Source organism: Schistocerca serialis, chromosome 4 (genome assembly GCF_023864345.2).
Source record: "Schistocerca serialis cubense isolate TAMUIC-IGC-003099 chromosome 4, iqSchSeri2.2, whole genome shotgun sequence".
Taxonomy (NCBI): Eukaryota; Metazoa; Arthropoda; class Insecta; order Orthoptera; family Acrididae; genus Schistocerca; species Schistocerca serialis.
The window spans coordinates 287,808,595-288,052,387 of NC_064641.1; the positions used below are offsets into that span (position 1 = coordinate 287,808,595).

At 40.5% G+C, this 243,793-nt stretch overlaps 3 protein-coding genes across 5 annotated transcripts; 2 read left to right on the forward strand and 1 right to left on the reverse strand.

The window, feature by feature from the left end:
* Positions 1–5,430: 5,430 nt before the first annotated feature.
* Positions 5,431–120,674, reverse strand: LOC126473889 (uncharacterized). Of its 3 annotated transcripts, none has more exons than XM_050101229.1 (11): positions 119,963–120,674; positions 117,725–117,861; positions 108,990–109,217; positions 108,827–108,905; positions 79,969–80,219; positions 73,417–73,793; positions 70,087–70,305; positions 62,654–62,742; positions 50,409–51,607; positions 49,148–50,333; positions 5,431–6,864 (listed from the first exon to the last, which is right to left on the reverse strand). In XM_050101229.1, the coding sequence occupies exons 1-11, from the start codon at positions 120,018–120,020 to the stop codon at positions 6,767–6,769; spliced, it is 3,921 nt and encodes a 1,306-aa protein (XP_049957186.1). In that variant the 5' UTR covers positions 120,021–120,674; the 3' UTR covers positions 5,431–6,766. The 3 variants fall into 3 exon arrangements, with proteins under 3 accessions (XP_049957186.1, XP_049957185.1, XP_049957184.1); XM_050101228.1 differs by having other exon boundaries at positions 49,148–51,607; positions 119,963–120,067; positions 120,509–120,672; XM_050101227.1 differs by having other exon boundaries at positions 49,148–51,607; positions 119,963–120,672.
* A 681-nt stretch (positions 120,675–121,355) lies between these two features.
* LOC126473891 (general transcription factor IIH subunit 2) lies at positions 121,356–225,478 on the forward strand. Its single transcript, XM_050101230.1, has 7 exons — positions 121,356–121,880; positions 144,173–144,374; positions 168,941–169,069; positions 198,014–198,187; positions 220,962–221,215; positions 224,502–224,763; positions 224,980–225,478. Exons 1-7 carry the CDS (start codon positions 121,819–121,821, stop codon positions 225,139–225,141), a joined length of 1,245 nt encoding a protein of 414 aa, XP_049957187.1. The 5' UTR covers positions 121,356–121,818; the 3' UTR covers positions 225,142–225,478.
* Positions 225,479–233,966: 8,488 nt separating this feature from the next.
* Positions 233,967–238,895, forward strand: LOC126473862 (trithorax group protein osa-like). The gene is made up of 2 exons (XM_050101190.1): positions 233,967–234,813; positions 238,009–238,895. Exons 1-2 carry the CDS (start codon positions 234,561–234,563, stop codon positions 238,563–238,565), a joined length of 810 nt encoding a protein of 269 aa, XP_049957147.1. The 5' UTR covers positions 233,967–234,560; the 3' UTR covers positions 238,566–238,895.
* The last annotated feature ends 4,898 nt before the right edge of the window (positions 238,896–243,793 follow it).

Here is a 243,793-nt window from a genome sequence, read left to right on the forward strand (position 1 = left end):
GACACTATACAATGGTGTTTGTTCACTGTTGAGTATTATGTGAAGTACTATACATGAAAAACGTCTGCAGAACTATTTGTGCAAGAGTTTAAGGCACGAAATGTTTTGGCAAAGTTTCCAACAAAGTCTTCTATGCAAAACTTAAGAGGCAAATTGGTGACCATTTCCAGCATCTTCTGTGATGTTGATTAACATACGCAGTCTTATCATAAATATTTTCTTAAGTGCTAGCTAGCATTTAGCAACAGTTTTCTTCTGGAAAATGAAAATGTGTAGTGTATTCTTAATAGCATAGTGTTAATGGAAAGGAAGCAAGGCAGGCCACGTAAAATATCTACAGAGAGGCCATAACACAGATAATGGTTAAAATTGTCATTAAAGATATTCCTGTCAAGCACGATTATAATTCACGGAATGGTAATTATGAAAACAATAATAAAAGTAATTTTAGTTTCCTGCATAAAGTGCCTTAGGGTAAAAGCAGAACATTCAATGAACCAAGAGAAGAAATAACAGCCCCCCCCACACACACACACACTTTCTCTCTCTTTTTACAGATCAAATATTGCAGATCTTTAGCTGCCTGCCAGTAGAAATACTGAAGCTAAACAGTATTAGCATGAAATGCATTAAAGTAACTTCATAACTATTCTGCAGAAGATATAAAAGAGGTTCCTGTGCAACTTTTATTGATGCTGTGGATGTCCGTTTAACAAACTACTTCACTTCTCACTCAACAATAGAGAAGGGCAGATGGGAAGTGAAGGAGGCCATAGAATTAAAGGATAATAGCAAAGTGTTTCTGAATCAGGGCAGTTTAAATTGCGCACTAACCACTTATCATCATCCTGAGAAAATAAATAAATCACAAAATCTGTGATGGTTGCTTGTTCTAGTTTGAAAAATTACCTTGTGGAGAAGTAGTGCTGTTGAGAATAGAGAATCCTCCACATACTTTTCTTTTATCCAGATAAACTCATCAGTCCTAGAATTGACACCGAGTTCCACATTTCACCTGTCAGTCCTACGAGTAGGGCCACCAACAGAGATTTTCTGATCATTGCCTTTGAAAAGTAACCATCATGACATCTGCAAAAGGTGTTTCACGGAAACTACAAAATTATGAGGACCAGACAAGTATGTGAACATCACTCCTGCAAAAACTGGGCCAACAGACATAACAAAAAGTGCCACCTTGTTCAATAAAAGAGCCTGATATCAGTTGACTGCAGTGTTTCTGATTAGTGATGAACACAGATTTTTTCCCCAGGCTTTTACTGTTAGTAAGAAATACAAAGCTTCTTAACTATAGTTACTACTTCATAAAAAGAAAGAGAGAGAACAACATTCTGCAAATTCTCAGACATGGACTGTTTAAGAAACCATCCCAGTATTCAACTCAACTGTTTTATGAAACTATGGACAGTGATGAAAAATCTGCCTTTCCTACAAATGAGTCCACTGTATTAACCACTGTGTTCATTACATAACTCCAGATAACAAACATTATGTTCACCATCTTGAAATGCTTACACTACTATCTTGAAGCTATAAGCAGCTATTTATTGCTCCATATAGCTGTTACTTATTGCCCAGTAGTAACCAACAGCTAAAACACCACCACAAAACGTACATTCCTACACTGGTGGGTAAAACCAAAGGACAAAAGTAAATTTCGCATGATGTGTCACTGCCAAGTACATAACTTGACAAAACTTAGACCCTTCATAGAAAGAACTTTAAGAGTACAGTAAGAAATAAAACCGGAAAAAATGTGCAATGAGACAAACATGAATGAGACTTTTATTCAAATACAATAGCTATACTGCAATCATTGATTTATGATGGCCCCCTGGACATTGTAAAAGGCAGGAAATGGTTCCTAAAAGGGTGCGTAAACACCTCACACAAAAATACATGGTTTGCAACATTCTGCCAGCTGGCCACAAAGTTGGTAAGTTCTTCTGACAGCGCATTCCGTTCCTCCAGCAGAGTTCTTGATAACTGCTGTATGGTCATTAGTGGATGTGAATGTGCTGCAGTTATGTCTCCTTGATGCATCCCACATGTGGTTGATGGGAAATGCCACAGGAACAGGCAAGCCAGTCCATTCGACAAATAGCCACTTGTTCCACGAGCTCCTCCACTCCCACTGTTGGATGCACTCATACATTGTCATCCATAAAAATGAAGTCAATGTCAAATGCATTCCTGAAATGATGCAAATGGGGAAGCAGTGCAGTGTCACAACATAGTTGACTGGTGAATGTACTGTGCTCAAAGATTTGGAGGCCAGTATTCCCACACAACAATATGCCTCTGAACACCCCAAGTGTACCATCATAGTGATCATGTGCACTATGTGTTCCCACCTCTTGCCATATTAGGGTACGTTTAGCATTGTCAGACATTATTATTTTGATGGGGGGAGACACGTCAGATAGGCGCACTGACTTCCAAATCTTTGAACATAGTACACTCACCTGTCAACATTACTGTGACACTGTATTCCTTCCCCATGTGATACTTTTCAGAGGTGCATTCAGCCCCGACTTCGTTTTCATAGATGATAACGTGTGACTGCATCAAATAAACACAGTTGGAGCAGCTCTTTGAAACAAGAGAATATTTGGCGAATGGCCTGGCCGGTCCGTTCTCCTCAGACTTAAATCACATTGTACACACATGGAATGTGTTGGACAGACATACTGCAACACATTCAAAGCACAAACAGCCATCCAGTAGTTATTAACTGCACTGGTGGGGAATGGAACACCCCACCAACCTTATGGGCAGCAAGTGAGCACACTGCAGAGCACACATTGGCATTTGTGGTGATCACACACCTTATTAATAACCAAGTAAAATTTGTGGTAAAATCTTAAGGGATCAAACTGCTTAGGTCACTGGTCCCTATAAGAACCAAGTCCTGCCTTTTGTAATGTCCAGCAAACCATCATAAATCATGATTATTTAACTGTAATTTTTGTCTTTGAATAACGGTGTCATTCTTGTTCAGAATGTTGTGTATTTCTTTCCGTTAACTTCTCTGTTATACTGTAGCAGTTCTTCCCTTGAATAGCCCAAGTTTCTTGTCATGAGACATGACATGAAAGTTACTTTCTTCCTTGAGTTTTGCACACCAGCATATTTACAATAAGACTTCTTTGGATAGTTACGATTTTTATCTGCTACAGAGTAAGTTTCATGCAATTCTTCCATGAAGTTTTTCACTTCCAGTCTTAAACTCTGTGTGTGTGGGCAGATGTGAAGTAATCAATTGTTGCACTGAAATCACAGTTCCCGCATTTACTGTGATGGGCATTACTCCGGTTCGTTAACAAGGGTCAGTTATGTGTCAGTTTTATAAATACTGTATTTTCTGGGTCAGTTTTCTTTTTCCCTCCCAGCATATGCACATTAGGAAAAAACAAACCCCTGCTCCACTATTCAATTGCTGTTTTTATGTGATACTTCAAAGAATTTATGTGACTTTACACAAACCACTATAAGCTCTCTACATACTGATGAAGTCACGATCTGTTTAATGGAAGCATTTGAGTTATGCATACTTTGATTATTGAAAATATATATTCTCGCAAATTATATGAGTGGTTAATGAGATATTATTACCTTTTCGGTTTCTTGTATAATGGTTACTGCCAACATGTTACAGACGTTTGCACCAAAATACGAAACTCCAGTTTGAACCTAAATAAGGGTGCGTACATCGGCTTATATCGAAGTAGTAGTGTTTTTTTTTTCTTCTTTTTTTTCTGTTCAAGTGTTGTGGCTGCAAATTGCACAGTTTGTCTAATAATAACCACAAGTGCCATCTGCAATGCAAATACTGCCAAATATGCGTATAAATCTTTAAGCTCCTGAAAAGACATCTGCAAGGTCTCATAAATCTTACAAAATACGAGGGGAGGTCGAATAATTTCTAGCCTAACAAATAAAGAATGACAGAAATTCATAACACCATTTATTTTTCAATATAATACCCATGTACACTAATATACTTGCGGGCATGCTCAGATAACTTCTGCAAACCATTCAAATAAAAGGTCTTTGATTCCAAGTCCAACCACGCATTCACAGCATCAATTAATGCATTATCATTGTCAAATCGTCGTCCTTTGAGGTCTTTTATTAGGTTTGGAAAAAGAAAAAATCTAATGGAGCCAAATCTGGAGAATATGGTGGATGACATAACAATTCGAACATGCAGTCATGCAGAGTTTCCAGTGTTGCAAGGGCTTTGTGCGCCGGGTGCATTGGCCTGATACAAAAGAACTCCGCACGCCAATTTTCCACACCTTTTTCATATCTCTTCTTTCAAGCAGCACAGGAGGATGGTTGCAATAGTGTGATGCATTGACAGTTACACCCTTTTGCAAGTAATCCACCATAATGAACCCTTTTGCATCCCAGAAGACCAATGCCATCACCTTACCGGCTGGTTTTTGCACCCGGAATTTTTTTGGGGTGGGGGATGAAGGATGTTTCTATTATTGTGAATGTTATTTTGTCTCAGGATCAAAGTGATGAACCCACATTTTGACCATAGTCATGTACCTTGCAAGAAAAACATCTTCCTCTGCTTCAAATTGGCAGACGATTTCTTCACAACACTACACACACTCCTGTCTGTGATATGCATTCAAGTCTTTTGGAACCCACCAAGATGAAACTTTACACAGTCCCAAAATATCCACAACAATGTAATGAGCACACCCGTGGGAGATTCCAAATGTAGTTTCAATGTTCTACAACATTGTTCAGGTATCCTGCAAATTCGTTATTGTGAATTGCAGTCAATATTTCATCAGTGACGACGGTGACAGGTCTTCTGCTCCTCAGCACATCTTCCACACTCATTCTTCCATGTTTGAAGTTGGACAACCAGTTTTTCACTGTTGCATAAGACAGAGCACTGTCCTCAAGTGTATTCCGCATGTTCTCCGCAATTTCCTTGGGTGCCATTCCTTTCAAATGAAAGCACTGTTCTTGATTCTCTCGATATTCACCATTTTGTTTCCACTACGGTATACAATGCATCCTAGTTGCAAAACTAACGAAGCTGGAGCTGTGAAATTTGACTTGCGTGCCCACAAAGGGTCACCATAAAAGTAGGTGGTGGCGTTTGTGTGAGACATTGTGGTAACTATCTCGGGCTAGAAACTTTTCAACCACCCCTCATATTACAACTCCATATCCCTGTGCATGAAATACATTGATCTTTACAGACTGCAATGCAATCTAAAAGCAATGTACAGCATTTTTAAATGAAGATCAGTAAAGTGATTTTTTTAAAACAAAATTAAATTAATTCAATTATGTATTTATTATGAGGGTTGAACAAAAAGATTGAAATGCTCCAATAACTAATTTTCATGGGCAGAGTCTTGACAAAACACGGACACTCCATATATTTAACACTTCAATTTTAATTTTAGTTTCACTTTTCTTTACTAATACTATTAGGCAGCAATTACTGCAAATATGATGGGTATCTGGGCAACAACACATTGCAGAATGTGTTCAACATACATGTCATACAAAACATAAATATCTGAACCTCGCTACGACCCAACAGTCAATGTCATTAGGCACACAGAGAAAGTCAGTACATATTTATTGCTATTTTCTTTAAGATACACTTAAGAGTGAAGCTTGGTAATCAAATAATCTACTCACATAAATTAATTTGAATCATATCTTTGTTTTAAAAATAACTTTAATATTTACAAATAGATTTTATTTCGTGCACAATATCACTCTGTATGAAATACTATACAATTTCATTATGTAACAAACAAGTATATTACAAACATGCCACTCATAATGTATTGCAATCAATAATATACAGGATATCTTGCATATAACACAAATGAAGTGTTATAACATAAGGAATAGGTACTAATTTTTAGAATGACAGAACTATATTGTAAAAGAGATCAATAAATGTAAAATGTCTCTTATTTGTGAGTGTAATGAGCGTGAAATATGTGAACAATGATCATGTGAGGTGAGTATTTCTACTTTGTACAAATCAAATTAAAAGGTTTCTGAAGAAATCTGGGGACATTATACGTAAACATCTCTGAAACAACTACATTTATGCTACAAAATGGTCTTTTGTACAAACTTACAGCAATTGTAACAAGATTTCAAATTTACATATGTTGTAATTACACTGCAAGAAGCCATCACATTTATGGCAGCCAATACACTTTTTACAAAACTTAAAAAGAGAAGAAACACCAAGAAACTGAAGGCAAGTATGTGACTTCACACACCACATTCCAGTAATCTATTTTACTTTTGTGGGCTGTCCCTCAACTATTGGAAGGGAATATTAAAACAAGTGCTGCTACACTCGACAAATTACATAAAAATAATTAATTGTACAACATATTTGCATAGTTTTAAACCTTATATAAAAATATAATTTTTATGTACACATATACACACTATTTAGTTAAATTGTTGAGTTGAACTGATCTGTCAAACTGTCGGTTTGGCTAAATAAAAGGAAAAAAATCCTTGGTTACAAATTAAAGATATTAGATCTAACATTTTCTTCCTGGAGCCTGCTTCAAATGAAAAAGCACAACAACTTTCCAATATGAAAGCTTTACACATAAATACTGTGTCATCTGCTAAAATAAATTACAGGATATAGTATTATCACATATGCCCCCACTTTCGTTTCTATCACTTGATAGTGCTTTAACTTGTACCTCAATTTTAAGTTTTTAAATCACTTTTCTTCAAGGTTCAGTGCAGCATACTGCTCTTCATCAACGTCCGTCATCATTAAATTACCATCTGGTAGCAGAAGAACCACCCTCCTCTTTCCTGAAATATCATACAACAATGTCAGTTCATCACAAATGGGGACATAATGTTTAATACCAAACAAACAATTTTTTGGCTATTATTTTGAAACATTTTCCTGCTATAGTTTATCTTGGATTATGAAAAGATTATGAATAACACTGGCCATGCATAAAATTAGTCGCCAAAATTTTTCGAGTGCCTTTCGAGCTATTGAAGATATCATTTTGCTTGTTTTAAAGAAAGGAAGGCTACAGTTTAATGTTGGTCTAATAAAGGGGGAAGACACCTTCTCAAGTAAATGTGACATGAAATATCCTGGCAAATCATAACAAGGTGTCCAGTGAAATGTGAAAATTAGGCATTTTTGAAACTAGGAAAAACCTAAATTTTATTCAAAAAATTAATTTTTTTAAAATTTTTTTTATGTTCATCCAGACTGTATTTATATGTTATCAGTTTAAAATGGATGTGGTATTTTAAATAGCATTTGAATAATCAAAGGGAAATCAGTATGTTGTACATATAAAATGTGCACACAAGCATTAGTAACTGTTTTATGCCCGTCAAGTGTTGCTGATTCATGCCGCTGCATGAGAGGTGGGAAGGGAGGAATTCATTGCTTTCAAGTCAGGCACACAGTACTGAACAGCTTCATGGAAACGTTCACATTCAATTTAGTATCCATATCTGGAACTGAAATAAGCCTGTTGTTTTACTTACCATAACAACTGTTCAAGTGTTGTTCTCAACAGCAGGCAAAAAAATGTATGCATGCAAATGATACATTGATGTTACCTACTGTGATATATAGTCAAGACTTTACAGCTTTGAGATGATATAGAAATTTATTGAGGTACCTGTATCAGAAATTTTAGGTGTGGATTAAACCTGGAAAAATAATTTGTTTAAATGACAAGGTTGGCTTATCTTTTGCTTAAAGTTGCTGTAATGGATCTTTTTGGGTTCTGGTAGGTGGACATCAGCTGTCAACAAATTATTATTACTGCTTACTGGCATTGTCTTTATGGCAATAGGATGGTGATTCTGTTACTTGAACTGGTTTCCGAAGGCGGTGTACATAAGTGTTTCCACTTTTCAGTGTTTTAGGTATTCAGAGTATCTTACACTAAAATTCATGTTTATCTTTCACACATATACTGAGTGACAGTCACTGAAAGTTAACTGACGTATGTCTGCAGAACATCATTTCTGCACCTCAAATACCTGTACTACAAAATTTTTAATTTGGCCTATATCAACTTTTGGTGCTGTGCAAGTGCACTGTAAGACACTGAAATATTATCGATTTTCTTATTAAAAGCAACCTTCACTCTGAAATAACACTGCCCCAAGGAATATTGTTACTTCCTTTGTCAGATCCACTGGGTAAGTGTTTAGAGAGCAGTGAAGTATACTAGAATCTAATTACCTGAATATTCTGCCAGCACTGCATTTATTTTCACCATTTTCAGAATAAAGTGAGCTGCTGTGAAACCACAAATCTACCTTTCATCAATTAAATAATATTTTCTTACTTGCGCAATTATTTTATCTATGCATCATACAACAGAAACACATGCTTTCATCACATAAGTTAACCATTATGTGCTCATAACCTCATTGGCAAAAACTTTACACACCGAAGACACACATCCTGCCACTGTAGCACAATAAACCACTCTGAATAACCTGTTTTGGAGAGATCATTAGTGCAATGTATCACTGAAACTACATATTTTCGAGATAAAAACTTAACTAAGGTCTGCCTGAACAGACCATGAATGCCCAACGGTACTGATTGGCTGCTGTCATCCTCAGCCCACAGGCATCACTGGATGCGGATATAGAGGGGCATGTGGTCAGCACACCATTCTCCTGTGTGTATGTCAGTTTACCAGACTGGAGCCACCACTTCTCATTGAAACAGTTCCTCAGTTTGCCTCACAAGGGCTGAGTGCACCCTGCTTGCCAACAGCATTCGGCAGACCAGACAGTCACCCATCGAAGTGCTAGCCATCGATTTCGGCGTATTAATTTCTGAGGTGGTGGTCCCTTCTGACGCTAATCGCTGGTGAGGTGGTGTCACAAAGTTACAGCGTTTTTAACAAATGTGGCATGGTGTTTCTCCCTTCATTTCATATGTTCGTACAACTCGTCTGGTAATTCCAGTAACTGAGGACAGGATATACAGAACTCGCCATGTTCTTTTTGAGCCAGATATAGCTTATTTACTTGCATTCAGCATCTTCTTAATGACAAACGTCGCACTGTGGCACTCATCTCCAAGCACAGAGGCATCATGGTATCCATCCCATCCTCTGAGGTTAACATCTAACCCAATTCATACATAACCACCTCCATCTCATCAAAAACTGACAAATGAGATAGGATGCACAACGATCGATGTTATTGGGCAATCTCTGGCGACAGCATCTGATGACCATTGTCAGTGGCACTGTGAACACAGCCTAAGGACGTAACCTCTGTGTGAAGCGTAAAGACACTTCAGCTATCAAGATATTAGCAGTAAATTTTCAGAGTGTTCGGAATAAAGTTCCTGAATTTACTGCCCTCCAGGAAGCGCGTGGCGCTCAAATTATTCTCGGGACAGAGACCTGGCTGAACCCTGAGAGAGGAAGTTCTGAAATATTTAGTGAGGGTTGGAACGTGTATCGGAAAGACAGATTAGACACCGTAGGAGGTGGTGTCTTCATTGCAGTTGAAAAAAATATTGTGTCTACTGAGGTCGAAGTAGAGTGTGATTGTGAAGTGGACACGTTTAACAGGGCTAGGAGAAATAAAGTTAATTGTTGGGTGTTATTACCGGCCACCAGGTTCCACTGTGACAGTTCTAGAAACATTCAAAGGGAGTCTACACTCTGTATCGCAGAAGTACCCGGATCATGCTATTATTAGTCGGAGGAGACTTCAACCTACCTAGTATAGACTGTGATGTTTATGGATTCATTACAGGTGGTACAGACAATCCGTCGTGTGAATTACTTTTGAACACATTATCCGAAAATTGTCTTGAGCAGCTAAATCGACAGCCAACGCGTAATGGAAATATTTTAGATCTGGTAGCCACGAACAGACAAGACCTCATCGACGGTGTCAGTGTTGAGACAGGGATTAGTGATCACAATGTTGTCATTACGACTATGGTTACGAAAGTTAAAAAGTCGGTCAAGAAGGCTGGGAGAGTATTCTTACTAGAAAGAGCAGATAAGCAGTTGTTAGCATCCTACTTAGTAAATGAATCGTCTTCATTTACTTCCGGTACGATGGACGTGGAAGAATTATGGGCAAATTTTAAACACATTGTAAATCACGCACTGGACAATTATGTGCCGAAAAAGTGGGTTACAGACGGAAAAGACCCACCATGGTTTAACAGCGCAATTCAGAGAATGCTCAGGAAGCAAAGACAGTTGCATTTGTGGTACAAGAAAGATCGGAAGACTGAGGACAGGCAAAAGTTAATAGAGATTCGTGCTGATGTAAAAAGAGCGATGCGCGAAGCATACAACCACTTCCACCGTCATAGCTTAGCAAAAGATCTTGCTGAAAACCCAAGGAAATTCTGGTCTTACGTAAAATCGGTAAGTGGGTCGAAGGCTTCCATCCAGTCACTCACTGATCAGTCTGGCCTGGCAATGGAAGACAGCAAAACGAAAGCTGAAATTTTAAATTTAGCATTTGAGAAATCTTTCACGCAGGAGGATCGTACAAACATACCGCCGTTTGAACCTCGTACAGATTCCCGTACGAAGGACATAGTGATAGACATCCCTGGGGTTGTGAAGCAGCTGAATGGGTTGAAAATAAATAAATCGCCAGGTCCTGATGGGATTCCAATTCGGTTTTACAGAGAGGACTCTACTGCATTGGCTCCTTAATTAGCTTGCATTTATCGCGAATCTCTTGCCCAACGTAAAGTCCCGAGCGACTGGAAAAAAGCGCAGGTGATGCCTGTATATAAGATGGGTAGAAGGACGAATCCTCAAAATTACAGACCAATATCCTTAACATCGGTTTGTTGCAGGATTCTCAAACATATTCTCCATTCGAATATAATGAATTTTCTCGAGACAGAGAAGCTGCTGTCCATGCATTTAGAAAGCATTGCTCCTGCGAAATGCAACTCGCCCTTTTTCACATGATGTCTTGCGAACCATGGATGAAGGGTATCAGACGGATGTCAAATTCCTTGACTTCTGAAAAGTGTGACTCGGTGCCCCACTGCAGACTCCAACTAAGGTACGAGCATATGGGATTGGTTCCCAAATATGAGTGGCTCGAAGACTTCTTAAGTAATAGAACCCAGTACGTTGTCCTCTATGGCAAATGTTCATCGGAGGTGAGGGTATCATCTGGAGTGCCCCAGGGAAGTGTGGTAGGTCCTCTGTTGTTTTCTATCTACATAAATGATCTTTTGGATAGGGTGGACAGCAATGTGCGGCTGTTTGCTGATGATGCTGTGGTGTACGGGAAAGTGTCGTCGTTGAGTGACTGTAGGAGGATACAAGATGACTTGGACAGGATTTGTGATTGGTGTAAAGAATGGCAGATAACTCTAAATATATAAAAGTGTAAATTAATGCAGATGAATAGGAAAAAGAATCACATAATGTTTGAATACTCCACTAGTAGTGTAGCGCTTGACACAGTCACGTCGATTAAATATTTGGGCATAACATTGTAGAGCGATATGATGTGGGACAAGCATGTAATGGAAGTTGTGGGGAAGGCGGGTAGTTGTCTTCGGTTCATTGGTAGAATTTTGGGAAGATGTGGTTCATCTGTGAAGGAGACCGCTTATAAAACACTAATACGTCCTATTCTTGAGTACTGCTCGAGTGTTTGGGATCCCTATCAGGTCGGATTGAGGGAGAACATAGAAGCGATTCAGAGACGGGCTGCTAGATTTGTTACTGGTAGGTTTGATCATCATGCGAGTGTTATGGAAATGCTTCAAGAACTCGAGTGGGAGTCTAGAGGAAAGGAAGCGTTCTTTTTGTGAATCGCTACTGAGAAAATTTAGAGAACCAGCATTTGGGGCTGACTGCAGTACAATTTTACTGCTGCCAACTTATATTTTGCGGAAAGGCCACAAAGATAAGATAAGAGAGATTAGGGCTCGTACAGAGGCATATAGGAGTCATTTTCCCTCATTCTGTTTGGGAGTGAAACAGGGAGAGAAGATGCTAGATTTGGTACGAGGTACCCTCCGCCATGCACCGTATGATGGATTGCGGAGTATGTATGTAGATGAAGATGTAAAGGCATCCAACAATACATTAATGATGCACATGGCACGGTACTGTACAGTCGCGTTCATGTTGATAGCACATTATTACTACTGCGTATAGTTAACAGTCTGCTGAAATGCATGGGCAACGTTTTTAATGAACATGGTTCAATTTTGTCACGAAGAATAGTGAAATAGTTTACTAACATCGCTCATATGAACTACAAAGCAAGCAGCAGCAGTAGTAGTAGCAATGAGTGTAATAAAGAGTTCTTAATGTCATGAACAATGTCAAGGAAGCCAAATGTAGTTGTGTGAAGACAAAGCTATGATTTCACTGATTGTAAAACAAGTTTTATTTACCTATGTGTTTCAATGTAATCATGTGTTGATGCAGTTTTATATTTGATTTATTTGTTGCACACTTATCTCAGTTATTAGTTCGTAAAACAAAGGTTTTATTTTATTTTCATTTCTCGTGTTTTTATCCAGAAGAATGTATTAATAGCTAATGTATTTTCATCTGCTACACATTCAGCTGAAGTTATTAGGTCATAAAATAGCAGTATTGTTTTATTTTTATTTCCTACGCTTTTCTATAGCATAAGTTAACAGTGAATTTATTTTTATCTGCTACATGCACACCTCAATTATTAGATCGTAAAACAAGTTTTATTTCTCTATTTTTCCAGTTCCTGTAATTTTCTGTAATAATTGTGTTAATGGAATGTATTTTTGAGTTTGTTCTGCAAGTTGCACGCACAGTTCAAGAATCGTGTTCTACTTAGATTGAACATGTTTACGTTAATCGTACATCATTCGAAACAACCAACAGTACAACACGTCAACAACTGGCAGTCCACCTACCTAAAACTGTAACTGCAAAGTGAACAAGTTACACCACACTACAAGCCATCCAATGGCACCAAATTTGTTTTCGTGCCTTATCGGCATGATTAAGAACACTTGTTGACTGTCTTCTGTTTTCAAATACTGTTGGCTTCAAAGACCTGACAGTTGTGACTTTATAGTAGCTATTTTTTTCTTCCTCTCATTGTGTTATCTAACAAAATCTTAAATTTACTTTAACAGTCTTTGCTACCTATAAGAATAACATTTGAAGGCGGCTATGTGCTTTCAGTATAACATGCCAGTTGTGACAGTATCAAGTTGGAATTTTCACGTGAGTCAGCCAACATGGGAAAGTGGTAAGCGCCCATCTAAAAAACCAACTTTAAACATCCTTCAGACTTCATGTACTTAGTATGATAAAATATTTTCTTAACTGATAAAATGACACCATCTAAACTGAAAAGCAAAGTCTGGAGATATTTCAAAAAGAACTCTGATACTTCTGCCACATGCAAAATCTGCAACAAAGAGCTCAAAACATGGGTAATGCAACCAATCTTCGTTGCCACATTGGGAAGGTTCACAAACAGATGTTATTAGAAAATGAAATGCATCCTTTGAAAATCTTACACACACCCAGCCAAAACAGAGAAAAAAATACTTGATTGCATCAATATTACGGTCAAGCCAGCAAAGTGCTTGTAATCTAATGAATAACTACAACTTAATACTGATCTCAAACCTGATACTTTTAGTTCTTGGTAGTTGTGCTTGGTAATACAGAATCATCAGAATCATTCACACACACACACACACACACACACACACACACACACACACACACACACACACACACACACACACGCATGCGTGCACACTATTGGTTCAACTGAATGTCAAAGTTTTTTTTTTTTTTTTTTTTTTTTTATTTTTAGAATAAGCTACTGTATAATTTATAATTATGGACAGTAAGTCATTTTTCTACCAGTGATGGAAAAAGGCTTTTGCGCTTTTGTACATAACGAAGGAACTACAAGGACAGAAGCAATTAAATTCAGCACTGAAGAACATAATGATGCGCTCTCATGCATTTTCAGAACTTACATTCAATAAAATTGAGAGTTACTGTTGACTTCTCACACTATGAAACAGAAATCATTTTTAGGAACAACAATCCATTCTTTAGGTAACTTACAACTGTAAAGCAGAACACTGCATACTATGAGCGACATACAGAACTATTGCAGCTCCTTGAGTGGGAAATGTCAACGGAGGTGTGTGTGTGTGTGTGTGTGTGTGTGTGTGTGTGTGTGTGTGTGTTGGGTTGGGTTGGTTTGGGGGATTAAAGGGACCAGACTGCTATGGTCATCGGTCCCTTGTTCCAAAGTCAAAGAACACCCACAGAGAATAAAAACGATGAACGGAAGAGATCACAGACGATACAGAACAAGAGATACTGGAACAAGAGATACTGAGACAAGGACAAGACAAAACGAACTAAAACCACACAGAGTGTGATGGTGGTTGGCCGACCATAGAAATAAATAAGGAAAAGCCAACCACTTAGACACACATTAAAAAAAATCAGTGTAAAATCATAGGCCAAAGGCCAGAATCGACACAAAACGATAAAATAAAACAGAAACACTCAGAGTAAATGATAAAATCCCCCTGCCCGAATAAAACGTAAAACTAAGTCAACCATAGCGGAGTCGTCTGTTAAAAGGGCAGGGAGCGTAGCAGGCAGCGCAAATGTCTCCCTGACCACAGCTAAAAGGGGGCAGGCCAGCAAAATGTGGGCCACTGTCAAAGCTGCCCCACAGCGACATAGAGGAGGGTCCTCCCGGCGCAGTAAATAACTGTGTGTCAGCCGGGAGTGGCCAATGCGGAGCCGGTAAAGAACTACTGAGTCCCTGCGAGTGGCTCGCAGGGATGACCGCCACACAGCCGTCGTCTCCTTGACAGCGCGGAGTTTATTGGACATTGTCAGTTCGCGCCATTCATCGTCCCATAGCGCCAAGATTTTGCGGCGGAAGACGGCCCGCAAATCAGTCTCTGGGAGGCCAAGGTCCAGAGATGGCTTGCTGGTGGCCTCTTTCGCCAGGCGGTCAACATGTTCGTTACCCGGGATACCGACATGACCGGGGGTCCACACAAAGACCACAGAGCGGCCGCAACAGGCAAGAGTATGCAGAGACTCGTGGATAGCCATCACCAGACGAGAACGAGGGAAACACTGGTCGAGAGCTCGTAAACCGCTCAGGGAATCGCTACAGATAACGAAGGACTCACCTGAGCAGGAGCGGATATACTCTAGGGCACGAAAGATGGCGACCAATTCAGCAGTGTAAACGCTGCAGCCATCCTGCAAGGAACGTTGTTCGGAACGGTCCCCTAGAGTGAGCGCATACCCGACACGACCAGCAACCATCGAACCGTCAGTGTAGACAACACCAGAGCCCTGATACGTGGCCAGGATGGAATAAAAGCGGCGGCAGAAGGCCTCTTGAGGGACTGAGTCCTTAGGGCCCTGTGCCAAGTCGAGCCGAAGGCTAGGGCGACGAACACACCATGGGGGTGTATGCAAAGTAGCCCGGAAAGGAGGTGGAACAGTGAAACCCTGGAGCCCAGAGAGAAGCTCCTTGACGCGGACCGCTATTGTACAACCAGACCGGGGCCGACGTTCTGGCATACGGACGACCGACCGCGGGAACAGGAGACGATAGTTTGGATGCCCGGGCGAGCTTAGAACATGGGCAGCATAAGCGGCCAGCAAACGTTGGCGTCGGAACCGCAGTGGAGGTACACCTGCCTCCACTAGTACGCTGTCCACAGGGCTGGTGCGGAAAGCACCAGTGGCAAGGCGTATCCCGCTGTGGAGAATCGGGTCCAGCACCCGTAACGCAGATGGGGATGCTGAGCCATAAGCCAGGCTCCCACAATCCAGACGGGACTGGATTAACGCCTGGTAGAGCCGCAACAGTGTAGAGCGGTCGGCGCCCCAGTGGGTGTTGCTCAAGCATCTCAGAGCGTTTAGATGCCGCCAACACGTCTGTTTCAGCTGCCGGATATGAGGCAGCCAAGTCAACCGGGCATCGAAAACCACCCCCAAAAACCTGTGGGTCTCCACCACAGCAAGGAGTTCGTCTGCAAGATAAAGCCGCGGCTCAGGAGGGACTGTTCGGCACCGGCAGAAATGCATAACGCAGGTCTTGGCTGCCGAAAACTGAAACCCATGCGCTACAGCCCAAGACTGCGCCTTACGGATAGCGCCCTGTAGCTGACGTTCAACAGCTGCAATGCCAGTAGAGCTGTAATAAAGGCAGAAGTCGCCAGCATACAGGGAAGCGGAGACAGAATTTCCCACGGCCGCAGCAAGCCCGTTAATGGCTATTAAAAACAGACAGACACTTAAAACAGAGCCCTGTGGCACACCGTTCTCCTGGACGTGGGAGGAACTATACGAGGCCGCGACTTGCACGCGGAAGGTACGACACGACAGAAAATTGCGGATAAAAATCGGCAGAGGACCCCGAAGACCCCATCCATGAAGCGTAGAAAGAATGTGATGACGCCACGTCGTATCGTACGCCTTCCGCATGTCGAAAAAGACAGCGACCAGGTGCTGACGGCGGGAAAAGGCAGTACGGATGGCCGACTCCAGGCTCACCAGATTGTCGGCGGCGGAGCGGCCTGTACGGAACCCACCCTGAGATGGAGCCAGAAGGCCCCGAGACTCCAGTACCCAATGCAAGCGCCGGCTCACCATCCGTTCAAGCAACTTGCAAAGAACGTTGGTGAGGCTAATGGGACGGTAGCTGTCCACCTCCAGAGGGTTCTTACCAGGTTTCAAAACGGGGATGACAATGCCTTCCCGCCATTGCGACGGAAACTCCCCCTCGACCCAAAGACGGTTGTAAAGATTGAGAAGGCGCCGCTGGCAGTCCACTGAAAGGTGTTTCAGCATCTGACAGTGGATGCCATCTGGCCCAGGAGCGGTATCAGGGCAAGCAGCGAGGGCACTGCGAAATTCCCACTCACTAAATGGAGCATTGTAAGATTCTGGGTGGTTGGTGTGAAACGAAAGGCTCCGACGTTCCATCCGCTCTTTAATGGAGCGGAAGGCCTGGGGGTAATTCGCAGAAGCGGAACTCATAGCAAAATGCTCTGCTAAGCGATTGGCAATGACGTCGGAGTGAGTACAAACTGCTCCATTCAGTGAGAGCGCAGGGACGCTGGCAGGTGGCCGATAGCCGTAGACGCGTCGAATCTTGGCCCAGACCTGCGAGGGAGTGACATGGAGGCCAATGGTGGACACATACCGCTCCCAGCACTCCTTCTTGCCTTGGCGGATAAGGAGGCGGGCCCGCGCACGCAGCCGTTTGAAGGCGATAAGGTGGTCGAGGGAGGGGTGTCGCTTGTGACGCTGGAGCGCCCGCCGGCGATCTTTAATCGCTTCAGCGATCTCAGGCGACCACCAAGGCACAGCCTTCCGCCGAGGGGACCCACAGGAATGGGGAATGGCAGATTCGGCGGCAGTAACGATGCCGGTGGTGACTGATTGAACCACCGCATCAATGTCATCGGTAGAGAGAGGCTCAAAAGCGGCAGTGGAGGAGAACAAGTCCCAGTCAGCCTTATTCATAGCCCATCTGCTAGGGCGCCCAGAAGAGTGGCGCTGTGGTAGTGACAAAAAGATCGGAAAATGGTCACTACCACACAGGTCGTCATGCACACTCCATTGGGCAGACGGTAAGAGGCTATGGCTACAGATTGAAAGGTCAATGGCGGAGTAGGTGCCATGCGCCACACTGAAGTGTGTGAAGGCACCATCATTTAACAGCGAGAGATCGAGCTGCGACAATAAATGTTCAATGATGGCGCCTCGACCTGTTGCCACTGACCCACCCCACAGAGGGTTATGAGCGTTGAAGTCGCCCAATACCAAGAAAGGTGGCGGCAATTGGGCGACCAGTGCAGCCAGGACATGCTGCGAGACATCACCATCCGGTGGAATGTAAAGACTGCAGACGGTAACAGCCTGTGGCGTCCACACGCGTACAGCGACAGCCTCTAAAGGCGTCTGGAGAGGGACAGACTCGCTGTGCAGAGTGTGAAGGACATATATGCAGGCGCCACCAGACACCCTTTCATAAGCTGCTCGGTTCTTGTAATAACCCCGATAGCCACAGAGGGCGGGGGTTCGCATCGCTGGAAACCAAGTTTCCTTTAGAGCAATGCAGAAGAAAGGGCGAAGGCTGAGAAGTTGGCGGAGCTCAGCTAAATGGTGGAAAAAACCGCCGCAGTTCCACTGGAGGATGGTATTGTCCATGGCTGAGAAAGGCGTGAAAGGACTGGGAAGGCAATTTACGCCGCTTGTTCACTCACTGCCACCGATTCAGTACCCGTACGAGAGGCATCCATGGCGTCTGAGGGACCAGCGAGATCAAGGTCCTCAGCGGACGCTAGAATCTCGACTTCATCCTCAGACGCAGAGCGCGAAAGGTGTGGTGGGGTTGGTGCCACCGCAAGTTCTTTAGCCTTAGAGGTCTTTCTCTTGGACTTCTCTCGCTGAACCTTGGGTTTCACCGGCTGGGAAGGCTTCACCGATTCAGTCTCCGGGACAGAGGAGGATCGTGAAGCCCTACGCCCGGCTGCTGGTGAGGACTTATGCCACTGGTGGCCGTCATCCTTCCCGCTGGTGGAACCCTGGGAAGGGAGGGTCCCAAGGGAACTCTTACGGGCGAGAGTAGCCGAAGAAGTTAGACGCTTCTCCGGCTGAGAAGCGGGGACGGACGTCCCCGACGGGTGGGAGGAGGTTGCTCCTGAGGTAGGTGGTGCAGGAGCAACCGGTTGGGGAGAGCCCCCCACGGGCAAGGGGGCAGAAGGAGTCGTACTGCTTATCGAGCTGGCTGGAAGTCTCGAAACTAATGGAGCTAGCACAGTTGTTGTAGCAGCTGCATACGAAGATGTCATTCTCACAGGATGGAGTCTGTCATATTTCCGTTTGGCCTCAGTATAGGTCAGCCGGTCCAGGGTCTTATATTCCATGATTTTGCGCTCTTTCTGAAAGACTTTGCAGTCAGGTGAGCAAGGTGAATGGTGCTCCCCGCAGTTGACGCAGATGGGAGGCGGGGCACATGGAGTATCGGGATGAGACGGGCGTCCGCAATCTCGACATGTGAGGCTGGAAGTGCAGCGGGAAGACATATGGCCGAACTTCCAGCACTTGAAGCACCGCATCGGGGGAGGGATATAGGGCTTGACGTCACATCGGTAGACCATCACCTTGACCTTTTCCGGTAACGTATCACCCTCGAAGGCCAAGATGAAGGCACCCGTAGCAACCTGATTGTCCCTCGGACCCCGATGAACGCGCCGGACGAAATGAACACCTCTACGTTCTAAGTTGGCGCGCAGCTCGTCATCAGACTGCAAAAGGAGATCCCTATGGAAAATAACACCCTGGACCATATTTAAACTCTTATGTGGTGTAATAGAAACGTTAACATCCCCCAACTTGTCACAAGCAAGTAACCTGCGGGACTGGGCGGAGGATGCCGTTTGTATCAGTACTGACCCAGAGCGCATTTTAGACAAGCCCTCCACCTCCCCAAACTTGTCCTCTAAATGCTCGACGAGGAACTGAGGCTTTGTGGAGAGAAAAGACTCCCCATCAGCTCGCGTGCAAACTAAGAATCGGGGCGAATAACTGTTAACTCCATCCTGCGACTTACGCTCTTCCCACGGCGTGGCCAGGGAAGGGAACGTTTTCGGATCGTACTTCTGAGCATTAAATTGAGCCCGAGAACGCTTAGAGACTGCTGGCGGCTGGCCGCCAGCGAGAGATGATGTACCACGCTTCATTGCGGGTCATCCGCCCTGATGCCACCTACTCCGACCAAGGGCCCTCCCCACGGGCGCCACCCAGCCACAGCAATAGCCACCTGGCAGGATGGCCATTGCCGGGAGTCCTGATGCCCCAGGGAGATGGGCATCTACTCCTTGGCATACGTGGGGAGTGAACGGCGCAGGCATCAGTAGAGCGATCCCTGTGTTGTCAGAGGGCAACAACCAAGAGGGTACATGGCGGCCCCACCACAACGGACTGGCTACCGTGCTGGATGTTAGGTGACATGTGGTCCATGGGCGTCGTCAGTGCAGAAAATGGCCCTGCACAGTGCTTGGCAGAAAGTGCACGCAGGGGCGCATCGATGCCCAAGAGATGGAGAGCGGGCAAGACTGCAATGCAACGACGAATAAGATGGCGAAAGTTCTCAACACAACACGGACACAATGCACCAAGTAAGGCGCCCTTCCCCAATCGGCTCGCTCTTCGGAAAAATTTTGAGATATGGAGGTCAAACCCGACAGGGGACCATCACATAAGGCCGAAACGTTTGAGACTCCTTTTAGTCGCCTCTTACGACAGGCAGGAATACCACGGGCCTATTCTAACCCCCGAACCCGCAGGGGTGTGTGTGTGTGTGTGTGTGTGTGTGTGTGTGTGTGTGTGTGTGTTTTACTATGGGCACTCAACAGCAGGTTATCAGCACCCTGACAATTTTAAAAGGAATGAGTGTTGATAAAATCGTAAAATTGTTGCATACAGGAAGACTGAAACATACAAATCGACTATCATACACTCATTCCCATTTCACTCGCATTCAATCACACTTTCACTCTATCTCATACGCCTCAAGATAACAGAGAAAGTGTGAAAAATGTTACAACTGGTGTGATATTCCTGGCTGTGGCTGCCAGCATTTTATCGTGGTAGGCGCTCTGTCTTGACGCAGCTTGATACACATGAAGTAGCATATGGTACAAAAGTGGAGTGAGGTACAAGCTGCAGATGGTACAGTATGTACTATTCCCATGGAATAGTCCGCCAATTGTACTGAACTTGCTTCTGATTGGTCAGCACATTCGGGTGTTAGGTGTCAAAAAGCGTAACTTTTCTTATTAATTATTTATAAACTTTTCATTGTATTTAACCCAGTTTTCAGTATGACAATTTCTCATGTTTATCCTTTAAATTTCACTAGTTTTGAGAAACATAAGAGTAACGATGCTACAACACTGCTAATGTATCAACAAGTAGAACAAATAGGTTACGCCATGGAACAGCATCAGCATCAGCATCAGCTGATACTTTGCCTACACAAGATAATAAGAATTGTGTGATTTAAATGTTAATGGAGTTAGAAATAATAAAGGATACAAGTGAATTAAAGAAAGGGCAAAAATTACTTGCTGATAAAATAGAAACAACAAACGAGGAGATACCAAAAAATAATCTTAAGTTTAAACATTTAGAGACAAGGGTCGATTCTCACGAAACTAGAATAGGTGCTTGTAAAAAAAAAAAAAAGAGAACTGAGGATGAGAGTAAAGAATGGGGTCAAAAATTAGATAAGGATACGCAAGAGGTTAACCATAAGATTGATGATGAGTAGCAAAAATAAATGATCTCATGCAAGCTCAAGATACTTTTGTATTGTCAGTTAGGAATGAAGTCATTAACTTAACAATGATCAGCGTAAAATAAACAAAACTTGCAAAGATACCCATGAAAGGAAAAGCAAACAGGTCATAGACTTAAAAGGACAAAAATGCAGTCCTTAGCCGTAAAGTATCATGAATAGAATCTGTTTGTAATGCTAATACAAATACGATTCAGGGTCGTTTGAGAGAAATTGAACAGAAAGTAGAATAAATACCTCAAGTAAGTGAGATGAGTAAAAACAGGTACTGTGGAAGTTGCATTAAAACAGAAACTCAAAATGTGGATTGAACAGCAACAGTAAAAATGTAAGGGTGTTGTTAATGAAGTAATCAGTAATGCCAATGCTTACAAATTTCATAACTTTTCTAGCAAAGGTAGTATACATCCTGTTGCTTTCATTTGTCAGTTTGAGGGCATCATACCTGACAACATGACAGAACAACAGAAAATAAAATTTGTAGCCAGTCGTTTTGAAGGAGACGCAATATCATGTGGAACACGAGCGAGAAACACGTGTAAAATATACCAAGAATTTATTAAAGCATTCTTAAATCAATACTGGGCCACAAGTACACAAAACAGAATAAAATCAGAAATATTTGAAGCTAGGAGCTTTGAAAACAGTGGCTGCAATAGTTATAATGAGCTCTTTTAGTACTAGTGGGAAAAGAACCAGTGTTTAACTGATCCTTTACATTAAACAGACTTAGTAGATATAATAGCTCATAAGTTTCCTGTCTTACAGGAGGAACTAATTCATGTCAAGAAGAGTGAGGTTAACAACCTCCTGTATGTATTAGAACAGCTGGACATGCTTTTAGGCAACAGACAAGTGCTGGAAGGCTGGCGTAAAAACAGGTGGCGTACAGACCGCTGCCACACCACGACTCAAAACAGGAATAGTATGTCAAACAGTAACAGCAAGCAAGGTAGAATGGAGGAAGACAGACCTCATGACAGTAACCGTAGTCCATCTAGAAGGGGAAGAGGTGGATTTCGAAAAGGTTTTAGGAGAGGAAATAAACTACAACAGTAGCCAGGAAAAGGAAAAAAATCAAGGGGAGTCGGAAAACGCGTAAGCGGTTCGGACATGGTCCAATCGCGAACGGCCGAAATATGTGGTCCACTAATGAGATTCTTGGAATATGAGGAGAGGGATAACAGTAAAGATGCAATTATGGAAGAGGAAGGCCAGAGGTAGAGGAAACATACCAACCAGCTGTAGAAATTGCAACCTCAAGTGATTTTTACAAGAGAATAAAGAAAAATGAGCAGGTACCAGAGTTATCTGTACAAGGAGTAACGGTAGTTCCTGCCTATGGGGCCCGAAATAAGGTTATAAAGAAGCCGATTTTATTGGAATTTACACTGCAGGAAAAGACATTGACAGTTAATGCCATGGTAGTGAGCGGCCTGTGTGTAAATTTAATCCTGGGAGCAGATTGGTTAATTGCTAATGGAGCAATGCTAGATTTTGCTGAAGGAGCAATGAAAATGAAAGAGGGAAAGGAGGAAAATGTAATAAAATTTGTAGGGAACCAGGGACCACAGTGTGATGAAAGTAATGCCAGAATACAAATACTCAGGGAAAAGATGAGTTGGGATCTCAAACCGCGAGAAACCCTTAATTTCTTTACAAGAGTAGAGTCACAGGAGGAGGCAAATATCGAGATTAGGATCAGAGAAAAGATTGCAAGCATTAAGGGTTTAACTGCGCAACAAGCCTATGGGTTACAATACATACTACTACAGCACAAAAGAGCATTTTCAAAGAAACCAGGGTGCATGAAGTACTATGAGTATTGCTTTCAAATAAAGGCACATGACCCCCTTAGGTTTAAGCTGTATTCCATTCCACTGGCAAAAAGGGAAGCGGTGGATAAAGAAATTAAAAATATGATTGAATCAAGGTAATAGAGTGCTCACAAAGTAATTATACAAGGGTTGTACCAAAAGTAAGGTTCCCAATGAGCTACAGCCTCAAGGGAAGGTGCTAGGCTAAATCCGACAACAGTGCCGTGCGCAGTGGTGTACCCACTCTCAAGCCCGCCCATCCGTGATTCGCTACATTGCTCAGTGTTGGTTTGGCAGCTCTCAGAGATGGAAGTGTTGACAGCTCCCGCCAAGAGCGAGGTTCGAGCAGTAATCTGGTTTCTCCATGCAAACAAATTAGCACCCGTGCAGATTCATCGGCAACTGACTGAGGATTATGGTGAAGAGCGCGTGTCTGTTCAGCACATCCACAAATGGTGCAGTGCTTTTGCTGAGGGTCGCACAGACATTTACGACGAAGAACGAAGAAATGATTGTCCAGAAGATCAACAGTGAGCTGCTCAAAGATCAGAGGGTCACTGTCTGTGAACTTGTTGAACGCGTTCCTGAAGGTTCCCACGGCACAACTACAAGAACTGTAACAGAAATGTTGGGTTATCGCGAAGTGTGTGCTCGCTGGGTCTCTCGGATGCTGACTGCCGGACACAAGGAGACATGCCTTGACTGTGCTTGCAAGTTTCTTCAACAATGTGAGGGGGGAGGCAACAAGGAGAAGTTGTTGACTCTATCCCCCCCCCCCCCCCCAAAAAAAAACAAAGCAACAATTTCGTCAGTGGCGTCACTCCAGTTCATTGCCACCAAAGAAATTAAAATAAACACAGTCAGCAGGAAAGGTTATAGTGACTGTGTTTTGCGATTGGAAGGGGGGTACTCCTAATTGATTTCATTCAGCCTGGTATTGTGAGACAGGAGTCATTCCATGTCAAATCAACACACTTAAAATAAAAATTTTACCTCACCCTCTTAGATTTTGCTGAAAGTTGGTATACTTATAGTGGGTGCTGAAACTAAGAAAAATACCAAATTTCAATTTTTTCCTCAAACCATTCCTGAAATATGGTCATGCAAACTTTTCAAAAACGGCCAAAAATGTGTGAACGGACTTTTTTTTAAATTGCACTAGGAGCTGCCCTAATTGAGCTTGAGAACTGGGAAAGGTGTCATTTTGCAGCATTTTTCATGCTCTTTCCAGTGATAGACAAAAAACATAGCTTCTGATTAATAACCCATTTCAAAATGGTAATTAATATTTTGATTTAATTTTTTTTACAAAAAGTACATAATTGAAAATTTTCAAAATAGTTCCATAACTACTTCATACCGTTGTAAATCACATGGCAAAATATAAATGTGGGATGATGTGGGTTCATTGTTAAAAAAAAAAAAAAAAATTATTCCGGACTCTTGTTTTTCACTAACGGCCCTAGTTTGACCAAACTGACCTTTAAGGTAGTACGTCAGTAGAGGACCGTATACATAGGGCTTGATGTCTGTACAGTAATTCAGAGACTGGAGCCACTGTTGAGATGATGTAGTCTGCATTGTTACCTTCTAAGGCTTTGTGTGCCTACAGCATTATTGTGCAGAGTGGTTTTAGTGAAAAATCAACTGTTACCTCTGTGTTGACCAGTCTGTATCTATTATATTTAATAGTTCATTTTCAAGTAAATCTATACATTGAAGGGCAGTTTATAAATGGTTTCTGTACAAATATGGAACCAAGTAAAAAGTGCAGTGCTGTAGGAGTGCAGTGTTGTAATCCATTGAAGAAGTCAAATCATTTTATTAGAGAGAGAAAAAGTGAGAAATGTCACAACATGGATGCCCAAATTATTTCCTCAAATACCAAGTGGTGCCAAGATTTGTGATAAATGTAGGAAAGATGTAACCAAATTGAAAAATACACCAGAGCCCATCAGTGATGAAAGTGTTGAAGAAGAATCTTCTGGATCAGAGATAATCATCCGAGACCAAGACCCTGACTTCACTCCAACTTCAGTAGCTGTTAAAACATTTAACACAACACTTCAAGAACTAGGTGAGTCCCCAATTGACAAGAGAAAACTAAGATCTAGGCATTACGCCAAATCAAAAGTGAAGAAAATTTCATCAATGACACGTAAATTTTTTGTTGCTCCTGAAACTTCTTCGTCAGATACTGATACTGATGAATCTGTTCTTGAAAATATTAAAAGAAACTTTAAAAATTCTATAAGTAGAGCAAAAAAACTAATGATTCTTACAAGTTTACCTGAAAAGTGGAGTGTCAGGAAAATAATGAGGGAATTTAATGCTTCTACTTACATTGTTCGGCAGCCCAAAAAAATTTTGAAAGAGAAAGGATTCATGGAAGATCCAAACCCAAACCCAGGGAAGTGTTTACCAACAGAAACTGTCAAAACTGTACATTCATTTTATGAAAATGATGAAGTTAGCAGGGCAATGCCAGGTATTAAAGATTGTGTGACAAGTACAGAAACAAGTGGAAATAAGTGTGTAACCTTAAAGAAGCTTACAAGCATTTTAAAGACAAGTTTCCTAACATAAAAATATGTTTCTCTAAATTTGCTGAGTTGAGACCAACACATTGTGTATTAGCTGGCCAGAGTGGCGCGCACACACACTGTCTGCATGTGCACAACTCACCAAAACATAAAATTAATGATAGAAAATGCCAAACTAAATACAAACAGCAGCTTAAACAGTTATAAGCAGTGAATTGCAAAAATGCTTTGCAACCCATCATCAGTTGATTGCAACATGGGAAACTGTGAATACTGTCCACGAGAAACTGTCATACGTAAAATTTTAAAAGACTCTTTTCATGAAAACTTAATTGAACAAGTTCAGTTCCGACAGTGGATGTCAGTTGACCGATGTAATAATCTGGAAATCGTTCAGAAAACTTCTGAAGAATTCATAGATTTATTTAGTAGTAAGATGTCGACTTTGATTCGGCATGACTTCATTGCCAAGCAACAACGAACATTCCTTAACTCCACAAGAGAAAACCTTATGGAATCTGAATTTGTTGTCATATGTGATTTTTCAGAAAATTATAGTATAGTTCTACAGGATGAAGCTCAAGAGTTTCCACTGGACAAGACAACAGATTACCATTCATCCTTTTCTTATATATTACAAACAGGAAGAAAAAATTGAGCATATGAGCTTTGTCATTGTTTCTGATTGCCTGGAGCACAATACAACTGCGGTTTACACTTTTCAAAAGAAGCTAATTTCATATCTAACAAATAAATTTCAAAAGATTCTTTAAAAAGATATACTATTATTCTGACGGTTCTGCTGCTCAGTATAAAAATAAGAAAAACTTCCTGAACCTTTGCCTTCATGAGGAAGACTTTAACATAAAAGCTGAGTGGCACTTTTCAGCCACAGCACATGGGAAAGGGCCTTGTGATGGAGTAGGGGGTTCAGTAAAGAGACTGGCAGCTCGTGCAAGTTTGCAAAGGCCATACCAAAATCAGGATCCAAACCACACTAGATCTATTTGAGTGGGCAATGGATAATATCACAAATGTTGATTTTGCATATTCCACTCAAAAAGACTACGCTGCTTCAGAAATATTCTTAAAAAGCCGATTTGAAGAGGCACTGATAATCAAAGGAACACAGCAATTTCACACTTTCATTCGCAACAATACATCAAAATTAATAGTGAAATACTTCTCAGGTGATATGCAGAGTTGGGAGAGGGAAGGAACTACATCGCCAGACAAACTGAAGTTACAACATGTATCTGGCTATGTCACCACTGTATATGGCAGAAACTGGTGGCTTGGATACATTTTAGAAAAAAATGAAGAACTTGATGAAGTGAAAATAATTTTTCTTCATCCATGTGGACCAGCTAAGTCATTCTCTTATCCTGCACATGCAGATGTCCTGTGGGTGTCAGTTGTGGATGTTCTCACAAAAGTGAATCCATTTACTCCGACAGGGAGAACATACATTAATAATAAATGAAAAGCAACAGTTTGCTTTTGTTCTACAATATTATTTTTATTGCTAACCGGTTAATATGAGAACATACATTCTTAATGAAAGTGATGTAAATCAAACCCAATCAGCTTTATTAAAATGTAATACGTGAAGTTCCAAGACAATTTATTGGGAAACTGCTTTCAATTCAAAACTTATTTTTTGTCTCAGGTTAGTGTTAATGTATATTTTATAGAAAGTTGTTTCAAAATTATTGTTAGTACCTATTGTGTTAAATTTAGCTATGTACAGATACCTGTTACTCAAAAACAAGCATTATGTATTTAATTTGTTCAATAGTTCGATTTCAAACATCATGGACCAGAACTATTATGTAAATACTTGTACTTATTCATACTTTACTTCAGTTTGTAGTTAAATGCTCAATTTCTTGTTTCTGTTATATCGGTTAATATACAGTGAAGTTGTATTAAATTAAAATGAACAATCAACTTAATTATAAAATATGCTGATTAGTTTTGGTTTAATAAGGTGATGTTTTGATATTTCTGATACTTTTTTTACTTACCTTTCAGTATATTTTAAAGAAATACCTGTTTGTTAAAGGTCAATTTGGTCAAACTAGGGCCGTTAGTGAAAAACAAGAGTCCGGAATAATATTTTTTAACAATGTACCCATCATCATCCCAGATTTATATTTTGCCATGTGATTTACAATAGTATGAAGTAGTTATGGAAATATTTTGAAAATTTTCAATTATGTACTTTTTGTAAAAAAAAATTAAAATTAAATCAAAATATTAATTAGTATTTTGAAAAAGGTTATTAATTAGAAGCTATGTTTTGTTGTATATCCCTGGAAAGAGCACGCAAAATGACACCTTTCCCAGTTCTCTAGCTCAATTAGGGCAACTCCTAGGACAATTTTAAAAAAGTCCGTTCACACATTTTTTGGCTGGTTTTTGAAAAGTTTACATAGCCATATTTCAGGAATGGTTTGAGATAAAAAATTGAAATTCGGTATTTTTCCTAGTCTCAGTGCCCACTATAAGTATACCAGCTTTCAGCAAAATCTAAGAGGGTAAGGTAAAATAGGTGTGTTGATTTGACATGGAATGGCTCACATGACCAATCTCTGGTGAGCAATCCAGAATCGCCGGAGAGGATGACTGAAGGAGGGAGTAGAGCTTCTTCACGACAATGCTTTATCCAACGTCGCTTGTCAAGGACTGGAGCTTTTGAAGAAACTTGGGTGGACTGTTATGCCTTATCGCCCGTACAGCCCGGACTTAGCCCCAGTGATTATCATCTCTTCCCCAAGCTCAAGGAATACTTGAATACAAAAACTGGAAAAAATAGACAAAAGTGTAAGCTTTTCAACGCTGTACAAATTAATAACTATAAACAACGTTTTCTATTTGTAAAAAAATATGGGAATCTTCCTTTTGGTACAACCCTCTTAGTAGCCCTCTCGTCATTGTAACAAAGGAGGATAACTCAGTTAGAACTATGCTCATTGCCCTGGCATTGTACAAAACAATAGAGCCACAAACTGATCGGCCTGAAGTGTTGGAGGAATTGGTGCAGAAGTTTTATGGCGTCAAGATATTGACAAGCATATACTTGACTGCCAGCTCCTGGCAAACTCCTCTAGCTCAGGAATGTAGAAAATATACAGCATTTGTATATGAACGAAGAAGTTATCATTTCCGAGCGTTGCCATTTGGTCTGAAAATATCAACATTAGCCTTCACATGCACGTTGGGTGAAGTGCTAGGAGAACAGCTACTAGACAAAATCACAGTCTACATAGATGACATTCTAATTACTGCCAAAAGTTGGGAGGAACATAATGAAACACTGAAACAGGTTCTTGATCAAGTTGAGAACAACATTAGTGTCAACCTAGAAAAGTCTGAATTCAGAAAAGGTGAAATTAAATTTTTAGGGAATGGCATTTCAGTGGAAGGCATCAACCCTGATACCGACAAACTCGAAGCCATTAGAAATTTCCCACAGGCTAAGACCAAAAGGCAGATTAAAGCATTTATAAGGCTCAATGGATTCTATCACAAATTTGCGAACAATCAGGCACTCAATGCTCAGGAAATGTTGGGCTTAACTAAAAATAATGCCACTTGAGTGTGGACTAAAGAGTGCGGGGAAGAGTTTAAAAAGATCAAAGACAAATTGTGTAACAGCATCGTGTTAGCCTACTTGAATTTAAATGAGCCATTCTGCATTTTTGGCGACGGTTCAGAATAAGTCACAGAAAAGGAGGCTTTGGCAGTAGTCTTTGCTTTCAATAAATTCAGATATTACGTCATGGGCAGAAAAGCTCAGGTTTACACCAATCATGAAGCATTATCTTTCCTTATGGATTGCAGACTGAGCCACAACAGATTGACCAGATGGGCCATTGCTCTATAGGGGTACGATTTTACTACCGAGTACTTTCCTGGAGGAAGTAACATAGTGGCAGACACCTTATCTAGGTTACCTGTTGGAATGGACAAAGCAGATTTTAATGATTCAGGGCAAAAGGAGGTATCAATTATGTACCTCACACAAGTAAAGAAGGAGGACAAAATTTGAGTCATCCTACAAAACCTAAAAAGGGAACATGAGGATATTAAGCTTATCCGCTAAAATCAGGATATATTATACGATATATAAAGGGATCTCATAAAGGAGAGCAAATCCTGAGAAAAAGTAGTGGAAGGTCCATTGGCCGAAACAGAGTATCAGTAGCAGATAAGACAAAGGAAAGCTGCTACTTCAGCAATATTGAAAAGAAGGCCAGGGCAGTATTAAAAACAGGCATTCGATGTCAAAAGATCAAGGCAGCTAATTCTAGCAATAGAATGGAAATGCATAACATGATCCCGACCAAAGTATTAGAAAGGGTCTGCATGAATTTTTATGGCCCCCTTCCAACATCATGAGAAGGATATAAACATCTATTTGTGGTGTTGGATACATTGTCAAAGCATGTGGAATTGTATCTGTTGAGAAAGGCTACAGGTAAGTCGGTAACAGACAAAATTAAGAATGACTATGTTACCAAGGTAGGCAAACCCGAGAGAATCATTAGCAATAACAGAAAGCAGTTCACCTCAGTGTATTGGAAGCAAATGTTGAATGATTTAGATATAAAACCCATTTACATTTCAAAGTACCTCAATTCAACATGAGTGAGAGAGTGAGGAGAGAGCTCAATAGATTATTTAGAACCTATTGTGCTAACAAACATTATATGTGGGTAGAATATGTTGAAAAGTTTGAAAGAATAACCACCGAGTTGCCTCAATCGACCACAGAACTGCCTCCACAGGAATTGATGACAGGGGAAAGTGTGCCCAGTATTATCGAGCAAATATTAGCTTTCCACCCAGAGATGAATTATCCACCCAAGAGAATAAAGACCTGGCATTAAAGAGGATAAAAGAAAAGGCGACTAAATGTAAGAGTAAACATGATCAGCAATTCAGAAAGGTATTGTACCAAGTTGATGAACTGGTGCTAATTAAGTCAAGACTGAGGTCCTCAAAAATTGATTCGTAAACCAAGAAGTTCCATGAAACGTATGCGGGTCCATTTAGGATAATTAGACTGGCTCATCCTAGTGCTGTGGAGGTGGCCAACCCAAAGACAGGACAGAATAAAGGATTGTATAATGTTGTTGATATCAAAAAGTTTCATCGGAAATAGAGCAACTTCAGGGGGCAATAGCACACTTTGCACTGCTAGGTAGCTGATGCCTACGTGAGACGATTGGATTAAACGTTATTAGCAACAATTGGTACATGGTCTGCGAGTGATTACAAGCAGTAGTGAGGTTTCCACAGCAATACATATATATTTAGGCTAGGATGAGTCCAGCTACAGTTCAAATGAGGAAGAAATAGTTTTGTATCTACCACAGAAGTCGACTACTCATATATGAACGATAATGAGAGAGTTTTGGATCGACCACTCATATATGATGATAAGGAATAGGAATGTAATAGGCGACATGAGAATCGGCCACATATTTAGGGATTAGTAGGTGAGGTATTTCCGCTGAAGCATTATTATTATTAATAATTGTATCATGAGTTTTTCTGTAAGTTCTATGACAGCCTCTGCTGCATATTGAGGAGGTAAATAGAGTGAGCAAACAGTGACCCTTCAACACATATGAATTTCAATTGCAACTGCTTGCAGATCAGTAACCAGGGCAGAGCAAAGGAGTGGTGCACATTACTGGCAAACACAGGAACCTCTAACTTGGCACTTTTCCCAATGATGTCATCCTTGTAACAGAGCATATAGCTCCCTTAGTACAATGGCATCAGATGCTTTAAAATGAGTTTCCTGCAAACACAAGCACTGGGGGCGTTCCTGTGCTGCGAGTTTCAGTTCCTCCTCGAGTCCTGAACCCATTCAGGTTCCACTGTAGTATGGGTACTATTTCACCAGTGTGGTTTTAATTTGCCGATTTCTTTGCACCAGGGAGGTGAGGCACTTCTAGAGAGAGGGGGAGAGGGGCCGTCTGGGTCTGGTGGTGAGGCACCTGACTGCATGGTTTCCTCCTCACCAGTCAGACATGACAGAACAATGTCTGATGGTGCTCGGAAAAGGTTTCAACCCAAACGTTGTGACTGTCCCAGTTCCCGTTCCCTTAAGAGGATGACGGGAAAAGGAGGCATAGAGAGGCACTCTGCTTTTGGGTGCCATGTTGATGTTCACTGTGGAACTGTTGCTGGTCTCTTCTGTTATAGCTGCCTGGATTAGTATGTTCTTACTCGCTTTGCTTTGGGCTTGTACACGTAAAGGTACAGGTGCTTGTGGTTGATAGTGGTATGGGTTTTGTTGCTTTATAGTCTTTACCGTCTTCAGTATAAGGGATCTGCTTAGTCACTTTTATTTCCTGAACTTTGCCTTCCTCAGCATAAACAAAACAATTTCAGCTCCAGACTGAGAGTCTCACAGAGCAGTTGATGCAGACTGCCAGAGACGGGCACAGTCAGTCCCAGTGTCATGGGCTGCCTTTCCATACTTCCCACAGGTCGCTTCACCTCTGCAACTCATCGTTCTATGGGCAAAACGCTGCCATTTATAGCATCACACAGGATTAGGTATGTAAGACCTGCTGAAGTTAGAGGAACCCTGCCATAATATGTTCAGGAAGCATTGGAGAATTAAAGGTGACAATGAATATAGAGGTCTTCTCAATTTCCCCATTATTCCTTCAGATTCACTTCTCCTCATCCACTATCCCCTATCCATTCTTACTTCAGCTCTCTTACATCCACATCCATGACATTACAGTACATGAGAGAGGCATGCACCTCACCGATCATATCATAAACACCCAATTTGTGTGATTACTTAACAAGTTCCACCTGCTTTGACTTGTTAGTTTCGACAAACAGGAACCATTATGCAAACATTTAATAGACTTTAAGGTGCCAGAAATCCTCCTCCTAAGTCTTTATGAATTAGAAGGGGGACATTTTTTCTAATGTTCCCTCCATCCTCTTTATCACTGAAAAAACACTTTGACTTTCCTTGAGCCTTGTTACTATAGTCCAACTTATTCCAATTATGAGGAGGCCTCTCTCATACGTTCAGATGAATCGGTATGAGTATTCCCAGGGAGTACAGTTGAGAGGAAAAGAAGATTTCGAGGGTTCCATCTCAGTCCCATGAACATCTGGGGAAATAAGGGTCCACTCAGACTAAGCCTTGGGTACCTGAATAAGCAGTATACGACAGGTGTGGCAGGTCCCCCAGAGTTGCCCGCTAATGATTGTTCTTCCTTAACAGCCGTGCATCTTATCGGCATGCAGCACACCTTGAGATTGAGGTTTTTTATAAAGGTTTACCATCCTCATGATCCGAGCGGTTAAGGGGAGATTTACTATCTCTTGGCTAAAAAAAATCGATTTTTTTTTTTAAATTTCATTTTTGGATCCATGAAACGGTTTCTCTGAATACGGAAAGGAAATGTTTGTTATTCGCAGTTGAACAAAAAAAATGCACCTGCCTGAAATCGGCGTTTTTCACACACCAGTTTTTCTCGGGAATTTCGACTTTGTAGCGGCGAAAAATTATTCTATGTGCTTGCCCATGACTAAAACTGATAAAGTGATCAAGGACCTTATGACAGACTATGGCTTGGCAATCAAACGGCATTCCAATTCTGCCGAACAGATAAAGAAAGAAATTTGGGCAACTTATTTCCACAAGTGTTCGACGGATGACCATCCACAACACCAAAATTGTCCAGCTGGGGAAACTAGTTTGTGCAAGTGGCACATTGCAGAGGCTACCAGACATCTGACAAATATCAACATGACCAGCCGCTCTCCAAAGAAGTTCAAAAAGTGATTCATCTGATCTACGAGGCCCTTTCAGAGGACGAGTTACTGTGCCGGTGCTTGGGAGGAAACACACAAAATTCAAATGACAGTTTGAATGCGTGTGTTTGGAAGTTAGCCCCCAAGCAACTGCATTCTGGTGCGAAGACTGTGGAGATTGCGACTTTCCTGGTAGTGAGCAGCTTCAACGAAGGGTATTCAGCAATTCTGAAGACATGACAATGATGGACATCACCCTGTGACTCTATTCGATGCAGTTCACCAAGCATTTGGACAACCACTGGATTCAAGTGGTAGAAAACCGTTTGTCACCGGCCGTACGAGCAGCTCTGGAACAGCGCAGGATGGCCCAGATCGAGCAGAACGCCCTCTATGAGGAAGAGGAAGGACTAGTTTATGGACCCGGAATAGCAGAGTAAACGTAAGTTGCATAATATTGCATTCATATGTAGTCAAAACTTCAAACGCATTTTTCTCTAAATGACTTTTTTATCGGGCGGTATGATAACTTCAAATCTACTGAACTGATTGGCATGATTCTTTGTTTCCGACGATGCTAACTAAATTGTCCAGGAGTTGTACCACTTTTATTCCAATCCATCAACTAAAATACTTTTACTTGGCCGACGAAGCCAAAAAATCGATGATAACCCCCCCCCCCCTTTTTTTTTTTCAAATGGTCACCAATTTGTTTCCGATGGTCGAAATAACTTAAGCGAGTTACAACTCCTAAAGAATCTTATATACTTCACTAACGTCAACTCAATTTTGATTTCAGATGAGCCGGCTGACCTGTGTCATACCGTGCGTGGAGGTCTACATTGAAATTTTGGTTCGTTCCGACGGCACTTCCGCCTTTGCTCTTCGACATTTCCGGTCGAAAAAATTCCAGTTTGTACAGGAAATATCAATAAACATCTTGATCAAATTTCACATTGATACCTATAGCACATCCCGAGAAAAAAATTCACAAAGAACATGCTTTTGCGGGCCAAAGATAGTAAACCTCCCCTTAAGTGAAGATCCCCGTTCCTTGTGACACAATGTTCCACTGTCGTGTCACATTGTGGTCGCTGAAGCTTGCCCAGAGCTTATGGTAGAACAGACTTGCAGCGCACACCAGTCTCCAGCTCAGGAAACCCAGTGTCACAAAGCCTGTACCCAGTAAACGAATGCTGAGCCCCTGAGGGCACCAACAGAGAAGATTTCTGATTGTGCGACAGATAATGGCAGCAATATGAAGAAACTAAATTGTTCGATGTTTGGTAGAAAAGATTATTCCTTGTTTTGCACACATATGAAATTTAACTGTAATGCAGGCAACGGATAACTTCACAGAAGTGTCACACAGTTTACGATATCGTTAATTATATTAAAAAAAGGAACATTAATGCTAGTGATGAACTACACAAAATGTGGATGGATTCTGGATGCACAAAAGACAATGTGAAGAAAATCATTCTCGATGTCAAGCCACAATGAAACTCCTGTTGTTACATGTTGTAGAGATTGGTTCAGCATCCATAATAGTCAAAATATAGCTCAGTCATTAAAAAGCGCCCTCCATGATTACTGGTGCTCAGCTAAACAATATCAAGGAGATATTCTATTGCAACAAAAGATATTTCTGGGGACTCTTACTTGACTGTCAGCAAAGCGATACTGTGAGTAAATTGCCCGAATGAAGCCCTTAATAACAGTCTAACAAAAGACACAATTACAATCCAGTGTAAAAGTGAATCATGCATAAAAAATGAAACAGTCATTTGAGAAAATCGAATATAACTCAATTATGGCAGTGGCTACTGTGTTGGACCCAAGGTTTAAGTGATTACATTTTAAAGATCCTTTGGTCAAGGGTAAAGCGGTCACATACTGAAATGGATTCCCAAAAATCAGTAACAAATCAGATTCTTCCGGCAAATCAGAAGAAGAAGAACAGGTTTCTGATGTGTGGAAGTATCGAGAACTTTTTTTTTTTATTTCTGTATGGTCACACCACTAACATTACGTCCACACATCAATAAAAACACATTTGTTTCGGTTTATCTAATTCTAATGTCTTACACCTGGATGTAAATAACAAAATGTTTGACAGCTAGCTGTTTAAAGGACAGTTACAACAACAACCCTTCAATCAGAGAATGAGCTTGGCCACACCTTCTATTCTATCCACTGTTCTCATATCATTCTGCTATCTCAGATACCAGTTGCCACAGATGTCTCATGTGGACAGTAATGTAACAGTATTAAACTATGTTCACCGTTTTCATTGTTTGTCAGTGCAGTTTGTTTATTTATGAGACAGAAAGTTCTTAACTGGAAAAGTCTGCAGAAAAGTGAGAAGACTACCATGACTCTGTAAAGCAGTTGCTATTACTACAGCCATATAATCTGTCCAGTCAAACATGTACTGACATCACCCCCTACCATGCTTGACTATCTATCACTTTGTTATTTTGATTCATGTATAGTCACAAAATCTTTCCTCTGCCCTTCTGATACAAATACTGATACTGGGCTACCCATCATCATTTCATTTGTTTGCAATATTAAGTTTGATAGGACAAAGGAAACGAGATGAAGTGAATGTGTTTCTGAGTAGTTCAGTAAAACACTTGTCAAACTTTTCACTACATCAAAACACTCAGAAGGGGAACTCCTAGAAAAGAGTGTCCATATCAAACCTGACTGCAATATCCATATTTATAAATCACTTTAACAGTTTGCCAGTTTGCCAGAGAAACAAATGTGAAGTCTGCACTTTCCCAAATATTTAGAACCTGCTTCAGTTATTTTGTTAGCTAACATATAATGTTCTAAAATTACTAACTATTTATCTTTCAGGAATGCCCTCCTTGTATATGTCATTGATGTTATTGTAAAGTTACAGTTAATAATGCCACTTGATAAGATCTGTGCAGTGAGGAGAGTCATTACCTTTCTCAGTTTTACTAATAACCTAAATAGAAATGTCGTGTAACAGAGTGCAAGTCCCCCTGTCATAGCCAAAATGTGAATTTAAGACTGTAAAATTACATTTTTTTAAATCACTTGTAAATCTCCCACGCGCTGTTCATACCTTGCACATGTCAAATCTAAGTGATGGCACACTGTTAACTGCTCTAAAAGTTTCATTACGAATTTCCAACAGACGACATACTGAAGCAGCCACGCAATTCAGCTGTAGGGAACAAAGCTATAATCATGAAATTATAGATGATAAGAGCCTTATTGTGGTCTTCGTCCCAAATTTCTGGTCTGGCACAATTCGACAGTCTATCGAAATGAAGGTGTTGGAAACCTCACAAAGGATGACAGGTGTTCTACTATAGGCAAAGCTTGGATATGTTAGTCACGTAACGCTGGGTGTCTCGTGTACTCGAGTCAGAAATGTTTAATGGATGTAAGTTTCTTTGTATGACAGAATATGTATCATAAAAAATGGTCATAAAATAACACAAAGAGCACTATGAGCTAAACTTGCAGATACACAACAAACAACATCAACGATACTTTACAATCTGGTTGCAGTATAAGCAGCGAGCACAATTTAGGCTAGTGGTGTACAGACTTGCTAATAAAATAGGTCCAAACCACTTACTGTGACTGCATGAGGGCCACAAGTTCAAAAATATTGTACCATGAGACAAGTTTTTATTCTGAATTAGGAATTTCTGCCTCAATGCGAGCTGAACTGGGCTCAAAAGAACAAAATTCTACAAGGGCCTGCTGTCTCCACTTTGGGGGAAAAAGAAAAAATTAAATTACAAAAACAAATGTTGAGGGGAGGGCTACCACCAGATCAGTGACAAGTGGCATGTGGCCCATGGGCCATGGCCTGAGCATCCCTGATGTAGACCATTATACTGTCAGTGCAATGAAAAGATCACAGCAGATCGTCCTAACATTGTGCATGAGAACAGAATTGTCGATGTGGATGGACAGCCATAAAAAATATTGTGTGCTCCTTAATTTGACTGAAACTTATAAATGCTTCTGGTACATATAAATTTTAACTGGTTTCGATGTGAAGTCGTGGTTTAGTTATTAAAACAGGTACTATTTACACTTATTCTCTTAACATAGGAATACCTGAAAAGGTGATGGTTGTTTTAAAGCTGCCATTCCCAGTATAATTTAAGAATGAAGAAACACACACCTCTGGTGTAGTATTCTACAATATTTGCTATTTTAGAAACCAGTTTTTGGCTGTTACACCTCTGTTACATATAAAAAGATGAATATATACGGTTGTGAAATTTTTTTGTAGGCCAACGATTTTAAAGTAGTCTATCTAAAGAGTATCTTGGTTGGTTTTCAATGTGGCAATTGTTAATGTTTGATAAGGACTAAAGCATGAGGAATTATTTCAGTAAAATGAAATGTAAAACTGTTTAGCTTAGATAAATTATGTAACACACTGAATAATGAACTGCATGATAAATTACAACACTTGTTCTAAGAAGAAAAATAAGTTGAACAATATAGAAAACTTTGGTGAGATGTTACAAGTGTGTAACTGAACAAGATAATCTTGTCCTTGAAAGGTCCAATATTATAAAACTGTTAAAATATTACAAGTAAGACTAAACCGGTAAACCAGTGGTATACTAGCTACAATTTTAACAGGGCAAGTGAAACTAAAGCAACCGAAATAAAGGAAAAATGGAGCATATGAATAGGATGGGTAACTTATAGAGTGCTCTGGATGGGATTATTAGCAGTATCAGCAGTTACAAGTGGTGTGTAAGAGAACCAAGTCTGATCATTCACTATTAAGCTCGGGCAAGTGGACACATGCTTACTAACTTTGGCTACTTCAAGGCAGTTCGTCTTCCTCCATTTGTGGATGTTCTGTAAGACTGCATGTTGTATCTTGTAAGTATGCCTACTTTAAGCAGGTGGTCTGCAAAAGTAAAATCTCCTTTTCTAAGCCATCAGCTTTTATAGTGTTTCATCAAACGGATGGATATTGCCCTGCCAGACTTGCCTATTCAGTATTTGCCATAATTACAGGCGATTTTGTATATTTCACTCCACTTCAAGACTGATGTGCTGTCTCTACCATTGGGCAAAAGTGTTCAATAGTGTCGTGCACATAAAATTATGTTTTCAAATTCCAGCGCACAGGGTTAGATTTTGAGAATGGGTTCTGAAACAAGTGCATGGCAGTGAAATTGATCCTTACTCCTTTTCTCATTTTGTTTTCAGGCGATGCTTTGTTTCATTTACACAGGCATGTTAATTTCAACAACTGCAGACAGTGAAGCACTGATAGACCTTTTCTGCTTCATGTGGGTCCCCTTCACGATCAACAAATAGAAGTGCGATGCGCAGTGTAGTACCGACAGACCTGTTCTGCTTCATGTGGGACCCCTTAATGATCACAAAAAAGGAGTGTGGTGTGCAGTTAGTGGTGACAGAATAAAAGGCCTAATTTTTTTAATGAACAGTGACCAATGAAAGGCATGTGCAAAACATTTTGCAACAGTCTTTTAATAAACTGAGTGGACAAGAATGAAGCTTTGAATTTTTTCAACAGGATTTGTAAGGGCTCATACAGCCAATGTTTCTTTGCACACAATACACGATGTGTTCCATGACAGACTCATTAGGAACAATATCTGGCCCGCTCAAAGTCCCGATTTAACCCCGTGGAATTTCTGTTCGTGGAGAGCACTGAAGGATAATGTGTACACAACAAATCCACACACATTACAAGAACAGTTCCAGCATCTGCTTCCATGACATGGTTCAGTACACAATTTATTTGCATACATTTTAAATTTAGTACTGTGATAGTGGACACATGACAAAGCACATGATTCACCAGACAATGGAGCACTCGCTGCTTGCCATCTACTGCACTGTGAGTGCAATCATCAAATAAATGGAGCGTACTGTCCCCCCCCATGAACCATGGACCTTGCCGTTGGTGGGGCGACTTGCGTGCCTCGGCAATACAGATGGCCATACCGTAGGTGCAACCACAACAGGGGGCTATCTGTTGAGAGACCAGACAAACGTATAGTTCCTGAGGAGGGGCAGCAGCCCTTTCAGCAGTTGCAGGGGCAACAATCTGGATGATTGACTGAACTGGCCTTGTAACACTAACCAAAATGGCCTTGCTGTGCTGGTACTGCAAACGGCTGAAAGCAAGGGGAAACTACAGCCGTAATTTTTCCCGAGGGCATGCAGCTTTACTGTATGGTTAAATGATGATGGCGCCCTCTTGGGTAAAATATTCCGGAGGTAAAATAGTCCCCCACCCGGATCTCCGGGCGGGGACTACTCAAGAGGACGTCGTTATCAGGAGAAAGAAAACTGGCGTTCTACGGATCGGAGTGTGGAATGTCAGATTCCTTAATCGGGCAGGTAGGTTAGAAAATTTAAAAAGGGAAATGGATGTGTTAAAGTTAGATATAGTGGGAATTAGTGAAGTTCGGTGGCAGGAGAAACAAGACTTTTGGTCAGGTGAATACAGGGTTATAAATACAAAATCAAATAGGGGTAATGCAGGAGTAGGTTTAATAATGAATAGAAAAAATAGGAGTGCAGGTAAGCTACTACAAACAGCATAGTGAACACATTACTGTGGCCAAGATAGACACGAAGCCCAGGCCTACTACAGTAGTACAAGTTTATATGCTAACTAGCTCTGCATATGATGAAGAAATTGACGAAATGTATGACGAGATAAAAGAAATTATTCAGGTAGTGAAGGGCGACAAAAATTTAATAGTCATGGGTGACTGGAACTCGAGAGTAGGAAAAGGGAGGGAAGGAAACATAGTAGGTGAATATGGATTGGGGTTAAGAAATGAAAGAGGAAGCCATCTGGTAGGATTTTGCGCAGATCATAACTTAATCATAGCTAACACTTGGTTCAAGAACCATAAAAGAAGGTTGTATACGTGGAAAAATCCTGGAGATACTAGAAGGTTTCAGATAGATTATATAATGGTAAGACAGAGATTTAGTAACCAAGTTTTAAATTGTAAGACATTTCCAGGGGCAGATGTGGACTCTGACCACAATCTCTTGGCTATGAACTGTAGATTAAAACTGAAGAAACTGCAGAAAGGTGGGAATTTAAGATGGGACCTGGATGAACTGAAAGAACCAGAGGTTGTAGAGAGCTTCAGGAAGAGCATTAGGGAACGACTGAAAGGAATGGGGGAAAGAAATACGGTAGAAGAACGGGTAGCTCTGAGGGATGAAGTAGTGAAGGCAGCAGAGGATCAAGTAGGTAAAAAGACGAGGGCTAGTAGAAATCCTTGGGTAACAGAAGAAATATTGAATTTAATTGATGAAAGAAGAAAATATAAAAATGCAGTAAATGGAGCAGGCAAAAAGGAATACAAACATCATTAAAAAATGAGATCGACAGGAAGTGCAAAATGGCTAGGCAGGGATGGCTAGAGAAGATACTGCCTACAGTAAAATTAAAGAGACCTTTGGAGAAAAGAGAGCCACTTGTATGAATATCAAGAGCTCAGATGGAAACCCAGTTCTAAGCAAAGAAGGGAAAGCAGAAAGGTGGAAGGAATATATAGAGGGTCTATACAAGGGGGGTGTACTTGAGGACAATATTATGGAAATGGAAGAGGATGCAGATGAAGATGAAATGGAAGATACGATACTGCGTGAAGAGTTTGACAGAGCACTGAAAGACCTGAGTCGAAACAAGGCCGCGGGAGTAGACAACATTCCATTGGAACTACTAACGGCCTTGGGAGAGCTAGTCCTGACAAAACTCTACCATCTGGTGAGCAAGATGTATGAGACAGGCGAAATACCCTCAGACTTCAAGAAGAATATAATAATTCCAATCCCAATGAAAGCAAGTGATGACAGATGTGAAAATTACCGAACTATCAATTTAATAAGTCACAGCTGCAAAATACTGTCACAGCTGCAAAATACTAACATGAATGCTTTGCAGACGAATGGAAAAACTGGTAGAAGCCGACCTCGGGGAAGATCAGTTTGGATTCCGTAGAAATGTTGGAACATGTGAGGTAATACTGACCCTATGACTTATCTTAGAAAATAGATTAAGGAAAGGCAAACCTACGTTTCTAGCATTTGTAGACTTAGAGAAAGCTTTTGACAATGTTGACTGGAATACTCTTTTTCAAATTCTAAAGGTGGCTGGGGCCAAATAGAGGGAGCGAAAGGCTATTTACAATTTGTACAGAAACCAGATGGCAGTTATAAGAGTCGATGGACATGACAGGGAAGCAGTGGTTGGGAAGGGAGTGAGACAGGGTTGTAGCCTCTCCCCGATGTTATTCTATCTATATATTGAGCAAGCAGTGAAGGAAACAAAAGAAAAATTCGGAATAGGTATTAAAATCCATGGAGAAGAAATAAAAACTTTGAGGTTCACCAATGACATTGTAATTCTGTCAGAGACAGCAAAGGACTTGGAAGAGCAGTTGAACGGAATGGATAGTGTCTTGAAAGGAGGATATAAGATGAACATCAACAAAAGCAAAACAAGGATAATGGAATGTAGTCGAATTAAGTCGGGTGATGCTGAGGGAATTAGATTAGGAAATGAGACACTTAAAGTAGTAAAGGAGTTTTGCTATTTGGGGAGCAAAATAACTGATGATGGTCGAAGCAGAGAAGATATAAAAAGTAGACTGGCAATGGCAAGGTAAGCATTTCTGAAGAAGAGAAATTTGTTAAGATTGAGTATAGATTTACGTGTCAGGAAGTCGTTTCTGAAAGTATTTGTATGGAGTATAGCCACGTATGGAAGTGAAATATGCACGATAAATAGTTTGGACAAGAAGAGAATAGAAGCTTTCAAAATGTGGTGCTAAAGAAGAATGCTGAAGATTGGATGGGTAGATCACATAACTAATGAGGATGTATTGAATAGAATTGGGGAGAAGAGGAGTTTGTGGTACAACATGACTAGAAGAAGGGACCGGTTGGTAAGACAAGTGCTGAGGCATCAAGGGATCACAAATTTAGCATTGGAGGGCAGCGTGGAGGGTAAAAATCATAGAGGGAGACCAAGAGATGACTACACTTAGCAGATTCAGAAGGATGTAGGTTGCAGTAAGTGCCGGGAGATCAAGAAGCTTGCACAGGAGAGAGTAGCAAGGAAAGCTGCATCAAACCAGTCTCAGGACTGAAGACCACAACAACAACAACAACATACTGTATTAGTACAGTACATTACTAATGAGTTCTCAATGACTGTTAAGCTATGTTTCCAATTCATTATTTGTGTGTATATTCAAGTACACACACAAATTTCGCGTTCAACAAATCATTCATGCAGGACAATTGTTCAAAAGTACTGTGATTTGACCATCAGACACTCCCAAGACAAAGTAATAAGCATCCCCGGTACAGAGAAACAACTAAAAAATTTGAAAGAAAATAAGTCAGCAAGTCTGGATGGAATCCAAAATCTATTTCACAGAGAGTTCTCAACAGTGCTGGCCCCTTACCTAGCTTGCATTCATCAAGAATCTGCCCAGCACAAAGACCCAACTGACTGGAAAAAAGCACAGGTGACTCCAGCACATGAGAAGGGTAAAAGAATGGACCTGCAAAATTAAAGACTAATATTCCTAACTTCAGTTAGCTGCAGAATCCTTGAACATATTCTCAATTCAAATATAATAAATTTTTCTGAGACCGAGAAACTTATGTCCACGAATCAGCATGGCTTTAGCAAGCATCGCTCATGTGAAACTCAGCTTACCTTTGGTCATGTGATAATACAGCGAACTACGAATGGAGGGCAAGAGGCAGATTCCAAATTTCTAGATATCCAGAAAGCATGACTAGCAGGGTACCCTCTGCCATGCACACTATGGTGGCTTGAAGAGTACCTACGTGGATGTAGATAAATAAATAATAAAGCATGTAAATGTTTTTGTACAAGATAAATACGCAGTTTATCGGTCAACCACAGTTGAATGTTCTTCAACGGATACAGCATACACTACATACATGAACCCCTATCCATATGATCAATGGAAGGGTTATGGAGTAACCCCCCCCAACTCCACCGTGAATTTGATATTATTATGCTTAGAATTTAGATATTTTTGGAATGCTTAAGTTGTCATAGTACCCACCCAAAAGCTCAGCATCTCATTAACATATGAAAACCAGCACCCAATCTTGTGAGAGAGTATGTTATTTTCCATGAAATGTTTTTCAAAATTTCTATGAAGATTTCTGCTAGGACTGGGCTGAGGGGGCAACCCATAACTAGACCATTTAACTGTTTGTACATCTTGGCATTGAAACAGAAATAATTCACTATGTTAACTTAATTAATAATACCATAACAAGATTTAAACTTGGTCCTGATTTTGGACAAGTTATTTAACTTTCTGGCGAACTGGCAACACAGAGATGAGAATACACTACAGGACAGATTGGGATATTGTCTTTATCGAGTTTAGACAGGCCATAAAAATGTCTGGGAGCTATAGAACTCATATTGAGAGAAAGTAGGTAACAGAGTCAAACAAGAGGGTTATCCGGAAAATAGATTACATTTTGGTATTAAAAAAGTATAGGAAAACTGATGTTTTACAATTAAATACTACTTTCCAACATAGTCTCCACACAAATTAAGGCATTTTTCATAGTCATGAACAAGCTTTGAAATTCTGTTCTCGTACAATTCAGTTCACAAGAATTTAGGCATTTACCTTAATGGCGCATGAGCTCTGAAATTCAATTCTCATGAATTCTGGCACCTTACACTTCAATCAGTTAGTCACACCTTCCTGCAGTTCCACATGTATGTCAAACTGCTGTGTTGCAAGCAATGTCTTCTCCGTTTAAATCAGATGGTAATTACTGAATGCAAGATCCTGACTGTAGGGCAGATAGCATTACTGGCTAGTAGACACCTGGGGTTGTTTGGCTACCTAGTGCAAGTCTTTTTATTTGATGCCATTTTGGCGTATCAATGATGATGAGGACAACACAACATCCAGACCCCGAGCATGTAAAATCTCCAACCTGATCAGGAATCAAATTCAAATAAATCAACAACAAGCACACCTTTCCTGTAACAAAAACAGGTGCCATAAGCTTTCTTGCAGGCAATGTTTGCACGGATCTTATTGGTTTCTTGGGAACCTCTCATCAAGAATGGAATTAGGTCTTCCAGTTCACATTTTTGACCAAAGTCCCATCTCCAGTAATGATCTGATCACATAATAAGTCACCAGTTTTTTCAAAAAAACCAAGAAATGACAATGACACAGCCATATGTTGATTCTTGTAGTTTTCTGTCAAGACTTTGGGTAACCATCTTACAGAAAACTTATGATAGCCTAGCTTCTGTGCAAGGAGTTCATACAACAAACTTCGCGAAATTTGTGGAAAATTAAATGAGGACTCAGTTATTTTGAATCAGTGGTTTTCCTGAATCTTCTCATTGACTTTTGTGACCCAGTCGATCAGTCACAATGCTGTCACCCACCTCGTTCTTCATCATGAACATTAATTAGGCTACTTTTAAACATAATGTACCATTGGCATACTCCACCTTCACTGATTATGTTGTTTCCATACACTTTACACTGTTGGTAAGTTACCCATCCTACTCATATGCACCATTTTTCTTTTATTTAGTTTCTGTAGTTTTACCTGCACTGTTAATATTGTAGTTAGTACACTTACAGTTGTTTTCACTTACCTGTTTGGTCTCACTTGTAATATTTTAACAGTTTGTAATATTGGACCTTCCAAGGACAAGATAACTTGATCAGTTACACCCTTGGAACATCTCACCAAAGTTTTCTATGTTGTTCAACTTATTTTTCTTCTCAGGACAAGTGTTGTAATTTATCATGCAGTTCCTTATTCAGTGTTTTACATACTTTATCTAAGCTAAATAGTATTACATTTCATTTTGCTGAAATAAATCCTGTTTCTTTAGTCCAATATCAAACATTAACAATTGTCACATTTGAAAACCAGCCAAGATACTCTTTAGATGGACTACTTTAAAATCTTTGCCCCCCTCCCCCCCAAAAAAGTCACAGCCATACGTATTCATCTTTTTATACGTGACAGAGGCATAACAGCCAAAAACTGGTTTCTAAAATAATAAATATCTTAAAATATTACACCAGCACCATATGGTTTTCTTCATAAAGTATCAACTATTCAACCTAGAGACTACAGGATAGTCAGTTAATACAAGCACTATTTTTTATAAGGATCATCAATGTTCATGACACAGTATATTCTTGCAAAAAAATGTTCACTTGCAATTCAATCAACAGACTTTGTTATATGTTCCTGACTCCCAGTTTGACCACTAAATTTCACCATCATCAAACAAAAATTTATAACAAAAATAATAATCTGACTTGTGCTCTCCATCTCAAGAGGCTTATCACTAATTACAAGAACAAAGAGAAAGTGTTTCTATCCATTGTTGAATTTTATAAACTAATAAAGTTCAAAACCTATCAAATTTTAATTGCGCTAACTGAAATTAGGATTGGGTGGAGTGGTTGGGGAGACCATTTGCTTTCTGCCAAACACCAAGCTGCCCTCCATCTTCTGAAAGGCCATCACTTTATAGTGCTTTACACTGAAATATAATAGTATAATTTACAATTCGTAACCCAACTGTCAATTGGGACTATACATGTGTTAGAATATAAACCTAATACAGTCATGGTCTTGGGTTTGTTTAATGTATATCTGTTTGTTATGTTACTTGGACACTGCTTCTATTTGGTTGAAGTTCGGATTCGGAATGAAGGCTACATTTATACCAATGCGTATATTTGCATTTGTGACTTTTGCCCGGATATCAAGCTTACTTAAAATTACAGCTCCAATAAATGAAAACTTTTCTCAAAGTCCCTTCTTTACTTACTACCAGTTTTCCACTACAGTTCTTGATTTTTCATGTATTTGCTTCTCTTTTCTCCAAAGGTATCTTTAATTTTGTTACAGGCAGCATCCATCCTTCCCCTAGTTACACATGCTTCTACAGCCTCGCATCTATCCTCTAGCCATTCCTGATTAGTCATGTTGCACTTTCTGTCAATCTCGTTTTTTATTAAGTCGGTGCATTAAGTTCATAGCATTTTTGTTTTGGATGCTGGTATTCTGGTTACTACGTGTTTATTTATCACCTGTAATTTTTTATTTGTTGTCCATTATTGCTATTTAAGTTTCATCGTTTTGTCATTTGGAGATGGTGAGAGGGAGCTGTGAATCCTAGAAAATGGAGTGATGAAGAGGAGAAAGTAGAACATTTCCGACACATTCTTTTGTTTGAGATCAATAGAGTGGTGACAGCAGCACAGACAGAAATATTTGTGCAGCATATTAGGAATAATGCCACTGGACAGAGTACAACAAGAAAATTGTTTTCTTGTTTTAAGGAAAATCATTTTGACGTCAGTAGCTCTCCACCTTCAAGAAATATTTGGGGTTTGATGATCATTTAAATGCATAAATCCACAATTATCCATGTCATTGTGCTCGAGAACTAGCAAATGTGAAGAGTAATGTTCACTGTGTCATAGTGCGACACTTGCTTACAATGAGGAAGGTTCAAAAATAGGGTGTGCAGTTACCACATGCTCTAAGCCAAAATCTCAGAGATCAGCAGATGGACATATGTGCATCTTTGCTTGCTTGTATCAACAGGCTCATGAACAACACTGGTCATTCTTATGCTGTATCGTTAATAGTGATGAGAAATGGTGTGTCTACGCTAACACATGGAAAAGGAAGGAATGGCTGAGCCCAAACAAAGCCGCACCTCCCCACAGAAAGACCTGTGCACATCCACAAAAGATAATATCATGCATCTGGTGGAACAGCAACAGTATGGTTTATTACGAATTGCTTCCGCGAAGTGTAACCATCACTGCTGATGTTTATTGCCAACAGCTGAGGCATCTTGCAGATGCAATTCAAGAACCACCACGAAGACTGCATGAAGTGTTGCTACTCCATGATAACGCTTTTGCACACTCCAATTTTCACCTTTTCTGCTCTATATCAAACACCCTTCACGGAACTTCCTTTCTGGATGAAAATACGCTTCGAACGTGCCTCGACGAGTTCTTCACCTCGAAACACATGATTTCAACAGACACAGAACTGAAAGGTTACCCCTTACAGTTTAAAATCTGGTTCCAAAATTTCTGTATTATGGTTCACTCTAAAATCTTCCTGTGCCTTAAAGATTTCTTCCACATACACAACCTTCTTTCATGATTCTTAAACCAATTGATGGCCATGATAAAATTATGCTTTGCACATGATTCTACATGCAGCTTCCTCTGGCATCCCTTTCCCTCAGTACTTATTCTACCATTTTTCTCTCTCTTCCTTTTCTTCCATCAAATTCCTTTACTCCAACACACTTAAATTTTCCTCTCCATTAATTGAATAATTTCTTTTATCTCATCATACATTCTTTCACTCTCTTTATCATCTGCAGAGCTAGCTGACACTACTGCAGGGGTGATAGCTTTCTCTCTATCTTGGCTATGATAGTTTGATCACTATGCTGTTCACAGTAGCTTACTCAAATTTCTATTTTCTTATTCATTATTAGACTTACTCCTGTGTTACCTTCTTATTATTTTGTACTGATAATCCTGTACACACCTGAACAGAAGTCCTGTTCATGCAGCAAACGAACTTCAATAATTCCCCATATACTAACTTCAACCACCCTACTGAGCATTTTAAATTTCATAGCCTAATACCTGATTATGGCACCTAACATTCCATGATCTAAACCGTAGAATATCAGTTCAGTTTTTCCTGATGACAACATACTCTTGCGTAGTTCCCGCCTGGAGATGCAAATTGGGGACTATTTTCTCTCTCGAATATTTTACCCAAGAGGATGCCATTATCATACAACCATACAGTCGAGCTGCATGCCCTCGGGAAAAGTAACAGATGTAGTTTCACATTGCTTTCAGCACTAGCACAGCACCAAACAGATGAATAGTTTAATCATTGCTTGTGAATGTAGAAAATGTTTCATGTAAATGTTTCGTATCACCTTCAACTCCAAAACACAATACAAAAGATTATAATTCTAATTAACCAACCAGAAGAGGGTAACATACACACAGCAATATAACAACTTATGTTAAGTGAGTTTTAATAATACATAAAGAACTCATCAAGTATGGCGATGATATTTTTTGAAATGGTATATGGATTAAAACACAAGAACTGTGTAGGCACTAGACACTATCTAGTGTAAATAAATGTAACTTTTACTTGTTTTAATTTAGAAAAATGGAACTTAGAGGAAACTGAAAAAATCTAACTCACAAGGTCCTTTTTCAAGTTTATCATTCTATTGCTATAATTCTGCCCCTGCAACTATTGAGTGAGCAACATGCCTGAGTACAATCTAATATAGCATTAACCAAAAGTAAAATTAAATATTGTTCCTAAGTTTCTGCAGTAATTAAAATTTACTTTTTCTGTCAGAATAACAGAGTATCATATACTACTGATTCTGTTTACCTGTGACTGGGTCAAGCTCTCCTTCTTGGACAACATGTGCCACTACTTGTGCTTGTGATTCATCGGCTGCCTGCTGGTCCACCATTGAGGTCATCACCAGCTGCTGTTCCTCTTGACTCTGCTCTTGCTGGCGTTCCTGTCCCTCCTGATTTACCACAGTCCCATCTTCACCCTTTATGAAGAACTGGGAACAACCAGCACCACCGATAACGTTCACTTGCTCTGGCATCAGCTGTGCCACAGCTTCAGCTACTGCTGTATCAAGTGTAAGCACTGCACCTTCTTCACTTCCCTCACCCCCTTCAGTCGAAACATAAACACACTGTTGTCCTGACTCATCTGAAACCTGCTGACCATCTGTTGATATTTGATACACAACACCATCTTCACCAGTCACAGTCACTATATCCCCACTCATTTTACCTGAAGCACCATCAACATAAAGTTTTCTCGCAGGCACTGAAATACCAGATCCACCCTTCCCTGTCTGTGTCACTACCTGAGTTGTATTCACTCCCTGCTGTGAATTTTTTGCTGCAGAGTCAGCAATTTTTGTCACTGTCAATCCCTGCTCTGTCCTCAGGGGATCCGCATAGTTACTATTTTCATTCTCATTACCCTCCACTACTGTTCCGGTTGTTCCACCTGGGCTCATTTCAACTTTCAACAGAGTTTCTTTATTGAGAGGAGAGGAAGGTCTAGGGTCAGGTAAGATTTCTTCAGGTTCTTGCTCTTGTGGGGGTCCTGAATCACCAGGCAAAGGTTCAGATTGGCCTGATGATTTCGTCTCTGGGCTGGGTGGAGGAGTGGGTTCCCCTTCCGCACGTCCCAAGATCTTTCCTGTTTCTGGACAAAGAGTGAAAGGTCTTGGTGGACTATCTGGTTCAAGAGATGGAAGGTCCCCCATAGGCAATTCCGGAAGAGAATCGTCAGACTCACTTTCACTTGTAGTGACTTCATGGAATTCCATATGAACACCATCTGTGTCCACTAGTTTACTATCTCGCTGCTTGTTGCCATCTGAGTCACCAACTTTTGACGTTTCCGCATTGCGACGACCTCGTCCTCTTCCAACGCTCCGCCCCGGTCTTTCCTCTTCCTCATTCAAATAATCTTCGTCATCGTCATCATCTTCTTCTTCCTCTTCATCTTCTTCATCGTCATCATCATCAAAATTTCCTCTGCCCTGTAATGAAGCCCCAGATGGTGTTAGTTGAGTCACGGATTTCACTGATACATTTGAATTTCCATCTTCACCTACCTTCATTTTTGCTGTAGCAAGAGATGACACGGGATTGTTTCCTTGGACAGCTTTCCCAAGCATAGCTTGTATTGGTTTTACACCACTTCGTGTCTGGGCAGACAGCGAAGACATTATCTTTCCTCCTTGTACTGGCACTCTTGGGCTAACTGCCCTCATTATTTTTGTTTGAACACCAGGTATACCAATAGATGACTTTTTGGCATTAAGTGGAGCACGTAACATTCCTGGTATTCTAGGAGACAGTACTGGTCTTACAGGATTGGCGAGTCCCGGCCGAGCAGCCAACACAGAAACGGGTCTGGTTCCTGACTGCATCCTCGGACCCAGTACACGAGGTGATGTTAATGGTGGTCTCTGCCCAGGTGATGCCAATCGAGGTGTGAAATTCTTCAGGTGCGAACCAGTCGGTGAAACTCGTACTAGTCCTGGAGACAAGCCTTGGGGACGAACCGAACCAGCAGTTTTGCTTAACAATTTCACTTGACCAGGGCCCTGAGCAACACGAGAAATACCAGATGACTGCACGGGTTTTCTTATAATACCTGACTGGGTCACAATAGTCTTAGTCTCACCACTTCCATTATTCACAGACTGGCTCGATGTTACCGCTTTACCCATGGCCGGAGATCCTGAAACAGATTCCAGTTTTACTACTCCAGACTTATTGGATACTATGTATACTCCTGAAGTGAGATTTGGCACTTGCCGCGGATCAACTTTTATAACACCTTTAGAGTTTGCAACCAATACAGGTGGCTGAGATGCATTTGAATCTTTGTTTGCATTTGATTGAGAAAGTTTTGTTTTATGTTCTGGAGATGAATCAGATTCTAATCCTAGTTTCACTGCCAATTCATCTGCATCATCCTTTTTATTCTGAACAATTGTAACACCATTCAAAGTATTTTCTTGTGGCCGTATCTTTCTAGGTCTTCCAGGAGACCTTTTAACTGTTGGTCCCATAAGATACTGTTCTTTGCTTTTGGGAACTGCCAACAGCTTTCCTGAAAAATTTGCAGAATTGCGGTGCTGCTGCTTCTCATGGTCATCATGAATTGATGAAGCACTGGAAGCTCCAGCATCTCCACTGCTCCAGTCATCATCATCTAGTGGTTCTAATTTCACCTTCTTTTCTGGTAAGGACAATTCATCATCATCATCTGTGTCACTGTCCTCACCAGCTTTCCTCTTGCCTCCTGTAACACAGAGAATATATTTATGTACTAGTAGGTAACTGGGTTGGTTTTTATCAGTTTTACTTTGCAGTCTTTTTTTCCTCAGCATATGGAACTACACTTTTGAATAACATCCTACTTGGAGAACGACTTTTTGTTTTTTATAAAAATAATTCTGAATGAACACAATCCTTGATCAATTTTGATGATGGCAGACAAAAGTTGTATTGATATCACTGTCCAAACATATCTTGTGGGAGGCTCGCACATCTTTCGTAGTTTGGAAAAGGCAGCAGGCCGGCTACATTTTAGGGGGAACAAATTTCCACAGTCTTCACTAATTCAAAACTATCAGCTTTAAAAATAAAACCAAAATGAGAATTATAGAGAAAAAATCATTTCCATTATAAAAATATACCCTTTTCAGTGTGACTTGTAAAAAAATAAATAAAATAAACACACACAAACTAAATACATAAATTGTGTAGAATATTTATTAATAACGCTGGTGCAAACTGATTTTGGACAATTAAGCAGCAGTAATAAAATTGTCCTTGCCCCCTCCCCTCCCTCAGACAGTGTAGCACAGGAAATGACACATTAACTTGCAACAAGGTGTATTCGGACAGTGCTTTAAATATAACTTTTTTCTATCGTCATCCAAACCAATCAAGGCTTTTGTTCATTCAGATCTGGTTTGTAAAAATGAAAAACTAGTGACCAGGATTTGATTCAAGTAGAGTAATTCCTTATGTTGAATGCCTTATACGTTGCTATTTTGACTGTGAATGTTCATGTGATGAATATTTTTCACTGTGATATAATAAATATAATTTACTGAAAGTGTATGCAGGGATATTTGAAATACAAAGATGCTTAAATAGGGAAACATTCAACTAGCAACATACCATATTTACTTGTGTCCTACTTACCAATCAGAAGGCAATTTAAATGTTGGACAAATTATTATTCACAATTTGCCTACACACAATTTGCTGGTTAAGTGCTAAATTACAGGAAACCACAAATGATGATGATGATGATGATGATGATGATACCGAACTTACGGTACTCCACAGTATCCTCCATCCCTTGCTGGGTGTCAACATACAGCTGCTATCATGAGTGAAATTGCTACAATTCCCCAGGAATACATATTAGCAGCTTTCTGCAGAACTTCTGGCTATGTCAACATAAATTAATGTTTCGTCACTGATATAATAGCTTTATTGATATCTTACAAAGTATTAAAACTGTTTGGAGAAATGCTCTTGCGAAACACAATTTTTCTTTTCAAAACTTAGCCAATGTGCTTAAAACATTGTGTAAAAAGTGGGGGGTACTGAAAAAAAAAAAAAATCATGAGGCTATTAGAATGTCTGCTCACACTGTTTTCTTTGTAGCTGAATAAAACTGAATTGATGCTGACCCCCTTTTTTTAATGGGTTTTGGGGATTGGTATAGGAGCTTATACACTTGTGTCTACTGTTGCTAAAAGGATTTTAATATCTGTAGGGAAGGCATTTTCAGAGGTCACCAGATACTGCAATTGTTTGCAGTTTCTTCAAATCTTTTGTGGCAGCTGAGGAAAATATGACTAACATTCCTCATTGCTGCATTCACGAGAAGAAAAACAGCATAAAAATGCTAGCACTGATTGTTATATGCTGATGGCTGGCCACTTAATAAAAAGCAGGGGCCATGCTGCCATCCACTCTAAACTCACTGAAATATTCTTCCCAACACTTTCAATAGGGGGCCTGGTGCTTCAAAAAATTTCAAAATGCGTTTTACACTGTTGCTGTTATCAGCTCGGATGATTGACAGGCACCCAGCCAAACTAAGCATTGCCCTTATACCAGCATCTGAAATATTTTGCACTGAAAGTGGTAATCCACAAGCTTCACATACTGGTGGATCATCAAACAGGAGGAGGAAACTTCGTGTCCATGGGTAATACCCTAATAATGACCTAGTGGGTATCACTTCCTTCCAACGATGTGGCTGGCACGCCCAGGTGGCTGATTTGATTGAACACAGTTTGTTGTTTACCACCTCTAACCACTTTATTTCCCAGTGATGCACAATCTTTCTGTCAGGCAATGAGATGATAAGCATGTAGGATACAGTACACCAAAACATAACACCTGCTCTAGACACTTCTTTGATTGTTTTGTCAGCTGTATCATATTTCCGTATCCCAATGTGTCTCAGTACCCAGCAAATTACCACCTCTTTGCTTCAGTTTTAGATCCGCTATAAAGCATCTTGGGCAATCACAACAGTTCCCCCCCCCCCCCCCCCCCCTCTCTACTCTACAAATTTGTTTTACAGATTCCAGTGCACTGAGAGACTCAGAGCAGACGAGAAACTTTATATTATGATGGCTTTCCACCTGCTCCAGTGCCTTTAGAACTGTACATCAGCATCACAATTTGTTAGCTGTTTCAGGAGGCGAACTCTAAAAGATACTATCACGGAAAATAGTTGAAAATTTGTTTAGATTCATCAATATAAATAATAAAATTTTGATGCAGTCTTAAAACTGAAGCTTATTTGAGGCCTCTAAAGGCACTATGAAGACAGCTATCACTCATTTCTTATTCTGAAATCTGATACACAAGACATTCTTTAACACAGATCCTGAATGGCAGTGTTATGCAACTAATTCCTGAAAATCTGCTCAAAGTTTGGACAGTGGAACACACTACTTGCCAATGACTGAGGAAAAGATAACATTTCCAGGTCCTGTCTCACAGAGAAGAAGTCACTGCCTGATTTAGAGTATGGGTCAACAGCCTCCGCATACAGTCTCAAAACTGGGCTGGTCCAATGGACTCCTGTTGATAGCCTGGTAACTTCATGGTGGACAGCATCTTGAGGTCAAAGGCTGTTGCTGATCCACGAACAATGTTGCCATAATCTAGTCGGGATTTTACAAACACTTTATACAGACTGCAGCATACTGGACTTGAAAATGCCTCACACCTTCTTACTGAGGTTTTTCAAAATATTCAATTTTGACTTCATACTTGTGTCAAGATAGTATCAATCAAACTAGATTTTACTGAAACAACATAAAATAGTCTTTGGGTCCTGCTTACAGGTGACATAATGCATCTGATTTGTCCTAGGGTCTATTTCTCATGCTGCAAACAGAATGGATTCCATTTTCCACATGAAGAACAGGAAGAAAAGAGTGACTCCTCATTATTCAGGAAGAAATTTAACCTTCTTGCCTCTACAGTTCTGCAGAGCATGTCAAACTATGGAGTGTGTGTGGTTGACACAGTGACATTAAGAGTGTGTTCAGAAATTTCTTCAGTCATATCTCTTTGAGATCTCACCAAGATCCTATTGCTCAATATGGCTGTAGGAGGGGACACACTGCCATTGCCCAAAATTCTCCTTATTACTTCCCAATGTTTAGCTGATCTGGAGCAATTAATGAAATTCACTAATTCCTTCCAGACTATTCTCTTGCTTTCTTCAGTCACTCACCAAGCTTCTGCCCTCACGATTCGGAAAACTGAAAGATTTTCGCTTATACTGTGAACTTCCACAAAGCCACACGCATAGCTTTGATCGCTGAGTGGCTTTCTTTATCCTGTCGAGGGACAAGCTTTCTTCCAGGGCAGTTGCTAGACATTGGTAAGATTGTTTTGGCTACTTGGTGGATCACAAGGCTAATATGATACTATGATCCACCTCCTCAAACATACTTTCTTTTTGTTCAATTACTGCTTTCTGGCTGTATAATGTCTTTCCCCCCCCCCCCCCCCCCCCCCCGTGATGCATCAACTTTTGCTGCAGTGTTTCACTCTCTCCCCTCCCCCCCCCCCCCCTAAAAAAACAACTACAACTCTGTCCATCAGATGGCCCCACACTAGAAAAACATCGCTGGAATGCAAATCTGTTGTCAGTTACCACTGAATAGTTCTCAACAGCTACAGAACAAAAGCAAAGGTCAATCACTGAAGACAGCCATGTAGATGTGCAAAAGTGCGTCATCTGACCAGAATTCAAAAGGCATTTATATTAAGGGACACCTAAAATTGTCAGGTAAACCTTACTCTATTCCTGTTGCAGACTGCCTATCTAACAGCTTAATGTGGCAACCAAAATCTGGTTTTTGTGTTTTTTTCACATAATTTCAGAAACAGTTTTTGCTCTGCAGAGTTGTAAACTACGTACCAGGCTGGGACTGATGACTTGCTTCTGGGTTCGAGTCCTGGTCTGGCACACAGTTTTAATCTGACAGGAGGCTCCATTTCACATAATTATTGACCAAATCTAAAAAGCAGTCATAATCTACTCACATATGTTACAGGTTTATCAAAGTAAGTCAATTATTCAAGTTGGCAGCTGCATGTATTTCTTGAGGCAACATAACTCACAGTGGAGATTATACTGAGCGACTGGCAGAGAAGGTTGAGAAGACTAGCCTTGTGCTAGGAGTTTCAATGAAGCTCACAATTTGCAGCATTGTCCCCAGAACTGATCGTGGCCCTTTGGTTCTGAGTAGAGTGGAAAAACTGAACCAGAGACTTCAAAGGTCCTGTGGCATGCTAGGCTGCAACTTCCTTGACTTGAGCCATACGGTTGAGAACTGTAGTGTTCCCCTAAATTGGTCAGGTATCCACTACACATCAGAGGCTGCTACTCAGGTAGCCGACAGTGTGTTGGGTGCACACAAGGGTTTTTTATATTAGGCAACTCTCTACCCAATCAGATAATGATGGCTTTTGGTAACCCAGAAATATCAATGTAAGATAGAAAGAAATGCCTCCCACAGGTGAGAGTAGTAAATTCCTAATGGTCAACTGCCAAAGCATTCGCAACAAAGTGCCAGTGTTTGAAGGGCTTATGAAAAGAAGTGAGGCTTACATAATACTAGGTACAGAAAGCTGGTTGAAACCTGAAATTGATAGCAGTGAGATTTTTGGAGACAATTTAAGTGTTTCTGAGAGGGTAGGCAAAATGAGAAATATAGGTGATGCATTTGTCGCAATAGACAAGAAATTCAAATGTACCGAGATAGAAATTGAAGCTGCACGTGAAATTGTTACAGCAAGACTCGGCATCAGGGGTGAGCATAAAATGATAATTGGATCATTCTATCACCCATCGGACTCATTTCCTGATGTAATCGAATCCTTTAGAGAAAACCTCACTTCACTTACATGTAAGTTCCCCAATCATACTGTAACCATCAGTGGAGACTTCAATCATCCAACATTTTTTGCTAGTGGTGGCGTAATAAGATTACCTGTGAAACTTTATTAAATGCCTCTGAAAACTACCTACAACAATAGGAACCCCACTCATGATGGAAATATCTAATGACAGCAAATACACCTGACCTCTTTGAGGATGTCCACACAGAAACTGGTATCAGTGACCATGGTGGCAGCAATGATTACCAAACTATAAAACTAAAATAAGCAGAAAGAGATACACACACACACACACTCTCTCTCTCTCTCTCTCTCTCTCTCTCTCTCTCCCTCTCTCTCTATTAATTAGGTAAAAAATAATAATTGACCACACACTGGGTAGAATTGTATCCAGCTGAACAGTTCACAACGGAGGGACCCTCCATGGTATACAGTCACTGTAAAGAAACTTCTAAACAAGCAGAAACTACTGCATAATAGGTGTAAAACAAAGCATAGGACTATAGATAGAGAGATGCTGAATGAAACGCATTTAGCTGACGAGAGCAATGTGTGAAGCCTTCAATGACTAATGTAGAGGAATACTGTTAAATGATCTTTCATAAAATCCAAAAAAATTCTGGTTGTATATAAAGGCTATTAGTGATCAAAGTTAACCCTAGCATTACCAACGTATTTTTTGTTACATGTAATACCAACGGGGGGGCCTCAAAGGCCCATAAAGAATACCACAATTTATTTTATCATAAATCAAGTTTATTTACTTCTGATACCTCTAATAACAATTCAAAATGCTTAGACATTGTTTTTGTATACTGGATAATAAAAGATGTTAATATAATAGAAATAAAATGAACAAATCACGAGATTCAGTTTATATATTTTTTGGAATAATGTTTCAAAATAGTGTTTTCTTATAAAAACGACTTTTTTAATTCAATACACTACATGAAGCAAACGAAATTTACTGTCTCATTCTGCAACGCATTTTTCACACAACACTGTCTTCCTGCAGTGTTTCCCACAGACGTGTTTGTGGCACTGAGAGCAGGTAACAGTTGACTTTCCCAGCTTGTTGTACTTGATCTTTTTAGATGCAGCTTCTTGGCAGCATAGGTGGCACCGTCCACGTGTTCCTGGTTCCGCTGTTGAGGATGATGGTTCTACAGAGCAGCTGAGCTTCCGTTGTGTGATGCTTTCCATTGCCATTATTACTGGCTTCTGAAGTCCATACAAATTTTGTGCCCGTTTATCTACTTGAGATCTTATTAGTTCGAGACCTAAGTTAGTGATAAAAACTCTTCTGCGGTTTAGCAAATTCTTTTTCCAATTCGGAAAGTTGAGGAGGAAGAGTGAATATGCATTTATTGCTGCTATGTCAATGAGTGTGTAGAAGAGGGACAAAGGCCATCTTCTTGTTCCTCTCTTTGTGCTGTAGTGTCTTGCCATCTGGTCTATGGTGTCCACGCCTCCCTTTGTAGAATTATAAAAAAGATTTATGTTAGTCTTTTTTGAGTCTTCATTCAACACCCCTTCTGAGTGATAAGTTGAAAGCATCAACAGCAGTCGTTTTGGCTTCTCGCGGACTAGCGTTGATGCAAGAGTAACTGGTGGCCTCTGTGTCTGAGGGTCAGTATAAGCAAAGATGGAAGAGTGTAAACTGCGGCCAGTTGTAGTCTTCAGCTCTTCAGGTATGTGTCGTCTGTTAGACTGCAGGGTGCCAACAAGTGTGAGGTGAAAATCATTCCATAGAGTCTCAGCAAGCTCCACTGAAGTATAGTACCGATCTGTGGTAACATTACGGCCTGATTTTTCAATAGGTTTTATTAGTCTCTTTACAATTTCCATCGGTCCATTTGAATGCTGTGTATTTCCTGACTTGCCTGTATAGATGTCCATGCTGATCACATATCTAGTCTCAGAATCTGACAGCATTCGAATTAGAATGCCGTATTTTCCAGGTTTTTCTTTTAGAAACACCTTGAATGGACAGCGATCACGGAACAAGGACAACATCTCATCCACTGTTGTATGTAGACCAGGAATGAAATACAATGGAAGTGAAGAATTGAAGCTTTCAAAAATTTCCCTCATTGGAGCAAACTTGTCAGTCTGGCGACGAATTTCTCTTGTGTTCTTATCATCAAACCTCAATATTTCAGTCAATTCAAAAAATCGGGTCCGACTCATTGATCCATAGTACACTTGTCGGCCCTGAAGCAAAGACCATAAATCTTGGACAGGTATTTTATTGTCATGATTTGAACCCATGATTAGCAAGAGTCCTATATAACAAAATAACTCATCTTCATCTGTGTGCTTAATACCTAGTCGAGAAGCCTCTTCATTTGAGTGTAGTTTTATTAGATTCATAATTTGAGGTGTAAAAAAGAGCTCTATAGCCTCTTTCGGAGACGCAATTCTTCCTTGTTGTCCTAGCCCCATTCTTTCTCGCACTATATTTTGTACAGAACGCCGATATTGTCGAGATGGCTTCGCAATATACTCTCGTCCACTTTTTGCAATGAATTTATCACATTCCGTATCATTATCATCTGGTGGATTGGCTTCAACCTCATCTTCATTCTCAGACGATGAATCAGTTCTAATTTCTTCCGCATCATCATCCACTTCACTTTCCTCTAAATCTGATTCGTTCAAAACTTCTTCTAGCACTCTTTCAATGGAACTATCACGTAAACGATGTCTACTCATGTTGCTGGTTCAACAGCAGCAGAAACACTGAAAATAACAATGGTCCGCTTCATAATAATATGTCTGAAGGCAACAATGCCAAAATTCGTTTCATGGTAAGAATTTGAAACGAGAGACTCAACCTCGTAAATCTTTCCTTGCTATTACCAACGGGTGGGCTTCTAAGGCCCACAGAGAATTAAATCAAGTAAATGAATTTTAATTACATTTTTATTCCGAAATTCTGTAATGACTCAATAGTACATTCAATAACGAACAATTACCTTTGCTTTCAAGTTCATATATCAAAGGGTGTGGATACAACATAGAAAAACTGAGTCAGTGGGCCTACGAGGCCCCCCCCGTTGGTAATGCTAGGGTTAAGTGTCCAACCCCTAGTGAATGACGCAAGAATAGAAACTGAGGATGGCAGAGCCAAAGCTGACATAACCCAGAATTCCCCAATTTCATCCTCCTACCACTGAAGAGATAAGTATTAGTGTCAGTGGTGTTAAGAAACAGCTGAATTGTTAAAACTGGATGAAGCTCCATGGCCTGATGGAATTACTATCAGATTCTATACTGAATTTGTGACTGACTTAGTCCTCCTTCTATCTATAATCTATCATAGATCCCTCGAACAAAAAACCATGCCCCATTCTTGGAAAAAAGCACAGGTAATACCCATCAACAAGATGGGTAGTAGAAGTAATTCACGAAACTAATGTCCAATATCCCTAACATCGATTTGTTGTAGAAATCTTGGAGCATATTCTGAGCTCAAATATCTCTAACAGAATGATCTCCTCCATGCCAATCAGCAGGATTCCGAAAACATCAATCATGTAAAGCCCAACTCACACTTCTCTCACAAGACATACTAAAGGCTTTGGAACAATGGAGTGAGATAGAGCAGTATTTCGTGATTTTCAAAAAGCATTTGACCCAGTACCACATGAACACTTGTTGCCAAAAGTACGATCATATGGAGTATCAAGTGAAATTTGTGAACTGGATTGAGGATTTTTTGGTAGGGAAGACACAGCATGTTACCTTGGATGAAGAACTATTGACAGATGCAGAAATAACTTCGGGTGGGACCCTTGCTATTCACGATGTATAGTAATGACCTTGCAGACAATATCAATAGTAAAATCAGGATTTGCAGATAATGCATTTATCTATAACAAAGTACTGTCTGAAAGAGGCTACATAAATATTCAATCAGATCCTGATAAGATTTCGATGTGGTGCAAAGACTGGCAACTTGCCTTAAATGTACAAAAATTGTGCACTTCAAAAAGAAGAAACTTAATGTCCTAAGACTATAATATCAATGACAATATTATGGAAAGGGTAATTGCTACTCACCATACAGCAGAGATGCTGACTCGCAGATAGGCACAACAAAAAGACTGTCATAAAGTAAGCTTTCAGCCAACAAGGCCTTCATCAGAAATTAACAACACACTCTTGTGAACTCAATTCACACACATGATCACAATCCCTGGCTGCTTAAGCCAAAGAATCACAGTTGAAATCGGCCAACTCATACAACTACCTGGCTATACTCACACGACTACCCGAGTGTAACACTTTGTAGGAATATGAAATGGAATGATCCCATAGGCTCAATCGTATATAAAGCAAGTGAAAGACTTCGGTTTATTGTTAAAATATTGGGGAAATGCAATCAGTCTACAAGAGAGATTGCTTACAAATCATTTGTGCGACTGGTTCTAGAATACTGCTCGAGTGTGTGGGACAAATACCAAATAGGACTTCTGGGGGATGCACACAAGAGCGGCATGAATGGTCACAGGTGCGTGTGATCCCTGGGAGAGTGTAAGAGATACTGAAGGAACTGAACTGAAAGAGTCTTGAAGATATGTTAACTATCTTGAGAAAGTCTACTAACGAAGTTTCAACGATCAGATTTAAACAATGACTCTAGGAATACATAACAACCCCTATATATCATCCACATAGGGATCATGAGGATACGATTAGAATCATTACAGCATGCACAGAGGCACTCAAACAATCATCCTTCCTGCACTCCATGCATGAATGGAACAGGAAGAAAACCTAACAACTGGTACCACGAGACATGTCCTCTGCAACACACTTCACAGTGGTTTGCAGAGTGTGGATATAGATTTAGATGTAGATGTGGGTTCATCCAGTGTCTGAGAATGAGAACACTTAAGTGATTTCCGAAAAACTTAACACATATTTTCAGACATTTTTGAAATCTTTTCTCACTGACACTCCCACAAAATAATGAGAGGAAAAATTTCTCTTTCTTTCTAGTTTCAATATTCATGCAGTCAACCTTCAGCAACAAGCATGGCATTTTAATCTATTAATTCTTTGCCACTAACACATTTTGCAGACAGTATCCACTTATACCACTGAACGTACATACAAATTACATCACTGTATGAAACATAGTTCAGGAGATATAATGCATGGAAAACTAGCTTTTCTTATAACATAACTGTTTCATACGTGGAATTTGAGTGTTTCAAAGAACTGGGGGTGGGGAAAACCACTGATATATTCTCTAAATGAACAAGTGTCTTGTCTCAATGACTCTACCCCTGGGGATGCAATGACCAAGCCACACAGCATGTTGTGCCAATTGAAATCCACCATTATGAAAAATGGTCAGGGTAGTTCCTCATAAAGCCCTAATTAGTACATCTTTGTCAAGAGTTTTTAACAAGACAATCAAAATAATTACATATGAAACAACTGCAAATTTGTGTGTACAGTATTCCAGTATTTTCCTATTCTGAATATATTGATGCCATTGTTTCCTTTTCCACAGTGACAAGACTCACCTTCAAATAACTTTGTACTGGACAGTGCTTCAAGGTGAAATTTTCACTTGAACGAGGTGACCGAAGGAGATGACTGCAACTGAGGATCTTTCGAATACACAGGGCACACTATTCTATTACATCAAAACAGTGCACAGAATAAATAGAGTGGGTAACTGTTAGCTAGATTTTCCCAAAAAATAGTTCATACCTGCAACTCCGTAGATGGCAATTGTTGGTAACAGACAATAACATAGAGTATGTTTAGAGAAAGCTCATTTCCATTACAGAGTTAGTTTTCAAGCTATAACTGCAACAAGGTTAAGCTTAAATTAATAACTAATAGTTATTTAAAATTCTTTGATGCATACCCAGTTCTGAATCAGACTTCTTTGCCATAGAACCACACCAAGACTTCACTTGCGCTAATGCTTTTTTCTTGCTACTTCGCACAGGGCGGCTGTAAAAAGTATTGTAGTTATGTGGTGCAGCAATCTTATGACTTATATTTCACGAAAAAATGCAGTACTCTGTTGTTAACTCAAAACAAAATTTCATTCTTACAAAATACTACATTCCTATAATTTTATTTTCATTTTGTATACTTCCTCCTCTGAAGGTGTCCACTCCACAAATGATTACAGGAGGAATCCCCTGACCTCTTAGTCCCATGTGTAGCTTCTTAATCACAATATTTAAAAGGTAATGAAAAACTGCATTTAAATTTACAATACTTACCATAAAATATATCTAATTTTGTATAAAATGGGGAAAGTGTTGCATAAATTATGTTAATATTAAACGAAGGTACAAACCTAGTGGTACAAGTAATTACACAGAAAAAGTAAATTATACTGTAGCTACAAATGCAAACATATGCAACAAAAAGATAATATGATGCAAATTTGTTGTGCACAATATTAATGCAACTAGTATCCTCAAGCCACAACCAGAAAGTTTGACATGTAAAGAAATCGTCAATTTTTTCCATGGGTGTAATTATTTTCGACAAATTTTCAAAATAGAATACAGTGAACAAGTGAAAAAGAATATAGTGAAAAGAAGGTACTCACTTAAGTAGTTATGTTTCAGTCAAATGGGAACACTGGAGTACTACACAATCACAACACATTTTGTTTCGCACACTGTATCATAACTCAGAATTCCTCTAATGTTGGTGTAAGATTATGAACAGTTTGCTACTTCATTTTTAACTATTAAGAAGGGAGTGGCTGAATTCAATCACGAATGTGCTTCTCTTGAAGCGGATCCGTATGAAGGATGCCCCACAATTCATAGCAGAAGGGAAAAAAACTGTAACGCAATATTGGGAGATAATGCCATAGGCATATAGGAAGAAAAAGAACATTACATATTAAATGCAGAATTAATTGTATGAAAGCTCTGTGCAACATGGATACTTCTTTTGTTGAACAATGTCCAAAGTAGATGTGAAAACTTAACTGCTAGAATTATCAGACCATTTTCAAAAGAATCTAAATGTGTTTCGTGATGGTTTGTGAAAAGCACAAAATCCTAGTATGAGGTTTGATCTGACATCAATTTTCATTATTCACAGCATATTCCTTACATTAACGGGGGATTTTCTTGGTAAAATCAATTACTACGCCAAATTCCTCCCAAATGCCACACAGATCAGCAGACCTCTTAATAATTTAAGTAAAAAATTAAAAAACAAAATGAATGGTGACAGCATTGTAAAGAAGCTCTTCAAAAGTTAAAGCAATATCTTAAGTCCATTCTTTGTGGAACAATCTAGACTTGTCAAAACACCTCACGGGTACAGACATAAAAAATATGTCCAGCAACATGCAAGACAGAAATAATAATTGCTGCAATGAATCATCTGTGACTCAATACGCTGTGAAATGTTGCTTCAGCTGATGCAAATATGTGACCCAGTCCTCAATAGAGTCACTCAAAGGTGCAAATGACAGGGACAATTGGGGGCATCGACTGCAGGGGACTCTGAGACGTGCAGCAAAGTGACCTCATGTGCTCAGAGTTTGTCTGCCTGAAACTAAAGTGACTTTTTTGACACATGTATCTGAAGCAGCTGCTGCTGCATTAACTGTTGCTGTTTCTCCAGCAGGCAAGCCAATTTAGCACCCAAGCTACCGAAAAACTTAAAAAAAAAGAGAAAAGAAAAAACAATGTTTATCCATGATTAGCTGGAAGTATCACTTGTTGTTGTTGTTGTTGTTGTTGTTGTTGTTGTGGTCTTCAGTCCTGAGACTGGTTTGATGCAGCTCTCCATGCTACTCTATCCTGTGCAAGCTTTTTCATCTCCCAGTACCTACTGCAACCAACAACCTTCTGAATCTGCTTAGTGTATTCATCTCTTGGTCTCCCTCTACGATTTTTACCCTCCACGCTGCCCTCCAATACTAAATTGGTGATCCCCTGATGCCTCAGAACATGCCCTACCAACCGATCCCTTCTTCTGGTCAAGTTGTGCCACAAACTTCTCTTCTCCCCAATCCTATTCAATACTTCCTCATTAGTTATGTGATCTACCCATCTAATCTTCAGCATTCTTCTGTAGCACCACATTTCGAAACCTTCTATTCTCTTCTTGTCCAAACTATTTATCGTCCATGTTTCACTTCCATACATGGCTACACTCCATACGAATACTTTCAGAAATGACTTCCTGACACTTAAATCAATACTGGATGTTAACAAATTTCTCTTCTTCAGAAACGCTTTCCTTGCTATTGCCAGCCTACATTTTATATCCTCTCTACTTCGACCATCATCAGTTATTTTGCTCCCCAAATAGCAAAACTCCTTTACTACTTTAAGTGCCTCATTTCCTAATCTAATTCCCTCAGCATCACCCGACTTAATTCGACTACATTCCATTATCCTTGTTTTGCTTTTGTTGATGTTCATCTTATATCCTCCTTTCAAGACACTGTCCATTCCATTCAACTGCTCTTCCAAGTCCTTTGCTGTCTCTGACAGAATTACAATGTCATCGGCGAACCTCAAATTTTTTTTATTTCTTCTCCATGAATTTTAATACCTACTCCGAATTTTTCTTTTGTTTCCCTTACTGCTTGCTCAATATGCAGATTGAACAACATCGGGGAGAGGCTACAACCCTGTCTTACTCCCTTCCCAACCACTGCTTCCCTTTCATGTCCCTCGACTCTTATAACTGCCATCTGGTTTCTGTACAAATTGTAAATAGCATTTCGCTCCCTGTATTTTACTCCTGCCACCTTTAGAATTTGAAAGAGAGTATTCCAGTCAACATTGTCAAAAGCTTTCTCCAAGTTTACAAATGCTAGAGACGTAGGTTTGCCTTTCCTTAATCTTTCTTCTAAGATAAGTCGTAAGGTCAGTATTGCCTCACGTGTTCCAGTGTTTTTTGTACGGAATCCAAACTGATCTTCCCCGAGGTTGGCTTCTACTAGTTTTTCCATTCGTCTGTAAAGAATTCGTGTCAGTATTTTGCAGCTGTGACTTATTAGACTGATAGTTCGGTACGTTTCACATCTGTCAACACCTGCTTTCTTTGGGATTTGAATTATTATATTCTTCTTGAAGTCTGAGGGTATTTCGCCTGTCTCATACATCTTGCTCACCAGATGGTAGAGTTTTGTCAGGACTGGCTCTCCCAAGGCCGTCAGTAGTTCCAATGGAATGTTGTCTACTCCGGGGGCCTTGTTTTGACTCAGGTCTTTCAGTGCTCTGTCAAACTCTTCACGCAGTATCACATCTCCCATTTCATCTTCATCTACATCCTCTTCCATTTCCATAATATTGTCCTTAAGTACATCGCCCTTGTATAGACCCTCTATATACTCCTTCCACCTTTCTGCTTTCCCTTCTTTGCTTAGAACTGGGTTTCCATCTGAGCTCTTGATATTCATACAAGTTGTTCTCTTATCTCCAAATGTCTCTTTAATTTTCCTGTAGGCAGTATCTATCTTACCCCTAGTGAGATAGGCCTCTACATCCTTACATTTGTCCTCTAGCCATCCCTGCTTAGCCATTTTGCACTTCCTGCCAATCTCATTTTTGAGACGTTTGTATTCCTTTTTGCCTGCTTCATTTACTGCATTTTTATATTTTCTCCTTTCATCAATTAAATTCAATATTTCTTCTGTTACCCAAGGATTTCTACTAGCCCTCGTCTTTTTACTTACTTGATCCTCTGCTGCCTTCGCTACTTCATCCCTCAAAGCTACCCATTCTTCTTCTACTGTATTTCTTTCCCCCATTCCTGTCAATTGTTCCCTTATGCTCTCCCTGAAACTCTGTACAACCTCTGGTTCTTTCAGTTTATCCAGGTCCCATCTCCTTAAATTCCCACCTTTTTGCAGTTTCTTCAGTTTTAATCTACAGGTCATAACCAATAGATTGTGGTCAGAGTCCACATCTGCCCCTGGAAATGTCTTACAATTTAAAACCTGGTTCCTAAATCTCTGTCTTACCATTATATAATCTATCTGATACCTTTTAGTATCTCCAGGGTTCTTCCATGTATACAACCTTCTTTCATGATTCTTAAACCAAGTGTTAGTTATGATTATGTTGTGCTCTGTGCAAAATTCTACCAGGCGGCTTCCTCTTTCATTTCTTAGCCCCAATCCATATTCACCTACTATGTTTCCTTCTCTCCCTTTTCCTACACTCGAATTCCAGTCACCCATGACTATTAAATTTTTGTCTCCCTTCACAATCTGAATAATTTCTTTTATTTCATCATACATTTCTTCAATTTCTTCGTCATCTACAGAGCTAGTTGGCATATAAACTTGTACTACTGTAGTAGGTGTGGGCTTCGTATCTATCTTGGCCACAATAATGCGTTCACTATGCTGCTTGTAGTAGCTTACCCGCATTCCTATTTTCCTATTCATTATTAAACCTACTCCTGCATTACCCCTATTTGATTTTGTGTTTATAACCCTGTAGTCACCTGACCAGAAGTCTTGTTCCTCTGCCACCGAACTTCACTAATTCCCACTATATCTAACTTTAACCTATCCATTTCCCTTTTTAAATTTTCTAACCTACCTGCCCGATTAAGGGATCTGACATTCCACACTCCGATCCGTAGAACGCCAGTTTTCTTTCTCCTGATAACGACATCCTCTTGAGTAGTCCCCGCCCGGAGATCCGAATGGGGGACTATTTTACCTCCGGAATATTTTACCCAAGAGGACGCCATCATCATTTAATCATACAGTAAAGCTGCATGCCCTCGGGAAAAATTACGGCCGTAGTTTCCCCCTGCTTTCAGCCGTTCGCAGTACCAGCACAGCAAGGCCGTTTTGGTTATTGTTACAAGGCCAGATCAGTCAATGATCCAGACTGTTGCCCTTGCAACTACTGAAAAGGCTGCTGCCCCTCTTCAGGAACCACACGTTTGTCTGGCCTCTCAACAGATACCCCTCTGTTGTGGTTGCACCTACGGTACGGCTATCTGTATCGCTGAGGCACGCAAGCCTCCCCCCCAACGGCAAGGTCCATGGTTCATGGGGGGGGGGAATCACTACCCAACAGAAAAACAACTGAAGGCATAAGGCAGAAAGGCCATATGTGGAAGAGAACACAACATCAAGTGGTAGCTGAGCTAAACATGGCTGACTGATGGTGGACAGGCCACAGACGAGACAAGACCAAAGCAAGCTATGTAAATAATGAAGTGCAAATAGGAAACCTTAGCCACACCAGTGTCAACAGGCCAAGAGCAACGAGAGAGACAGGTCAAGGGCAAAGAGAGAGACACTCCAAATCGCGACCAGAAAGAAAGACCAACTGTCAAGTGAGGTGGTTATTGAATAGTCTGTAGAACAGAGATTATAGCAATTGATTATATCAGATGCGAGTATAGAACTGACCGACCATTCGCTGGGCAACTGTATTTATATCAGCCGCGGGAAACACTACTGGCCATCATATTCACATGATGAGGCGAGTGGCATACTCACACTGCAAGCAAACTGCCGTAAAAATGGGATTATGTTCTACAATGGCCATCTTGGTCCATTTCCTCCGGCACGTGTTCCACTTTTGCAGAGCGAGATACCAGACTAGCTGCCCATGTCTAGAGTTAAGCATATGCACAAGGGTGGGAACATTTTTTAAACGTTTGTGTAGCTCATACCTTAGGTGGGATGTGAATATTAGTTCTGCATTTACCTAGTGGGACATGGGGAACAGCATGAAAACCACTTCCAGGTTACATTCACCAGCACTCATTGTCTATCCACAAAGTGGATCCAATCCAGGTCAGATTCGTCTCCCGCAATCCAGAAATCGGTGTGTGAACACACTCGGCTATACAGGCAACCATAAATCATCTGCGCTTCTGATCACTGGGGGCAATGCACATGGAAGCATTGAGCATGTGATATATCTATCAGGCCCAACATCAAGCACTCCTCCTGCTTGTTAAGTCAGCAACCTGTCAGAGATTCCAAGCCTGGTAGATACTGGGACACCATAGGAGGTGTGTAGATGTCGACTTTTCTTGCCTATTCCTGTGAGAGATATGACTCGTTATCGTTGACACATACTCCAAATTCCCCCCCCCCCCCCCCCCCTGCCCCCCGTCATATGAATGAGGAATACCTCAGCAACAGATAGAATATGCAGCTTGAAGAAAATATTCACCACTGAAGAGGCCCCAAGACCATAATGGACAATGGCCCCCAGGGTTTCAGGGTTCTGCTCTCAGAATGGCATAACGCAACAGACAATAGCATCGTTTCTCTCAGTCTCCAATCCTGAAGCAGGACAGTCCATCACATCTCTTAGGGTAAAATCCAAAGCTGAGGTCTCAACCTAGTTCAGAACTAAACCAACCAAGGGACACACTCCAGTGAAACTGTTGCATGATCTCCGACACTGGACACTCTGGAACCTTCTGCCGACAACACGTGCTACACCAAACATCGCCCCCACTACTCTATGGACATGGAGATATGGGATCACATCTTGGGGAAAGTTTCAGCAGAGATACCAGGCATCATCCGATTTGGTTGTGGACAACAAATGTTCACCCAATGGCGCCATGCTGATACAGCATGCAAGCCAGCTGTGTCTACGAACAGCAGCTTCCACCTCAAGCCAGGACTGAGTCCAGCTCTGTATAACTTTAAGATGCCAGACTAAGACAGTCCAACAACTACAGGTCCAGTCACATCAAAGTAGGTCCACCAGGGAGAGGCACCTCTTCCCACTTGCTGCATCAATGACTACCAGGAGGGATCCAGAGAACACAACACCAGCAACTGCTGGCTTCAGCGTCATGTATCTAGTACAGTATCTATATCACCGATGCTGTGCATATGTGAATGGTCTGCAAGTTGGAACTCATCTGGACAACTCTCAGGATTGTGAATAAATGGATGCTGACAGACTTACATGGCTGCAGAGAATCTTTATTGTTCTCTTGGTGTGTCTGCAACTTTATGATGAACTGTTGTGGACTTTTTTTGTGAATTTTCAAGCGATAATAGTGTATCCATCCTTACAGTGTAATACAGAGTGTTAATTTCACTTTAGCAGACCTAGGACACTCCACAATTAGTCTCTAGAGATGGAGCATACACTCATTTTGGGGAAGTAAGGAAGGATGGAGATGGAAATTAGCCACAACCTCTCAAACGAACCACACCAGCATTCATCTTAAGCAATTTAAGGAAAATATGGAAAATCTAAGTCTTGATGGTTAGACAGGAATTTGAACCACTGCCCTCCCAAAGAGGGGGGGGGGGGGGGGTCAATGGAGGGAGAGACAATACATGGTTACTCATCTTACCTTTCAATGCCACCACTGTTTCCTGGTTCAACTGGTGGCTCTATACTCTTCACCTGGGGTTTTGGTGTCCTTGACACAGGCTTTTGATTTGGTGTAGCAGCTGACATTATCTTTCCCTGTTGTTGAGCTGCTTTCTGCCTTGCTAAATTTCTTTCAAATGTCTCGACCAACTTGTCACAAGCTGCCATATTATGCACTGGTTCCCATGTATTTTGATCACTGTGACAATAATACACCAGTTTGAACACAAATTTTAAAATCACCTAAATTGCACATTTACGGAAATAAGTTACATACTTCTTCCCAACAATTTTATCAAAATATGATATCTACTGTACTTATAATGAAACAACATTGGCTCTCATTTGCATATGATATGGAAAACTACTGCTTCAGGAGGAAAAGAAAACAAGACTCAAAACAAAAGAAAAATATTGCAGTACCAAGAAATATGATATTAAGTACACAGTCACAATTTCTAGTTCACTTAGTTAATCATAGAAACTTTACAGTAATTATTAAGAAATTGAGAGTAATACATCATGTTTAACTATGACAATAACATTGCTACAACATATGGATGAACTGAAACAACAAATATTTAAAGTGTTCTAGATATTTAACAAAACTTTAATCACAAGTAATAAATTTCAACTCTGACATTATCTAATGATGATCCTAACGATTTGCAGATGGCTGTATTAAGACTGACACAAGATTTATAACTGCAGATTCCGATCTCTAACACCTTCTGATACATGATCTATTTTAGCAGATTCCAATAAATGACCTGCCCCCCCTCTCTTCCCTTCCCCCCATAAACACAATCACATGCAGATCTGCCCCCTTTCATGCTGTCAATGCAGGTATGAGCATACAGAATAGGTTCAGAAACTTCATAAGTAATAGAACATCGTTGAGTGACTGTAGAAGGATACAGGATGACTTAGAACTTCTGTTGGTGTGATGAATGGCAACGTGCTCCAAATGCAGAACATGTGAGTTAATGCAGTTGAATAGCAACTATAATGTTCGAATACAGTGTTAGTGGTGTACTACTTGACAGTCACGTCAATTAAATGTCACGACGCAATGTTGCAAAACAATATGAAACAGAATGGCCAATAAGGACAGTAGCAGGGAAAGCGATTAGGCAACTTTGGATCAGTGGAAGAAATTTAGAAAAGTGGGTTTCATCTGTAAAGGGGACACTTATAGGGCACAAGTACAGCTCAGTCTTGAGTACTGCTCGAGTGTTTGAGATCGCCACCAGGTTGAATTAAAGGAGCACATCAATTCAGAGGTGTGCTGTTAAGATTAGTTACTGGTAGGTTAGATCAACATGAGAATGTTACGGAGATGCTTCGTGAACTCAAGTGGAAATCCCTGGAGGAAAAATGACAATTAAAAAAAGGTGGGGGGGGGGGGGGGGCATTTGTAGCTGACTGCAGAATGATTATTCTGGCACCAACGTACATTTCTCTAAATGACCACAAAGACAATGTGAGAGAAAAAAAAGGTTTTGTGCAGATGGATATAAGTAAAAAAAAAGGAAAGAGAGTGACTAGTAGTGGTATATGGTAACCTCCGCAGTACACGACATAGTGGCTTGAGGTGTATGGACGTAGATATTATTATTCAACATCACCTGATGTAATTTGACTACATGCTATTACCCTTACTTTACTTTTGATGAGGTTTGCCTGATAATCTCAAGGCACTCGCCATTCCATTTATCTTATCTTCCAAGTTCTTTGCTCTCTCTTGCCAGATTTATATCATCACTGGGGAAATGTTACAGTATTTATTTTTTTCTTCCTAAACTTTAATCCTTGTGTCCAAATTTCTCCTTTGTTTGCTTTAGTGCTTGCTCAATGTACAGACCGAAAAAAACACAGGGATAGGTTACAAGCCCGGCTCACTCCTCCTCAACTAATGCTTCCCTTTCATGTCCTTTGAGTCTTACAACTTGTCTCTGTACATGTTGTAGATCACTTTTTGCTCCCTCTATTTTGTTCCTTATAAACTTCATTATTTCAGAGCATATTCCAGTCAAAAGCTTTTCTAAATTTATGAATGTTATACATGTAGATTTGTCTTTCTTCAATCTACCTTCTAAGATAAGTCATAATTCACAGTATCGCCTTGCATGTGCCTACATTTCTGCAGAACCCAAATTAATCTTCCAATGGATCAGTTTCTACCAGTTCTTCCACTCTTTTGTAGGTAATTTATGCCAGTATTTTGCAAAAATGACTCATTAAACCTATGGCTGCATAATACTGACACCTACCAGGGCATTTAAAGCATGTTCATCAAAATTTATGTAACTCAATGTTATTATAGGGCACATGCGATAGGCAGGATAGATAATTATTTGACATTAAATACCTTTAAGTTTTAGGGTAGTTAGTACTGAAAGAAAGTGGAGTAATACACACGTGAACAATTGAACTGAAGATAACTGAAGTGTATGGGAGGGTTTGTTACTGTTGTCATGGTAAAGGGAACAATATCACATGTAATGTGAGTGACTGACCTGCCAATTAGACTTAGTACTAGCTGCCAATGTGACAGTTGAAAATGCATGTCAGAGCATTTGATTGCAGCTACTTGGTACTCAGCATATTCCATCACACACCACCGTGTCAAACCTGTAATGTAAGCACCTCGATTTGGAGAAAACTGCCACCACCACAGTCAGCTCCAAGGGCAATAACATACTGATGACAGATGCTATCACTGACTATTGTAAATTATAACAGAAAATGAAGTGATACATCTTGCTCACAAGCAGGGCACCAATCAGGCAGGTGGTGGAGGTGCCTTTATGTAGGAGATATTTACATGGGACAAAACGAGACCACCAGCTGCCTGCCACCATCTCTCACTGGCTATCAATACAGACATCTACTGTCTTATCATACACACATGTACAGCTGCAGCATCTCACTCCTAAACTGTGCTTTCATCAGAGAAAAACACCTCCTGACACACCTGAATTTCGTCACAATGTTACATAGCTCTTCAAGTCTTCTGACATTTCGAGCGCAACTGTAACATCACTGATAGAGACATGAGCATTCTGGTCCAAGTTCTGTCCGATCTCTGTGAGTTGCTGGCAACAGATGAATACTTATGGATTAAGATGGCTCCATCATGCTTTCAGTCTACTGTTAAGGCCAAAGTAAAACTCATCACCACTATAATCAATGTGAAACGGAATGCTATATGCTATTGAGTTAGGTGTATCTAATCCAACTGCTCATGACTGAATGTATAATCACAGCTGAAAGAAAAGTTAAAAAGAGGATAAAACAGAATACTCACTGTGGATAGCCTTCCCATTTCAGCAAATATTCATAGTACTTTCTTCTTGGATTGAATCTTTTCGCAAGAATTTTCTCTACTACATATTCATCTTCACTTGAGCCTTCATCCGCCCCTTTGTTTATATTTGGACGCATACCCTTTCCAGCAACACTTTTAATTACATTTTCTATCTTCTTGTTTGGATCGGATTTCTGCTCAAGCTCTGGCAGAGTAGTTGATTCAACACAAGGAACTTTTAAACTTGTATCCTCTTCCACAATTTCTTCTTCCGCTTCACTAAGTTTTTCTTCTTTTATTTCAATTGTTTCAATTGGTTGTAGTGATGATTTTTTATCCATTACCTCCCCTTGCACTTCCTCTGACTCCATCTTCTCCTATGAGAAAGAAAAATATTCTTATGATACGTACACTCTAAAATTTGGGAGTCATATTAATTCTGTAACATTTTTATGAAAAATTATAAATTTCCAGAAGAAGCCAATTTTATGTCTCTTCAATTCCAGAATTTTCCCCTATTTTCCCCTCTGCAAGTCGACTGTTTACAAAGACTAAAGGAGGTAACAGGTACAGTACAGCTATCATCAGCCCAAATACTGGTTTGAACACCGCAGTGCTTTACTATAGTTGAGTCATCGTGAGCTGATGCCTACCAGTTACAACATGGCATATTCGCGAGCCTACCTCAGCCAATAACGTGATACAATTTTGTAAACACCTCTATAGCAACACCTCATTGTTGTCACTGCTCTGTAGACGGTTGCTGTTTTCGCCTACAGCCATTAGTGCTTCGCAGTTCAAAGCTGGCAACAGTACTGTGAACTGTCAGGGATCCTGTTAAACCATCTCAGCAATAGGGACAGTCGTACTGCAGGTGTTATGGCATTCTCTAACTTGTGAAATGACTTGCAGGGAAACCTGCCACTTAATGTAAAGTCAGAATCATAGTGCAAGTTGATATAAAATAAACTAATCACTGCCTGAAGTGAAAGGAACATTAGTGACAGAAAAAAGGTTGAGAAGACCAGCTTTGCACATGGAATTTCAACAAGGTTCACAATTTGTACCACTGTTCCCAGAACTGATCATAGCCCTTTGGCTCTGAGTAAAGTGGAAGGACTAAACCAGAGACTTCAAAGGTTTTGTAGAGATGCTAGGCTGCAACTTCCTTGACTTGCACCATACAGTTGAGAACTATAGTGTCCCCCTAAATCAGTCAAGTGTGCACTACACATAAGAGAGGCTGCTACTCAGGTAGCCGACTGTGTATGGGCTGCACACGTGGGTCTTTTATATTAGGCAACTCTCCACCCAATCCAGATAATGACAGCTTTACGAAACTCAGAAATATCAGTGTAAGGTAGGAGGAAATGCCTCTCATAGAAGAGAGTGTTAAAATCCTAATGGTTAACTGCCAAAGCATTCGCAACAAAGTGCCAGAGACTGAAAGGCTCATGAAAAGCAGCGAAGCTCACATAATACTACATACAGAAATCTGATTGAAACCAGTCATACATTAATCATCCAAAAATTAATTGGGAAAATTACAGTTTTGCTTGTGGTGGCGTGATAAGACAACCTGTGAAACTTTACTAAATGCCTTCTCTGAAAACTGCCAAGAACAAATAGTTAGGAACCCCAAACATGATGGAAATGTATTGGATCTAATGGCAGCAAATAGACCTGACCTCTTTGAGGGTGCCCACATCAAAACTGGTATCAGTGACCAAAGTGGCAAGTGGCAACAATGATTACCAAACTATAAAGGACAACTAATATATATATATATATATATATATATATATATAAAAAAAACAAAGATGATGTGACTTACCAAATGAAAGTGCTGGCAGGTCGACAGACACACAAACAAACACAAACATACACACAAAATTCAAGCTTTCGCAACAAACTGTTGCCTCATCAGGAAAGAGGGAAGGAGAGGGAAAGACGAAAGGATGTGGGTTTTAAGGGAGAGGGTAAGGAGTCATTCCAATCCCGGGAGCGGAAAGACTTACCTTAGGGGGAAAAAAGGACGGGTATACACTCGCACACACACACGTATCCATCAACACATATACAGACACAAACAAACATAGGTCTTCAAACAGCTCATACCCATCAACAAGAAGGGTAGTAGAAGTAATCCACAAAACTAATGTCCAATATCTCTAACATTGATTTTTTGTAGAATCTTGGAACATATTCTGAGCTCAAATATCTCTAACAGAAAGATCTCCTCCATGCCAATCAGCACGGATTCCGAAAACATCGACCATGTGAAGCCCAACTCACACTTTTCTCACAAGACATACTGAAAGCTTTCGGTCAAAGCAGTCAGGTAGGTGCAGTATTTCTTAATTTCCAAAATGCATTTGACGCAGTAGCACACCTGTGCTTATTTTTGGAAGTATAAGTATATGGGTATCAAGTGAAATTTGTGACTGGATTGAGGACTTTTTGGTATGGAGGACGCAGAATGTTATGTTGGATGGAGAGTCATTGTCAGATATAGAAATTACTTCAGGTGTGCCCCAAGGAAATGTGTTGGTACCCTTGCTGTTCAAATGATGTATATTAATGACTTTTTGACAGTATTTACAGTAACCTCAGGTTTTTTGAAAATGATACAGTTATCTATAATGAAATACTATCTGAAAGAAGCTGCATAAATATTCAGTCAGATCTTCATAAGTTTTCAAAGTGGTGCAAAGATTGGTAACTTGCTTTAATTGTTCAGGATTGTAGAATTGTGCACTTCACAAAACAAAAAAATGTAGTACCCTATTACTATGATATCAATGAGTCACTGTTGTAATCGGCCAGCTCATAAAAATACCTGGATGTAACACTTTGTAGGATTATGAAATGGAATTGTCACCTAGGCTCAGTTGTGAGTAAAGCAGCCTGGTACACTTCAGTTTATTGGTAGGGAAGGGCAATAAGTCTACAAATGAGATTGCTTACAAATCTATCGTGCAACTTGTTCTAGAATAATGCTCAAGTAGGTGGGACCCATACCAAACTGGACTAACAAAGGATACTAAACGTATACAGAGAGGGACAGCATTAATGATCACACGTCTGTTTGATCCATTGGAGAGTGTCACAGAGTTACTGAAGCAAACTGAACTGGAAGACTCTTTAAGACAGATGTAACCTGTACAGAGAAAGTCTATTAACAAAGTTAGAAGAACACACTTTAAATGATGACTATATGAATATATTACAATCCCCTACATATTCCTCAAATGGGGATCACAATAATAAGATTAGAATAATTACTGCAAGCACAGAGGCATTCAAACAATCATTCTTCCCACACTCCATACGTAAATGAAATGGGGAAAAAACTATAGTAACTGGTACAATGGGTCATACCCTCTTTCATGCACCTCATGGTGGTTTGCAGAGTATAGAAGTAAATGTAGATTAATATACCAGTGTATAGCCAAAGTGGCTGCTCTCATTAAACGAAAATACAGGACTGAAAAAACTATGTAAATGGGTTAGATTGTTGCTTACCAAACAAAAGAGGTGCTGAGCAGAATTGCAGTCTTGTAGAACAGGTAGTTTGCACGTGGTCATACCGACAAGAATGCTGAGTAGTAGTCGCAGTGTAGATGGTGAAAGGTGTGGTTGCTTTCGAAAGTGTTCCTATGTTAGATGGGGGTAAGTAATGCCAGTGGCAGGGCTTGCATAGTAAATTGTGTAGATATATAGGGCTGGCCTTGAAGTTAAATGTTCCACAGGGTTACGATGTAGGATGCAGGTGATTGAGAGCATGATGGCCACAGTGACAAACCAAGACAATATGTACCTATAATGCAATGAAATGTCACTATGGGAGGTGAAGGAAGAATAGTAAGGCGAATATGCCTCATTTCAGGGCATTACAAGAGAAGCATTGGCCAACTGTGATACAACTGTTCCATGTTCGGGTTGGCGCTGAGTAATGCATAGGCAACCCCACTGTGGCTGATGAGGAATGTTGAGAGACAGAGAGAGAGAGAGAGAGAGAGAGAGAGAGAATGTGTGTGTGTGTGTGTGTGTTTTCAGGGGTGGGGGTATGTGTAGATAGGAAATAGAATACCTATTTATGGACAGAGAATGGAAGAATGAACCAGATTCTACACACGTATCTTCCTTTTCGTTCCCCTAAAATCAACAATGAAGCATATAGACTAATGTAAATCCGTCACCTCACTGCCACTGCAGTGTTTTCCCAAAGAATGTCAACTGCCCTAAGTTAAGGCTCAATAAAATAATGAGTCGGCTGTCTTCGAGGCCAAAATGAACTATTGTCCACCGTGGTAGGCGAAGATCAGAAACAGTGTTGGTTCCCTCCCAAGTGTGACAGCTAGCGTGAACTACTTGAATAACGAAAATGAACTGATGCTTTGCTGTCGCACATTGGCAACTGTGTGCACTGCCCACATAAATCTGAGAGCTTTGAGTGAAGGGACTCAGTTCCAAGATGTTAAGTGCTCTCTAATACATAATTTTAATCCATATAAATTATAAAAATGTATCTATGTTCCACATCTCCTCCTAAACCACTGGACCGATTTCAACCAAATGTGGTACAATATCATTTACAGATTGGAAATAATCACTGAGGGGACAAGAACCACCCACCTAAGAAAGGGGGGGGGGGGGGGGGGCGGGATGAAAAAGTAGTGTAGACCACAACAGGAGAATATTCATACTTTAGTCATCCAATATTTGAGGACCAGAAAACTTGGTGACTTGCAACAAACTATTTTACACATAAATTTATTGCCTCTTTACTACTAATTATATTCATAACACATATTTCAGACTGAATTCACACAACACTGAATGTACCAGGAAAATTACATCGTTGTGCGACACTTAGTTTACGAGGTGTTCAACAATGGAAAATCCAGGATGGAATGTAATAATATTATGAAAAGGATGGCTGTTACTTATCACCATATAGTGGAGATTCGTACTAATTCTATTCAAATCAGTTTTCACAGATAGTAACCACAAATGGCACTGAATGTACCACAAAAATTATATCACTTTATGACACACAGTTCAGGAGATATGCTGTCAAATACTGAAAAGTGAGAAAAAGCTGCCACATCATGCATGACATTTTAATTTATTACTTCTGTACTAGTAAATCGATTCACAACACATTTCGCAGACAGTAGGTACATACACCACTAGATGTACTTGTGCACATATGTTATTGTACAGTATGTAGTTCGGAAGATACAGTGTGATAAACAGTGAACTGCATGAAAATGAAACTGCAGGGTGAAATTTAGTACAAATACAGGTGAGATATGTGTACAGATGTGTGTGAAATATTTTAAATACATGTGAAGTATATCTGACATGTGCATATGTACCAAAGCTGCAGGTGAAAAGCTCAGCCTAAACCCCTGGAATAATTTCAATTAAGGTTGTTACACACATTAGTTACAATCTGGAGAGAAATACTGTAGTGGTACGAACCACCAACCTCCTATTGGTGTAAGTGTGAGTGGAGAAAGAATGGAGGATGAGGACAGACAGCAATGGGGAAGGAGGAGATAGACGTAGATAGGAGGAGGAGATGCACAGAGAAAGGAAAGGAGGAGGAGTTGGGTAGAGACAGAGGGAGGAAAACACAGGCAGAGTGATGGTGGACGAAGAGATGAAAAGGCAAAGGGGGAGGACAAAATGGACAGAGAAAGTGAAGAGAGAGGAGCATGGAGGGGATGGACACACAAAGGAAAGGAGAGGAGATGAACAGGAAGAGGTGGTAGCAGGAGATGAACCAATAGAAGATTGGAATAAATACATACCTGGGCAACAAGTGGTGCTCACCTAATTAGGATATACAGGGATGGTTACAACTTTACACATACATACTCTTACCCAACCATGTCAAATGTTGCCGTATGTGTTGGAACAAGAACTGCACGAAATCAGTAATTGTGTAATCGCCTAACACAATTCATATTCAGTCAATAAATTAGGATTACTCGTTAAAGAGAAAGGTTATAACTTAGAATCTTTCTTGGTAAAACTAAGGAAGTGAGTTAATACATATATGTATCCAAGGAAAAAAAAAAGAAAAAAACTCTATGAAAAACCAATGCAGGATGACAATGCCCAGTACAGTACAGTTCTGCTCAAATTCCAAGTGAAGTTGACACATGTGGCATTTATTTAGTTATATTTATTTCTTAAACTGCTACATTATTTTAAGATGGTTAATGAAACACGGTCACTCGCTTAGCAAACAGGAATTTGTTTTCAATTAGCATTTCTTTCCTTCGAGAAAGAGGAAAAAAATTTAAATGTGCAAGGAGTGGGTAGTTTCTTTTTCCATGGTACAAGTAATGCAATGAGTGTGCAAAAGAAACACAATTGTAGTTTGTGATATATTTTAAAATAGATAGGTATTAGAATAAAGCACACAATATGACAACAACATATACAAAAGGAACAAGACAATGAAGTATCATAAAATGTTACAAAGAAAAAAATATCAAAATATCTGCTATAGTTAAAAACAGCTGCTGTATTTACCTGTTCATCCAATTTTTTCTCAGTATTTTTCACAATTTCTGGGCTATCACCTCCCTTCTCCTTAATGGGAGGGCTCTCCTTCAACTCTAATTGCGTTTCTGGGGCCTTCTCAGTTTCATCTGCACAAGGTATGTCATTCTTTGAATTGAATGATTTGATGTCCTTATTCTGTACCTGTTTAATATCTTTGATGCTGCCATTCTTGTCAACAGGATGTAAGGTTTTTCTTGCAGCCTTTTTTTCCTGGTTTTCTGTCAACATTTGTTGATTATTTTATAGAACACTGTTTGTTACTGTAAGTGATACGTATGCATACATCTAAGCAATATTCTGAAGGCCATTTTTACAGTGTGTGTTACAGAATACTTTGCGTACCTCTAAAATCCCCCCCCCCCTTTTCTTGTGACAACCATGAAGAGTATATATGATACGAACCTGAAAGTGAGCACCTGCCTAAACTAAACGGCGAACTTCGAGATACTCTAAAAGTGTGCACAAGGTCGCTAAATAAAATTAAAGGTTACCCTCTCAATTTCCAATTGTTTGCAAAGTAATGAGAAGAATGTGATGAAACGAAAGATGGTTGCCAAGAGGTGATATTTTGCACAGGCTTGTTGACTTGTACGACTCTACTGAAGAATTCCTTAGGAATCTGGATCTATCACTATATCGTGAGTTAAAACAGTGGAAGAACAATATATTCTCTCTGGCAGACCTTTATTTGAAATTTAATGAAGTAAACAAGCATTTGCAAGGAAAAAAAAAACTTTACAGTTGTTCAAGCTCCAACATTCACAGTGGCCATTCCAGTAAAAATGGAGCTATTTATATCTTCACTGGCATGATCCAATTGTTACTATTTCAAACTTGTGAGCACTACAAGAAAATGAAAATATTTTAGACCATGATTTGGAGACATACATTAAACATCTTGATAAATTAAGGAAAGATTTTAAAGCATGTTTAGAAGACTTGGGGAATATGCTTGTTCCAGAATGGTTTGCTATTCCACTTGATGCAAAAATAGATAATGAAGGTAGTGAACCTGGCTTAGAAATGAACTAACTGAAATATTTGCAGATCTTGAAGCTTAAGCATTGCTTAAAAATAAAAACCTCATGGAATTTTGGTGCAATAACAATACTGCTAACAAAAAATATTGCAAGCTCAAAGCAGAAGTCAAACCTGTCTTACTTGCATTCCCAACTTCATTTGTGGTTGTAGTTGGTTTTAGCTACACAAACGGAATTTTGACGAAACAGGGGAACAAACAGAACTTGGAAAACGTGGTGATCTGCAATTAAAACTTACCAATTTTCAACTGAATATCAATAATCTTGCTGATTCTCTTCAGATACATCCACCCACTAATATAAATTACTTCAATACAAAGGTATGTTAACATTTTGAAGTATACAGTAGTCAAAAAAAGACAGTAAGAGGCTTCTTCATTCAGTATAACTTAATTTCCAAATATAATTGTGGGTTTTACATATTACAGCGTGTATGGTTTAAGAACCATAGGCAAATTTCCATCGATACATTATTTTACTATTTTTTTTTAAGATTATAACAACGCTGGAGAATATCTTCTCTCTCTGTTAAACTTATTGGGTGGATTTTGTAAGGTATGGAAATTATAAGTTCTTTTGTTGGATTGTTATGCTGGTCTCCTTATTGCTTAACATCAGAAATGCAAATAAATTATTTAATGTTTTTGTTGAATAACTAATCTGGAGGTTGTAACGTCAGAAATAAAAAAAAAATGTTTTTGTTAAATACTTAATATGGGGGTTGATAAGAAGGCAAATATTCTATGAAGGGGTCGACGGGATAAAAAGTTTGGGGAACAGTGATCTAAACTCAACAACAAAACACTTTCTTGTGCATCAAAGGTCCGATAGCATTACCAGGAAACACATTTTTGCAATCTCTCCATGTATCTTATTAAAAATTTATTGTCATAAATAAAAGCAAAACGAAATCACAGCTCCCCTCTTTCAGAACACACAGCTAGTTGTATCTCTATACACTGAACAGTTTGCTAGTGTGAGCAGGTTGAATGAAATACAAGATTACATGTTTGATCGCAGTGCAGGATGTAGTAATTATGCTCCGCCCCTCTATGTGCTCCTGCTGAAGTGTCAATCCTAAAGTAATTCTGTACAGAGGATAAATGTGTTCGAACTCTCCGAAACATCCATTATGGTAAAAAATACATAAAAATTTACTTGTCACAATGATGGTTCCGCACATTCCTCTTAAAATACACACAGAGTATTGACAAATTCTTAGCTTGAAATGCAGAATACCTTTTGCAGTGTAAATGTATATCAATGTAACGATATGCCATTTTCTTAATCGAAAAAGAAATTACAAAGTTTTTCTTTGTTAAAAAAAAGTTGTAGTTAAATTGTAGTTGTTCCTTCTAAGGAACACACACGCACACTATCTCTCTCTCTCTCTCTCTCTCTCTCTCTCTCTCTCTCTCTGCAGTCTCTGGCAACTAAAGCCACACTCTGACTTCACTTGCCAGAGACTGCAGAGAGAGAGAGAGAGAGAGGTGTGTGTGTGTGTGTGTGTGTGTGTGTGTGTGTGTGTGTGTGTTCTATTTTTGATGGACACCATACTGGCCGAAACCTTATTTAAGACTATCTTTTTATTGTGCCAATCTGCGACTCAGCATCTCCACTATATAGTGAGAAGCAACTTTTCTTCTCTGTATATGTTCAATATCCCTGTTAGTCCTACCTCATATTGGTCGCACACACTTGAGCAATATTCTAGAACTCCATTGCACTGGAAGAGCCCCAATTCACGAAAGAGAAGGCTTGAATATCAAAATCAGGGTGTACACGCGGACAAGGAAAACAAATTCGCAGATTTTTCCCGGATTTCCCGGTCAAAAATACACTTTCTCTCAGATGAAACACACTTTTTCCGTGTAATTAATTGACAGTATATTTTTCCTCGGGACTGTAAAACTTATCAATCCTTTGAATGGTTACGTTTTTATACACAGGCGTAGAATTTCCCAGCACTTTAGGAAACTAAACTCAGGGAAGAAAACTCTTTTTGGAAAGATTTTTGATGTTCAGCAACATGTACGCTGCATATTTTCGTATTACGAAAGTATAAATCTGTATTCCACCAAACACAGCATGTCACTTTCTGAACCATTGTTATTGAGATTGCGAAGTGCTTTTGTAAGACAGTCATAGCTCATGTCACGTGATGTAGTCAGCTAATAGCAATATCACTGTTAAGTAGCGTGGATACACAAACAGGAAAAGTTAATGTTTTAAATTAATATACATAGTGTTGCTACAAGAAAATCAAAACTTTCACACATAATATTAGTCTCTAAGGTTAATAAGCTGCAAGAGAAGCTAAGCTTTCACATGTAATGTTGATATTTTTTGTGCGAGTTACACTTTCAGATACATCACACAAATGTGCGAGTAAAATTTTTAGCCGAGTCCAGTGACTTGTCCTCAAACTTTTCCACAAATAAATTAGCTAGCGCAGAGAAGAGAGAGCTTCCCGTAGTACTACATCAATTTGCTCATAATAACGACATGAATGTCTGATCTTCTGGGCTCGAAATACTTCTAAAATGGCTCATCATCAAATGCTCTGTGATTTAAGAAAATCATCATACATTCTCACACATAGTTCAACTTCCATAAAAGGCAATTTACTTTGAAAGTAACACATTGCAAAACACCATTCGCAATATTTTCCCACGACCTGTTAGAAATAGGTTCATTTCAATAGTCATCGGAGAGCGCCAGATAACAGGCGCCACCGTGCTTTGGCAGCTGCTATGATGCAGGAAGCCCGTATGTTTGTTACATGTAAAACATTAAAAGATCTTACATTATGTCATAAAAGAAAAGAGAGATCAGAGGATACTCCAATAGCATTGGAATTTCGCTTTTCAGTGTGGGTTTCAGAATGTAAATTTTCTTGGAGTACCAGTACTGTATTAACCCATTTTTGATTCTTCATTATGGCATAATGCCATATGTGCTAGAAGGTGAAAACATGCACTTGAAATGCAGCGAGCAGTTGAAATTAGCCAATAGTGTGGAACGAAACACTTTGTTTCAAACACATTGATTGCCTCGGTGTAAAAGATCAATAAAAACGAAATTTCTTTGGCAAACCGACAAAAATAACTTCATTGTTCTACAAGTCGATTAATGCATGGCTGTCAGAAAAGTGGAAATAAAATAAAATCTGAAACTATGTACATTAGCATTCCATAACTATGTGGATGTATTTTAATTCACTTGATAGCTCCCAGCCACAGAAATCCATTTTGTTTTCATTTGACGTGAGAGCAGTAAACGAAGAAGAAACAGCAAAATCACTAAATGTAAACACGGGTCACGTGGAGACTATGCACTTCCCCAGTATTACTTGTTGTCAGACTGCTCTGGGCATCAGCCTTGAATCTACAATATTTCCGAACCGGGAAAATACTAAGATAGTGGCTACCCCTGCCCCCTCCCCTCCTACCCCCCCCCCCCCCCCTCCCTCGAGCATTTGAGACAGCGTCAAATATTTTTTTAAAAATCGAATTTTCAAAAATATGTTCATTTTGTAGCGCACATCTTTCTGAAGAGTCTGATACATAAAACATATATGTTCAAGGAAATGTAAGACATGTTATTTGGTCTGAAGTGTGCCCAAGTGCAGTGCCACCCCTCTTCAGACAGCATTCTTCAATCACATGTCACCGTATTTCGCTCCGTGGAATTGAAAAGTGTATATTTTTTACTGGATGCCATCAAACTATATTCACGACAGTGGAAATTAAAATGTTCTGTGGTGCCTCTCCTGCTCCCAGTCGCCCGGTTTGACATCCTGCCCCTCTTTTCTTTTCTTACTTTAAAAAAAACTCGCAATTAGTATTGGATAGGATTATTTGTAATCGGGAGAACAAGAACTCTTCAGAAAATTTTCACTTTTTATCGCCTGTTAGCTAATAACTTTCTGTTTTGGGTGACATAAAATTAAATGTAGGATACATGAAACCAGTAGAAGAGACAAGCAAGAGAGTGCACGCTGTTTCAATCCTCAAGTCCTTGCATTGTTTTCTCTCTAATCGTGCTACAGATTCACATGGCATGCTTTCCTTTCTGTAACTGAATCTATTACCTCATCAAAGCCCATCAAATGTTTTGCTACCTGAAAAATCGAAATATCGTTGTCTAATACTGTGTAAGCTGTTAATACAAATAGTACCCAAGATTGGTGTAGTTTCTCGATCTGATTATGTCTATTTTGTCACTGTCTGCTGGATAAAACAAAACAGGTCTTTTTAACACTGCAGAAATTGTAACACACACCAAATAAACGAGACTGTTTTGGCACAAATGGTCATTTTCATAACATGACAGAATACAATTCACCAAGACCAACATAAAGTGCCTATTAGGCCTATTACAAGTAAAAAGGTTTATGTTAGAAAATAGTTTCACATTTCATTCATATGCTCCAGTTTCTTGAGCACGAGATCGAAAAGTAGTACACTAGAGATTATCTGACCCAAACCGGCTGTGGCAAGGTCAGATAAGCGGGAAGGTCGGATAACACGGAAAATAATACAAAAAACACAAAAATTAAACTAAAGTAGCCCAAATGAGTTAAAGATTTAATACAATATAAATCAAATTAGACTGAATAGATATTTACTGTGTGAAGGAGTTAACAACTGTCTTTTGTTTGCCTGTTGTTTGGCGTTTTTTTGCCGCTAAATCATGTAGTCTCTTAAGTAGTAAAACCTCGGTAGACGATGTTTCCTCAAGTTGTTCTACATATTTTAAAGCAGTTTCTAAGTTCTTGTGTCCTTCGTTGTGAGAAATCTTGGGGGCACTTTCCTCCACTACATCCGCTTCTTTGTCGTCTTCTTTTTTGTTTACCATGTTGACTATTTCTTCATGTCACTTCAAATTCTTCATCTTTGACAATAAATTCATTTATGTCATCTTCTGTGGCGTCAGCACATTCCGGAACAATGAAAGCAGGGAAGTATTTTCTGGTTCGGTCTGCTAATGTAGATTTTCATCATCTGGAGAATTTTCTCGATTTTCCTGTAGCAAATTTTTCCAGGATTTTGCAATTGTATTTGCTCCAACACTCTCCCAAGATTGGGCCACGTCATAAGCTACGTCTTTCAAATTAATATGACGCAACTGCTCTGGCATGTCTCCTCCCTCGTCCACAGCATTAATTAAGGAGGAAAGTAAGTTTCTGCGGTAGTTTCTCTTCAGTGTCTCTAAGGTCCCTTGATCCATAGGCTGACATAAGGATGTGATATTTGGAGGCAAAAACATGGCCTTTATATCTTGATCTTGAAGTTCATCTTCATTAGGATGACAAGTGACATTGTATAGAAGTAACAGTGCTTTGCGGGGCAAGTTGTTGGCTTTGAAAAACTTTTCAGTTTGTGGCACGAACTTATTAAAAAAATCATTCTTTAAAAACGTCTGAGCTCACCCAATCATTTTTTTTTTTTAATATATATTTCACCGGTAAAGCATTTTTAGATACATGTTTAAATGCTCTTGGTTTTTCTGGCTTACCTATCATAGACAGTTTCACTTCCAAATTTTCTGTGGTGTTACTGTATGCAACAATTGTCACTCTTTCTTTGCTACGTTTGTAGCCTGGCGCCGCCTTTTCGGCCGTTGACGCTAATGTTTTTTCCGGTAACATTTTGTAATTGAGACCAGTCTCGTCGCAGTTAAAAATTTGATCGCCTGTTAAGTTTTCCTTGTCCAATACCTTGTGAAGTTTACTCCTAAACAATTGAACAGCTTCAAAATTTGCTGAAAGCTTTTCACCACAGACATTAAGTTGCCGAATTTCGTATCTTTTCTTCCATCTATCAAGGCAGCCTACACTAGCTGTGAAATAAGGTTCACCTTTGTTTAGTTCGTTACGAAACTTTAAGGCTTTTTCCTGCAAAATAGGTCCTGACATAGGTACAGCTTTATCTCTGTGTTGAGTAAACCATAGGAACAAAGCTTCAATTACTTTTTCATAATCGCCATTTTTCTTGGTTTTCCGATCTTCCAAAACAGCCGAGGTCGCTCAACAATGAACTGAGTATCAACAAACAACACGTCAGTCACTGAACTGTTGTCGGCTGGCGCATGGCCGGCGCCGTGAAAGGGTAGGATAACACAGAAGGTCGGATAACCGAAGATTGCATAATTGAGACTCTACTGTAGTACGAGATTTTTATATAAATTTGGAATCGTCATATTCTTCCCTAATTTGTGTTCTGTCCCCATTTCTTCTCCTTCCTCGTTCTAACAAACAATCTTGTCATGACTAATTCTGGAACTATTCCTGCCTTTGTCAAAACTTATTTGCCACTTAACTTCACTAACCCTGCCAGAGTCGCCAGTTTGGTTATCCCCAATTATTCTCCGGTTAGGCATTGTTATGTTTGTACAAACCATTTTCCACACTACTTCCAGAATAGAATTGAAGCGGCCGCTAGATGCAGACTGTACAACTGGCCCTTACTAGCATAGCAATCTGGCTAAAAATTTTCTGACAAAATTTCATTTCCCTGTATACACCGAGAAGACAATACATAATCTTTCTTACATGTTATTCCTGTTAGTCATTTATTCCCACTCTGGTAGTCTGAATCTATGGATTTTCCTAGTAATTATAACAATGCTGATCATTTGTAAACCCAAACAACAACATAATCAGACAGCGATTGGCGTTCACTCGTTCGGCTTTGCTCCGCTCAGCTTGTATAGCACAGTCCCCTTTTGCCTGCAGGAAAGTTTACTTCTAGATGCGATGAGGATTCCCCTGACAGAGACATCACATACACTATGCATGATTTCAAAGATCAACTTATGATTTTTTTCTCCATGGGGCCAAACTGCTGATGTCATCGGTCCCTAGGCTTACACACTACTTAATCTAACTTATGCTAAGGACAACACATACACCCACATGCCTGAGAGAGGATTCGAACTTCTGACGGGGGAAGCCACGCAAACTGTGACAAGTCTCCTCAGACCACTTGGCTACCCTGCGTGGCTTAGGATTCATTCAGAAATCAACTTACAGAGTGTGTTCAAAAACCAACAGGAATGCACATCAAAATCACATGAGTAATCAATAGACCAATGTGTGCTGGATGCTAGGCACTTTGTGAAACAAGGTTTTTTCTTCTCAAGAATATGAATTTGGCGCCCCCCTCCCTCATAGATCCGGGCCCACTGCGCATGAGTGAATCTGCCAGCTTTGGCGCGGCAATTAAACTTTTTCTGGTTGCATCTAGCTGCTTGCTGTGACTTCTTACACTGCCAACAGCCACATGTCTGTAGTCAGAAACGGGAGAAGTTACTACTCATACGCCACTCAACTGCGCATGTGCATGAGCCCGCTTGTAAATGCTAAAACAAATCTAAAGCCTAGTTTACACGATGACATTGGGTTGCACCACTCTTTGCGTGGAACGAGTTGCACGAAAGTGGTTTCATATAGGACTGTAGACACAGTGACACTGGTATGCACTTCAGTTTCATCGTTTTGTGGGTCCCTGAGTCGTGTCTGAAATGAAAGTTTTGGCAGCTGCACGTCACACGAGTTGTGATGGAGTTAAAGCTTGTCGCGTGGAATCACTGCATAAGGAAAAAATAAGGAACTTGTTTCGATTCGTAACTGGATGAAGAAAAGAAGTAAGCTCGGTTGCTCAGCATCCTTGCTGAAATAATTTATAACGGAAGATAGAAGAAGTTCTTTTAATTATCTTAGAATGTAATCAGAACTGTTCACATTTTTTCTAAATAGAGTTAATTATGCGATAAGGAATAAAGGTACTATAATGCATGAAGCACTGTCACCAGAACTGAAATTACATATCACATTACGTGCATTACATTCAAGAACACTCGGCATGCTATGAGATACGGTTTTAGTTGGTGATGATGCTTTTTCATTAACACCAATAATTATTTACATTAACAGTAATAATTATTAACATTAGCAACAATAATTATTCGAAGCAGACTGCATTAAGAAGAGAATGGTTTGCAAACTACTTTCTTGAAGATAGATCTGTACAGTTGCAATATTTCAAAATTCTAACATATGTGAATGGGGAGCACTGCAGACACATTTTAAATAGATGAATATTGAATAAAGAATGCAGATTCTTGAATCAGTATAGACTTCCCTCCTGTCAACAATATTCCCTAACAAAGAGTTGGCGAACTCGAACGATGGGATTTTAGTCTCGTGGACAAGAGCATTGCCATGGCCAGAATTACACTTGCTTGTATTTTTCTTAATTCAGTTGTATATGTGCTCCCAACTCAATAAATTTTGCCCTGCAGCTCAGACAGTGTCAAACCATCTATGTTATGATTGCACATGATGGTCTCAGCGGCAGTAATATGTTGCTTATTTTTGTAATCAGCATCAATGAAATCCCACAAACACCTATGCAAAGCACAGATATCCAAAAAGCGAACATTATCCTCCGTTCCCCACTTCATATTTCAGTGTGTCTACACTCTGCGATCACACATAACCTCAACACTCATGCAACTAGTGTCACCAAAGTTGAAACATGCCGAAAGTGTTTAGTTTCACCAACGAGTTATGCAAACGCGTGGCGCACATGCGCAGTGGCCGGTAGCGCAGTAGCCTGCAACCTAGTGTCGTCGTGTAAACTAGGCTTAATGTAAACAGTTGTGGTGTCACGCTCATCGGAGGCAATTTGTTATGAAGCATTCCTAAAGTCTTTAACATATTTTGCTGCTGGCTAACGCTTTATGAGCATTGTGTTTTGTTGTTATATATGGCACATTTCCTTTGCAATTTATGTTTTATTTTAATTTTTTATAGCGTTCACGTTTTATTGTTGCAGTATTATTCTGCAGTAGCGGGATACAAAATATCCTTTGTTAGAGTATCGATTCTTACCAGTCAAAACTACAAAAATTTAACTCAAAACTAAAACAACGAAAAATTACCAGAATTCTAATAAATTTGTGGGTTTTTCCCGGTTTCCTCCGGGATGAAAAAATTCCCGGGTTTTTCCCTGATCTCCCGGTCGTCCTGTGTCATATACACCCTGAAAATTCAAAGCAGCACTGATTGTGTTTTTCAATATCCATGGCACTGTGTACATGAATTGAGTGCCTGAAGGTCGAACTGCAAATAAGGAATTTGAAGTCCTATCTACACTCCATTAACTAGTAGGAAGAAAGCAACATAAGTTGTGGAAAAACAACTCGTGGATTCTGCATCAGTGTAATGTTCCAGCTCATACTACATTGGTTGTCAAGATGTTTTTGGCTAGGCACGGGACTCCCTCCATTCGAAAAATCCACCCTATTCACCACATCTTGCTCAGTATGACTTTTTACACCCCAAAATGGAAACTCTGTACTGAAATGAAATAAAGAGTTGGGAAGATGAAGATGTGAAAGAAAAAGTGACAGAGATCATGAACATGCCATCAGAAAAATCTTCAAACACTGCTTTGAAGCACCGGAAAATTTGCATGGAATGATGTAAGGAACGAAGGAGGGAGAATTTCAAAGGGGATAATGTAAAAGTTATGAAGGAATAAAAATAAAGAAATCTCGTACCAGTTATTTTTTAGCCAAACCTTGTATAGCTATGCCCATCCCACAACAAGGACTCACATCCAGGACGGTAGTCCAAATCCCGGACCACCCATTTGCCAATGAATTCATATTAACAATACTTCATACTTATTTGCTCAGAAGGAGCAGCTGGAATAGAACTATCATATGGAAAACACTGTTGGTCCCTACTTTTCAAATTTATTTTTTCATACAGACACGTCTTTCATACTAACAGCTCAGTCTCGTCATTTTGTTGCTAAATGAGCACAGGAAGCTAGCCAATGAAGTGCTGCACTTGAGAAGGTAGCATGCCTGAAACGTACCAAAGAGTGTATTATGTCAACTGGTACAGCTGTTTCACTTAGTTTAACTAGAAGTCTAGTTATAGTTTATAGAATGGAACATCCCACACTAATGAAACTGCTTGTGTCACTTCAGAAGAAATGATCTTTTTAAAGGTGCTAGAAATATATGATGTTAGAGACTGGAATGATGGAACCCCAAGGGGACAATGGCAGTGCCTGTTGCAAAAGGAAGGGCAAATTACACTAGTCAACAGCCATTCTGCATCTGGGATGTGATACATCTACTAGTATGTATTTTGGTGTGTGGAATCTGAATGTGCCTTTCAAAATGTTCTAGCACGTACCATTTTTGAGTTTTTAAAGTTTTTTATTTTTTTATTTTTCGTCTTCAGTATATCGCTTTTTGCTGTTCTTTTGTTTTGATGTTTAATTGTTTGTTTTTGATTTGCAGAGAGCTAGAAGATCTACAAATCAACAGTAAATGGTTGGTGTGGTAATCCAGTGGTGTGAAAGAGATCCTCAGTGAGTGTTTCTTGTGAAAGATAGTGCAAACTTTTAGTGTTTAAAACTTACACTAAGAAAAATGGCAACTGGTGAATCTTGTTGCTGTCCGAACCACCCAAACTTTTGTTATGAGTGTGGGAAATTCACTCAAAAATCCCAAAGAAAACCAATCACTTATTTGGTTAAGGAGGCATATAAATTGTATTTTGATTGTCCTGTTGGTGATCAAGATAAAAATTTTGCACCTCATATTGCCTGCATGACCTGTACTACAACCTTAATCAAGTGGCTGAAAGGAAAATGCCAAGTCATGCCATTCGATGTTCCAATGGTGAGCCTAAAGACTGTTACTTCTGTCTTACAAATATTTCGGGACATTCAAGCAAAGTTAGATACAAAATAAAATATCCAAATGTATCTTCCATGCAACTGCCTGCGCCCCATGATGAGGGGTTGCCTGTTCCTGTCTGTAACCTGAAAGCCATGGAACCAGACACCATGTCAAGTGAATCAGAAAGTATTGAATATATAGAAGAGTACTACCCTCAATAACATGACACTTCGCCTCAGCTCTATAATCAAAAGGAATTGAGCAATTTGGTTCGCAATCTTAAACTTTCGAAACAGCGAGCTGAACTCTTGTGGTCGAGACTGCAACAACAGAACCTTCTAGCTCCAGGGACAAAACTTCCCTGTTTCAGATCAAGACAGGTTTCCTCCGTTCAATATTTCGATACACAGAATTCAATGTGTGTATGTAGAGATGTCAATGGTCTGATGATGCACCTAGGTGTACAACATACTCCACAGGAGTGGTGACTATTTACTGACTCCAGTAAAATCAACTTGAAAGTAGTACTACTGCATAAGGGCAATGCATTTCCATTAGTACCTTTGGCTTACACAGTGGATGCGGAAGGAACTTATGAAACCATGGATTTGCTGCTAGAGGCAATCAAATATAAGGATCATGAATGGCAGTTTTGCTGTGATTTAAAAGTTATTGTACTCCTTACAGATTTACAGGCTGGATTCACGAAATACTGCTGCTTTTTGTGACTTTGGGACAGCCATGACACCAAGAACCATTATGCAGTCAAGGAAGTCATATGTTCCTGGAAACATAAATGTGAACAATACCCCATTGGTTGAGCCCGATAAAATCATTTTGCCTCCCCTTCATATAAAGCTGGGCACTACCAGGAACTTTGTAAAAGTTCTGGATGAAGAAGGTGAGGCCTTCAATCACTTAAAAGAAAAGTTTCCCAAATTAAGTGAGACAAATCTGAAAGAGGGTATATTTGTTGGACCACAAATAAGAAGACTGCTGAAAGATCCAACCTTTTATACCAAACTGACAGATATCCAATTCGCTGGTTGGTCTTCTTTTTAAGCAATTGTGAAGGGCTTTTTGGGTAACAGAAAAGACAAAAACTATGTTACCATTGTGAATGATCTGTTGGACAATTGTAAGAACATGGGGTGTAGAATGTCGCTTAAAACTCACTTTTTACATTCTCACCTTGATTTCGTCCCGGAAAATTTGGGAGCCGTAAGCGATGAGCATGGTGAACACTTTCATCAAGACATTCTTACCACGGAACACTGTTACCGAGGCCACTGGAACTCTTCGATGATGGGCGACTACTGCTGGGGTCTTGTTAGGGAGAGTGATGAAATGGTAAACAAAAGAATAGCGCCATCACCACTTCTTTCAATAACCAAAGACGATTAAAGGTGAAAATATATTCTGAACTAATTTGGACCTTTTATTGGCATCATGCCCATATATACATACAAAACAGTATTGATTTCAAACATTCTGAATGTGTGTTTTTGTTTGATTTAATTGTGTAAATTTTTGCTATTGCCATTTTTTATTCTGCTTTGTATCTACGAAATGAGATGTCATACAGAGAAACTGAATTTACCAGTGTATTCAGCAGCCAAAAATTAGGTAAATCCACCCATTTACAAACCAAATGCATAAAAAAAGTTTAAATTTGTTAACTAGTGTTACTATTTTAGGTGCAGGTACATCAGATGAGGATGTACCAAACGATCCATTAAAATTTTATTAAAAAAAAATAGGTGATAATCAGGAAGACAGGAACAGTTGAGTTTTTTCAGGTGAGATGTGAGACATTGCTTATGCAAATTTGACAAAGACGTAAGTTATTGTTAGGGATAGCACCCCATATCATTCATTTGCTCAGGATAAGAGACCAACTTTGCAACAAGAAAAGATGATGATATTCCATGGTTGGAAGATGAGATGTAGATCCCAGAGATGATCTGAAGGCTGAATTGATAAAACTTTTGGGTCAACAGAAATCACAATTTCCAACATAAGTCATTGATGAAATTGCTAAAAGCCATGGGCATGATTTCAGCTTCCTTCAGTGACATAGAAAGGCTATGGATGCAAATAAAAAATTAAATTGCTGTAAATAATAACGAATCATCATCTCTGAAGTAGAGAACTTCTTTAAGGATGCTGTCAATTAAGTGACTAGTGAGAACTGGACAAAAATCGTGAACAGCACTGAAGCATCATCAGTCCGGTAGCCAAAAACATACTGGGGAAGACTGTGTGGAAAAAAATCGCGGAATGAGCAGTGATACCTCAAACCATGCAGAAGAAAACCATTCAAAACTAGATTCTGACAGTAAGGTGAATGCTGTTGTTCTGTTTGTGTAGTTGCAACACACTGAGGAATTAATAAGATGACATGCCACTGACTGATCATCATAATGTACTTTCTCCTATTTACAAATATCAACATACTGATATATCATTCTGTTGCTCGTTATATAACTAGAAATGATGGAAATATTTAGCAATGAAAACAAAAACTGTGGATGTTTCGACAATACTGTGAAAATAGCTTGCACTTTTATTGTGAATTATTGCAAATAACTATGATTTCCCAATATACTAGATAGCTCTATAGAGTTTTCCGAGCTGCTGTACTGCAATTAGTAACTGTGCATAAAATCATATACACAAATACAACCTACATGTTGTCCTGGCTATTGTTTCGCAGCTAGAGAGTGTGTCCAACAAAACAGCCACCTGGCCACCTTACCTGTCAACACTGATTTTGCCTCACAAACTTCAGTCAGTCAGTCTGCCCCAAATTAACGTAAAAAGTGTGGAGACAAGATAATGCATAAGACATCACAGAAAATGCACAAGCAATTACTCCAGAAAATGTTTGTGAGTACTCAGCTTCGTAAGCTGAACTCTAAGAAACGTAAAGATAAATACATTTCTTTTCATATATTTCACAGTATTTAAACATACATGTAAGGCAATTTCACAGCAGTAATAAGCCATTTTTATTGCCATAATTATGTTTTTAGGCCACTGGGGGCAAAGTAGTGCAATATATATTCTTTTTTGTGCCTAATTACACTTTTAAGGAGTAAACAAAACCCACAAAGATAATTTGGCATTTTAGGTTTGTGGAAATATCTTTGAAACAATGATTTCTCAACTGTTTTTCATATAAAAGTTGATATATAATTAATCCATCCTATTTTTGTAAGAATTTAAAAGCTTGCAATATAACCCACCACCATTAATTCATTTTGAGAAATTAAAACTTTTGTTACAACATAAACTAAAGGTGCTTACAACCCACCTACATCCCTGTATAATAAAGCTGCTTTCCAAAATACAATTTTTGGAAAATAAGCTGTACACAAATGTACTGTCCGAGTATTTTGAACAACAAAATTAAAAATGGCTAAACTTTCATTAATATTCTAATTATTTGTTTAACATTTCATTTTGTTATTCTACATCTTTCATTCGTGGGTTTTTTGTTTCACCATTCTGCATATACATATTTTGTTAATCGAAAATTATAAATAAAATAAAACAATGGAAAATCCAGGATGGAATGAAACTATTATGAAAAGGATAGTAGTTACTTGCCATATAGCTGAGGTACTGAGTCGCAGATAGGCACAACAAAAAGACTCTCAGGAAGTGAGCTTTCGGCCAACAAGGCCTTTGTTGAAAATAGGCAACATACATACAAACCCTCACGTCAACGCAACTGACACATACATGACCATGTCTTTGGCCCTGGTCCCTGTGAGCTGCAGCACATGATGAGAGGCAACTGGGCGGGGATAAGGAAGAGACTGGGGCTAGGGGGGGGAGGGATAGGAGTGTAGGGGTGGGGGACAGTAAAATACTGCTAGTGGGAGCAGGAAGGGATTACGTGGAGAGGGGGTAGGGCAGCTTGGTCCAGTCAGGAGGTTAGAAGGAGTGTGGGGCAGAGAGAGAGAGAGAGAGAGAGAGAGAGAGAGAGAGAGAGGAGAGAGAGAGAGAGAGGGGGGGGGGGGAAGAAGTAAAAAAGACTGAGTGTGTTTATGGAATGCAGGGTTGTGTAGTGCTGGAATGGCAACAGGGAAGGGGCTGGATGGACAGGATAATGACTAATGAAGTTTGGGGTCAGGAGGGTTACGTTAACGTAGGACACATTTCAAGGGGAGTTCCCACCTGTGCAACTCACAAAAGCTGGTGTTGTTGGGAAGGATCCAGATGGCATAGGCTGTGAAGGAGTCACTGAAATGCAGAACGTTGTATTGGGCAGCGAGCTTAGCAACAGGGTGATCCAGCTGTTTCTTGGCCAGTTTGTTGGTGGCCATTCATGCAGACAGACAGATCATTGGTTGTCATGTCCACGCAGAATGCAGCACAGTGATTGCTGCTTAGCTTGTAGATCACGTGACTGGTTTCACAGGTAGCTCTGCCTTTGATGGGATAGGCGATGTATGTGACCGGACTGGAGTAGATGGTGATGGGATGATGTATGGGGCAGGTCTTGCATCTTGGTCTATTACAGGGATATGAGCCACAAGGCAAAGTGTTGAGAGCAGGTGTTGTGTAGGGATGGATGAGGATTTTGCGTAGGTTTGGTGGACACCAGAATACGAACGTGGTAGAGGTGGGAAGGATAGTGGGTTGGACATTTCACATTTCAGGGCACAATGAGAGGTGGTACCGAGCCACGATGACAGGAATACTCCTCTGTGGCCAGATGGTGGGACTGTGGGAGGTGGTGAGTGGCTGGGAAGATAAGGCATGGGATATCTGTTTTTGTTCAAGATTGGAAGGGTAATTGCGGTCTGCAAAGACCTCGATGAGACCCTCAGTAAATTTTCAGAGGCTGTGAGGAAGGGACTTCTTGGTACGGAGTGGGTGGCAGCTGTCGAAGTGGAGGTACTGCTGATGGTTGGCAGGTCTGACATGGACAAAGGTTACTGATATAGCCATATTTGAGGTGGAGGTCAACATCAAGGAAAGTGGCTTGCTGGGTAGAGTAGGATCAGGTTAAGCGAATGAGGGAGAAGGTGTTGATGTCCTGGAGGAGTGTAGATAGGGTGTCCTCAACCTCGATCCTGATCACAAAAGATGACGTCAATGAATCTGAACCAGGTGATGAGTTTGGAATTCCCAGTGTTTAAGAAGAATTCCTCTAGATGTCCCATGAACAGGATTGCATAGAATGGTGGCATGTGGGTGCCCATAGCCACACCCTGGATTTGTTTGTAGATAATGCCTTCAAAGGAGACGTAATTGTGGGCGAGGTGACTACAAAGGACATTGTTGGTTTGGAATCTGTCGGGCATAGGAAAAGGTAGTGTCCAATTGTGGTGAGGCTATGGGCACTAGGGATATTAGTGTAAAGGGAGGTGGCATCACTAGTGAAAAGCAGGGTACTGTGTGGTAAAGGAACAGGAAACTGTGGAGAGTGGGTGGAGGAAATGGTTAGTATCTTTTATATATAAGGGGTACGTTGTGGGCAATAGGCTGAATGGGTCGGTCTATGAGAGCAGAGATTCTCTCAGTGGGGGTACAGTAACCGGCCACAATGGGGCGTATTGGGTGGTTAGAATTATGGATTTTACAAAGCATGTAGAATGTAGGTGTACTGGGAGTGGTAGGGATGAGAGAGATATGGACTCTGGGGACAGGTTCTGGGATGGGCCTATGAATTTTGGGAGAGACTGGAGATCCTGCTGGATTTATGGAATGGGGCCACTGTGGTAGGGTTTGTAGGTGGATGAATGTGAAAGCTGATGGAATCCTTCTGGCAGATAATTCTTGCAGTTCAAAACAACAGTGGTTGTGCCTTTGTCAACAGGTAGGATTATAAGGTCAGGATTGCAGTTTTTCTGCAGGTGTAAAGCTAGTTTGCATGTTGAAGGATTTGGGGAATGATGGTGAGGCAAGGTTTGAGTTTAGGAAATTCTGGTAAGTTAATAGGGTGATTTGGGGGCACTGGGGGTGGATCACGGTTGGATGAAGGAGTGAACTCAGTCAGGCAGGTTTTAACATTGGTCTTTGGCTGAGTCTGATTGGCAGGGTCAGCGGTGAAAAATGTTTCCACAGTAGGGACCAGAAGAAGGAGAGAAGGTCTTTAACATGTAGCAGGACTTTGAATTTCGCCGCACTACACTCGTTCCCTCAGATAAAAATTATACCGGCGCAGCAGTATGAGCGCTCGACGGCAGAGAAAATACTAAAATTGTAACTTTTTTTTGTTTTTCTATCCGTTTCTTTATTCGTCTCTCGAGAGCGGAAGCTTAATGCAGACGTGATCTGATGAAGACGTAAAAAACTTATTAGCTAGTCTTGATCTGATTTTAATGTGTAGACATATTGTGGAAGTTATGAAATTCGGACGATGGAAGTAGCCAAGTAAATTAAATTGCATTCAGTATCAAGATGATTTTCGTTTGTATAAATTAGTGATTCCTGGACGATTGCAAGATTTCGGAGCAGACTTTTCACACAGAAATGAAGTAGGAGATTTTTGAAGACCTGGACGCCGCATGAAAGAAGACATTTAACCTGGTAAAGGATGAACTCTTATCTATGTCATTTCCCCCTGTCAGTTACATTTTGTTATTCTCTGTTCTTTCTCAATAATTTTTGTAGTGGAAATTGGTTTAACTTTTGCTCAAAAACAATAGCTTTTACGAATCACGAAGTCCGATAGCTTTTCTGTAATACGAAGCCCGATTTGCTTTTCATTCTTTCCCTTTTTCACGGTCATTTACGATTTTAAAACCCCCTTTTTATTCACCATTTCTTCCCACATTTTCAACCTTTTCTTTTTCTTTTCTTCTCATTTTCTTTTGTATTAACCACTACAAACAAGTCTTGCTCGACCGAATTTGGTAATGGGGAAAAAGGTGAGGCCTTTGGAAAGGACTGATACTACTCATCGTGCCCTGAAATGAGAAATGTCCTACCCACTATTCTTCCCACCCCTCCCACAGCAGTATTCCGGCACCCACCGAACCTAAGCAATATCCTCGTCCATCCCTACACAACCACTGCTCCCAACCCATTGCCTCATGGCTCATATACCAGTAAATGACTAGATGCATTACCTGACCGTATTTTCTGCATTGCACAGGTGGGAACTCTCCTTGCAATATGTCCTACATTAACGTAACCCTCCTGGCCTCAAACTTCGCTAGCCGTCGTCCTACCCATCCAACTCCTTCCTTGTTCCCATTCTCTCCTTTTCTGCTACCCCTCCTCCCCCTGTTTAATCTCCTGACTGGACCTAGCTGCCCTACCCTCTCTCCATGTCATCCCTGCAAGCCCCCACTTGCAGCACTTTACAATCCCCAGCCTCCTCCTCACCCCACCCAGTTGCCTCTCCCATCATGTGCTGCTGCTCGCAGTCTGGCTTCAGCTGCCAGAGACTGTGCTCATGTGTGTGCGAGTTGCATCTGCGTGCGTGTGTGTGTGTGTGTGTGTGTGTCATTTATTTTCGACAGAGGCCTTGGTCAAAAGCTCCATTTCTGACAGTCTGCAACTCAGAATCTCCACTATATGGAAGTAGCAACTATCCTTTTCATAAAATTAGAAGTAACTCATTATAATGGTAGAACATAATTATAACAGTGTCAATCTGTAAATAACTGCTTAAAACAACAATGCTCATAAAACAAATTCAATTTCTTCACGTGATATGACCGAGAAGACAATTCAAAACAAAATTCAGCAGGATTTTGAACTGTCATGGGGGATCCTCTAAATTCCCTGATCTTTATCAGGTGTATTTCAGTACGTTGATAGGCCTTGGGGAGGAGAATAGATTATGTAATAATGATTGCAGCTTGATTATGATGTTTCTGAAGAAGAGATCGACATTATAGTCATTCAACAGAATTGGATCTGAAAATCATCTCTAAGAAGTTCCTCCAACATTGAAAGCCATAAACCCTGTGACGAAGCAGGCTGGGATAATTTTACTTCCCATCTTGTTTTTCCATCTGCCTCCTTAAAATTCATTTTGTTCTTAACTAATGACCGTTAACATACGTGAGTACAATCTGCGTTTTGATAAAAAGAGACAGGTTGGCCCTCAGTTTTAAAGAATATAACACCAGATCTAACTTTGTCCTTAGTTTTACATACCGTATTTGCTCGAATCTAAGCCGCACTTTTTTACCGGCTTTTGTAATCCAAAAAACCGCCTGCGGCTTAGAATCGAGTGCAAAGTAACGGGAAGTTCTATAAAATGTTGATAGGTGCCGCCACAATTAACTTCTGCCGTCGAATATATGTAGCACTACAGAGGCATGCTTTGCAGGCACAAAGATCAATACTGGCACCAAAACCTCTGTGTCAGTAAATAAATTAAGGTGGAAGACGAGATATTTCCTCCGCCCCGAGTTTTGACCACTGCACTTTCATAAATTATCCAACGAAGTAAATACAAATTCCGTATTGTTCATCTTCGAATGTAGCAGCCTTTCAATGTACTACGAAAATCCGACTGGCAAGACTGTTTGGGATGTTTGTCAATATGGCCAACTCTACGTGCGGAATTTTTTCCCACTTGTGACAAGAGATGGTTGCTAATACGAACTCTTATGAATTGTGAATCACATGCAGTATTCTCCTCACCATCAGAATAATATGAATATAAACATTTTGCCACGTATTCTTTCATGTTTGCTGCTATCTCATTTAAATCCTGTCTGCCTAATAAACTACGAAACTAGAGTGAGACAACAGCAAACGCGGAAGAATATACATATCATGCCATGTTTATATTCGTATTATTCTTATGCCGAATACTGATACAGTCAGATATGAAGCACGACAACTGACTAGATTTTTAAATCTAAGATGACTCTAATTTCTGTGCAGAATGTAATGTACCAAAGAGGCATCTGCAAAGATTTCCAAACGAAGAAAATTTTTCGCTAAACTCTCCTTCACATCTTCTATCACACGCAGTCTATTATTTGGTTCTTGTTGATTATTATCAAAGAAAGCAGCAGCGTAAGTAACAAGAAATAACAGTCTCTTGTCATTGTTTCGCTAATGAGACGATTCCTCTCTCTCTCTCTCTCTCTCTCTCTCTCTCTCTCTCTCTCTCTCTCCCTCCCCCCCCCCTTTTTTTTTTTTTAAAAAAATTGGAAGCGGCAGTAGCGCCCACAAAAGCAAGACATGCCGCGAGTGGCAACAGGTCGTAAACACTCATTATCAAAATGCGACAAACAATGCATGACACAGTCCAATAATGCATTTTCAGCTTAGAGTGACGTAAACATCTATGACAAAGAGAACGGCACTTATCAGATCAAAGAAAAATAAGCAATCAATTCAAACCAGACGAAGCACGTGGAAAAGGAAGGGTACCCGTATAAATCCTGACGGAGCGCCTGACGCATAGCAATGGCTACCTGGTAAAGCTTAACTGCTAAGCTTATGACTCGAACCAAATTACTGTAGCTGTATCGTCATTCATTCAACCTAAATTGTGTCTCATATTACAATGGACCAACTTTGTTTCGATTTGGAGGTGCGGCCTAAAACTTTTCTCTCCACTTGAATTTCGAGTCTCAAATTTCAGGTTGCGGCTTAGATTCGGGAAATTTTATTTTCCCTTGATTTTGAGTCTTATTTTTCAGGTGCGGCTTAGATTCGAGTGCGGCTTAGATTCGAGTAAATACGGTATGTAATTGATTTTCTAATTTATTTTGACTATTCTTCATTAGTATCTTTCATTATAGGATGGACTCAGTTATTGTTTTGTGACTTAAATTTTATTGTTGTCATATAAACAAATATAAGTTCTGTACTAATTATAAACATTAAGAGGAACAACTAACAGTATTCTTAAAGGATCTATTCGGTTCTATTCGAAAACGTGTTAGCAAAGCTAGCTCTTAATTAATTCTGAAGTAATTAACAGTTTTGTCCAAAGTATTGTTTGCATATTTATATTTGTTAATTTCGTGATTTTAAAAAATAATTTGACTTATTTTTCGATGTATTCAGTTAATGTAATGAGTTAAGTTTTAATTGTAATTTCTGTAAATTAAACTTTGAACAATGTGTAGTTTCAGCAACTAATATTGTGATGATATATAAGGGCCCGGTTTTTGGCCCTGAGACAGTCAGTCCACGGCCGAGTTTCAGATGAGAAACCTGTGTCAATTAGAACAACAACGAAGTTTCATCTTAACCGTGGAATAAGCGTTAAACAATTAGGCCATGTGTAAAAGCGGTGATAGTGTCTGCTCCATACATACCTGATTATTCCTTAAGAACTGTGGACTCTGTGGTTAGGTTTTACTGCTCATAGATGCTCAACAGTAAACTATCGTAGCAGTATGTGGATGTTCACCAGCAAACTATTAATGATGCTTATGAAAAGTTAAACAACAGTGCACTGGCCATATTAAATGTGTGTATGGGGGTTGTGAAAAGTGAAAGTAAACGACTGTGGAACGCAAATGTGCACCTGTCGGCTTCATCATTTACAGTAGACAGTACTGCACTTCCACCCCTATTTTTTCAGCCAGTACGTCAACACCAAGGATAATCAATGAAGAAATAAAGCAGGGCGAACATCGTCACAACCCCCACACCTGTACCTGTGCCGCCGAGCCTTTTGGAATTACCAGATGAACAAGTTCCCTGTCCCTAACTACGATACTCTAAACAGTCCTTTCACATTGAGCACCGCAAACATCTAACAATAATGCAGGTATTTCTCACTCACTGGGAAAGAAAAATCTTTCAAATATCTTTCAATCTGGTCACACACTTGTTTACCAGATTTTGATGTTGTCACAAGCACATTTGGGGCCTCAAAAAGAGATTCTCGGTCGAAACTCACCATTCGTTTCTGTAAAACCTGCGGAAAGGTGGGTGGTTTCGATCATCGTACCCCAGGACAAGAAACACCTGGTGATCTCAAAGGGCTCAATGGAATGTATATGACCTCCGAAGTTGGAAGAATGTTGTGAGAAGATTTGCAAATCTAATACCGTTGACTGATTATGATGTCAATCTTCACTTGAGAAACAATTAATCAAGCTGAAGTCGCTAGTGTGTAATCAATACTCTTTGCTAAAGTTTATCAATGGACTGAAATACACCTGATACAAATAAGGATGTTTCGAAGATCACTCATGAGAATTTGAAGTCCTGCTGAATTTTGTTTCACATTGTCTTCTCCATCGTGTGCAAGGGGGTACGCTATATATTTTGAATCGGTTTAATCCTCTTCAAAATATTCTATATTACAACTAATACTTTTGTCCCACCGGTGCTTTCATTGTTTGAAACATTTTTGTAATCATCTTTAGAAATGGCTACCAGCTGCCCCCCCACCCCTTCAATGTTGTCAAATCAGTGTCCTTTCAAGCCCCTTTTCATGTGTGGAAATTAGAATAAGTTACAAGGAGCCAGGTCAGACAAATAAGGTGTGTGGGGCAGCAGAACCATGCCATTTTTAGCCAAAAACTGTCTAATGGAGATGGCTGTGTGTGCAGGTGCGTTTTCATGGTGAAAGAACCAGTATCCTGTCCGCCACAAATCAGGTCTTTTTTGACTAACACTATTGCACAATCGTCTAAAAAAATTCTGATCGACAGTCCCACCTTGGGCAACAAACTCTGCATGAACTACACCCTTATGCATAAAAAAATCAAAAATCAAAACGGCACTGTTTTGATGTTGATCAATCAACATGTTGTCAGTTTTAAATCAAGCAAATCTCTCATACCCTTGAGTTTTTCCCACAGCGTCATCTTGGTAATCTGTTTGCACCATTAAAACAGTTTCAGCAGCATTTTTACCAAGTAGGAAAAACACAAAAAACGAAGCAAGAACAAAGCAGCAGTAGCAAAAACAATCACTGCAGATGAACAGAACAAGCAAGGTCAACAATACAGGTGGCACTGAATTGTCAAGGAGTTGTGCTACACACACCCAGCGGCAGAAATGCGTACTACACAAGCTCCGCCCATGGCAATGTAATTCTGGCTTTCTTCCCTCCTACATTACATGAAGAAATTTTATGTGCATGGTGTAAAATAAAATTATGTTTTAAGAATTTCTTTACAGACTGTCATCGGGGTAATTATTTTTTATCACAATAAATAGTTACTTACTATGTGTGAAACGGTAAACTGAAAAACAAAAATACCATAAATGTAAAACATAAAACAACAATTTAAGACCTAAAACAAATATAAGTGGTAGTGGTGGTGGTTAGTGTTTAACGTGCTGTCGACAACGAGATCATTAGAGACGGAGCTCATGCTCGGGTTAGGGAAGGATTGGAAAGGAAATCGGCCATGCCCTTTCAAAGGAACCATCCCGGCATTTGCCTGAAGCGATTTAGGGAAATCACGGAAAACCGAAATCAGGATTGCTGGAGACGGGATTGAACCGTCGTCCTCCCGAATGCGAGTCCAGTGTGCTAACCACTGCGCCACCTCGCTCGGTGGTAAATATAAGTAAAATAAATATTTAGAATAGTAATGAATGTTTAGACATTTCAATTAGGTATGCTAAAAATACTCCGACAGCACATTATGTAGAGCTTGTTTCCCAAAAATGGTATTTCAGAAACCAGATTTATTATGCAGGGATGTTTGTGGCTTGAAAGGTTCCTTGATGTATGTCGTAACAAAATTTTCCATTTTTCAAAATTAATTAATGGTGGTGAGGTATTTTGCAAAATTTTAAATTCTTACGAATTTCGATTACACAGTTTTTAAGAACATTAATTACTGATCAACTTTTACATAGATTTTTTTATCATCATTTCAAAGATATTCCCTCTAAACCTAAAATGCTCAATTACCATTTGTGGTGTGTTTCACCCCTTAAAGGTGAAATTGGGCACCAACATAAAAATTTGCGCTGCACTAGTGATTAAAATTCTTCTGGGTATTATGCCGCGTCATTGCTAAAAACTAACAACAATAATAAACTAAAACCGACATTTCGGCCGAATTGCAACGGCCTTCCTCAGGGCACGACTGGTTTTGCATGGGGATAGGTGCTTCTATTTGTTACAGACTATCGATGCCTGACATCATTGTCGTAAAACTTTTAATTGGCCCTCTAATATGACTGGCTAGTCATGACGTAAGGGAAGATGGAAGGGAAGAGGCTATTCGTGGATGTCCATGTCATCAACGATTGGTAGCTGTCCGCCAATCAGCGATCGGCTTCTTGTCAGCAAGTTTTACTCCTGGTGTGCGCGGAAGTGGACTGACAGTTGCTCTACAGCTGTTTGTGCAGATACGTCCGTGTCCCGTGTAGCTTCTGCCCCGTGACCGCTCGCGGCCCGTTGGACTGGGATGGCCGGTAGCCAGGACTCCAGGAGTTTGTAGCCATCTTCTCTGCTGATGTTGTCAGGCTGCTTAATAATTTCGATTGCCTCCCGTATTTTGCGTTCTCACTGTGGACAACCTATCAGGTTCCAGGAAGCCCGAGTACTGGAGAAAGAATCATGGATGCGAGAAAGCAAAATACGGGAGGCGATCGAAATTATTAAGCAGCCTGACAACATCAACAGAGAAGATGGCTACAAACTCCCAGCGTCCTGGCTGCCGGCCATCCCAGTTGCGGGGCAGAAGCTACACGGGACATGGACGTATCTGCACAAACAGCTGTAGAGCAACTGTCAGTCCACTTCCGCGCACACCAGGAGGAAAACTTGAAAACCAGAAGCCGAACGCTGATTGGTGGACAGCTACCAATCGTTGACAACATGGACATCCATGAATAGCCTCTTTCTTTCCATCTTCCCTTACGTCATGACTAGCCAATAATATTAGAGGGCCAATTAAAAGTTTTACAAGTCTTCAGGTCCACACTGTATGCTGATAAGGTTCCTTTCAGATTACACTGATACAATATCTCCCTACTTAGCAATCATATACAACCGCTCGCTCACCGATAGATCTGTACCTACAGACTGCAAAATTGCGCAGGTTGCACCAGTGTTTAAGAAGGGTAGTACGAGTAATCCATCGAACTACAGACCTATATCACTGACGTTGGTTTGCAGTAGGGTTTTGGAGCATATACTGTATTCAAACATTATGAATCACCTCGAAGGGAATGATCAATTGATACGTAATCAGCATGGTTTCAGAAAACATCGTTCTTGTGCAACGCAGCTAGCTCTTTATTCGCACGAAGTAATGGCCGCTATCGACAGGGGATCTCAGGTTGATTCCGTGTTTCTGGATTTCCGGAAGGCTTTTGACACCGTTTCTCACAAGTGACTTCTAATGAAGTTGCGGGCCTATGGGGTATCGTCTCAGTTGTGCCACTGGATTCATGATTTCCTGTCAGGAAGGTCGCAGTTCGTAGTAATAGACGGCAAATCATCGAGTAAAACTGAAGTGATATCAGGTGTTTCCCAGGGAAGTGTCCTGGGACATCTGCTGTTCCTGATCTATATAAATGACCTGGGTGACAATCCGAGCAGTTCTCTTAGGTTGTTCACAGATGATGCTGCAATTTACCGTCTAGTAAGGTCATCGGAAGACCAGTATCAGTTGCAAGGCGATTTAGAAAAGATTGCTGTATGGTGTGGCAGGTGGCAGTTGACGCTAAATAACGAAAAGTGTGGGATGATCCACATGAGTTCCAAAAGAAATCCGTTGGAATTCGATTACTCGATAAATACACTCCTGGAAATTGAAATAAGAACACCGTGAATTCATTGTCCCAGGAAGGGGAAACTTTATTGACACATTCCTGGGGTCAGATACATCACATGATCACACTGACAGAACCACAGGCACATAGACACAGGCAACAGAGCATGCACAATGTCGGCACTAGTACAGTGTATATCCACCTTTCGCAGCAATGCAGGCTGCTATTCTCCCATGGAGACGATCGTAGAGATGATGGATGTAGTCCTGTGGAACGGCTTGCCATGCCATTTCCACCTGGCGCCTCAGTTGGACCAGCGTTCGTGCTGGACGTGCAGACCGCGTGAGACGACGCTTCATCCAGTCCCAAACATGCTCAATGGGGGACAGATCCGGAGATCTTGCTGGCCAGGGTAGTTGACTTACACCTTCTAGAGCACGTTGGGTGGCACGGGATACATGCGGACGTGCATTGTCCTGTTGGAACAGCAAGTTCCCGTGCCGGTCTAGGAATGGTAGAACGATGGGTTCGATGACGGTTTGGATGTACCGTGCACTATTCAGTGTCCCCTCGACGATCACCAGTGGCGTACGGCCAGTGTAGGAGATCGCTCCCCACACCATGATGCCGGGTGTTGGCCCTGTGTGCCTCGGTCGTATGCAGTCCTGATTGTGGCGCTCACCTGCACGGCGCCAAACACGCATACGACCATCATTGGCACCAAGGCAGAAGCGACTCTCATCGCTGAAGACGACACGTCTCCATTCGTCCCTCCATTCACGCCTGTCGCGACACCACTGGAGGCGGGCTGCACGATGTTGGGGCGTGAGCGGAAGACTGCCTAACGGTGTGCGGGACCGTAGCCCAGCTTCATGGAGACGGTTGCGAATGGTCCTCGCCGATACCCCAGGAGCAACAGTGTCCCTAATTTGCTGGGAAGTGGCGGTGCGGTCCCCTACGGCACTGCGTAGGATCCTACGGTCTTCGGGTGCATCCGTGCGTCGCTGCGGTCCGGTCCCAGGTCGACGGGCACATGCACCTTCCGCCGACCACTGGCGACAACATCGATGTACTGTGGAGACCTCACGCCCCACGTGTTGAGCAATTCGGCGGTACGTCCACCCGGCCTCCCGCATGCCCACTATACGCCCTCGCTCAAAGTCCGTCAACTGCACATATAGTTCACGTCCACGCTGTCGCGGCATGCTACCAGTGTTAAAGACTGCGATGGAGCTCCGTATGCCACGGCAAACTGGCTGACACTGACGGCGGCGGTGCACAAATGCTGCGCAGCTAGCGCCATTCGACGGCCAACACAGCGGTTCCTGGTGTGTCCGCTGTGCCGTGCGTGTGATCATTGCTTGTACAGCCCTCCCGCAGTGTCCGGAGCAAGTATGGTGGGTCTGACACACCGGTGTCAATGTGTTCTTTTTTCCATTTCCAGGAGTGTAGTACAATTCTCAAGGCTGTCAATTCAACCAAGTACCTGGGTGTAAAAATTACCACATAGATAATATTGTGGGGAAGGTGAGCCAAAGGTTGCGTTTCATTGGCAGGACACTTAGAAGATGCAACAAGTCCAATAAAGAGACAGCTTACACTACACTTGTTTGTCCTCTGTTAGAATATTGCTGCGCGGTGTGGGATCCTTACCAGGTGGGATTGACGGAGGACATCGAAAAAGTGCAAAAAAGGGCAGCTCGTTTTGTATTATCACGTAATAGGGGAGAGTGTAGCAGATATGATACGCGAGTTGGGATGGAAGTCATTAAAGCAAAGACTTTTTCGGCGCGGTGAGATCTATTTACGAAATTTCAGTCACCAACTTTCTCTTCCGAATGTGAAAATATTTTGTTGAGCCCAACCTACGTAGGTAGGAATGATCATCAAAATAAAATAAGAGAAATCAGAGCTCGAACAGAAAGGTTTAGGTGTTCATTTTTCCCGCGCGCTTTCCGGGACTGGAATGGTAAGGAGATAGTAAGATTGTGGTTCGATGAACCCTCTGCCAAGCACTTAAATGTGAATTGCAGAGTAATCATGTAGATTTAGATGTAGACGTCAGACACTGATAGTCTGTAATAAATAGAAGCACCTATCCCCATGCAAAACCAGTCGTGCCCTGAGGAAGGCCATTGCAATTCGGCCGAAACATTGGTTTTAGTTTATTATTGTTGTTAGATTTTAGCAATGACACAGCATTATACCCAGAAGAATTTAATCACTATTACACTGGCCGCAGAAGCCTATGTTCTTATATCATGTGCTGCACTGTTTTGTCCCCTCCACACACACACCATGTCTCTTCAAGATCATTTATCGACACTTGGGAATATTCCCTTGTAAGACACACACCACCCTCACAACATATTATAAAATAATAAATAATACTCAAAGTTATCAAAGGATATAAAGATTATATTAACACTTCAACTTACTTTTTGAATCATCTGATGTTTTAAGCACATCATTTTCATCATTTTCAGCTGGCTTTAAATTTACTGTTTTACCCTTTCCCTGGAAAAATACAGTTACAAGCATTAAAGCAGTATTTGTGACAGGTTATTTTCAGCAGCTTTAGTTAAAAAAGAAGGAACTTACATCAGGGGAACTTTTATGGATCTCTTGTAGCTTGGCATTCGAGAGTACTGAAAAACTCTGGATTGTTTTTCCTGCTGCAACCCAAGAATTGCGAACACTTTCTTTCATCTTGCACCATTTTTGATACAATTTCCATGAATTAAGATTTTCTTTGCTATCTTCTGGTCTTTGTTGTGCAACTACTGCACTCTTCCAAAGCAAAAATGCCCATACTTGTGGCTTTGTTTCCTAGTAAGAAAAATAATAATAAAGTTAATGCTTAAATCCTTGAATTTCTTCATAAAAAAAATTAAAAAGTAGCAACAAATGGATAAAAATATTACTGTGATAATGTTGATTGTGGATACATCATTTAGAAGACGTCCAGCAACATCAGCACTTGCAGAATTCAAAATAAAAAAAGCAAAAACTATAAATTATAAGGAGACATCAATTAACGGTCTGTTTCACTGCTGAAGTTTTTAATGTGAAATTCTAAAATACTGAATCTATGAAGATGCGGGTAGAGTACAGGATGTTAAAAAATAAACACAGACAAGAACAAAAATTTCTCACAGAAATAGCACAGAAAGCAATGGTGATTAAAGGGGCAGTTAAATAAAAAATTGAGTTACATAACGAGGTTTGACGGAGTGCATATCTGAAAAAAAAAAGACAGTTGCAGAGCAATGAGAATGATGGCAATCATGAACAAGTGTGATCAAATTTAACACAACCAAAGAGTGTGTGTGGTGTACCATCAAATCTGAGCTACATCAGCATCAAGAGTGATTAATCTCCATTAGCTGTTGCAGCAAAGGCAAAAAAACATGTACAGCTGGTACTGATTTGACCTTGAGGTTCTGTTCAGCTATTATGATCCAAAACCAATACTCTTTGTCAGTATCAAATGTATGAATGAAACTCACTGTCTATAATAGCAAGAGGAGTTATTGTTCTTTCTCCTTCTTGTGCCTGTTCTTGTTCCTTCAATAGGGTAGGCATTGAGGCAGTCTTAGTGGTAGTTGGTGGCAAGATGTGCTTCTTGACGTTACCACTCCCAGTGGGACAGAATCTGCGTACCGAAGTGTCTGCACCTGAGGTAAATCTATGACCCAGTATTAACATGTGTTCCTAAATGTTTGTGTAGTGTATATCTCAGGAAGGATAAGGGTACCAGCCCACTATTTACCTAACCTGGTATGGGAAATCACCAAAAAACCACAACCAAGTTGGCCAGCTCACCAGCCATCATCATTAATCTGCAAGGTGGATTCGATTCACGGCAGGTTTGCCTCCCCACGTCCTGGGAGTGGCACTTTAACTAGCTTGGCTTTCCAGGCATGTCACCATAATAGCAAGTGGTGTTAGTGACGTAAACATATTTATGATTGTCGACGTACCTTTATCACAAATAGTGATTGTTACTTATGTAGCACTCAGGTCAACATGATGGACATGTCATTACTGCCTAATATTAATACCTTTAACAGGTATTTCTGCCATTGGCTTGTTTTCCATATAGCTCACATGTGAAACCATATCAGAGAGTTAAGTAGGTTGCTCTTTTCCCGTAGTGTAATACCACGCTAAGTGATCTAGTGGTCTAAGGTAGTTCGGATTTATACAGAGTGTATCTAAGTGACCAGCATGAATTTCTCCCATGTTTCAGCTCTTTCTGTAACTCTGTGTATGAACTATAGTTGTTTGCATAAGGGTCACTTTCTCCAGAATTGGAAACCAACAAAAAAATCCTCATGATTGGGAAGCCATATGTTATGACCAAACAGAGCTAAGGGCCTGCTACTTGTCATACTGACACAACTTTTTGTTTAGAATACAGAAATAACATAAATGAGGATGAGAAAGCTGTGTCAGGGTCAAATAATATTTTCAAACTCATTCAAAAAATTTTGTTAGGACAATTTTCCCATATTTTAACAAGAAATAGCCAGTGAGTGAAAGGAACTACTCACTATCTACTGTTAAAAAAGGAGAATATTTAATGTGACAGTACTTTTTTGCAATTTTGTTCAAAGTTCACTGCTCTGTTATCTTCGGTTACATAATTTCTGAAAATGAGCGAGTGAGAGAAAGAGAGGAGGAGGAGGAGGAGGAGGAGGAAGAAGAAGAAGTAGCAGTAAGTAAGTAGGTAAGTTGTTAAGATGGTTAAGTTGCAGGAACAATGGATTTAGGATTTTTTGCGTGTTTCCACTTCCAAAGCAAGTGGCCCTTGTGAAAACAATTCTACTACCTGCACTACATTACAGATGGTGCTGAAACCTGGTCAAGTTCATGCATCTCCTTTAGATACATTCTGCAATAATTTCATGAAACCTGAAGATGGTCGAAGTCGGGAATATCTTCTAGATGGGTCACTTGACTCAGAATGACTAATGTGTTATTAGTTCATTTGCGACTATACACCACAATGAACATTTCACTATGTGATGCTGCGATAAAAACCACTGTAAATTATTCCAACAGTGTGGATCCATTTGAAGTTTAGAAAGCAAGGATGAGGTACCGGCAAAAGTCAAGCTATGAGGCCCTGTCCCGAGTTGAACCATTATAACTCGGTTGATATGTGCTTTTTGGTCAGTTTAAACGAGGGAGAAGGGACCAAACTCCCTGCTCATTGGTCTCTTGTTCCCATTAAAACAATTACACAAGGGAAAGAATAAAACAATAAAACAAACGAGACGTACCGCACATTACTGGGGGGAGGGGGGAAACAACATGAACGACAGAAGGGCAACAATGGACAATGGACAAGAAAACCACAGAGAGATGCAAGACACAATTAGAAGGGATTAAAACAAGAGAGCAGACGACTGTGGCTGGCCGATCATGAGAATAAAAAATGATAAACCAGCCACTCGGCGACACATTAAAACCTCCGGCCTAAAAGCACTAGGCTAGAGAACACAGAGGGATGAGGGACATGCGCTAAAACTTAGATATATTGACATAAATCCACCCTCACATATAAAATGAAAAACTAAATCTGCCGATGAGGCGTTGTCGGTAAAAATTTACAGTAATGAGTCTGGTAGCTGAAGATATGTCACAGGGCAACCAAAGCATGACAGCACAACAGAATATGGGCCACTGTCAACCGAGCACCGCACCGACACCGAGGGGGGTCTTCACAGTGCATGACACAGCCGTGGGTCACCCAAGTACGGGCAATGCGGAGCTGGCAGAGAGCCACAGAGTCCCGGCGAGAGGCCCGCATGGAGGTTTTCCACACATTCATAGTCTCCTTAATGGCACACAGTTTGTTCAATTTGTTATGTGGACTGAGGTTATGCCATTCCATTTCCCAAAGCTGAAAAACCTTGTGCAGTAATATTGAACGCGGCTCAGTTTCAGAGATGCCAATCTCCAAAAGCGGTTTCTGCATAGCTAGTTTGCCCAGCCTGTCAGCAGCTCATTGCCTGGAATGCTGTGTCCTGGGGTCCAGACAAACACCACTGAACGACTGGGCCGTTCCAGGCATAGACGGACTCCTGGACGGTTGCTACCAAAGGATGGCACAGGTAGCACTGGTCAATAGCTTGTAGGCTGCTCAAGGAGTCACTACAGATAAGAAATGACTTTCCAGAGCATGAACGGATGTATTCAAGAGCACAAGATATAGCCACCAGCTCTGCAGTGAAAACACTGTAGCCATCTGGCAAGGAGTGCTGTTCAATATAACCTCTGTGAACTTAGGTGAAGCTTGTGTGACCATCAGCCACTGAGCCATTGGTGTAAACAACTTCAGAGCCCCAGGACACGTCAAGAATCGAGAGAAAGCGACAACGGAGAGCCACGGGAGGAAATGAGTCCTTAGGGCAATGTGAAAGGCCCAGACGAAGGTGTGGCTGAGGTATACACCATGGAGGCATATGCGAATGGACCCCGAGGGGAGGTGGTAAAGGGAAGTAATCTACTTCACACAGAAGGCATCGGGTGCGAATTGCGATCGTAAGCACTGACCTGGGCTGCCAATGTGGGAGATTAACCGCCGTGGTTGGAAAAAGGAGACGGTAACTGGAATGCTCAGGAGAGCTACGAATGTGCGTGATGTAACTGGCGAGCAGTTGTGCACGCCTAACCTGCAATGGAAGGACTCCAGCCTCCACCAGTACGCTCTACATCGGACTCGTCCTAGAAGTTCCCGTCGCTAGTCAAACTCCACAGTGGCGCACTGGGTGTAGCAACCACAACGTTGAGAGTGCCACTGAACCATAAACCAGACTCCCGTAGTCAAGTCGGCACTGAAGGGCTCTGTAGAGTTGCAGCAGTGTAGAGCTATCTGCAGCCCAGTTGGAGTTGCTCAGGCAGCGGAGGTCATTGAGGTGCTGCCAGCACTTATACTTAACCTGACGAAGGTGAGGAAGCGGAGGCCCAAGCACAGTGCGCAGCAAAGTGCTCGGCAAGTGCACTTGTATCGGTAGATAACAGTCCATTTACATGAATGCCAGGGAGACATGTCAGTATCTGATATCCAAAGACATGTCTGATCTTCATCCAGACTTATGAAGGCGACATATGGTACCCAATGGTTGAGACGTACCTCTCCCAACACTCTTGTTTCCATCTTTTTATAAGTTGGCGAACAGGGCGTGGAGCCTTTTAAAAGCTATTACGTGCTCCAGGGAAGGGTGCCGTTATGCCACTGTAGAGCCCGCCTATGCTCTTTAATAGCCTCAGCGATTTCCGGCAACCACCAAGGTACTGTCTTCGACGCGGGCACCATAACAAACTAGGGATCGCCTTTTCCGCTGCAGAAATGATCATTCTAGTGACCCGTTCAATGACCACATGGATGTTACCATGTGGGGGAGATTCAACAATGACGGCAGAAGTGAAAGTTTCCCAGTCTGCCTTGTTTAAAGCCCATCTGGGTAGGCATCCAGGGGAATGACGTCAGTGGAGTGACAGGAAGGTGTAGAAGTGGTCACTACCACACAAGTCATCTTGCGCTCTCCAGTGGACATATGGGACAAGTCCTGAACTGCAAAGTGTTAAATCAATGGTCCAGTTAGCACTATGAGCCACACTGAAATGTATGGGGGGCCCCAGTATTTACGAGGCAGAGGTTGAGTTGAGACGGTAAATTTTCGACATCTCTATACCGTGGCCAGTAAGCATGGTGCTACCCCACAAGGGGTTATGAGCATTAAAATCTCCCACACATAGGAAAGGTTTAGGGAGCTAAAGAATCAGTGCAGCCAGTATGTTCAGAGGTACTGCACCATCTGGGAGAAGATACATTGCAGACAGTTATTTCCTGTGTCGTCCTTATCCTGACAGCCACAGCTTCACAAGGAGTTTGAAGGGGCACAGGTTCACCACATACTGAGTTCAGGACATAAACACAAACTCCACGTGACTCACTATTATATTCACTACGGTTCTTGTAATATCCCCTATCGCCACAGAGGGCAGGGGTCTGCATCGCCAGGAACCAGGTTTCCTGGAGGGCAATGCAGAAAGCAGATGTCATACCAGAAACAGTTGTCGTAGCTCAGCCAGGTGGTGGAAAAAACCGCAGCAATACCACTGGAGGATGACATCATCGTGAGGCTGGGAAGGCATGAAGCAATAAAGGAGGCAGTTTACACCTCAGGGTCATCTGCTGCCACCGACTGAGTACCAGAGCATTCTATATCCATTGTGTCCGAGGGTCCGGCAAGATCTAGGCCCTCAGTGAACACCAGAACATCCACCTCATCCTCAGATGCAGAGCTTGTAAGTAGTGGTGGTATGGGTGCTACTGCAATTTCCTTGTTCTTGGGGGGTCTTCCTTCTTAGATTTCTCTCGCGGCTCCTTGGGTTACTCTGAATGGGAGGGCTTCACTTATTCAGTCTTCTGGACTGAGGACTATCTTAAAGCCCTACAACCAGCTGCTTTTGGGCACTTCATCCACCGGCAGGTGTCCTCTTTCCCTCTGGTAGGAAACTGGGAAGGAAGGGACACAAGTGACCCCTTCCTAGTGAGAGTAACCAAAGAAGACACACACTTCTCTGGCTGAGAAGTGGGGACTGATGTTCCCAATGGTTGGAGGGGCACTGCTACTGAAGTAGGTGGTGCGGGAGCAACAGGTATAGGAGTGCCCCCCACCATCAAAGGGGTGGGCGTAGTCTTGTGGCCCAGAGGGCCAACTGTCAATGGCAGAATGGATGGAGCTGGAACCGTTGTTGTAGTGGCAGCATTGGACGATGTCATGCGCACAGTATGTTCAAATTTCCTCTTAGCTTCAGTGTATGTCAGTCGGTCCACGATTTTCCTTCCTTTCTGTAGAATCCTGCGGACCAGCGAACATGGGGAATGTTTCTTGTCACAGTTGACATAGATGAGAGGCGAGGCGCATGAAGTATTGGGATGTGATGGACGTCCACATGACACATGATGCTGGAATACATATGCCCGAACTTCCGGCACTTAAAGCACCGAATCCTGAGAGGGATATACGGCTTTACATCACAGTGGTATACCATCACCTAGACTGTCTCGAGTAATGTATCACCCTCGAAGGCCAAGATGAAGGCACCAGTGGCTGCCTGATTATCCTTTGGGCCCCTATGGACGCGCCGGATGAAATAAACACCTTGTCACTCTAAGTTGGCACGTAGCTCGTCATCTGAATGCAAAAGAAGGTCCTTGAGGAATATAATACCCTAGACCATGTTTAAGCTCTTATGGGGCGTGATGGAAACAGAAACATCCCCCAGCTTGTCACAGGCAAGTAATACCTGTTCTGGGCAGAGGATGATGTTTTTATCAAGACTGACCCAGATTGCGTTTTGGACAATCCCTCCATCTCCCCAATCTTGTCCTCTAAATTCTCCACAAAAAACTGAGGCTTCATCGACATGAAGGATCCCCCATCAGCTCTCATACGTACGAGGTACTGGGGCAAATAAGGTTTGCTACCATCCTTAGCCTGGTGTTCCTCCCATGGTGTGACCAGGGAGGGGAACAATTTGGTGTCATACCCCTTCGCATTAAAGTTAGACCTCGACTGCTTAGAGGTTGCTGGTGTGGGACCACCAGCAAGAGATGGCCTGTTGTCCGCCCTGATGCCGTCCACTCCGACCAAAGGCCCTCCCCACGGGCACCACCCAGCCTCAGCAAAGGCCACCTAGCAGGGTGGCCATTGCCAAGAGTCCCGATGCCCCAGGGAGACGGGCGTCTACTCCTTGGCATACATGGGGAGTTAAAGGTGTAGGCATCAGCAGTCAGGGGGCTACAACCAATAGGGTACACGGCAGCCCTACCACAACAGACTGGCTACCGTGCTGGATATGAGGTGCAAAGTAGTACATGGTCATCATATGTGTAGAAAACAACACTGCACAGAGGATGGAGGAAAACACACCCAGTAACGTGTCATTGCCCAACTGCTGGAGAATGAGCGGAATTGCAAAGCCACGACGATAACAAATGCTGAAGGTCTCAGTGCACAATGGACACTATGCTTCATGTAAAGTGCCCTTCCCCAATTGGCTCGTTCTTTGGAAGAATTCTGGGGAATGGAGGTCAAACACTAGCCCTACAGGGGACCCTCACAGAAGGCCAAACTGTTTCAGACTCCTCTTAGACACCTCTTACTGCAGGCATGAATACCTCAGGCCTATTCTAACCTCTGAACCCACAGGGGGATATGTGCACTGCCCATGAAAGGCAAGGCTCCAAGTTTGCGTCTCAATCCACACACGTTTAATCTGCCATGAAGCTTTCTGTGAAGACTCCATTTCTGGGTATAAAGATCAAATGAGTTCCTAAAATGAGGATTCTGATGACTTTTACAGTCTATGTTTCAGCAACAATACACAAATAACTCCTTTAAAAACTTATACTACACCTATTTAATAGTATCATTTCCCTGCACCAATATTAGTATGTAGCCTATAGAGCAACTGACATAAAAGACTTGTTTCAAAAAAGATTTTATACAGCAAAATTAAAATTAAATTATTATTGATGTGGCAAACACTACCCCTTCCCCTACCAAATACTCACTCCACGACTCATTTACTGGCACTGTCTCATCTTAGCACTCAGTCCACAGAAATTCAAAGCCTTTAGCAAATGGTGCAATTTTTTTCTTTTTTCCAATTCCCATCAACCTTTTTGACCAAACATAGACCGATCAAAACCAGTTCTGTATCACCTGCATATCTACAAACCTTTATGGGGTTGAGGGGAGAAGGGCGCAGAAGGGGGGTCAGAAAATGAAACAATATGCTTCATGAAGAAAAACCTCTATAATGAAATAAGAACATCTTCTGAAAGAATTTCAGAAAATGAAAGAACATGCTTCATGAGGAAAAACCTCTATTAGGAAATAAAAACTAAACAACAGCCAAAATTGAGAAAGTCACTTCAAAAGTGCACATTTCTGCACACCTAAGAAATCAAAAGCTACTACTTACCAGTATTAAAAATCACACTACTACACAAAATACATAGTAATATACTGCAGCAATCACTTTTGGATCATTAGAAGTTGCCTATTTGCAGCAGTATTTAATTTTTCTGCTTCAGTGATTAAAAAAATTATCTACTGAATGTTAAAGTTGTTTTGATCTCAACCACAACTCTATAAAGGTCTGCTCCCGTTCCTGTATTTCATTCCCATGATTAACAAAAAGTGACAGTTTTATACTTTATTTCAGTAACTGTACCAAGCAAAGAAACCACATACAATCAACTGGTGAAAGAATACAGCTATTTGTACACATAAGTATTCATAGCTTACCGATAAATTTGCCTTAAATGTGGGATTCTCACATTCTTGATTCTCCTTATGTTGTTGAAATTCTTCAATAAAATGAAAAACGTGGTGGCACGATCCACACACTAATACATCTAACTTTGAAATGTCATCCTGTGCCGCTGAAAGTGTCCAACAAAAAAATAATTACTAGCAAAACACTTTGACATGCTTAAAAAGAAAGATTCTCATTGTGGGACTGTATTTACAAAATGAGAAACAATTTTGTTTCTTGACATTGTGCCAACCATTCAAATAAACTGGACAATAACACAATTACACAAACAACTCAAATATGGCAGGACAATAATATCATCACGTCTCATTGAAATAAAACTGAAGTGATGGCCACAAAACAATTTGCTACACCATCCTATAACTGGTTCACTAATTGGGTATAGCTAATGTGTAGAATTTGAGAACGATGTTCATTGCCTCAGTAAAAAACAATGAATTAGGAAATTTCTTTATTTAATTCATTCTTACCTTTCTATTTCTCAATGTTGTCACACATTACACACTGACAATGAGATGGCAATTCACATTAACATCTCATTTCCTCCAGTTCTTAATATTTCTATAATTCACGGAATGTTCACTAACAGACAGGTTTCTTACAATGAAACACCCCTTTGAGGCACACCGCACTGTATCGTACAGTATTAGTGACTTACTTACACACTATGAGTGAGTTTTATAAAATCAATGTAATGACACTGTCAACAGATGAACATTAGCACAGCTGTTTATAATACCTAGATTCTAGAAGGACATGCTCACAAATTCACATCATCATCCCAAAATATAAGTTGAGTGATAAGACTCCAACACTAAAAGCAGAAAGAACACATGAAAATTCAATCTGCTTGAAAATGATATAAACTGCACAGGATAAAATTTATATTTTTTGTAATTTATGTTCAATATATGTTTGTAATATGTACCAAAATAATCATCAGAGGCTCGTCCATTATCTAATGCCCATATATTAAATTTATCTTGCGACTGTTCTTCTTATAACTAAATTTCAATTGGTCATTGCACTACACTACAGATTAGTATCAGTACGTTACCACAATCTTTATTTCGCATTAAAAATCACTGGCTTTGCTAACTTAAAACCACCCTTCAACCTGACCTGAATATTGAGTGTCCCAGTAACACTGTAGCACACAGTTTCTACTATTCTGAATTGAGTTATGAACACGTTTCTTAGGCTGTAAAAATTAATGAAATACACATTCTCATTACCCATAACCAAACAGAAAAATAATTACAAGTTATTAACTACTTCTTTTCCAAAGTTTAGGTTGACAATTCGTGAAATAACCGGTAGGAATTCCATCTGCATACAAGATAATGAATGTAGTTAACCTGAGATGCATTAAGCTAAGATTGTTACTTGCGAACAATTTATCTATCTTTAAACCAGTCTGAGACTTCATTTGAACTGTTAACAACAGAGCAATAGGGGCAGTATCTCTATCCCCCCCCCCCCTTCCACAAGAAACTCATTAGGCTACACCTTGACAACAGGTCTAGAAATGACATTATCAATACTATTATAAAGTATGCTGCAGCTTTGCAGTAATATGTAATTATTTAATGTGTGACTCAACCACACAGCAAACAGTGCACGAAATCTGGGTGAAAGAAAGGATAAAGTGCAAATGTTTGGCCGCCCACAGCATAAGAGAACTCAATCAAGAATTTAATACATAATGTTTCTTGATTAATATAGGCCTACATGATGAAAGAATATTGTTGCTACGAGAAATTGCTAATAGGGCAATAATAAAGTACTGTTAAATTTTGTTCAAAGAATATCTATAAATGCAACGATATCCATAAAGAATCATGACCACTAAGGGAGCCAGATAATAAATATGAGAGGAAGTATACATCACTAAAAGCATGTGCAATTAAAAAAAAAAGTTAAAAAATGAAAAGCAATGAAAATGGAAGTATCTGTTACTATAGACCGCATTATTTTACGGATGGAATGGGTATAATTATAACAACAGTAATGATTACTTTCAATATTAACATTACAACGATGTTTTGTGTGAATTTCTCAAATACATACACAAATTTGTTTTAACAACTATTAAATGTGACTTAAATATTGTAAATAGTACCGAGGAACTGACAGTACAATGTCGTCATTGGAAAATAATTTAAAGTAATTAAAATTCTTGAAACATCGTAAAAAATGGTACGTACCTCTTATAAGTTTCGGGTTTTTGTTTACTCCCGCCGGATCTCCTCCGTCCACTTCCATCTCATGTATATGTAGACACTAAATAGATCTTCAAAACTTACGCAATTCTGCAATGTATATTAAATTTCGTTACTTATGACGTTATTTAAATAATGGAGCACTGTCAGAGTGTAGCAAATATGTAACTACTACACAGTACACAACACCACCGACGTTTAAAATTGCCACTTCAAACACAGCATTTCCTGAAGAGAGATATATAAAGGCTCTGATGTATTTCAGTCACAAAAAGCTTTTCTCTCATAATGATAAACAGCAACACAAACAACAAAACAGTCACCATGTTTTCATCTTCTGTGAAACACACAAAGTTCTTTTCAAAATATTTCAAACCTTATTCGTACACACTATTGAAGATAGGAACATCACTGCCAATGCAACGCAGGGGAGACAAGATGGCAAAACGCAGTATAACGACCTCAAATTCTTCGAGCACAATTACACATCCAACTGAATATAAATTATCATTTATATGGAAAATCACTTACTACAATATCGCCACAAACGGTCAATCCAAGTTAATTATTTAAAATCGACAAACAATCCCCATTTTTAATTGAACATCACTTCGTATTCCTGAACATTTGATACTGCGATCGCGTCGCACCGACTGCAGCGCCATCGTATCGTTTGGCGGGAAGCAATTTAGACGGCGATTTTGGGCAAATTATTAATTTAGCAGCCATATTATAAGAAGTCAAAGGTAGTTAGTGTAAAAAGTCATTCTATCAAACACCACAATTAAGCCCTGGTGACATAATCACGAAAGAAAGACGATGATCTAATATATCGATTGTTAAATTTCTTGTTGTTCGAGTCAAGAGCTTCGCGTGGCCAGACGCTAGATAGAGCCACACCAACCATCTTGCATCGTGCCAAATAGTCCCGAGTCCGTGTTCAGGGATTTGTTGAGGCGGTGCTGTAAAGCATTTGTAACAAAACGTGAAGTTCATTATGAAAATTCCAATTATGCGTTAGGTTTACTGTATAATATTATGGAACATAAAATAAAAAATTCCTGAAACTCTAATTCCCCGTGCCAAGGTATTTTTTTAAAATGTTTGTGCCACAATATCACGTATTAAGCTTTTGAGAGACAGTGATACAAAGCACACGTCCAATTGAATTATAAGCTACTCATACTACCTATTGGAAGAAATGCTAACACAATATATACCTTCTGTCACCTATCGTGTCAACACAATAATGATCAATGTGCAATTCACTAGTACGTTATGCTCTCAAGTTATAAAATAACATCCGTTAAAAATCTTTATTACTAGGAAAACAATGTAAATATTGGGTTGTGAAAGTCATACTAAGGGGTAACTGCATAAGTTACTACCAGTAAGGTGAAAGACAAAATTATATAAATCTTGAATATTGTATTGCAAACTTACGGCCTTATAGTGCAATACCAGTTATTTCCGAAATGCGTCGGTTCAGTCACTTCTGAGGGACACTTGCGATATGACATTAATAGCACTTCTGCAACTTACAAACATTGCTCGAAGCAAAGCGAGCCGCCCTGAGGTTCGATATGCGCTTTGTGTTCTTTTCCGCCAAAGTGGCTATGCTCAGTACATATTGCGTTGTCGTCTTGGTTATTCATTGTTAGTGAGAAAGTGAAACTCCGCTGTAACCAAGAGGAAGAAATACATACGGTTGTTACCGAATCAGCGAGTGCAGATTATTTCGTGTGTAGTGATGCTTGTGTCTATGCTGCATCAACAGTTTCTCAGTGATTGGTCCACCGAAAGGAGTTAGATTTGGAACGCCAATACTAGTAAATCGTGAGATGGCTGAAGAAGAAGAAACCGGAAAGGAATATCGGTGGGAAACTGGATATGAAAAGACTTGGTAAAGTATATTGTTTTTCTTCCGTCGGCGACATAAGAAAAAGTCAAAATACCCAAAGTTGTTCAATTAGCGTTTGTTACTTTAATTGCATATCTTGTACTGTAGTTATCTAAGGAACTACATACAGAGCCATTGTAAGTTAAAAATACAAACAGTAAGTTCACACTTGGGACTCACTACCGTAGCTTCGGTTTTGTAAATTAAATATCAGTTTATCCATTTGTTGATATTTAGAATGCTGGAGAAGCTCAGAGTGGTTATTGTTTTCACGATACCTATAATTGTTGTGAGATTGACTTGATACGGATTTCGCCATACTGTTCCATTACTTTGGACGACAGTTTGGATATTCGTAACAGCCAGTGTGCAGCATTTCGTTTCTGCTTGCCAGTGTCAATGAAATATTCACACTATTGTTGTTCTGTGTAGCCTATATCATCGTTAATTGGGCTTATGGCTCAGAGTACACACACTCTGGCGTAGTTCTCTACACAAAAACAAAGTATTCACAGCAGGAGAACATACTATAAGGAAGAATATTTTGATGTACACTTCAGACTTCTTGTAGACAGCTATTTGAACAAGCAAGTTTACTGAGAATTGCCACGCAATGACATGTAATCTGCATGATTCTAATCAGAGAATTGCCATGCAATGACATGTACTCTGCTATGATCGTAACCAATCATCACATTCCGAAAACAATTGAGAGTCGTAAACACAATACTATTAGGGACATAAATGAAATTCATTGGATGAATAACTAAATTAAGTGAATGGGTTCATAAGTATCAGTTCACAAACTTAAACTATGCTTTAAAGGTAGTGTTGGCGTAATTTATAAATGCACTGATATAAATCATCATACCATATCTCATTACGGGTGTATAGTCACTGAGAAATGGTGATTATTTTAGGAACCTGTTGACACACTTCGTATGAAGCTATTTTGTATAAAAAAACAGTGTGAATATGTATAGAGTGTCACTGAGCAGCAGACATGCACCCCTAAAAGTAAACACAGCTACCAGACACATTCTTTTCCCACATTTAGAAAAGCACACACACATTCACAAATGCTCACCACACTTCGCCACTATTCTCCCCAGGTGCTGAGGCCCAACTGAAGTGAGTACTGGTCCCAGCCTAGGTGGATAATGGCAATATACAAAGGATGTAGGGTGGAGAAGGGGGGAGGTAGCAGAGAATGGGGGGGGGGGGGGGGCAGGTGCTGTAGAGCTGCCTGTAGGAATGTGCAGAGATGTGGTAGGACAAGATGATGGGCTGCTAGGTGCAACATCAGGAAAACTGAAGGGGGAGGGGGGCAGAGAAAGGGAAATAACTGTGCTGGTGCTGTAAGGTGGCAGAACAGTTGTTGTAGTGGGAGTGCGTGCAGGGAAGAGTATAGACACAGGTAGAGAACAGGAACTAGTGCAAGTTGAAGCCAGGGGTTTAGAGGAACTAAGGAACAGTTGCAAGGAGAGCGCCCACCTAATGGGTGCTTTCACAAATGGCCCTAACCTTGAGAGGTAGGAAGTCTGCGGCATGACTGGAGTACATGATAATGGGAGGATATACAGGACATATTGGCATCTCTAGTGGGATCAGTGTCGGTAAAAGAATATCAGTGACGGTTGCAGTGATTTGGCATGGCTGCTTTGTGTGTATGTGCTGCACCCAATCATGTAATGCGATTTTGTGTAAGTTACGTCTCTATGGCAATGCATCATTGTTGTCACAGTTCTATAGATGATTATTATTTTGCCTGGAGCCATTAGGGCTTCGCAAAACCATTGCCAGCTGCCAGGGATTTTCTTTCACTGGCTCTACTATAAGTATGTCCTCCTTTAAAGGGATGTGAGCCATTAAGCAGGAGGTTGGTAGCAGAGACAGAATATGAAGACAGTGATATTGCTTAGGTTGGATGGTTGGCACAATACCACTATGGGTTGTTGGGCATTCTGTAATGTGTCCAATTCCACCCATCCGCTTTAACCCATGATATCATTGACATTGCAGAAACCGCTAATTTCAGCTTTTCCAATATATGGTGACTATGATGTCACTACATACACACGCCAACAAATGCAAAAAAAACATATATAAATGACACAGTAACGTCTCACTCCAAAACTAAAATTAAACTAAAGGGACAACTGTGGGAAATTGGGGGTTTAGGGTGGGGACAAGCTAAATATACAACAATAAAAAAAAAACACGCAATTTCAAAACGAACAATGCCACCAAAAAAATCAAAATTTCAGCATTCCGCTACACCAACAGAAACCACAGAAATCGGACGTTTCCTTAGATCTGTATAGCTCATCTGAGCTGTGGAATTAGACATTTACCTTGATCTATATACCTCAACTGCAGCTGTTGATACCAAAAAACCAACATCTGCAACTACAAAAAATGGAATTGAATATTTTCCCTTGGCCTATATAGTTCACCCGCAATTGTCAATACCAAAAGCCAACACCAACTACGAAAAGTTGAACCAAAACCCTAACCCCTCAACAACCCACATATCGGACATCACATCGGTTGAAACACTCTCAACCCACTCTAATGCACAAAAAATCATAATTGCTGTAGAATAAATATAAAACAAAAATTACTTACCAACAGCAGCATCCGGCAATATGATCTAGAATGGCCACCACACACACACACACACACACACACACACACACTTAAAAAACACTATCCACAACTACCACCCGTAAACCAACACCAAACCAACCAACAACCATCAGCTATGTTACAACTGTCACAACCAAACCTCAAATGAACCGAATACAAAGTGTTACACTCAGCACATACACTGTGTGGGGGCACCATCAAATGCAACAACATGTCATCTGCAAACACAAGCAGCTCAAAAACTCTGTGCCTTACTGACGTCACACACCACAACACCATTATGTCACAGGTCAAAGCGGGTGAGTGTAATTGGATGTTTCCGTTGACCTGGTTGTTGTTATACCACTCTGAATTTTTCAGTGCTTGATTGTGGATCGATTTCTGCTCATCACATAGAGGAGGCGTTGAACAGCAGATAGGCATATTTAAAAGTAGGCTGTTGTATGTTTCTTAGCTTAGCAGTGGTGAAAGACAGGCACCATACAAAAGTTTCCAGTTTTGATTATGCCACAGACAACTGTGGAAAATGCTTATTTGCCTGTGGCTTCAGTCTGCGGACTAGATTTCATCTTGTTATATCTCTGCAAAATCTATGTGTAGAATGACTTTCCATCCCTAAATTTCTCCTTTTGTGTCTCAAAATGTTTAGCCTGTTTTCTCTCTCTCTCTCTCAATACAAAATGACTGACTTTAAATAAAGATAACTGTTTCTGAATCTCAAAGTTTCCAATGGAACTCTGTGTTTTCACTGCTTACGATGCCCACCAACTTGCTTTCAACTGATGTTTTGTCAGCATTATAGTCTTCAGGTCTTACTTTTTAACTCATTATTTGCTCTGACTATGGAAAGTACTGGTTGAAATATTAACAGTTATGAAAAGGATAGATTGCTGCTCACCTAAAGATGATATGTTGAACTGCAGGCAGGGTCAATGAAAAGACAGTTACACAGCAAAACGCATGTGAATATGTGCAAGTCTTCCTTTCTTGTCTGAAGAAGGGCTTGAGCGAAAGTTGAGTGTGTAACAGCCTTTTCATTGTGCCTGTCTGCAGCTCAACTTGGCATCTTTACGATGTGTAGGCTAGCAATTTATCCTTTTCATAGTTGGTGACATTATTTGCTCATTTATTCCACTGCCCTATCATGCTGTTCATCTTCAGTAGAGCAACACATATTATTTACTACTTCTCTAACATTTGTTGAAAAATTCACACTGTAGCAGCCAGTAGACCTTACAAAGAAATTAGTATTGTCATGATGTCAGCATACATTGTGTGGCATAACTGAGGATACAAGGATTTGCAGTGGACAGAGTTAATAAATTTTAAATTGTATTTGTTTCATTGTGGATTTTCAGACTGAAATTCACCTTATGCCTCTTGTCATAATCATGTGAAACTTTTGCAGTGTCATCCTCATCCCTGTTTGTGATTCCTTAACTGACTGTGTTGTTCGTCCCATATGACATCGGTACCAATGAAGGTGACAGTAGAATCTACAGTTCTCAGTCCCAGTGCATATTCTCACTTACTAATGATAAATCCAGTATTGCGTCAAAGAGAACCTGATACAATTTGCTTATACTGTGTCAACAGTGACCTCAGTTTATTTTCTACATAATTGCTGCTGATGTTAGCAGAACAATGATTTTCTGATTAGAGTCATCTTTAATGTGAAATTTTTATAGTTAACACTTCACATGTTCTAGAGGCACTTCTCTACTTACAAAAAGTGATAAGTTCAGACATCTTATTGTCTTGTCCCCTTCATTGTTAGGCAAAACAATGTCTACTCTCTACTACACAATGTGTGACAAAACCTGAAAGAGTAGTGTCATACAAAATAATGTTTCCTTTTACCTGTTTATTTACACAGCCACAGATTGTGGTTTTTGTGTTTGCAGCATGTTGTAAACTTTGATAGTCCAGCAACAACTACAAAAAAAATGTTTCAAGGTTTGTTGCAAAACATGTTCCAAATGCAGTGTAAGCACAGCTTTGTGTACTCATTTCAAGATGCTATCCAATACATTCAACTGATCTTCCACACCCTTTACTGTGTGTGACAGAAATACAGTATTGGTGGCAAACCTTACAGTTTTTATTTACTTATTTTTTCCTTTACTAAATTTCTCTTTTGTTTTTTGTAGTGTTATTTTTTTACACATCTTCTACTAGGCCTTGTCTCTACATTCTTTTGCAAATAAATTGTGTTAGTGTTTTGCAACCGAGTTATTGAACCGATAGTTTTGTAATATATACATTTGTCAGCCCCCGCCCTCCTGAAATGTGAGGGTGTTTCACCTGTCTCATGTAGGTTACATACCAAGTGGAATAATGTGATGATGGGTGGTTCTCCCAAAGATCTCAGTAATGCTAATGCTGAAGTAATATTGTCTTTCTAGATGCTTTGTTTTGATATAGTCATATAGGCCTTCCAGTACTTTGTCAAATTCTTCACACTGGTTAATCACATCTGTGTGATTTTCATCTACTTCCTCTTTCTTGTTCCTGATATTATTTTCAAGTTAATTTCAGTTGCAAATTAGTAACGAGTGAATGCTCGTCAAATTTTTAACAGGAATATAATAATTCTGTGATGACAGTGATGGAAGGGTTGGGTTGGGTCATTTGAGGAAGGAGATCGGACAGCAAGGTCATCGGTCTCATCGGATTAGGGAGGACGAGGAAGGAAGTTGGCCGTGCCCTTTGAAAGGAACTATCCCGGCATTTGCCTGGAACGATTTAGGGAAATCATGGAAAACCTAAATCAGGATGCCGGACGCGGGATTGAACCGTTGTCCTCCCGAATGTGAGTCCAGAGTGATGGAAGGGGGCCAGGTGATGTTACCAGTGCGTGTCAATGTGTGCAGCCAGTCACACTTGACAAGGCTCTGCAGATAACAACAATACAAGCAATACACACCAAGGATGTGGCACTCTAGAAAGAACTACATTTGGCTGTTGGCTGTACCACAGCACACAACTTATTGAATATTTGACCCTGTAACTAGACTCTACAGTTGCCTGTGTGGTAAGCATGTGAATGCAAGTGTATTAATTTAGCTACTTGGGAAATACAATAACAAATGACAACAGAAGAATAATGAATATTAAAAAAATTGCAAGACTTAACAAGCCCTCAGAAATAAGAGCATGTATTAACAAACAACCATCTTGGTATAGAAACCAGAAAGAAATGAAGTTTATTTATTTGGAGCATTTTAGGCTATGATTGTGAAGATTGGATGCTGGAAAAACAAGAAACAAAAAAATTAAAAGCGTTGGAGATAGGGATTGGAGAAGAACCATAAAAATGTCATGAGCTGAAATAAAATGTAATGACCAAATACTAAAAGAAATTAAAGAGAAAAGAGCACTGATTAACATGATGCAGAAACAAAAAATTAATTGATTAGGTGCCTAACTTGGCATAACGGCTTCATAAAAATCATCTTAGTAGGAAAAAACCCAGTAAAAAATCGAGGCACTTCCAAAATAGCCATATTACCAGTGGAATGAACTACACACCAATTTTTTATTTTTTTTATATATTATTATTAATGTTTTATGATTTGGAAAGTCACAGAACGCTATCTTTTCTATTGTATTACCAGATCCTACTGATGTAATTATAAACAGTATCTTTTCTGCTGCTGCTTCTGTATTATTTAAAATTTACTGCTAAAAATGTAAAAAATTGCATTTTTACAAGTTTTTACAAATTATTTACTCGAAAATCCCCTACCAAAAACTTTTAAGAATTACACAAAATATTGTTTGGTTAATATGCTAGTAGTCAGTGGAAACACAGTGGGCAGTATTTTTGTGTGTAAAATGTTAAAAAATTTTCATTGTTTTCCATATAGCCTATCGCATAATTGAATTTCTATTGTAAAATATGCATCTTGGCAACATCGTTTCCAGTGCTCTTCTGTTCATAACGAATGAGTGAGAATTTGAACATAAATGATTCTGCATTGAGTTTTGTGTTTGGTTTGAACTTTTTGTTAGATACAGTGCCAGTGAGTAAATACAGTAGTGAAAGAGTGAGGCGTATGCACTATGAAAAAAGACACAAGCAGGTGGTGTTTAAGAAAGTGAAAAACACTTAACAGTTGTTGAAAATCTGTCAGAGGTACTGCAAAAATATCTTGGTCCTCAAGTAACGGTATTAGCATCACATCCATTGTGCAGGAATTGCTACACTCACTACAAGAAGAAATTGTTTCTGCATTAACAGTCTATAAAGCCTTTTTTATAGAATGGTTCTTTGCCTCAAAAGGCTTCCAACAGGATCTCTGTAGAAATTCATACTCGACCAAAAGTATTGCTTTGTGATGAAAGCATATTTGTGCATTTTCAGTAAGACATACTTCACTTCTTTGGTTTAGTAATTCTTGTTTTTCTATTGAAAATATTTGATACATTTGAAGCCTTGTTGATGTTTATGTGTTTTCAGATGACATGCAGAATTATCTGCAAGGCCAATGCTACGTGGCACTGACAAGTCTTTCATATTCATTAAACTACAATTCAGTTTCTGCTACCAGTTGCTGTTGGTTTCAATAATTGATAATGTAGAAGTTCTATATATTTCCAACTGGAAAAAATTAAACAGTCATATATATTAAAACTTTTGTAGAGAATTTTGGAACAGAACAGAAAAAAATTTAAGTGACCAGATAAACATTTCTAAAAAGTCAAACACCTTGAAATAATTTGTACTTACAGAAATATATGTTTATGTAGTAATGACAACAGACTTCATGTCATTAAAAAAAAAAGCTCACATTGAATCTGAACATTCTTCACTACACAACAGTGTGCTTCAGTATCATTGTTGTAGCCGGTTTCTAAACTCCATTGTTACCACTAAACGTGTCTGTCTCAAAAATAAAAACAACCTCTTCTGATCAAAGTAAGTGACCTCTTTCCAATGGTGCCAATAAAAATCAGATTTGAGTGATCCCTTTTGAGATATGACCTCTTGAAAATGACCCAAAATTGACTAATTAAATTTTTTAGTAGACTTTGAACTTGCGTAACTCATTTATTATTTGAGCAATCTAGGTGACACTTGGAAGAGCGTTTTGACATGCTGACAGGCTGCTGAGGAGTTGAGAATCACCTCCCAGAAAGTTATTTTTTCAGTAGATACAAGCCCAATAAAGTATAGTCAAAGTTTGTTACCACAAGAATTATGAACCACTTTGATAGCACTTTATGATGAATTTACTATAATTTGACCTTTAGTTCTACAATTGAACTGTTATACCTGAAAAATTGAACAAAATCACAAAGTTTCGGCATGATAGGTCCTGAGCAATAGTAAAACAAAGTTGATGATTTATTCCTTAAAGTCATGATGTCAAAAAACTAGCCTTTGCCAAAAGATGGCTAGCGGCCCAACTATACTACTTACAGAGCTGTAATTTGGCAGTGCATCATGTAATTTTACATCTGTAAAAATTTCATTGGTATTGGAGAGGGTCAAGTGGGGGCCCTTCGGCCACTTGACATGGAACAACGTTATGAGATGGTGAAATGATAACTAAATAAAGGCCCTATGTTGTCGACAAGTGTTGATATACATCAATGGGGACAGTTGAAAAATGTGTGCCCCGACTGGGACTCGAACCCGGGATCTCCTGCTTAGATGGCAGGCGCTCTATCCATCTGAGCGACCAAGGGCACAGAGCATAGTGCGACTGCTGGGACTGCACGCTCCCCGTGAGACCTACATTCCCAACTTAATGTCCACACACTTCATTCGCAGTGCCCCTGCCCATTACACTCATTACTTGCAGCAGACAATCTTACCGAGTCCTGTAAGAGTTCGGGCATTTCATGTGCATCCGCAGAAGAAGGAGGTCAATGGCTGGTTAGCCTTAACTATATGAAGATGGTATCTGTTCTTTCAGACATGTGCGAAAGAACAGATGCCATCTTCATATATATATAATGAGATGGTGACTTGTCAGACTATGCATTTTTAGATCCAGCTCCTCTACAAACTCTTCTACATACGTTTCTTGTGTATCCACATCAGTATAAACCTACTGTTTGTATTCTGATCATTTCTTTTAAGTTGTATTCTTTGAAAACCTCTACCAAGTAAGCTTTCAGCTCAGGTTTCCCATGACATTGTCTGCAGCATGAAGTCTTGTTATTCTAAACAGCAAATAGTTTTCTTGATTAGTTCCTTGTATAGTCATCGTCCTTGATAGTTGTTGCCGTCAACATCAGTTTGTCATTTTGATGTATTACACATACACAAACTGATCGTGTACCAGCAGCACTAACTGCAATAAACCGCTTTGCCATTAGTTCACAAAATTTTGAGAATCTCAATTCATTGTCATATTGCTTACAATAGGCTGGACGTTTCTTTCAAGTTACTGAGTTGGAGGTGTTTCTGCTTATGAATTTTTTCACCATCCACTCTTACTGCTATGTAACCATAGTTACCTAGGCACAGCCAAATAAATTCATCACCTTCGAAGAACTGAGAACATTATTTATGATTATATCATAGAGTTGTTTTCTCTCCCATCTTGCAGGTACTGCCAAAATGCCAGTTGCCATCTTCAGTTTCCTTGCCTACTTCACCATTCTCACAGAAATGCTGAATTATTTTGCTCTTTGTTGTGTACTCTAGCTGCTTGGAACCAGGCTCAAAATTTGAACTTGGGTGGAGTGATTTGAATGATGACTTTAATTTTTAGTTCATTAATTAAAATGTCCATACACTTGGCTTTCTGGCATTGCTTCACCATTTGTATTTCCACAACATCTGTGGAAATTAGCAATCTTGTGCTTTCTAAACTCTCTGCATTATGCGACCTATTTTGCTAATTCATTAAAGCTTTAAAGGTCAATCTCCATGAGACTGATTATGTAGCAAGTGTCACCTGTGCCCATACAGTCAGCAGCCACTTAACTCTTGCTTGTCCTAAGGCTGTACTTGCCTATGAACAAATTCTTGTGGACATCTGATACAATGCTTCTGGCCAGACGTGAAAAGTTCGTTAGTCAACAGTTTCAGCTTTTCATTTAGATATAAATCATTCTTGTTTATTTTTCCTACATGTATTGCAGCAAGTATTTTGCAGAAATTGAAATTTTGTCATCAGCAGGACATTATGATGTGAGCAGATTTGGGCATCTTCTGTAAAGTTGAGTCCACTTCTATGTTTTAAAACCTCTTTGTTCAGCAATGATATTTATTTCACTGACTTAAGTAGACTTTTAGAAAATGGTGTAGGCTTGTGACAGTCAGTGCCATCTTGATAAAAAAAAAAAGAACACTTCTTGGTTAATACAGTAGATGCAGATGTAGACTCAAAACACAAATTAATTCAGTCACATAAATTTCTAAGAGCGAGCTAATCACAAGATCAACACCAGAGAGAAATTAATCACCTGAAATTTTATATACTCATTCAACAACGGATGTATACCATTTTGTTAATGTTTTCAGTAATAATAGTAATATGTATTTACAAAATCTTGGGGGTAATTTATTCCATAAGTAGGCATGGGTCTGAAATTTAACTATATAGCTTCTGAAGTTTTAAGGATGCTCTTTCCAGACACAGCAATATTAAAATAGTGTACTAAGAATGTCTTGACAACATATTCAACAATGTTTTCTATAATTCCTATTTTTATGAAATTTCTTCATGGTTGGATTTATGAAAACTTTGGGAGTAATTCCATCATAAGTTGGCACGAATTTTCATTTATTTTGTTGCTACTTATTGCTTGGAATTTGATTTGCACACAACTACACTTGTATTTTTATTCACATTCGAGCAGTTTTTACTGTTTTTACTTTCTATTTACTCATTGTCAAATTCAAGCATATACATTATGTATGAAAAATAATAAATTTGAGCGATGTTCTTCAGCCATAAGAAGGCATGCATCAGAAATCAAATTATGTAGGTTGTGAAGCTTAAATAATTATCTATCTGGATACAGAACGATAACAAAGATAAAGAAAATACAGTTGAGATATGGGCTCCAAAACTACCGAAAACTTGGCACCCAAAACATTTTAATCAAATTTGCGGGTGCATATATTTTGACAGACAGAGCTGTTGTACAAAAAGCACAAGAAGACAATATGGTTGTGTGTTATATTACCTATTCTTGGCTGAATCCATCTGCAGAGTCATGATTTATAGATGGTTGAAGATGACCTGTCCAAGGTGCACAATGAATTGTCTACCATTTATGAAGGACAGCTGTCACCATAGGTATTTAAAAATCTAATCAGTAATATATTCAAAAGTTTTTTTAAGTAGACAAAATCGGGGGCTTCTAACTTGAGAGTACTTACCATAAAAGTGTCCAAAGTTGACACTTTGGCATGCATATTGGTTTTGCAAACTCGGGATTCCTATCTACAAGAGGCTGTAGAAACGGGATCAAAGAGACACTGGACTGAAACTTTGTTTGTATCCATCCAAGACATCATGGAACCTTCCCAGAAAATTTCATTAGCTTTGGAAATGGTTGAGAAGGGACACCAGGTCTACTTAACATGGAATGACTCTCAACAGTGTCTGATACAACACTCATGTATTTCCCCCAGTTACAGTGAGATTGAGGTATTCCCACAGAACCTTGTTAAATTCAGTAACAGTACCTTTGTAAGGATTTAGAAGCATATATCTCTGGGGGAAAGATAGATACCGCTTACAGGAAAATTAAGGAGGCCTTTGGAGAAACGAGAACCAGCTGTATGGATATCAAGAGCTCAGATGGAAAACTAGTCTTAAGCAAAGAAGGGCAAGCTGAAATGTTTTTTGTGGACCATTTGGAGGACAAGTTTGGGGAGGTGGAGGGCTTGTCCAAAATGCGCTCTGCGTCAGTCTTGATAAAAACATCATCCTCTACCCAGTCATGGGCATTACTCACTTGTGACAAGTTGGGGGATGTTTCTGTTACCATCACATCCCATAAGAGCTTAAATATGGTCCCGGGTATTATATTCCACAGGGACCTTCTTTTGCAGCCTGATGATGAGCTGCGCGCCAATTTAGAGTGTCGAGGTGTTCATTTCGTCCGGTGCATCCACCAGGGTCCGAGGGATAATCAGGTTGCCACCAGTGGCTTCATCTTGGCCTTCCAGGAAGACGCATTGTCCAAGAAGGTCAAGGTGATGGTCTACCGCTGTGACATCAAGCCATATATCCCTCCCCCGATGCTGTGCCTTAAGTGCTGGAAGTTCGGCCAACTGCTGTACTTCCAGCATCACATGTCGAGATTGCGTACGCCCATAACATCCCAATACTCCATGTGCCCCGCCTCCTATCTGTGTCAGCTGTGGAGAGCATCATTCACCTTGCTTGTCAGACCGCAGGATTTTACAGAAAAAGAGGAAAATCATGGAATATAAGACGCTGGACCAACTGACCTACTCTGAGGCTAAGAGGAAATTTGAGTGCTTACACCCTGTGGCTATGACCTCCTCTTACACCGCTGCTACGAGAACACTTGTCGCCCCATCAGTTCCTCGCATTCCTGTCACCTCTCAGAACCAGAAGACTACACCTGCCCCCTTGGTGGGGGGGGGGGGCACTTCCCTCCCTATTGCTCCCGCACTACCTACTTCAGGAGCAGCAACACCCCCTCTACCATCTGGGATATAAGTTCCCACTTCTGAGCCAGAGAAGTCTTCTTTGGCTCCTCTCGCTAGGAAGAGGTCCTTTGGGTCACTCCCTTCCCAGGATTTTGCTAGTGGGAAAGATGACACCCAGCAGAGGCTGAAGGGCCTAAAAGCAGCTGATCGTTGGGCTTAATGCTCATCCTCAGTCCCGGAGACTGAATCAGTGAAGTCCTCCTAGCCAGGAAAACCCAAAGAGCAGCGAGAGAAATCCAAAAAGAAGGTCCCCAAGACCAAGGGAATTGCGGTGGGACCCACACCACTGCTACCTACAAGCTCTGCGTCTGTGGATGAGGTGGAGATTCTGGTGTCTGATGAGGACCTAGATCTTGCCGGACCCTGAGACACAATGGATGTAGACAGATCAGGCAAAAAGTTGGTGGCAGCAGGTGATCCTGAGGCATAAACTGCCTCATTGAATGTTCCATGCCTTCCCAATCTCACGATGACGTCATCCTCCAGTGGAATTGCGGTGATTTTTTCCACCACCTGACTGAGCTATGGCAATTGTTAAACTTTACTCCTGCCTTCTGCATTGTCCTCCAGGAAGCCTGGTTCCCTGCAATGCAGACTCCTGCCTTCCGCAGCTGTAAGGGATACTGCAGGAACCATAGTGACCGAAATCGAGTATCAGGTGGAGTTTGTGTTTATGTCCTAAACTCAGTCTGTAGTGAAACTGTGCCCCTTTAAACCCCTCTTGAAGCTGTGGCTGTCAGAATAAGGACGACACAGGAAATAACTGTCAGCAATGTATATCTTCCTCCAGATGGTGCAGTACCCCTGAATGTATTAGCTGCACTGATTGATCAACTCCCTAAACCTTTCCTACTTTTGGGAGATTTTAACGCCGATAACCACATGTGGGGTGGCACGGTGCTTACTGGCCGAGGCATAGATGTCGAAACTTCACTGCCTCATTTCGACTTCTTCCTCTTAAATACAGTGGCTGCTACACATTTCAGTGTGGCCCATGGAAGCTACTCGGCCATTGATTTATCATTTTTAAGCCCAGGACTCCTCCTATCTATCCACTGGAGAGCATACTACGACCTGTGTGGTCTTGACCACTTTCCCATCTTCCTCTCACTGCCCTGGCGTCAGCCCCACAGACGCTTTCCCAGATGGGCCTTAAACAAGGTGGACTGGGAAACTTTCACTCTGCTGTCACCGTTGAATCTCCCCCACACTGTAACATCAGTGTAATGGTTGAGCAAGTGACTACAACAATAGTTTGTGTGGCAGAAAACACAATCCCTCTCTCTTTAGGGTGCCCCTGGCGAAAGGCAGTCCCTTGGTGGTCGCCGGAAGTCACTGAAGCAATTAAGGACCATTGGCAACCTTTACAGCAGCACCCTTTCTTTAAATGGCTCCGTGCCCCCATTCAGCAACTTATCAAACAACGAAAGCAGGAGTGATGGGAGAGATACGTCTTGACCATTGGGTGCCATACATCACCTTCCCTTGTCTGGGCAAAGATCAAAGGTGTTTTTGGATACCAGACTGCGACAGGTATTCCCGGTGTTAACATAAATGGCGTGTTATCTGCCAACTCAAACGCGATTGCCGAGCACTTTGCTGAGCACTGTGCTCGAGCCTCTGCGTCGGAGAATTACCCTTCAACCTTTCGCACTCTGAAACAGTGACTGGAAGGGAAAGTCCTGTCGTTTACTACACGCCACAGTGAACCGTATAATGCCCCATTTACAGAGTGGGAGCTCCTCAGTGCCCTTGCACATTGTCCCAACACTACTCCTGGGCCAGATTGGATCCACAGTCAGATGATTAAACATCTCTCATCTGACTCAAGTGACACCTCCTCGTCATCTTCAACCAGATCTGGTGCGGGCGTCTTTCTATCGCAATGGCGGGAGAACACTATCATTGCAGTGCTCAAACCCAGTCAAAACCCACTTGATGTGGATAGCTATCGGCACATCAGCCTCACCAACATTCTTTGTAAGCTGCTGGAATGTGTAGTGTGTCGGCAGTTGGGTTGGGTCCTGGAGTCACGTAGCCTACTGGCTCCACGTCAGGGCGACTTCCGCCAGGGTCGCTCTACCACTGATAATCTTGTGTCCCTCGAGTCTGCCATCCAGACAGCCTTTTCCAGATGCCAACGCCTGGTTGCTGTCTTTTTTTATTTACGAAAAGCGCATGACACCACCTGGCGATGTCATATCCTTGCCACATTATACGAGTGGGGCTTCTGAGGCCCGCTCCCAATTTTTATCCAAAATTTCCTGTCGCTTCATACTTTCCGTGTCCAAGTTGGTGTCTCCCATAGTTCCCCCCATATGCAGGAGAATGGTGTCTTGCAGGGCTCTGTATTGAGTGTCTCTATATTTTTAGTGGCCTTTAATTGTCTAGCAGCTGATGTGGGGCCGTCCATGTCACCTTCTCTATATGCAGACGACTTCTGTATTTCGTACTGTGCCACCAGTACTGGTGTTGCTGAGTGGCACCTACAGGGAACCATCCACAAGGCGCAGTCATGGACTGTAGCCCACGGTTTCCAGCTTTCGGCAACAACGTCGTGTGTTATGCATTTCTGTCGGCGTCATACCATTCGTCCAGAACCAGAACTTTACCTTAATGATGATCCACTCACTATAGTGGAGACATATTGATTCTTAGGACTGGTTTTCAACACCCAATTGACTTGATTTCCTCACCTTTGTGAGCTTAAGTGGAAGTGCTGGCAACACCTCAATGCCCTCTGCTGCCTGAGCAACACCAACTGGGGTGCAATCACTCCACGCTGCTGTAGCTCTACAGAGCCGTTGTTCAATCCTGCCTTGACAATGGCAGTCTGGTTTATGGTTCGGCGGCACCCTCAGTGCTGCGTTTACTCAACCCAGTGCACCACTGTGGCATTCGCCTAGCGACAGGAGCTTTTAGGACGAATCCAGTGACCAGCGTCCTTGTGGAGGCAGGAATCCCTCCATTGCAGGTTAGACGTGCACAACTGTTGGCCAGTTATGTTGTACATGTTCATAGTTCTCCTATGTATCCGAATCACCATCTCCATTTCCTACCCACAGTGGTTCAGCTCCTGCATCGGCCGCCCATGACAGGACTTCCAGTTGCAGTTCGTGTCCGATCCCTTCTTTCCGAATTGGAGTCCTTGCCTTTACCATCTATACTTGAGGTCCATTCATGGACACCTCCATGGTGTACACCTAGACTGCAGCTTCACCAGGACCTTCCACATGGCCCTAAGGACTCTGTTAACCCTGCGTCTCTCCGCTGCCAATTCTTCTCGATTCTTGGCATTTACCGAGGCCACGAAGTGGCTTACACTGACGGCTCGGTGGCTGATGCTCATGTTGGCTTCGCATATATCCATGGAGGAAATATTGAACAGCATTCCTTGCCCGATGGCTGCAGTATTTTCACAGCGGAGCTGGTGGCTATATCTCGTGCTCTTAGCACATCCGTTCATGCCCTTGGAAGTCGATTCTTCTGTGTACTGACTCCTCGAACAGCCTACAAACTGTCAACCAGTGCTACTTTTATCATCCTTTGGTAGCGACCATCCAGGAGTCCATCTATGCCCTGGAACGTTCCAGTCGTTCGTGGTGTTTGGGGCCCAGGTCACATCGGAATCCCAAGCAACAAACTTGCCGACAGGCTGGCCAAACAGCCTAAGCAGAACATGCTTATGGAGATAGGCTTCTCTGCAACTGACTTGCGTTCAGTACTATGCCGCAAGTTTTTGCGGCTCTGGGAGATGAAATAGCATAACCTCAGCATGCACAACAAACTGCATGTCATTAAGGAGACTACGAATGTGCGGCAGTCCTCCATGCAGGCCTCTTGTAGGGACTCTGTGGTTCTCTGCCGGCTCCATATTGGCCACGCTTGGGTGACACATGGCTACCTTCTGCGCTATGACGACCCACCTCAGTGTCGGTGTGGTGCCCGGTTGATAGTGTCCCATATCTTGGTGAGCTGCCCTTCTTTGAATGCCCTGCGACGCATTCTTCAGTTACCGGACTTGTTGCTATTAATTTTAGCTGAAACGCCTCATTGGCTAATTTAGTTTTACGTTTTATACGTGATGGTGGGTTTTATCATTCTATATAAGTTTTAGCACATGTCCTTTGTCCCTTTGTGTTCTGCACTCTGATGCTTTTAGGGTGGATTTGTAATGTGTTGCAGAGTGGCTGGCTTTTCTTTTTTATTCTCGTGGTCGGCTAGCCACAGTCATCTACTCTCTTGTTTTTACCCCTTCTACCTGTTTCTTGCTTCTCTCTGTGGTTTTCTTTTCCTGTTTTGTCCGTAGTAGTGTTGGTTGTCCTTCTGTCGTTCTTCTGGTTCTTCCTTTCTCTTGTTATTGTACTGTATGTCTCCTTTCTTTTCTTCTTTCTGTTGTGTATTATTTTACTGGGAACAAGGGACTGATGACCCAGCAGTTTAGTCCTCCTCCCCCCCCCCCCCCCCCTCCTCTTTTAACCAACCAACCAATTTATTTTGACTATTCCTAGTTAGTATCTTTCATTATAGGGTGAAATCAGTAATTGTTTTGTAAGTTAGCTTCAGCCTTCTTATGTAGCACCACATTACAAAAGCTTCTATGTCAACAGTGTAAGAAAAGATAAGTTGCTACTTACTGTAAAGAAGACACATTAAGTTACAGACAGGCACAATTAAAAGACACTTATACAAAGCTTTTGGCCATAGCCTTCGTCAGCAAAAGAGCAGCAGCAGTCTGGAGGGGGCGAGGAATGGGGAGGGATAATAGTATACGGGTTGGGAGAGAGATGAACGCTGTCAGGTGGAGTGTGCAGGGACCAGAATGCCAATAGGCACTGCATCAGGAGGTTGCGGGCAAGGGAGGTGGGGAAAAACGAGAAAAGCAATAAAAATAAGTGTATGTATTGGCAGAGGTTGGCAAACGAAGAGGCTGGGAGACGAGAATATGGAGAAGATGGTGGAACAGAGGGGATGGAAACTGTTGAGTGGAGGGTGTTGGGACAATATGTTACTGTAGGTTGAGGCCAGAATAATTACAGGAGCTGAGAATGTGTTGTAAGGATAACTCCCATCTGCACAGTTCAGAAAAGCTGGTGGTGGAGGGGTGGATCCAGATGGCTCGGGTAGTGAAGCATTATGTTCAGCTGCATGTTGTGCCACAGGGTGGTCTACTACCGTGCTCCTGGCCACAGTTTGGCAGTGGCCGATCGTCCTGGTGGACAGCTGCTTGGTAGTTATGCCGTTGTAAAAAGCTGTGCAGAGGTTGCAGCAGAGCTGGTAAATGGCATGGCTGCCTTCGCAGGTGCCCGACCCCTGATGGGCTAGGATAAACCTGTGACAGGACTGGAATAAGAAGTGCTGGGTGGCTGGATTGGGCAGGTCTCGCACATGGGTCTTGCATGGGACTATGATCCTTGTGGCAAAGGGTTGGGATTGGGAGTGGCATAGGGATGGACTAGAATGTTGTGGAGGTTGGGTGGACGACAGAACCCCACTTTAGGAGTGGTGGGAAGGGTCTCAGGTAGTATGTCCCTCATTTCAGGGCACAATGACAGGTAATCAAAGTCTTGACAAAGGATGTGATTCAGTTGTTCCAGTCCGGAGTGGTTTAAGTGATTTTTAATTGTGCCTGTCTGCAACGTACCATGTCTTCTTTACGGTTAGTAGCAATCTATCTTTTCCTACGTTGTTGACATTCCTATGTGGAGTATCCATTGTTTGTTTCCTTTCCAGGAGTGATTTCCTTGTTACATCCAGCATTAATTTTACACTCTCTTTGCTTCAGCCATCATCAGTCATTTTGCTGCCCAAATAGCAAAGGGCATCATAGTACTATTAGGGTCCCATTTCCTTATCTAATTCCTTCAACACCACCGTATTTAACTTGGCTGCATTCCATTAACCTTACATTACTTTTGTTGGTGCTCATCTTACAATCTCTTTTCAAGATGCTATCTATTCAGTTCAACTGTTCTTCCAAGTCCTTCGTTGTTTCTATGAGACTTACAATGTCATCAGCAAATATCAGAGTTTTTATTTCTTCTCCTTGAACTTTAATTCTCTCTCCAAAGTTCTCCTTGGTTTCCTTTACTGCTTTCATTATGTATAGATTCAAAACACCAAAAAAACTGGTACACCTGCCTAATTTCGTGTAGGGTCCCCACGAGCATGCAGAAGTGCCGCAGCATGACGTGACATGGACTAGACTAATGTCTGAAGTAATGCTGGAGGGAATGGACACCATGAATCCTGCAGGGTTGTCCATAAATCCGTAAGAGTACGAGGGGTGGAGATTTCTGAACAGCATGTTGCAAGGCATCCCAGACATGCTCAGTGATATTCATGTCTGGGGAGTTTGGTGGCCAGTGGAAGTGTTTAAAATCAGAAGAGTGTTCCTGTAGCCACTCTGTAACAATTCTGGACATGTAGGGTGTTGCATTGTCCTGCTGGAATTGCCGAAGTCTGCCAGAATGCACAATGGACTTGAATGTATGCAGGTGATCAGACAGGATGATTATGTATGTGTCACCTGTCAAAGTTGTATCTAGATGTATCAGGGGTCTGATATCACTCCTACTGCACACTCCTGACACCATTTCAGAGCCTCCACCAGCTTGAACAGTCCCCTGCTGCCATGCTGGGTCCATGGGTTTATGAGGCTGCCTCCACACCTGTACACGTCCATACGCTCGACACAATTTGAAACGAGACTCGTCGAATCAGACAACAGGTTTCCAATGTCAGTGTTGACAGGCAGAGACGAGACGTAAAGCTTTGTGTTGTGCAGTCATCAAGAGTACACGAGTGGGCCCTTGGCTCCGAAAGCCAATATTGATGATGTTTTTGTTGAATGATTTGCCTGCTGACACTCATTGATGGCCCAGCATTGAAATCCGCAGAAGTTAGTGGTTTTGTTGCACTTCCGTCATGTTGAATGATACTCTTCAGTCATCGTTGGTCCCGTTCTTGTGACTCCCTTCTCAACCACTGCTTCCTTGTCATGTCCTTTGACACTTAACAACTGCAATCTGGTTTGTGTAGAAATTAAAAATAATCTTTCCATCATGTATTTTATCCCAGCTGCCTTCAGAATTTCAAAGAATGTATTCCAGTCAACACTGTCAAACATTTTCTCTAAATTTTTAGCTGCTATAAACATGTCTTTGCCTTATCTTAGTCGATCTTCTAATAGAAATTGTTGGGTCCATGTTGCCTCATATGTTCGTACCTTTCTCCAGAATCCAAACTGATCTACCCTGAGGTCAGATTCCACCAGTTTTTCCCTTCTTCTGTATATAATGTGTCACGGTTTTGCAAGCATTGTTTCTTAAACTGATGATTCCGTAATATTTACACTTATACTGTCTGCTTGCTTTGGAATTGAAATTACTGCAATTTTCTGGACATATGAAGGTATTTTGCCTGTCTCACATACCTTACCTACCAGAAGGAATAGTTTTAACATGGCTGGCTCCCCCAAGGATCTCTATAATTCAGTATCATCTGCTCCATGGGGTGTGTTTTGACATAAATCTTTCAAGAGTTCTGTGAAATATTTCTCACAGAATCATGTTACCCACCTCATCTTCATCTACTTGCCTGTGTGTCTTTCTGCAATATTAAGTTCATGTTCAATTTGCTTGTATAGCCTTGGTATATATTCTTTTCAATTTTCAGGTTTCCAGGAGATTAGCCCCAAGAATTGAACTAGGAATACTATGACCACCAATAGGAATTCAACCTTTCAATCCTTGTGCTTAATATTGACTTGCTATTCCAGCTCTTGATACCTGTACAGCTGCTTCTCTTTTTTTCTGAAGGTCTGTCCAATTTTCCTACAGGTGTCATCTATCTTTTCCTTGTGCATGCTTTTACATCCTTGCATTTCTCTTCCAGCCATTTTGCACTCTCTGTCAATCTCATTTTTAGATGTCTTTATTTCCTTTTGTTGGCTTCATTTACTATATCTTCATATTTCCTCCTTAATATCTCATGAGTTGTCCAAGATTTTCTACTGGGCTTTAAACTTTAAAACTGTGTACCAGACTGAGACTCAATCTCAGAACCTTTGCCTTTCACGGACAAGTGCTCTACCAACTCAGCTACCCAAGCCTGACTCACGACCTGTCCTCACAGCTTTACTTCCACCTCTACCTCATCTCCTACCTTAGTCTGCCAGGAAGTTTCATAACAGCACATACTCTGCTGCAGAGTGAAAATATCATTCTGGAGACATCTCCCAGGCTGTGGTTGAGCCATACCTCTGCAATATCCTTTCTTCCAGTATTGCTAGTCATGCAGGTTTTCTAAGATAGCTTCTATAAAGCTTGGATGAGATACTGGCAGGAGTAAAGATGTCAGGACAGGTCATGAGTCGTGCTTGGGTAGCTCAGTCGGTAGAGCACTTGCCTGCGAAAGGCAAAGGTCCTGACTTCAAATCTCAGTCCAGGATGCAGTGTTGATCTGCCAGGAAGTTTCAGATTAACACACACTCTGCTGCAGAGTGAAAATTTGTTTCTGGAATTAAGCACGGTACACTGCAAGGTTTGTTGCTTGGTCTGCTCCTGTTCCTGCCCTAATTAAATGATTTACTAGGCACTTTTGAGGATCCATCAAAATCCATTGCATTTGCTGAACCAGCATAAAGCGCCCAAACATATCCATACCAGACACAATCAGGAAAATAGTGGAATAAGTGTGGAAATGGTTTCCTGCAAACAATTCAATACTTTATCTTACAAAGGCTCATATTGTTCTGTTCCAAACATATAAAAATGACTTGTAGGTACCAGAAGTACAGATCAGTGGGCTCACACTGGATGAGACTCCATGTGTGTACTTACTAGGCATTCAGATACATAATGAACTGATACAGGACCAGTGTGTAGTAAGTCAAGCAAAAAGTTCAGTTTTTTCTTCTTCCTCTCTAATTTTGATGATCCTCAGACAATTTCAGTGACATACTTGGCATATTTTCATTCATTACTGTCCAGTGGCATAATTTTCTGCTGTAATGCACGTAAGGTAGAAAGTATTTTTTCTACAGAGGCATGCAACAATAGTATTATGTTAAGTTGAAAATCAGACATCTTGCATAAGCCTTTTTGATTCCTAGGATTTCTTACTCTTATGTGCCATTCATTACATCTACACTGTAATGGTATTTTGTGATTAATAAAAAGTGTGATTTCAGAATGTAACATAAACTCCACAACTGCAACTATAAAAATAATTTCCATATTGTCTGTGCATTCTTGTCTAGGTTTCAGATTGAGTTCCATGTTCCTGTGCAGGTTGCCAGCAGACAACGGATGGGCAAATTTTAAACATCAAGATATTCAGACATAAACTAAGATTGTAGGTGATTATTGGAAGAGAAGAAGTGACTTTCTTCAAAGTAGCTGCTTTTCTCCTATGTCCATACACAATTACACAGTCATTCCCATAATTATCAGTGTGAATTGTCTAGCACTACATAATATCTTTGTAGTAGACTTCACAGACGTTGCCTGTGGTGGCTGCCTCTATTTGACTCATTCCATATCCTCAAATCCTCACATTCACAATGAGATTTACAGAACACAACGTGTGAATGAAAGAGCGAAGGGACAGTGCAAAAAGTTTCAAATGGCTATGGTTGACAGTTGGAGGTTCCTGATTCTCAATGTAATGTAATGTTTTCCGATGTTTGTTTTCGTAAGAGCCATTTGATGTTCATGGACATTGCAGTCAATAGTAAACTTTTCTTGTACAGTCCTTTCACTGAAAAGTTAGTTACTCTGTGTATGTAGTATTTCTGTTCCTATATTTCCCATGAGTATTACAACTCAACAACAATCTTTCCTCGTGGAAAATCATTTATATCCAGAAATCTGTGCTTCACATAAGTTGGTATGAAAACCCTCTATACCCTACTGGGTTCGTTGTGCAATTTTTTTGCCCTATATTTCAGAAAAACACTGCTTAAATCCTATTGGCTTATTTCATTTCTCAGGGAAGCAATCAAGGAAGATGAGGAAGGTCTTCTTGAAGGATCTGTTGCGGATATCATCCAAAGAGCAAAGAGACGAAGACAGGCAGACAGGCGTGGAAATGTTCGTCTTGGTATGATGAGACATCTTTACCTAATTGTTGACTTTTCAGAAGCAATGTCAAATCAAGATCTGAAACCAACAAGACATCTTTGCTCCATTAAGGTTAGTTAATAGTTTTGTGTATCTGTGGTATATCACACAGTAAGAGCCATTGTACAATAACAAATTTTGGTCACTACATTTAAAAAAATAGGAGTATTTTTAATAGCATTTATGAAGTACATAACTAGTAAATGGGAAAAGACAGACATAGACATCTCTGTAATATTCTTTTCAAAAGAATAAATTCAGTAGACCTACATAACTATGTTACCATGCAGAAAGTTTGAACATTTTTGTGTTTGATACCATGTGAAGATTACTATTGTTGCTGAAAAGAGAAAGAAAATCATGGATATATTTCTAAAGCATTGGAGTACTGGAAGCATCAAATATTTAAGCAGCCCTTTGCCTACAGCCTGTAATTGTATATCTAAATCTAACAGGATTCTTGAAACAAAGTAGCAAAAGAAAATGATAATTAAGCATTGAGAACATTTTTTGTTGGAGGAGTTAGACCATCCATCAGTTTCATAAAAATTATCTACATCCATATCTACATGGATACTGTGCAAATCACATTTAAGTGCCTGACAGAGGGTTCATCGAACCACCTTCACAATTCTCTATTATTCCAATCTCGTATAGCGCACGGAAAGAACGAACCCCTATATCTTTCCTTACGAGCTCTGATTTCCCTTATTTTATCATGGTGATCATTTCTCCCTGTGTAAGACAGTGTCAACAAGATATTTTCGCATTCGGAGGAGAAAGTTGGTGATTGGAATTTCATGAGAAGATTCTGTTGCAACAAAAAACACCTTTGTTTTAATGAAGTCCAGCCCAAATCCTGTATCATTTCATTGGCACTCTCTCCCATATTTTTGCGATAATACAAAATATGCTGCCCTCCTTTGAACTTTTTTGATGTACTCCGTCAGTCCTATCTGGTAAGGATCCCACACCAAGCAGCAGTGTTCTAAAAGCGGACAGACAAGCATAGTGTAAACAGTCTAAGTGCCCTGCCAGTAAAACGCAGTCATATGTAGCAATATTGATTTTTATTTGCTATTGGTGGCTCACATTTATTACATGTTATAGTGATGGAAAATAACAAGCCTTATGGCAGATTACCTTAACGAAAAATATTTTTGATCTGTAAAAGAGAAATTACACCGCTAAGTCAAAAACAATCCAAATAGGGGATGTACAAGGATGGTTTGAAAAGTTCTCAGAATCACCAAGAGAGGTCAGCCCTAGTGCAACTAGTTGTTCATGTCATATTCATTGGACTGTTGTGTGTAAACAAGTGCCATGTCATTGGTCCTGGAAGAGAGCTATGGCATTGACGTGACTTCATTGTTATTCCCACGTGGTGATTTGTGAAGATGGAAAAAATTGAGATTCGAGCAGTGATTAAGAACTTCGTAAAGAAAGATATGAAAGCAAAGAACATTCATGCCAATTTCCAGAATACACTGGGGGACTCTGCTTCTTCATATTCAAGTGGACAAATGAATTTAAATTTGGCCGGGAGAGCTTAGATGGTGATCTGCGCAGTGGTCAGCCAAGATGTGTCACTACTCCAGAAATAATTACAAAAGTGCACAAAATGGTCGTGGAGGATTGCTGATTGAAAGTGAGTGAAATTGCTCAAGCTTGCCAGATGTCATCTGAAAGGGTATATCACATATTAAATGAAGAATTAGAAATGAAAAACTTATCTGAAAGGTGGGTTCTGCAACTCTTGATGCGCGCCCACACACATCCCGTCGCCATGGAAAAATTACACGAACTAAGGTATGTATTGTTGCCACACCCGCCTTATTCATGTGATATGGCTCTGTCAGACTTCCATCTCTTTCCAATACTGAAACTTTTTCTTGGTGGACAAAGATTCACTTCAGATGAGGAATTGATTGCTGGAGTTGACAAATATTTTGCAGGCCTGGAAGAAACTCATTTTTGAGACAGGGTCAAGGCACTGGAACATCGTTGGACCAAGTGCATTAATCTACAAGGAGACTACATTGAAAAATAAAAAAAACTTTCAGTGATGTAAGTACTTTTTTTCTATTCCATTCCGAGAACTTTTCAAACCACCTTTGTAACATACAACATGACTCACATTTAGGAAAAAATCAAAACAATAACGTTAACAAAGCCTACATCTACGTGATTACTGTGTAATTCACAATTAAGTGCCTGGCAGAGGGTTCATCAAACCACCTTCAATTTATTTCTCTACCATTTCACTCTCAAACGGTGTGGGAAAAACAAACACTTAAATCATTCTGCATGAGCTCTGATTTATCTTATTTTATTATGATGGTCATTCCTCCCTGTGTAGTTCGACACCAGCACATCATTATTTAGAGTCAGTTGTCACTTTCTGCATCATACAGATATCTTGTCTTAATCATTTTGTAGTTTGTTATGAGCATCTGATAACTCATAAATGACAGCATCAGCCACAAACCATCTAAGGGGGCTGCTCAGATCATCTTCTGAATCATTTATGTATATCAGGAACACCAGAGGGCCCATAACACTTCCCCGGGGAATGCCAGGTATTATTTCTGTTTTACTCAATCACTTTCTGTCAATTACTACTTACTGTGACCTTTCTGACATGAAATCACAAATCCAGTTGCACAACTGAGGCGACACTCCATAGCCACTCAGTTTATTAGACCTCACCGTCGAGGAATGGTGTCATAAGCCTTATGGAAATGTAAAAATATGGAATCAATTTGACACCCCCTGTCGATAGCACTCATTACTTTTTGAGAATAAAGAGCTGGTAGAGTTTCACAAAAACAACATTTTCTGAATCCATGTTGGCTGTATGTTGGCTGTTTGTCAGTAAATCGTTCCCTTCGAGGTAATTCATAATGTTCGAACACAGTACTGCAATTGACGTTAGCAATATGGGTTTCTGATTCAGTGGAGTACTTCTATTTCTTTTCTTTGTTATTGGTGTAACCTGTGCAATTTTCCAGTCTTTAGGTACGGATCTTTCGTGGGATACTGTTCTCTTAATGAACCATATTCGTGGCTATGATGATGCTTCTGTTCAAGATGTAAGTAACTGATGTGCACAAGATCAGCAGATTGAACTAACTGTTTCTGGAATTGTTGGTTTTGTGTATGATAACCGAAATGAATATGAGGAAAAATGAGGCATTGCAGAGCAAAATGAGAAAAATATGTTTCGCTTTGAAGGATTAAATTAACTGGAGATGCCATTAACATACATGGAGCAATGGCTGGAGGCAAGCGAAATAGGAGATTGATGTTTTGCCAAAGGCGAAAGTTTGCAACATAAAAACATCATTCAGTGGACAAGCAGACTTATTTGACGAGTTTCTTTCCTTAAAACATTTGGTGCATCTTTTCCTCTGATGTTGCATGTACAATTTAATTGATAGAGAATTTAGCAAATAACATTAAACACATCATTGTTTTAGTAATATGCTATATGCTACCTACCTTATTTTACTCCCATTCCAAATTATTCTGTATTATACGACATAATCTGGTCCAGGTTTGCTTGTAATTAAGACTCTGTTTCATATTATTATTAGCAGGGAGGATCACTGTCCTGGACTGTGTTACTTTCTCAGCAATTATTGAAAATGATGTCAGCAGTGAAACATACCAGCAGCTTTCATAATTATGGACATCCCCCTTGTCACTGTTATAAAATGTTTATGCATGTGCATATCTACATGTGCTGAACCAATTCTAGTATCCTGGTTTGATAATTTGGACAGCCCACCAAAAGTCATGGACATAGATAACAGCCGTTAGGCTGCGTCCCTATAACCTGCGAGTGCTGTTGTCGCCACCGCAGCAGTGTGCACGGGCCACACCAGCTGCTTTGGCCTATCAGCCTCCATGGGGGCCCTATAAAGCCAGTAGCGCAGGGTCTCAGAGGTCAGTCATGTTCTAACTGCGCTCTTGTATCATATGTCATACGCACCGTTGTTCGGTTCCTAATATTGCCACATATAGGCTCTTGATTTGGTTCACTCTTTGGACTTGCCATCCTGTCGTATCCATCCATAGCTGTTGTTATCGACTTCATTCTTGTCCCATAGCTGTTGTCTTCCTGTGGTTTTGATGTTTTGATGAATTACGGTTTGTGATGAAGCAAGCTGGGATATTTTTACTTCCCCTCTTGTTTTGCCATCTGCCTCCTTCAAATTCATTTTTTCACTTTTAACTAATTGCCATTAACATACGTGAGTATAATGTGCATTTTCATAAAAGAGAAAAGTTGGCCCTCAGTTTTAAAGAACATAACACCAGATGTAATTTTGAACTTAGTTTTATGTATGTACTTGATTTTCTAATATCTTTCAACTATTCCTAGTTAATACTATCGTTATAGGGTGAAATCGGTAATTGTTTCGTAACTTAAATTCTGTTATTGAGTTATAAACAATTATAAATTCGGTTCTAATTATAAACATTTGGAGGAACAACTAATAGTATTCTTAAAGTATTTATTTGGCTCTATTTAACTACATGTTAGCAAAGCCAGCCCTGTATTAATTCCAAAGTAATTAACAGTTTTGTCAAAAGTATAGCTTGCATAGCTATATTTGTTAATTTCATGATTTAAAAAAATAATTCGGCCTAACTCTTGTAGTGAAAGAAACTGTCAAAAACACGGAATTTTTCAATGTATTCAGTTAATTTAATGAGTTAAGTTTTAATTGTAATTTCTGTAAATTAAACATCGAACAATGTGAAGTTTCAGTACCTATTATTGTGAGGATATATAAGGGCACAATGTTTGGTCCCATGACAGTCCACAGCCAAGTTTCAGACGAGAAACCTATGTTGGTTAGAACAACAACAATGCATCAATGTAACTGTGAAATAAGTGTAACACAATTACGCCGTGTGTTAAAACAATGTCAGTGTCTGCTCCATACGTACCTTTTTATTCTTCAAGAAATGTGAATTATGTGGTTATGCTTTTACTGCTCATAGATGTTAAACAGTAAACTATTGTAGCAGTTTGTGGAGGTTTGCCTGCAAACTTTTAATGAGGCTTATGGAAAGTTAAACAATAGTGCACTGGCTATATTAAATGTCTATATGGGGGGTTGTGAAAAGTGAAAGTAAACAACTGTGAAATGCAAATGTGTACCTGTCAGCTACATAATTTACAGTAGACAGTACTGTACTTCCACCCCCTATTTTTTTCAGCCAGTACATTGACACCCAGGACAACAAATGAAAACAGGGAACATCGTCACATGTAGACACTCTCGGTCAGTTGGTCTGCGTTTCTTGGTCATGTCAGATTCCGGTTACTTGAGTTGGCAACGAGGTAAAAGGTTCACGGTGCCTTATGGAAATGAAACTTGTACAATTCGCAGAACAGCAACAGCAGCAGCTGCTCCTGCAACAGCAGTTCCAGCAGGAAATGAACGTTTCCATCAGGAACTTCAGCTAGTGTCAGACTGATTACAGGTACACAGTTCACAACCTATCCAACAGTAGTCACCTCCCGCCCACCCATGTCTCTGCCATTTAACAATACCAAGGAGGATTGGGACATGTATTTGCAGGAGCTGAAACAGCATTTCACCACTTTTCTGGTTTCTGATGATGCTCTCCAATGGTCGCTCTTCCTTTCTTGTGCTTCCCCTTAGAAATTTTTCATACTTAAGAAGATGGCTCCCTTCTCAAACCCGCTTGCACTCACTTTTGAGGAAATGTGTTTATTGCTGTCAGCCTGTTATTCACAATGGTTCCATGTGCTCCCATCGCATCTCGAGTTCCATTGGTACCACAAGCAAGCGGGCCAGTCTTATTGCTAATATTTGTGTTAGAGTTTTCACTGGAGGCCTCTTGGGTATTGACATTACCATGTTTTTGCAGATATCACTACTTGTACTTTAATGAAGATGTTAGCATTTTCACCTTTGAATGTTGATGTTGTTAGTCATGAATGTTACGCAGAGATGTTAGGGTAGTAGATGATTCACACAGACTCTATTTTGTGCTGTAGTGTGTCTTATAAAAGTGACATAAGGATATATTGTGATTTTGGAAACTACATAATTATTTGAAAAACTGATGGATTAGCTTTTGCTACTCATGAAGGACTATAAGTATTAATAGTAATTTTGCTTATAAAATATGTGGTTGTGTAGGAAATTAGAAAAGTTGATGAAGCTGTTTTATGCCTCCGCTTTGGGAATAGCCCGTTTACAGATATAAGCATCCTACTCATACTGCTTTACTGAAGGACCTACTTTCCTTTACACGTAATGTCAACTGGAAATATCACTTTGCACCCAATCCCAAAACCTTCCCAACTACAAACCTGACATTGAACCCTGCCTTGAACAGCTCTGATCACAATTCCAACTTGATCCACCACCACTACCTCAGAATCATCCTTTACAAGCCTTCCGAGAATTCCACACATTCAGCATTGCTTCACAACCTTTCCTCAGGTCCCTACAACATGACCCTAAACTGTCCTCTGTAGAACTCTAGGCTGTACTTTCCCTAAAAGCTGATGACTCCATCATTATCCTCCCAGCAGACAAAAGATCTACCTCTGTGGTACTTGACCAACAGGAGTATTTTAGTGAAAGTCTACGCCAGCTGTCTGACACTTGTACTTGCAGCATCTGCCATCAAGATCCCATCCCTGTGATTCAAACTGATCAGTTCACTGACAAACCTCAGGCCACTCATAACCGAGTGAGGTGGTGCAGTGTCTAGCACACTGGACTCGGATTCGGCAGGACAACAGTTCAATCCTGCATCCAGCCATCCTGATTTAGGTTTTCCGTGATTTCCCTAAATCACTCCTGGCAAATGCCAGGATGGTTCCTTTGAAAGGGCACGGCCTATCCCATAATTCCCTAATCCGATGAGACCGGTGACCTCACTGTCTGGTCTCCTCCCCCAAACAACCCAACCCAACCTGCCATTCAAAAGGCCTTCCCTCAATCCATAGAACATCTTAACTCACCCAGACCACGCACCCCCAGCTTTTATGTTCTTCCTAAGATATACAAATGCAATCATCCTGACGTTCCTATAGTGTCTGACTTTAGAGCACCCACTGAATGTATATCTGCCTTAGTTAATCATCACCTGCAATTCATAGTACAAAGACTTCCCTCCTATATTAAAGATACCAGCCATTTCCTGGATTGTCTGAAATCGGTGCCCGCTCCACTAACACCAAGCACCTTGCTTGTCACCATTGATGTCATCTCCTTCTATACCGGCACCCCTCCATGTACATGGTCTGCCTGTTGCTGAACATTTCCTCAGTTAGCACCCACCTAATTCAAAACCTATGACATCCTTCTTGCTCACCTTAATCAGCTTTATACTTATCAACAACTACTTCACCTTTGAGGGGCAGACATACAAACAGATCAGGGGTACGGCAATGGGAACCAGGATAGCTCCTTTGTATGCCAACCTTTTCATGGATCGCATGAGCTTTCCTTGGATCCATAAGCCTTTAGCACCTGGTTTGGTTTAGATACATTGATGACACCTTTGCCATATGGACTCATGTGGTGAGGCTAACCTGTTGAAAATCTCTAAATAGCTTCTCCCAATTAAATTTTACATGGTCCTATTCCGAATCCCATGCCACTTTCCTTGATGTTGATCTCATTCTCACTTCTGTCCACATCAAACCTACTAACAAACGACAGTACTTAACATTTTGACGGTTTCCATCCTTTCCATGTCAGAATTTCCCTCCACAAAAAAATCGTTCAAATGGCTCTGAGCGCTATGGGACTTAACATCTAAGGTCATCAGTCTCTTAGAACTTAGAACTACTTAAACATAACCAACCTAAGGACATCACACACATCCATGCCTGAGGCAGGATTCGAACCTGCGACTGTAGTGGTCGTGCAGTTCCGGACTGAAGCGCCTAGAACCGCTCGGCCACAGTGGCCGACTTTCATCCACACAGCCTTGGCATTTGAGGCAAATGTATTTGTTCGGATGCAGACTCTTAACAACAATACACCACCACTCTCATTTCAGTAATTATCCCAACAGCCTAGTTCAAAAGCAGTTCTCTCGGGCCATCACGTCCAATCCTAGTGCTGCTGATCCCACCAAAAAACAATTTCAGAGCACACCACTTGTCACCCAGTATTATCGTGGTCCTGAATGTATCAGTCAGCTACTTCAACAAGGCCATGACTTCCTAAAATCGTATCCTGAGATGGGATCCATTCTGTCTGAGATTAGCTGTTCATTGCCCTCCCAGTGTCCGCAATATCCTTGTCAGACCCTGTGCTCCTTCTGCACCCATCTCCCTACCCTATGCCTCCTACCCATGTGAATGTCCCCACTGCAATATTTGCCCCGTGCACCCTCCTATCACCACCTATTCCAGTCTTCTAACTGCCAAAACATATACTATCAAAGGGAGAGCCACCTGTGACACATGTCATATACCAGCTGTTATGTAAATACTGTTTGGCCTGTTACATTGGCAAGACTACCAGTTATCAGTCATGATGAATGGGCATAAATGGAGGGTGTATACAGGTGACACACATTATCCTGTTGCAGAGCATGCTGTACAACATAGCAGACATTACCTTGGTGCCTGTTTCACCACGTGTGCCATCTGGATTCTTCCGCCAGACACGTTTCTCAGAACTCCGCAGGTGGGAACTAACACGACAAAATGTCCTTTGTTCTCACCACCCACCTGGCCTTATTTACATTAAGTACTTCTATCTCAGCATTTATTCACACTAACCACTCCTTTCTTTATTTTATTTTCTTACAGCTTTCATTTTCTAACTTGCCTAATTTTCGCCATCCCGTTCCCACCTCTGTACATAAAATGCCCTTAGCTTTTCACTCTTATTAACTCGTGCATGATGTTTTAGTAGTAATCTCTGTCTTGTATATTACCCTTTATTCCACCTTTAAGCTCTCAGGTATTCAAATGTTGTCCAGTGCAGTTCCCAGCAATCAATCTTTCCTTCTCATCCCATCAGGTAAGTCTCCCCTGACCAGGGTTCTGGGTGACTTTTCTGAACAGTATCCCTTTCCCTAAACCTGTCCAGTTCTTTTCCTTCACCCCTCTTCCTTCCCTTTCAACTCCTCTGTCAGAAGAATGAGCCACTGGCTCTGAAAACTTTTAAAAGTGAAATTTTTGTGTGTGTGTGTTCCTCTGCTGCCACTTGTTGAGTAGATTTTTATATCTATCCATTTATACTGTATTCAAAATTATGGTTAGTTATGCAAAAATTTTAACCAGTCTCTTAACCATTTGGTGAGTTACGTCACTCTGTGCATAAATAAAAATTAGGTCAACAAGTGTATAATGGCAAAGGGTGAATCTAACAAGTCCAGAGTCAAAGTCTGCCATTGAATATTTCACTGGTCACAATCTTTAATGTTAATTATGTCATAAGTTAATTAAACAATGTAAAATCAAGGTTGGAAAATCCACAGTATTAAGCAAAGGATAGATTGCTATTCACTGTAAAGGTGACTTGTTGAGTTGCAGACAGGCACAATGAAAAGACTGTTCTCTCTCTCTCTCTCTCTCTCTCTCTCTCTCTCTCTCTCTCTCTCTCTCTCACACACACACACACACACACACACACACACACACACACACACACACAAACAACCACTGTCTCCGGGTGCTCCAGCTAGAATGCAACTGTGCTGAACAGAAGCAGCAATCTGGAGTTGGAGGGGGGAGGGAGTGAAGTGAGCACTGCCTGTTGGAGCATGCAGGAACTAGATGGTGGCAGGACTAGGCTGCCAGGCACAACACCAGATGGCTGGGGGGAGGACAAACAAGGAGTGGAAAAGGAGAGCAGCAGAGAAGGGGAAGAGATAGGTGGATGCATTGGCAGAGTGTGGTGCAGAATGAGGATGAGGGGGTGTGAATTGGGAGGAGGTGATAGGACAGAAGGGGGTGTAAACTGGTGGGTGGAGGGTGTGGGGCAATAGGGTACTGTAGATTGAGGTCGGGATGATTTTGGGACCAGGGAATGAGTTGTAAGGATTACTCCCAACTGTGCAGTTCAGGATAGCTGATGGTGGAGTGGAAGATCCAGATGGCCCTGGTTGTGAAGCAGCTATTGAAATTTAGCATGTTGTGTTCATCTGCATGTTGTGCCACAGGATGGTCCAGCTTCGTCTTGACCAAAGTTTGGCAGTGGCCTTTCATCCTGGTGGGCAGCTGGTTGGTAGTCACACCATTATAAAAAAGATGTGCAGTGATTGCAGCAGAGCTGGTATATGACACAGCTGCTTTCACAGGTGGCCCAGCCTCTTATGCAGGTGCCCATGGCTGTGCAGTGGATTTATTTGTAGACCTGCCCTTCAAAGGAATAGTAGTTATGTGTTACGATAAAGTTAGTAAGGTTTACTAGGAACGAGGTACTGGGTTTGGAGTCACAAAGATATTGATAAAGGCAGTGTTCAATAGTGGCTAGACCATGGGCATGAGGGATGTTGATGTATAGGAAAATAGTGTCAAGAGTGATGATGACTAGGGATGCAGGAGGTAAAGGGATGTGGAAAGTGGAGAGTCATTGAAGAAAGTGGGTGGTATCTGTAAGGGGGAGGCTATATTTCAAGCAGTTGGTTGTAGGTGTTGGTCATTGAGGACCAAAATTCTTTTAGTGGGTGCATCAGCCACAATGAGGCATGCAGAATTGTTGGATTTGTGGGTCTGGAGAGCATGTAGAAGGTGGGTATGCTTGATGTTCTAGGGGTGAGGAGAGAAATAGATTCAGGGGAGAGGTTCTGGAAAATTCCTAAGGTTTTAAACAAGGATTGGAGGTTAGGTTGGACTTCCGGGATGGGATCACTGTGGCAGAGTTTATTTGGGAGAGGCCTGCTGCCAGGTAATCACTGTGATTCAGAACAGCACTGGCTGAACCTGTGTTTGCATGTAGGATGATTAGGTTAGGATTTGTTTTGAGGCTGGATATGGCTGTCCTTTCTTCTGCTGAATGGTTGGTGTCCTTTGGAAGGGACCTGGGAAAGGCTGGTGAGGCCAAGTTGGAGGTAAGGAATTCCTGGAAAGTGACTAGATGGAGGTTAAGTGGGAGGGGGGAGGATCACGGTTGGTTGGAAGTATGAACTGGGAGAAGCCAAGTTCGATGTTGACATTAGGTTGGCTTTGGTGATAGGGATTGGTGGCAAAGAAGTGTTCCCATTGCAAGATCAGGGAGAAGGAGAGTAGGTCTTTCACAAGTCCGACATGGCTAGTAGGGCAGAATGTGAGGCCTGTGGATAGGACTGAAACTTCTGCGGGGCTAATTTTGGTAAAATGGTTAACACTTTGGGCCCTGAGCCATAGCGTTTGAAGCTCTACCACAAGGCGTAGCTGTTTTTAGCGTATTTTAATGTACTACAACTCTTAAATGCCTTTTTTTATACTAATGACATTACCCGTATTGAAAATCATAAACTTTCTACTTTGAAGCTAAGCTATGTATAGCGCTTTGTTCTTTTAAGTAATATTTGCTTTCATGAAACTATCAATTATAACATTGTTTTTGGAAAAGGAAAAATTGGTCAATGATATATGCACTTAATGCTCAGAAGGAAAACTACATTATTTTAAACAAGAATTTTAATAATTATTTATACTACTTGTTTTATATACAGTAACCTCCGTTGGCTTTATTTTAAGATGCGATTTTGGTCTTTGTATGATGAACTTTGAAACACGGGAGTTTACACAATGCCACTTTGCATTTACCACACTGGTAGCTTCTGTCTTTATGCCACACTTTCCCAGTAAGGTTTTTGCCTCTCAGAGAACACACTACACATTGTTTTTGCTTCTGTTTCTTGTATATTTGTGTCTCAATCTTTTCCAGAAAAAGTTTCCAGTTGATAGTCTGGAGAGTCTCGAAGTACCAGGTTGTGGTTCCAGTTCTCTGCTGTCTGCAAGGCCTGCACTGATAGTTGTCATAAACTGTGATGTTGTGAGGCATTTTACAGTTACCATGTTGTACAATATACTTGAATTTATTATCACAATTGGTATTATGTGGAATGACAACTTTCTTCACCACTTCACAATTTGATGCTCAAAAGCCCCTATGATAGTCGTTGGTTCGATAAGTCAACGCCCAACTTGATTTTATTATATTCCACCACACAGGCTGGTTTTGACTTCTCTCTGCCTCTCTTATCAATAAACGTCACAATCTCAGCAGTGTACCTTGTACTTATCATGTGCACATTTCTTTTGTCGTTCCAACAGAATGCCTAGATATTTCCTTTACACCTAAAAATTAATTCACCTCACTGAAGTTTCGGATCTTTTATAGCAGAAGGTATTCCCTGTCTAGATTTTCTTGTAGTTCCCACAAGAGCAGTTTTTGCAGCTTCCAGTTCTGAACCAAGGACTGGACTGGTGTAGAATCTGTCTGTAAACAAAGTGTAACCTTTTCCTGACAGGTTCCCAAGCAATGTCTTTACAAGTGTCTCTATGTCAGACCTCTCACCTGCATAAACAGAAAAATTACAGACATAACCTGTCTGTGACTCTGACAACATGTACAGTTTTATATCATATTTATTTGGCTTCTGTGGCAACTTTGCACATGCCTTCATCAATTGTAATGTTTTGAGAGGATGTATATGCTCGCTGTAAATTAGCAGACACCATATCCAGGAGGGGTCTCACCTTGTGCAGCTGGTCATAGCCAGCCTCTCCTTTTGTCTTAGCAACTGAATTGTCACTGACGTGAACGTTTCTCAAAATAGAAAGAAACCTGTTTCGTCTCTGGATGTTTGGACATAAATTACGTGACACAACAGGATTCTTGGATCAGTGATCTTGTATACGGGGTCTCACACTTACACTCATATGGACTACAATTGCCAGAAACTTTCTTATTTCTATGAGAGTAACTCCTTTCCACTTGGATAGTGAGCAGATAGGGAAAAGGAATTTGTGCTTCGTAATTTCCTTATGCTTTGTTGTGCATATAGATTAGTTTGCTGCTTTATGTGATTCACCATACTCTCTGTAAGTAAACATAAAAAGAAGTCTAGAGGTGTGATGTTCTGGTCTAAACTGGTAAGGTTGCACTTTCCAGCATGTTCTGAGAATGGATAGATATTTGGCACATGATCAGTAGTCGTCCAGCCTTCCTCAGAATCGGTACGGCACGAAGTTCTTGGTCTCACACTCACCCTTGGCCGCCCATGCACTGCAGTTGTGGTATCAGCAAGAACATTGGCAATACATGCTTCTGAAGAACTTGAACGCTCGCTCTCCTCATCTGAATCTACCATAAAAGTAGTATTTGCAAATAAAATCACTTACTACAGTAGTTACGTATTGAAAGCTCTTTCAATTGAAATCTGAATAAAAATATTGCATATTTTGTTACCTGCATTACTTACCAGAAGACTCAGAATCTTCTTCTTGAATGTAGTCTACGTCATCATCAGAATGAAGCAAATCATCGTACTCTGAAAAATCAACATAACTTTCTTCAAACTCGCGCGATAACTCACGAGCGATTTCATCATCCGCCAAACCATGCTTTGCCATGACGATACAACTGAGCGCGTGTGCGGCAGAATATTCCCGCTCGCAAAGCCTCATAAAAAAAAAAAAAAAAAAAAAAAAAAAAGAGTGGTTCTTCCGTGTCCAGCATGCGCGCACCATCTAGCGTCAAATACTTCAATTATAGCCTCTTCTGTGCCTCCCAGACCATTGGGAGCCCTACGAACACGTAAAGGAAGGAAAGGGAAGATCAAGCACACGCGCCTCTAAAATTACGGGCGTCGGATTTTCGGGCTGGTCAGGCGTGCCCGTATTTTAACAGGCGTCAGCCTCCTGAGTGTTAACAACAGTGTCCCACAATTGTTTCGACTCAGGATTTAGTAGGGTGTTGGTAGGGAGTTTTGGGTGATGTGGTAAGTTGAAAATATCAGCTAGGCAGTGTCTGGTGGTACGAGGAGTTGATGAGGAGGCACACTTTAGGTGAGATACGGGTTCGATAGTGGTGCTCCAAGGCACCAGTAGGATATCAGCAGGCTGGATAACTTATGGAGGTGGTGTCTGGAATGCTGTTACAAGTATGGGAGCGCAAGGGATTCAGTTTCAGAGATGTGATGTTTGTAGTATGGATTGTGCAGTAACAGTATGTTGCAGAGGGAACCAAGGTGGTTCTGGGATCCCTGTACCATGGAAATGTGTATTTTTAGTACCAGGTTTGTGAGGGACAGGGACTGGCCGAACCTGAAAAGGTGAGGCTCATTCTGAAAGGAAGATTGGGATCCAGAGAAAAGAATTTTTGTGGTTAGGCCGTTTTTGGGGGAGGGGGAGGAAGAATTCATAGTTTAGGCAGCAGTCAAGGAACAGGATCTGGGACCGGATCTTAATCAGGGAAAGGGATACTTCACTGAACTGGTGCAGAAAGATGGAGCAGGGGTCCATTGTGGCAGGGATGGTATTGGAGAAATGGGAAATAATGCAGGAAATGGGCAAATGAAGGCATTAGGTGGTTGTGGGGGGAGCTGGATAAAATGAAAAAAGTGTGTAAAAAATGCATACACATATGCCCAAACATGTAAACATTCACCACACAGGAATGTAAAAAAAGTGCATAGGATGGAACATATAAGGTATGGGGGTACGCCCATTTTGGGTGAAGGGAAGTGGGGGGGAGATTGATGAGGTCAACATGCACAAGCTCACGTGGCATGGGTAGGTGTGGAAAATAACACTTTAAAATAAGTGAATTTGAGGGAGGAAAGGTGATCAATAGGAAGATTTTGGGTCATGAGTTTCTGCACCAACAGTCAAAGTAGTCATGTAGTCATCTGTTGTGCACAGACATGACCATTGGTACAGTGTGACCCAGATGTCAGAGAACTTGTGGTTTGGAAAGTGATTGAAAACACAGAGGAAGAAGAGAAGAAATAGACACTGAGTAGAGTAATGCTTTAGAGATAGCGACAAAGGAAATCATCACTGGATTGTGGAACAGATCAAATAATGTAAAGTCCTGATTGGAATATCAACAGTGTTGTGAAAAGGAAAGATTACTACTCCCCATAAAGATGAAATGTTGAGTTGCAGACAGTCACAATGAAAAGATTGTTACACAATGGGCTTTTGGCCAAAGACATCTTCAGAAAGGAAACACACTCCCGTTCAGACAAGCAAGCGTACCTCGCACACAGAACAGTGCTGTCCGCAGTCACTCCAGTCAGAATGTGACTGTGTCAATCGAAAGCAGCCATCTGCAGTGAGGCAGAGAAAGGAGAGTGATAACAGGATATGGGTGTGGGGAGAGAAATAAACGTTGCCTGGCAAAGTGTGCAGGGACTGGACGGAGGCAGAACAAGGCTGCCAGGCACAGAACCTGGAGACTGTGGGGAAGGGGGAGGGTTAGGGTGGGGTGGCAGGGGAAAATTGACTGACTCCTCCACCGACATCCCAGATGTCCAACATAACCTCCAATCCCTGCTGAAAGCTTTAAGCCCTTCCCAGAACCTCTGATTTGAATCCCATTTCTCTCCTCACTCCTATGGCATACTGCACACCCACTTTCTACAAGCTGCCCAAGATCCACAAACACAAAAATCCTGGATGCCCCATTGTAGCTGGTTATTGTAATCCCACTTAAAGATTTTCAGCCCTCATTGACTAACACCACCGACCAATTGCTCAAAATTTAGCCTCATACATTATAATGGTTTATTTGTCCATAATAACTTTTACAGTCATGGAAATAGTCAGTCAGTACATACACGAACAATAATAATAGTTTAGTAGTAGAAATAAAGTACATACAACATCAAAAATCCTTGATGGCATACAAACATTTAGCAATTAACAGCTGCTTTAATTTTATTTTAGATATGTTTCCTTTTAACATTTTTATGGTATTTGGCAGTCTGTTGTAAAAAAATCTTCCAGCAGAAAATGGATTATGATCGGTTGCTTTTTTATTTCTGAATTTTATGTGGTAATCCTCTTTCTTCCTTGTATTATAACTATGGGTATCATTATTTATTATACTGTGCTCCATATTTTCTTTTACAAATAGTATAGTCCTTAGAACATATAATGAATACACTGTTAGTATATTATACTTAATGAAGTATTCTCTACAGGATTGACGTTTACTAATATTCGCTATTATCCTAATTGCTCTCTTCTGGGCTCTAAAAGCCCTATCCATGTATACCGTTGGTGCCCCGCTCCAAATCTCAATACCGTATTGTAGGTGGGAGTGTATAATACCAAAATAGATTTGTCTTAAGACTGGTGACGCTATTATGCTAGAAAGGCATTTTAGCAGGTAGGTATTACACGAGATTTTTTTACACATAAAAGGTACCAACCACTGCCTCCACCAAGTTTACACCATCCCCACCCCTTTACCTGCTGCACTCCTACTCGTCACTTTTGATGCCACTTCCCTATATTTCAACATCCTTCATGCCCATGGTCTTGCCACTGTTGAACACTACCTCTCCCAATGCTCTAATGACACTAAATCCAGTGCCTCATTCCTCACACACCTTAAACTAACTTAATCCTAAAGCACAACTACTTCTCATTTGAATGGAAAGTATACAAACAAATCAGTGGCACATCCGTGAGCAACTGCTTAGCACCCTCCTATACCAACTTGTTTGTGGGCCATCTAGAGGAAACCTTCCTAACCTCCCAAAACTGCAGACCGTTTACCTGGTTCAGGTTCATTGACAATATTGTCATGAACTGAACTCATTCGGTCCTCATTCCTATCTTCCATCTGCTTCATCTGGTCCTCCTCAACACAGTGTGCCACCTTCCTGGATGTTGACCACCACCTCTCTGATAGCTCCATCACACCTCTGTCCAAATTAAACCCAACAGCCACCAAAATTACATGCATTTTAACAGCTTTCATCCCTTTTGCACCAGAAAATCTCTCCCAAAGAGCCTTTCAACCCAGGGAGGTTGTATCTGTAGCGACAAGAACTCCTTTGTCCAGTATGCTGAAGATATGACAAAGGCCTTCACAGACAGGCACTATTCCCCCAGACCTAGTCCACAAACAGGTTTCTCATGCCACAACCCAGTCCTCCCACTACACACAAAATCTTCTTTGTCACCCAAAACCACCCCGGAATGGAACAACTGAACCACATCCTTCTTCAGGGCTGCCTTGAAATGAGGGGCATCCTATTCAAGATCATTCCCACCCCTCCTAAAACAGTTTTCCCCTGTCCACCCAACATCCACAACATCTAGTCTACCCTTATGCCACTCCCAATCCTAATCCCTTGCCACAGGGATCATATCCCTGTGGAAGATCCAGGTTAAGGCTGTCCAGTTCACCCACCCAACACTTGTATCCCAGTCCTGTCACAGGCTTATCCTGTGCCATCAGAGGCCAGGCCACCTTCGATAGCAGTCATGTCATATACCAACTCTGCTGCTATCATTGCACAGCTTTTTATATTGATATAACAACCAACCAGCTGTCCACTGGAATGAATACCCACGGCCAGACTTTGGTCAAGAGCAAAGTGCACCACCCTCTGACACAACATGTAGCTGAGCATAACATGCTTGATTTCAATGGCTGCTTCACAACCTGGGCCATCTGGGTCCTCTCCTCTACCACCAGTTTTTCTCAACTGTGCCGATGGGAGTTATCCCTATAACAAATTCTCTGCTCCCAGAATCATCCCAGCCTCAATCTACAGTAATCCACTGTCCTTGTACCCTCCACCCAATACTTTCTACTCCCTCTCTCCTATGATCTCCTTCCAATTCATGTCCCCTCAACCTCATTGTGCGCCACTCCCAGCCAATGTGCACATCGTCTCTTTCCCCTCTCTGCTCCTCTCCTTTATCCACTCCCCATTCTCCCATTTCCTCCCCACAGCCTTCCGACATTGCAACTGGCAGCCTTGTCCTGCTACCATCTAGTCCCTGCACATTCCATCAGGCAGTGCTTACTTCTCTCCTTCCCACATGAACACCGGACATCGGCACAGTGGCACATCGCTGCATGGTCTTATGAATCTCAATACCTTTTTCATCTTGCCAATGGCAGGGTGCAAATTCATTGTCTTTCAGGGGAACAGCTCCTCGACACCACTACTGCAGGACAGAGACAAGCTGGCAGTGGTTCCATTATGCTCTGGGGAACGTTTACATGGGCATCCATGGGTCCAGTGGAGCTCCTGCAAGGTACCACGATGGCCAAGGAGTATCGAACACTGGTTGCAGACCACATACACCCCTTGATGACAATCATATTTCCCCAAAAGCAGTAGCATTTTTCAACAAGATGATGTGCCATGTCGCAAGGCCGGGAGTGTGTGGAGTGGTTCGAGGAATACATGGGAAAGTTCCAATTGATGTTCTGGCCCCCCAACTCGCCAGATCTGAATTCAATCAGACACATCTGGGGTGTGATTGAACGTGGCGTGAGAGCTCATCAACCCCCTCCCTGGAATTCTCGGAAATTGGGTGACTTTTGTGTGCAGATGTGGTGCCAACTCTCCCTTCCAGCGACCTACCTAGGCCTCATTGCTGCCATGACATGTTGCCACTGTTATCCATGCCAAATGTGGACCTACCGTCTATTAGGTAGGTGGCCATAATGTTCTGGCTGATCAGTTTATACTTGTTATGGGAAATTGGAACAAAATAGCAATTAAAGACAGGGAAAAAAAACACATTAGTAGCGGTGTAACTAGAGCAGGTCGTAAACTCAAGCTTGCTCTGTCTCATGTTCCTTTATTGAAAAAAATACGTTCTTCATTTGTGCCATTGTAAGTCAGACCATAAGTCCTATTTTTTCTGCATATCTTCCCCTTGAAAAAAGAATTAAGAGTGGTGAAATTGACAGCTCTGGAAAATGGAAATAATAGTTGAGAAGTGTCTTCGATGTTTGAAACTGCCACTCCTGCTTCCCTACAAGTATCAAGCCTTAGCCTCTGCTTTTCCTCAATGTCCAAAGCTCACCCCCATGCCATACTAAGTGCACACCCTTGGTATCTGTTAAATTTTTGCTATTTATTCTAATGTTGACTGTTTCTGTGATCACAGAATCCCTTTGTGAAGTGATTTGAGCAAAAACGCTCATTTTTCCTCTCGAATTATATATTATGCCTGTTTCTTAGGTAATGTTCAGCCAAGGCCATCATCTCAAGATTCCTTTGTTTAATGTGTCGTGAATGAACTGCACATTGCTCAGCAACAATGCAAATGGTTTGACGTATTTAAATACTGCCATATTCACAGGAGATACCATACATGCCAAGAACTTGAAGACTATATTTTCTTTAATGGGAATAACATATTTCTTATCTTCGAGGCAGGCTAGAACACTGGCCTCACTACGTGTCTCTTCAGCACGCACCCTATCTTGCTAATTGTTGCTCCACACTATGGAAGCAATGCAGCTGGCACGCTTTCTTCCTCTGATTTAGAAGGTGTCTTTTGTCAGTGGCACTTGAAAGCTTTAGCCAATTCTCCTTGGCTGTAACTACTTTCTCTGAACATGTGCTTCAAATGCTAAAATTCAGACTCCAGATGGTCATTGTCAAATATGCGGTAATTTTGGCCTCTGTACTAAAAATGTTCCATACTGCTTTCTTGTTTATAGGGTGGTAAAAGGCTGTTGGTATTTAAGCATTGGTCAGTGTGCGTCGATTTCCTGTACACTGAATAATCAAGCCGCCCTCCTGCCTTCTGCTCAATTAAAACATCCAATAACACAATCTTGCTATCCGTCTTCAACTCATCAGTAAATTTAATGTTAGGACAGATACCATTCATGTGGTCGACGAACTGCTGCAGTCATGTGGTCGACGAACTGCTGCAGTCATGTGGTCGATGAACTGCTGCAGTGCATTTTCACCATGAGGCCATATCGACAAGGTATGTCATCATATCTTGGGAAGCAAGATGGTCACTACCTCGCAGAGTTCAGAGCTTCCTCCTCAAAACGCACCATGAAAAAGTTCACGACAGCTGGAAACGGTGGGGATCCCTTGGCTGTGCCATCCGTCATCTCATAATATTCGTTGTGATACATAAAGTATGTTGTTGCTAAGGCTTGGTGGAACACCGTGCCGATCTCAGGTGGAAACTGTAGGGCCGATGTTGGGATGTTTTGGTTGAACAGAAGGCAGGAGGCCAGCGTGGGTTTTTCAGTGTACAGGCAATCTCACCAACAGCTTTCACTATCCTGCACTCAAGAAAGCGGTACTGAACACATTAGTACACAGGCCAAAGATTGCTGTATGTCTGATGATAACCATTTAATGCTTTTAAGTGTCATTGATGAAATGTCATGAATTGGCAGAAGAGGCCGAGCCAGCTTCATTCCTTCCATTCTCTGGAGCAACTACTAGCAAGACTGGGAATGTGCTGAAGAGACGTGGACTGAGACCAGTGTCCCAGACCACCTCCAAAATGGAGATACATTACACCCTGTTAAAGGCAACATAGGTCTTCCAGGTTCCTGACATGTATGGTGTCCCCTGTGGATGTGGTAGTATTTACAGAGGTCAAACCGTATCCTCTGTTGCTAAGAATTGTGCAGAGCATTCACGACACATCAGACAAATATAACTTGAAGAGATGGCTGTGGCTGAACACTGCTTAGAAAATGGCCCTAAAATACAATTTGAAAAAATAAGTGTTTTTGCTCAAACCACATCGTACTGGGATTATGTTATCAAAGAAGTTGCCAAATTTAGAATAAACAGCAACAGTTTTAACAGAGACCAGGGGTACGCACTTAGTAGGGCATAGGGTGAGCTTTGGACATTGAGGGAAAGCAGAGACGTAGGCTTGGTGCTTGTAGGGACACAGGAGTGGCAGTTTCAAACATGGCACTGGCCACTTGCACCATGTGACACCACTCAGTAGGACAGAGCCACTATGAACTGCCCAACTCACTTTCCATCCATGCGCCACTCCGGCCCTCTCTGGAAGATTTCAGATGCTGCCATTATATTTATATAAGTGATCCCTGTGTCAGTCCCGACAGTCATTGATTTCAACTCCTGATGACAATGGCGGAGACAGCTATCGAAAGCTCGATTGTTTTATTCAAAATTACTGAGAAGATTTTATTGAAGTGTGCCACCACGAAAAACTCCGAGGACAGTTGGAAAGTTGACCAGTGCTCCTTTATTGAAGGAAGATTTTTCATTTGTGCTAATCTGCTCCTGGCCATAAGATTTATTTTTTCTGCTAATTGTCCCTTGAGAAAAGCACTAGAATGATGAAATTGTCAGCTCCAGAAAACTTTAGGGTGTTTCTTAAGGGCATATGAGAAAATTTCATTGTAAATGCAAATGGTGAAGTTTATTTGTCTACAGACTTTCATTTTAAAAATATTTACAAATAGTTTGTCAAGCACTCGGTTAAGATTTGAAGCATTGTGGGCTCGTTCAACTGCCATAAACAACTGTAATTAAGACCTTCAACTTTTCCTTTATTTAGTGTTAATGGAGTGAAATGTAATCCTGTCAAAGTTGTAAGTTGTGTACTTTTTGAGCAAAGGCCAAAATATATAACACTGGTTTCATGAAATATGCTTCTGAATTCACAGTATATGGAATTACATTGGAAGTAAAATTAATAGCTAAAAAATTCATGAAACCTATAAAGTCTTAAGTAGGAAGTCAGGAATTCTCTTTCACAGAAGTGCAGTTTTATTAGATGAAGCACTTCCACTAATCGTACATTGGAAATACTGAAATATTAATGATATGTACTGGATATTGTTGGTATTGAAGTCACTGATCAAATCCACTAAATATCTGACATTTTATTACCACACTTCTCAGTACAAACACTGGTACTGTATGAAGCTTTTGTTTTCTAGAATTTCAGACTCAATCATTGTTCTCTCCATCTCTATTCAGCTGGATTTGAAGACAATTTAAAGATAATTTTCTTGTATTACATGCCTGCTTTAATTGTAGCTCTGTTTGAAAATTGCCATCAACTCTTTTGACTGTAATCTTTTCTTCATTCAGAACCAGTGGCATGTACATATTTTGTTACCTCCTGCAGATTAAAACCATGTGCCAGACTGGAGCTCAAACATATGCCCTTTGCCTTTCGTGGTCAAGTCCCCCTACCAGCTGAGCTATCTGAGCATAGCTAATGAATTTTAAAGATAAGATATGAGGTACTGGCTGAAATAAAGCTCTGAGGGTGGTTTATGAGTCGTGTCTGGATAGCTTAGTTGGTAGAACACTTGCCTGTAAAAGACAAAGGTCTCAAATTTTAGTCCTGGTGTGGCACACACTTTTAAACTGCCAGATAGTTTCAGATCAGTGCACACTCCACTGCAGAGTGAAAATTTATTCTGAAGATATATTTTGCTTCTGAAAAATCTGTCTTCTTTCAATTCTCCATATTTCTTTGACTACACCCATTATGCATCATTTGGATTTTTGTTGTATCTTCAGTGGCACCAAGTGGTTCTGTGGCACTCAACATTTCTTCAGGTGGATTATGCCTTAAATGTTAGCCATAGCAGTTTCAGGACTGGATACTGAAGTCTGCATTTGCGTTCATCTTCCACAACGTACATCCCTGTAGGCAACAATGACAATACAAGGCAGTGTAATTATAGACCCAACAAATGTGTTACATTTATCATCTCTGCCAATGAATTAGAAAGATGTACAGAGTTCCTCATAATTTTTCATTCTTCAGTGTGTGTTGATTTCAGCAGAAGAGCTGCTTTTTGTCAAAAAAAGCCATTATACTGAAGTGCATGCTGTTTTCAAGAATTCAAGTTGATATGTATTGGTGAGATATGACTGTAATTCTGCAGACTGATTTTATGTGTATGGAAACAGACACTTTGCTCTACTCTCTAAACATGTAGATACAGTGTATTCAGTGCAGAATTTTAAAGCAACGCCTTTCCCTGTGCACTATTTCAGTTTAATTGTGTAATTAGTTATTCATGATGTTTTAAAAATAATTCTATTTAAATAATACAGTTTTGCACCTATTTACTCCTAATACCAAATTTCTTGTTGTATCATCCAGAATGTGGAAAATTAAACTGTTACCAATTAGAACTCTTTGCATTTTCAGTATTGCACTGTTTAATATTTATAGATATAATTGCATCTATCACAACATTCTCTTTTCTATTGATTATTTATATTGTTTCCACAATGACAAACTCACCAGCTGTTAATTTTGAATTGGATCTTCTAATTTTATTAATTTAGAATTCCTTTGAAATACCTGCATAATCTTTATGTTTAATATCTAGTGCTTCATGATCTCTTCTTTTTGTCTGTCATTATTACAACTGGACTCTGCAGTTTTCTCCAAGTTTCAAGCTCATCTTAAACTTACTAAATGCTCACAGCTCATTACTAGTCAACTCAGATTTAAATCTTAGCTTTTTTGTACTTCTGAACCTCTTTGTGCCAAGCTGTTCTTACTCCAGGGATTGAAGTCCGTTTAGGATCATTACATTTTTCCTTTACCTGTTCCTATTTGTCTGTTTTCTCTATAGTAAATTAGTGTTTTTAATAAGGAATACAATTAGGCTCTTCTCATAAAGCCTTACACACACACACACACACACACACACACACACACACACCAGTATCTGCAGCAAATTTCATCCTGCAGTTTCATCAGAATCTTGAGGAAACTTGTTATTCTATCTAGGTAAGAAGTATGCAAGAAGTCATGGACAATGATTCAACTTTTTTTTATGTGTGAAAATAGAACACTTGTTACCCTTTAATAAGGTAATTACTTCATCTCATTTCTTCAAATTCACTGACCTTTTTTCCCTTCATCTTGAGACTGTGGATTGAAAAGAAAGTCAAGCAGTTTTGAAAGCAACATTTATTTCAAGTTTCAAACAGTACCTCAGAAACAGATGGACTCATTCTGTTCATGAAACTTTCCTTGAAGGTTCAGTACTACATCATGCCTTACACCTGCCACTGAATGACAACTTTGATCTAGCTCCAAGTCTTTTCCTTCTGTGAAGTACATTTGTAAAAACTTGGCATTTTCTTTTGTTAGAAAGAGAAGGGAGCCCCTCCTGTGGAATATTTTGTATTTTTATACAAATAATGAGTCATCTATATATCTAATTTGGTTGAAATTGCTTTGGGCATTAGAGAGAGACGCTTCGTTCCATATAGTAAGTGATACGTTTACCAAGTTCACTTGAAATCGATCCAGTGGTTTAGGAGGTGATGTGGAACATATGATTTTTAAAAGTACATGTAGATATATTATGCTGCTTGCATATCAATAAAGTTACATCTCAAGAAGTAAATGTAACTGCTTTAGACAAAGAATTAAGTAGAAAAATATTATGTTGTTATATTCATGGTGAAATTTTATATGAGGAAGTGCTAAATTTAAGAGGAACATCTCATTGAATTCTGTTTGTGATGTTCTTTAATTAAAAATGCGCTGTAATGTAAAATCATGTCAAAAATGTTATGCGATAAGACAATGTCCTTCACATTTTAGGATAAATGTTAAGACTAGTCATTAGAATGAAGGAATGTTATCGAGTTACTTCAATCATATGTGTGTGTATTACAGTCTAATACTTTGTTTGCAGCTTTTGGAATCTTTCATCGATGAATTTTTTGACCAAAATCCAATTAGTCAGCTTGGTATAATCATAACAAGGAACAAGCGAGCTGAAAAAATTACTGAACTTGCAGGCAATCCAAGAAAACATATAAAGGTACAGTACTTTATAGTTTAGCTATTGGGAAATAAGATAAAAGAAGTACATTTCAATAAAATTACTGCAGTCAGCTGGTTGTTTTATTAGCATTATTATGTTATTTAATACACATAACTTTAATTTTTATGGTATGGATAACAGCTCAACACAAAGGTTATTAATAAATTCCATTTGATGTATAAAGTAAAACAGAAAAGAAAATATTGACTTTATATTGTAAGATCCCCCCCCCCATGAACCATGGACCTTGCCGTTGGGGGGGAGGCTTGCGTGCCTCAGCGATACAGATAGCCGTACCGTAGGTGCAACCACAACGGAGGGGTATCTGTTGAGAGGCCAGACAAACTTGTGGTTCCTGAAGAGGGGCAGCAGCCTTTTCAGTAGTTGCAAGGGCAACAGTCTGGATCATTGACTGATCTGGCCTTGTAACAATAACCAAAACGGCCTTGCTGTGCTGGTACTGCGAACGGCTGAAAGCTAGGGGAAACTACAGCCGTAATTTTTCCCGAGGGCATGCAGCTTTACTGTATGATTAAATGATGATGGCGTCCTCTTGGGTAAAATATTCCGGAGGTAAAATAGTCCCCCATTCGGATCTCCGGGCAGGGACTACTCAAGAGGATGTCGTTATCAGGAGAAAGAAAACTGGCGTTCTACGGATCGGAGCGTGGAATGTCAGATCCCTTAATCGGGCAGGTAGGTTAGAAAATTTAAAAAGGGAAATGGATAGGTTGAAGTTAGATATAGTGGGAATTAGTGATGTTCGGTGGCAGGAGGAACAAGACTTCTGGTCAGGTGACTACAGGGTTATAAACACAAAATCAAATAGGGGTAATGCAGGAGTAGGTTTAATAATGAATAGGAAAATAGGAATGCGGGTAAGCTACTACAAACAGCATAGTGAACGCATTATTGTGGCCAAGATAGTTACGAAGCCCACACCTACTACAGTAGTACAAGTTTATATGCCAACTGGCTCTGCAGATGACGAGGAAATTGAAGAAATGTATGATGAAATAAAAGAAATTATTCAGATTGTGAAGGGAGACAAAAATTTAATACTCATGGGTGACTGGAATTCAAGTGTAGGAAAAGGGAGGAAGGAAACATAGTAGGTGAATATGGATTGGGGCTAATAAATGAAAGAGGAAGCTGTCTGGTAGAATTTTGCACAGAGCACAACATAATCATAACTAACACTTGGTTTAAGAATCATGAAAGAAGGTTGTATACATGGAAGAACCCTGGAGATACTAAAAGGTATCAGATAGATTATATAATGGTAAGACGGAGATTTAGGAACCAGGTTTTAAATTGTAAGACATTTCCAGGGGCAGATGTGGACTCTGACCACAATCTATTGGTTATGACCTGTAGATTAAAACTGAAGAAACTGCAAAAAGGTGGGAATTTAAGGAGATGGGACCTGGATAAACTGAAAGAACCAGAGGTTGTACAGAGTTTCAGGGAGAGCATAAGGGAACAATTGACAGGAATGGGGGAAAGAAATACAGTAGAAGAAGAATGGGTAGCTTTGAGGGATGAAGTAGCGAAGGCAGCAGAGGATCAAGTAGGTAAAAAGACGAGGGCTAGTAGAAATCCTTGGGTAACAGAAGAAATATTGAATTTAATTGATGAAAGGAGAAAATATAAAAATGCAGTAAATGAAGCAGGCAAAAAGGAATACAAACGTCTCAAAAATGAGATTGACAGGAAGTGCAAAATGGCTAAGCAGGGATGGCTAGAGGACAAATGTAAGGATGTAGAGGCCTATCTCACTAGGGGTAAGATAGATACTGCCTACAGGAAAATTAAAGAAACCTTTGGAGATAAGAGAACGACTTGTATGAATATCAAGAGCTCAGATGGAAACCCAGTTCTAAGCAAAGAAGGGAAAGCAGAAAGGTGGAAGGAGTATATAGAGGGTCTATACAAGGGCGATGTACTTGAGGACAATATTATGGAAATGGAAGAGGATGTAGATGAAGATGAAATGGGAGATGTGATACTGCGTGAAGAGTTTGACAGAGCACTGAAAGACCTGAGTCGAAACAAGGCCCCCGGAGTAGACAACATTCCATTGGAACTACTGACGGCCTTGGGAGAGCCAGTCCTGACAAAACTCTACCATCTGGTGAGCAAGATGTATGAAACAGGCGAAATACCCTCAGACTTCAAGAAGAATATAATAATTCCAATCCCAAAGAAAGCAGGTGTTGACAGATGTGAAACTTACCGAACTATCAGTTTAATAAGTCACAGCTGCAAAATACTAACACGAATTCTTTACAGACGAATGGAAAAACTAGTAGAAGCCGACCTCGGGGAAGATCAGTTAGGATTCCGTAGAAACACTGGAACACGTGAGGCAATACTGACCTTACGACTTATCTTAGAAGAAAGATTAAGAAAAGGCAAACCTACGTTTCTAGCATTTGTAGACTTAGAGAAAGCTTTTGGCAATGTTGACTGGAATACTCTCTTTCAAATTCTAAAGATGGCAGGGGTAAAATACAGGGAGCGAAAGGCTATTTACAATTTGTACAGAAGGCAGATGGCAGTTATAAGAGTCGAGGGACATGAAAGGGAAGCAGTGGTTGGGAAGGGAGTAAGACAGGGTTGTAGCCTCTCCCCGATGTTATTCAATCTGTATATTGAGCAAGCAGTAAAGGAAACAAAAGAAAAATTCGGAGTAGGTATTAAAATTCATGGAGAAGAAATAAAAACTTTGAGGTTCGCCGATGACATTGTAATTCTGTCAGAGACAGCAAAGGACTTGGAAGAGCAGTTGAACGGAATGGACAGTGTCTTGAAAGGAGGATATAAGATGAACATCAACAAAAGCAAAACAAGGATAATGGAATGTAGTCTAATTAAGTCGGGTGATGCTGAGGGAATCAGAGTAGGAAATGAGGCACTTAAAGTAGTAAAGGAGTTTTGCTATTTGGGGAGCAAAATAACTGATGATGGTCGAAGTAGAGAGGATATAAAATGTAGACTGGCAATGGCAAGGAAAGCGTTTCTGAAGAAGAGAAATTTGTTAACATCCAGTATTGATTTAAGTGTCAGGAAGTCATTTCTGAAAGTATTTGTATGGAGTGTAGCCATGTATGGAAGTGAAACATGGGCGATAAATAGTTTAGACAAGAAAAGAATAGAAGCTTTCGAAATGTGGTGCTACAGAAGAATGCTGAAGATTAGATGGGTAGATCACATAACTAATGAGGAAGTATTGAATAGGATTGGGGAGAAGAGAAGTTTGTGGCACAACTTGATCAGAAGAAGGGATCGATTGGTAGGACATGTTCTGAGGCATCAAGGGATCACCAATTTAGTATTGGAGGGCAGCGTGGAGGGTAAAAATCGTAGACCAAGAGATGAATACACCAAGCAGATTCAGAAGGATGTAGGTTGCAGTAGGTACTGGGAGATGAAAAAGCTTGCACAGGATAGAGTAGCATGGAGAGCTGCATCAAACCAGTCTCAGGACTGAAGACCACAACAACAACAACATTGTAAGATTGTTTAAAGTTGAAAAAATTGCTAAAAATAGAAGCAGAGAACAAAGAGGAGAGTAAGCATAAATGAAAAGCTGAATTTGACAGAAATTTGATTATTTCAACTTCTTTGTATTAACAGTTGTTTGATTTCTTATTATTTCTTGCTATTTTTTGTGTTCAGGATTTATTACCTTGTTTTGTAGAAGAGTATTTGCTCACTTTGAAATAGACAGCAAAGAAATCTACACATCTTGTATTGTAAGAAAGATCATTACTGCTTTGTACTAAAATGCAGCACAAACTAATACCACATCAATTTAAAATGCGCCAGAGAAGAAGCATTAACAAAAATGGAGTTTATGTAATGAGAAAAATATAACATGAATTTTCTGTGTGTGGTTGTGTTGTGAGTTCCTAAATTTGTAAACTTCAGTAATTTCAAGTTACTTATGACCACTAAATCCGAGATAATGCAGACCCAAGACAACACGAATAATCCAAAATACACAAACATTTCTTTTTAAGGTTTATAATTTAGGCAGTAACCAGAAGTTTATTTAAATTAAAGCATTACTGGTTTCAGATTGATTACAGATCCACCTTTAGATGGCTCTTACAAATTCCCTTGCTTTCGACCTGGGGCCCCATTTTGTACTCATTGCTGGTTTTGTGCGCTAAGATAAACATCAAATTTTTCATTGTAAACTTATGATAGATTTCTTGTTTTTGACTTTCACAGAAACATTCATGAAGTCAATAGAACATGATATGTGACAAAAAAAACCTTTCAAATTAAACACATTGTTGGACAAGCACTGTGTGAGTGTTGTTAAATTCTCTGGAAGTTGCTTTAACACACACCATTCTGTTTTTTTATGGCAGCACACATGCTCAACACTTACAAAACATGTCCCAGCTTCACACGAGAGGCAAAACTAATAGCTTCAAAGATGAAATAGTAGTTAAAAAATGCTAAGTTGCAGATGCTGTATAGAGTGTATGTTTTAAAACAAAGGTGTTATTTACTGTATTTATTAAACATGGCAGTTTTCACATTTGAAAGCCCAGTGCATTACTTATGCATTACTCTCCAGAAACAACAGGTTTGAAATTATCACCCTTTAGCTCCTAGAATAGGGCTGTGCAGAAATATTGAATCAATCTCGTCAGCAGGCATTACAAGGATAGAATCTCCACTGTTACCTGAAGATGAAATGTTAGAGGTATGTCCAATGTGTGAATTGAGGCCTGCATTATCTCCCAGTGTAAAAAAATTATTCACATGAACTGTAGTCTGTTCTAAACAATATCATTTATTCTAATTATAGCTGAATACTTCGGGATTTGTTTTATATTTTTACAAAAAATGCTAACTGTGCACAGATGTCTGCAAACTTGTCCCTTATTCATAAGCAACTAGTTAGTGTAATTTTGTACTTTTCTGAGTAAGCAGTGTGTTATTGAAACAAAACATACCATTACTTAGCTGTCGAAAATGGCATCTTTTTAATGCTTACTGGGCTCTTCAGTGAACATTGGTTGCAGTTAACATGATAGTTAACTAGGGTGGTAGTACCTACAACCTTAGTATGTGTCCAGATTGATCCAGTGTTTATTCGGCTACAAAACCTGTTAGTAGAGGAAAACAAATTCTGTCAGATGCGCCTAAACCTTTTAGAATCTGCAGTATTCTGTGAAATGTGCTTGTAATAGGCTTCAGATTGAAGACCTACTTTACTTCAAGCTGAAGAATATGTATTACATTACAGTGTGACTGAGAGGAAGAATGTGAAGCATTACAGAAAAGAGTGAACGCTGATGATGGCACCATTGTTGTTGACTGCCACCTGGTATCCCACCAGAAAATTTTTAGTAATTGAGGGATCTAATTCTGCAGAATTGTAGACAGACCATTCAAGACCTCTGCAAAACCTTGGGAATAAGCTATGATGCATGTGAATGTGTTATGTCAGGAGAATTGAACATAAAAAGGCTTTTGGTGAAGTTTGTGCCACAAGTATTTCAACATATTACAGAAGAGTCTGCCAGAAACTTAAACAGTAGCTTTAAGGTGATCCAAAATTTCTTTCAAAGGTTGTCAGTTGTACAAATGTCGGATTTATGGCTCTGACACTGAAACTAAGTAGCAATCATTGCAGTAGAACAGCGTTTCTTCTCCCTTCAGCCAAAAAAAGCTCAAAACGTGGAGAGCAACTTTACGTCCTTGTTTGTTTATTTTTTATGTTGACTTGGTTGTTTATAATGAGTTTGTCCTCCTATCCAGACAGTCAGTAAAGTGGTCTATCATGATGTGGACATAAGGTGAAAACATCCACAGGTGGGGCGTACATATGATTGGATACTCCATCATGACAATGCTTGATCGCATGCAGCCTATGTTGTTCAGGAATTTTCAACTGGAAACAAGATGACAGTTGTCCCCCATCTACCGTACCACCACACATAACTACATGTGACTTCTTCCTCTTCCTCAAAATGAAACCCAATTTGAATGGTCAAAGGTACTATACATTGGAAGTGATTCGATCAGCACCTCAGATGGTTTTAAACGCACTAACAGCAAAAGCCCCTCCATAAACCATGGACCTTACCGTTGGTGGGGAGGCTTGGGTGCCTCAGCGATACAGATGGCTGTACCGTAGGTGCAACCACAACGGAGGGGTATCTGTTGAGAGGCCAGACAAACATGTGGTTCCTGAAGAGGGGCAGCAGCCGTTTCAGTAGTTGCAGGGGCAACAGTCTGGATGATTGACTGATCTGGCCTTGTAACACTAACCAAAATGGCCTTGCTGTGCTGGTACTGTGAACGGCTGAAAGCAGGGGGAAACTACAGCCGTAATTTTTCCCGAGGGCATGCAGCTCTACTGTATGGTTAAATGATGATGGCGTCCTCTTGGGTAAAATATTCCGGAGGTAAAATAGTCCCCCATTCGGATCTCCGGGCGGGGACTACTCAAGAGGCCGACGTTACCAGGAGAAAGAAAACTGGCGTTATATGGATCGGAGTGTGGAATGTCAGATCCCTTAATTGGGCAGGTAGGTTAGAAAATTTAAAAAGGGAAATGGATAGGTTAAAGTTAGATATAGTGGGAATTAGTGAAGTTCGGTGGCAGGAGGAACAAGACTTTTGGTCAGGTGAATACAGGGTTATAAATACAAAATCAAATAGGGGTAATGCAGGAGTAGGTTTAATAATGAATAAAAAAAATAGGATTGCGGGTAAGCTACTACAAACGGCATAGTGAACACATTATTGTGGCCAAGATAGACACGAATCCCATGCCTACTACAGTAGTACAAGTTTGTATGCCAACTAGCTCTGCATATGATGAAGAAAGTGACGAAATGTATGATGAGATAAAAGAAATTATTCAGGTAGTGAAGGGAGACGAAAATTTAATAGTCATGGGTGACTGGAATTCGAGAGTAGGGAAAGGGAGAGAAGGAAACATAGTACGTGAGTATGGATTGGGGGTGAGGAATGAAAGAGGAAGCTGTCTGGTAAAATTTTGCACAGAGCATAACTTAATCATAGCTAACACTTGGTTCAGGAATAGTAAAAGAAGGTTGTATACATGGAAGAATCCTGGAGATACTAGAAGGTATCAGATAGATTATATAATGGTAAGACAGAGATTTAGGAACCAGGTTTTATATTGTAAGACATTTCCAGGGGCAGATGTGGACACTGACCACAATCTTATTTTTTATGAACTGTAGATTAAAACTGAAGAAACTGCAAAAAGGAGATGGGACCTGGATAAACTGACTAAACCAGAGGTTGTACAGAGTTTCAGGGAGAGCATAAGGGAACAATTGACAGGAATGGAGGAAAGAAATACAGTACAAGAAGAATAAGCAGCTCTGAGGGATGAAGTAGTGAAGGCAGCAGAGGGTCAAGTAGGTAAAAAGACAAGGGCTAGTAGAAATCCTTGGATAACAGAAAAAAAATTGAATTTAATTGATGGAAGGAGAAAATATAAAAATGCAGTAAATGAAGCAGGCAAAAAGGAATACAAACGTCTCAAAAATGAGATTGACAGGAAGTGCAAAATGGCTAAGCGGGGATGGCTAGAGGACAAATGTAAAGATGTAGAGGCTTATCTCACTAGGGACAAAATAGATGCTACCTACAGGAAAATTAAAGAGACCTTTGGAGAAAAGAGAGCTACTTCTATGAATGTTAAGAGCTCAGATGGAAACCCAGTTCTAAGCAAAGAAGGGAAAGCAGAAACGTGGAAGGAGTATATAGAGGGTCTGTACAAGAGCGATGTACTCGAGGACAATATTATGGAAATGGATGAGGATGTGGATGAAGATAAAATGGGGGATATGATACTGCGTGAAGAGTTTGACAGAACACTGAAAGACCTGAGTCGAAACAAGGCCCCGGGAGTAGACAACATTCCATTAGAACCACTGACGGCCTTGGGTGAGCCAGTCCTGACAGAAGTCTACCATCTGGTGAGCAAGTTGTATGAGACAGGCGAAATACCCTCAGACTTCAAGAAGAATATAATAATTCCAATCCCAAAGAAAGCAGGTGTTGACAGATGTGAAACTTACCGAACTATCAGTTTAATAAGTCACAGCTGCAAAATACTAACGCGACTTCTTTACAGATGAATGGAAAAACTGGTAGAAGCCGACCTCGGGGAAGATCAGTTTGGATTCCGTAGAAATGTTGGAACATGTGAGGCAATACTGACCTTACGACTTATCTTAGGAGAAAGATTAAGGAACGGCAAACCTACGTTTCTAGCATTTGTAGACTTAGAGAAAGCTTTTGACAATGTTGACTGGAATACTCTCTTTCAAATTCTAAAGGTGGCAGGGGTAAAATACAGGAAGCAAAAGGCTATTTACAATTTGTACAGAAACCAGATGGCAGTTATAAGAGTCGAGGGGCATGAAAGGGAAGCAGTGGTTGGGAAGGGAGTGAGACAGGGTTGTAGCCTCTCCCCGATGTTATTCAATCTGTATATTGAGCAAGCAGTAAAGGAAACAAAAGAAAAATTCCATGGAGAAGAAATAAAAACTTTGAGGTTCGCCGATGACATTGTAATTCTGTCAGAGACAGCAAAGGACTTGGAAGAGCAGTTGAACGGAATGGATAGTGTCTTGAAAGGAGGATATAAGATGAACATCAACAAAAGCAAAACGAGGATAATGGAATGTAGTCTAATTAAGTCGGGTGATGCTGAGGGAATTAGATTAGGAAATGAGACACTTAAAGTAGTAATGGAGTTTTGCTATTTGGGGAGCAAAATAACTGATGATGGTCGAAGTAGAGAGGATATAAAATATAGACTGGCAGTGGGAAGGAAAGCGCTTCTGAAGAAGAGAATTTTGTTAACATAGAGTATAGATTTAAGTGTCAGGAAGTCGTTTCTGAAAGTATTTGTATGGAGTGTAGCCATGTATGGAAGTGAAACATGGACGATAACTAGTTTGGACAAGAAAAGAATAGAAGGTTTCGAAATGTGGTGCTACAGAAGAATTCTGAAGATTAGATGGGTAGATCACATAACTAATGGGGAGGTATTGAATAGAATTGGGGAGAAGAGGAGTTTGTGACACAACTTGAAAAGATGAAGGGACCGGTTGGTAGGACATGTTCTGAGGCATCAGGGGATCACAAATTTAGCATTGGAGGGCAGCGTGGAGGGTAAAAATCGTAGAGGAAGACCAAGAGATGGATACACTAAGCAGATTCAGAAACATGTAGGTTGCAGTAGGTACTGGGAGATGAAGAAGCTTGCACAGGATAGAGTAGCATGGAGAGCTGCATCAAACCAGTCTCTGGATCGAAGACCACAACAGCAACAACAAAAGATTCCAGGACACATCTCAAAAATTAGTAGAAATGTTGGTATCAGTGTATTCTCTCCCAAAGGCACTGTTTTGAAGGTGATGGTGCAGAAAAGGTCTAAATAAGACATAATATGAAACTTCCTGGCAGATTAAAACTGTGTGCTAGACCGAGACTCCAAATTGGGGCCATTGCCTTTCACAGGCAACTGCTCTACCAACTGAGCTACCCAAATACGATTCACAACCTGTCCCTATAGCCGTACTTCCATCAATACCTCGTCTCATACCTTCTTAACTTCACAGAAGTTTTCCTGTGAAACTTGCAAGATAAGCACTCCTGGAAAACAGGATATTGTGGAGACATGGCTTAGCCACAGCCTGGGTGACGTTTCCAGAATGAAATTTCAACTTTGCAGCAGTATATGCTGATATGGAACTTAACTGACACATTAAAAGGATTCAAATTAATGATATCAATATAATGGAAGGAAACATTCCACATGGGAAAAATTATATATAAAAACAAAGGTGAGGTGACTTAACGAACAAAAGCGCTGGCAGGTCGATAGACACACAAACAAACACAAACATACACACAAAATTCAAGCTTTCGCAAGAAACTGTTGCCTCATCAGGAAAGAGGGAAGGAGAGGGGAAGACGAAAGGAAGTGGGTTTTAAAGGAGAGGGTAAGGAGTCATTCCAATCCCGGGAGCGGAAAGACTTACCTTAGGGGGAAAAAAGGACAGGTATACACTCGCACACACATTGAATACTTTAATATACATATGTCTGCTTGTGTCTGTATGTGTGGATGGATATGTGTGTGTGTGTGTGCGAGTGTATACCTGTCCTTTTTTCCCCCTAAGGTAAGTCTTTCCGCTCCCGGGATTGGAATGACTCCTTACCCTCTCCTTTAAAACCCACTTCCTTTCGTCTTCCCCTCTCCTTCCCTCTTTCCTGATGAGGCAACAGTTTCTTGCGAAAGCTTGAATTTTGTGTGTATGTTTGTGTTTGTTTGTGTGTCTATCGACCTGCCAGCGCTTTTGTTCGGTAAGTCACCTCATCTTTGTTTTTATATATAACATTAAAAGGATTGGAAGACAGGAGATGGGATACTGACAGAAGTAAAGGGGTGGGGGGCAGGGGGGAGGGGTTGTGGGTCATACTAGGGTAGTTCAGTCAGTAGAGCACTGGCCTGCGAAAACCAAAGGCCGCGAGTTCGTCTTGGTCTGGCATACAGTATTAATCTCCCAAGAAGTTGCATATCAGAAAATTTCGTGCTGGGACATGTATATCCCACATCTCCCCTGTTGGGTTGGCAGAAAAGCCAACACCGTGTTACTAGAGGAGGCCGAAATGCACGCGTTTTAGCTCACGCAGGCTGGCGTGAGGAGGGAAGGACTATACTGACGTGAGGTCTGGAACATGACAAGGGATTAGAATTCAGAAAGAGGACGTAATTAGTTTGATACGTAACTTTAATCCATTAATTATGAACGTCACTCTTGACTGTACATGATTCACAATATTATCTGTTCAGGATACATAGTAACTGAATATGACGCCTTGCTAGGTTGTAGCAAATGACGTAGCTGAACGCTATGCTAAACTGTCGTCTCTGCAAATGAGAGCGTATGTAGTCAGTGAACCATCACTAGCAAATTCGGCTGTACAACTGGGGCGAGTGCTAGGGAGTCTCTCTAGACTAGACCTGCGGTGTGGCGGCGCTCGGTCTGCAAATCACTGATAGTGGCGACAAACGCGGGTCCGACATATACTAACGGACTGCGGCCGATTTAAAGGCTACCACCTAGCAAGTGTTGTGTCTGGCAGTGACACCACATCCCCATTATCCTTTCTTCCAGGAGCTCTAATCTTGCAAGTTTCGCAGGAGATTTTCTGTGAATTTTGGAAGGTAGGAGAGAAGGTACTGGTGGAAGTAAGGCTTTGGGGATGGGTCGTGAGTCATGCTTGTATAGCTCAAAATTCTTAGAGCACTTCCCCACAAAAGGCAAAGGTCTTGAGTTCAAGTCTCGGTTTGGCACACAGTTTTAATCTGGCAGGAAGTTGCAGAGTGAAAATTTCATTCTCAGATGTAATAATTGTAATTAATATATTTCAGGAATTTTTGGACACCATCTTATATGTTCAATTATCGCAAAATATGCCATGGACATTGTGCTCGACTTCTGCTTGTCATACCTTGAAATTGTTCGAGCAGTGTGTCAACGACTTGTAACGTTCCTGTGATTGTCAATCTCTGGCTTTACACTTGAACAACATCCATGTTCACAATATCTCTTATGACTTCTGATTACTCTGTAAATCTGGATTATTTATTTCCCAGTTAATCCTTTGACAGGAGTTGAATTGCTCTATGCTCTGGATGTGGTGTTGACACCTACAGCAGCTCAGTGTCAACATGCAGTGGTGCAGTCTACTGCTGTAGAAGTTTTGAGGCATATACTTGTTTATCATTGAACTATGAGAGATTTTGAGGTCTATTTGATTACAGTGGTACTGGCAAACTTGCACTACACTTCATCATTTTATAAGAACCTAAAAGATAGTGTTTCATTTACTGCATATGACCATATGACTGTTTTAGTTTTATGTTAGTGATTTTGAGCAGACCATACAGATGGCATTTCAGTTTGCAGTACATGACTTTGTGAAACCAGCAAATGACGTTACAATGTACATCTAATAATTTCTGTTGCATCTGTGTTTTCTTGCTTTGCTGTGATACTGTATTGTTGTTACAGACTGCAGTAAGCACAGTGAATATCATAAATAAATACTCGTAACTATCCCAGTGCCTGTCCAAAGCCTGGAACAGTAAAAAGCCGAAAAACGGTGAGCATGTTGGAAACATTCACGACACACAAAAATATTTGATAATGCACCACCTGAAGCACAGCTGCATTTACTTTCTCAGCTCAGTCAGACCATTAAGGTACATATTCACTTATTTGTTCCTAAGTCAGTAAATCAGTTTGATGCAGTACCTTAACCATGGTATAATAAACATAAATGAATTAGTGGCCTCCAAACTCTAATCATTAACTTCAGTAGACTGCTGTTGTGAGCAGCCAGTCATTTGTCTACTTCTTTATGCCACCCAAAGAAAACCTTGTCTTATTAGTTGTCTCCCATTGGTCTTATTTTTGTTGCCTTCCTTCTTATTCTCACAATGATGGAATGCCCATGGAGCTCCAGGGTCATTGTAAGGTAGAACTTCAATTTGGAGAAGGTATAAAAATCTTCAGAGTCTTACCAAAAGTATTTAACATTGCATAATCTCTAGAAAACTCAATATGTTCCAAAATATCATTTCTGTGACAGACTAACATTATAAATGGACTGAAAGCACCATGCTGATATCTTGCACAATTTTCACGACATATGTATGTCTAAGTTTTAAACATAGTCAGATCACCAGTTGAAATTTCTTGGTTTTTATTAATGGTTTGTTTATGCGGTTTCTGTCAACTTGAAAACCACATAAATCTGATCGTGTGTGTGTGTGTGTGTGTGTGTGTGTGTGTGTGTGTGTTAAAATTTGCATTGATTATCTCACCTGAGATGCAGGTTGGTTTATGCAATTTTTGTCAACATGAAAACCACAAAAGTCTGATTTAGGAGTGTTAAAATTTGCATAGATTATATCACCTGGTGTATACAGAATAAAAAGTAGTGTGAATAACGGAAGCTTCAGACATAGTCAGATATTTTATGGTGAACGTTTTGTATGTATATTAAAGTATTCAATGTGTGTGTGAGTGTATACCTGTCCTTTTTTCCCCCTAAGGTAAGTCTTTCCGCTCCCGGGATAGGAATGACTCCTTACCCTCTCCCTTAAAACCCACATCCTTTCGTCTTTCCCTCTCCTTCCCTCTTTCCTGATGAGGCAACAGTCTGTTGCGAAAGCTTGAATTTTGTGTGTATGTTTGTGTTTGTTTGTGTGTCTATCGACGTGCCAGCGCTTTCGTTTGGTAAGTCACATCATCTTTGTTTTTAGGTATATTTTTCCCATGTGGAATGTTTCCCTCTATTAATTCATATTATGTAATTGGATAGATAAAAATCTACTCGCCAAGCTGGAACAGAATAAACACATAAAATACTGTTGTTATAGGCAAGCTTTCAGTTCCAGTGGCTCCTTCTTCTGGCAGAAGGGTTGAAGGGAAAGGAAGAAGGGTGAAGGAAAAGGACTCAAGAGGTCTAGGAAAATGGTTAAGGCCGGCTGGTGTGGCCGTGCGGTTCTAGGCGCTTCAGTCTGGAACCGCGTGACCACTACGGTCGCAGGTTCGAATCCTGCCACGGGCATGGATGTGTGTGATGTCCTTAGGTTAGTTAGGTTTAATTAGTTCTAAGTTCTAGGCGACTGATGACCTCAGAAGTTAAGTCCCATAGTGCTCAGAGCCATTTGAAAATGGTTAGGTTTTGGGAAAGTCATCCAGAATCACGTGTCAGGGGAAACTTACAGTACGGGATGAGAATGAAAGACTGATTGTTGGGGACTGCATCAAATGAGATTTGAAAACCTGAGAGCTTAAAGGTGGAAGACAGGGTAATATGCAAGACAGAGATTACTACTAAAACATCGTGCATGAGTTAACAAGAGTGAGAGGCTAAGAGCATTGTACATGACAGAGTTGGGAGGGGCAGTGAAAAGTAGATGGGAAAGACAATGGACGATGTACAAAACTAAAACGTAGTGAATCAAAGAGTGAAGTGAGAAAAGTGTAGAAAAGTTGAGACCGAAGAAAGCAATGTAAATTAATACCAGGTGGGTGACGAGAACCAGGGACATGTTTTAAAGCTAGTTCCCACCTGCGGAGTGCTGAGAAACTGGTGTCTGTGGGAGGAATCCAGATGGCATGTGTGGTGAAACAGGCGTGGGGGTCATGAATGTCATGTTGTAAAGCATGCTGCGCAACAGGATATTTTGAGGTGCCATTATATACCCTCTGCCTATGCCCATTCATCCTAATTGGAATTTGATGGTAGTCATGCCGATGTAGAAGGCTGAACAGTGTTTACATAATAGCTGGTATATGGTGTGTCGTTTCGCAGGTGGCTCTCCCTTAGATTCTACATGTTTTGTCAGTTACAGGGCTATTATAGGTGGTGGTAGGAGGGTGCATAGGGCAAGTCTTGCAACAGGGATGCTCATAGGGGTAGGTAGATAGGTGCAGAAGGAGCGTAGGGTCTTACAAGAATATTGCGGAGATTGGGAGGGCAATGGAAAGCTAGGTGTGGTGGGCAAAATTTCAGGCAGAATGGATCTCATTTCAGGGCATGATTTTAGGAAGTCATGGCTCTGTTGAAGTAGCTGATTGACACATTCCCTACCAGGATAGTACTGCGCTTATCATGGAAAGCTCCTAAGCTGTTTTGTGGAGGGATTAGCAGTACCAGGATTGAATGTGATGGCCCGGGAAATCTGCTTTTTAACTAGGCAGTGGGACAATCACTTGGACTCACGGTGAGGCTGACCTGCTAAAATTCCTGAAATCTCTGAATACCATCTCCCAATTAAATTTCACATGGTTCTGTTCCAAATCCCATGCCACTTTCCTTGATGTTAATCTTGTCCTCACCAAAGACCAGCTACACAGTTTTGTCCACATTAAACCTACAAACAACAGTACTTACGTTTTGACAGTAGCCTTCCTTTCCATGTCAAACGTCCCTCCCACACAGCCCTGGCATCCGAGGCAAACGTATTTGTTCAGGTGCAGACTCTTTACAGCAGTACACCACCATTCTCACCTCAGCCTTCACTGCTCATAATTACCCCTCGAGGCTAATTAAAAAGCAGATTTCCCGGGCCATCACATCCATTCCTGGTACTTCTGATCCCTCCACAAAACAGCTTCGGAGCACTCCATTGGTGACTCAGTATTATCCTGCTCTGAAATGTGTTATCAGCTACTTCAACAGGGCCATGACTTCCTAAAATCATGCCCTGAAATGAGATCCATTCTCTCTGAAATTTTGCCCACCACACCTAGAATAGCTTTCCGCACCCATCTCCCTACCCTATGGCTCCTACCCCTGTGACCGTCCCCTATGCACCCTCCTACCACCAACTATAGCCCTGTAACTGACAAAACATATACTATCAAAGGGAGAGTCACCTGGCGAAACAACATGTCATATACCAGCTATTATGCAAACACTGTTTAGCCTTCTACATCAGCATGACTACCAGCAAATTATCAATTACAGGGTGTATACGAGCCGGGACAACCAGGAGATCCGGGAAAAATCCGGGAATTTTTTAGAATTCTGGGAATTATTCATTGTTTTAGTTTTCAGTTAAATTTTTGTAATTTTGAGTGGTAAGAACCGATACTCTAACAAAGGATATTACAGTGTCCCGCTACTGCAGAATAATTCTTCAACAATAAAACATAAACGAGAGAAAAAAGCAAAAATAACTTGAATTGCAAAGGAAATGCACCATACACAACAACAACAACAACAACAACAACACACAGTGCTCATGCGAGCATCTGCCAACAGCAAAATGTGTCAAAGGCTTTAGGAAGACTATGCAATGCTTCAAAACAACAAATTGCCTCCAATGAGCGTGAAGTCACAACTCTTTACATTAGATTTGTTTTAGCAGTTACGAGCGGGTGCATGCGCAGTTGAGTCGCATTTGAGTAGTAGATTCTCCTGCTTCTGGCTACAGGAATGTGGCTGTTGGCTGTGCAAGCAGTCGCAGCAAGCGGCTAGATGCTACCAGGAAAAGGGGGTGCCAAATTCATATTCTTGAGGAAAAAAACTTGTTTCACAAAGTGCCTAGCATCCAGCGCACGTTTGTCTATCGACTATTCATATGATTTTGAAACGCTTCCCTGTTGGTTTTTGAACATTTTTGAACACATTTTAAGTTGATTTCTGAATTAATCATTAGTTGATTTTTGAATGTGTGCATAGTGTACGTGATGTCTCTGTCAGGAGAATCCTCGTCACATCCAGAAATAAAGTTTCCGCAGACAATAGGGGACGGGGCTATACGAGCTGAGCAGAGTGAAGCCAAAACGGATAAATGCCGATCGCTGTCTGATTATGTGGTTGATTGGGTTTGTGAATGATCAGCGTTGTTATAATTACTAGCGACATCCATAGATTCAGACTACCAGAATGGAAATAAACGATTGACAGGAATAACAGGTGAGCAAGATTAATTATTATCTTCTCAGTATATCCAAGAAAATCAAATTTTGACAGAAAATAAATCAGGTGAAGCTGAAGGAATGAGACAGGAAATAAGACGATGAAAGTAGTAGGTAATTGTTTTCTACTTGGCCAGCAAAATAATTGGTGATTGCTGAATTAGAGACAACATGAAATCCAACTTGGCTATAGCAAGAGAAGTATTTCCAAAAAAGAGACTATTGCTAACATAGAATATAAATTCAAGTGTTACGAAGTCAGTTCTGAACATATTTGTCTAGACTGTGGTCTTGTATAGAAGTGAAAAGTGGCTGATAAGACAAGAAGAAAATAGAAGAGTGCTGAAGATTAGATGGGTAGAAAGTGTAATCAGTGAGATGCTATGTCATTGAATTGGGGAGAAAAGAAATTTATTGCAAAACTTCAGTAAAAAAAAAAAAAAAAAAAAAAAAAAAAAAAAAAAAAAAAAAAAAAAGGAGAGAGAGAGAGAGAGAGAGAGAGAGAGAGAGAGAGAGGGATTGCTTAATATGACAAGTTTCAAGGTATCCAGGAATTCTCAATTTGGTATTGGAAGGACATGTGGAGGGTGAAAGTTGGAGGGAGACTAAGGTACAAATACAGTAAGAATGTTTAAAAGGAGGTAGGTTGCAGCAGTTACGTAGAGGTGAAGAGGCATGCACAGGATAGACTAGTGTGGAGAGCTGCATCAAGCCAGTCTTCACACTGAAGGCCACAACAACGTCTAACTGCCATATGTAGTCGACTTAATACATGTAAAAAAGGAAAGAATTGAGGCACTGAAAACCAAATGGACTGAAATTACAGAAACTAAAGTTTTCTGAAAAATAATGTTTGTGAAAATCAAATTTATAGAAAAGACACCAGTCTCATAGGTCTGAATTGTTTTGTAACAAAGTATCCACATTCCCTATGAAAAAAAATTACTCAGTATATGATGTGAAATATTAACTAATATGTAAGATTACTGTAGAACCGCTCTCGTCCACCCTAAGCTGGTCTGCTGCTCCTGTTGATCCAACCACTCATGGCAGTTACTCACTACCTGTTGCATCGTTGTTGTTTACTGTATTGTTGTTTACAGGTAACTGTTGTCATTGCTTGTCTGTTTTAGTGCTCCATCATCTCTCATATCATTTTGGTCGTTGTCTGTGTTTTTTGTACATTACTGCACTGTGAAGTTTTTAATGCTTACTGTTCAGTGGTTTTACAGCATTGTTCTTCTGTGTTAGTTACAGTACTGTATGTATTTGTTTTACGTTGTTTGTACTGTACAGTTGTGTGTGTTTATTCAACATGTTGCTCACTGTTCGGTGGTTTACATTGTCCTTCTGTGTTAGTTACAGTACTGTACATAGTTGTTTTATATTATGTGTACTGTACAGTTGTGTGTGTTTTTTCAACATGTTAGAAGTGAAATGTAAACATGTTACTCTTTCATTAAATGAGAAATTAGCAGGCTACAAAAACTGGACAAATGGGAATCACTCCGAAATATTGCCGAGGAACTCAGCGTAGGCATTATGACAACAAAAGATTGGAGAAGAAATCGGAAAGATATTGAATTGTGTACAGTGGTGATAGATGCCGGAAACACTCTTAAGAATTGCAAAACATTGAAAAATCCTGAACGTGTACTGCTTGATAATACGTAGCAAATATGGTTCCACCAAGAATGACGGAAAGGAACCCCAATATCTGGGCCCATTATAAAAGAAAAGGTAATAGCTTTGCTTAAAAAAGCATAAAGAAGCCAGAAGTGAGTTTTTAGCTAATAAAGGCTGGATTTATCGCTGAAAAACATGTCATGGTCTTCAGTTTGTTTCAGTTTCTGGTGAAAAACTGTCTGCTGATGCCGAGACGGCTAAGGAATTTTCTGTAAAGTTTCAAGAAATTTTCAAAGAAAATGAACTGTTACCTTGCCAAGTCCATAACATGGATGAGGCAGACCTAAACTATAAAAGTCTGCCAAACAAAACACATGCTACATCAAATGAAACCGTGACAGGAATGAAACTTGAAAAAGATAGGCTAACCATTGCTCATTGCACCAATGTTGATGGTACATACATGCTTCCTTTGTTTGTTAATGGCAAATTTAAGAAGTGCATGGCATTAAAAAACATTACTAACTTATCTTCCTTTCTGGTTTGTCACCACAATAAAAAATATGCTTGGATGGACTGCAGTCTTTTATTTTTATTTTATTCCCCCTCCGCTCGGTTGAGTTCATTCCACCTGCTGAAAAAATTTGAAACAAAAAAAGCCCCCTGTTCGTGCTCAATTGCTGTTGGATAACCAAGCATCACATCCATCTAAGGAGGATTTAGTGAAAAAAGGGGACAGGAAAGATATATTCATTCTACCAAATGTCATGTCACTTGTCTAACCAATAGATCAGGGAGTGATAGAATGGTTAAAGAGGCGGTATTGCAGAAAGTGCATCGGCTCAATTTTAGAAAAGTCCCGAGAAGGTTGATGCTATGAAATCCCTCTATGATTGTTAAGTCATAGGAGGAACCTGACTCACTGCGAAAATATTGATGTAAGCATTGGCCAGAAGTTATGACCAGAAGTGACCAGATAGAAGGCAAGAAAACGACGACATGCAGGAATTCATTAAAGATCCGCAAACTGTACAACCAAATGTCGGAGTGGATTGTCCAATATTACAAAGACTGTGAAGTGAAACCAGTGAAGAGCTCAGTGGCAACCAGATTATTGTCATTGTTTTGGAAAAAAATGATGATGAACTTGTGAACAAGGACTCGAATGTTGATGATGATCAACCCTTACCTGGATTTCACACGTCGACGCCAAGAACGCTTTTGATGTTGCCCTCCAGTACATTGAGCAGAACTCAACCACAACACCTGTTTTGTGAGACAAGAAATGGAGGAACACAGCATCTCAGTCTAGAATTTCATCTGCTGCACAAAAATCTATAACTGACTTTCTTCCTAAGCAATTTTTTGCTATTGTATAGGCTACCTTCAGTTTTTACTGTACAGTATTGCTCTTTTCAGTATGTAATAATAACACCTTCTTTGTAGTTTATTGCAGTGTTTTTGCTGAAGAGAACAATATGCATATGTAAAGCAGTCATTTTTGAATTCAGAGATCGTTTATTTTAATGTAAATCAATATTTTTCTGTACTTTCTGATAATCCAATGTTCCTGCATTCAAATGCGTACCCCAGTCCCAAAGGTGATAGATCACAGGGGTTGTACTGTATATTTATTACTAATGTTAATTCACAAAATTACCATATGTAAGCTAGTGACAGTTGTGTCTTTTGATAGTAGTAAATAAAGTTTGTAATCAGTGTGAAACTATAACATAAAGGACAGCTACTAAATGCACCACACAGACACACACACATACACATATTTATGACCTATTTCAAAAATGTATGGTCCTCATTATCACCATTTTCATTAAGAGTATTCTGTGGCTTGAGGTTCAGGTAAAACTGCTGATAACACTTCTGATTGTAAAGTAATGTTACTACATACCTGAAGTAGACATTAAATTATCATCCATAGATAACAATTAAGCAGCACAGAGCAACAAAATTATGCTTTGTGCTTTGGACCCATATGAAAATGAATATTTGAGAAATTGGTGAGACAGCTTCTCGGGAATGTTCTCATATACAGTGTGGAGCTACAGATACAGATGAAACTGGTTCACTATAAAATCAACAGACGTCAGGAGTATGCATACACACTACAATTGCAAATTCATTGTGCTTTAGGTTCTTATGGTCCTCATTGTCTCAATTAATTTGTAACACCCTGTAGCCCATAATGTTAGTTTTATTTGTTTCTTGCTATGAGACGCTGTAGTGTATTGTCTAATGGAAGCTAAATGCTAACTTAATAATCAACTATTGTAACAATAAAATTTATATTACTGAAGCACTGTCATAGATATATCTATTTCTAGAAACTCTAGGATTAAAGGAGACCACACATGGAAAAGCAGAACCCATGTATGTATGTATGTGGGAGGGGGGTGGGGGGGGGGGGGGAGGCAATGATGCACATGTGCCTGCATGCTCAAGAAAGGATTATTCTGAAAGCTAGCAAATTTTCTTCCTTTTTTTGTGTGCACCTTTCTACAAATCAGTGCTTGTGCTTCTCAGTGAGTGATTTCCTTTACTATCCAAGTATTCACATTCTATCAGAACTTTCCTACAAAATCTGTTTCTAGAAAACTACTTGTTATTAGTATGTTTTGTTTAGATGTAGCTAATTGATGGCCATTGTCACAATGGAAATTACACCTACAGCAAAGAAAATTCTGATATATATTTTCCATAATATCTTCGTTGTGTAATATGTATGTTAGATCATACAAATAATATCACTGATATATTCTGTAAGCACTGTGGTGTGTGGCAACTATTTTATACATATGAAACACAAAGCTTGTTGTTTTGGCTACAAGAAATAGCCTAGAAAACAGACCCAAAAATTTAATATGAAAAGGACACTCTGTTTGATCGTGAAAACAAGCTGGGGAAAAAAATTGCATAAAAAAATAAAAAATTTAGACATATTCAGAAATCTGAGAATGTGAATAGCTAGGTGGACAGGGCAGAGAAGGGAATAAGAATAGAATTACGAAAACAAAAAGTCATTATCGAGCAGAGCAAAACTGTGACACTGCAGAACTTTGATAAGACCAAAAGCATCCATTACATCTAAGCCATGACACAAAACAGCAGCTAATGAGAGGAGGAAGATAGAAAGGAAAATACTTGTACTGTTCATAAAGGCATCCATATATGTAGTCCATGAAGAGTAAGGTTCATTGTATAGAGTTTTGACTGACAGGGAGAAGTCAGGAGAGCTTAGGCAGTGTCCATAAGGAGACTGTGGCTGGTCTGATGCTGTGTTCTTTATTTAAGGTAAGTGACCTATGTAAAATGCAATAGGCACTTCTGTGGGTAATGAAGTGCATAGCACAGCAATGCTCTCATGAGCTGCATAGTTTCAGTGGTCTCCTCTTCTGTCTTATTATGTGTCAGTCTTCACAGCTATAGCACATTGAGCGAAAGTACTCATGATCAGTAAAAGAGGCAAAGCTAAAAACAACGGTTTTCAACACAGAAAATACTTTGTATATATGAAATTTTGAGTCAGATAATAAGATGTGTAAGATCATTAATGTTCATTTGCCAACACAGTTTATTACCTTGCAGTTACATTTCTAACTGATCTAAAGGGACATACGTGTAGGAGTTGACTGCCCTCATTATTTTTAACCAAGTTCAGGATGTTTACAAAGTAACACACAAAAATTCAGGTAAAATAAATGAAAATCGGGACCTGGTAGAATTACCATCAATATAGACGTAATAATAGAAAATCAAGGACGGAATAATGACAATATTATGAAAAGGATAGATTGCTACTCACCATATGGCGGAGATGTTGAGTTGTAGTCAGTCACAATAAAAAGACTACTAAACATGTAAGCTTTCAGCCAAAAGGCCTTCTTCTCTGTCCCTATCAAACCTGCCAACCACCAGCAATACCTCCACTTCAACAGCTGCCACCCACTCCTTACTAAGAAGTCCCTTCCATACAGCCTAGCCCACCTGGCTGTCACATCTGTAGTGACGAGCAGTTCCTCTCAAAATACACCGAGGGTCTCATTAAGGCCCTCACAGACTGTAATTACCCTCCCAGCCTTGTAAGAAACAGATCTCCAGTGCCTTATCTCTGAAGACACTCACCACCTCCCATAGTCCCACTGTCCGGCCACAGAGGAGCATATCTCTCGTGACTCAGTACCACCCAGGAGTGGATCAACTGAATCACATTCACCACCAGGGTTCCGGCTATCTCTCACCTTGCCCTGAAATGAGGAATGTCCTACCCACTATCCTCCCCACCCCTCTCAGAGTGATTATCTGCCACCCACCAAACCTACACAATATCCTCGTCCATCCCTACACAACCCCTGCTCCCAACCCCTTCCCTCATGGCTCATAACCACACCATTCGTGAATATATTCAATGCAGGTATCATGGAAAGCTATGGTGGTATCATTAAACTGATAAAGTGTCACTAGTATCTCACTTTCCAACTCATGTAGGTGCTGTTTTACTGCAAATGTCAAAAAGTCTTTAAGACTTTAAGGCTTCTAATTTGTTAAGAAGCATTTGTCTGCAACTTCAGTTATAGTTACATTTTCTATTTCAGTGTGCAGAATGCTGTTGGAAGAAATGCATAATTTGCTTGAAAAGAGCTCTAAAGTATTGAACGACAGCAGATTTTTGAAAAAATTCTTCAGGGTGAAAGAAGACTTGTCAAGGGACAGAAAGTAGAATTTTAATGCTCCAAAAAATCAGTGACTCTTTCAATGGCTGGTAGAAGAGAGAACCATCTAGCTTTACATGGCCTAAAAGTTTCTTGAATTCTTCTCCAGCAAACTAATAGAATAATTTTAGCTGTTTTTAGTCCATGGCTAGAAATTCGGCTGGTACATGACTCTGCGATATGCAAATGTGTGCTGAAAGTAGCTTTTCCGTGTCTGAAACTACCTTTACCAATAAATAGTTATCAATTTTTGTTCTTGAAGAGTTAACCTGAAGCACAGCTTTATATTTGTTGGTCTTCGTATGGGTCACTGTGTTGGTGCGTCCTCCATGTCCAGTGCTAAATTTCACACGATAAACATCACACTCAGCATTCTCACCATTTCTGTTATAACCTTTAATCACCAATAATTGCGTGGATATACAAACATAGAAACAGTAGCTGGTTACATGCTAACAACTCAGTATCTGTCATTCGACTGCCGTGCCGTGACATGCGGCCGGCGCCATTCGTAGCTAGGTGGCGCTCCCACGCTCAGCCGAGTTGCGGAGCACCTCTATCGCCGTTTGCGCGTACTGTCGTGGCGGCACTGTTAAATGTCGTGGCACTGTCACAACACATTTCCCCCCTTGAAAAAAAAAAAAAAAAATAAAATAAAAAAAAAAAAAAAAAAAAACACTCACTTCCTTGGAGACATGGACAGTGTGAAGACATCCATGGCCTCTTGTGAGGCCCTGAGAAGATCCCGCGGAGAGACACGAGAGTACGGTCGAAAATGTCCAGGACGGAAGCTTGTGCGTGGAACGTGCCTCCTGGACGAGATGATGGGTGAAAACTCCGGAGCAGCATCCATAGGTGTGTGGACCTGGGGGTGTGCTCCAGTGAGATGTGTCCCGGAGAAGGCGGCGTCGCGACTGGGGCCGGTTCCGGCGTACTCGGAAGTGGGAGCAATGTCGGCTGCATCAACACGTATGGTAGATCAGCAGCAGCGACAGGACTGGCTTCTCGGGCTGGTGGAGGCGAAGGAAGGGGCGGTGGCACGGCGTGGCCACCACTCGTGGGCGCATCTGGTCATAATGGTGAACAACCATGCCGTCGTCTGTACGTATTTCACAAAGCCGGCGGCCGCGAAGGGCCTTGACCACCCCTGGAATCCATTTAGGGCGAGATCCATACCCTCGTGCCCATACGTCAGCACCCACCGAGTATGTTCCCGCACTAGGGGACACAGTACAAGGCCTGACAGGGTGAAGCAGGTGCAGTAGAGTGCGCGGTTGGCGGCCATGCAAGAGTTCAGCAGGGCTGCGATCACCCAGAGGCGTGAAGCGATAAGAACTCAGAAAATGCAACAGAGCGTCATCTGTGGAAAAATCACTAAGGAATTTTTTCATCTGGCTTTTGAAAGTGCGGACAAGGTGCTCGACCTCCCCATTCGATTGCGGATGGAAGGGCGGTGCTGTAACATGATGAATCCCTTGTCCAGTACAAAAATCACAGAAGGCCTGCGAAGAGAACTGAGGGCCATTGTCCGTGACGACCGTGGATGGAAGACCTTCTAGCGCAAAGATTTTGGACAAAGCCAGCATCGTCGCCGCAGTGGTGGGCGACGGACATCGAACGACAAACGGAAACTTCGAGAAGGCGTCAGTCAACAGTAGCCAATAAGTACCGAGGAAGGGGCCGGCAAAGTCAGCGTGCACCCGTTCCCACGGCTGCGCCGGATCAGGCCACGGAGAGGGCATTGTACGAAGTGCAGCCAGTTGTTGAGCACACTGACCACACGCAGCGACCATGTGGGCGATGTCCGAATCAATACCAGGCCAATAAACGTGCCTGCGGGCCAGGGACTTAGTCCGAGAAATCCCCCAATGGCCTTCATGCAACAGTTTGAGAACATCTCACCTGATGCAGGACTGGGTCCCGCGCAGTAGCCGACGTGACCTGCGAACCTGTAAGTGGAAAACCCTTGACCGCACGACGTTCTTCCTCATCAATGTGGAAACAGAGTAGTTCATCCCGATCGAAAACCGGGTCGGGGCCCATCAGCAATCGCAACAATGCGTCAGCGTTGGCGTGCTGGGCCGTGGGGCGATAGTGAATCTCATAGTTAAAACAAGACAAGTATAAGGCCCAACGTTGCAGGCGGTGAGCTGCCTTATCCAAAAGCGACGCCGATGGGCTTTACAGAGATACCAGTGGCTTGTGGTCGGTGATGAGGTGAAACTTAGAACCATACAAAAAAACGCTGAACTTTTTTAAAGCATAAATGATAGCGAGCGCCTCCTTTTCGATTTGAGAGTAACGCCATTGCGCATCGTTGAGGGTCTTGGAAGCATAGGCGATGAGTCGTTCCGACCCATCCTCATACCGATGGGCGAGAACAGCCCCTAGGCCATACTGTGACACGTCAGTCGCCAGAACCAAGTGCTGACCCAGATGGAATGTGGCAAGACAAGGCGCCAACTGCAAATGAGCTTTCAGGCGGACAAAAGCCTGCTCACACTTGTCGGACCAACAGAAAGGAACGTTTTTGCGTAACAGCTGATGCAGAGGATGAGCTACCGCCACCGTGGATGGAATGAATTTGTGATAATAAGCAATCTTGCCTAGAAACGCCTGAAGTTCTTTGACCGCAGACGGCCGGGGTAGAGCATTAATGGCCGCAACGTGCTGACATAGAGGACGTATACCCTCACGGGACAAGTGGAAACCAAGATACACAATGGAGGGTTGGAAGAACTGTGACTTGTCCAGATTGCACTTCAACCCAGCCGAATGCAAAACCCGATACAGTGAACGCAAATTGCGAAGGTGCTCCTCAGTGGAGGTCCCCGTGACAACAATGTGATCCAGATAGTTTATGCAGCTGGGAACGGAAGCCGTGAGCTGTTCCAAAAACCGCTGAAAAGTGGCCGGCGCGCTAGCTACGCCAAATGGTAACCGCTGGTACTGATACAACCCACAAGGAGTGTTGATGACGAGAAATTCCTTGGAGGAAGCATCCAAAGGCAACTGATGGTACGCCTCCGATAAGTCAAGTTTGGAAAAGAACTGGCCCCCAGCGAGCTTGGTAAATAATTCCTCAGGACGGGGAAGAGGATAAGTGTCAATGAGGCTCGGAGCGTTGACGGTGGCTTTAAAATCACCACACAATCGCAGACTCCCGTTTGGTTTAGAAACCACCACGATTGGCGATGCCCATTTGCTGGAGGTAACAGGAAGGAGAATCCCTGAAGCTGTTAACCTGTCTATCTCAGCCTTGACAGGTGCACACAACGCCACCGGAATAGGGCGTGCCCGGAAAAACTTAGGGCGAGCTGTAGGTTTAAGAGTAATGTGGGCCTCAAAATCCTTGGCACGACCCAGACCAGCAGAGAACACGGACGAAAATTCAGAACACAATCCATCCAGCTGTTGATACGGAATATCCTCAGATATGAGGTGCACATCATCATCAATGCAGAACCTGAACAACTGGAAAGCATCATAACCGAACAGGTTTTCAGTGCCCGCATGATCCACCACATAAAATGTGAGGGGCCTAACAACAGACTTGTAGGCAGTGGAAGCATCAAACTGGCCAATGATAGGAATTTTCTGTTTATTATAAGTTCTCAGATTTCGCGTAACTGGAGACAAGGGAGGGGAGCCTAACTCCAAATACGTGCGAGAATTAATGAGAGTTACTGCAGACCCAGTGTCCACTTGCATGCTAATGTCTTTATCCAGAACACGAACAGTAACAAACAACTTATTTGTTGGAGAAAGCACACAGTTAACATCCATGTCCGATGCCTCGTCCTCGTCGACAGGAACTTTAGGGGACTGACACACAGAAGCAATGTGCCCTTTTTTCCTACATGAATTACGCGTGGCCCAATGTTTTGGACACGCGGCCCTGTCATGCTGTACGAAACAACGTGGACAAGAAGGAAGTGCGGAACGAACCTGCTTCTGTGGTTGCTGTTTTCGCTGCGAGCGTGGCAGCCCAATGCGACGTTGTTGACGCGAGTGAACTGCCGCCACATCTTCGTTCTCCTGTGAAACAGGCAAATTGTCCGTATCGAAAGTTGACTGTACAGCGCCTACATCACACCACGCGTCTATTTGCGCGCCAGCAGTGTGAGACACTTCAAAGGATTGAGCGATGCTTAGAACTTCTGACGACGACGGGTTTGGCAGTTGTAAGGCACGTTGCCGAACTTCTTTCTCAGGAGCAAGCCGTAGAATAGCATCCCTAACCATTGAATCAGCATAAGACTCATGATGAGTGTCCGTGACAAACTGACATTTTCGACTCAGACCGTGTAGTTCCGTCGCCCAAGCCCAGTAAGATTGATGGGGCTGTTTACGACACCAGTAGAACGCCACGCAGGCGGCAATGACGTGGGTGTTTTTTCGGTAATAGTTAGACAATAAGTCACACATTTCTTGGAAGGACAGAGGGGCAGGTTCCCGCATAGGGGCTAACTGAGATAGCATCTGATAGTTCCGTGGGGAAGTCCAAGATAGAAATAACGACTTACACATAGGAGCATCGACAACGCCGAAAGCCAAGAAGTGTTGCCGCAAACGCTTCTCGTAATCCTCCCAGTCTTCAGTGGCCTTGTCGTAAGGAGGAAATGGAGGCGGAGAAGAGGAAGACAGACGATGAGTAAGCGACGTCGACAATGCCTGAATAGCAGCCGTCAGCTGTGTTTGTTGTTTAATGAGTGCTTGCATAAGCTGTTCCATGTCTGCCCCGTCACGAACACACAAATCCACAACGCAGTGAAAAAAAAATATCCCATCCTCGTCGCCAAAAAGTGTTATAACCTTTAATCACCAATAATTGCGTGGATATACAAACGTAGAAACAATAGCTGGTTACATGCTAACAACTCAGTATCTGTCATTCGACTGCCGTGCCGTGACATGCAGCCGGCGCCGTTCGTAGCTAGGTGGCGCTCCCGCGCTCAGCCGAGTTGCGGAGTGCCTCTATCGCCGTTTGTGCGTACTGTCGTGGCGGCACTGTTAAATGTCGTGGCACTGTCACAACAATTTCCTTTAATAAACAAGAATTCCAGCAGCATCATATTGCTTAGTTTGCAATTTCCTGTCATTAACACAGGTAATAAATATTAAGATAAAGTATATCAAAGTTACTGCCTTGAGCACTGTAAATGTTAAACTACTGTACAATACACCAAAGTTAGAACATGTGCAGTATTTACAAGATCATAGTACCATCAAGTTTTCAAAAGACTTGATATAGTAAACTTGACGGCCAGTACAGTTTTTTCATGTGAGTGGACCATAATGCCATCGTTCAGTAGCTTCCGGCAAACAAATCATTGTATCAGGACATGTAATTAGTTTACACAGGGAAAATAGCCATGCTATGTAGGATTAAAACCTAGGCCTTTTTGCTATCACCAGAGAAGATTTGTTGACACTAAGGCATTATCGTAATAATCAGGCCTGTCCCAGAAAAACTGGGATGAATCAGAACCATACGTATGAACAATAATGCAGAATCAACCATTTCTTCATACCTTGCCTCTCAAAATATGAATTATATTGACTAACTGAGGTACTACCACCAGTCAGTTTAGTTATCCCGAAAAGTGTGAATTTGATGCTAACGTCAGTTCATTTTTATTATGTTTACATTACACTACCTTTCCACCTGCCACTCACACTCCTAAGGGTGAAATTTTGTCAGTATTATCAGCAGTCAGCCTAACAGCACCAAAAACTATGGATTTGACGTAATCTGTCATTTTCAGTTACCTTTACGTGTTGCTGCCTTTCTATTTCCACCCCTACTTGTAGCAGTGCTTGTGTTGTCTATCCATATAGTGTTTTATTCCTAGGTATGTGCATTGAGTATGGTTGAAATTTCTCCATGCATTCTAGGTCCATGCTTACATGTCACCCAATGATGACATAAAAGAACTTAAAGAACTTTTCACATCCATCATTGGGCACAATGTATATGTAGTGATGACAAGACTGTATTCTGCATCTTTTATTAAAGTACTTGCATCTGAGTGACTGTATCATTCCTTAATTTTCAGGCGGTAAGACAGCTTGCAGAAGCAACATGCAGTGGGGAACCTTCTCTTCAAAATGCTCTAGAACTGTCTCTGAGGTCTTTGCGTCTTCTGCCATCCCATGCAAGCAGAGAAGTCCTTGTTATATTTGGTAGCCTTACTACTTGTGATCCTGGAGATATAACAGTCACCATAGAGGTAAAGTACTATTGATTCTGAATAGTAAAATTCTTCCATGTTCAGAACAGCAAGAGAAGCATACTATTAATAACAAGTATCTTTTCTGTATTGTCGATTATTGCAGCAATAAGGATGCGTTCTTAGTAAGTTTGACATCTGAGTTACAGAACATCAATTCTTATTAAATAATAGCCTGTTCACCATGGTATTGGAGATAGGGCAGGAGAGTAGATAACAAATCAGAGTTCCTTCATGCTCAAGGCATCGGAAAATGGTCAGGGTCAAAGGGTTGCGGACAGCAACACTGCACCAAAGACGTGAAAGTTTATTATTGCAGCCTCAAAAATTATTCTCAAAATGACTTTTACATATTGAAGGTAAGCTAATCGTCTGGTTTGATTCCTGAGTGGAGCTGATCAGGAGGAGTCTGCCAAGAAAAGTATTTATGCCAAAGTCAGTGGCTGTCATGCTTGCTATCCTGTTCGTCAGGCCTTTAGGACTGAATGAGATCTTGAATATATCTGCTTGTTAAGTGTAGTATGGTCCCTCAACAGGCCACTAGTACAGAGAGACAGTAATATTCATCTTTGAACGTGATATAGAAGGTAGTTGAACCACAGATGTATGGAACTTGAGTGAACTTTTTTCTGGATACCAACATAGCAAGGTATTTAACACAGAGACTACGTGGACCTGTTTGCAAATGATACAGTTCAAAACAGCCACTTGTGTAATCCTACATCTCTTTTGATGGGAAGGAACACGGTGCAACAGAGGCTGCCAGTTCTATACACTAAAACAGTGATCAGCAAGCTGTCAATTGTGAGCTAGTAGTTGCTCACAAGGACATTTTTGGTAGATTGTAGTAACACTCATATTGGCTACCCAGTATTGCTCCACTGAGCTGAGACTGCATTCACAGCGACTGCTTGTTTCTCCTGTGCAATTGCAAATTGTCAGCTAAGAATACTATGTTGTCAGCCTCATAATTGAACATATACTGACTGATGAACTAGACTGCTGGTATGGTCATTTACTGCTTCATGAAGAAGTTCGTTGTTGGCTTAATAGATCAATTTAAAGAGTTGCTTCCTGCCTTAATAGAATTTTTGAAATGATAGAAACACTTCACAAAATGTCAGCAAAAACCAGATTATAAATATCATATGAGAAAATGGATTAATAGAGGGAAACATTCCACGTGGGAAAAATATATCTAAAAACAAAGATGATGTGACTTACCAAAGGAAAGCGCTGGCACGTCGATAGACACACAAACAAACACAAACATACACACAAAATTCAAGCTTTCGCAACAAACTGTTGCCTCATCAGGAAAGAGGGAAGGAGAGGGAAAGACGAAAGGATGTGGGTTTTAAGGGAGAGGGTAAGGAGTCATTCCAATCCCGGGAGCGGAAAGGTAAGTCTTTCCGCTCCAGGGATTGGAATGACTCCTTACCCTCTCCCTTAAAACCCACATCCTTTCGTCTTTCCTTCTCCTTCCCTCTTTCCTGATGAGGCAACAGTTTGTTGCGAAAGCGTGAATTTTGTGTGTATGTTTGTGTTTGTTTGTGTGTCTATCAACGTGCCAGCGCTTTCCTTTGGTAAGTCACATCATCTTTGTTTTTAGATATATGAGAAAATGGGATGCAATGAAAGTAAACACAGCAGAGAAAAATGTATAAAAACACAGAATGGTAACATCAGAAGAGTGATAAGTTGAAGTATTTGGGAGAATGGATACAATCAAAAGAGTTAGATAACACCACAAGTAAAGAAATTAATTTTCTTTATTATTATTATTATTATCTTTCTTTATGGAATTAGCATACAAATTCACCCAAAGCCAATATAATATAAGATCATTATTATTCCAGGCAAAAATTAAATAGTATGCAACAGTAATTAAATTGGAAGCACTTTACGTTTCTGAATGCCTAACACTGAATAAAAGGGGTAAACTGGAAAATAAATAAAGAAATATACTCAGAAAAATTTTACGACCACAAAAGAATGAAGATAACAGCTGGACGTAGAGGAGGAATGAAGATCTATCAGAAAATATTATGAACAGAAAAGTTGCTACTCACCATATAACAGAGATCCTGAGTCACAGATAGGCACAACAAAAAGACTCAAACTAAGCTTTCGGCCAAACAGCCCTTCATAAGAACAGACAACATACACACACACAACACACTCATGCAAACGCAACTCGCATACATGACCGCAGTCTCTGGCTGCCGAGGCCAGACCCAGAGAAGAATTTTCGAAAGGAGGAGGCAAATCCTGCTGTGAACTACATGTACCGGTTTGGCTGCAGAATTTTGCTTTCCTCACAGACATTGCCAAAATATTAAATATTCTTAACTTGCAGCTTCAAAGTAAGTATAAAGGTATTGGCAGAATAATTTCCGATGTTGCTTCACTTTCAAAGAATCTGGAACTGAGAGGGGAAAATATCTTCCAAAGTGAATACAAACACTTTGCCTGATCGAAACAAACGCTTGACAAGCAAGGCTCTTGAATGGCTCCGTACAACAGCAGACAGTAACTTAATTTCGTTCATCATATTAGATGTTTCAGGAAAGTCCGCAACAGTGTCACTCATGGTTTAAATAATGAAAACTGCACCAGATACTTATGTTTTACTGCTTAGTACAAAGAATTTCAAGACTGCATCTTGAAATGAGAATAAATTCTCGAAACACGCTGTGCTAAGCATCAAAACATAAGTAACTGGTGCAGTTTTCATTATTTAAACCATAAGCAAACAATATGTTCAAATGCTTTCAAATTTGAGATGTCAATTCAACAAATGCTTTCAAGATATCAAAAGATTTCAATTGTTCCTCAGTTTGTCAAATCACTTTTTATTGAGACTGATGTTGAAGAATTCTCTACCTGTGTCATGAAGCGCATTGGTTTTCAGTACTGCAATGCTGTTGGAACTGTTTGATTTTCAAAATGATTGATCTTTAAAATCACTTTCTTCAAGCTCTGAAAACAGTTGGCCTCTTGTTTCGAAAGAAAAATACCCGGTTTTGGTCCATGTTGATCTCAGAAAGCAATGTGCAGTTCTACACATGTGTGTGAGGTTTCTTTTTCCACTATAAAATTTATATGTATAAAAAAAGTACAGAAAAAGACTGACTGGTAAACACTTGGACAACTGTATTCGAATGGCAGCCACTATGTACAAAAAAAAAAAAAAAAAAAAAAAAAAAAAAAAAAAAAAAAAGGCAATAGCCTTCTATTAAAGTTATAAGACTAATAAAAAACGATCTTGCATTTGTAATTTATTACTAACTGCAGTTCAGTTTCTTTCTTATGAACAATTCAATGTCAATTTATATTTCTTATATACAAATGAAAGCTTTTTTTTAAAGAAAATCTTATTTCTTTCTCAGTTTCTTTTGATACCTCACAGTAGGCAAAACGGTATGGTAACTCAGAGGCTTCATAAGTTTGGTGACCACTGCTCTGAAGCTTAATACTCCCAAAAGATTATGGTTTACAGATTGAATGAGTGATAGAAGGCACCTAATGCCCATCAGATGGTGATTTAAATTGGCTATTCTTTTTGTGTAAGCAGTATCACAGCCAGTAGGTCACTCTGTGCAAAAGACTAAGAAATTTAAAGGATCACTATCCCACTGGTATCGCAGTCATCCATCATAAGATATGACAGCTTAGAAAATCATCATGCAATTTTTAAGCAGTTATAACCTGCATTGTAGCAGAGTGTCTTATTCCTACAGAGAGCTTGTGTACCATCCATTAACAATCAATCAGGTAGTAGTTATATAAGATAAGATAATTTTATTGTCATTAGGCCTTTGCAGCAATAGACAATTTCTTGTACATATAACATAATCATTACATTAGCAAATAGAACTGTTTGGCCATGTCAGTTGCTAGCTTACAGTTCCATGTTACAGTCAACAAATTCTTTTAATTCATAGAAGGGGTTGGCAACAAGCCATTTGTTTAATGTTTTCCTAAATTCACACTCTGGAAAGTCTTGTACCCTCTGCGGAAACTTATTAAATATAAATAGTTTGTGGCTTATAGCTATTGATTGACTTTGATAATCTACGGTATGACATATGTATGGAATTATTATTTCTTCCGTTGTGACCATGAATATTATTTGTATGTTTGACTTCATGTATAGATTAACACTTGGTGTATATACAGATTTATAACAGTCATTATTTTACACTCAGAGAACAAAGACTTACAGTATGCTTTATGCTGAGAACACATAATGATTCTGATTGCTTTCTTCTGAAGAAGTAGTATGTTTTGAACATGGCTTGAGTTTCCCCAGAGAATAAGTCCATATAACACAGTACTTTGAAAAAGTGCAAAATAAGATGTTTTAACATAAGCTTCTGATGCACATTTCATAATACATCTTAAAAAGTAGATTACTCTGGATAATTTTAACACGAATGTGTTTTATGTGTCGTTCCAGTTCAGGACAAACCCATTTGACCTGAACCAAAATGACACTTGGGCGAGTGTATTGCCAGAAAAATCTTTTGACTTATTTAGATCATTGTTGTAGTTTAGGAAGGTAGTGTCATCTGCATATAACACTTTATTGGAACTTATAAAGTAGGGTAGGTCATTGATCATTACCAGAAAGAAAAATGGTCCCACTACAGATCCCTGCGGAACTCCCACCTTAGTTTGTTCCTTGGTAGACTTTTCTGTGCCAGTACACACAACTTGCCTACGGTTTTGGAGATAAGACTAGTCGTTTTAGGCTGTTCTCCCTGATGCTATAAAAATGTGTCATGTACTACACAGTAAAATGTTTTATCCAGGTCACAGAACATGGCATGAGCAAATCCCTTCTCCTCAGACACTTTAAGAACATATTTAATTACGGAGTCTATTGCGTCTACTGTTGATGACTTTTTTCTAAATCCATATTGTGCTACATTAAATATTCCAAGTATTTCAGAATGAGCAGGCAACTGATGGTAGATGATGTATTGTGTTATTTTGGCCACGACTGGAACTATTGATATTGGTCTGAAACTTGCAGGGTTGTCTTTTGTCATCCTTTTTATACACATGAACCACCCTAGATAATTTCAGCTCCTCTGGAAAGTATCCCTCTGATAAACATTATTTATTCAATGAGTCGATGGATAAACAATGGAATCAACTACCTTCTTCAGCAAATTGCAAGACATGTCATAAATATCAGCACTATCTGATTACTTAAAAGTTCCTTACTATTTTTAATACAGCACTAGGCAGAACCTCAGAGAAAGTGAGAATATTATTGTAGGGCATTCCTTGATAATTTATTTCTAAGAGCTCTGACGGACTTGTATCAGGTTTACTGATGCCATTGCTTACTTCCTCGATAGATTTAATAAAATAATCATTAAACTCTTATGGAGAGATATTGATTTTGACCTCATGGAATGCTTTGGCAACAGTATTTATGAGATTCCAAGCAGCTCTGCATTTATTATTAGAAGTCTCAATGTACTGAGCATTGTGTGACACTTTCACTTCAGTAACTGTTTTTTTATAATCATTCTCCATCTTACATAGAGATATTTTGCATTTTCAGAATTAGTATTATTGTATACAGGGTGTTACAAAAAGGTGCGGCCAAACTTTCAGGAAACATTCCTCACACACAAAGAAAGAAAATATGTTATGTGGACATGTGTCCAGAAACGCTTACTTTCCATGTTAGAGCTCATTTTATTACTTCTCTTCAAATCACATTAACCATGGAATGGAAACACACAGCAACAGAATGTACCAGCGTGACTTCAAACACTTTGTTACAGGAAATGTTCAAAATGTCCTCCGTTAGCGAGGATACATGCATCCATCCTCCATCGCATGGAATCCCTGATGCACTGATGCAGCCCTGGAGAATGGCGTATTGTATCACAGCCGTCCACAATACGAGCACGAAGATTCTTTACATTTGGTACCGGGGTTTCGTAGACAAGAGCTTTCAAATGCCCCCATAAATGAAAGTCAAGAGGGTTGGGGTCAGGAGAGCATGGAGGCCATGGAATTGGTCCGCCTCTACCAATCCGTCGGTCACCGAATCTGTTGTTGAGAAGCGTACGAACACTTCGACTGAAATGTGCAGGAGCTCCATCGTGCATGAACCACATGTTGTGTCGTGCTTGTAAAGGCACATGTTCTAGCAGCACAGGTAGAGTATCCGTATGAAATCATGATAATGTGCTCCATTGAGCGTGGGTGGAAGAACATGGGGCCCAATCAAGACATCACCAACAATGCCTGCCCAAACGTTCACAGAAAATCTGTGTTGATGACGTGATTGCACAATTGCGTGTGGATTCTCGTCAGCCCACACATGTTGATTGTGAAAATTTACAATTTGATCACGTTGAAATGGAGCCTCATCCGTAAAGAGAACATTTGCACTGAAATGAGGATTGACACATTGTTGGATGAACCATTCGCAGAAATGTACCCGTGGAGGCCAATCAGCTGCTGATAGTGCCTGCACAAGCTGTGCATGGTACAGAAACAACTGGTTCTCCCGTAGCACTCTCCATACAGTGATGTGGTCAACGTTACCTTGTACAGCAGCAATTTCTCTGACGCTGACATCAGGTTTATCGTCAACTGCACGAAGAATTGCCTCGTCCATTGCAGGTGTCCTCGTCGTTCTAGGTCTTTCCCAGTCGCGAGTCATAGGCTGGAATGTTCCGTGCTCCCTAAGACGCCGATCAATTGCTTCGAATGTCTCCCTGTCGGGACACCTTTGTTCCGGAAATCTGTCTCAATACAACGTACCGCGCGACGGCTATTGCCCCGTGCTAATCCATACATCAAAGGGCATCTGCCAACTTCGCATTTGTAAACATTGCACAGACTGCTAAACCACGTTCGTGATGAACACTAACCTGTTGATGCTACGTACTGATGTGTTTGATGCTAGTACTGTAGAGCAATGAGTCGCATGTTAACACAAGCACCGAAGTCAACATTACCTTCCTTCAATTGGGCCAACTGGCGGTGAATCGAGGAAGTGCAGTACATACTGACGAAACTAAAATGAGCTCTAACATGGAAATTAAGCGTTTCCGGACACATGTCCACATAACATCTTTTCTTTATTTGTGTGTGAGGAATGTTTCCTGAAAGTTTGGCCGTACCTTTTTGTAACACCCTGTATATCTAACAGCATCATCACGTGATCTTCCATATCAGACAAGTGTTTTAGTGTACCAAGAATTTCTCTTTTTTGACACCTTTTTACAACCTCTGTCTGTTACTTTACATTTTCTAATGGGAATACTATCATTAAATATTTGAAGAAATGAGTTAAAGAAACATTCAAAATTTATTTTAGCTGATTCATTATACTCATTATTTGATAGATGAAGATTACCATCATTTCTCCGGCAGAGCCAATCTCTATCTGCAAGGGTTTTCCTGAACGTATCAATTTTTCCATTGGTCATTGGCCTAGTGATCATTTTTGGATTGGCCATGTCACCACTAAGATTCTAAGATTGACTGAGCTGGTCCTGTTAGCATATATTAGGGAAACTGATTTGTGGTCAGAGAAGAGAAACATTGTTATATCACACTGGGCTTGGTCACATCTAAAATCAACAAATATATTGTCTAAGTACACTTGTTCCCTAGTTTGTACATAGTTAACACACTGTAGATTGAACTGTCATAGTGAGTTTTGCAAGTCACTAACACTGTACATGTCAGTTGACATGTCAAAATCAGAATTAAGATTACCACCTATTATAATGTCATAGTTTGTAAATCTTTTCTCAGTGAGTGCTCATAAAAGGATGTCCAATTTTTCTAAGAACACACTGCTAATACCATTGGGAACCCTGGACAGTGATACTACTGTTAGCTTCATACTACTAATGACTATACCAGTGGCTTTAAAATTCAGTTCTTCACATAAATAATTTAGATCCAAGTTATCAGTGGTGCAAATGGTTCATCTACCAACGTAAATTGCTACACCACCTCTCTTGTGAACTTTTCTGCAGTAACTGTTTGATAAACTATGATGAAACTCCAGTTTGTATCATCAGTGGCCCAATATTCTCCTTCTTGTTGTTGTTGTGGTCTTCAGTCCTGAGACTGGTTTGATGCAGCTCTCCATGCTACTCTATCCTGTGCAAGCTTCTTCATCTCCCAGTACCTACTGCAACCTACATCCTTCTAAATCTGCTTAGTGTATTGATCTCTTGGTCTCCCTCTACGATTTTTACCCTCCACGCTGCCCTCCAATGCTAAATTTGTGATCCCTTGATGCCTCAAAACATGTCCTACCAACCGATCCCTTCTTCTAGTCAAGTTGTGCCACAAACTTCTCTTCTCCCCAATCCTATTCAATACCTCCTCATTAGTTACGTGATCTACCCACTTTATCTTCAGCATTCTTCTGTAGCACCACATTTCGAAAGCTTCTATTCTCTTCTTGTCCAAACTGGTTATCGTCCATGTTTCACTTCCATACATGGCTACACTCCATACAAATACTTTCAGAAACGACTTCCTGACACTTAAATCTATACTCAATGTTAACAAATTTCTCTTCTTCAGAAACGATTTCCTTGCCATTGCCAGTCTACATTTTATATCCTCTCTACTTCGACCATCATCAGTTATTGTACTCCCTAAATAGCAAAATGCCTTTACTACTTTAAGTGTCTCATTTCCTAATCTAATCCCCTCAGCATCAACCTATTTAATTTGACTACATTCCATTATCCTCGTTTTGCTTTTGTTGATGTTCATCTTATATCCTCCTTTCAAGACACTGTCCATTCCGTTCAACTGCTCTTCCAAGTCCTTTGCTGTCTCTGACAGAATTACAATGTCATCGGCGAACCTCAAAGTTTTTACTTCTTCTCCATGAATTTTAATGCCTACCCCGAATTTTTCTTTTGTTTCCTTTACGGCTTGCTCAATATACAGATTGAATAACATCGGGGAGAGGCTACAACCCTGTCTCACTCCTTTCCCAACCACTGCTTCCCTTTCATGCCCCTCGACTCTTATAACTGCCGTCTGGTTTCTGTACAAATTGCAAATAGCCTTTCGCTCCCTGTATTTTACCCCTGCCACCTTCAGAATTTGAAAGAGAGTATTCCAGTTAACGTTGTCAAAAGCTTTCTCTAAGTCTACAAATGCTAGAAACGTAGGTTTGCCTTTTCTTAATCTTTCTTCTAAGATAAGTCGTAAGGTTAATATTGCCTCACGTGTTCCAACATTTCTACGGAATCCAAACTGATCTTCCCCGAGGTCGGCTTCTACCAGTTTTTCCATTCGTCTGTAAAGAATTCGCGTTAGTACTTTGCAGCTGTGACTTATTAAACTGATAGTTCGGCAACTTTCACATGTCAACAACTGCTTTCTTTGGGATTGGAATTATTATATTCTTCTTGAAGTCTGTGGGTATTTCGCCTGTCTCATACATCTTGCTCACCAGATGGTAGAGTTTTGTCATGACTGGCTCTCCCAAGGCCATCAGTAGTTCTAATGGAATGTTGTCTACTCCCGGGGCCTTGTTTCGACTCAGGTCTTTCAGTGCTCTGTCAAACTCTTCACGCAGTATTCTATCTCCCATTTCTTCTTCATCTACATCCTCTTCCATTTCCATAATATTGTCTCCTTAAACACAATAATTCCTTGTCTTTCAGATCTTGGAAGTTATAAAAAACCAATTGTCAGGTCTATATTCTGCTCTCCCTCGGATTTTAGATGATACTTATTTTTGGATTTTTGTTTGCTTGTTTATTCACATTTTCACCCCCATCGAGCCATTTTAGTTACCCTTGTTTTTTCTTTAAGTGCAATCCATCGTGTCCTAGACAGTTTTCATTTAGGAATTTATGACACTGCTCCGAGTCTGTCACACTGTTCTTTTATGGCACAGTTTATTTTGCAGACATATTTACCACTTACAGATTTTCTTTTTATTATTCCACCGATTTTGAGCCGGGAACATGGATAGACACTTCCAGCTAAATGAATCAAGTTTCTTGTGTCATTGGTGGTTACTTCTTCACTGCTAATTTTTATCAAATTTGTCCCAATGTGTATAGTTATACTTAAGTTCGTTTTCTATAATATGTCGTTTTGTGGTTTCCATGTTTTTTAGATGGTTGTTTAGGTGTTGTATTCTAACTCCAAGTCACACACCAATTTTGCATCCTGGAACAGCGACATTTTTCAGTAACAAATCGCCTACCAATAGAAATTCATTTTCATTTCTTTGTACACTTGAGCCACTGCCTTTCCTTTGAGTGTATGTTACAGACTTCCATTTATATTTCCTTTTATTATATGTTACAGACTTCGATTTATATTTATGTTCTGAATTTTGGCTTACTGAGGTTATCAGTAATTCATCAAGCAGATATAATATATTAGACCTACAGTTTTGATTGTTAGTACTGCTTATACATGCGCACAGGTTTTTGTGGTATTGTTTTGTTTCCATTTTTTGGCTTTCACCCACACTGGACTGTTTCTCTGTTGCTAATCTGTTATTTTCTTTACCTGGAGTCACCGTTTTGTTGTTTACTGGCTTACTACTGATATGTGCACATGGATTAATGCAGTGTTGTTTTGTTTTTGTTTCACAGCTTTCTGACACATGGAACTCTTTTTCTCGTAATAATTTATCGTTTTCTTGTTTTAAAATTGAGATTTCACTTTTCAGCACATCAACATCATTTTGAAGTATCTTGATAATTTCGCTTTTTGTTTTCACTGCTTTTTCAAGTTGGGACGTTTCGAAATGTAAACAGCCAAGACATGTCCATAAAAAATCATCACTGGTGTATTTCAAGTTTATTTTGGTGCACTTTTCGTGCAACCCATTCCTTTTATCACTTTCTTCTCACATTCTTTACATAACGAACAGTTCAATTTTTCCATTTTTGACTAGAGCGGAACACGAATCATTTGTATGGGTGCCATCTTAATGTCCAATAGATGCCCACCCAGGATTTGAAGATAATGTGTGTAGTAGTGCATCTATAATGGGAATATTATGTAGCAATTACATTTCAGAAAAAAAGTAGCATATTTGTACTATTATTTATCTTCTTGTCTCTCAACAGTCGGAAATAGTTGTATTTATTGCTTGTTACCATGCTGTATTATTATGAACTGTTAAGTGCTTCACATATCCTTTCGCTTTTCTTACCATTATGTGTAACACCTATATAATAAAGTGTTGGCTGCTTCTTATTTATAGCAGACATCAATTAAAATTAATACTGGGTAGGAAATTTGCAGTAAATGCAAGATAAGTATCCGTAAGAGACCATTGCCAAGTGATTCCATCTGGCCTGGCATCTTTTTCACTTTCACCTCTTTAATTTGTTTCTCAATGCTAGAGTTCCCTATTTTTACATCCCACCTGTGTGATGGTCAGGCGATGGTATGAGTGTGCAGTCCTACTGCATGAATGACTTTTTAAATACAGAATTTAAACTTCAGCTGTCCATTTGCTGCCTTCTATTATGGCACCAGACTTGTTGACGAGTGACTGAAAAGAAGCCTTTGACTCACTCAGCAGTTTTAAGAGGGACCAATATTTTCGTGGGTTCCTGGCAGGATCTTTCACTAACATGTGACAGTGGAAGTTGTTGCATGCTTTGTGCATCATTCTTTTTATAGACGAACAAATTTCTACTGACATGTGCCTGTTGAAATATTGTGTTCTTAATTGAGCTGAGGGTGCAACAGTCTCTGTTTCCTCAGCATTTTTCAGATTTTGCTATCAAACTATGGTGTGTCTTTTCTGACCGTAACCCATTTACTCAGCACATACTTGTCCAGAGGGTGATTTACAATCAGTTTAAACTTTTCCCATGATTCCTCTACAGCTACTATATTGAAAGTAAATAATGTCCACTCATTGTCTGAGTAGGACGCTAACAACTGTTTATGTGCTCTTTCCAGCATAAAAACCCTCCCAGGTCTTCTTGATGTTTTAATTTTAGTAACCATTGTCTCTATGATGAAAACATTATCACTACTCCGTGTCTCTATACTCACACTGTTGATAAGCTCAGGCCTATGTGTAGCTGTAAGATTTAAAGTATTGTTGAACTAGTTGCTCAAACAGTTTTTGGAGAATGTGTTCAGAACTATTTTACAAGATTGTCTGTCTGTACCACCTGCAGTGAAGCCATAGACATCCTAGTCTACACTCAGTTGGTTTAAAGTTGCCTCGGACTAATATCGCATGACAGGGATACCTATGCACTACTGAGCATATACCTTCTTGGAATGATTTATAACTGCTGTGTTGACCTAAACTTGGTACTCACATCCCGATAACTTCACAGTCAGATTCAATTTTGACCTTGATGGACATAATATTTTTGTTGATTACAATGAACACTCCCCCCACCCCTCCTATGAAAACATATAGCCAGTATTTTTTATTTATATTCCATGCTTCATTGATATTTTGGAGCTTTTCTACTTTGGGATTCATCCAGATTTCAGTTCCAGTTATACTTTGAGCTTAACAGATTTTCTGTAGGGCGGATGATTCAGGAATTTTGTTACGAATGTTTTATAAGTTTACTGTTAATGTCTTGACATTCTAACTGTCTTTACTTTGTACATGATGTGATTTCACTCTCTGTGTATGTGGCAAGTGTTTATCAGAGGACTTCAAACTATTGCCTAGCCTAAAATAAATAGAACCATATGCATCCCAGATGCACTTCGCTGCCCAAATAGCTGTTTCCTGCGTGTAGCGCACCACTGATCTATCAGGGAGAATCCTACAGTTCTCCACTCCATAGCACAAGTCCAACATCTGTAGCCATCACTGTCACAGAACCAATGGTGCCTCTGGTTGAGACCCTCCACTCAGCTCAAAACCAAAGGAACTCACTATGTTCTTGTTAAGATACTGCAGATTGTAAGCTCTTCTTGCAGCCCTCGAGAAAGGCAAGCAGTCTTCATCACTTTCACCTGTCATACAGACTGAGCTCGGAACCCAACCACTGGTGCTGACATGAATCAAGACTTTCAGATGACTGCACTCTGCACCCTTGATAGCTGCAGCAGGTGCGAGAGTACATGTCTGTCAAACTCTTCTGATGCAGTAAAAGTTGCTGGACTCCCAACACGTTCTCCTTAAGTACTTGTGTCGGTAATTGTTGTAAATTTATTGAGGGAGCAACTCAACTGATTGCTGACAAAACACTATTTTAGTCATCAGTCTTTATACGATGATTCACTCTCATTTCGTTTCACAGACAAGGTCTTAACATGAATGAACAAAGAATGCTCAATGCCACTGACATTCTTGTGTGTTGGACGTTCGGGTCATTGTTATTCTTTGAAGCAGCGTATTACACAGGTGTCTCTTTACTGCACTTGTGGGTGACGTCAGGCACATCTCAACCAAATTCAGTGCCACACAAAACACAAAAAGAATACCTCGACAGACAAAGCACAACAAAAACAAAAAGTAGTCGTAAGAAACTATAATCCCAACTAGAGATAATTTTAATTTTCAAGAAGGTAATGTTATCCTTCTTCACACTAACGCGAAATTCATCACATTTGTTCATTTATGTGCGATTTTTCCACCATTCCACTACATCCAGTAGAAATATTTCTTATAAAATCATGGAAAATCTCATACCATCACACAGGGCCCATTCCACATTTCATATGAGCATCCTCCCCCTCCACTGTCTACCCTTGCCCTCTACCCCAATACACACACCAAGTGCACATTGAACTTCTTCCCAGCCCTAGGTACAACTTCTCTGAAGAGCTCCCTATAACTAGCAAACCCCTCCCCCTGTATACCAGCTTAGACCCCACTGAAAGTGTCTGCTCACAGGGTAAGAGAGGTGAAGCCAGGCGACTAGTCCCCAGATTCACACTCTGCCTCGAACACTGTGAACAAGTTACAACATACCACTCACCTGGCAGTGAATGCTGTTCCCCCATATAAGGTACGGTGGAGTTTGCTAGTAGCATGCTTCTATATTTCAGCTGTTTGTAATAAGAGATGAAGGTATAACTGTTAAAGAAAAGGAGTTACAGTAAAATATATCCTGAACTACCTAATTAATAGGCAGAGGATTTGGGAACCAAACACAGGACCACAATGGGTATCTATTAGTGGAACTCGAGTCAGAACATATTAGTGATTAAGCTTAAATTCAAGATACTAAAAAAGAGAGGCTGTAGATACATTTGATATTAATAATTTTGGTTCCAAAGTATGAAAATGGGATTTAAAAACTGAGAAGCAGTTTATGAAAGGTTTATGAAGAAACTGAGAATATAACTGATAAAATGAGAGAGCAGAGGATTACATTTTATGGCCACTTTTAAAGAATAGATAACAAAATATTCAACTTATCTGAGAAAAATCCAAAAACCCAAATTCTTGGTTTAAAGAAGTTAGGAAAGATCTGTAGGAGTTGGGAATAGCAGGCAAAGATATTGAAAACAGACATGAATTTGGGGAAAAGATCGGAAAAGTTAACGGTTTACAGAAGAAAACACAAAAAAAGAGAGGAGGGACATGGAGCAAAGAAAGAAGAAAACAACAGAGTGCAAGAATGAAGAAGTACTGGGAAGCCAAAAAAGGAAAATAATATGATGCCATAAATCAACTGTTTTATGTGGTCGTGTGTTGGCCAAATTCTAATAATAATAAATAATGAAAGATACAGCATGGAAGTTCTTTAAAGCAATGGACTAAATATGACTGGTAAGAGCATTTCAGAACATCAGTGGAAAGTTCTACGGAAGGAAATAATTAAAGCTGAAAAGTAGGTACAGGAAAGATAGTGAGAAGAAAACTGCTGCTGGTATTTCAAGAAATTCCGTAAATGAACTTTATAAGTTACTCAGAAAGAAAGTTAATAGGAATAGCAGGGAAGGAAACTCAGAGCATTTGAGAAATACATGTAAATACTGAAAAAATACTGTAATTATAAACTGAGACTTGATGCAGGAATATTAAATGTAATTTTGGGGACCTGAAAAATGAATGTCATAACTTTTCTATCAGGACTAATTATATATTAATTAAATATTGGAAGAACTAAAATGTTTCAGAATTTCTAGTGCACAACCAGTCATTGTGTATTTGCAGTGAACCGAACTTGTAAGATGATGAATAAGTCTGTGAGCTGAACAAAGATAAGTAATCAACCAGTACACAACCAATCACAATGGATATCCATTCCAGTTGTTAAGATCATGAATGTCATGATCTAGTAGATCTTTACTGCAAGTGCTCATTGTCTATAGCATAGACAGGAAGAGAAGTAACTGACAATAACTGGTGGTCATTGACAGTTTTAAATATCCGAGTGGGCAAGGGCAACAGCCCAACATACATCGTATTGTTATCAATGATTCGCACCTTTACAAGTGCAGTTGTTTCAGTGACTACCATCATCCTTGGTCATCTGTTGATATTGGTATTTTTGCTGGCAGCTCAACATACATCGTATTGTTATCAGTGACAAAGCACCATTATAAGTGCAATTGTATCAATGAGTAGCATCATGTTTGGTCAGCCGTTGATGTTGGTATTTTTGCTGGGCAACAAAAGAACCTAAGTGATACATATGGAAACTTGTGGTAAGTACAAACTATATTCATACGGATGGCATGAGGATGGGGAAAGAAACAGAGAATAGCTGTTCAGAAGTGTAGTACTGGAATGTGTGGTTAATGTGGAAGGAATGGATGATCCGGTATTTGAACTAGTCTGTTACAGCACTGAGTTATATGAACATTAAAAAATAGTCAGCAGCTGCCTGTAAAATACTTTCAGAGATACTACAATCAGCGTGAGGTACTAAAAGTTAGAAGGTTGGAAATCTTTGTAACAAAAGACTTGCTGTCTTATGGTTGTTACTGGGTTTCACAAGGTGATCTGTTTTGGCCATGGCACAGTGATGAACCAGACTGATTTTGTGCTCTAGGTGTGGCTAATGTTAAAACAACAGTAAGTGCTGCCAGATAATACAAGCTTGTTGCTAGATAACAATGAATTATGGCATGATTTTGCTGACTGTGATACTATAATTCCAGTTTGTTTTTGTGATTCACTGTAGCCAGCTGTTCCAACTCTGCCCCTTGGGGCATGGGCTCCTGCAGCTCGCCACTGAGCAGGTGCAAATGGTACGGTACCTGCCAGGCAGCCATAGTGCACCACATTCCTTGTCCTATCATTTGCCTGCCCGTGCATGCAGCCGCTCAGCAGAGACATACGTTCACACAGACTATGGTGCAGCTCCAACTGCCTGTGCTTGGGTGTGGGTGGGGGGAGTGAACACTGAACTACCTTGACTAGTATAGAATGACTTTGCTGATACAAGTACCTGACCTGTTTCAGGCACTTCTACCATTGATAGGTTCTTTAATTTGAATACATAACATCCAGAGAGGACTCATTTTCTGCTACAGTACCATGAGCAATGAACTAGCGTAGGGAACTGGCATTCCTGATACATTCTTGTTCTTGGCTAATACCAAGGAGATGTGCGACTTATCCCATGTATCAGGCTGCTCCAGCCAGGCACTCGCAGGCACTAGTTTCACTGGCTGGTACGTTGGGAACACATGTGGCATCATGAGTTGAAGAGGTCTCTGGGATTAACAGTGCCATAGCAGGATTCGTGATGCAAATTGACTTTTTAATGTTATGACTGCATGGAAGTCCTTAACACTTGGTAACCTGTGTTCTGGTAGGTCATAACCACATTTATTACATCTTGGAAGGTGCATCCATTCACAGAATGGTTAGAATAACCAGAACATGTCCCTCACCATGTACTAATGGCGAGCTGAGCTGGATGCCATGTCAGTCACCATGCATAAGCTGATCTTGAAAGGTGCTGAATCAAGTCAGTGACCTGAGTCAAAGTGAGTAATCAGCCGGCACACATCAAATCCCTGTAAAATTGTGCTCAAGGTCCAAAGTATCATCAACCAGTATACTTCTCTAGCAAGTGCTAGATGTCAACAACACGAGTAGACAAGCAGAAAACTACCTGGTAATAGCTAGCTGTCACTAGCCTCAAATGTCTCATGGGTTAAAGGGTGTGGCTCAGTATGAGTAGCCCTTGACACTGTGTCAGTTGTAGAGTTGTTATTGCTAACAACATTCTCCAATGATAGCAGCAACTCTGGTTTACTGTTGGTATAAGTGTTATTTTCAGAAACAAAGGTGCAGATGTGATATCTCTAATAAGTGCAGAAGAAGGGCATATAGATGGCTGAAACACACAAAAAGCTTGTGCAATAGAAAAAAGTAGTCCTGAAGAGGGAGTAATGGATGATATTGAAGGGGTTTGACAAAGTATTTAATTATGTGATCTGAAACAAGTTGGCAGAAATCAATGACATACCTCCTGCAGAACTACAATTAGTTTAAAGTACAAGAATAAGAAAGTTAGTGGATGTGGTGTCCAAACAATATAAAACACTAGGCTCACTCCAACTGCCTGTGCTTGGGTGTGGGTGGGGGGAGTGAACACTGAACTACCTTGACTAGTATAGAATGACTTTGCTGATACAAGTACCTGACCTGTTTCAGGCACTTCTACCATTGATGGGTTCTTTAATTTGAATACATAACATCCAGAGAGGACTCATTTTCTGCTACAGTACCATGAGCAATGAACTAGCGTAGGGAACTGGCATTCCTGATACATTCTTGTTCTTGGCTAATACCAAGGAGATGTGCGACTTATCCCATGTATCAGGCTGCTCCAGCCAGGCACTCGCAGGCACTAGTTTCACTGGCTGGTACGTTGGGAACACATGTGGCATCATGAGTTGAAGAGGTCTCTGGGATTAACAGTGCCATAGCAGGATTCGTGATGCAAATTGACTTTTTAATGTTATGACTGCATGGAAGTCCTTAACACTTGGTAACCTGTGTTCTGGTAGGTCATAACCACATTTATTACATCTTGGAAGGTGCATCCATTCACAGAATGGTTAGAATAACCAGAACATGTCCCTCACCATGTACTAATGGCGAGCTGAGCTGGATGCCATGTCAGTCACCATGCATAAGCTGATCTTGAAAGGTGCTGAATCAAGTCAGTGACCTGAGTCAAAGTGAGTAATCAGCCGGCACACATCAAATCCCTGTAAAATTGTGCTCAAGGTCCAAAGTATCATCAACCAGTATACTTCTCTAGCAAGTGCTAGATGTCAACAACACGAGTAGACAAGCAGAAAACTACCTGGTAATAGCTAGCTGTCACTAGCCTCAAATGTCTCATGGGTTAAAGGGTGTGGCTCAGTATGAGTAGCCCTTGACACTGTGTCAGTTGTAGAGTTGTTATTGCTAACAACATTCTCCAATGATAGCAGCAACTCTGGTTTACTGTTGGTATAAGTGTTATTTTCAGAAACAAAGGTGCAGATGTGATATCTCTAATAAGTGCAGAAGAAGGGCATATAGATGGCTGAAACACACAAAAAGCTTGTGCAATAGAAAAAAGTAGTCCTGAAGAGGGAGTAATGGATGATATTGAAGGGGTTTGACAAAGTATTTAATTATGTGATCTGAAACAAGTTGGCAGAAATCAATGACATACCTCCTGCAGAACTACAATTAGTTTAAAGTACAAGAATAAGAAAGTTAGTGGATGTGGTGTCCAAACAATATAAAACACTAGGCTCACTACTTGATTTCTAAAAGGCATTGTCATGACACTCACCAAAAAGACTATCAGTCTGAAACATCACTCATTAAAAAGGCCTTATCAGTTTCACATGTCACTTTTGGAAATTGCTGACTTGAATAACACACGGAAAACAGAAAGAAAAAATGAAAGAGGTGCTGGATGATGATCAGGCTTGCTTCAGAAATAGTAAAGAAATTAGAAAAGTAATGCCGACCTTGCAAACAAAAGGAGGATGCTTAGTCATTTGAGTGGGCAGTCTGCCGGGATGTTTTTTTTTCTTTTAAGGAGGTTTCTTTGGTCATGTTGAGTTACTAAAATTAGATAATCCATGTCTATTGTGAAGGTTAATTGGTGTAACAGACACTTTTAGGAGATACTTATTAAGCACCAGAACTCTACACCTTTAAAGTGTACATGCATGACAATCTCTGTATTGTATGTCTCTAAATGGTATTTGTAGTGAGGCTGCTCTCCAATCAGTAAAAGAAATATGTATTTTGAGAACACACTAAATTAATAGACTCACCCAGAAGCTAGTGGACATAAAAGAAAAAGTTTGAAACAACAGTGGATGTCACTAGACAAAAGAATATGGTCTGGATAAATAAAGAGAGCTCCTTCCACACAATGAAATACATTCTTTTCAGATTCAGAGAGGAGAATATGTACTAATCACACACTATAAGGTAGAGGTCGCGAGGATGCTGGAAGTAAAAGCTTCTGATACCACATTGACACTGGGACAAATCCCATCTTCTTCTCCCAGAAGTGGCACAAAAGTTGACAGCCAGCTGCTGGAAGGACCAAGTAAGGCCAGTTCACTCATATTTCTGACTGATAATAGTAACCACTACATACAACACCATGCATGAATCAACTTTTTTGCTGTGGCGCACAATATTTTAACTGTTGGCAATGAGCATAAACATTCTATAGCGACACGAAACAGCCTAGTAAGCATGCCACAGTCAGCATTCATTGTAAGGATTGTTTTTCCAGAAGCATTACTAAAGTGTGGATTGTAACCCATGATGTTGTGCCCTGCAGACAGGCTATATTCCGGCATAGGATAACACTGACCTGCAAGTTTGCTAGTTGCTTCCATTAGACCACAGTAAAATGTTATATCCACCATTTGCTGTGCTACTTAGGTTATAAGATAACAGACGTCAGTGTTACATGATAAAAAATATAACAACTGGGACACTGCCTGCTGGTATATGTCCGACAAGAGAGAGAAAAGTGATTTAGAAAAAAATAAGTGGCAAGACAAGTCATACACAATGAAACAGTTCTATTTTAATGCTTATATTATTTGGCTGTATGTTAAAAAAAAAAAAGGAAGAAAGAAAGAAAATATTTTTGATATTTGTGATAATAATTTTAATGAATATGATCTAAATGTTAAACATAAATTACTGTTGTGATTAAATGTGGTTGGCTGCAGACAGACTTTGACTACGGTAGTGATCATGTGACTCATGGAGCTGGGAGCATGCAGAGGGGTTTTCATTATCTTTTGGCAGTGGACACTGATTGGGTAAGGTTGTTTAGGCAGCAAAGTGCTGCTCAAGTATGGCATTTAGGAAGTCTGTTTCGACATTAGGACTGAAATACATAGTTCACTGCTTCTGAATACCAGTAGTAGGTTATCTTTGGAGCACTACGTAACATCTTTTTAGGATTCACATGTACATAATTTCCCTGGAAACTGCTTTTATGCACTGGCAGAGAGTGTGACCAATTCGGTTTGTACTTGGGATAAGATTGTATTGCTGAACCTTCAAATGCGAACTATTGTTATTAAAACAATTATTTTCAGAAGTGTTCATGTGTTCGTTTTCATAATTCATTGACTGAGATTCATTGGCCGTTTGATAAAACTCTACTGTGTACATAAGGACATAAATGCAACATTGGACAACTGCTCCCCTCAATAGACAAGCCCTCTGTGAATTTTATGTTGTTCAGTTGCTCTGCAGTGGGAAAGCAGCATTCGTACCTGTTATTATAGTTTGATAGACATCACAGGTTTTCATTGGTGTGTGCTACTCCCCCGGTATGTTGCAAGGGGTGTGTGTGTGTGTGTGTGTGTGTGTGTGTGTGTGTGTGTGTTGATTTGTTCAAATCATAAATTGTTGCAAGGGGTATAGGGCAATATGCAATTATTGTACAAGAATGTTATCTTATTCATTGTGGTATAATGATTTAGATATCAGTCAATACCCTACCATGGACATATGTTTTACAAAATACGAACAGAGCTGATATTAGAATAGTAACTGTTCTACCACACTGTCATAAATTGTTGACAAATACATTTTCCCTTCAGTATATTGTACTATATATTGTACTAAAGGTCCCTTTCTTTAACATTTGGATTCTTGCTTCCAAAATTATTGCATTCGGTTGCATCCAGCCAGTGTTGCATGCACAGTACCAATGTGTAGCCTTTCCATGTGTTCCTGCCCAGAAATGTTTTTTGAGTATACATTATTCCATGCCATGAAATTAGGACATTACTATAAGCTACAGTTTGTGTTGTTGTGGAGTAGAAGGATGTATTAAATTTAATTACATATAATATTGAGCCCTTCCTATCAGTAACTATTCATATGAATTTTATCCATAGTGGATGCTGTCGAACTCCGTGATTGTTCCTTTATGGGGTGTAGAAAAATATCCGCTGGATATTGTGACTGGTAGCGAATATTTTTCTACACCCCAACTATTCATATCTTTGATAATATTATGGAAAGGGTAGATTGCTACTCACGGTATAGGGAGATGTTGGGTCGTAGACAGGCACTGCAAAAAGACTAGCTTTCGGTCAGAAGACCTTCTTCTGAAACAGATAACATACACATCCGCATTTTCATGCAAACACAGCTCACAAACATGACCACCGTCTCTGGCTGCTGAGGTCAGGCAGTCTGTCCTTGGCAGCCAGAGACAGTGATCACAAATGTGTGTGAGCTGTGGTTACAGAAATGTGTATGTGTATGTTGACTATTTCAGAAGTCAGAAGATTTTCTGGCCAAAAGCTTATATGTTTAGTAGTCTTTTTGTTGTGCCTGTCTGCAACTCATCATCTTTGCTATATGGTGAGTAGCAATCTATTGTTTTCATAATATTGTCATTATTCTATCCTGGATTTTCCATTATTCGTTTCTTTGAAAGTATGTTTCAGAAACGATCTTATTTACACTTTTTATACATGTTCTTGTAGATACTATTACATTTTACAATAATGTTGGCTTTCATGTTAAAATGAACTTGTCATAACTTGCGGTTGTCATACTTGCGAGAAAACATACAATTTGGGTGCTAACATCCAAGCTCCCTCTCTTATATCATACAGTCTTGTCGTTCACAAAGTCCAAAAAAAAGTTAGTTCTTTGTTGCAACATCATCAGAGTTATTGTGCTTTCTCTCTCTCTCTCTCTCTCTCTCTCTCTCTGCTTGCATGCACTTCTTGCTGTCCTTCATGATCATGAATTTTGTTTTCCCTTCTGTCTTGTTCCCTATACCCCCAGCATTTCCTGTCCCCTTTCCCCTTGCACCTCTCTCTCTACCTTCCCCTCCCCCTCCCATGATTCCCCCTTTCCGCAATTTCGTTAAATTGCATCAAGCAAATGATAGAATGCTCCTTTCAAAGGGCACAGCCGATTTGTTTGCAGAATCATTCCAAACACTCCTTCTCAAATGGGACTTTAAACCCTAATATTCCCTCCTTTCTTCCTTCCTTCCTGCTCTCCCCACACCCTTTTCCTTTGCCTTCCTACAACTGCACTCTCCTCCCCCTCTTGTGAACACACACTTTTCCCCTGGTAAGCCATTTATGTCCTTCAGTAACACACAATTAAATTATGTGTAAGCAGTGGCAGAGGTAGTGCCTTATCTTCTTTGTGCAACTCAGAGGCATAATTTATAGTGCATTACAATCTGTTGGTTACAGTACAATTGTTATTTGTTATGTCATCCTATAAATAATTAATTATCATTTTTTAACAGAATGTTAACTGTGTCTTAGTGCTCTGTGAATGAATGCAGACTTTCCTTATTTGTAGTCTCTGAAAAAGCAAGGTGTACGGTGCTCAGTAGTGGGCCTAGCAGCAGAAGTACACGTATGTCGTCGCCTAAGCCGAGAGACTGGGGGTGAGTTTGGTGTTGTTCTCGATGACTGCCACTACCGTGACCAACTTTTTATGCATGTTGAGCCACCACCAGCTGCATCCTGCCTGGAATCTTCACTTATTAAAATGGGCTTCCCACACCACACCACAGCAGAGGGGAAAGAAACTCCTCTCACCATCTGCATGTGGTGAGTTTTCTCACGTGGTGGAAATATACATGTTATTTTCTGCAAGAGTACTCACTACAGATTGTCCAGTTTTTTAATTTCATGTGATGTGTACTATGATCATTATATATTATTGCCAGGCAAAGTAATTTTAAAATAACTGTTGAATTAAAATTTCCAGTGTTCAGAACACACAAGGTAATTAAGAACCAGATTATAGTGAAGTGACCCAACAGAGCAGAGCTATGCGAAGGCAGCTGCCACAGCGCAGCTTCACATCTAGGTATAGTGGGGCCAGGAAGTAGCATCACGGCTCGCTTGGCTGCAAGGGCGGAAAAGCATGCAAGCTGGCTGATCTACAATCTTTCTCAAAGAAATAACTTGGTAAAAAAATTGATTCTTGTGCATCTCGTTGCTTTTTCGTCAGCTTCGTATGAACTGCTTATCATTTCAGTAATTCTCATAATTATTGTGATACTTAAAAATTATTAAGCTACTGCAAGAAAGCCGAATAGTTTGCAATGAAAAATAGAGGTCACTATGAGTTTGCATTTGGTGCACATTAGGTCATATGTGACTACTTATCAAATATAGTTAACATATTGAAGTATTCTGTGAACTTGGATGAGATCTATAACTCATTCTATCTCAAGATAATGGATTGTATATAGGACACTCTGTTCAGTTTGTGTGCCAAGACCTTAAAGCAAAAATGAAATATTCATAACACCTTCGTATCTCATAAACTGTTTGAGATATCAAAATGAGATTTTGGCAAATGATAGCCCACAAAGAGGAGAATATGTTGTTATATGGTGCTGTACATAACTTCCTTGTCTAGCGTGATATACACGTAACTGCAGATTTTTTTGGTGGAATAATGTAATTTTTGAAGTGTCATTGACAGCTGGAGAAATGAGAATTATTACAGGTTCCTAGAAATCAGAAGAAGTTTCCGAGACATGATTCTGACATGCACAATAGCATCCACAACCATTGTAGTAGTTGGTGAATCAACTACCAGTGTTGTGGAATTGTGCCCAACCACTCTACATGAGGGTGCCTTCTGAAGATGATTTTCTAAATACTGTAAATGATTTATATAACTTAGAGAACTTTCCAAATGCAGTCAGTGACATTGACAGAAAACACATTCGTCTGACATGCCCTGAAAATTCTGGAACAATGTTTTATAGTTACAAATATTTTCATTCAAAAGTACTACAGCAGTTGCAGATGTTCTCAGAAAATTCATTACATTCAATGTTGGGAGATATCAGAAGGAAAGCGTTTGTGGTAGATTTCATTCTTAAGGTGTATTCTGCTTGGTTTAAGAAGGGGAGCTTAACATACCGGCAGACACTCCACTATCAAAGATGTCAGTTATATTGCCTTTTTTATTTATTGGAGATGAGGCATATCCATTGTTGAGGCATTTTATCAAATCGTCCAGTTGATGTTTTTAGACCCACGGAAAGAATATTTCAACAAACGCCTTTTCAGATCAAAGTGATGAATGTGCTTTGGGAATAATGAGCACTAAGTGAAACATATTTTGGAAGCCAAAAGAAACTTCATCACAATTTGCTGACAATATTGTAAAATTTACATTTTTTCTGTACAACACTGTCATTGGCCTAGAAAGAGACCTGAATGTCGATGAACAATGTATAGTATAAATTGAGTATTCTGTGCAAGGCACATATCACACAGGACGAAACTTTAACAAAGCTTCAGATGAGAGACAGTTTTACAAACTTTTTCTCGTAGAATGAAACATGGTTATCATGTGTTTGTCAGTTCTGCTAATTCAACTTTATTATTGCTTCATTTTTTAATACAGTGAAAAAAATAAGATATCAGAGAAATGTATTGTGTCCTTTTAGTCTAATTTTGCTCCATCTCATCACATAACTAGTCCAAAATGAATCAGCTACAATGATTCTTTTCTCACTGGTCTCATAAAGGACACCAAGTAAAAACAGCTGCTGTCATGGTGTCCGCTAATGTGATTTTCTTGGCACTGCAACAAAAGAAACACAAACACCAGCAACAGTATTGATGCTGCAGCCCATAGCAAAAGCTGAACACTGTCAGTGTTGCCTGAATGCAGCCAGTCACTCAATTGCTCTGGTCACCACTCCCAGAAACATACAAGTTTGATACGCTCAGTGCTGCTTTGCTCCATGCCACTCTACATGCAGTGTCACTATAATTGTGCGCATTAGCAGCACTGGTTTGTTTCGCCAATGCTGCTTCGCTTGGCATGCCGTGCTGTTGTGGTTGTGCCACACCGCTCCAGTATTATCCCAGCACATGAGTGGATCCATAATTGATCCCTGTGGAACTCCATTTGAGGATTTTCTTGAGTAACTAAAATGTTCTCCCCAGCATTGTGTGAAGTATTCAGCACCACTTTTTACATTACATGTGTTAAGCTTGATTCAGTTGAGTTGTTTGTAATACTGTTAATTCCATAAAATCTTAGCTTTTGTAAAAGGGTGTCATGTCATATACTTGTAATTTGAACAGATCACTGAAACACAACTGATAATACTTTGTTATTTAAGGCATGTAGTATATTGCCGCACTAAGTGAAATGTTTGATACTGCTATTGAGTACATTCCTCTGTCAGATATTTTGAAAAAGATGTCTCTAGGAAAATTCATTGTTGTTTATGTAGCTCTTCCTTGTTACCTTTCTTATAAAAGTTAAACACTGGCATTATTTAAATATGTCTGGAAATTTTCTGTGTGTTAGTGATGTATTACATACATTACTTGGAACTTGACACTACTTACAATGATTCTAAAAAATTCTGTATTAATTTTCTTCAATTACCATGTCAGATTTTGTATTTGAGAACTTTTATAAGTCTGTTTATTTCAGTAAAGAATGTTGTTGCTGCTTTTAGCTGTTTAAATTTTAGTGACTGATATTTTCCAGAGAAGCGAACAGTGAAACAGAGAAGAATAGCTAAAAATACAAAGGGACATGTCAGATTAGTCTACTTTTGTTTTGCCTGTTTTTCCATCTTCTCTTTTTGGTCTTCGAAATAGGAATTCAATAAAATCATTATTTCATTTACTATTAATAACAGTATTGTATTTGTCCCGTGTTCATATGCATGCCGTAAGATATGTACACCATTTACTCTTCTGTCTGACAATATCAGGAAAAAATTGCACTGTATTTATCCTGTGTCATGTTTTTTAACCCTAAAATAATAATTATCTTAAATCACAGTTAAAACATAGTGGTTATTTCGCCTCACACTATAACTGTAGCAGAAGCATTTGTTGGCAGCCATTTAGATGTACCAGCAGCAGAAGCCAAAGGTGTGAGCCATAGTGGAGCAGGATACTTCTGCCCTCAATGTTGTAGTCGATATTGTGAACTGCCTGTTGAATGCCGAGCATGTGGGCTCACACTTGTCTCTGCACCTCATTTGGCCCGTTCTTACCATCATTTGTTTCCTGTGGAAAATTTTGTTGAAATGGAACAAAATCTTGATCTTCACAAACAGTGCTACGCCTGTCAGAGGTCATATGGAGATCATGATAAACATGTGAGTTATCATATTAAATTAAAAGAAAAAATGTGTATTTGTAAGATAATGGAGTTAATTTTAGAACTTTTCATTTATACTGTACTGCTCGCATAATTTTACAATGTGTTCCGTCACTTAACTTTTTGTTATGTATTGTAACTTACTGCCATGTGCTACTCAACAAATAAAAACTAGTTGAGTACGTACAGTTGACTCTATATTCATTGTTTCCAGGTGTATGAGTGTGGACGTTGCAGTCAAGTGTTTTGTTTGGACTGTGACTTGTTTATCCATGATACGTTGCATACGTGTCCGGGATGTGCTACGAATCAACAGACTTTCCATCTTATGGGAAGCGGTGATAATGGAAGTTCACTTTCTGTGAATTTAATATGAATAAAGACCGAGATACTTGATGCCTGAGTCCAAATCATGTTATTATTTTTATAATGTATTGGTATTTAAGTATGTAATTACTTCATTTGATCAGATCATTTTTTAAACTGTTTTTTTATTACATTATTTTGGCCCTGAGGTTACATGAATGAACACTGTATGAATTTGTGTGTTATATTACATTTATGTGGAGTGCAGTAGCACTGCAGTGTTTACATTTTTTTCCTGTGTAGTTGCAAAGAGACAATTAATTGCTCCATAGGATCTTTTAAGTGTCTAGTACTTTCTGAATCCAAGTATCTTTTTAAAATGTTTGTGTATGAACAAGTTTTCAAATTTCATTATGAATAATAAATTTCATTTATAGTCCACAAATACAATTTATTAAAATCAGTACACACCCTGCCCAACACACAACAAATTGTTGAAACAAAAACAATTGGTGCCATTGGTAATTGAGTAAATGTGAAACAAACTAATAGATTCAAATTAAGGATCTGGAACTAACCGTATGTAAAGTAAAAAAAAAAAAAAAAAACTATTGGAATCAAGTGACAGGTAGGATAACAGATTAAATGACAGGAGTGAACTTCTGGTTTTCCGAACATTTAAACTGTCATTTTATTAAGAACAACAAGAGCCCTTCCTTCATTTTAGCTGTCCCGCCAGTATGACAGAACTTGCTTCTGCTAAGCATAAAGGAAACTGCCACAAATAGTTGTTGGGGGAGGGATATTAAAAATTCTTTCTCTGGACTATCCCCAATACAGCTGGGACAACAGATGTAAAAAAAAAAAAAAAAAAAAAAGAGATAAATTGCCCTTTCATTCTAGGTGCCACCCCAAGTTTTATATCTGAGCTTTAGTGATACTGGCAATGTATCAGCCTTAATTTTTTATTCTGGGCCCACATATTTGACCAGAAACCTAGTGTCTTCTTTGACAATAAGTGGTGTCATGTGTTTGAAGTCACAGCAGAAGCAGAGCAGATACAACTGTTGTCGCGTTTTAATTAGTGCAAAGTGCAACACCAGACAGAGAACATACCCCCAAATAGATTGACCAGAGGCCAAACAGTAGCATTCACATGCCTATACACAATCCTTTCAATTGTTGCTGTAGTGACATGAGCACCAAGTGCCAAGGGCTACCTGCACGACATACAGGGTGTAATGGATCAAGTGCAAATATTTCTGTTGGTAAGAGGACGGTTTACTTAACAACTTTACATCAGTATTTATGTCATTAGCTGACTAATAATTATACTTATTACACATCACACATTTTTATGTTGGTTAGTACCTCCAAGCACACATGGCAAGAGTAAGTTATTATTGCTTATTTTTTTCCCCCTTGGGCAGCAGATCAGGTGTTGAAGTGTGGACACAAGACAGTTACTCTATACTGACAGGCATAGTCTACTTAGTGGTGCAGTTACGGTTATGCAGAAAACATCAGATCATAAAGTTTGTGACGTGTTTGTGATAAGAGTGTTTGTCACAGAGAAAAAACAACCAATACACTGATGTGTGTATACTGGGTGTTTCAGAAGTGGTGGTCAATATTCAGGGATATAACAGGAATGATCATTCGAAACAAAAAAAGTCAAGTAAACATGGGGTCTAAAACACATACCGTAAGAGCTATGAGCAATTCTTGATCATCGATCCTGTGAAACAAATCTCTTCTACTGCAAGCTCTTTGCTTTCCATATTTTTGGGAAGTGGTAATATGGACCAAAACAAGGAAAAAATGCCCAGGAAACTTGCTCAGAAATGCATACCTTAAAATTTATGAGCACTTGTTCATTAGAAGAGTTGTGTTTCAAAATAGTGAAGATGAATAAGTGCTCATAGCCCTTAAATTATGTGTTTTAGGGCACGTGTTTACTGGACCTTGTTTTTCTTGTTTTAATCCATACTACCACTTCCCAAAATATGGAAAGCAAAGAGCTTGCAATAGAAGAGATTTGTTTCACAGTATTCGAGATCAAGAATTGCTCATAGCTCTTAAGGTATGCATTTTAGACCCCATGTTTACTTGACTTTTTTGTTTCGAATGATTATTCCTGTCGTATGCTTGAATATCGACCATCAGTTCTGAAACACTCTGTATATTAAGGTACCACATATAAAAATATCTGCACTTATACATATTCCACCATGTATATCACGGCACCAGCACTATGCTCCGCTTGCCGACACAAGAGACCGCAGCAACTCAAACAGGTGAGCCATGCTGCCAGACCAACAGAGGGCAGCACCAGCAGCCAGGTCAGCACACTGAGACATGTACGCGGCTACGATTGGCGCATGCAGGCAAAACTATTTCCTACTTTCACAGAAATATATGATATGTTATCTGCATTATGCTAACAACTATAATTAACATCTAAAGGTTTTAGGAAACTAGTAATTTGTAATAGAAATCTCGTTTTGTGTATCTGCTTCAGTTCTTATTGAGAATTAGCAACTTTTTAGCTCAACAGATTAAAATATAATCACGAGATTTAATTCAAAGTTATTTGTTCACTGTACTAGCAAAATGCAGCCTCACTGTGAATGCTGTTCTCAAACACGGAATGAGTTGGTTGATGTTCATAAGCACCTGGAAATCGCCCTGACTACTGTCAAACGATTGGCAGCTGGTGCAAATCAGTGTGTTGGAAGAGCTTGCAAGAGTTATGTACCTGTGATATTTGTAGTAGGGGTACTTCAAGTACTATCCTCCCCTATGGATCCTGTCTGCTCTGCAGAAAGCACAGGATGTGTCATTACCTGTTCACTTGACTGTGAGTGGTGTGTCACTGGTAGATCTAGGTGCCCTGTACAGGATGGATGGGAACAAAGTTTGAGGTGCTGCCTTTCACTGAAACTTAATCTGAGCCAGTGGGACTTTTTCACCTCTTTGGTGAAACATGTTTTGTCTGGGGTCAGGAGAAGGCAAACACAAAAGGTTAAGGGTCTATTACTCACCAGTAGTTCAAATGTACAGCAAATGGTGGTACAGCTTAGGAAAACGATAGCCAGGGACAGGATAAGGCACCATGTGCACTCTGTGTGTGTGTGTGTGCCTGGGGACCGCCTTCAACAAGTTGAAGAGGCTATTCTGGCAGCAATTGAGGGAACAGGCTGCAACCAACTGCAGATTATTGCAAATGTTGGAACAAATGATGCCTGCCATCTGGGCTCCGAGGTCATTCTTGGGTCATTCTAGCGACTGGCAGAGAAGGTTGAGAAGACCAGCCTTGCACGTGGAGGTTCAATGAAGCCCACAATTTACAGCAATATCCCCAGACCTGGTTGTGGCCTTTTGGTTCTGATTGGAGAGGAAGGACTGAACCAAGAGACTTCAAAGGTTCTTTGACAAGCTAGACTGCAAATTCCTGGACTTGTGCCATAGTGTTAATAACAATAGAGTAGCCCCAGATGGATCAGGTTTGTGCTACACATTAGAGGCTGCTACTCAAGTAGCTGACTGTGTGTGTGGTGCACACAAGGGTTTTTTAGATTAGAAGACTCTCCATCAATCCAAAAAAACAATAGCTGTGGTAAGCGTAGAAATATCAGTGTAAGATTGAAAGAAAGGCCTCCCACAAGTGAGAGTATGAAAATACTAATGGTCAAATACCGAGGTATTTGCAACAAAGTATTAGAGTTCGAAGGGCTCATGAAAAGCAGGGAAGCTCACACATAATAATAGATACGGAAAGCTAGTTTAAACCTGAAACTGATAGCAGTGAGACTTTTGGGGAAGATTTAAGCGATATCAGAAGGATAGACAAATGGGAAACAGAGGTGGTGTATTTGTCGCGATAGGCAAGAAGCTCAAATCCAACACGATAGGGATTGAAGCTGCATGTAAGATTGTTTCGGCAGGACTCAGCATCAAGGTTGGGCATAAAACGATAACTGCGTCCTTCGATCGCCCACCAGACTTATCTCCTGATGTAACTGAGAACTTTAGAGAAAGCGTCCATATCATACTGTGATAATCAGTGGAGACTTGAATCATCCAACAGTCAACTGGAAAAATTACAGTTTTGTTAGTGAAGGGTGTGAAAAGAAATCCTTGAAACATTACTAAATGCCTTGTGTGAAAACTACCTAGAACAGACAGCCTAGGTCAGAACCCCACTGATGATGTAAATATTTTCGATTTAATGGCAACAAACAGGCCTGACTTCTTTGAGAACAGGTCTGACCTCTTTGAGGATGTCTGTATCGAAACTGGTATCAGTGACCATGATGTGGTTGCCACAACCTTGATTACCAAAGTACAAAGAACAACTAAAACAAGCAGTAAGCTATATATGTTCGACAAACTAGACGAAATATCAGGAGTGACATATCACAATGAGGAACTTGAAACTTTCAGCACATGGCAGGTGCATGTTGAGGAACTACGGCTCAGGTTTAAAAGAATAGTTGACCACACACTGGATATATACATACCTAGTAGAACAGTTCACAGTGGGAGGGAACGTCCATGGTATACAGTCACTGTAAAGAAATCGAGACTACTTCATAACAGCTATAAAACAAAGTGTAGGATAGATGCTGAATGAAATGCATTTGGCAGTCAAGAGAGCAATGCATGAAACTTTCAATTACTACTGTAGCAGAATATTGTCAAGTGATCTTCCACAGAACCCAAAGAAATTCTGGTCGTATATGAAGGCTGTTAGTGGCACCAAAGTTAGTGTCCAGTCCCTAGTGAATGAGACAGGAACTGAAAAAGAAAAAGCTGAAACACTTAACTCCATTTTCAGATGTTCCTTTACAAAGGAAAACCCAGGACAATTGCCCTAATGTAATCCTTGTACCACAAGAAAGAGGAATGAAATAAGTATTGGTGTCAGTGATGTTGAGAAACAGCTGAAATCATTAAAACTGAACAAAGCTCCAGGCCCCAATGGAATTCCTGTTGGATTCTATACTGAATCTGTGGCTGAGTTAGCCCCTCTTTTAACTATAATCTACGTAGATCCTTCGAACAAAAAACCATGCCCAGTTCATGGAAAAAGGCGCAGGTCACACCCATCTACAAGACAGGTAGTACAAGTGATTAACAAAACTGTTGTCCACTATACTTGACATTGATTTGTTGTAGAATCTTAAAACATATTTTGAGCTCAAACATAAGAGGCATCTTGAACAGAATGACCTCCTCAGTTCCAAACATCATGGATTCTGAAAACATGGATCACGTGAAACCCATCTTGCACTTTTCTCACATGACATACTGAAAGCTTTGGATCAAGGCAATCATGTAGATGCATTATTTCTTCATTTCCAAAAGACATTTGACTCAGTACCACATCTATGCTTATTGCCAAAAGTTCGATCATATTGGATATCAAGTGAAATTTGTGACTGGATTTAGGACTTTTTGGTAGGGAAAACACAGGGACACAGTGTGTTATCTTGGATGGAGAGTCATCGTCAAATGTAGAAGTAACTTCAGGTGTGCCCCCCAGAGAAATGTGTGGAGACCCTTGCTGTTCATGCTGTATACTGATGACCTTGCAGACAATATTAATAGTAAAATCAGGCTCTTTGCAGGTGATGCAGTTACCTATAATGAAGTACTATCTGAGAGAATCTGCTCAAATATTGAGTCAGATCTTGATAAGATTTATATGCCTTCCCCTTCAACTTTTATTCTTTGTGGATACCAAGAAAGTTAATTCTTCAAGTGTTAAACCATGTACACTCATCCTATTCCTTCTTCTGGTTAATGTTTTTGACACATTCTTATCATCTTCAATTCTGCGGATAACCACATTTTTTATCTTCTGAGTAACACTGCATTTCAAATACTTCGATTACATTCTTTTTCAGTTTTCCCACATTCCATGACGCACTTCCATACAATGCTCTGCTCCAGATGTACATTCTCTGAAATGTTTTCCACAAATTAATTCTGTGTTTAATACTAGAAGATTTCTGTTAACAAGGAATGATCTGTTTGCCTGTGCTAGTCTCCTCCTTATATCCACTCTGCACAATGACTTATTTTAGTTTTGCGGAAACAGAATCCCTCCTTTTTGTCTGCTAGTTGGTCCTCAATTTTTATGTTAAAGTTTTTCACTGATCTCATGTCTGCTGCTCTTTGGTTTATTCTCAGTCACTATTCTGTGTTAAATAGACTGCTCACCTTATTCAAAAGGGCTTGTAATTCTTGCTCACTTTCACAAAGGACAGCATTGTTATTGGCAAAGCTTATTACTAACTAGCTGACAGAAGCTCAGCATTGGATGATTGGGAACATGAATGAGGAGCTTTTTTGCCTCACTAACACAGGTGAGACCCACATAGAGGTGGTTGTGTGTAAAGCAACTGATACTAAGGTCTATGCCTGCAACATGCAGCATCTGGCCCTGTGTGTTGTTTATGGTTATGGCTTAACATAAACTCACTGGGAATTGTACATGTTTAAGGCAAAATGGTAAATTGTTGGGAGTAAACAGGATTCAGGGTATAAAGACTAACTTGCCCGTGCCATTTCCCATCAATATTTCTGCTTCCTTGATGTTATGTTGTAGAGAGTAACTCTAAGTGAAGGTTTGTAAGGAGTGAGAAAATTCTCGCAATCAGAGTTATTCTTGGATTCATGAAACCACACAGTCCTCAGTCTTTCAGTCATCCTTGTGTGTTCAGAAAGACTGGGCCATTTTCTTGGCATTTTTATTTGTAAACAAAACGAAATCAAAATATAGTGAATAGGCACTCAAATCAAAAAGCAAACTTAATAAATTCAAACTCCTTAAACTTCTCTTTCTCAGCAAATAAGTAAATAAAACCTATCAAAAGAAGCAAAGCAACATTGTTAAGATTTTATTACACAAAATGAAATCAGTAAACCCATATATCCTGGCCAAATAAAATAAATGTTCGTTTGTATGAGTATAGTTAAGATTGCGGCACGTAAGTCTGTCACTGACATAAACTTCTGAAAAAATGTCCGTCAATGAGGTAAAAAAACTTATCAGCACCATGTATGGTTCTTTTGTGTAATATGCTGTGATGATTAAAGATCTGAACTAATAAGCTGAGCAGACAATTTTAGATAAAACTTTAGACTAGGGTATCATTTTTTCCTGTGTTCCTATTTTGATGAAATAAATCCTAGATGTTGCCCTAAAATATGCTCAAGTTACCTGTGAAAATCCCATGAAAATTTGTGTATTAATTTTGTTTAAACAGAGAGACAAGCAGGTTTATAGTTTTGTTATTAGTATAGATACCTTTATGTCCTGTATTTTAACTGCACTTTTGCACCTTTTACTTTATTCCCTTCATTGCGCCACGTCTAATCTGATAGCTTTCCTTTGGTCTTCCATTATTATTGTTGTTTCCATTTGTATTGTACATATTGTATATTACCCATCTTCCGTATACTGCGTACCTGTTTTTCTAAGGATTTTGAACATCATGCTGCACCTTACATTGACAAATGCTTTTTCTCGATCAACAAAGCCTTTGAAAGTGTCTTGATTTTTCATAAGTATTGCTTTCATTATCGATCACTATGCCAGAATTATTTCTCTTAATGCCACACTGATTGTCTGCCATTCCCTCTTTTTTCATGTTATTCTAGTCAGCTAGTAGAAAGCATGGGTTGTCAATCTGATTGTGCATTAAATAGTCATGTTGGAATATCCACAGTTGTAGATTGCTATTCACTATAAAGGTGACGCGTTGAGCTACAGACAGGCACAATGAAAAGACTGTTATACACTAAATTTTCAGCCAAAGCCTTCTTCAAAATTGAAAGGAAAACACACACACATTCACACAAGCAGACACAACTCGCACACACTTGACTGTCAGACTGCTAAAGCTGATGGAGACAGCAGTCAGGCAAGTGTGAGGTGTGCCTGCTTGTATGAACATGTGTCCTGTGCACAAGGGAATCAAGTCACTGTAAAGAAGAATTGAGAAAAATAGGCATGAAGTTTTTTGTGAATAATGAATTACAGGGAAAAGTTTACACCATTTTAAAATGTTTGAATGATAGAATATATTTTGTGTAATGTATTCTCATACTGAAGAAGGAGAAATTTAAGTGCTGTTATATGCTACCTTGAAGGGAAAAGTAAAATTTTGGACTTGATTCTTTTGTGAACTGAATGTATTGTATTTGTATCTCTCTCTTTATTCTAGTCTTCAGGTTTTATTAAGGAAACAGGAAATAAAATAAATTTTTTGGGCTTATAATTATAGTTTTATTCCCTGTATCTGCTCATTACAAATATTTACAAAGAAGAAGTTATGCAATTTAGATTCAAAGACAAATGTATTCACTTTCCATTTTCACCTGCTTGTTCTTGCAAAGCTGAGGAAGCGCTCGTGGCAGTTGCACATGGTGTTTCCTTGTAAAAGAAATGCTGATGCACAGAGAGAATGTACAATAGTAAATTCTCGACTTCCTGTTTCTTCGTCTTTGTTACTGGTCAACATTTGGTATGAAGAGTGACAGACATAAGTCTACCTGTAACATTATTTTATTACGTGTACACTTTACACATCCTTACAGTTCTTATTCTGCTCCTTATGAAATATTTGAAGCTGCAGTCTTATTATTTCTGGAACTAACTTTTTTTTTTAAAAGGCCTTGTAATCAGATTTGACTGAACGAGCCTCCGAAGATACACATTTGGCCAACTATAATCACTAAGTTCCTAGAAGGAATGAAGGGTGTTTTCTCTCTCTCTTTTTCTTTAAATTGATTGTGGCATTAAAACTGGCATCAAGGTGCATTAGCAGGAAAGCCTTTAGGTAGAACTCTTACGTCCTTCCTTGCCCACAGTCCTGCTGCCATTGACTAATACTCCTCTTCTACTTCTCAGGATGTTGGGAACTGTGGTGTCACCGCCAGACACCACACTTGCTAGGTGGTAGTTTTAAATCGGCCGCGGTCCATTAGTACATGTCGGACCCGCGTGTCGCCACTGTGTGATCGCAGACCGAGCGCCACCACAAGGCAGGTCTCGAGATAAGGAATAGCATTCGCCCCAGTTGTACGGACGACGTAGCTAGCGATGCACACTGACGAAGCCTCGCTCATTTGCAGAGCAGATAGTTAGAATAGCCTTCAGCTAAGTCAATGGCTACGACCTAGCAAGGCGCCATTAGTAACATTGCATGTATCTAAAGAGTCTCACTTGTATCGCCACAATCTCCAGATGTACCAAAAGGATGGATTAAAGTTAAGTATTCCAGAAGCTACGTACTTTTCTTTATAGCATTCATTATGTATCCTGTTTCAGACCTCACGCCATCCTGCTTTAGTTTAGCGCGTGCCTTTCGGCTTCCTCTCATTGTGTCTAGGCTGTCTTGTCTAGACACAACATTTTTGGCGACGAGTCAACGGAAAGGGTCTTGTTCTTTCTAATTGCTTACATTTACTTGTGTCATGGCTTCGCCAGATGTACTGTCCGAATTTTATCGCTTGCAGAATCAGCAGATGCAGGCGTTATTGGATGCCCTTGGACAGCTCGTCCAGGGTCAACGTGCACTGCAAAACGATGCGGCAGCCGCCGCTTCACCGCTACCGCAGCCACAACATGCAGTTGCACCACCATTCCGTAATTTTCAAGCAGACGTGGAAACATGGACGGAGTGGTCACGCCAGTTTGGATTTCATCTCGCCGCCTACAGAATTCAAGGTAACGAGCGGCAGCCTCATTTATTGGCGTGTGTAGGGGTGCAAATGTACCGTGTGGTAGTGAAATTATTTCCCCGACGCGACGTAGCAACTCTGTCCTATGAAGAAATTTTGTCTGCTTTAGATGCCTATTTCAAGGAAACAGTTAATGTAGTTGCAAAAAGGTATACTTTCTTTCGTACAAAACGTACGGCCGGTCAAACTAATAGGGAGTGGGTTGCAACATTGCAAGGCCTTACAAGGGATTGTGCTTTTGAGTGTGAATGTGGACTCCCTTATTCAGATATTATGGTACGTGATGCAATAGCACAGAACGTTTCTGATGTTCGCATACGGGAACAGATTTTGAAACTAGTTAATCCCTCCCTTCAACAAGTGATAGACAAGACACGCTTGACTTTGCTCAGGAATCATTTGCAACTTCGCCAGCCGTGTGTAACATTAACTGGCCCGCCGGGCGCGCTGCTCGGACCGGTAAACTGCCCTCGCGCACGTCCACGCAGCTGCCGCCACGCTCTAAACCAGGTTGCCGCGCAAGCATACAAATGCAGTGAAATCATGCCCGCGGTGTGCAACTAGACATTCGCGTGACAATTGCCCGTCACGCCAAGCTATTTGCTTTTTCTGTAATAAGAAAGGACATGTTCAAAGTGTTTGCCAGAAAAAGCTCAGATCAGACAATCACAACCATTCCAGGCCCTTTGCTTCGCGCCGGAATCGAACCAAGAACACTCAGGCTCGTGGACCTTCGCCCATGGACATTCATGTAGTTAATTCCACCCCATCCAGTGCCACTTTCTCTAACAGTGAGAGTGTTCGTTCCACACAAAGTGTGCGTCGACGTCGCCGGAAATCACATTAATTAGCAAGTGATGCTGTACCTGTATCAGTTCTAATTGCACGAGACAGTCGCTCTTGTCGTCAGCAGGACAATAAACTTTTTGTAGATTTGGACTTTAATGGCAAGGTCATACCATTCCAGTTCGATACCGGAGCTGCTGTTTCATTGATCAATCACGACACTTACAAACAACTGGGCAAACCTCCGTTGCGTGCCGCACCTGTTAAGTTACATAGTTATTCAGGACAGCAGATCCCTGTGTTAGGACAGTGCACTCTTCTTGCAACATACAAGGGACAAACAAAACTTGTGTCATTTTACATTCTTCGTTCTTCTACAGCAGTGAACTTGTTTGGTTTGGATTTATTTCAGTTGTTTAACATGTCTATAGTAAATCAGGTCGTATCAGTGAATCAGACTGTGCCTTCAGACAGTGTTTCTCGTCTGTGTGAAGAATTTGCAGACATTTTTGCACCGGGCTTAGGTTGCGCTCAGAACTATGAAGCACATTTGGAACTGAAAGTCAACGCGCAACCGAAATTTTTCAGAGCACGCAATGTTCCCCATGCATTGCGTGATGAGGTCGCAAGAACATTACACGATTTAGAATTACAAGGTGTGAGTGACTGTGCGCCATGCCTCTTCCCTTTCAGCTCCGTTTCATCGCTTACGCCGTACAGGTGTTCCGTTCGTCTGGACGACGGAATGCGAACGCGCCTTTCGCCAGTTGAAATCGGCGTTGCTTTCCAATACTTGCCTTACGCCATTCGATCCCCAGAAACCTCTTTTGTTGATGGTAGATGCATCGGATTTCGGGATCGGTGCTGTGCTTGCGCACAGAGATGGGTCGCATGATTGCCCTATTGCCTTTGCGTCCAAATTGCTCTCGTATGCGCAAAGAAATTATTCACAGATAGAGAAAGAAGCTTTGGCTCTCGTGTTTGGTGTTACTAAGTTCCATGATTTCTTGTATGGTCGTCACTTTACCATCATCACAGACCACAAACCTTTGACGTCGCTTTTTCATCCGAACAAGCCTGTACCTCCGCGTACAGCGCAGAAATTCATTCGCTGGTCTATTTTCCTCTCGCAGTACCGCTACGATATCTTGTATCGGTCCACAGCTAAGCACGGAAACGCCGATGCGTTGTCCCGTTTGCCTGTTGCTGAGGATAGAGCATTCGATTCTTCCGAACTTGCTTGCATGTTCATTGATTCGGAAACCGATGAGGTGGTCGAATCGTTTCCGATTGATTTTCGTCGTGTAGCTACAGCCACAGCTGCTGACCCGGTCCTTGCTACCGTTTTGCGTTTTGTTGCTACGCAATGGCCTTTGTCAAAGTCTCGGATCGAGGATCCGTTGGTTCGCCGATTTTTTGCTCACAAGGAGAGACTTTTTGTTCGACGTGGTGTTTTGTTGTTGCGTTCTGATAATGATCAGTCCAGAGTCGTGGTCCCACGTTCGTTACAGTCCTCTGTTTTACGGCTTCTTCACCAAGGACATTGGGGTATAGTGCGAACGAAACAACTTGCTCGTCAGCACTGTCCTTGGTTGGGAATCGCTGCTGCGATTACGAATATGTGTTCTTCTTGCATGGCGTGTGCCGAACAACAATCCGCACCGCCGCGGAAAGTCTTTGCATGGCCAAAAGCCACTTCCCCTTGGCAACGCTTGCACATCGATTTTGCTGGTCCATTCTGGAATGCTAGATGGTTGGTTGTGGTAGATGCCTTCAGTAATTTTTCCTTTTGTTGTCCGGATGTCTTCCACGACGTCATCTGCCGCCATCCAAGCGTTGTCTGCTATCTTTTGCATTGAAGGTCTTCCGCCGACTATTGTTTCCGACAATGGCCCACAATTCATGTCCGCAGAATTTCAGTCATTCTGCAAGGCCAATGGTATTCAACATCTGACATCCGCGCCGTTTTCGCCTCAGTCAAACGGTGCCGCTGAACGATTGGTCCGGACTTTCAAGTCACAGATGTTGAAGTTAAAAGAGTCGCATTCTCGGGAGGACGCATTGTTGCTCTTTTTGTCTTCGTATCGCTCTCAGCCCCGAGATGGTCGCTCGCCGGCTGAGTTGCTCCACGGTCGTCCTCATCGAACCTTGATGTCTTTGCTGCATCCGCCGCATCAGGTTCCTGTGCAGCGGCAGACTCCTGCTTTTGCTCCAGGCGACGTTGTATTCTATCGCAACTATCGAGGTTCACGGCGTTGGCTCGCAGGGCGCATTCTTCACAGCCTCGGCCGCACGATGTATTTGGTTTTGGGGGCCTCTGGTGAGGTGCGTCGGCATCTCAATCAGCTGCGCCTCTGTCGTCGCACGGGTTCTGCCACTCCCCGTCTGCTTTCAGCGACGGTGCCGTCTGGTCAGCGCCCTTGGGACCCATCTACTGGCTCGCCTCATCCCCAGGTGTTACCGACGATGCCTTCCATTTTGCCCCATGGCGACGCGACGCTGCCGCCGCCTGTCCTCCAGCCGGCGCCGCCCGCAGTGGACGCTTCGCTGCAGCCGCCAAGCGCCTCCCTGGGTCACGCGCCGCCGATCGCTTCCCGTGACCAGCTGTCCTCCGCCATGGAACTCTTGCCCACTCCGGACCACATGGCGTCTTTGCGCGTCGGATACCCCGACGCAATGGAGGTCGGCCCTTCGGCCCCTCCTGTCTCTTTACGGGCGCATACACCGCATGTTGACGTGCACCCTGGACTAGGTTTTCAGGCGTTTCCTAGATCCTCTCGGACCGAATGCCCGGGTGCGGGTGGCACAGCCTCACCTGTTGTTAGGCTCCCCACCTCATCGCATACGTCAACATGGGGTCCTCCCCACGGCGGGCGGAAGCCTTATAACACGACCGTTCACCGATTTGCGGGGGAGGAATGTGGTGTCACCGCCAGACACCACACTTGCTAGGTGGTAGTTTTAAATCGGCCGCGGTCCATTAGTACATGTCGGACCCGCGTGTCGCCACTGTGTGATCGCAGACCGAGCGCCACCACAAGGCAGGTCTCGAGATACGGAATAGCACTCGCCCCAGTTGTATGGACGACGTAGCTAGCGATGCACACTGACGAAGCCTCGCTCATTTGCAGAGCAGATAGTTAGAATAGCCTTCAGCTAAGTCAATGGCTACGACCTAGCAAGGCGCCATTAGTAACATTGCATGTATCTAAAGAGTCTCACTTGTATCGCCACAATCTCCAGATGTACCAAAAGGATGGATTAAAGTTAAGTATTACAGAAGCTACGTACTTTTCTTTATAGCATTCATTACGTATCCTGTTTCAGACCTCACGCCATCCTGCTTTAGTTTAGCGCGTGCCTTTCGGCTTCCTCTCATTGTGTCTAGGCTGTCTTGTCTAGACACAACAGGAACAATATCTTCCTCTGCTCTCTGCTTCATCTTGACTGCAGTCATTGCTAACTTCTGCAGAAGCATTTCCTTTCTCATTAAAAGCAAAATGTGCTAGTATAACATACAGTGACAGTGAAAGTACCATAAAATATTGTTACCATACATTTAAGCTCAACAGCTCAGTCTGATTATTAATTTGTTAGTTAATTCTCGTCTATTAAGTTTATAAAATAATTACTAGCTTACCTGATGTTGTACAATAATTTTCTGATGCATCTTTTCTATCTCTTCAGACAAATCACTCATAATCATCTGTCCACTTTAATTAGAGTTCACACAGCAACAAAACAAACCATGCAAACTGTTCCAGCATTCCCATTGTGCTCTGAATAAAAGACTGCTTCCCTCTGTGCTCAACAGTGTTGCCAATCCTAGTGCAGTTATTTACAACAAATGTACATAAATGTTTTATGCTCTGAAACTGCTTCATAAATAGTATAAAAATTGGAACAAGTTTAAAATGACCAAAAATGGGTTTGATTCTCTTGTGCCCCAAACACCCTCCATATTTTTCTGTTCTGTTTCGACTTCTCCACATTTTTGCTCGGGCCATTCATTTTATTTTCCTTATTCTGCATATCGATTTCATTCCTTAGTCACATATTGCTGTATTCCTTTCTTTTTCCAAAATTTTTTGTTTCTTTATTTCATCAGTCAGTTGTATTCTTCTATTCCCAAGGTTTCTTCGCCATTACCATTATTATATCTATACTTGTCCAGCTTCTGTTATTATAATTTTTGGAAATGTCCATTCTTTTTCCGCTGAGCTGCTTAATGTGACGTTCATTAACGCAGTATCTATAATCTTAGAGAACTTCAAACGTACCTCATCATTCCTTGATCTACAGATGGAGAAAACTTCAAATGCATGAGTTCATTACTGAATAATTAAGTATCCTACTTCCTTGAAATCTGATTCTTCCTGAAGATTCTACTAAACATCAGCCTATTCTTTATCTTTTGTGAATAAAGCCATTTACATCCCTTAATATATTTTTTATTTGTGATTTCATAGGCTGCTGTCATTATCAGATTTCTGACTAACATTCAAGGAACATAAGAATGAGAGTTGTTTGTTATATAATATCAGCTTACAAAAAAATGAAAAATAAAAAAAATTTAAAATGTGACAACTGTATCCACTTAAATTCTGATTTCTAATGTAACTTGAAGTATTTGTAATTTTAAAGACAGCTTGTTTTTTATATGCATGACCTCAAAAAAATTAGGCAACATACCCCACACTAGAGCCACGTCTCAGCAACCACTTGTATGATTTGGCATTTGATGGCAGGCTTACCCATAGGTTTTATTTAAACTAACACTGAAATTGTTTTACAGGTTCTGTGTATTGTTGAATTATTTTCTTTTCTTTAATGCATCATCTTTTATAGCTTCATAATATGTAATAAACCCCCATACCACCAGAAATTTTTACTTGGTGGTAGAACTGGTAGAGGGTGCACTCAGCCTCGTCAACTGAGAACCTACTCAACTGATTAGTAGCAGTTCCAAGGTCAAGACGTCTTTTGGCAACTGTCATGGCAATGTGCGTACAACATTTTCCTCCATACCTCATCCATTGCAATTGGCAGAGAATGACACTGCTGTCAGTCGGGCTCTGGTTGGCCTATCTTGGGCCAGAACATGGGACTTTATATTTAACCTATAAGAAACAGCTCTCATTCTTACTTCCCTTTAATCTTAATTCCATATCTGATAATGGCTATAGCCAAATAAATAAATATATTATGCACACTAGATGGCTTTATTCACAAAATGTCCACTGCAGTCACTGAATCACTGAGAAATTTATTTCCCTTATTAGTAAATACTCTTCATCGTCACCAAATTATAATCAGAGTCTCTATCTGCTAGTGGGATCTCTATCTGCTAGTGGGATCTCTTTACAATCCGAGACTTTATTTTGGAGACTGTGTCTCAGAACGATGTTTGAAGCTGGTACCTTCCTGTGTCACCTGCCCTTTTCTGAATGTATGTACTTCTCTTGTGATTTTCAAACTGTGTCTTTGCTATAATTTGCTGAATTTTATGCAGATCTCACAAAATCTTTCCTCTCACTTTTGTTATTCCTACTACTCTTAGATTCAGCCCCTGCATTTTCCTTTCAGAGTTTCTAGTTTCCCTGCCACATTCAAAGTTTTGACTGTAAACATTCCAATTTCTAAAATGTTGCCCTTCCATTGATTTTTCAATCTTTTTCTCATGCCCACCTTCCTTTTGGCAGTCTCCTTTTGTAGATCCAAATAGCAAATAATCTGGAATCTTTTTATTGGTGATAAAAAATACAATGCCTCCTCTAGGCATGGGTATTATTGCAATGGACACTGGACTTTTACAAGCTATAAGTATTGTTGGGTGGCTTTTTTAATTTTTACTTTTTTACCTTATGTCACCTGGTTATATAAAAGTAACACTTCTCATTCTTATGTTCGCTTACAGTAGACAAAAATAGTTACAAATAAAGAAAGTAAGTAGATGATGTAGGTGACTTAATTTGCAAACATGCTGGGATATTTTGACAATGGGGATGTCATCATGACACTTTTTCATGGTTCGACTCACTTCTTTGTTCTGAACATCTATTCTTGTGGACCCACATTATGTTTCTTTAATACAGTGGTATTCATTGCCCCGTGCATCCTCATGTTGTTGATCATTGTTGATACTTTTGCCTTTAGGGGCAGTTTTCACCCCAAGGGTAAGTAGATGCCCTCTTTTCTTAAGGCCACAATGAGGATGATTCCTTATATAGCAGATGTCTTCGGCCACCACACGTGACGGATTTTTATGCAAGACGTAAGCAATAGGTTCGAGCCTGGAAGCCTCCACACCTTGACTGGTAATCAGGGGCACTACCATGACTTACTATTTGTTCCCTTGTTCTTTCCCAATATTATATCTTCTTGATATGTCTGCTTTTTCATTTCTGTTTATGGTTTCCCTCTCATCATGCCCTTATTGTACTCCAGTTTCTGGGCGACATCCGTTTTTCCCCATTTTACTCTCCACTACTATCTGTCTGTGAAAACTCCTACATATCATCACTCAAAAATTTGGCTGATTGTTAAACCAGCTCCTGTCATTTCTTTGATTTCTTTGCACTTGAAAGCCACCAGCCTGTTTTTCTGTGGCAGCTTTTTTTTAAAAAGGCTTGTAGTATGTTGTCCATGCAGATATGGCCAACCCAATCAATTTCTTGTAAAAATTCATATTTCTACATGTTCATGTCTTTTTTTAAAAAATTTGAAATAAGCACTTTATTTCATTATTAGTGATAAGCTAATTTCACCTTCTTGGGTGTTATCGACCTACATTACATCAAAAATTATGTTATAATTACAGCATGACATGATCCAAACAGTAGTGTTGTACAGGATGGCGGGTATGGGCAGGCGGTGGGCGTTATGGAATAATAGAGTAATTTTTAGAGAAAGGCCATTTATTGGCTAAAGCATGTTGAAAAGGGGCTACATATGCCTAGGGAGGTGAGGGTGAGCCAGAGCTTACAATTTGGCGAACATTGTTCGCGAAGCTACCGAAAGTTGTTGTCTGCCAAAACTAAGTCCACAGTGCCGCAGCACCGGGAGAAGCGGGAGATGTTCAATGCTACAGGGCGCGCATCCGCCTCGCGGGTGAGCAAGAATACAAGAGAGCGAGCCCGGCGACGGCCGGCCGGGTATATTCGACGCACCACGCGGCTTCCTCCGCCCTGATTGGTCAGAACCGAGAAAACCGTGCGGGCGGCATGGAACTTTCCAGAGCTTTGCCTGCTAAGCGACGCCTGGGACGGCGTAACCTCGTAAGCACATGAGAGAGGCGCGTGATCAAGGTGCCCTTCGTCGGTGCTGACTTCCTGTTACTAGACCGTGGGACGAAAGAATTTACACGCAGCTAACACTGCCGGCCGTGGCTTGGCCGCAATGGAAAAATGAAGTTACTGGTTGGAGGCTCATATAATAAAGTAAAATCTCCTATTGTCTGGCTCATCCTTTACATTCCTCCCCCTTCCGTGGGAGCGGAGAACGTATGTGAATTCGCTCAATGCAATTATTATTTGAATGTAAACAAATTTAAATTTATCTTGCAAAAGAAAGTGAACATTGGCTCTCACGGAAGACGGCAGGGGTCTTAATCTATGGGAGGGTATAGAGACTCTAAAGACCTCCTAAGGGTCGCAAGGGGACTTACATCAACAATATTGTGTGCATGCAAGAATCATCATAAGACATCAAATCATCATAGAATATCAAAACATCATAAAATATCAAAACAAAATTAGAACAAAACATAGCAGTGTGAATTAGACAAACATGTCAAGTGTTCTTGTTGCTAAGTGGAAGTAAAAATGTCTTTTTTTTTTTGCTTTTGTTTGAATAAGTTGAAAATTTAAACACATCACCACTGATGAGTCACGGCGAGGGCGACAGACGCGAGGCGGCGTGGGGTGTTGTCCTCAGCGGGCAGCGCGCAGGCTGCCGGCAGGAAGGGGGCGTGGCCGTGGCCAGGTCCGTGCACTGGAACTCAGCGCAGGGGGAGTATGAGGGGAGATTCACACGTTTCAAAACACAGTTGAAAAGGGAGTTATTACTAAGGGAACACTTCACTACACTACACTAGTTTCTCCAATATTAGAATTGCACTCTTAAAACTAAGGGAGGGCACATGCCTGATAGGTTCTTGTTTTCTCTTTATTGTTGAGTTT

What these genes read in the sequence shown, in the direction of transcription:
- LOC126473889 (XM_050101228.1), bottom strand. Translation starts at nt 120,020, where the DNA reads ATGGAAGTGGACGGAGGAGATCCGGCGGGAGTAAACAAAAACCCGAAA. An exon ending in AAACCCGAAACTTATAAGAG is followed by an intron (nt 117,862 to 119,962) that starts GTACGTACCATT and finishes GGACACTTTCAG; the next exon opens with CGGCACAGGATGACATTTCA. An exon ending in GAAGTCTGATTCAGAACTGG is followed by an intron (nt 51,608 to 62,653) that starts GTATGCATCAAA and finishes TCTGTGTTACAG; the next exon opens with GAGGCAAGAGGAAAGCTGGT.
- LOC126473891 (XM_050101230.1), top strand. Translation starts at nt 121,819, where the DNA reads ATGGCTGAAGAAGAAGAAACCGGAAAGGAATATCGGTGGGAAACTGGA. An exon ending in CCTCTCACCATCTGCATGTG is followed by an intron (nt 221,216 to 224,501) that starts GTGAGTTTTCTC and finishes ATTTGTTGGCAG; the next exon opens with CCATTTAGATGTACCAGCAG. An exon ending in ATGGAGATCATGATAAACAT is followed by an intron (nt 224,764 to 224,979) that starts GTGAGTTATCAT and finishes CATTGTTTCCAG; the next exon opens with GTGTATGAGTGTGGACGTTG.
- LOC126473862 (XM_050101190.1), top strand. Translation starts at nt 234,561, where the DNA reads ATGGCTTCGCCAGATGTACTGTCCGAATTTTATCGCTTGCAGAATCAG. An exon ending in CGCCGCCTACAGAATTCAAG is followed by an intron (nt 234,814 to 238,008) that starts GTAACGAGCGGC and finishes GTCTGCTTTCAG; the next exon opens with CGACGGTGCCGTCTGGTCAG.